The following is a 287410-nucleotide window of genomic DNA, read 5'->3' as shown; positions in this document are numbered from 1 at the left end:
ATTTTGAGATGGTAAGTACAGTATTGAGCATCCTCGCAACCATAGTGTGGGATTGTTTTTGGCTCACTTCGCTGAATAAAGCCACCGCTGCTTTAAAGTTAGCCTTCAGACTAACAGCCCACAAGAGCACTAGTGCTGAAAACAGAAGCATTTTAAAGCATTTGGAGGCTGTCAGATGAGGCAAAGATCACTTGTAGTGTCTTCATGGTGTCCAGTACTCCCAGAGGAACAGGAAGACTAATGTTTCTGTTAGCATGGCTTCCGCTAATGGTCCCCAGACTAGGAGATCACGGTCAGTGGTCATGGTCAGTGCTCACAGGGTTTGTCTATATCAATGAGGCCTTTGACAGGGAACCCATCGCCATATTGGAGAACTGTTTTTGAGATCAGAATGATTGGGAGTTGGTGAAGGCTGCAATAAATGTGTAAAGAATATGTTTGAATGTTGTTTAGAAGCAGTTTCCATAGAAGCGGTTTCTATGTGAAACCTGAGGACCCCTTTGTTTGAGATCCAAAGAGCCAGGTGGCCATAATACATATTATCATCATGTTTGTTATTATGTGTCAAGGTATGTTTATTTGTCTGTGTGTTTGGTTAGTTTTCTACTCACCGATTGGGACTCTTGAGGCTTAAAACATGATATGGAATTTCAATCTGTCTTTGGATAGACTTAAAAGTAAAACTAAAAAAATAAAAGAGAAAGTGCTTTAAAGTCTGATCAAATTCATTAAACTCTTCTGGTTAACACTCTCAGAAAAACAAAACATTGACAGATTGCATATGCAGACATAGACATTTTGCTGGTGTTTTCATAGCTGCAGAATCCATGTGTGTGCTTGTCACCAAGATGAATAGCCTATTCAGAGAATTCATGTGTTCAGCTGAGCTCTGTGCTGGCACCTCTGCATATGTGTATCCATGTGTGGGAGATTATGTGTGTCAATGATGGTTTTTAAGGTTTTAAAAGCAGTTGTACAGGGGAGAAAAAGGAACAAACACAGTTGATGCTAAAAAAAAAAGGTAAATGTTTGAAATAATTTCTCTAGTGTTATTGAAGGTAAGATATTGCAGAATGAGATAAAAAAAAGAACATTAAATATATTTTTGATTTATATGCCATGCAAGTTTAAAAAAAATTCTAGTCTCTTACATTTTTATGCTAATCAAAGCAAAAGAAACACTAAGTGCAATGTAATACAATCCAAACCAAAAACTTTAGAAGCAGTGATGACTTGAGAAAAAATACTTTAAAAATGGTCCTTGAGCCCTTGTCTGCATAATCTAAATCAATATGGATTTTAATTTGATGGTTTGTAAGTAACGCTCTCAAAAACGGAGTGCACTTATTAATCACGGAAACACATACTGTACAGGTGTTGAAGCTCACAGGGTTCACAGTCAAATTAAAGGGCCTTTTTAAGTTTGAGGTTTGCGTAACTCAATTCTATTGCCAATACAAAATTATACACCCTATTCACCTGTACTGATTTATAAGCATTTTCTATGAACTCAACAGAGCACTGGCACTAGTGATGCTTGTATTCTGTGCTTGATATGAATATTCAAGGACTGATTTGAACAAAAACAGCATCCTATCTTTGTTTCTATAGACCGTTTCAAAGGCAACAACAATAGAGTGATATAAAAACACCCGCGCATCATTTTGATTTTTAAACGTGCATTACGTGCTCATGTTTATTCAACGAAGCCTTTTGGAAATTCGGTCAGTTTTGATATCGTGGCAGGTCACCACAAATAAATAAATGTATGGGAAACACATCCCACAGCACAACAAACTCAGCCCGACTTCATCACTTTAACTTTAACTACGTTTGTAGCCGGCGCCACTAACCAGACCAATAGACAAACACAGACTGGAAGTTAACTGCGGGCCAGGTGCGTGCGCCCAATGAAACCGTCTATATCCTCATAAACTACTGTTTTAAGAGAATAACTTAATAATTTTTATGAAATTAGCTTGTCGTACTGGCCTCTGACCCGCAATCTGAGTCCAAGATTAACACTCTGTTCACGAGTTCACACGTACATATAATAAATATAATAAAGTTTATGCGTATTTGGCATGCTGTCCGAGGGGAGGGCTCCGAGCTCGGAATTTTGGCCCGAACCCAGAGTACCCCCAAAAAGCAACATAGCAAAGGACAGCCACCCGACGCATAACCCCCCAAAATGAGTGCCGAAAAATTTGGCGGGCTGGCGTTTCAGGAAGAAACTTAATCTTTTGACCGGGAGGATCCATACAAACTCTGACGGGAGCAGCTCACGGCGCCGGGTTAAAGGGCCCTTCCGGCCGATGGACGAGGAACAGCGTGATTTGGGATGCTTTGATCGGGACGATTCACACCGTTTCTTGACAGGAGCCGCTCGCGGCGTCAGGTCGGTGAGCCCTACCGGCCGATAAGAGGAGGAGCAGTGTGTTTGGGTTGTCAGACCGGGGGTCCGTACTGCCTCCAACGGGAGCAGCTCTCAGCGCTGGGAATATAGGCCCCACTAGCCGATGGACAGGGAGCAACGTGATTTGGGAAGCCCGATCAGGAGGGCTCACACCACTTCTCTGACGGGCGCAGCTCACAGCTTCAGACGGGTGAGTCCTACTGGTCGATGGCGGAGTGGATGGGCTTGAATCGACTGACCAGGAAGGTCCATGTAGCTTTGACGGGAGCAGCTTGCGACATCTGATGGGTGGACCTTACCGGCCGATGGACGGTTGAACTAATTTTGAAGTGCCGGCCGCAAGGGCTTGGTTGCGTCTGATAGGAGTTCAATACTAGTTGCATCATTCGGGTAAGCCTCGTCAGTAGACGAATGGAAAAGCCAATGTTTTCCTGACCGGGAGGCAGTTGCAGCATCTGATGGGAGTTCAATACTCACTGTGTCAGACGGGTAAGCCTCGTTGGTAGACGGACTGAAAAGGCAAGGTTTGCTCGACTGGTAGGCTCGCGCAGCATCCGACGGGAGTTCAATACTCACGGCATCGGATGGGTGAGCCTCACCGGCAGACGAAAGAGAAACATATTTGCTCCACCGGGAGCGCTCTTGCAGCATCTGACAGGGAGTTCAATACTCAGAACAGTCTAAAAGGGTAGATGCTATGAGGATTACTTTGCGTAAATGTTTGACAAATCCAATAAGCTGCTTCTGATGACACATCAGAAAATCTTGGTGCTGCTTTGCGTCCGAAAGTTAAGTGCACGAAAAAATTTAATTTCCTGCCCCAGCGTACCCCAAATAAGTGCCATGAATCTGGATGGATAGGCATAGCTTTGAAAGCTGAGGTGATGTCAACTTTTGTCGGCCAAGTACATGATTTCATCATATTTATTGCATGATCAATGTCCTACTATTGAGAGAGATTTTGTCAATAGGAATCGAGGTATTTAATGCTTGAGAACAGGGAGTTATGCGGAGCTGACAGATCGGTTAGAAGGCGTTTCTTATCCAAGAATTTTCCTAGTAGCCACTCCAATGGGCTAAAGCGAAACTGAGAAGGCGGGGCGTTGAAAGGGCTGATCATGAACCCTCATTTAATTCACGCCGCTTATGGGGAAATCTGAACAGATTATTTCTGTGAAACGACTGAACTCAGAAAAATGGCAACTTTTGATGTCCACAAGGATTTACAATTGCTGTAGCATTTCTGTCGTAAAGATTAATTGTGTTAATTGTGCTGCTGCCTGTCTTGGCCAGGACGCTCTTGGAAAAGATATTTTTAATCTCAATGAGTTTTATTCTGGTTAAATAAAGGTAATAAATAAAGAAATGGAATTGAATGTGGTTTAGCCAAACGACGATTAAATCGCACAGTGACATGTAAAAACGATCGCAGCGTCTGCAGCTATAAGTGCTGGAGGCCCGGCTGCATACAACACTGTGGCCGGTAGAGCCGCGGTGAAAGATTGAGTCGAAGAGGGAAACGAGTGAGGCTTTGCCGCGGTGAGATCTGGGGGCGTTGCCCAGGCTTGTTGAAGGCCTGCCGATGCGACCCAGAGCTTAAGGAGAGCCGGTTTTGTGCGAGGTGATGGAGGTGTCAAGCGAGGTGAGTTCGGGGTTTTGCGAGCTTTGCTTGTAATATTGCCCGCCCTACTGGAGTGGATTTAGGGGTGAGGTTGGCTGATTTCAAGGAGACGAATAACTTAGATCGTACAGATCCACTTTGTTTACCCTCTGCAAGGATGGTGTTCGGAATTAATCAGCGTTTGCCTCAGGCTTAAATACAATCCACTTTCCGATCTGAGGAATTGTTGGCACGGCCGAATGATAGGATGATGCTGGGGAAGAAGTTTGGAAGTGATGCCCGTAGAGGCGAGGTTAAGCCTCGGCATCATGGAGAGCGTGTGGCTGGTCGAGCAGAGAGCAGCGGCCACAACAAAGCCTGGAGCTCGGCAGCCATGTTTGGAGGAGAAGGAGCGATCGGAGGATCTGACAAAAATCCCCAGTATAGGTCTCGTTGTTTTGATGGGAAAAGTTGAGTCTGTGATATAATGGCAAAAGGTGTAAACCCAATGCTGGAAAACTGCTAATGAACAGAGGTAAGTCTGCTTTGTATATATACACTCCTCTTATCTTGTTAACTGGGTTGATTACTGATTGCTTTCCTCTCGTGTTAATTATTTGAACGTGCTCCTCCCGAACTTTGTTAATAAAACATCATAAAGTGCCAAATGCAGATAAAAACTTGGCTTCAGAGAGTGAATAAAAAGTTGGCTGGAAACTTTATTATGCATTAGCCTACATTGTACATTTAAATCAGGGGTCACCAAGTTCAGTCCTGGAGGGCCGGTGTCCTGCAGAGTTTAGCTCCAACCCTAATTAAACACACCTGAAGCTGCTAATCAAGGTCTTACTAGGTATACTTGAAACTTCCAGACAGGTGTGTTGAGGCAAGTTGGAGCTAAACTCTGCAGAACACCGGCCCTCCAGGATCAAGTTTGATGACCTCTGATTTAAATGAAGTTCCTAAACATAAGTTAGAGAGGAGCGAGCCCATCTAATCTTTCAATCAACAGCCAGAGTATATAAGCAGCTGCTTACCTCTCTGCAGTATCAGCTGTTCCAGCATCCCTCCACCTCCCCAATCTCCACCTTCATCTTAGGTACTTTGCCCTTGGTAATCATCTTATATCAAGTCCCTGGGGGGTATTTCAGAGTTCGAGTTGAAGCTGCTTCATCGAGCCTCTCATCCAGTGGACAGCAAGCCAAATAAGTTTACTTTATTTCCTAATGATTATATTGCAAACGAACTTGTTAAACTGAATCTTAAGAATGCTAGTCGGATCCTTGCTAACTATTTGTCATACTCTCTCTTAGGGATGGGCAAGCTGTCCAAAATCTTATATCAAAGTAGCCTAACGATTTATCACAATATAGTTATTTTTTGCTTTAATATATCTTTATAATATCAAAATTTTGTGATACTATAGAATGTAATTCTTTTCACCAGTGTCAATATCACAAAAAACCTAATACTAGCCTAAAAAAAAAAAACCCTCAAGCTCACTGAGGACAAGTAAACAGTCAGCGATTAAATAAGAATAAGAAACTAATTACAAGCAACAGAACAAAAAAACTACAGAACAAATAAACAAGAACTCCCACACACATTGTATAAAGTAATCAAATGCATACAAAAACAGCATATTCTTCACTGTGTAAATTAAATATATATTTCTTCTTATTAAAGTTACAAAAGCGATTTAGTCAAGAGCAGTGAGAGAGTTTCTCTTTTTTCTTGTTTGATTTACATGAATGAGAGACAGCAGGAATATTAGACTGCTGTCACTTTAAGAGCTACCCCGATCTAATATACTGTCACACAGGGGTTTTCTTTGTCAGCTCTTTGTCAGTATGTGTTTATGAGAAAACGTGAAAAGACAGGCATTTTGACACTTACAAGTGTGTGTATTTAACTGTTCAATGCCTATAAAGTGGCAAAAATAACAAAAACTCCCGCACTATGAGCACCATCTTCATGTGCATGGGCGTCTTAGAAACTTTCTCAGAGTCGAACGATAAGTATTTGTGACCACGTAGCAAAGCAATGTCACATGAGCGTGTAACTGCGATAGAGACAATAGTCCAAAATCTCTTTACGATAGACACATTTCTACCAGTTAATCATGTCTACCAGTATATCGCCCACCCCTACTTTCTCTCTCTCTCTGTATATATATATATGGCCAGTAAAAAATATTTTCCATTTACCTGCAATTGTCCAATGTGGCAAAAGAATAAGAATTTGGACCCTGCTCCTGCAAATCATGACAAGAACACAATATGTTTCTGAATAGATAGATTATTGCATTCCGGTCACATGAAGTCTTTGTGTAAAGGGGGTCGTAAAATTGGACTGGATCTGATCCCAGATCGGATTCTGACCCTGTGCTTCAGTGTTGCAGCAGGTCCTGGGCCTGAACACAAACACCCTGATGGGTGGGTCCTGTTTTCACTGGCACATTGTAGGACAGAACAGAACCAGAGTTCAGAACTACACAAAACACCTGCAAGGCTGCAAGTCCCAACAGCCCCAATTCTGGCGATGAAGCCGTTATAATGTAAAAACACAATTAGCTTTTTAAATATTCAAATATCAGAGATTGTTAAAATCCAAGAAAGTGTTCACACTGGAGTCTTCACTCTTAAATAAAACACACACACATACACACACCACTAAAATTCTTTAATCTAGAGTCCACTCCTCTGAATATAACCATGCTAATGTCACTGTATATTATATTCACTTCAGAGCTGAGAACTCGGAGAGAGGAAAACTATTCTCAAAGCTGCACTTTATGTGGGTTTCTGTTCCAGCTTAAAGGGAAAGTTTGACATCAAAAAAAAAAGAAAGAAAATTCTGTCATTATTTTCTCACCTTCATGATGTTCCAAAACTATTTGCCATTATTATTATTATTATTTGAGCAGCATGGAAAAAATTGAGAACAAGTAGCTAAATAATGATAATATGCTAGATAATGATAATAATGTTTGGGGAGAACTATTCCTTTTAATAAATTAAGCGTGTTAAATGACTGGATTACTGTCAAACATCCTGTTTTCTTACAGTCATGTGACGTGCATGACATCTATGATAATGGTAATGGAGATGACAATGTGACTCAAGTTTCCTGACTAAATGTATTACTCACACTGTTCTCTTATCACACAACTAATTTTCTTGTCAGTCAGTATCTCCCTAAAACATTTTAAATACAGAATAAATTATCTAAATGTAAATATATCAACATCATCCTGCAGTATCAGCTGCCATGATGATCTAAATTAAACAGAGGGCGATAAAAACAGGAAAAAATAAGCACACACACACACACACACACACACACACACACATGTTGGTTTTTGTGGTTTATGGGGATTCTCCATAGGCGTAATGGTTTTTATACTGAACAAACTGTGTGTGCTATTGCCCTACACCAACCCTACACCTAAACTTAGCCCTCACAGGAGACTTTGTGCATTTTTAGATTTTCAAAAAAAACACCATTTAGTATGTTTTTTAAGCCTTTTGAATTATGGGGACATAGGCAGTGTCCTCATAAACCACCTTCATATTGTAATACCTCTGTCATACCCATGTCATTATACAAATTTGTGTCCTCATAAACCACATAAACATGCGCACACACACACACACACACACACTTCAAACTACTTAAAATGTTGATATCCTACAGGTGTCTGTAATTTAATCAATCAGAATGCATTGTTTTAGAGTGAGGCAAACTGTATAATACAATACAAGACTGGAGGATGATGTCATTAAGGATATGGCTTTGATTAGTTAAAGGGTTATTAAAAATGACTAACAGGATGGAAAACAAAATTAAGGGCATGGGAAACCTTAACTGATTATCAGTTAAAACAATATTTCCATGAATATTGCAAACATTTCGAAGAAATGTTTAAATCAATGAAGAAGAAAAAAAGGAAATAAAGGAATATAAAAGGAAACAAAGAAATACTAGTAATATTTTTATTACTTCTTCTAAAATGGTTGATGGAGACACAAAACTGTACTGCATAACAGGAATGAGTCACATACACAGTTAGCCATAAACATATTCACACCTCCCAGTGTCAGAAGTAGATACGGTGAGAACGAACAAGAGAGATCAAGCTGAAAGAGAAAGAGAGGTAAATGTGATAATTAAATATTCTTAACTCAAATACTGTATGAGAATATAATCAAATTCAGTAGTTTAGTGCAAACAGCAACGGCATAAATAATCAAAGGTAAGTGCAGTTTGTCCTCTAGAGGGCGCACATGAGCCAGGAGCCACTGGACAAGAGCAGGTTCAGTTCTTAGGGCAGTCGGAAATAACAGACGTGGAGTAAACATTCCCAATAATATGGCTCAGGGGAAGTTCAGGAGAATTTCTAGCCAACTACTATGAGCCATTTATAGCCTTGCACCACTGCAGAGTCCTGGGATGTGTTTGTGTATGTTTGAGTGGCACAGAAATAGCTATGAGTCAAGACTAAAGCCTGCCTGGTGGAGCTCAACATTCCATAGAAGGTGGAGAGATAGAAGTAGGCCTATTTGACTATAGCGATGATGATGTGTGCCACAAATTATCACACTGCCTCAAAATAGTAAGTGCGCTCATTTAGTGAAGAGCATGTAGCCTGTATGAGTGGAATGTATTTTGCAGTGTGTGATTCATTGTGTTACATTGAGCACTTATTATCAGAGATTCATTCATAACTTAAATTTAATTAACGGTTCATAGAAAAGCATTAGTGGTTACTTTTTAAGCCACAGTCTTTTCTAGTATAGGCCTATTTAGTTTCTAGACATAACATGTCTGACGCGTCCTATAGAAGTAATGCAAAATTAGTCATAGCCAAGTCTTTCATTATAGCTTTAAGATGCTCGTGAATATATGCAAATATATATAAATATATACTCTAAGTGAAATCAACAGACAGGAAGTAAATAAATGAGCGAAAGCTTTTATCAACAGTGACTCGCAAATGATAGAAAAGTATAAAGTATTTCAAAGGAGCACACTATAGAAGTAGTTTTCGTACAAAAGTAGAGCAACTGTAGACCTAAAATGTTAAAAATAATCACAATAATCAACACAATATGTGTAAGCAATATTTGAAAAACATTTTTTACTGAATATTGAAAATAAATATTCATGACATTTTTTCATCTCTCTCTCTCTCTCTCTATCTATAGATTTCATCTTGTAAGCTTTCCAAAGCCTAATATTTTCTTATCCTGAATCATAAAGTTAAAATTCAGAAGAACATGCCCTAGTGCTTGCCGTTAATTTTAGCAGATGGCATTAATTTTTATTAGGTCCATGCACCCAGCGGCTCATTAGTGCCACACACCTGGCCTTCCACGGGCAGAGATGACTGGATGTGTGAAGCAGCTTTGAGGTGTTTCAGTGAGCAGACACCTTAAGAGCTGCAGATTAAACATAAATACAGAGGAGGCCAGAACATTCCTGTGACAAGATGTCATTACCTGGTGATGAAGGTTGGGCATGCTGCCCATAACAAGGTCACATTCACACATAAAAAATAAGGCCACCTTAGACCAACCACAGGGTTTTTTTTTCAATAACAGCCAATGTGAACATATGGCGAATTTTTCTGAATACAACGACAAATAAAACCATGTTTGAATACTGTGACAAGAAATTACATGCTCATATAAGCAAAAAATGACAAAACAAGGATTGATTAAATCAATATGTAGAGATGATTGCTTTAGAGAAAAATAATAAAATGGCATAAGAAAACCCATCAACATTAAAGTTACGTAATAGCGGTCAAAGCCTGCACCACACACTGTTTTTCTCCAGATTTCTTCATACAAAAAAAACACAATGATAATCCATTTTACTGAGAAGTCTTATACCTTTCTTACACAACCAAGCATAATTTTTATGAACCCAATAAACAGTTTAGCATTTGTAGAAGCTCTCAGGAACATAGGGAAAAAAGCTTGGAAACTGAAGCTTTTTACAGTTCACTTTTCCTCATAGTTAACTACTCTGGACTTCAGAGTCCTCACAAAAAAGCACTTTGTAAAGTATAAAAGCTAATTCCGTTGCTTTTTTGTACACTTCTGGGAACTAGGACAAACAAATGCCAAAAAAGTATTACTGGAAAGTTCAGCGCTTCCTACTAGGCACATGGTTCAGAACTCTGATTGCTTATCAGTGTGGCGCTACTATGAAATTACAGTTCAAAGACTGCACACATTAACATTCATAATGAGGTTTTTAATGTCTGATGCAGAATGCACATGTAACAGCCTCTGATCTTTGTTCTGACGCATGTGTGTGATGATTTGACTTGATGCTGCAAATATGGCACTTCCATCTCGAGCGAGAGAATGATAGTATCTGTGATTTTAAAAGCAATGTATGCTGGATAGCATGTAACTGCTTCTTTAAAGTGCACAGTTGCACTGGCGTACACGTTTCCTCTGCCTGCACTCAGGCAACCCCAGTCCTTTTCTCTAAACAAACATCACTCCTCTCTCTGTCTGTCATTCATTCCCGATCACAGCTCTCGGTGTGACGCATCTCTTGCTGCTCGCAGCCTTGAGACTGAATAGAATCATTCTGCCTCGCTCTGTTTCTTTCATCCACACCTGAGGAGGAGGATCGCTTCGGAAGATCACATAATGAGCATTTCTCCATTCATTCATTTGACTTCACTTTATCTATAAGTCTGGTTATGTCAGTACATAATAATGTTATTATACCTACATATTTGAGCTATTAAAATTTATCTGTAAAATGTTTGGGTAATAGCACACGTGGAAATTGGAAATCATGTGATCACTTAAAGTTTATCAAAATTGATCTCTATAGTGATACATGTTTAATACTAGGAATTACCCTTTTCCGATTAATGTCAAAAAGCTAATTTTACTGCAAATAAATGCATGCATTCTCAGAGATTCCCAAATACATAAAAGTAAAATTATGTTTAAAAAATTAAAATTAAAATCCAGCTTGCAAGAATTTCTTCTAACAAATAAAAGTAGCTTGATCAAATGTTTTTAGTAGGCGTCAGTTTTTTAATTTGTATGAATATTCTAAACATCTTTTTATTGACCTTATTAGATTCTCGAGTGTTAGCCATAAAATATGTTACTTAAAATAAATCAAATAAAAGGTAACTCAAATTCCTCAATTACTCAATACTTGAGAATCTAACAAGGGTCAATAAAAACATGTTTAGAATATTCATACAAAATAAAAACCTGGCTCCTACTAAAAACATTTCAAGCTACTTTTATTTGTTAGAAGAAATTCTTGCAAGCTGGATTTTATTAAGCATAATTTTACTTTTATGCATTTGGAACCCAGTTGTTCGTACATCACTGTAGTCTCCCCAAAACACAGACCGGCTTCAGTGTCTGATTACAGACACACCCAGAAACTACAGACTGCATCTCGTGCAGCTAATTATGCATAATCACGGCAATTACAAATGTCTGCTGGACTCATATTGAACTCCAGTGCTGCTTGGACATCTGTCTGAAAACACTGGCCTTTAATTCACAGGAAACCTCTTTTCTTATTTCCTTGTAATAATCAGACGGATTCCTTACTTACTAACACATGCTTCTATAAATACTCTTTTGGTAATTTGATTGGCCTAAATTTCAAATGAAGATTACTGAAATGATGGGCATGATTGCGGAAGTGTGATTACTGAGAGGAAAGTGTAACTGCATTGAGTCATGACTTTTACTTTACTTACTTTACTTTTAGTCATTTAGCAGACACTTTTATCCAAAGCGACTTACAAATAAGAAAAAGTAACTAAAACTAAAAGTTAACACTCTGTAAATATTTTATACACACACATTTAAGAAAATACAGAAATGAAATAAAATTGACAAATGCATACAACAACATTTCAATAGTAAACATAAATGAAAAAAATATATAAATAAAATAAAAATGACACACTGAATCACACACAACTGGAGAGACATCTGTAGTAGTCTTAGCTCAAGGGGGAATATTATTAATTAATCATAACTCTTTATAATGAATTATAATATTTGGATAAGTTAATAGAATTAGCTTGATAAAGCAGAATGTACAGTACAATCAATTGACCAGGTCGTCTAGTGAACACTCAGTATTGATTATTTATGAATTCAAAGAAATCTTGATTTCCAGGGTAAGAGAAATACAATTTTTTTAAAGGTACAGTACTACTTGGAGCATGTAACAAGATCGAAATCGTTAAATTGACTTTGTTGCAAGCAGGGAATCAGAAAAAAAATGCTCATATGTATTGTGCACAAAGTTTTATTAACTAAATCACAAACACATAACTAAACAAACACATACATAAATACATATATACATACACACACATACATATATATATATATATATATATATATATATATATACAGTTGGGCAAAAAAGTATTTAGTCAGCCACCAATTGTGCAAGTTATCCCACTTAAAAAGATGAGAGAGGCCTGTAATTTTCATCATAGGTACACTTCAGAGAGACAGAATGGGGGGAAAGAATCCAGGAAATCACATTGTAGGATTTTTAATGAATTAATTGGTAAATTCCTCTGTAAAATAAGTATTTATTCACCTACAAACAAGCAAGATTTCTGGCTCTCACAGACCTGTAACTTCTTTAAGAGGCTCCTCTGTCCTCCACTTGTTACCTGTATTAATGGCACCTGTTTGAACTCGTTATCAGTATAAAAGACACCTGTCCACAACCTCAAACAGTCACACGCCAAACTCCACTATGGCCAAGAGCAAAGAGCTGTCGAAGGACCCCAGAAACAAAATTGTAGACCTGCACCAGGCTGGGAAGACTGACTCTGCAATAGGCAAGCAGCTTGGTGTGAAGAAATCAACTGTGGGAGCAATTATTAGAAAATGGAAGACATACAAGACCACTGATAATCTCCCTCGATCTGGGGCTCCACGCAAGATCTCACCCCGTGGGGTCAAAATGATCACAAGAACGGTGAGCAAAAATCCCAGAACCACACGGGGAGAATGACCTGCAGAGAGCTGGGACCAAAGTAACAAAGGCTACTATCAGTAACACACTACGCCGCCAGGGACTCAAATCCTGCAGTGCCAGACGTGTCCCACTGCTTAAGCCAGTACATAGGCCTAGCCAGTCTCCAGATCTCAACCCCATAGAAAATCTTTGGAGGGAGTTGAAAGTCCGTGTTGCCCAGCGACAGCCCCAAAACATCTCTGCTCTAGAGGAGATCTGCATGGAGGAATGGGCCAAAATACCAGCAACAGTATGTGAAAACCTTCTGAAGACTTACAGAAAACGTTTGACCTCTGTCATTGCCAACAAAGGGTATATAACAAAGTATTGAGATGAACTTTTGTTATTGACCAAATACTTATTTTTCCACCATAATTTGCAAATAAATTATTTTAAAAATCAGACAATGTGATTTCCTGCATTCTTTCCCCCCATTCTGTCTCTCATAGTTGAAGTGTACCTATGATGAAAATTACAGACCTCTCTCATCTTTTTAAGTGGGAGAACTTGCACAATTGGTGGCTGACTAAATACTTTTTTGCCCAACTGTATATATATACACACACACACACACATCACACATACATGGTACATGGAAAGGGTAAGTGAGACTGGATGAATGAAACCGGACAGAAACAGGGGAAATGAGGCTGAGTTGACCATCTGAAAGAACCATCAGTCTCTAATTCAAAGCACAGTATACGGTAGCTTACAACAAACCTCTGTGTGGTGCAGGGAATGATACTTGCATTTGGATACTTGCAACGAGAACGAGAGTCCCGTGAAGCTTCTGAAGAAGGTCTGGATGGTTCCATTCGGTGGCCGAAGTTGCAATCTCTTGAAACTCTTGAGGTTGTTCTTGACTCTGTTGGGGTTGAGAGAGTCCTCTCTCCTAAGTAAGCACATGGCTGGGTGTAAAGTGGGACCTGTTGGCCTGTTCATCATCCATAGATGAAGATGCAGAGACTGCCGGGAGCGGAGAGAGCGAAATGTCTGAGCGAGGGCCTTTCCATGATGGTAAATTCCAGGGTTGAGTGAAGATGAACTCCAGTGGTATTAGTGGTCAGGAGCCATCTACCCAGGCTGGGGAGACCGCACACGGCTCTATTTTGGGGCCTGCCGGGCGCGCCCGCACCGGCTCAGGCGCTCCGTGAGCCCAACCACACAGGCAGCAATCGGAAAATTGGGGGGGGGGGGGGGGGGGGGGGGGTTATGACCCTTTGTCTGAGAACATGATTCGAAAGGCTCTGGCAGTCTATACTTTGCCTAAATTACATACACACCTGGCATTCTATGAGGATGTGGTGTACACCAAAGTGTGCGTCATCAAATGAGCATTAATTTGGTAGGAGACACGATACAAGTGGGGTTACATTGACTAGTACTTCACTCATAAAGCATGCATAAAACAAAATACAATGCAAGAGACACTATACAAGATAGTTAAAATCATACACACGTTTATCTGTAGAAAGGTTTGTCTATGAGTGGCAAGGAGGAAAGTTTTGTTTGTATGGGCATTGTGTGGGTTTCAGAAGGGTCTGTTCTTACGCTTTGTGCTTTAGCCTAGATTTAAACTGCTGATTTTGTCTGGCCAGAGGAGAATGACACTATTTCGACAAACTATTTCCCCGTCTAAATACTGTAAAGCTGATATAAAGCCACCCAGCTTTATATCAAGCTGATGTAAAGCTGCTTTGACACAATTTGCATTGTTAAAAGCGCTATACAAATAATAGTGACTTGACTCTTTCGCGGGGGAAGGGTCCATAGACCCTTACAGATTGTTTGTTGAATGAGAGGGTTTGCTGGATTATTCATTAAATATTATGAATAAATGTGTGTCTGATTGGTCCAAAAGCTACACATCACAGCCTAATATGGCAGTGTCGCAGATGCAAAAACTCACTTGCCACGCCAATATGACTTCCTGCTGGGAAGGAATGATGTTTATTTTCTGAGGAACTGCCTTTAGTTTGATTTAGTTCTTGAAAATGTTTGGCAGCCTTTTCTCATTTAGCCAGTAAAGGTCAATGCTGATCACTGATGAGACATTTCCACTGCTAACAGGGAGTTTACAACAGGCAACTTCAGTTCTATAACAAAACCACATGCATGTCTCTAACAAATACACACAGAGTAAACATGTAGCTGCATAAAACTTTACATAAGGATGTAGCTTATCTGCATTTTATGAATTTCTGGAAAGATTCTGAATGAAACGTGAATGAATGAAAGCGAGATCATCTGAGGATAGAAAGAAATCATAAATAAGCACAGAAAAGAAAAGAAGAAAAAAGACAAGAGTCGGATGCAATTAACCTAGATATTTATGAAGGCCGAAGTTACATTCATAATATCCGTGCGGCATAATTGCAATGGTGCTATTTGTGGTCACTGTAAATGAAAACCCTCTATAATTTGAAAAAAATTTTTTTTAGTCCAAACTGACAAAATATCCTCAAACATTTGCCGTATCTACTTAATAAAAGTTACAAACTGTCAGTCCATTGTTTTGGGAGGAGGTTGAGGACTGAACTGTGCATGTACAGACCCAGTGTGGTCACCGTTGAGGGCATTGTGCACAACATTTTTCCCCAAATATTGCATTTGAGTGTTACAATGATCCCCGCTTCCCCTCTAGTTGTAGAAATTGTCAGGTGAAAAGACAGCAGACAGCTGGAGAACAAAAGCACATCCCTCCATTACACAGGAATATGAAAGAGCTTCGCTTGATTAAACCAGTTTATGTTCAACAAACAACAGACAACACACACACAAGCATGTGACGCACATACTATGATGCATACCTGTTCACACATGGGGTCTTACAACACACACGTAAAAACAAAAGACATTGATTATCTAGAAGAACATGACTCCTTACTCTCTCTTACTCACTCTATCGCAGGTGTTCTTTTATTTTTGTGTGTAAAGACGTCACACTCGCCAATTGCTTTTACACGCACGCACACAGGAAGTCACACATCTCCCTCAGGAAATACCTAAAAATGTTTGTTGCTGTTGATGCATCAGCATTTTAGGCACATAAAGGACTTTCGGTAAAGAAGCTTTTCATTTCTCATTATTTCAATCATTCGATGAGTCTATTCTTCTCCCTTTTCACTCCCTCTCTCTCGTGTTCTCTGCCCAAGGCCTTTTGTGTCTTTGTACACAATTGCCACCCTCCGTCTCATTAGTCACCCCAAAGAGGAAAATAAAAAGATGTGTGTCAGCCACAAAGAGCCGGAGAATAATTAAAAGGAACACACGGAGAACAAAAACAAACAAATAAATGAATAAAAAGCACCGCTGAGGCACAGCTGGTAAAGTTGTGTTTCATTTATTGAGGAAAGGAAAATAAACCAAAAGAATCTCAGTCAGGATTCCAGTTCCTATGAGAAACCTTTTTGGTTCTGCTATGATAAAGTGCACTTACAGTTATCACACTTTCCATTAGAGTTTGAGTCCTGGTATTTCTCTCTCAGGCACACAAACACACACATTGTACATCTCTTCTGGACCTAAAAAAATACACACAATAAAAGAGGACAAAACAGACAGGTGTGTTTTTGCATACAAGGTGTGTAACTGACAGTCTAATTGGTTTTTAACATATCCAGATGTTCATGTATGTGTGTGGGGATTCAATCCACAGTATTAAGCAGTTACAGTACTTTTAGTTTATAGGCTACTCTACAGAACAAACTTCAAAATGATCCAGGTCACCATAAGGGACCTGATTGAAATCATACCATCTCTCACAAACACTCATCAGCTTTTAATTTCTTCATTTGCAACTATGTCTTCCCCATGCAAATAACAGGTCAGTTTTAATAGAATCATCTAGTGTTTTAAAAATATAATTTATTACCAATATGTCTACATAATATTTATGAACAGTTTCATGATACAGAAATATCTATTTCATTTTCCAGTTCGAAGGACTGAGTTTCCCACCACAATTTTGGCACATTTCTGATCATTTTGATCACTAACGAAAACAAAAGAACAGGCATGGAAGAGAAACGTGTTCTTAGTACCAATAAAACATCTTCAAACAACCACATATGCTCCTCTTTTTGAGAAACAACACTTTGCTGGCATCACTGGGAAACTGCAAATGAAAGAAAAAACCCAAATAATCAGTCCTCATCTGTTAAGCCTCAGCAAAATAACATGACAAACACAAACACTGCATAGTCAATCCCACATTGTGTTGTTACAGTGTTCATACATCTATATTGCATGTAATGTGGCTTTAACATATAATTACACATTATAATGTTGGTTGAGGAGTGTGAAAATACAGGTACCACAAACCTAGAATGGATGAATCAACACCATAAAACCGACTCTAGTTTATTTTCTAATCACTTGCTATACTGTTGTGCTGAATGTGCTGTGAACGGACAAAAAAGGCAAATACATAAATCATGTATTTCAGTTGTAAGCTACTTTTACTCAGAGTAACACATTATTTCTGAGAGAATAAAACGGTAAATTAAACATTTGCCTCAAATAAAAACATAAAAGAATCTATACACTAAATAAACAGGAGTACCAATCAGATGCGTGTCTGAAAAAAAAAAAAAAAAAAGTTGGTGTATGGAATGTTTATCTTGTCCCTGTATTGCACCTTGTTTCCCTTCTGTGACTATTTCAAGTCAGTCTCTCCCATTTATATACAAAATTAAATCAGGTTAAATATCAGGATTAATAGTACATTTCCATAGTGTCTTCTCTAAAGTTCCCTATTTATCTGAAGTCAGATTCTCTCCTGACTGTACAACGTACATTAAACAGTAAAAGCCCTCTCAGATAAAAGCCACTCACATCACAAAACTGAAGTAATTGTGGGCATGTTCTTATCATAACAGCGACAACCTATCAGATACTTCAATAAGCCCTAAACCTAAACTTTACTGACCGCATTGCAGTAATCTCAAAACTGGTGCATTTCAAGTCTCTCCTACCACTGATCTCACGTTCAAGACTTTCATGTATTAAAGTAATAGTTCATCCAAAGATGAACATTTGTTGACAATTTACTCACCCTCAGGCCATCCAAAAAGTGGATGAGTTTGTTTCATCATCAGAACAGATTTGGAGAAATGAGGCATTACATCGCTTGCTCACCAACGGATTCTCTGCAGTGAATGGGTGCCGTCAGAATGAGAGTCCAAACAGCTGATAAAAACAATGATCCACAAGACTTCCACACGACTCCAGTCCATCAATTAATGTCTTGTGAAGCAAAAAGCTGCATGTTGGTAATAAACAAATTCATCGACGTTTTAAACTGAAACGGTTGCTTCCAACTAAAATACGAGTCTATATTTCACAACAAGCTTCCAGCCTCTGTTGTCCTGCGACATCAAAATCCACCGACATGTTTGCTTACAATTGCTTTGACTTTTAAATGGCGCTTGATCCATTCATATTTCTCTCCTGATTCAGACGAGACAAATTTTTTCATTGGAGAAAGCAATATTATGGACATTGCATTCTAGCTGGAAGCAATGTTTTGAAATTACAACATACAACATCTTTACACTTCACAAAGTGTTAAGTGGAGTCATGTGAATTACTTATTATTGTGATGTTTTTATCAGCTCTTTAAACTCGGATTCTGACGACACCCATTCACATTGCAGAGGATCTATTGGTGAGCAAGTGGTGTGATGGATGCACATCTTGGATGGCCTGAGGGCGAGTACATATACAGCAAATTTTAATTTGTGGGTGAACTACTCCTTTAACACCTCAAAGTAATGATAAAATAAAATGCCACATCATTTTGCTTTGTAAAAATTACCAGGGACCGAGTTACAACATCTATTCAGGAGAAAAATAGGAACTGAAGCAGGAACTAAAGGTGAGACTGAAGCAGACTGCTTTGTGGGATGAAGTCAGTTGGGATCGGTAGATTTGGGTGAACCTAACAAAAGAGCTGACAGCAAGGTTGTTAACTAAGTAAGCCCATTACCTACAATGGAAGTTAGGTAACAACAGTGTTAGATAAGGGAGACAAAAGCAGCATTTCAGCCTTGCAGTTCTGCTCTTTTTCTTTGTTACTCAAAGAGAGCACAGAATTCAATAGGACAACTTTTGAAAACTCTCTTGGTAACAAGACTGCAACTATTTCTGGATGAAAAGCAAAGTCACTTCACAGCAGCTGCCTGCATGATTAATGTAGACACACACACACACAAATACACTCACTCATGTAACAGGCTGCTCAGAATCATAATCTCATTCCCACAACATGCCAAAATCCAAAACAAATTATCACACAGTGCAAGCAGCCCCTCTGATGACCAGGACTGAACTAGGATGTGCAGATTCAACCAGCTACTGGGTAAGAGTCGTACAAAGTAGGACTGATGAGTGGGTATCACAGTATGGAACATTTAAAGTGTCCCGAAACAGGTCCCTGACCTTGAGTCAGAGATCAAGAGAGAGAAACCCTCCTCCTGGTTTCAGATACCCAGGATGAGAGGCACTTTCCTGGGCACTGAACGAACAGAAGCATTGACCCTTGCTGGAGTCCCAGGACTCATTGCTCCTTTTGTAGCTTTTTGATTCCTTCAAGTTTTCACAAGTATTGTAGTTGAATATGTTGTGATTTTTTTTTTTTGTTGTGTTGCTTTTGTGTTACTTATTGTTGTTTATAAAGTGCCTTCCAGATGCAGGTGACTGACTTGAGGGTCAGATTTGAATATGTGTTTTTCCCCTGCAGAGTGCATCAAGATTGGGAGAATGGGAAATGTCATACTGGCAAATGGGATTACAGAGGGTTTTTGGCACTCAGTCTCAGCTGGAGACCCTGAGTATGAGATGAGGAAAAGGAGAGGGATGTGGAAAAGGAATCTAGCGGATTTTATCTTCACAAATACCCTTCCTTTTGATCTCTTCTGGCGTTCCTCCTCTGCTCTTCATTTGTTCCCCCTCTGCTCCTTCATTCTCTGGACTGATAGAACAGGATGTATCCCGACTCAGAGTTCTTGGAAATGTCAGAAGTCAAACCGTAGAACTCCTCTATCGCCTGTGCATCAATTTTCTGTGAGAGAAATGGAAGAGAATAGATAGAGAACATTTTTTAAGAAAAACCAGGAAAGAAAAGCATTGTATTACGCAAACATTTGGGTTTGTATTTTGACTATATGGTACCATTCAAAAATTTTGGGAAAGTTTTTTTTAATGTTTTTAAAAGAAGTCTCTTATGTTCACCAAGACTCCATTTTTTGACCAAAAAACTGTACAAATGTTAAATATTATTGCAATTAAAAAGAACTGTTTCCTATTTGAATATATCTTAAAACGTTAATTAATTCCTGTGATAGGAAAGCTGAATTTTCACCAGTACTCCAGTCTTCAGTGTCACATGATCATCCAGAAATCATTCTAATCTGCTGTTTTGCTGCTCAAAAACATTTCTTCTTCTTTTCAATGTTTTTTTTTTTTCTCAGGATTCTTTGATGGATAATAAGCTCATAAGAACAGCATAATAATAACAGCATAATAGAAATCTTTTGTAATATACATTTCTTTACGGTCACTTTTGATCAATTTAATACATCCTTGCTGAATTCTTGCGAGAAGTATTAATAAAAAAAACAAAATAAAAAAAAAAACACTGACCCCAAAATTTTGGACAGATATCTATATGTATGTATATATATGTATATAAGGTTCATACCTCAACAATGTCATCATCAAACAGCAGCCAGAGGCCATGACTCTTCACGATGGTGATGTAATGCCCTCTGTTTGGGCCACTAATACACACAGTTACAGAGGCAGTGTTTAAACTTTTGAAGGAAATCATCTTAAATTTTAGACAATGAATTTTTCTTAAACATTTTACCAAAAAATATTTTCTTAAAAATATTTATTTTTCTCTTTTCTGATTCATTTATTCTGTTTCATTCTTAAAGAAAAAATTAAAGGCAGACTGTGTTAAGTCTGTTTTTATAAGTCTGTACATGTTTGACAGTTCTCATACCTGCCACAGTGGACCACAACAGCGACAAGGTCGTACATGCGGTCGAGGTTGACGGCGTCTCCAGAGGTGTTGAAGAGGCGGAGCTCAAGTGGAAAGACCACTCTGTAGCTCAGTTTAGTGTACCGATGCAGCTGCTCCATGTACTTAAAGCGCTTCAGATGAAGAGCCAGGATCATGGGCAGCTTCTTCACACGCATACTGCAACATATCCACATGCACACAAAACAAATCACTGGCACGTAGAAATTCACATTGCAGTGTATAAAGCAGCACCAAAGCATTTATTTTTTTTTACAAAAAAGTACTTTGTTATTTGTACCGTTTAATACATTTTATATTAGAAAAGCTACATTGTTAAAACAAATCACACACAAACAAACTTATCCTGGAATGGTTTGTAATGAAATACTAGCATACTGTACCATATATACTTTATAGTGTAAATAACTATCTTTTAAAATAGGATGTGCAAAAGTAAGCAATGATAAATGTTGCAAACAATATATGCTACATTTTTGTAACATTACCTAAAAAATTTGCACATGCAATCCTTCCATTATTATTATCTTGAAAATAATTTCTTTCCAGTTTGACTAGAACACAAAATGAAGGTTAATTAATGAGTTTTGATTAACTACTAGACATTTTTAGGAAAGTCTGCAACATTTGCATAAAACCTTATTCTTGTTTTTCGCATAAGTATAGTAGTATGTCATTCCGAAACCTTAGTTACATGCACTACCACACTATATGAATACACATCTGACACACTGACGCTCACCGTTTCTGTGCCTCTTGTTTGCTACAGCACATCTCACAGTAGTATTTATACTCACTGCACAGGGTCTCTGTATTACTGAAGTCCCTGTAAAAGCCATCAGAAAAAACACATCTATCAAAGAGCATAAACACAGAGGAAAACAACTGGTTGTGTACATAAGCATGCGTGATTACAGTGTGTTTATATGTTTACCTGAGACAGTGTGTTATAGAAGTGTTCTGCTCAACATCTACAGACAAATCCAAAAAGTCTTCATCCTTGCTACTGACCTGTAAAAACAAAAGGGCATGTGAGTTCACAAAACAGTTGAGAAAAAAAGAGAACATCTCTTCAGAAACTGATCTCGCCACCCACAGAGACAATATTAGCTGTCAAGCATCTTCAAGGGGCAGAGAGTTAGCAGGGAGTCATTTCTACAAAGATGTTTATCACGCACGTTGGTGACCCCTTTCTATGAACAGTTTCAGCTGGCGAATGGGTTGCACTCTGTTGACCTGATTGTCTCCTGTTGTCTTGCACTTATTGAAGAAAGACACGAGTGAGGATGTGTTAGAGCACAGGCGTGTAATGGGGTGTTTGCACTCAACTGTAGTCTAGCGGCAATGTGTTAATGCAAAGAAAAAGTAGGTTAATCAACAGAAAATGAAAAGTGGGCCACACGATAGAGAAATGGTAGTTTCTTTCCTCAGGTTCCAAAATTCAAAGGATTGACCGAATGTTGTTGTATAAGACCACTCATAATAAACATTTTTAAATTTATATACACATATATATATATATATATATATATATATATAAAAAAATATAAATCAATCAGTCCTTTGTGTCTGTCTACCAGAAGAGTACTCCGATATTTAAAAAACAAAAAAACATTTGCTCACACATTTACCTATCCCTTACAGAATTCAGATAATTAGATTTTTTTTATTATATATTATTTTTCATTAATATTAAATATAGTCATAAAAGTGTTTATTATACATTTAATTTGTAAATATGACATTTAGTATGTCCCCGAAGATGCAGCATATATTTCTGTTGATTCTGAGAGACAAAAAACAAAACAAAAACACATTACCCTGAATTTTTTTTATTTGCAATAGCCTTTATGATTCAGGCTTTTTTTTTTTTTTTTAATAAACATAGAACTAAAAGATATAGAATCAGAATCTGGACATTTTTTCTCTGATTTCCAAGTTTACATCTTCACTGTAAAATAAAAAAGTTGACCATCTCAAAAAAATAAGGCAACCTATCACAATCAACTTTTTAAGTTAACTCAACTAGCAACTGACAACTTAAAAACTTTAGTTCATCTAATGAATAAAAGTCTGTTAGAGCAACCAAAGATTTTTTAGCATAGCAATGCTAATCTTTTTTTAGCACTCCTCTTTCTTTTCTTTTATTTTCAAAGCCTTCAACATAATATGGGTAGTATTTGCCTCTTAAAACTAAAGGCAAACATTAATGCTATTTAGTGATGTTACGTTCGTGAACGAATCGTTCTTTTTGAACGAATCTTTTAGGTGAACGAATCATTCTCGTTCACGTAATCCATTGACTGAGACTCATATTTCTCGTTCACTGAAACTCCTCCCTCCACCGCAGCGCGCCGCTATTGCGCGCATGCGTAGCTCTGGACCGTTTCCTCTGTCAAAGAATGACTAAACCTCGAGCCAATAGCCTTCGAGTATGATACGAGGACGGAGCATGTGATTTGTTGAATCTAGTGAACGAATACGCCCTTCATTGAGTTGCTTTGAGTTTGAAAGAGTCAAATGAACTGTTACATACATACATCTCGTCTCATTATTACGTTCGTCGTTCGAACAACTGGTTCTTTGTTTTATTTTTTTATATTAGTGTTGTTTTATGTTTGAACAGTTACATACTTTTAAATAAAAAAATATTTCATTATGTTAGTCATGTCATGCACTTTTGTTTGTTTAAAAACTGTGAAACATAAAAAAATATGGCAGTATTGATTATTTGCGTCACGTCATCCCATCTCATTTGCGTCACGTGACTCACGTCAGCAAATAGCATTTCAGCTCGGGTTTAGAAGGGGCATGTAATTGGTTGGATCGAACGAACGAATATAATAGCATCATTGACCGAGATGGCTCTGTTTTGAGTCTGAACGAGAGAGAGATCTCCCGTTCGTGAACGAATTGAACGAACTGGTAGCTATACCCAGTTCGTTGACCGGGTAGGTCGGCCATTCTGTCAATCTAGTTCATCAATCAGCAGAAAGCGGATGCAAAGCACAGGTATCCGTACTGTGCACGCTTGTTTATATTCATATTTTACATACAGAATAACTCCTCGTTTAACATAATCTCAGATTTGAACGTGTAAATCTCTGCCTAAACAATTAAATGTTAACTAGCCTAGTATGCAAACAAATAAAAAAACACTTGTGCTTTGGTCATCCGAAAAGAGTGTAATTTAAAAGAGAAAAAGAGTAATGACTTTGATCACTTATTTAGACTTATTTTATTCATTTAATGAGAAGGGCACACTTTTTAATGAAGCCAAATCGGTTTTTATTTTGTAACAAGTAAATACGTTAGTTGAACGGCACATGCTGACGTATTTGTGTAATATGGAAAAATGGTCACTGAACGAGTTAGTGAACGAATCTGAACGAATCATTTTGGTGAACGAACGAAAAATGAACGAGTCTCTGGAAAGAACGAAAATTTCCACCACTAATGCTATTAGACAAATGTGAGATGCACATATACAGTACCTCAGCACACGATTCTCAAACATGGTGAGGATCATCAAATTTTAAATCAGTAAAAATATGAACTCTGATCCACATGACAGCTAACTGGCAGTGACAGCAGCAACAGCAGCATAAATCAAGCCAGTAAAAGTTAAAACAATGATAATAGTTTAATAATAATTAACGTAAAATGTTTTCAAGCTGCAATGCATGCTGGGAACTTGTACAATATTGTTCAATGTAAAATTGTTTGTTCAGATGACTCAATTTGAAAAGTTTGGAGAACATTTGGATATGTTGTGAACAAATACTTTAGTATCTAAGTAAGGTAAACAAAACAACTTTTGCTAGCGACATGTTTAGAGTATTTTTGTTCAGTTCACACAAAAAATTAAACTGACTTCTCATACTAAAAATTCTTTGTTCAGGCTACTTTTACTTACATTGGTTAGTAGAACTTTTCGAAAGTTGGATTTTTTACAGTGTTGCAATTAAGATTCTTGCTTCGGCCATGGAATAAAAAAATATTAATTGCGACTTTTTATCTTAGCATTCAATTTTATATCTTTAGTTTATATCTTGAGTTATGTCTCATAATTCTGAGTTTATATCCCAGAAATTTGTTAAAAAGTCGCAATTACCTCTATTTTTTAATCCATTCGCAGAAACTGGCTTCCATAGCTGTATTAAATAAAAGCAAAAGAATAAAATAAAATATGGTAACACTTTAGTAAAGGGACCAATTCTCTACTAGTTGCTTATTAGAATGCCTATTATTAAAGCTGCAGTCCGTAACTTTTACCTCTTTGTCGCCCTCTATGTTTGAAAACCTGGAGTTGCAGTTTCTTGCGGAATTATCTTTCGTGCGCGGGGTTGTGATCCGATATTCCAGCACGGCTCCAGCGCGGATGAATCTAATGTTTTGAGGTGAATGTGTAGTTGTCAGTCACCGCACAAGTGTGGATATTTACTGTACTTTGCAATCACAGATTCTAGCCTATGTCTTGGAATATATGACCCAAATCAGAATTTTCCCTGTATATTGTCATCTGAACAAGTAAGTAACAAGTCTGCCACGTTTATTCTGACCAACTGAGGAAAAAAGCATTACATTAAATCACGCTACCAATGGTGATTAAATCTAAAGATCAGTTAGCTCATATCACATCTAACTGTGCAAAGAATTATCATTGTTATACTTTGTTCTCAAATTATTAATGTTAACAACATCAGCATTGCATGACTACGAGTATAGTAGCCTATTAGCGTGTAGATTTAGATTTTTGTACAGTCTAATATCTAATTGTCATACCATTCAAATTTAATCAAAAAAACAAATTAATCTTCCTTCAAACTGGTTCTATTTAAAATACAAAAACTTGTGTAATCCCACGTTGGCTATCTGTAATCAGAAACACATTTAAAACTGGAATATAATTTAATTTCATTCACATGTGTTTCATAAACACATAATCCTTTCTGGATTACAATCCGCCATCAAAATGATAAATTTAATTATTATAGCTGCTGTGAAATAAGGCTATAAATGATCCGTCACCTGCAGGATCCTCACATGCGATATAGCCTAGTAGCCGGGACAACTTCTTCATGTCTACAGACATGACGTAATGACGCAGTGCCATGCTCGAATTTCCGGCGGAAACCTACCTGTACCACTCAAATTAGAAAACATTATTATAAGCTAACCGTTGTGAATCGGGCTAAAGTAAGGTGGTAGTTTTGAACACTGGCTGGTTATGCAATTTCTCAAATATTGATTTCGGATCATTTTTAACCAAAAAAAGTTACGGACTGCAGCTTTAACATATTGGCTGTTTATTAGTAATTATTGCACATAGCAACACTCTTACCGTCTCACAGTTGAGACAGCGCGTCTCATTGGTCAACGTTCCCTGGAAGATATCGTGAACCCAGGAGGGCTCAGTCTTGTTTTGTTCTGGCTCGGTGTCCGTGGCGATGGCAGTGCCGTTGTTCTTTAGTCGTCCATTCTGTTTTTCCTGTTTCTTCTCCTCTTGGAGGATGTCAGCCACCGTGTTTAGCAGGTAGTTCAGGAACTCGTGGGCATCCTGTTGCATGTAGTTATCAAACAGGTCTATAGGAAGAGCCAGAGAGCAAAACGTGTAACATTAGCTAGCAATCTGCAAATGACTGTGAAGGAACTGTAGACTAAAGGGGCTTTCGCACTGCGTAGTTCTAGGAACTAGCCAGCAGGGTAGTTCCTAGAGAACCAAGTTCTCCCTCGGGCCGTTTTCCTGGTTGCATTCTCACCAGCAGCAGGAACTCTGAAGCGATATCTTTTTGCGTGGCATTAACAAATGTCAAAAACCGGTGAATGGAGGACGCCGTGATCAGAGCTGTTTTTTTGTTGTGTGTTCAGTGTTGTCGGTTTCGTGATAACGGAGATTGAATGTAAACACAATTTATGCGACTGCAAGAGCAAAAACTCGGGCTAAGAGACTACATTTTTTATGACAACTTCAGTGTTACATATCATAGAAGCTGAGAAAAGAACACAACACCGCAGACAACAGGTAAATGACATTATCGTTGTTTTCCATGTTCGTGGAGTAAATATGTTTACATGGCTTTTTAAAAATACTGGGTAGCCGGTGTCTCGCATGCGTTTGGCCAATCAGCGTACACGTACGTCACTGATAGTTCCTATAGAACTGTTTTACACCCTACTCCGAAGCAGGAGTTCCTAGAACTAAGGCCGTTCGTAGTTCTTGCAGTGCGAACACGCCAAAAAGTGGGTAGTTCCACAATTAGTTCAGGTAATATGAAAAAGATTCCCGTGGTGCGAAAGGCCCTTAAAAGGCCATTCAAACCAAGAACTATAAAGGTAAGTATAACTATATTAGCATCCACACCAATGCATACATCACAACTGGGAAGAGGCGTATGAGGAAAGGTCAAATCTCCTTGAATGTGGAAGACTGAAATCTTCAAAAGTGTTTGACAAGATTACAGTTCAAGAGCATATTTCAAATCAGCAATAACATCTGACATGGTCTCAGAAATTTGGCTTCTTTAGCATACAGTCCTGTATTTTTCAGCTTGTTCCAGTTACCTCTACTAAAAAGGTAATTAACTCTTGTCTAGCATTTGCAATCTTACTCTAAGTGAGGGAGTATTTGTGTGTAGCTGGTGAAGGGACGTCTCTCTGATAGAGGTCTGTATTGTTCATTCATAGCGAGGGCATTTTCTGGAATGAAACAGAAGAACAAATCCTCTTTTATGCTACATATTATCCCTCCCCTCTCCCTCAAAACACACACACCTGATCTGTTACACCTGCTTCTCCTTCAGCATATCACACAGAGGCTTACTGTTAGCATGGACAGGTTTGATTTTTCACAGTCTCCTGTCTGAACGCTAGATACTGCTCTAGTAGTTGCCTACAAGCTCATGTTGCCATCTTTACCAGCAAACACTTTGCATATATTGGATACACAAGATTTTACATTTCTCATAAACAGGGTTTTCTGCAGATATTTGACAAAATGTCAACCAAATGTATCTGAAAACATTTTAGCAGTTTTGTGGGATTCTGGCATGACAAATTAGCAGTAAACAGATGCTTAGTCAGAGTGGATATCATATTTAACTTTATCTGAATGAAAAAAAAAACAGTCTGTTCAATGTCTTACGTTTGTGAATGTGTCATTCATTCTAGTTTTCATTACCATTCATGAAGGTTACACAATGAAAGTGCGTCACTTGTAATCTGCCAATTTGTTAATGGGCACTTGGTTGATGGCATCACAGAAATTAGGGCCCTATGATTTCCAAGATGCAGAACACACTGACCGAATTTAGTCATTATAGACATTAATGCAGAATTCATAAATAAATTAAATAAGTTTTATGAATTAATTTGATTACCACAGTATCCTGAAAATATTAAAATGGAATTTGTGAAAAACTAAAATGAATTTTGGGGGGAAAATAAAAACCAATTTGATAGGGCTCTATTGATGTTAAAACTGTTGTTTTGTTATGGAAATGTTAAGTATTATTAATTGATTTGATTAGACATACTATTTGATTATTAAAATTCAATTAAAAATGGAATCCAGAAAATTTTTTATGAAAAACAAGGAATGAAAATAAAATAAATAAAACCCTTCACTAGTGACTATCATAATCTGCGACATCCATTCGAAGCTATTAAAAGCCCTTCCAAAATGTATTACAACTCAAGATTTTTACAGTTATTTTGGGTAAAAAGTCTCTTATGCTCATCAATTCTGCATTTATTTGATCAAAAATAAATTGAAATTTTATTACAATTTAATTAAACTGTTTTCTATTTGAATATATTTTAAAGTGCAATTTACTCCTATGCAGGCAAAGCTAAGATTTCAGCAGCCATTACTCCAGTCTTCAGTGTCACATGATTTGCATTTACTGTCACTTTTGACAAATTTAACATATTCTTGCTGAATAAAAATGTTAATTTCTTAAAAAAAAAAAGAAAACGATTTGAACTAAATATATTTATTTATAAATATATAATATTAGATGTTGCAAAATTATTTATTTGACCAAAATACACATCTACTTTTGAATGGACGTCAATGCAGAAAGATGCTTTTTGCCTTCCTAATGGTGTAGTTACAGTATCTAACAGCAGTGGTTAAAAAGGCCATGTCAACCAGCCAAACCTCTTAGTTCCCTCACCATTCTCCTTCCGCAAACGTGAGATGAACTTCTTGGGAGGGATCACGCCCACCTTCTTCTTCTGGGTGGCGATGCTGTGGAAGAGGTCGGCCAGACAGGTGAGAAGGTTCTCCTTCTTCTTCTGCTGGACTTTATACGCCAACACATTCTCCCTGAACGGCCGGCAGAAATACAGAGCCTGCAACACTGAGTTACAGTAGCATGTGTTCCCAAACTAGAGAAAAAGACACAGAGAGAGGAATTCATTCAGGCTGAGCTAATCAATCCTTGAGCGGGAAACAAACAAAGGACACTTGGGACTCAATTAAATCTGATTTATGAAACCGAGAGAGAAAATCTGGAAGAGTGCCAGGCAAAAAATGTGCCAGACATGGGTCAAACACAGAGAACCTCACCAAATGTGGATCTGCATGAAACATTTACAATCAAGAAAAACTCCCTGCTCACCACTAAAAGCAAATAAAATGGATAAAAAAGCTAATGGTGGAATCAAAAGCTCTTTAAAAATATGACCTGCACAGGCTGAAAGAGCAGCACTTGCTGTTACCGTGACAACAGAGCATCGTTTCCCTTCCAAAGGCCTTTTCTTGTTCCCTCACACTGACAATGGAGCTGTTTTAGGGGCTTTTTGGCATTTTTTATTGACAGCAAAAGCAGAGAGATGAGAGAAAATGACCGGAATAAGAAGGGGAAACAGGAACAGGATAGAGATGTCATGAGTATTCGAAAGTGACAACAATGATTGAACATGAAAACACAATAATAAACATTGAAATGCGATTATGGGCAAATGTGCTGAAACTCAACACTTTGTGGTCTTATTAAAATTGTTTTCAGGTTAACACATTATTAGTGCATTAATATTTTGCAGTGGTACTTTTTTTCTTGGTAACAGTGTGTTTAGCATTAAAATTGTCATCATGGTGCATGTTTTTTTTTTTAAATCTCATCTTTGTTGGCAAAGTTACATATTTAACCCAGATCCCTAAATTTAAGAAGGAAGCAGATATAAACTTACCTCCAGGAACGCCACAGTTTTCTGTGTGGCATTCTAATATATACTCAGACACATCATTTTGGTATCATACTAATCAATTCTCTCATTAAGCCAAATGCTTTGTTTTATCATCACATTATGATGGCAATAAATTCTTAATTAAAATTAAAGCAATTCTAATTAGATCAGGCTGACAGTTCTCCTTTAAATCTAAATAAAGAAAAATAAATAATAATAACTGTGACCTAATTTATGTGAACCTCTTTCTAATCTAAATAAGTGACAGTAAGAAAAATACCAACTGTGACCTGATTTCTGTGGATCTCCTGACGATTCACTGAATTACTGAATTAACTGCTTGGCTAAAACAAAGAGGCAGCTTGACCTGAAAGATTCAGCTATAAGACTGAACAGTAACATGTTCATTAATCACACCAGCTGCACTAATGGCAGCAGAAATAAATTCTGCTTTGTCAAGCTGACAGTAATAAAAATAAAATTATACTATATTTTGCAGACACAGTACAAAATAAACCACTCACTTCTGTTGAAAATAACAAATAAAATGGTTAGCAAAGGTTGTGAACTGTGCTTTTTCGCCAACTCAGTGAAACATTTCAGCTGGTTGCTTTGTTTCGATGCTGTGGTGTCCCTCTAATTTACAATGAATAATGTTGTTAGGTATGATAACATGCACAAAACTGAGAAAACCACGCTATTCAATGCTTCACTGAACAAATATACAAACCGTTACCATGTGTATAATAGTTTTTTGCTCCCACTGGCTCACATGTAAAGCCGTTTAAGGGTTAGTCTGGCTCTGTGTGATACTTACGTTAACCAATCCAAAGTAGTGTTCATTAATGGGGAACTGCTCTGGACCAATGTCTTTCTCCAGAGCAGAGGCATTGGTGCCCTGAAACAGAAATTGAGAGAAAAATTAAAAGACTTAGCAATTACATTTCAATTTTACATTGAATATTCATTCAATTTAATACAAAGTGAGAAGACTCACAGCTATAATTAAAGGCATTTATGTCTAAAGTTTTCTTTCTCTAAAACTCCATGACGTGACATTAAGCCACCAAAATTAAAATATGAGGTACAAAATCACGATGTACTGCTGGAGAATGACTCATCTCGTTTATGATGCTGCAAGTGACACAATAACCTACGCTTCTTGTATGCTTTTTATAGCACTATATCATTAGCAGTCAGTAAGACATAATTATGGCTTTCTTAATTCACATGCCATTGCCAAGTGTGGAATACTATCAATAAATACCCATGATGACACTGAATACAGAGAGGTGTTCTGGTATTAGTAATTTAGAAACAAAAAAAAATCTTATTTTTTATACAAACAATAACTATGTTCAACTGCTAATAAAACATTCACAAAAACTGCACAAATCTATGGGCAGTTAGGCATATGATGTTTGAAATCCAAACCATTCAAAGTGATAATCCAAGGATCAAGTGTTGTAATGGCCCAATTTATCAGCAACTGAGTGACATGAATAATGGATAGAACAACTAAGCAGGAAGTGATGCTGGATAAGAATCCATGACAGAATGTAACTGAATCAGCAGGACAAGCTCAGAGTTTCACTTTGGCCTCAGTACAATGGGACTCCAGACGTTTTCTCTTCTAGTAACACTGAAACCAAGAGATACATTCGCTGCACATAAGGTACCAGCCACATCTACTGTATGCATTACATGTATTCACTTTTTAATCTTTACAATTTTACCTAGAAATGGCCAGAAATGTCACTGAATATGACAAAATGATAAAGTGTCTTGAAGGCATGTGTTATATATTTATTATTTAGTAATATGTAAATATGGTAGTTTTATTTGAGCATGTTTTGGTTCTCAGGCATTAGAAACACAAGCCAAATCAGTTTCAGTAAATGTGGAGAATGTTTTCAGTTCTGGCATGTAATGTATGTGTCATAGCCTAACAAAAGAATAGGGAAAATCTGATTCCATATGATACAACCCCTTTAAAATTTGAAGACAAAAAATGCTGCTATAATGAGGGATTACTGTGTAATGATATCATTAATAACAGCTAATTTTGAATTTGATGTTAGTTTTATTTTATTGCTTAACAGTCATAATTGTTCAAATTAAGAATGTATTTCAGGTTACAGATTAAATTCAAGTAGTGTAGTTTTGTATGGTTAAACACATATAATATAATAATCATAAAAATTTTATTTCCTCAAAAATGTAAAAAAGGTGGCAATTTCAGGGGACATACTAGGGGATGCATAATCTGGCAGGGTGCAGAATTCGGCACGACACCGGTGCGCTCACTTGCTCTGAAAATAGGCTACTCTTCTCCCTCATTTTTTGCTCATATAGATAAGAGTAATACATCTTTCAAATATGTAAAAGACTCTACATTTATTTTTGTGCACTCACAATAACAACAAAACATTGCACTTTTGTACAATAATGAAAGCAAACAGGATGTGCTTTCTGGCGTCTCAGTCTCAATGTGAACTTGAGCGTGAAACTCCGAAACTCTGTGTATATTTGTCTTACAGACATGAAAAATATATCTATAGAGAGCAAAATGTCGACTTTCAGATAAACCAATTCAAATGAAAAACAAATATTCTCAGATTATGTAATCCGTATGAAACATACAGACAGGCTCAACCACTGCTGCAAAGATGATTTTTAAAGAAAAATCTTTAGTCGGGGGCAGCCCTAAAAAATTTACTGACCCCAAACCTTTGAAGTGCTTATGGCAGCCCTTTTATAACCCAACATATCTTTAGAATCCGAGTATCTCTGGATGACTCTGAATGAGCAGATCAGGTAATGGACTAAATCACCACAATCAGATCCAGAGATCAAAGTCATACTCCAATGAAGTCAAGACCATGACTGACAGTTGAAAGATGGGAAATAGCCGCTCTCTGTATCGCTGCATTGTCTAGTTTAGTGTTATTAACCCGACCGAGACAGCAACCTTTTTATCTGTAGGAAATATGAATCCACAAAGACTTTCAATTCCAGCACTAATAGATCTTCATTGCCTATTGAAATATAAATACGGCATTGTGCAAACAGACTTAAGAGCTTGAATATTTTTAGGCCATAATAATTAACAACAGGCAAGTAATGGTTCATGAGGGCTATTGAATCCTCTGAGCCCACAGCTTTGAAAAAAAAGTGGCATTATGTTGGCTAAACAATGTAAAGATACTTTGCCAACATTAGACTTCATAAATGGGGGAATTTTCTTATGGACTACATACAGCTAGGCCGTCTTTGTTTCTGCTTAGAAACCTTCCACAGTACATAAATGAGCATGTACACAAACACATATAAAGTAATATGTTGCCAGACACAGTTAATAGAGCCATGTTTTCAAACTAAAAGACATTTCTGCATTTGTGCACATCAAACACACATTAATTGAGGCCTTTTAAGCAGAACTGTACATAGAAGACAAAGGAGAACATTTCATTATCTTGCCTTGTATCCGTGGTCAATGAGCCACTAAGATGTGGCCCCAAACACACACCAATGAACAAATGAACCCTGTCCGGCCATTGGTTACATAACTAGCACTAAACAGCAGTCAGACGTTAAGTCTGTGCCCCCTTATGCTAGCAATAATTCACTCTTCTTGTTTCCAACCACATCTAGCTCAGACTGACACAATACCTGCAGTTATCTAAGGATGACATCTGACAGTGGATAGAGATTTCAGGACAGTTTCAGGAACTAAAATATTCAGGCAATGTCAGATATCCCACAGAAACTACAGCATTACATAAAACACTGGGCTCTGCTCCCATTAGCCACCTTAAAACTGTTAAAATGGCAAAAGAAAAGCACTACAGAGAGATCAAGTACAAAATTGTAGGAACTTTCTTGCTTAAAAGTAGCATAATTACAGTGATGGTGATATTACAAGTCTCCTTAAGCCATATGAGATATATATATATATAATTTTTTTTTTCTTTTTTGGGGGGGGGGGGGGGGGGGGGGGACTCAGGCTGAAATCCAAGATATTGTTCAATGTTTTGACATTTACTCTATCCTTAGTGCAGTTATTAAATACAAATTACAAAAGCACTAGACATATTACTAACATTGAAAATAAAATAAAAAATTCAAACAGAAGCTGATTATAAATATGAATAAATACTATAACAGTATATAATTAATAATACTAAAAATAACATCTAGTTCATAAAAGCAAGAATAAGACCTATCCAGTACTGTTCAACTCAATCCCATTTCAGCGGATGACAGCTAACAAAGTTATCATATGACTTCAGAAGATGATATTGGCTGCTTTTAGGGTGTTGTTTAATTTTTTGACCATTCATTCAAACTGGACAGAAAGAAGCGACCTGTACATTATAACAACTTTCATTTTGTGGGAACTATATTATCTAGAGAAGCTTCATATATTATATTATTTCAAAAAGTAACATTTATGAAACATGCTCATACTATCAAAATGACAACAGAGCAATACAGAGGCAGTAAATGTCACTCAGGAAGTAAAACAACTACAGAGAGAACCCTTAAACACAGATTAGCATACTACTTTATCACTGTTTTTATCTTTTAAAATGCAAGATTAACAACACAGATACTAACCTGGGCTATCACAACAAAAAAAGGCCATCACTGACTCTGCTATACAGGTACATCTCAAAAAATTTGAATATCGTGAAAAAGTTAATTTTTCTCATAATTTATTTCAAAAAGTGAAACTTTCATATATTTTAGATTCATTATATAAAGTAAAACATTTAAAAAGTTTTTTTGTTTTAATTTTGATGATTAGAGCTTACAGCTCATGAAAGTCAAAAATCAGTATCTCAAAACCCTGAAGGCTGCTATCAAAGCAACCTGGGCTTCCATTACACCTGAGCAGTGCCACAGGCTGATTGCCTCCATGCCACGCCGCATTGATGCAGTAATTCATGCAAAAGGAGGCCCAACCAAGTATTGAGTGCATAGAAATGCACATACTTTTCAGAAGCCTGACATTTCTGTTTAAAATATGCTTTTTTTATTGATCGTATGTAATATTCTAATTTTCTGAGACACTGAATTTTGGGTTTTCATTATCTGTAAGCCATAATCATCAAAATTTCAAGAAATAAAGGCTTGAAATATTTCACTCTATGTGTAATGAATCTATATAATATATGGGTTTCACTTTCTGAAATGAGTGACAAAAATATTGACCTTTTTCACGATATTCTAATTTTTTGAGATGTACCTGTATAGTATAGCAAGTCATTATAAGCAATTTCTTACACTTCTAGTCTCAGTTTATTATTTGAGCGAGTAAATATGTCTAGTTATGATAGAAGATTCAATAAATGAGGTCATGCACCTGATTGTGAGGAAAGCCATTCAACCATCATCATTACGTAAGAGCTAGCCAGCACGCTATCCACACACTTACACTTACCATATTACAGATGGAGGCGATGTTTCTGACAGTCATTTAGTTTACAATGTGCCCCTCGTTGCCATCTTTATGAAATAAACATGACTGTAACAGCAGTACACTGACAGGCCAAGCTGCAATCCCAACCGAGGACAGCAATCAGTGACCATTCAATCCCCTCTGCTCATGCAAAGTGCAGACAAAGCGAGAGATAAACGTCTGCGGCTTTCATCTAGTTGTTTTCTTCATGGTCACTGCAACTAAGAATAAAAATGCTGAATATATTTATTGTAAACATCTTTGCCAGTTGCACGGATTAAACGAAACATTCACTTCCTGGATTAGCGGTCAAACCCCGCCCACTGGGACGCAATTGGTGCATTTGGTGTCTACGACATGAAACGCTGCTCAGTTGATTGACAGATTGAGTCACCAATGAATGTCGAAAACACGCGTTCGAACTTTCGTTGTGGCCAATAGAATTCGTAGATGCACAATTCACATCTCCACAGTACATTCAAAGCGCATACATGAAGTTTGAGGACACTGCAACGCTAAATGACACATTCTCTTTCAATAATATTTAAGTACTCTTGTGCATTCCATACATTTATGCATATAAATAACATAAGGTCCCAGTAGTTTAAATGCGAAAGTATAAAAACAGGATTTCTCGAGTAATGTTTGTGAACATGGTGTTAGTTTAGTCTTTTTTAAAAACAGCGTCTTTTACCGTTAGACTGAGATTTGAGTTGAATCTATTCCCAAAACTGTTGGAGTAATTTTTTCATAAATCAGACATAATCGTTTTTATTTTTGAATGAACTGCTTGAAAGAGCCGATTCGCTGAAATGAACGGGAGGCGGTCCTTCTCTTTAAATATCCCAGAATTCCTTGCGCCAGTCACATGTGTTCATCGCTTCTGGCACAAAGATCACACACGAACGTTTGGAGACAACATGAACGGACGCAGTATGGGCGTTGGTAAGTGTGTTTGTGCAGATATTTCTGCATTTGTTTAGTTTCTTCTTTACTTGAAGCTATGCTTTGTTTAATGCTTACACGTAAGCGAAACATGTACACGTCTTGTCGCAAATAGTCAAGTTTGGTTTACTAGAATAGTCAACAGTGAGCTTTATAGGTGTATAGAAAGGTAGTAAAATAATTCTTAGAGTAAAACAAAAGATGCTCATAAGTTTTGTACAGCTTGCTGCCAAGCCATGATCATAATTCTAGAAGTAACTAATTCTTTATATTAAGCTTTGCAGGAAGGCCACGTGTGGCTCGAGAACGCACGTGGTGAATGTAAGGCCTATCTGTCTGCTGACGCTGATTGCATTTATTTTCTATTATAGATTGTCCACCAGAACCCCCTGACTGAAGAGACTACAGTTTCTACGATGTATTATCTATAAAGGTAAGGAAGCATTTATTAATTTAAATTAAGATCCTCATTCACTAACAATAGTGGTTGGAGAAATTTTCATTGCTCTGTCTTGCTAAAAGGAAAGCAGTAAGATGTATGTATATTTTGATAACTTTATTTATTATTTTTTTTTGTCTAGGCTCATATGTTGGTTCGGCCCTGAGGCTACAGTTGTGCTCAAGAATCCTTCTCGAACTGTTACTTGGTAAGTGATTTAATTACACTATTTTTTTTATAGTAGTCAGCCCCTTTTATTGCACGTTCAAGTCCTATTATGTCTTGAATGATCGACACTGGGGGGCAGATGAAATCTCTCAAAAACCTGAAGCATTGGCTTAATATTCCTTGCTTTGGATCCTGTCGGGAGAAACAATTCTTTTGTAATTGTTAGCCTTTCTAATTGTCTTAAGATGCTTGCTAATCGGTCTAAACTTGTATTTTGCAGCGAATGCAAGAAGTGCAGTCGTTAGGTGAGTAACTTGGTCATCAACACTTTCATGCCACCGGTCTGATCTAGTCACGTTCCCTCCTATGCTTTGTCCACTGGACGCTGTCAGTGTTTCTTGTGGCCATATTAGGGGGGTAAAGTGAGCTACTCTTGCTAAAACCTGGGTCAGAGATCACTTCTCTGTGCCTGGATCCTGTCGCAAGACACATATAAAATTTAAATGCAGTGAGTGTAACATGTAACCTGGTTTGTCTGAGTTTAAAGTTAATTAAGGTTTTTCCTCTCTTGACAGATTCCATTGATGGCTTCATTTTGGGGCACACGTATTCGGTGACTGGTTGCTTGTTCCTCGGCAGTGATTCCTTGGGCAGAGCTAATTTTATTTCCTTTTTTTTTTTTTTTTTTTTTTTTTGAGAACATCTGAAATGATTGTTGGCGTTTCTGTTGTATACCATGTGTTTATGTATTGTAAGTGTTTGTTTTAGTTATGCATTGATTGTTACCAATAAAGAAATGCTTGCTTCTAGGTTTTTCTTGTTAACATTGAGTCATAATGATCCTTGGAGGAAGGAAGTTACTGTCTTGGCCATGACTCTTCTATATTTAGCATGTTCTGTGCATTTTATTTCCTTGGAGGAAACCCCTGCAAATTTTAACCATTTAGGCTGGCCCATTAAATTTTTTTTGGAGGTTTAAAGTTTTTTGCTGTCATTCAAATAGGAGGTTGCTAAATCAACTCCTGGTTTCACAAACAAGGCATATGCCTAATCCCAGATTAATATGTAAATCTGAGCTGTTTCAATTTAAAGAAACTTGCTCTAATCTTAAAATATATCAGTGCCTTTGTTTTGTCTCAAGATTATTTTTTTTTTCTCAAAGGCATGTTTATGAAAAGTACTTAAATGTCCTAATTGAACTATTGCCTAATCCTGGTTTAACCTAAACCCTGTGTGAAACCAGGCCCATATGTTGAGTTGAATCGGTCTCCAACTAAGTCCTAAAACAAAGTGGTCTAAATGACAGAATTTAAGGCATAAGATTCTAGTTAAATTGATTCAAAAATCTATATTTTGTCCTTTTGTTGATGCAGTGGCTCTAACCTGGTTTTACTTCATAACCCGGATGTTACACTGTATATTGGTGGACAATTGGTAGGTTCTGCATGTTAAATTATTTTAAAATTAATACTATGATGAATTACGTAGGCTCAACAATACAAAGAAATATCAACATGCTTTGTTTTTGCACTTGCTGGATTTTGTTGGGTTCAGCAGTAATTGGCACCATACAAAGGATTGTGGACTGCACAATCCATATTTTTCCTAATTTCAACTGAACCTTAATGTAATCCACAGGATACATGGAGGATGTTCTAACTTTTATATAATGTGTTGCTGTTGTATGCACCAAAAACATTAGCTGCGTTTTTTCACATTCATGTTTTTCTCAGCTATGGTTGACAATCAAAACTGACCCATTTTTGGAACATGAGCCACTGCTGAAATAGTGATGTAAGTTTCAATGCAGATGTTACAATACCAGGACTTCTGAATTACAGCACCCGATGAGGGGATATTAAGAACATTATCTAACTAACAAACAGCTCCAGAGCTGCATAGCACAACCGCTCGCGTTTACCACACATGGAAAGCGCCTGGTGTTGTGTTGTACAACACCGAGTTCTGACACAAGGCCATATAGGTCTGTCCTTTCAGCGCAGTACCCTCCTCGTTTGTTTTAAAGCATTCTATTGGCTACAAATCAGTACAAAACAAATACATTACATTTGTACCGAAGGGTTTAAGACAATGTATGTGCATGATTAATAAACCTCATTTCATTGCTGGGTGTTTCTTCATCTATGGCCACGTGCACTATTTAATTTGTAAACTTAAAAGGTCAAACAGTGGACATACATGCATTACAGGAGCTTTCTGTCGCATGTCACCCCCCCCATCAAATTCATAAAAGATACACTCAGCTACATATAGAGGTTTGTCATGCTAAATAACATTATTCATGCTCAGTAAATTTGATTATAAAAGCAACATAATGCATTTATATGCATGCTTCATTCTGTGTTGACGCAAGTTTTCTAGAGGGAGGTATGACAGGACTGCGGAAAATGATATTAAGACAGAATGAACTGATGTCTGCATAACTGAATTAATGACACACTAGTTTGGTTATCTAACATGCAGGGTGAAGTGCAATTTATGGGCACAGAAGTGATTAATGGCTCAATTACACAGACTGATTATTTAGTTCAGACTGGTTCTTTTACCATTTTTATGTGTTATGTATTTCATTGTGATTGAAGGAACAGACAGGAGGAAGAGGAAATTACATTAAAAAATTATAGTAATGGAGATGTTAATTCATTTTAAAAAGGGAGTGAACAATGACTTTTTTTCTTTGAGGAAACCACAGGTTTTGCCCAAATGCATGAGCACAACACCCAAACTCTTTAAGATTCAGCATGCCTCTGCACAGGAAGACTCTAATATTCTACTATTCATTCATGCAACGATACTAGTGTTTTGAATTTCTTGCCACAGAGGGCTAGTGATGGGCAGATGTAGCTTATATTGGATGTTGCGGAATGTTCCAAGCGTTTCATGATTGGCGGGTTTTCACTTGCTGTGGTGTACTTGTTAATCACTTACAATAGACACATAAACAATTAAGATGTCTGGAAACACTGTGCCTCAGTACAAGTTGTTTTCAATTGGCTTGATTGAGTAATGGACCATAATTATGAACCATTGTGGATTTTGTTCTTCTAAACATTGTGAATGTAGCTTTGCACTCTGAGAGTAAAAACACCAACTATGTCATGAAATTTAAACTTTATAAATCTTGTGCCATGGATGGAGGGATTGAAGAGTTGGGCGATTGGATCTGAACAGAGTGCCAGGCGGCTGTCTTCCAAGTCCACGTCTGGTTATTTTGATGTGACCCAGATGTGCAATGTGGTTCAGGGTTAGACAGTATGGGCCACATTCAGGCAGAGCTACATGTTTTTTGGCAGAGAGAACTGTTCCTGAGGAAAGGGGTTTCAGAGCTGAACGACTTGGACATTTTTCAGAGGGGAACAACAAGATGTGTTTGGATAACACAGCAGTGAAAAACTACTATCCTTCATCAAGGGGTGCCACAGCAAGTATATTTATATACAGGCTTCTTTGTTTTGGATGCCCCAACATGAGATGTTGGTATGCTTGGTCATCCAGTTTCATCAGAAAGATAAATCAGAAATACATTTTTTTTACTGGACCAGCTTAGACTGAACTAGCATAAACCAGTTGGAACCAGGCATCACATAAATAAACTCTCTCACTGTCTCTAATACAGAAACATACTTCCTCCTTTCCCGCTCGCTGTCCTTCTATCTGTCCCTTTGTATTTATCTCACATGAATGATGATTGCTTTCATCTAGTGCAACCCACAGTTTTACATATTCTGTCAAACTCGCACACAAGCCCTTTGAAGTCTGCTGGTAAATGGAGAAATAGCTTTTTGACCTTCTCCAGGTCACTGATGGAACAAAGAGCTGAATTATGTAGGATCCTTTTACATTTCTCAGGACAAAACAAAAATTCATCTCACTCAGTGGATCGCTGTCAGACATACACACATTTCACTTTATCTTGCTCTAGCAGAGGTATGACTGTGGCAGACAGGATATATGTGTGGACAGATGCCATACTTTTCTTAAATTTGTCCTGTTTCTCTCTTTCAGACTGGTATGATCCAAGTTTCTTTGCCACATTTTGCATACTTTGGCAATACTAGTAGTTTAAGCAGTGTGAGCAGTAGGCTATATACACACTCGTAGGCCACAATACTGGCCTGAGAAACTATTATCGTGGGGAAGTCGTGGCCTAATGGTTAGAGAGTCGGACTCGTTCGAGTCTCGGGCCGGCAGGGATTGTAGGTGGGGGGAGTGAATGTCCAGCGCTCTCTCCACCCTCAATACCACGACTGAGGTGCCCTTGAGCAAGGCACCGAACCCCCAACTGCTCCCCGGGCGCCGCAGCATAAATGGCTGCCCACTGCTCCGGGTGTGTGTTCACGGTGTGTGTGTGTTCACTGCTGTGTGTGTGCACGTTGGATGGGTTAAATGCAGAGCACGAATTCCGAGTATGGGTCACCATACTTGGCAGTACTTCACATCACTTCACTATTATCTTCAGCAATCAAGAAAACAAACCTGGCAAGGACGTGTCCGGGAAAAATGGCACGTATGGTCTCCCTAATTTATCATATCCTCATAGAGTGTGATTTATGTTTATTTGCATGTACAAAATGCACAATAATCCCTCATGTGGATCTTGGTCTCAGTTTAAGCTAACATGCTAAAGGTAACAGCGACAACAAATAAGAAGATATGCATTTGATGTGTAATTTCCCTTAACTGAAAAACAGTAAAAGTTACTTTGTAATAAAAAAAAAGCTCCATTCTTTAAAAATTCATAAACTAGATGGCAGACACAGTGTATTGCAGGTCATTAGAGGGGCCTTAGGTATTTAATTAATTAAATTATTTTAACTTTAACTGAAAAATGTAATAACATAAAATTAAGATTAATTCATATTTCGTCCCCCTACATTTTTCTTATCGATAACTATTGTTTTTATTGAAGATAAATAATTATTGAAAATTAAATCTGGATTTTAATTTTTTTTTACCTGGGTTAGTGATTTACTCCAAATATTCTCCAAAACGGCGCTACGCTGACACTGAGAAGAATTGTTGAATAAAGTCGTTTTCTTTTTTTCTTTGTGTACAAAAAGTATTCTCGTAGCTTCATAACATTACGGTTGAACCACTGATGGCAGATGGACTATTCTGACGATGTTTTTTATACTTTTCCGTGCCTTGACAGTGCAAATTGTTTGTCAGTCAATGGGACAGTCCCAAGCCTCCCGGTTTTCATCCAAAATATCTTAAATTGTGTTCCGAAGACGAACGAAGCTTTTACGGGTTTGGAACGACATGGGGGTACAGTAAGTGATTAATGACAAAATGTTAATTTTGGGGTGGAGTAACCCTTTAATATCAACACTCAAAAAATATATAATCTAACAGCATTGTCATAACTACAGCAGAAATACTATAGAGAGCATATCCTAACCAATATAATGGTAAACGTTCAAACAACGTGTTGGATGATAACCTTCCGAAACACTGGTATATAGTGCAAGAACAGTGTATGTATATGATGTACTGTAAACAGTTTTTCTGGCATACCTTTATTTGGCAGTAATATTATGGGGAGTATGTTATTCTGAATCAAGCCAGTGCATAATGTATACTTAGGCCTACCAGGGTTCATGTGACCAAGTCACTTAATACTAAGGTGAACTAAACTTTATAAAAAATAAAAAATAAATTTCCAGGGCTTTTGTGTCATAAAAGAGCCAAAGCTGAGACGCTGAGATTTACTTTCAAGTGTCTGGCCTATAAAGTGAGAGTTATTGCCAGAACGAAAGGTCCAAAAAGCAGGGCATTAGTAAGCTCTGTCAATCATGAGTAATGTTGACAGACTCTGTGTGTTGAGCATGTGGTTTTGATTTTATGTTCTGTACCTTCTCACAGACGCTGATTGTTCAAAGGAGCAGAATGCAGGGAAAACCACATTTAGTCATAAGAAATTTGGGTTCAGCATGGGACATTGAGCACTACAGCACTGTGGATTACCCACGAATACTCTTAGACTTACACATCCTTTTAACTGTTTAACTTGATATTTACATTAAAACCTCAGATTGTGATTTAAATTGTTCATATTTCTGCTTTTGCCAAGTGTTGTGGTAGATTCAGGATTTCAGTGAGCATGAGTGGTTGTTCAATCCATCTCATAGCTTGAACATAAACATGTCTGCCAGCCTTTCAGGAAATTAATGAGTTTCTTTATGTCATTATGTGTATTTAATGGGTCAGTAGGTCAGCACCTTCCGTATGGCCTTGGGTGAAATATTGCAGGTAACAGACAAAATTGCACACGTTTATAAAATGAAATGATCTGAAACTACATTTGTTTTTGCAGTGAATTAACTGATTGTATAAAGACCAATAGAGGATCAACTTTGCAAGATGGCCTACAGATGCATGAAGTATCTGACCAATGATGGATATGTTTGTAATGATGCAACATAATTCACACTCCTCATATAGGAATGAAGCGATGTTTTTCAATACTAATGCAGAAATAGACTTTGCGCCTGTTTATTTTGTGGTTTAAACTCTTTAAGATTCACAAATCTGATCCTTTTTTACGTACTCTGTATGAGTGTACAATATGTTTATGACTGAATAGCTTGAATAACTGCATACAAGAAGCACATTAATCAGGCTAATTGACTGTGATTGGGCCTTCTGATGTAATTAAAGTCATGCACAGCTCTTGTTTAGGCTGAGCAAACAGACATGATTCGTTTGCAGAGGTTACTTGAGGTGATTTAAAGTTTTGTTGTGGAAGTCTATATCAATTTAAAAAGGATTAAATTTGGACCCCCTATAATGTAAACCTCATGGGAAATATGAAATAAAATGATACTACAAGGTTGAGCTGTGCTATGAAAGCTAATTAGTTTCAGATTATCTTGATGTATTCACTAAGGAAATATTCAATATTTTTATTGAAATGGAGACATAAAAGGTGAGAGGCAAAGTTCAAGTATGCAATAACAAATCAAAACATTAAAATGTGAGATGTTGCAAAGGGAGGCATGAAAAATGAGGAGGGGGGATGCATGTCAAAGCCAGTGAAGGTGTGTGTGTATTTCAACCAGAAGACAAAGTGTTCCCAAAGATCCATTTGCAATCCATCTGAACATGCCCTGCTGTGTCTTACTTTATAAACACACAGCACATTTGTGTATGCATGAGTTTATGACCACTGTGACACCCCTCAACCATAAAACTAATGGAACTAAAAGAAAGTAAAAGAGATTGTGCTAATTCGGGTGTAATTTTAGAATCATTTAACAGTGGCATTCTAATTTATTCATGCATGTGCCTGTAGGTTGACACAATGTACCTGTACAATGTCAGTTATTAAACAACTGCATTATGTATTACATATCATATCAGACATGCATTTTTGTCAGAATATCTTGTTATAGAAATGTCACATTGCAATGGTGTTGCAAATTTCATGTTGTTTTTAAGTGCTTGGGTGAATTATGTTCAATAAAAGAAATACAAAATAGGATCAAGGATACAGAGGAGTGTAATGTGACCTTAAGATTCAGTCACCCTGAGAGTCAGAGTTGGCTGCCATAGCAACAGTGTAACAAAGGGTTGAGTGTGTGCAGGGGCACAGGAGTTCACCCTGACCCTTTCACACTGCGAGTGTCACCATGTGTGTGTGTGTGCAGGTGCTGATAGAGAAAGTGGCAAAGGCCGGATCTAAGTTTATGAGTTCAATTAAAGTGTTAAAAATAAAGCTGATGCATGCTTTCCAGTGCTTCGCCTGAATGGATAAAGACCAATATAATTTTAGTTTTGTAACAGAGAGACAGTTCCAAAGCAGTTCAGCAGTTCCTCTCTCTTTCTTTATGACCATTTGATGCAAAATTTGTATGTCATAAAAATCTGCAAAATTTACTTAACTGAAAAAAAAAGTTTTAGTAAATTTCAATGATATAACATTAAGTAAAATCTATTTAAATTAATAACAAACTGAGTGAATAAATTAAACTTATTAAAAAACATTAAATATTTTTAAAAAAGTTTTGTACATATTAAATATATATATATATATAAAAAAAATGCATACTCTTCATGGACATTGTGAACTTGAACCTCAGGAATGAACATATGACATCACAAAATAATTAGTTTAGTGAGCTACCAAATGTCACAACAAATAAACAACAATTTTAAAAGCCTGCAAAATTAGGCCCCAGTGCATGCTGGGAATAACAGTATCATAATGTAAGTTTTAGAGCTTTTTACCAAGATCAATACTTGAAATACATGTAACAAGCAGTATATATATACATACAGTGCCCTCCATATGTATTGTAACAGTAAAGACAAACTTGTTCTGTTGGCTGTGGAGTCAAGACATTTACAAATATGATTAAAAGATGAATATGAGACAAAACTACAGAATGCCACATTTTATTATTGGGTGATTCAACACATAGATGTTTTACCAGCTAAGAAGTTCAGCACTTTTAGAGTTTCATCCCTCTATCTGATGTGAGCATAAGTATTGGCATTAATTCTTCAGATATTAAAAGCAGGGAATGTGTCGTATCAGTTATATCCATTACTTCTGAATACTAAATCTTGCATTCGATGATGACACACACAAACCAGGATGAAGACGAGGGAGCTGACTTTGAGAGAAAAGCAAGCAATTTGGATGCTAAAAGAAAAGAGGAAGTCAGTTAGAGCTCTAGCAAAAACAAAGGGCATGGAGAAATCAAGAGTTTGGAAACCACCAGCGACACCAGCAACCAACAACGACCTGATCAGCTGAGAAAACAACAGTAGTTGATGACAGACAAATCATAAAAGCTGTGAAAATGAATCCTAAAAGACGTGTCTGTAAAATCACCAACAACTTCCAGAAAGCTGGGGTGATGCTCTGACAATCTACTGTCCTCAGGAGACTTTGACACAGAAAGACTTATGCTCACATCAATGAGTGGGATGAACTCTAAAAGTGCTGTTCTTTTTATTTGGTATAATATATATGTGTTGAAACGGCTAATAATAAAATGTGACATTCTGTAGTTTTGTCTCATATTCATCTTTTAATCATATTTGCAAATGTCTTGACTCCACAGCCAACAGAGCAATTTTGTCTTTACTGTTCCAACACTGTAAATATATATATATATATATATATATATATATATATATAGTACTTACAAATGTTGTACGTGAACTTTTGAACTCACTAAATTGATGTAGAAAATATATTTTTAGTTATATTTACCACAACCAGCTTCATCATCATGGTTGACCAGTTTTTTTTTACTTATTGGCCACCATCAGTGCTTATTCATGCTGGTGTTTACTTCTTACAATTTCAATTCAGTGATTCATCACTTAGGCTATACCTCACAAATGCAGACTCATGTCCTACTTTCACCTGTCAAACACTTGAACAATGAAAGTACTGTGTCTGCATTACAGTATTTCCACTGGAACACATTAATGTCACATTTATTTTTTTGCTTGAAAGCCATCTTTGATTGCATTTTGGACATGGTAGCTGCAGAAAAGCTTAAGGTGGTCAAGCTGGTCCTGTGCTCCACTTGACTGCCTTTCCTCCCTGATATTGGTACTTCACTGCTCACTCGTGATTAGCACCTACTACATATGCTTTTCATAAGACACTTAGTGACTATGACTTTGGCCTAATTTCTCTCTAAATCATCTGCTCTTGTTTTGTCTCTCTCCTCCTGGCTGCCCCACTTCCTGCAAGCACACTAGCTAATTGTACTATCATTTGTTGAACTTGAATCATTCAAGCGTCATTAAATGCACAGTTGTAAGGTCAAGTGTTCTATCAGTCTGTCTGCTTGTCCCACTTTCTGTCAGTTTCTCATTAACTGCGAAGGCTGCTGTTCTTGTCAGGCTAATATTCTGATCAGTTGTTTCCTTTTCCTCTCAGTGTTCTCCTTCTCAGATGCGTCAGAATGAGTAACCCTGTAACAGGATTATATGGCTATATGGCTTTAGTTCCTGGCCCATGCACAGCTGAATTGATAAAAGAGACCAAGTTTGATGGCTCACACAGGCAGTTTAGAAAATGACAAGCAGCGGCTTTAGCAGTAGTGTTACTTTCGTTAACGATTACGATGACGAAAAATGTTCGTTGACAAGCTTTTTTCCCATGACTAAGATGAGACGAAGACGAGACAACAATAAGGTAAATGAACGATAACTATGACTATATCAACATGCAACTTCGTTGACGAAATAAGACGAGACTAAAATGTATTAAAAAATAAATAAAAACATTAACGAAAACCTCTTTATTTTCGTCAAAAAAAGGAGACAAAATGTTATTGCGGACTGAAGTTCAAGTCTCTGAATTAGACACTGACAAACAAGCTGGAGTTTAGAATCTAAAATGAAAGCGTCGCTCAGCCGGTTAGTGTTCTGTCATGAGATCTCGACTGTACTGTGGTTGCTGAATAAATGCACTTACTCAACAATAGAGAAATAGGCCATTGCCATTTGGAATTATAGTGGAATCACTTCGAATTTCACTGTTAGAATATTTTTCGTTTGTTTTAGCAGTTTTCATAATATAGACAGAGAGATTGCATAAGTCTTTGGTATTAATATAATAAAAAGCCAATAATAAATAAGAACACTAGATGAGGAAAAATACACAATGAGTCCACATTCTATTGATTTGTGCTTACTGGTGAAAGTGCAATACCTGAAATGCAAAAGTAAATTTGACATGACAACAATCATTAAGATTATAAATTTGAGAAAAATAATTTTTATCCGTTTAACCATTATATAGCAAGACGAAAATGTGACTAAGATTTGACTAAAACGCTCATACATTTAATTGACTTAAACTTGACGAAACAAAAACAGGACAAGGCTGACTAAATATAATAACTAAAATGTACATTTGAATAAGACTAATTTAAAAATGGCTGCCAAAATTAATACTGCTGTACGGTTAATTGATAATAATCTTATTGCAAAAATGTCAAGTTTTCATTGACTAAAACTAGACTAAAATACTTTAGATTTTCTTTGACTAAAACTAGACTAAAATGCTGAGACTTTTAGTTTTAGACACCAAAAATACCTCACATGTACCCATAATCCCCTTAGTCTTTAAGAACCGGAGACCACCAGTCATTGGCAACGTAAGCAGCCTATTATTTTAGTGAAGATGACATATTTTTATACATATTTGGTAAATCAAAATCCTAGTGGCCAGTGATGATAAAATTATTAATACATAACCATTCACAAATCATAAAAACCCTTGAAACACTATGTGTTTGTAGTTATGATGATAAAGATGATGCTGTGCATGCATCAGATTAAGTCAAGTGACGTTACTGCACACGGAGGTGTGTTTATAAGGGTTTCACCGCGCACAGCACAGTCTAACACGACTCTGTTATTCAGCTACGTGCAGCGCACTTCCGATGACATACACTTGCAAACACCCATTCAGAGAGACCTTGGCAAACCAGCCAGACATACACACATTTCAGGCATCTCATCGACGTCAATGCCATCCTCATGCTGAAAAGAAGAAGAGGGTTTGTGAATGCGGGTTGGTTATATTTGAATGATACAAAATGCCTAATGCGTTTTCCAACTTTTTGCATTCATTTGACACTAAACTGCGACTTAAAGTAGTATCAAAACTGCTTATTGTACAAAATGCAATGACTTTGAATCATCTGCCAATTTTTACATGTTAATTTGATTCTGCACAACAAAGAAGTACAGTATATATCATTTAAATACTGAACTGTATGGACAGATTGTGTTGTGAGTCTGTCTGTATGAGTCTCTATGAACACTGTGTGCAAGAAAGTGAGTTACATTTCACTAACATTTTTTTGTCTGTCTAGTCCACATGCGTAGAAGCCGTTAAGTGTGAGTGCAGCGGTCTTAGACGTACTGTAAATGATATTGTCTGGTCTGAATGCTTACATAATCTTGAGTCATCAATGACATCTACTGAGTCTCCTCCATTAGCACACCCTACACATGGTTCTTAACATCTACAATAAAGAGTACAATAGAGGATATAGGGTTCATGTAAGGGATTTTATCCATTCAGTATCTATCAGTATTGTGTACAAATCAGTTAAATCTGCAAGCAACAAGTAGTTTGATCCAAACAACGGCTCAGCATAAACCTAACTACCAGTGTTATTTCTGAAGAACTGCACTGAAGAGATTTAGACCAGGCTGGTAGATTTTTTGACTTCAGTCTATTATAAAATCCAACAAACAATGACAAGAACTAGGTGCTTGAGGAAACAGTTTAACAGCAACATTTTGACAAAATGTTTCTTGGAAAAGTAATTTTGCACAAAAACAGCTTAATTGCAGAATGAGCACTAAAATCAGTTACCAGCCATTATAGCGTTTATAAACCCCACTGTTAAAGAAACACGTCTCTTATGTGCACCAAGGCTGCATTTATTTGATCAAAAACTACAGTAAAACAGTAATATTGTAAAGAAATCTGATAATTTAATATGATGATTTGGTGCTCAAGAAACATTTTTTTTATCAATGTGGAATACAGTTGTGCTGCTTAATATTTTATGATACACTTTTTGATAAATATAATGTTATTAATTCAACTTGAAATATAAAGCTTTTGTAATATAACAGTCTTTACTGTGACTTCTGATTAATTTAAGGCATCCTGACTGAACAAATATTATTTTATTTTTTTAAATGTACATTTGACTGGTTGTGTAGTATATATATGGTATAGTATATATATGGGTGGTGATGGTGCAGTGGATAAGACACATGCCTTTGGTGTGAGAGACCCGGGTTCGAATCCACTGTGAGACACCAATGTGTCCCTGAGCAAGACACTTAACCCCTATAGTTGCTCCAGAGGCGTGCGACCTCTGACATATATAGCAATTGTAAGTCGCTTTGGATAAAAGCGTCAGCTAAATGTAAAATGTAAATATATATATGTATGTAATATTTACATACTACATGTGTCCTCCCATGTTCAGGCTCTTCACCACTGCTGTAAATTCACATGGTGTTTCCCAGCATGACTTGCTCAGACCACCTGCATCTCTGAACCTTTACCACCCACTGCACGGCCCCTCCTTTTCTTTTCCTGGAAAGTAACGAAGGAATGAAGGAAACTTTTTTTTGTTCCCCATTCTACCCAATGGCACTTTTCTTACCTTATGTTTCCTTATGTGTGTCACCACATCTCCCTGTGTCTGCCTGCAGTCCTTGCCACCCACATAGAAACTGCACCGTTAAAGAGAAAGAATTAGACAATTCATCTTAGAAGGCTCGACAAGTGCAAGTGACCTGTGCGGAGAGAGATGTGGAAAAACACACTCGGTGGAGTTTAATTTGTCTCAGTAGCTGAGAAGAAAACAAAAAGACACACGGGGAGCAGCTGGGATGTGCCCTGCAATTAAGCAAAATGAAGAAGACAGACAGACTAATGGAAACTCTCCGACGCTCAATGTGCCATTAGGTGCGTAGCTATAGGCCCCTTTCTGTTATCACAGCTAATTCTGTGTGAATGAGGACATTTGAAGCACGGCTGGGATTTCACAAATACCAGTAACCACTGCAATCACTATTAGAGCAAAGAGAAACTATTTTGTTTGTGATTTACCTTAAATGTGATCACCTAATTTGATAATTTGACTAAAAAACTATTTATTATTGGTTAAAAACATACATAGACTTCATAGGTTCATTTAGAATATTATTAATTGATGCTAAGACAACAGTATCTGTTTGCTTAAATATATAATTTAGTAAATATAATTAATGATATATGTAATAATATAAAATGATTTATAATACTAAACTGTAATGGGTATAATTATAAAACATATAATAATGTAATAAAAATATAATGTACATTTTAAATCAGCTTTTATATTTTCCATTTTATTCACAGTTTTAGTCATTTTTATAATGCAGTTTGTTTTATTTCAGCTTTTTTATTATATTATTTTATTTTATTTTTCAGTTTTAGTGCATAATTTTATTACATTTTTATTTACATTTTATGTAAAGTTTTTCTTTTTGTTGTGTTGTTTTTATATATATATATATATATATATATATATATATATGTAGCCTATGTATATGTATATATGTATATATACACAATGTATATATATATATATATATATATATATAATGTATATATGTGTGTGTGTATATATATATATATATAATGTGTATAATGTATATATATGTTTAAAATGTTTTTAATGGATTTAATTATATATATATATATATATAAAATAATTATACATAGTCCCATTGGATCGCAGTCTATGAACCTTTGAGTATTCTTTCACAATAAAAACACACAGTTCTTCCTGTATTTTTCATCTAGAAAAGTTCATTTTGTCCCCAACAAGAAAAACTAAATAAAACAAGAGAACAACCAAAGTTCCAGAGGCGACACAGTTCACTGCACTTTTTGACTGTTCACATCTGTTTAACAAAAAGGACACACCGAAGCACATCAGTCCTCAGAAAACCCATTTGCGACAACTGAATCATACATATGCATGATCACGGCAGACATTTTAGCAAATGTTTCCTTTTTTGTGGTTTTAACATACTGTGCCAAGGTTGATTTGTGTCTGGCCGTGAGTCTCTGCTGTGTCTCTGTGCTGTCTTTCATGTCTCTGACAAATGGGTTCCCTCTAGACACTCTCTCATGCACACAGCAGACATTAATGAGTATTCTGCTCACGTGCTCCAACACACAACCACACAAACGCTTAATACACAGACATAACACACAAGAATAACATACGATTAGTTACAGCTAGTCTGTTAGCTGTGCTGCAGGTTGAGACTAATAGGTTTTACCATTTTGATGGTGAATTTGTATGAATTCGTAATAACTCATTAAAGGTTTTGGTATGAAATTTATACAAAATAATTCCAAAATCTTGTCAAACCATTTTTCTCATGGGATACATGAAGCTCATAATAATTGTTTACCTGACCCAGAGGCACATATCACACAAACATAAATGCATAGTGGACAGAAAGCATTTTTTCATGCTGCCTCTATAATTTTATTCCTCCTTCAGTATCACTCCATCCTTCCCTTGTCTCGCTCATTCCCTCTTGTTTATGACTCTCCTCATGTCCGTCTCGCTCTATCTCATCTGTAACTGCACAAACCTCTACAATTAAAGCCTCCTGCTCCGTCCCATCGCTCTTACTCTCTGTCTCTCGGCAGCCGGAGCAGTAAAAGCTGGCTAGACGATCAACTCCTGAGGGCTGAAGCAAATGACAAGGGAGTCTGACATAGACCATCACTCAGAAACCGAGCAGGCTGTTTTATGTGTCAAGATGTGTAGCATATCCATTATTTTCATTTACAGGAAGAAGCAACTGAAGAAAGATTAAAACATAAAGTGTGTAAAGAGTGTGTGATCATAAGATCATGTGTGAATGTTAAGCCCATTGGCACAACCTGCTGTCTCTGATCATATCTTAATGTGTGTCATACAGATAACCTCTGATCGATCCCCACAACACTATCATGAATTATCAAAACAGAGCTCTTAGAGTGAAAGTACTTGATGCATATCATGATTTTTTAAGCACGTATAATGCCTAAAAGGGAAAAATCTGTAATTATTTATTTACTAATCCTCGTGTCATTCCAGGTTTCTGTGAAAATTATGAATGAGTCTTATATTTTCAATTTATTGGTTGATCTTATTCACAAAACAAGTCTGAAATGGTAAATCTGTCTTATATTGAATAAGTTAGGGTTCGAATTGATGACAGCTCACAGGGTAGGGGAAGATTATCACTGAAAAAACTTACATTTCATTCAGTTTCTCATATAGAAGACATGGAATATAATGCACGAGTTGTACAGACCACTTAGTTGATTACAATTTTAAAGCTTTAGTCCCCATTCATGATTAATGCATAAAAATTGTGCAGCATAGCAAGACATCAGGGGAAATAAATGATGACAGGATTATTATTTTTTGGGTGAACTATACCTTTAAATATGTGATTACATAAACAGAAAATTTCTCTACGCTTTATGTTTTTGTGACAGAATTTTATGAATTTTACTTTATGAATGTGTCTGATTGAGGAGCTAATCATTACAATTTCGAAGGGCTGTATTGCTTCTTTACACCAAAAAAGGAAACACCATGACTATAAAAGAAATATGAAGATCCTGCTCATGCCTGCATGAATGTATATACTGTTCAAGAGGTAATCAAGAAAAATAAAACTAGTTTGTAAACAAAAATAGTGATTACCGGCAAGTGTGTTTGATTAATGCTTGTTTATTCTGACTTAATGCAGAATTTCCACTGAGCAATTATAACTCTTTCCGGAATTTGTGAGTCTCTAGAGGGATGAGTATGTAGTTCCAATGCACTGTAGAAGCACATTTGTTCATCATTTTCTTGGGAAATGCACTTTATCCACTAGCCTCTCACATGGCAAAAGCTCGTAGTGGAAGCAAACAGGATAATACTAGTGTTTAACATGTCAGTCTTTCCCTTCCACAATACATGCAATTATGCATGCAAGTAATGACAAATGCATCACAGATTAAGGATATTGCCCCTTTTAATATGTTGATATCAATCAGGCACACTTTTAAAGGATTAATTCTGTTGTCATTTACTCAACCCGTATGTCGTTACAAATCTGTATGACTTTTTTTCTTCTGTGAAACATACAAGAAGATATTTGGAAGACTGTGCTCATTGCTCTTATTCAATGAATAGGGAGTGGAAAATTCAAGCCTTAAAAAGGACAAAAAAAAAAACAACACCTCTAATATTATGATGCACTTAAGGACCACCTACTTACGCATTTATGTATTTTCATGTATATACAAAAAGATTCATACACTATAAGAAAAAAAAAGAAGAGCAAAATGTACTGGTAATGAGTCTGCCAGTTTACAGACCTTTCTTTAAATCTAAAAACAAAACATAATGCAATGCAATATTCCATATAAAACACCTGTGAAAAATCAATATGGAAAATTTATGTAACAGTACATTGAGACCAATTTCTAGTGGACTTTTTTTTAACAGTGTACAATGGAAAATAAAATATTACAAATAAAATATTATCTGGAATTTAAAAATAATAATTCTAACACTTTTTGTATAATATTAAATTTGTAAAATGTTAAATGCAACCTTAGGAGAAACATAAAACTATGGCTGACAAAGTAATTCTGATTATTCTTATGCTTTTTGACCAGTTTTTAGAAATCAGAATGAAACAAAAATAATGTAAATTTCTATAAATCTAAACATCTTATTTTATTATTTTCTTTACTTTTTTTTTCTCAGAACTTTTTCATAGACTCCCTTGCAGCCTCTGGACCCCAGTTTGAAAAGATCTGATCTATATGACTATTGTCTATATGCCTTATAAATAACGTGACAGCTTTATTTGAGGAAAAGTCTTGGAGGGTACTTTTATGGCAAGTATTTTCTTTTTTTGAAAACTCCAGTCCTCATTCATTATAAACGCATGAAAAAAAGAGCCACCAGCACATTCGTCAAAATTTCTCATAGCATTTTATGAAGGAAAGTTATAGAACAACATGAGGGTAAGAAAGTCAATTATGCGAGACTGTTTAAATGGCCTCTCACAAACACATAAAGGTGTACAAACAAATACGTAAACATCCACTGACTGAGCACACACTTTCTTGAAGTGTGCCACGTCTTTCTGCTATGGTGGGACAGATGCTATAAGACGGTTAGCGCTATTAGCCCAATCCATTTTACGCTTGAGCCCTGTTCAGGTATGTGAGTGCAGTACTGCCCCGCTGAGCTCCCAGGACACAATACTGTACAAGCCTTGGGCACATTCCTCGCTCTCTCTCTCTGTTTCTCTGTGTGTGTGTTTTGTGGCCAATTGTGATTCAACCACCAACATGAGCACCCCCACCCACCCCACTTTACTCTCCTCGAGACCTCAGCCTGCTGCAGTGTGTTGACATGCAGAAAAATGCAAATAGAGTAAACATGTTTGAGTGTTTACATCTCAATGAGAAAAAACAATCTCTCATCCTTTGCCAGAATAGGTGGTGGTGGGGGGGAAGCAGGCGAAAGAATTTCCAATAGCTGTTGAGATGCTAACGGTCCTGTGAGTGAGATATGAGATAAACAGTGTGGAAGAATAGAGTTATCAATGGATCTTAGCATTCACAGAGGAAGTTTTGTGGGAAAAGTAGTTCAGTAGCATGACAAAATGTTTGTTCTGACAGTGATCCCTTATCAAGAACAAAAACAACTAAAACAACAGCTGCAGCTCTATGGGTAGCTCTGATGTGCTTAAAACGAATACGAATGTAATGATATGCTAACATGTAAAAAAAAAACACAATTGATATAATATTTAAAACTCTGTCTGGCTATTTTGAGATGAAATAATGATGATTAAACATAAGTAGCTGAAATAGCTAAATGTGGAAACCTCATGAATTATATTAGAATTCGAATATAATAACTAACAAATGCTAAATGTGGGTGCTGAGTTTGTGGCAACTCTCAGACACTTTAAACAAGCAGGTTAAAATTAACCAATGTCGCTAATGTACTTATGGTCTATTACTCAATACTTGATTGTATCTATTGTGAACAGATTGGACCCCCTCAGAGAGGTCAGGCTGTCAGACGGAGAGGAGCCCTCTCCGTGGATCACAATGAAAGGTTTGGAGCTCCTCTGTGAGCATGTGCTATTGACAGGCCTTAGTAGCATGCAGCATTCAGTGCCTCCAAGAAAGACCCTGCTTACAGGAAATCATAATTTTGTGTGTTTAAGTGTTTTTAGTTGGAATTAATGAACTCGCTGAAGCATTTTACAATTTCTTTCTCTCTCCTTTTCACTTCTCGGCAGACTTTTAGTGCTAATGCAACATAATGAAGAGCAAAGTAAGCTCATTAGGTGTGTAATGATGTTCTGTCTGTGTATTTTATCATTGTCCTGCTGCTACTGGGAAATGCTAAAAGGTAGTGTTTCTTCATCATCATGTGCACACAACATTCAAAGTACAATTTTTTCATATTTTTTTCATAAAAAAATAAAGAAAATTATGCCATTGTAATTCATTAACTATATGAACATAAATACACAATGTACTTCTTTTCAGAAGTTTGGGGTTGGTAAGATTTTTTTTTTTTACTGTTGTTGAAAGAAATTACTTATGCTCAACAAGGCTGCATTTATTTAATAAAAACAAAACAAAACAAAACAGTAATATTGTCAAATATTATAATAAATAACTATTTTCTTTGGAACATATATTAAAATGCAATTCATTCCTGTGACGCAAAGCTGAATTTTCAGCATCATTACTCCAGTCTTCAGTTTCACATGATCCTTCAGAGATCATTCTGGAATGCTGATTTGCAACATTTCTTATTATTATAACTGTTGAAAACAGTTTTGCTGCTTAATTTTGTGGAAATCATGACATTCTTCTATGATGAATAGAAAGTTCAAAGAACAGCATTTAATTGAAATAAATATATTTTGCAATATTATAAATGGCTTTACTTCCACTATTTAATCAGTTGATTTAGTCCTCGTTGGATAAAAGTATTAATTTCTTTCTGAAAAACAGACTTTTTTTTTTTTTACTATTTCAGACTTTTTCATGGTATACTGTATGTCGCTTTAGATGTGCACCACCTTTGCAGTAAAGATGGCTTTACTTTGCTTAATGCATTAGCACTTGAATCAGATAGTGGCATACATCTTGATTTATCTATTAAAAGCAGACACACATGAAGTGTGTAGGTAATTGTGGTAATGTGAGGGAGAGTGTGCACACATCACCAGCATTAGACCCAGGCAGGTCCATAATCCATCTAAATCAGTCCATTTACTTTCTGAAAGGGATGCCGAATACTTTCAACACTTCAAACACTTAACCTACATGCAGTGCTGCTAAAGCTCTCTATCTCTGTACCATTCACTTCACATTCTGAGTGGTATGTCTGATACCTGTCTCACTCAATCCTCCCCTGCCTCACTGATTGCCCCCCTATGGGGAGGCTGTATTCCCTCACTACTGACCCGGCCCCTCACCAGCTCTGTTATTACCCCTGTGTCAGTGACACCTCCCTGCTCATCTCCTGTCAACCCGGGTTCTCCTGATGTGGATTCTTCATGTCAAGCGTCTGCTACCTTTTCTTTATATCCATCTGTTACATCAGAATGACAGAGAGACAACATCTGCAGAATTCTTCAAGGAAGAGAATAAAAGTACAAAACAGTGAATCAGCTTTGACAGTTTTATGTCTGACTTCAGCAGCACAAAAAAGGACATCTGGTATTAAATAAATAGCAACACAGCTGTGTTTTCATATTAAATAATTCCTACTAATATATATATATATATATATATATAAAAGATAATTAATCTAATCTCTAGGTTCTAGAGACCATTCAGTCTGTTTACATAAAATTCAGTGGTAGAAAATGTCTTGATTACGTACACTAGTATTCCATTTTTTGGGGTCAGCAAGATGTTTTTTTTTTTTTTGAAAGAATGAATTTTATTCATCGAGGACAAGTGACAGTAAGCACATTTCTAATGTTACAAAAGTCATTTTCAAATAAATGCTGACCTTCTGAACTTTCTATTCATTAAAGAATTCAGAAAAAAATCATGTTTTCATGCATCACCTTTTACACAGAAATATCAAGTAGCGCAGCTGTTTTCAACATTGAGAATAATAAAATGTTCTTGAGCATCAAACCAGCATATTAGAAGGATTTCTGAAGGATCATGTGACACTGAGGACTGCGGTAATGATGCTGAAAATTCAAATGCCATCACAGGAATAAATGACTAAATATATTAAAATAGAAAACAGCTATTTTAAATTGTTATAATATTTCACAGTACTACACTTTTTACTGTGTTCCTGACCAAATAAATGCAGGCTTGATGAGCATAAGAGATTCTTTCAAAAACATTAAAATATCATCATAAAAAAAAAAAAAAAGGCAAGCTCCAAGTTTACAAATACATGCAGATACTGAAAAATGCATATTAAAGATTATAATCCCTCAAAGCAAATACACATGGCCACACAAATTCATGCCCACCTCACACAGCACTAACTAGGTGACAATTAGATGAAAGACCAGATTGGACATCATGTTAAATAACTTAACATCGCATTCTCTTCTCACCTCTGACGAGTATATTGACTCTTCTTGTTGTGCAGCACCTGGGCCTTTTGTTATCAGACAACATACTAACAGTTAACACAGACTTCTTAGCGTTGGCAGTAAGTGGAGAACTGGTGCTAGCATTAGCATTATAGGCAAGACACAGTACTACGAGAGTGGGAACTTCACAGACATGAGAGGAAGCTACTGTAAATCTGTTAAAATTAACATGTCTGGGAGAAAAAACATGACAATTTAAACACTAAATGCAGGCTTAAAAAACTTGATCTAAAAGTGCTAAAATGGATTTAATTCATTGAGAAGGAAAAGTGTAAGACATGGTGTCAGACCATTACCAAATTGTCTTGTTTTAACCATAAACCTTACAAAAGAGACACAAAAGACACGTTTTATAATGTAACAAAAGATTCTGATTTTGAAATAATGCTGAAACATTTCTATTCATCAAAGAAACCTGAATAAATATATAATGGTGTCCACAAAAATATTAAGCAGCACAACTGTTTTCAACGTTTGTAATAAATAAGAAATGTTTTTTATTGTGCAGCAAATCAGCATATTAGAATGATTTCTGAAGGATCATCTGACACTGAAGACTGGAGTAAAGATGCTGAAAATTCTGTTTTGCCATCATAGGAATAAATTAAATTGTAAACTATTTTTAAATAGAAAACAGTTATTTAAAATTGTAATAATATTTCACAAACTGTTTTCCTGCGTTTTTGATCAAACAAATACAGCCTTGGTGAGCATAAGAGATTATTATTATTTTTAATATTAACCCACCCTCTCCCCCCAAACTGTTTTCTTAATATCCTATAATAATATATATTTTCTCTGTATATACCTTAATACAAATATTTGCGCCTCATTCACCCAGCTCCAAATACAGTGGGTTAAAAAATTATTTGGTCCCCTGCTGATTTTGTATGTTTGCCCACTGAAAAAGAAATGATCTGTCTATAATTTTAATGGTAGGTTTATTTGAACAGTGAGAGAGAGAATAACAACAAAAATTCAGAAAGTTATAAATTGATTTGCATTTTTATGAGTGAAATAAGTATTTGATCAGCAAGATTTCTGGCTCCTATTGGTGCCTTTATTAGCTGAGATTAGGAGCACTCTCTTAAAGGGAGTGATCTTACTCTCAGTTTGTAACTTGTATAAAAGACACCTGTCTACAGAAGCAATCAATCAATCAGATTCCAAACTCTCCACCATGGCTAAGACCAAAGAGCTGTCCAAGGATGTCAGGGACAAGATTGTAGACCTACACAAGGCTGGAATGGGCTACAAGACCATCGCCAAGCAGCTTGGTGAGAAGGTGACAACAGTTGGTGCAATAATTGGAAATGGAAGAAACACAAAATAACTGTCAATCTCCCTCAGTCTGGGGCTCCATGCAAGATCTCACCTCGTGGAGTTTGATTCAGAGGAGAACTGGGTGAAAGTGTTGTGGTCAGATGAGACCAAAATCAAGATCTTTGGCATCAACTCAACTCGCCATGTTTGGAGGAAGAGGAATGCTGCCTATGACCCCAAGAACACCATCCCCACCGTCAAACATAGAGGTGGAAACATTATGCTTTTTTGGGGTGTTTTTCTGCTAAGGGGACAGGACAACTGCACCGCATCAAAGGGACGATGATGTACCGTCAGGGCCAGGGCATTGAAGCCAACCAGGGCATTGAAAATGGGTTGTGGATGGATATTCCAGCATGACAATGACCCAAAACACAGGGCCAAGGCAACAAAGGAGTGGGTCAAGAAGCAGCACATTAAGGTCCTGGAGAGGCCTAGCCAGTCTCCAGACCTTAATCCCATAGAAAATCGGTGGAGGGAGCTGAAGGCTCGAGTTGCCAAACGTCAGCCTCGAAACCTTAATGACTCGGAGAGGATCTGCAAAGAGGAGTGGGACAAAATCCCTCCTGAGATGTGTGCGAACCTGGTGGCCAACTACAAGAAACGTCTGACCTCTGTGATTGCCAACAAGGGTTTTGCCACCAAGTACTAAGTCATGTTTTGTGAAGGGGTCAAATACTTATTTCTCTCATTAAAATGCAAATAAATTTATAACTTTTTTGAAATACGTTATTCTGTCTCTCACTGTTCAAATAAACCTACCATTCAGATTATAGGCTGATCATTTCTTTGTCGGTGGGCAAATGTACAAAATCAGCAGGGGATCAAATAATATTTTTTTTCCCCCCCACTGTACCATCCGTCTTAGGATCTGGCTATCATGCTGACACCAAGGCCAACATATCATTACATCAAACTGTGACACAGAAATATTCAATTCGTTTTTGGCAAAGAACGATACGAATGTTATTCAATGACCAACATGAATACATTTACATGAGTGTATAACATTTTCATTTCATGTCCATTAAACAGATACCAGACAGCTTATGTGACATACACTCATTTAGGTGGCTCTGATGTGGTGTGAAAGGTGTGTATTTGTGCATGTGAGTGCTAACAGCCCATAGCTTGCAAGGACCTGTCGAACGTAGACGAATCAGCACCAGTTTCATATTCCAGCAAAGGCCTCCTGTCATCATTCCTCTTATCATATATTCATACCAGCTTATAATCACGCAGGGCCCACCGCCAGCATACCTGCACGGACTAACGCATGAGCGTGGACGAAGGACGGATGGGGGGGGGGGGGGGGGGGTTTCGAGAACGTTATCAGATACAAAACAAGCCTTAGATGTTAATTCTGTCATCATTTCCTTGCCCTCATGTCCTTCAGAACCCGTATGACTTGCTTTCTTTCGTGCAACACAAATTGAGTTATTTATAGCAGATGTTCATGTTGTTCTTTTCACAAAGTGAAAGTGAATGGTGACCACAGCTGTCAAGCATGATTTAAGTAAGCTTGGTGAAAAACAACTAAAATTCCTCACTCAAATATCTTGTATGACTTCAGATGACTTGGGAAAATAGTAAATGATTAGTATGAACTACTTTTATGATACTTTTATGGTGGCTTTATCCCATGTTTGGAGTTTGACACAATCTAGTTTACATTATAAGCAAGCAAGAGCAGCATGAGCATTCTTCAAAGAGTTTCCTTATACATTCTTCAGAAAACATTGGCTTGAGACTGTGCTATTTTAGCATTATGTTTATACTATTGTAGTGTTTATTAATATTTTGGAGGTTTCACAGACAGGGCTTAGCTTAAACCAGGACTAGGCCTTAGTTAAATTTGGATATTTAAGCAGCTTTTATAAAAATACATTAGAAGAAAATGTTACTGGTGTGCATCTTGAGACAGATCAACAAGGGCACTGACATATTTCAAGATATGTCAGAGCAAGATATTTTTAGTTGAGACAGCTCAAACATGCATTTTAGTCTGGGACTAGCCTTAAGCCTTGTCTGTGAAACCGGGGGTAAAAGTGACTCAACTTAAACTAAGTTAGTGTTTTATTATATCTATTTCAGGTTTATTTCAGTTACTGAAAATGGGTTTTAATAGTTTAGTTTTAATTAACAGTAACAACCAATAAGGGTTGAGTAAATGACAGAATTTAATTTTTTTAGGCAAACTATTCCTTTAAATTAACTTTTCTCTTTTAACAATTTACACACAAAAACAGTCAAGGAGGTTTAGTAGGTGAGAGACAAAAATATTAATTGTAGGACGCAGATGAATGCATGTTAAAAAACAAGGTTAGACTTTGATCTTCTAAACCTGATTAGACAAAACCCTCCAAACACTACAGCACAATGACATTAAACATGAATATTGTAAGATCAAACATGAGGAAGACTTCAGAGAGAAAAGCACTTATGCAATGTGTTAATTATTCTCATGAAGTCTGACATGAACATTTAATGCGCACAGCGCACAAATACAAACACATTCACATGCTATAGCAATAACTGTCTCTGATTATTGGCTTCAGCATTCTGTAAGGTGTCGGAGGCAGGGTCGGTGGGTTCTTTGAGATCACAGTAAGAATCCCCCAATGACACCCCCCCCCCCCCCCCCCCCCCCCGACTACAATTAAGGGACCAAGACAAGTCAGAACATGCTGACGACATCAAAGCACACCCACACACACTCCAACATCTTACAGTGATGCTCAAGCAGGGCTGTTTTGACAGTTGAAACATCCTTTAAAAATATATTTTTGTGTTCCACAGAATAAAGAAAGTCATACGGCTTTTAAATGTGAACTATTCCTTCAATGTTTGCCATCGGCTGAACATTAAATAGAGCTATTCAGTACTGACGTCAATTCATAGGCAAATATGGAAGGGAAAACTCTACCTGGGTTCCCTCAGAAATTTCGAATGTGGTTTTAAAATACCATTTTGTGGGTTTTGCAGTCCTTATGTAACTAAATTGACATTTGACATATGACTGTGTGTGATTTATTTTAAGTAGAACAAAACGTGAAAGTCTCTTAAAGTAGTGTTAACTACAGACCTTACTCATAAATCGAAAACCAGTGCTTCAAAAATCAGTTTGAGATTCCAGAGGAAACCCTGTGCTCAGAAGTGCTAATTCTCTTACAGGTTGTAAGAGTACAGGCCCATTAAACATGTGTGAGAGGTAAATGTCTGTTCTCTGGCTGAGGCACTGGATGAAGACAGAAAACACTCCCCTGACTAAGCAATCACAGATCCTTTGGCTGTACACTGAGTCTCACAACTGTGTAAACACTGGTTGAATATGTCAAACATTTTGAATTGTACTGCTTAATGGCCAGCCTATATACAGCGAGCAAGCACAATAAGCTCTGATTCATCATAGAAATATGCTATTATGCAGAAAACACAGATTTAGGAAAATACAGATGAGAAAATAAAACAGAGAGCATTACATAACCAGCAAAAAACAATAAATACTATATATTACCATGCATGTAAATTCTTATGCGATATGGGAAATAAAATATGCAAATGACAACTGGTTAATTTCATGAGTGCATGCAGACAGAAAAATGTTCAGACAATATTACATGCTCACTGTTTGTAGGAAAAACATTTATACATTATGCATAAATCATATGAGTTGCACACTGAAACCAGCCACTGCATATTCAATGCTGACTAATGTCCTGCTGAATGTTTAATTTCATAGCAATATATATTATTACCTTTGCATAAACTTTTTATTTTTTATTAATTTAATTTACTTGTTTTCTGTCACTGCTTACTGTGCTTTGACAATATTGTATATAAAACTTATCACTGCAATAAACCACTTGAAATTTAAATTTTTATTGAGTGTGCATTTAATATTACATATATGCATTTACCAAATATAGCCTACTTCATCCTGCAAAACAGAATCAGAGAGAGAAAGAGAGCGAACGAGAGAGAGAGAGAGAGAGAGAGAGAGAGAGAGAGAGAGAGAGAGAGAGAGAGAGGAGTAATTTATTTATTTACAGGTCCTGAGGGGACTCTGTGGGGATTCTGATCAATGCCTTTTTCTCATTGTCCAGGCTAAAAAAAAAAAAAAAAACGCTTTGCAAGTGACACATTAAGCGCTTAGCGATCATTTAGACTAGATAACATTCTCATCACACGCGTTTGAAGTCACTCATTTACAACTGACCTGTATCAGCAACACTAAGCCCCATTCAAAACCTCCACTTTAAATCATTTCTACAGGCTAGTCGACTAAAACAACGTCTTATTTTCCTTCTCAGCGACTGTAAGGGAAGGTTTTCCCGACGCCACAGTCATTTTACTCGGGTGAACACACCTGTCTTTCTCTTTTTATTCGGTTATAAACAGCTCGCGCATACAATTGAAGCGGTGGGCGGGGCGAGGCAACGTGACCGTTGTTTGCAGTAGCCAATCAGAGCCGAGCGCCTCTGTGGCTGTATAAATAAACCAAAGCTCCCGTCTTTCTTCAGTGAACCAAATACAGTCTTGGTGTTTACAGCTTAGAGAAGGACATATTCTGCGACATCTGCGTGTATGCCGTTAGCTGACTTCGATTCTGACATTACTTTTACGGCGTTTTGTGGATATTTTGTCCTAATTTTCCGTTGTAGGGTTTGGATAGTATCTTTCTTTTGCCAAAATGCGTCTGATCCAGAACATGTCCACCATAGCGGAGTACCCCAGCGCCGAATGCCCGTCCAGCCGGGTCATTAAGATCGCAGTCATCGGCGGCAGTGGAGTGGGCAAAACCGGTACGTTTGTGGACCAGTTTTACAGCTGATCATATTACACCTAATAATATAATGTCACAGAAACAAATTTCTTGTAGATTAGTGTGTTATGACACAATTATATTTATGCATTAATGCCCATTTCTTGTTTATTCCTGTGCAGCGTTGGTGGTTCGTTTCCTCACCAAGAGGTTTATTGGTGACTATGAGAGAAACGTCGGTAAGTCCCCCCATCTTTCCAAGACGACTGATTTTTAGTAAGAATCGTTTAAACTCAATAAGTGATGTTGTCAACTATATTAAAGTCTGAATTGTTGCATTACAGGCAACCTGTACAACAGAGAAGTGCAGATAGACGGAGAACAAGTGGCCATTCAAGTTCAAGACACACCTGGAGTTGAAGTAAGTAACGTTATACGACACAAACACAGTTCTTTATGCGCGTGTATGTCACATTTGTTAGTTACACACAGAGCATCTTTCCCACGCTGCTTCTTCACGGGTGAGAAGTGTAGAAAGAGCGCATACCTTCGCCTTTGTCTTTTAGCGCTTCTTTTGTGTTTCTCCGGGTTTGTGTTTAACACTTGCGGTTAATTGGCCAGCGGGGAGCCTGCAGCTTGAGGAAAGCCTGAATTATTTAAGTGAATCGGTTCTTTCGAACGGTTCGGTTATTTACGGCTTCGCGGCGTATCTTACAAGCTCCAAGGCGTTTGCAAAAAGTGACCATAGTGTTATGTTTCCTCCTAAAAGTGCTGTTGATAAAGGCGTTTATTGTAATTTGGTTCAGCTCAAGTCATTTAGAAGCTAAATGAACAATGCTAAAATTCGACGGATAAAAAGATTTTGCGTATTTTAATAAAAAGATGCATATACAAAACCAACTGGTTCACGTGGTATGATTAAAACTAATTCACACTGAGTTTCGAACGAATGGTTAAGATCGGTTTTGTGAACCGGTTCGTTAAAAAGAATGATTCGCTGCAGCGCTGTGGGATATTTGTAGCAGCGGTTGGGAGGTTTTGCAGCTTCAGCAGTGCTCAGCGGGTTTAGGGATATGAATAAGCAGTTCGGAACAGTTAAAGTAGACCGGCCCATCTAAATGATCCCTCTGCTTTCAAAATTAGAGAATGGCTTTTAATTCAATTACAGGCCTCTTCTGTCAAGATGTCTTTAGTCAGATATTTTAGTGCCAAGCTTGGCATGCAAAGCTCATTTCCCAAAGCAGGCAGTCATCCAAAACCACAGAATTTTTTTTTCTTTTCTTTTCTTTTCGGACTAGACTGAAAGACTCTGTAAGTTTAGCCGGCTAAATCTCCCGTTTTTGTGAAACGACAATCGCAGCCAATAGCAAATTATACTCTTCCAGCTTCTTAGTCAGCTTTACTGTAAAGCAAACAGTATCACTATCACCCACAGAGCTCACACTATTCAGTAATATAAGAAAATGTGTAGACTAACCAAACATATTGCGTAACTTACAAATGTCTGTATTTTTTCTTCAGGTGAAGGCTAATGGATTGAGCTGCACTGACCAGGTATCTCGCTCCATTCAGTGGGCGGACGCCGTAGTTATGGTCTATTCCGTTACTGACTGCCGAAGCTTTGATCTCATTGGCCAGCTCCACCAGCTTGTTACCCGCACCCATACGGATAGGTCCTTGCCAATCATCTTGGTGGCCAATAAAGCCGATCTCCTCCACATAAGGCATGTAGATGCTCAAGAAGGTCCCCTGTTGGCTTCAGCGCTAGGCTGCTCCTTCTACGAGGTGTCTGCCAGCGAGGACTACAGCCAGGTTCACGGTGCCTTCCACAGACTGTGCGTAGATCTGGCCAAGCAGCAGCCTCAGACCCCCGTCAATGCAGCTTCATCTGGAACAGAGAAGAAAAGATCTCCCCTCATCCCCCGACCCAAATCCCCCAACATGCAGGACCTAAAGAGGCGCTTCAAACAGGTGCTGTCCGCTAAGGTCCGGACAGTCACTTCAGTGTGAAGAGGGTTCGAATACCAGCAGGAGAAGCAGAGCAAAAGTGCATGATTAAGAGAGCGGAGAAGATCTCTCTGAATGTGTAGGTCTCACTCCTTGGAAGTTCCTGAGATCTGTTGATGATCAGCAGACCGGTTCCAAACAGAGGCCTCTGAAACTAGACCTCTGATTGTGTCATGGTCACTTAAAAACAAACAAGCAGAGGATGCTGAAGTGAAGTCTTACACTTGTGTTGCTGTCACTTATCCATGTGGACACAGCAGGATTCTGGGAGGTGTGGTCGTCGTTCCTTACAGACGGAGAGTGCAAAGACAATGACTGAATGGAACACACAAAACACTATTAACACTCTGCCTTACCTGTGAAATGTTAAGACGCGCTCTCCTGGCAACAGAGACGGTGAAAGCTGAAAACAGATTATTTTAAGAATTGCTTTTCTGAAAGGCATGTGGGAGAGTGTTTTTTTTTTTTTTTTTTTTTGTTCCTCCTTGTGGTCCAGGCTTTTATGGTCTGAATGCAGGCAGTGTTCAATGACAAGGCACTCAAGCTAAGCATATAAAAAGTGTGTGTATCTTTTACAGTCCTACTCTTGTATACAAGGCCAGAATGTTTCTCCTGGTTTTGTGTAACTGTGCTTTGTGCCACTTTTCTATAGTGGAGTAGAAGAGATTTTTCTTGTGTAAATGCACTTTTAAAAAAAGCCAAAGGGCTGAAGCTCAGAGTTATTTATGTTATTTGATTGTGATTGGAAATAAAGTTTTTTACAAAAATACTTTGAATGTTTAATCACACTAATTCATTGTTTAAACTGACCTGTAAAGGTTAATTTAGTTGAATTTCGTTAAGCCTTGAGATTAGGTGTATGATATTGTTTAAAATGAAACCACCATTTTACAGTATATACATTACCATACTAAAGTTCAAGAAAAATAAATACTTTTCTCAGCAAAATACATTAAAATGACCGTAAAGAATCTGTCTAAACGGATTATTATTATTTTTTTTAAATGCTGTTCTTTTGAATTTTCTATTCATTAAAGAAAAAGAAATGTATCATGGTTTCCACAAAAATATTAAGAAACACTGCAGTTTTCAACATTGATAAGAGTTTCCTAAGCATCAAACCAGTATATAAAATTTCTGAAGGATCATGTGACACCGAAGATTGGAGTAATGATGCTGAAAATTCAGCTTTGTCATCACAGGAATAAGTTACATTTTAAAATATAACACAGAAAAAAGTTTAAATGTAGTATTTTTTTCATAATATTACCCTTTTTTGGATCAAATAAATGCATACCTCAGTATAAGAGACTCATTTTAAAAACACTGAAAAAAATCTTAGCAGTTTATATAAAACAAGCCTTCTCAAACGTTTTTAATGCTGATGTTTTCCACAACACCCTAAATAAACATTTAACAAGTCAAATGCACGCATGTAAGGATGAAGGTGTAAAATCCCTTGAATTTAGAGGAACAAAACTGATTTCAGGGTGTTTTAGCACCTTTGTCAGACAGATGCTGGGGTAATAGTTTGTGGCAAATGCGAAACAAACTCAAATCTCATACGAGTAAGAGATATGCATATAAAAGCATGGAGCTTACAGCGTGTGTTTACTTAGCTATACTTTGAAGAATAGGAATGTTTTACTGACAAAATGTCTCCTTTTGAAACACATCATTCTAAACGTTCAAAAAGTTAAGGTTAGACTTATCTCTGGCAAATCGTTTTTTTTACTTACCTTTGTGTTATAAAAACACTAGCGGTCTATAGTATGTCTCTTTATAGATGGCTAAGTAAATGTGTGTGTGAGAGAAAGTGAAGGCAGAACAGAAAGAGCTGCTCTAAAGGATGTCACCACCCTTTTTGACCTCTGCCCTCTTTCCATCTGTCACTTCTCCAGCAGCACTGAAGTGAGTGAAGGATGAAGAGGGAAGCTCCTGTGAGAATCAGCACATGGCTGATTGTAAGAACTGAACTGCAGAATGTGCTGTATTTGCCAACGGCACGCTGCATTAACAAACATCATTTTTTACACACATGAGCAAAAGGCCAAACATAAAGATTTTATTTAAAGGGAAAAAATGGAGGGACTTTAAGGGAAAATGGCAAGACAGAATTTTTGGTCATATACAACAAAATGTGAAATAATTGGAATGGGATGTTGTGGTATTTATAAGGAGCAGAAGCATGTTCTGTATATTCCTTAAACCTTTTTAATGCATTATTTTTTTTATTGGATGCCTCTGAAATTGAGACAAAAGCGAAAATATGTTGGAAAGAATTGATTCAACAGCAAAACATGTGTGTGTGTTCAGTCCCTTCACACTCCAATGTCAGGTTTGAGCCTGTCAGTGCTGAAGAGTAAGTGAGGGACATCAGAAGGTCTCAGCAGCCTAGTGGACATTACGAGTATCTGAGAAAAGACAAAAGAAATCAATTAGACAATAAAAACACACACACACACACGCACACACACACACACACACACTGTAATGTAATTTTTGTCTGTGATAGCAAAACTGAATTTTCAGTATCCAGTCCTCAGTGTCACGTGATCCTTCAGCAATCATTCTAATATGCTAATATGGTACTCAAGAAATATGATATATTATTATCAATAGTGAAATCAGTTGTGTAGCTTAATATTTTGTGGAAACTGCTCCCCAAATAACAGTGTTTATTTGAATAAGAAATAACATAATATCTTCACTGTCACTTTTGATCAATTTAAAATGCATTATTGCTGAATAATAGTGACAAAATAAAATACAAAACAAAGCTTCGACCTAAAACTGTGCAGGGCAACTAAAAGAAAAGACCAAACAAACAAACAAAAAACAAACTTTACAAGGCAATCGGTAGAAAGGTTTGAGAACAAGTTGGTTTTTTACATATTTGTTAGCTAGTCTCTTTCTATCTATGTGTATGAGTTTGAGCCATAATGATCTACAAAGTGGACCAGACTAGATGCAATAGCCAAAAGTCTGGCTTGGCTAGATTATTAGCTTGTATCTTATTAGCCAGGTCTTGAAGATAAATAGGGCAGCATATCACTGCACCTGCTGACGCATTTGCTGAGGTAAGTACATGCTTTGTATTCCCTGATGGAAAGATGAAGATCATTTGGCTCGTCTGAGAACTTCATTTAGAAAATCACTTCAAAAGGGCTTTACAGAACCCTTGCTACATGTCTCTCCCCTGGCCGTCTTGTTAGTCAAGTTTGGTGCACCTTCATTTAGAACAAGACAACCTAAATTCCCATCAGTGTGTCTCTGTCACACTAGCACAGCTGTGGGTTTAGGTCAGGCTATGTGTGGGCTTTCTATTCTATAAGGGTCCACTTAGTGCTTTCATTATGTTTGATTTATTCATGACATGAAACTTTGATCAACAAAACTCCTTTTATTCTGGCTCGACCCAGTTACATCTCTATTCATTCACAAACACAAGTGCAGATACGCGCACACACTCCTATCACGTCTGAGTAAATGACACAGAAAAAAAGCAGAGAGCCACAGAGAAAAACAAAAGGAGAAAAAGAGAGGTGGGTATTTTAATTTAGTTGAAATAGAAATGATTTGTAACATTAGAAATGTCTTTACTCTCACTTTGTATGTAATTTTTCAAAAACGCTTTAGAAAACTGAGTCGGGCCGAGTACCAAAACAAACTTGTAGCCAATCAGCAGTAAGGGGCGTGTCTACTCATCATGTGGAAGAGAGAGCGCTCAGTGAACAGCCGAGCCGAGTGACGGAAAGCGGACAAAGTCTGCGGAACGATAAGGCAAGAAGTAGGACCAGCGCTGGAGAGAACTCAAGGAGCGGAAGGCCTGCGATCGGACACCGAGGTTGCTTTGTTTCTTCTCAATAGGTGAGTAACACCGTGTCTACACCGGACACGGCGCACCGCAACAGCTAAAGTCTGCCTACACTGGACGCAATAAAGCGACCGTTGAAAATCATTTGAAATTTGTTTCAGCATGTCATGAATAGAACGCGGCAGCAGTTTTCTGTCGGAGATTTGTCGCGCCGCGCAGCATCCAGTTTAGACAGCATCACTGATTATAATTACTTCTATGTCTTGTTTCTAATCGTTGACTGGGTTGCGTAGGCTACGTATGTGTGGGGCAGAGCTATCAAAATAGGGGCGAGATCCTTTTGGAGTAGGGGCGTGTTTGTTTTGGTGATTTCAAATATCAACATTGGCTTCCAGAAATGGATTACCCCACCTTTAATGTATCCTGTTTTTTAAAACGATAGTGTAATAGATAAAGAATTAGTCATAATAGATAAAGACGTCCCACCTGAGTGCCTGACTTATGGGTGGAGACAACTTCACGAATGAGGCGGAGCTCTGATGGTGTGACTCCGCCCACCAGGAAGAGAAACAAGAGTGGATGATCACTTGGGTGTGGTCGGGTGACCTGCAGGGAAAAAGAGACATCAAAAGGAGAAAAACAGGGAACATAATAAGAAACTAACCAATAACCCGAGTTTCACTTTGCTTTTTTTTTTCAGCAGAATTAATTAAGCTGCGGATTTGCAAATCAGCCAATTTGCAAATCCTCAAGTAATACAAACAACTGACTGTTTGGTACAAAAACATTTCAGGGTCTCAAAAGCTTTGGTTCAAGCTTTAATTGTCGAGCATAAAGAGGTTAAAGATCTTTGGGACTCAGGATATTAATTAGCATGCAAAGAATCAGATCTGAAGCCTCTATCATTTATCACACCCTCTGTAATTTAAAGGGATAGTTCACCCAAAAATGAAACTTCTGTTATTAATTACTCACCCTCATGTCGTTCCAAACCTGAAAGATCTTCGTCCATCTTCTAAACAAAAATGAAGTTATTTTTGATGAAATCCAAGAGCTTTCTGACCTTCCATAGCCAGTAAGGGAAAAATCACATTCAAGGCCCAGGAAGGTAGTAAGGACATTGTTAAAACAGTTCATGTGACATCAATGGTTCTTTGTGCACAAAAAGTATTCTCGTAGCTTCATAAAATTACGGTTGAACCACTGATGTCACATTAACTATTTTAACAATGTCCTTACTACCTTCCTGGTCCTTGAATGTGGTATTTCCCTTGATGTCTATGGAAGGTCAGAAAGCTCTCGGATTTCATCAAAAATATCTTCATTGTTATTCAGATGATGAACGAAGGTCTTACGGGTTTGGAACGTCATGAGGTTGAGTAATTAATGGCAGAATATTCACTTTAAAGTCCATTTAAGGTTGGTCTATCTAGACAAATTTATGTTTTCCCTTTAATATTTTTGGTGTTGCTGCTTTATATGGGGTGAATTTAGAGACACAATGTCTCAGAAAGGATTTTGGCATACTGGCTGTGTGCTGTGCTTTAGCGTGTGAGACTGTCAGTACAATAAAACCCTTCTGTCAAGTTGTTTCCCTAAATTCATCTCTTTGAAAGCACTGCAGCTACAGCCATCAAAATTTTGTAACAAATTCACTGCCTTCAATAATTCAATTCAAGACAATTACTGTCAGGAAACAGCCTGCTGTGAGCAATGTCCCAGTTACTATACATAATCAGTATGTTAAAATAAAAGAAGCTTATTTATTTGATGAATGTCTGTCAGTGATCAGATTTTTAAAAAATATGTATATATTTTTTTCAGCATCTCACACCATGTTCGCTGCGTTTTTAAAGCACATTCATTGGCTTCAACAATACAAATTAAGACAATTACTGCCAGGAAACTGTAATGTCCTTGTTACTATAGATAAGCAGAATGTTTAAAATGAATTGAAATGAAATAAAAAATAAAATAAAATAAAATAAGCATATTCCTATTTGTGGAATATCTGTCAGTGACCCTATTTTTTTTTTTTTTTTTAATTGGTCTATGTGCAGATAAAAGTTTATGGCTGTTGCCTTGTCTCCTAAAGCTATTGATAAAAAAAAGAAAAAAAAGGATCAGACGTTGTGTTCTATCGCCTACTCTTCGGCTGTTGTTTTTTTTTTTTTAAAGGTGCCATAGAATGGAAAACTGTCTTTACCTTGGCATAGTTGAATAAAACGATACACAATTGTAAGTCTGTGCAAGTCTGTCTGTGCACTGTGCTATATGTCCGAACTGACTGCAATGAATTTTATGTATACTCATTTTCTTTAAATTTATTTTAAATCAATTTCTATATCATTTTAAAATTCCTTGTTTTTATTATTTTTATTTCCATGTTTTTATTGATTTTTAATGTCTATTTTCCTTTCTTTTATGTAAAGCACTTTGAATTACCACTGTGTATGAAATGTGCTATATAAATAAACTTGCCTTGCCTTGCCTTGCCTAAAACGCGATCGTGCATTCCACAGCAGTTTCAATGCCCAGCATATTAATAGTGGCTCACTGATGCCCGCATTTTATTTACAGTATAATTACCCAACGATATAACTGCGCAAGAAATTATTGAAATATATATTTTCCCTGTGTTTCCTTCCTGTGAGCTACTGAAATGAGCCACACTGTGAAACAGCCAATCAGAGCAAAGCTCAATATATTATTCATGACCCTTCCAAATAAGCCAATAACAGACTGGGGAGAAATCTTAGGGTTTTAAATCAACATGTAAAACTGTTTCTGGAAAAATCTTACCCTTACCTACGCCACACACCTTCTATGTAGATATCAGAGAACAATTTAAAATATTGTATCAATGCATTCTATGGCACCTTTAACACAACGTGTCTCGTGTGAATGTCCCCTAAGAAACATGTGATGACTGTAATCCATCGTAATTATACTGGGCTTCCCTGAGTCAGACAAGTCGTTTGTACAATTCTGCACATCCCTGGTAAATGTGTGCATGTATTATGCAATTCAGAGTTCAGCTGGAGGTCCGGGTCAAGACTGAACACTTTGACAATCACAGCAGGAGCACAACATTCAGAAGAGACACATACACAGAGAACCATTACACACTTTTATACAGACACAAGCACGCTGTTGCACACATGCGGATACTCTGTTTGAGTCGCTCAGGCACATGGGGTACTACTGTACATGCCTGGTCGGGTGGACAGAGTGCTGGCCTTTGATTGGCTGAAAGAAAAATCCAGTTGTGAATAATAATCATGCAATTAGAGATGCACATTCAGCATGATGGATCTCAGCAGTAGGGCTGTGCTGCCACGTGCAACTCTGGACTCTAAACTCGCATGGACAAACATGTGTAAAACAGACAGGGACAGAAGGATGAATAGATGAATTGCCTTGTCTCCCACAGCTATTGATAAAAATAGATAAGACATTGTGTTCTGGACCATTCTATCGCCTACTGTTCAGCTATAAAAGACTAAAGAAATCAACATGAGTAGAGATGTGACCTTGGCATCCTGACCAAATTTGCCCATTGGCCTCTGACCATCATGGCCTCCTAACAATCCCTATATCTACTGACTGGCTTCATCACTCTGTCTCCTCTCCACCAGTGGTGTATGGTGGGCATTTTGGTGCAATATGGCTGTGGCATCATCCAGGTGGATGCTGGACACTGGTGGTGGATGAGGAGATACCCCTTTACTTGACAATGTAAAGCACTTTGAGTGCCTAGAAAAGCACTATATAAATGTAATGAATTATAGATTAAAATATGCCTACTTTAGGATGTTCCTTGGTAAAGTAAATAAGCGTGATTGGCACACATGTGAATGAAAGAGAGGTTTCATTATAAATGTGTAAAAAAGAGACCTGTTAATTCTTGGAGGAATCTTCAACCTTTCATTTATTTTAACTATTTTGTCATCACACTCCACACACACAGACGCACGTGTGTTTTAAATGGACAACACCAGCATGTGAATCGAGTGAAGAGTATTTCAAGCCATGTGTACTGCACACAATTAGGCAATATCACATTATTAGGCATCATGTAACCAGGTAATGCATACTACATATACTTGCAAACAACAGCATGAAAACACAAGGACAGCCTCACACACGGATCCCAGAGGGGGCAAGCACACAGCAGGCCATGTGTATCAGTATAAACGTGTCTGCTCACATTTTAGAGAGAGCAAAGAGAGCAAGAGGACGATTTTCAGGGAGACACTTCTGATTAACATAATATGAATCTTTCAAATGAAGTCACATACCTTCTAGACACATTCAAAAAAATAAAAAAATGCAAACAGTGACACAGAATATCACAGACAGGGTGAACGGACAGAAAGAAACTTCCTAAAAACTATTTTATTTGTATTGTGCTTTTCATAATACTCCTTGTTTCAAAGCAGATTTACAGAAAATCATGATGTTAATGTTTATAAAATCTTACTGACTTCATGCCTTATAGTCGCATTTATATTTTCAATATAACGAATATAACAATCAAGCAGTTGAGATTTGCTATATTGTATATTTCAAATACTTATATATATATCAGACTTAATATATGTTGGACTCATAAGCCTCTTTTCAGAAAAGTAACCATCACATTCCAAAGTAACAAAAAAGAAAAAGAAAAGATGTTTTATAAGGAATAAGGAATTTTTGAAATGGTCACTTTTGAAATGAGACATCCTCAATGATGTTGTCGTCCAACAAATGCAACCTCCTTTACATTTTGCAATGAGGTAAGTGTTAGTGTTCTTTTTTTTTAAAAACCTGGTGCTCAATGTCCTTTGCATTCAATTCAATCTGTATTTATAACACTTTTCTTGATAAATATTTGTGTCAAAGCAGGTTTGCAAAGAATGCCACCTTAAAAAACACTAATGAACAAGCTATAGTCAAGAGTGGTAGGGAAGAAACCCTCCTAATCAAATATTAATGTTATCTGAACCATATATAAAATATAACTGAACCATATTTAAACTATTATATTAATCATAATATTGACACATTTTTACTAATCCAATAACTCTCCCGCATTCCTCCTTTTATCTCAGCTGACAATCTTTTCAGAACAAATTTCCATCACATTTCATCTTATATTGCTGGTATACATATACATATACATATATATATATATAGACACTGTGATCCAGATGGAGCTTTAAATGTAAGCATATTCAGTACACACACTCACACAAGTACACATAATTAGGTGTGTAATGTCAGCAGCCAGTCAGCAGTTTAGAATGGTTTGGTGCTTTAAGAGTACTGACATTATAACTGATTAAATATAGATGATCTTACACATGAGCCTCCTGGTTGACTGGGTTCAGCGTAACTCACAGCATAAGTATATGATCACACCAATGAGTTAAGATATCTTAACTTATTAACTTGCGCCACGCTTTTAAACACCAACCCAAGAAATGGTCACCTACACTAAAATAGATACAGTTCATGAAGCCTTTGGACTTCAAACATAATTGTGGCCTCATTTGAAAGTATGCACTTGGTATTTTGTTGTCAACAAATCAGAATTCATTACAATCATAAAGAGAAATAGTTATGCAGGCTTACATGTGTTTTTAAGTGTTTTGAAATAAATGTCATGAAATATTTTCATGACAAAAATGAGGGAAAAAAAAATTATGAAACTGATCTGCAGTCTAGAAACCAAATGCAGCTAAAGTCGGGATGTCTCTATGATTCTATTGTCTTATTACATTTACTGAGACCTTCTCTTCACCCTGTTTTAATCCCACATTTCTTTAATCAAAGATCTCACATTACTTTCTTAGCCTATCTATCAATACCTTTCCTAAAAAATAAACATTCGAATGTAAATAAAGGCTAGTTAGATTAACATAGCATCAAATCATGACAATTTATGAGATTAATACCCTGTTTTTGCTCCAAACTAACTATTATAACTAGCCTACATAATACATTTAAAATAACTTGATTCTGTGATCTGATGTTGAATGAGGCAAAAATTGTATTGTATTCAATAAAGACTACGGTGATTAGCATTGCATTATATTCTTATGAAAATGCATGAGATGGCTTTAAGAACATAGAACATATTGTTGCTATCGTGTGTTTATTGTCTTCATGTGTCATCAGTCAAAATGTATGTAGTTGGATGCTTTTGTACATATAAAGAATTTTTTGGAACGCAAACGAGCCCATCCTTTAGCAGCACACACCCAGCAACACCGAACTGGTAATACTAGATCAGATGAAAAATTTAAAACTGGAGGTGAGGTAAGTGAGAGTTACCTTCATGAACATGCTGAAGCCAGTCTTGAGAAGGTCAGTGAGTCCCCCCGACATATGCTCTACATCAGGACATTCACGTCTGTCTGGGTGAAAGATCTCTTCTAGCACCTGCTTAAGCAATGGCCGGTATGTTGCCTGTACACAACAACAACAACAACAAAAAACAGCTTATTGTATGTGTGTCAGATAAAATTCCTGGATAAACATAAAATCTGACTAACTATATAAAAGAAAACACTGATAAGAAAAGCTTATTCTCCCCCTCACAAACACTTTTCATGTACCCTGCAGCGTATGTTGATTTCAAATTGGTCTATTAGTATGCAAAAAGCATATTTATTTTCCAAGAAAAAAGCCTGATTCAAGAGAACCCCAAGAGGTACATATTTACAACTGTAAGTGATGTAAAATATGAGAGAAGAATGAGAATGAAAGTGCAGCTGAGCATATAAGCATCATTCAAAGTGACAAACAAGAAGACATTTAAAATAGCCATGCTAAACACTGTTCTCTTCACAGAGCAATGTGTGCAATATATAAAACAAGAAAGCAAGAGATGACCCAGTACTGAACCTTGAGGTACACCAAATTTACTACTATGACAGAAGGGTTTGTGGGAAATAATAAAAACAATAGCTTACAATAAAACTGAGCATGTGTGTGCTGAATGTATGTAATTTACTTATTTTGGACAAAAAAAGCAACAGTAGTCAAAAAACTAAATCCATGCTGTCTTGTTATTTTTCTTTATTTAATGAAACACATTATCATTCAAAAGCAATTTACGTTGTTAGAAAAAGAACATAGCAAAATGATACTAAGTAACAGGTACAATAATGTGGGCAGGCATTCTGGAGAAATGGAAAATTATATTTTCCATTTTCAATTACATTTTCCCATCATGGTGTTCTCATAATGTTCTGTTTGTTGTGTGGCGATTGAGTGTAGGGGTTGGTTTAAAAGTAAGGGTTGTTTAGGACAGTTATTATCTGTGGCAGACAGCATCAGCGGGGGCCAGTAAAGCTGAAGACTCAGTAATGTGATGATTCACAGTTTCCCTGAATATGAACGTATAGCCCCGGGCCACTTTAATCCACCCCTACTGTTTAACTTACATCGCCGCTGCACTGAAATAGCACCATTGTTAGGTTCAACACGGATCCTGATCTAACAGCCGAAGCTACTTAAACTGTTTAGGTGTTTGTTTGTGAAAATGTGTGATACAAAAAGCTGATGAATACAAGTTGAGCAGATGTGAGTTTGTATGTGAATATACGTGGGTGTGCATAAGAGTTTAAAAGGGAGCAAAAGTAGTAGCTCTCCTCAGCCTACAATGTGTTTTCCTAGGGCTGTCAATGGATTCAGTGTTTTAATAGAATTCACAACATGATATGCTGTTTCCCTAACTGAGTAATTCACAATATATTGCATATATTAATATTTGCAGAAAAAAACACAACCGAAAATGTTGCAGAGGACTAAAGCAATGAATAGACATAAATAAATGTGACTTTAGTAGTCAAAATATTGTTTATTTCCATACTAGTGAATACAAGCGTGGCCATTTTGTTTTTTAAACTATTGATTCTTATACTCTGCATTATATTTACTTTTATATGGACTAAATATGAGCATGCTGCATACATATTGGCCTTTTGTGTTTCTGTGTGTCAAGCAGGATTATTATAGTCAGCTAAAAATAAAACCATAAAAATATATTGGTTACCTGAAATTACTAAAAGGAGACATATTATGCCCCTTTTTGCAATATGTAATATAAGTCTCTGGTCTCCCCAGAATGTGTCTGTGAAGTTTCAGCTCAAAATACCCCACAGCTAATTTATTATATCATTTTGAAAATGCCTATTTTGAGTGGAAGCAGAAACACTCTGATTTTCATGCCTGTTTCTTTAAATCCAAATGAGCTGCTGCTCCCGCCCCCTTTCCAGAATAGAGCTGCGCCATTTCAGCTAGTACCTGCTAAAAACATCTGTTTTGGTTCTGATTATCATGTTTATCGCAATGAAATCATGTGTTTTAAACCATATTAGTTTAAACTTCTGATATACGGTTTTCTGAGCGCACACATCCGAAGCACAAGGACAGAAAGCTGCTGTCACAGCATGTGAGTAAACTAAGTTCTCATTCACACACAAGTTACAAAAACAGTCAGTTATGTCTGTGAAGGTAAACAGCTGGGAAATAAATCGCATGATTATTTTAGATCTGTGTGGCAGCAGCATACAATAAATAAATCTATAAATCCACTGCTCTGTTGTCTCCTCTGAGGCTGGGACTCTAAATAGTGTTCTGTGCTCGTCTGTGCAGCCAAAGGCAGAACAGTTAGCATGTTTCGCTCAATCTTTCACCATGGCATTAGTACTGGTACACCACTGTCGCTTGTGAAATCAAAGGAGCTGTATACACCTGGTAACTTCATGCGTTTTTTCTGATCGGTTAGCTATCCGATCCTGAAAAGACCAGGTGTAAATGCCCTCCGAAACGCATTCGAGACGAATATGAATCCGATCACTCAAACCACTTCAGGAGGTGGTCTATTCCAGACGAAACTGGACAAGCGTAAATGCATCTGGTTGTTGAAACCACACATGCTAATTTTACTCCTCCCAAAATGATAAAATAATAAACATGTGAGAGCGTGTTAAAGGCTGTATGACATTATAGTCAGATATGACTGCGATAATGCAACACGCATCGTCGCGGACGAGTAGCTGAGCATCTCTTCAGCAAGCCAAGGCGCAAACTGCTGCGAATGAAACTGAAAGTAAGACGCAGACGCTCAATACACACTCATCTTCATTAAAAGTAGTAAGACAAACTTATCTTTCCAGCGCTGATGCTGCGCGCTCTCGTATTGCGGTTTTTGAACTTGAAATGAGCTGATAATTAATAAAATGCAGTGCTTATCTTTTGATTTTGTTGACATGAACTGAAGGGAATCGAAGATCGGATTTATATTTGTTTTGTGACGACACATTTATGTGGCCAAGTGTAAATGGAAACGTTTTAACAAATTAGATAGATATCCGATCAGAGAAAACGCATGAAATGACCAGGTGTAAACAGGCCGCAGCGGGTGGAAATTTACAGATTAAGGGGCGGTAATATTATAATGAGATCCCTTTGCCACATCACCAAGGGAGCGAAATCAGACGTGCTTGTTTTTTCAGAAGCTTGCAGAAAAAGGCTTACTAAAACAAAGTTACCGGGTTAATCTTTTTCACGTTTCCTTGGTTGGTATATGCAACCTGATTATAGCACTTAAAACCTGGAACAGTCAGATCTTCACGATATGTCACCTTTAAATGAATCAACTGAAATAAAATTAAAAATATAAAACTTGAAAATATTTAATTTGTACTAGTTGTCAAGGAAGCATTTCTCATTTTCATTAATTTTACTTTGATGTACTAAAATAACAAAACCGAAATATAAAAAAAATATAAAATATAAAAATAATGTTGATATAATCCCGCTACAATCCATCCTGCTCCCTTAGGTCGTAAAACTCTGGACTCAAAATGTTTTGCTTAGTTGGAACAGCAGCTATGCTAATTTCTCTCTATTACCTTCTCTGTTTCTGTAACTAGGAATTACACAAGCTTCAGTCTGGATCAAGCCCTTACATAGACCTGAGATGACCAAACACCTGAGAACAGATAATGTCAGAAGACCTCAGATGATGCCAACCCTCAGACAACATACAAAACTACCAAATTTTGCTATAAGTTTGATCGTAACATATAATCATTGCTGTTAATACTGTTCACCATCTGCTTGATTACATGACATTAACTAACTGATTGATTTTTACCGTACATTTCTGACATATGGACATCAACTTGAGATTTTTTTTTGAATGCCAGCACAGACATTGGAGAGTTTATGAATTCAAATGAAATACTTCATCATTCCAGATAGTTGACATGACCTGACCTGCTCAACCTCACACATCCAGATGCAGATTTCCAGTAATCAAGTGTGTGTTGATTTCATGAATCTTTCCCTGAAATCTGCACCTGGGGCTAGAGATTTTATACCTGGCCGGGTGCCACACATGCAAACTCCTCCACACAGAGACACACCTCTATTAATGGGCTTTCAAGAATCACCTGTGGTGCCTAAAGTCTGTCTTGCAGGTTTCAGCATCTTCGCAACTCAGATGTGACTTTGCAACCTACCTCTCCCACATGTGTGTACCTGTAGAAACAGCACTTCCTGGCATCTCTAAAGGAGGTGATTGACAATCTCTTTCACAATTCTGCTTTCACCATAAATGAGTGATGAAACTAACTTTTCTGGATATGCCCATATAAGAGCAGAAATGAAAGGAGTCACTTTGCATTTAGTAGGTGCATATAAATGATAAATTAATTTACATTTGGCCAACACATGAGGAAGAGAAAACAACACAGTATAAGCACACACATGTACCATCAGTTATAATATGCAATCTGAATGGAAAACACCCACATTTTCAATAAGTGAATATGCACTTTATCACGTTTAGTCATCTAATGAGTCATTTCGGAACAACCATTATTACACACTCAAAACAATTTAATTAATTACATTTATGCCAACACAAAACAATCATTTGCCTTTATAGGTCGCAGTGACATGCCTGTACCGTGTTCGTCAACAGATGAACAGAAATGAGGTGCTGAGGGGGAGATGAGCTACACTGAGTCAGTCTCTCAAGCTCAATACACGTAATTGAACTATAAACAAAGAAAAATCCCATTAATTGAGGGTGATTAATTATAAAAAATATATAGAAAATAAACAATTAATTGTGCCTCATACACAGATTCCATAATAAGAAATTTTACTATTAAAAGGGTTTGAGTTTAATGTTATTTATGAGGTTAAAATGTGTGATTCATATGGAATATGATTGAAATACGCAAAAAGTTTAAATATACAAAACTCTTTAATACATCATTACAATATGTCTGCTCAAGGTTAGATATTTTTTACACTTAAAATATGATTTCATGAATTAAAAAGAGACTTTGACATGTAGCAAATGTCTAAACCATTTCTGCTTTTCATGTATTAAGATCATCACTACATGTAAGTGGGAGCTGCACACACAGTGCCTCAAAAAATTAACAATATTGTCAACCCCCCCCACCCCCAAAAAAAAACAGCCATCACTCCAGTTTTCAGAGTCGCACGATCCTTCAAAAATCCTTTTAATATGCTGATTTGCCTTTACAGCTCGTATCTCAGATACTCTGCTAAAAAACTTCTGTTTGGTGTTGATTATCATGTCGATCGCACTGAAATCATGTGTTTTACACCATATTAGTTTAAAAGGGTCATGACATTGATTTTTGACAGCACTCTCCATGACACTGTACCTCATTCATAAAACAAAATACTCTAAACAATCTTCTGGCACGATCCAGGAAGCCATTAAAAATAAACTATCCACTTGTTCCTTTACCCTGGGATTCTTCTGAAATCTGCCCTGAACGAGCTTTTTAAACCAAACACATCAAAGCAAACGTTCTTTCACTCCATTGGTCGTATTGACAACAGGCTGTGTACTGTGTCAGAAAGCAAATGCGCATCTGTATACTGTCTCCATTGTAGACAAGATAGTGGCTTTTGACGCAATGTGACACTCGCATTCAGTGTAATCAAGTGTCAGCGATTAAAAGACTGAATGCCAGTGGCCTATGGTGAGAAGAAGAAGATTCATCAATGTCTTGCTCTTGAGGCTGGGTTTATGCAAATTTTTGTAACTTGATTAAATATATGCTTTGTTTATAATGAGGAGGACGTTTTAAGCTATGAAACTTTAGAAATTCAAAAAATATTTTACATTTTAGTTTAGCATTATTACTGAACTACTGAAAGTTTATTTGATACTATATTATTGGTGCATATGGTGAAATAGTGTCAGAAAATGACAGCAAACCAAATAAAGATCTTTCAGTAAGGAATTTACTTTCTTGCAACCAAATAAAAGCCGACTGTATTAAATTTCAGAATTAAAACACCAATCCTGTATATAAAGCTCAATATAAATGCTGCATTGCAAGTCAAAAGAACTTGATTTCAGTCAAGAGGTTTCATTCACTGGTTTGTGTAATAAAACTTCTACTGAACCTCCAAAAATAACATGCACCCATTGCTTGAATAACAATCGCCTGTTAATGACATACAGCCACAGTTAGATCATACCTCCAAAATAAACCTCAAAAAGTGCTGGATGAAGATTAGTCAGTATGCTAAACTATATGCTAAAAAAAGAACACAAAAAAGGGTATCAAAAAGGCTTATTATCCTTGAATTGAGTGACTCGTGTGTTTTCCTGGATTGTACTGGTGTCTGCAGGTTGATTATGGGTAGCTGAGAGAGAAAGGCCAGCAGTGAGTGTTTTTTTTTTAGAAACCAGTCCTGCTGCTCTGACCAACACAGAATTCTCATATGTTTGCTTGAGTCCTCATCATCAGGCCCAAGGAGAATCTGAGTCTAACAGCGATGTATTTGTGCATTTTCTGCATTGATTATGAAACAAAATCTGCAGGATTCAGTCGAATAGATTTAAACATGCCAAGTATGTTAAACAGAGCTGAATATGGTTAAACTGGCCAGAAAATCTACTAAATAAATATACAAGTGGTGAGGAACATGTAGAACCTGTAAAATCTCTGTGGATGTGGGTTTGTAATAGGATGATAATGGCATGCATACTACAATTCCGTGTAATATATGCTTTATTTTGGGGACATTTAGATATGTATCTCCATGTTATTGACCTACATTCTACCTAAAATGACTAGATTATTAGCTGTCATATGGAGATGAGTACGAGATGAAACTGGATACGAGTACCTGAGCTTGTGCATTTAGGTAGAATGTAGATGTATGAAAGTTAAAAACCACACACACACACACACACACACACACACACACACACACACGCACGCACGCACGCACACACACAAATAAGTTACGATGACAGAATTCATTAGCAAGGAACATTCCTGGACTGCGAGTCTCACCAAAGTCACGCTATGTACCAAGCCTCACTGATATAACTCATCTGTTTAGCATCTAAAACGTCAGACACAGAAGTACGCGTGTATTGGTGTAAATATTCCAGATTAGACGTTTTAATGTTGATGTGTGTCTTTGTGTACGTGAGTTAAGTCTGTCTTAGTACGGCAGTCTTGGTACTTAGTTCTTTTAAGTATGTAATGTGTGCTCTTTATGGCTGATGTGTCTCAAAGACAGAAATCTGACCACCAGTGAAGAGACACAAACAGTAACACATTAAAAGATGATGTTCTTTCGTGTCCGACTGCTCCTTCTATCCCAGATTTCTTTACTGTCATGTAAATATTCCGTCAAAATATTTCTGGTCTAAAATGATAAAAGGAGTAGTTGAGACCATTACCTTTTTCTTTATATTTTATTTTATTTTTATTTAATTAATTCATTTTATTTTATTTATAAGTCTTGGGTCAGTAAGGTTTTTATTTAAAGAAATAAGACTTTAATTCAGCAAGGATTTCTTAAATTGATCAAAAGTGACAGTAAAGAAATTTATAATGTTACTAAAGAGTTCAAATAAATGCTGTTCATTTGAACTTTCTATTCATCAAATAATCCTGACAAATGTATTATGGTTTCCACAAAAATATTAAGCTGCACAACTGTTTTCAACATTGATAATAATAAGAAATGTTTCAAATGAGATGACTGAATTATTTCTGAAGCATCATGTGACACTGAAGACTGGAGTAATGGCTGCTGAAAATATTTTATAGAGCAAACAGCTGTTAAATTGTAATAATGTTTCACAGTATTGCTGTCTTTACTGCATTTTTGATCAAATAAATGCAGCGTTGGAGAGTTTTTTAGTGTATGTTAGAGAAGACCGACAGTGAACTACTCAGGAGAGAGAGGGTGAAAGAGATTGAGAAACAATAAATTTTTTTCTACAACAACTTGATGCATACACACACAGATTTAAATGGTGACCAAAACATTTCTCTGCCAGCACTTAGTACATATTTTCTGTGCTCCATTTATTTAACATTTTTCCAGTGTCAATGACACTTTACATCCTTAAGTTATCATTTATCTAAGTTCAAAGTCATTGAAGCATATCTAAAGAAGTAATCTGAGGCCTACCGCTGGCAAACAACTTTTCTTCCCAACTGTGTTTCTCCTGGGAACTCATTCTAGCAGAGTAGAGTGATTTGTTGATGTATTTCTAATGCAAAATCAAGATAACAAATAAAAAAAAGATTTTTGATGGCAAAATACTAGGACAATATGTTCTTGCATTGCCAAAAACAAAAGAGATAATACATAAATTAGATGCAGTCCACTGGTGATCAATGAGGATGCGTTATTCAATCTCCATCATGAACGGCTCACGGTTTCATAACACACCATCTGTGAAAAACAACTCGAGGAACAGAGTGGATTAAACTCTACAGATCAACATGGCCAATATGATTAAGTCTGTTTTGAAGCTGGACTAAAACTAACAAACTTCAAAAGACAGTATTTTGACTAGAACTAAAATGCAATTTAATGAAAAATCCATCAACAACAGTCAGTGAAACTGTAGCTTGCAAAGTTACAGGCTTGTGATAATTTAAAGCAGCTCAACTTGTGAAGCACTTTTTTAATGTATTTATTTATTTTTTAAAGAAATCTGTGATGCTTACCAAGGCTGCATTTATTTTATCAAAAATACATAAAAAAGTAATATTGTGAAATATCATTATTTAAATGAACTGTTTTCTATTGTAATATATTTAAAATGTGTTTTATATTTTCAAATTTTAAATATAATTTAACACAATCCTGCTTCAGACAGAGGCTGGAAGAGCTGCTGAGCTGTGCTGGGTTGAGAATCAAGACGGCCAAATCTTGCAGTCTCTCAATCTGCAAGGGCAGGCAAGTGGATACACACTTTCCAAGATCTCTTTCTAAGTGGCAGGGGAAGAATTCCAGTGCTCTCTGAGCAACCAATAAGAAGTCTGGGCAGAAAGTACCCAGCTGAGCTCACAGACAAGCATAAGGCAACTACAGTCACAGCTCAGCTGAAAGATCCCACTAAAGAGCATCTCACTTGGGTACAGCCTGGAGAAGACCAGGCTGGTGTTTGAGCTCAAACAATCGAGTGACCATTTTTGTTCTAAATGCTGGTGCCAAGGTTCAGACCGGTAGGAAGTAGAAGGCAGAGGAATGCATTGACTACACCATCGCCGTCCTGAAGCACTAAGAGTTGGTTGGAAAAACCCAGCAGGGAAGACAGGGTCTCGGCTGGGGTGAACCATGCAAGTTCTGGTCAAAGGCATCGACAAAGAAGCAGAAAAATTTAGTGGTCACAGAAGTGATGTGATTAGAAAAGGAAAGATTTCTTGTGACCAAGGCCAACAAGGCCAGTGGACGAAGAGGGACGACTTCTTGCCAAGGTCAGTCAGCTGGAGCGAGCAACCTTTGGAGAATTCCCTAAGCCAGGTTAAGTTTAATTATTAGAGCAACTTACGACACACTTCCTAGCCCAGTTAACCTGGCACGGTGGTTTGGAGCTTTAGAAATCTGCGGCTCGTGTGAAGCGGCTCAGGGAACACTCCACCACATTCTGTGTGGGTGCAAAACTGCTTTGGCTCAAGTCCACTACAGGTGGTGTCATGACCAGGTGCTAAGGAAGCTGGCAGAATACACAGAACGAGCAAGGGTGATGGCAAACAAGAGGCATCAGAGCCTTAAGAGTTGGCCTGACCAATTTGTAACAGCAGGTCATGGCTAGTTGAAGGGACTGGTCATTACCAGTAGACTTGCACAGGTGGCTTTAGTTCCCCGCTTCTATCGCACAAACCACCTCGTGGCGTAGTCCGAGATGAGCAAGCGGGTGGTGCTAGTGGAACTGACAGTGCCCTGGGAGGATGCAGTTCAGGAAGTGTATGAGCAGAACAAGTCACGGTATGCCGACCTGGTAACGGAATGCCAGGGAAAAGGATGTAGAGCAACGACTTATCCAGTGGAGATAGGCTGCCATGGCTTTGTGAGGCTCATAATCATCTTAGTTTGCATTGCTGTAAATCTACTTGTACTACAATATAACACTAAAAACAGCAATACACAGTAATATACTGCAACTGAAAAGCATATTACAGAAAAGCAGCACTATCTTTAAGACAGGTGAGCTGCTGTCAGGTTGTGTATAGTGGACATTGAGGGTTTCTTTACAAAAAAGTAATGAGTTACAAGCATCACTACTTCCAGCTAATTACTCCCCAACACTAATGGATAAATCCACTAAAAACTACTGAAACAGAAGAGCACATCTTTGAATGACTGGATTGCAAGTGCTCTCTGGTTGGGAAAAGAAGACATAATGTGTTATATAATCAGCTCTTTTCTCCTCTGTCCCTCAGTTTGGCTCTTTCTCTTTCCATGTCTGTCACACAAATGCACACAAGAGTGTATGAAACACTCTTAGAGGTACAAGAGTGGATGTTCAGTTCAGTCATACAGTATGGTTAAAAGGCTGTGACGCACTCCAGCTTCTAGTAGTCAAAGACAGTGACAAACAGTCTGTCACAGGTCCTGCATGAATACTGTCAGCTAAAAGCATGATAGACACTATTTATCAAGAAACAGGACAGATAATTATTACAATATCTATGTTCTGTATTCTTTAGGTAATCACATGGTCCAAAACAAACTATTAACTTAAAAAAAAACATATGTGACACTGTACATTCATTACTTATTAAAAATGTCATTTTGAACATGGAATTATTTAGCCATTTTACCATGTGTATTTGTGATCTTACATAGCAGCATACATAAGGCTAACCAGTCACTGTCTCTCAATAAAACATGATGATTTGTTAAGGTGAGAAGGTTTGAACATAGGTTTGTTAAGGTGAGAAGTATTCCACATATGTGTTGCCAAATAGAGTTCTGAGAAAAATGTCTGCATTCTGGTAACTTTTTCCAAGAAGGTAGAAGTTAGCAGACATTACAAATTGCGATAGATGTTTTCTTTAGAAGATGTTCTTTCATTTGAATCATTCACTTCACTTAAATTAGCAAAATCAGATTATCATTTACACAATTCAACTTAAACCACTTATTATGTTGTGTTTTCTGATAACTTTGTAGCCAGTGGAAGCTGTAAGAATTTACAATCAGCTCCTTTTTTATTTACATGCCAAAGCCAACTTGATTTTTTTATATAAAAACATTAGTACAGAACACACTCAGAATATCTACAACTTTACCCAGCTCTGTATCTTTGATAAGAAAATACATACATAACCATATATATATATATATATATATATATATATATATATATATATATATATATATATATATATATATATATATGTATATATATATATATATATGTATATATATATATATATATATAATATATATATATATATATATGTATATATATGTATATATATATATATACACACATACATACACTAAACTAAACTTAAGCTGAACAAAATAAGAACAGGGAGGATATCAGAGAATTGGTTTGGATGAATTTATTTACCTTTCTGTTTTAGGGAGGCCAGTTAAACGTTAATATGTGGCAATGCATGTTTGAGAAATGTAAATTGCATGTCACTTAAGGGTCGCTGACCTGGTGTGCTCCATCACCGGGAGTGTACACAGAGCTGAAGTTCTTCAGGTGGTCTCGGGCATGACTAACTCCCCTCAGTGTCTCAAACATGTTCTCCAGGGCAGAGTGAGCAAGCTCCACAGTCAACTCCTCAGGGCCTGAGACTCCTACAGAAACACATACAGAGACAGATGAGTGTCTTAACATTACATTAATGTTCATGGAATAATCTCTCTTTCTGGCTTTCTTCACATGCAGAGATGTATGTTGTTTGCAAAATGGTACAACTCTTGTTTTGGAATTCCAAGGCAGAATCAAACTCAGTAAAGATAATATTTGGGTCAGAACAGAAGAAATAAATACATTTAAAAAAATGCTTCAACAGAAACACATTAAATTGATTAAAAATGACAGTAAGGACATTTCTAATGTTACAAGAGATGGTTTCAAATAAATGCTGTTCTTTTGAATGTTCTATTCATCAAATAATCTGAAAGTAAAATGCATCACAGTTTCCACACAAATATTAAGCAGCACAACTGTTTTCAGCATTGATAATAATAATAAATGTTTCTTGAGCAGCAAATCAGCATAATAGAATGATTTCTGAAGGATCATGTGACACTGAAGACTGGAATAATGGCTGCTGAACATACAGCTTTGCAATCACAGAAATAAATTAGATTTTAAAATTATATAAAAATAGAAAAGAGTTATTTTAAATTGTAGTTTAATAAGAGTTTTTTCATTTTTAATTCAATAAATGCAGTAATATGAGAAGTATTACCAACCTCAAAATTTTGCATGGTAGTGTACATGTTTGTGTTTCTATATAATACTGAAAATTGTGATAAATTATATTTTAAACTAATACACTAACATAATATATTGCATACAATCATTTATGTACTGTGGGCTCTATATTATATTGAGTTGTATTGCTGAAAGGGAATCAGAGGACAAAAGCTCTTTTCATTGTAAGGCAACAGCTCCTGCATGAGTTAATCAAAATTTAATATGCACTCACTAAACTCAGATGCTATGGAATGAGAGCGCGAGAGACTGCGAAAGAGAGAGAGAACGTCTCAGTTTCATTTAGGGAAGAAAGCGTGAACAAAAGTGTTCAACAAAAACAAACTTTGTTGTCATTCCAGCAGCACTGATGGTGCTGAAAGCGAAGAGAGACTCAGAGAAGACAAATGGAACAGCAACATGGGTGGGTGAGGCAGGCACACAGTCCTGAGCCAGCTGTAGAATGCAAGAGCCACCCATCCTTCAAACAGATCTAAACAATCTCACACCTGAGAAATAAGACATTCAGCTCTGCCAGTTCAACCCCTTTGGACCCGCAGACGCATGGCTAGAGCGGAGCAGTACACTTACGTAAGACTACAGGATGAAAAAGGCTTTATTTTCAGATGCACCAACTCAGGCGCATTTTGACGAGATGGATATCTACCAATGTCAATCCTATAGCTAATGTACATACCCACCCCCCCACCCCCCACCCAAAAAAAAAATCACAGCTGAAATGCAACATATGATATTGACTATTGGATCATAGTTTGATTTAAATTATTCAAAATGGCTTGGGTTTTATGGTGCTATATTCAGCCTCAGTGTATTTGTGAACTAATGTGCCACAGACACGGGTTTAATTAAATGTATAATCTTACTTCACTCTTGGGGGGGGGGGGGGGGGGGGGTCCCATCCAGTGTTACTTTCAAAAAGTAATTAATTACAGTTACTAATTACATAATCAATATTGTATTTAAATTACTAATTACTCTGTCTGAAAAGTAACTTAGTTACTCAATAAGTAATTGATTAAAATTATTATTAATTATTAAAATAGCTAATTAGGCTACATCTTAAAATCCCTATAAACCTTAATAGAAATTAAACTCTTTATTCTTTCAATTTGAGTCAAACATAGAATAGTTTAGCCTTTTAGCTTTAAAACAACTGTAATACTTAATTTTTATAAAATTTTTTACCTTCTTTGGTTAACAAATAGAAATACTCTGCACAATATCTGAATAACAAAAAAGCTTAAAAGTTAAACAATACATTTCAGTTTGGCAAGATGTTCAGGAAAAGCCCAACTAGTAAAATTCATACAGGTTTATGTAAAAATAACACGTTAACTAACGTAGGTAAGAATAAATTACAGAACTTATCTTCTCTGCTTAATAAAGCCATGTGTCAAATCATGCTGTTATTATGAGGTAAATTCCTCATAACAGGTCTTCTTTCAAAAATGATGAAAATTAGATGAATCTTGATTTTTTTTTTCATCTATTTTTATTTTTTATTTTTTATATCTAGGTGAGGGTGTTTGCGTGCAGGTGACTGCATATAATGAGCTCAGATACGGGAAAGACTGGACCTCAGTTTCATACGGATTACATAATCAGGAATATTCGTTTTCGATTTGAATTCGTTCATTTAAAAGTAGAAACTTCAAGCTTTCAGATACGGGAAAGACTGTACCTCGCTTAACTTTCATAGGGATTACATAATCAGAAATATTAGTTTCTGATTTGAATTCGTTGAATTTAAAAGTAGACACTTCAAGCTTTTTAGATTCTATTGATTTTAGTCTTATATGTATCTGAGCATTTAAGGTTTCTCTGTGAATCAGGAAAATCTGAAAGTGAATGAGCCGGCGCGCGGAGGGTTAAAGCCGCTGCATTAAATTTTTTCTTTAGGCGGTAAATTTAGATTTCAAATTCAATATTGATTTTAGAACTGTTGAAATTATTTACTGTATGTAGCGCAAGTATTTTATAAGTAACAAAATATCGACTTGAGTTCATTATTTCATGAGTTCACTAGCAGAGCATGATGCAAGTACGCCTCAGATGACACACAATGTAAACGCTGTGACCTGCTGACGTCGAGGCCAGCGTACACCTAGACATGTAGACGTTAGCAGATCATGGCGTTTACATTGTGCGTCATCTAAGGCTTGCTTGCGTTATGCTCTGCTCAAGCCTCCCGGTTTTCATCTAAAATATCTTAAATTGTGTTCTGAAGATGAAAGAAGCTTTTACGGGTTTGGAACGACATGGGGGTAAGTGATTAGTGACCAAATTTTCATTTTGGGGTGGAGTGTCCCTTTAACATTTAATTTAGGCTAAATTAAATTTTTTTGCTGCTGTGCCTTAAAGACCACTATGTAAATGTCCTATTCACATGTGCAATGAGATACAGCACTTCGCGCAAGTTGCATATTCAAGTCCAAAATAACTGCTTTATCATTCAGTAAGTGTCTCTTTGCTAAGTCTGAATCACACTGTGACATGTTCACAAAACAAGCCATGCTCAAACTGTTATGAACAGACTAAAATGATCAAGGATATTGTTAATAAAAATAGCGCAGAGGTGTAGGTGCTACACTCAGCCAGTAATTACAGTGAAAACTGTTTGGGAGGAAAAACTGTATGGAAAAGATCATTTGTTACTTTCAGTCAATTTACTGAAACAAATCATATCAGGAGATATAAAGACACACTGAGATATCAAAAGTCAAAAGTATGAGAAATGAAGTCACTATTTACTGTATTACTTTTTTACATTTTATCTGCATACCTGACTCACTACAATGAAGATTTAAAAAGTTCAATAACTAATAATCACAAATATAGGGTATAATGCAAATAAATATATCTCCACACAAGCATATCCTTCCATCAACAGTTGTCCCTGACTAAGAAACTGCAAGAGATCTGCAGCAGGCAGTTCAGTTCATGTGTAATGTGTGTGTGTTTTTATGTAGCCACAGACGGTTTGACCATGTGCCAAGAGAAACAGTGCAGTCGTGCGATGGGGTGTTGGCTGCGGTTTAGATGGTAATGGTGATCATAACACCAAATCCTGAGAGCCAGCCAGTTGCTGGTGTGAGAACAGACAGGAGTCACACACATACACGTGTGCATATCCCCCACATTCTCCTCTCACGCAAGCCCTTTCCTTTGAAATACAGACAGTGTGTGCGTAACAGATTTGCTATATAGATTTATACTGATCTATATAGCAAAGAGGAGAACAGAAGATTAACTTCATAAACATCCAAAAAAACACCCTAGATCTTCTTTTGTGTGTCTGTCAACAACAGGTTACATGACTCCCAGAAAGAGTACAGTTGATTAGAAAGATACCAGACACAACAGAGAACAAAAGGTGAGCATGTGACTGAAATAAGCCCACTGTCAAATTAATCTGAGTAAAATGTGGCCTTGTACACTCTTAATGAGATCTAATGAGACAGAGGTGAACAAGGTTAGTCACCTTCACAGAACTCACTCTACTGAAAAACTGCACACCAATATGTGCTTACTGGAGTTTGTTGTTAAAGGGGTAACATCACTGAACAAAAGTATTTGTAGCACCCATGCTGCTTTACTAAAATGGCTTCAAAATTGTATTTCTGATTTCGATAATCTGTTTCACTAAGATGTACATCACAATTGTAATTATCAGTTGCTTCTTCCATTACATTACAAAGCATCAGCCCTTAATAATGTGGAATCTGGAAAGTGTCTGTTATTTGTGACCAAATGCAACCTTGTGACCGTAGTTCAGCCATGGAAAACGGCAGATACAAATTCCTGGAAAGCAAACAATGAGCGATTCTGTGACCAATCTCCTAAAATACAAAAAAATAAGAACACATGACAATTTCCAAAAATGGCTTACAGACATTCTACACTAACAAAATCATTCTGGGGGACAGAAAGATGGCCTCCTTATCAGCTAACTTTGTATCAGCTGAGGGACAACACAAATTGTGCTACTCAAATAGCACAATGGTGAATAATAAACTCTGTAATCAATGCAGGTTGAAAGAGTCTGACAGAACAAAAGAACATTCCTTTACTTCATTCCACCCACAGACAATAACATCATCTCCTGAATGCAGTAAAGTCTACTAAACTGGACTAAAGAGAGCCATCTCCCTAACAACTGAAAATGGTTCCATCCTCAACGGAATGTAGACATCTTAATACACTTCCTTTTTCTCCATTCAAGTCCTCTGTGATCCCCTCACATACACCAGCTTCAGTCTCGGGCCTCTTTTAGAGGAATTCAGTCTCTGGTACTATTAATAGCAATGCTTGATTTAGTAATAGTACTAATAAGGTGATGAAGAGTGTGTGGGCATTCATACGTTGTGAATATGAGTCTGTGAATCAAAGCACTGCCTTCTTGGCCTGGGAACAAAAGAAGAACATCTCTGTATAATGTTAATCCGCAACGGAATTCTGGCTCAGACCTAAAAATGCTCTTGCATATTCCAAGTGGAACTCAAACACAGCACTGTAAGAAAGTGAGAGTAAGAATGCAGTGGTCAGTGTAGAAACTCAATGACAAGTATGCTGAGGTGAACACTCTTTGAGAAATATTTTATAAAATTTCTGTAATTATTCCATTAACTCCATTAAAAATACTTAAACAATATAAAAAAGTTTGACAATCTGCCAATCAGTCAGTAATGATACTGATACAATTCAATTTGACATCACGGAAAATAAAGATAACTTGCAGGTCAGTAAAAGTCACAAATTCATTTTGGTGAAGTATTCGTCAGATTAGTAGACTGTTAAGTTAAGTGAAGTGACGTGTGACCAAGTATGGTGACCCATACTCGAAATTTGTGCTCTGCATTTAACCCATCCAAGTGAACACACACCGTGAACACACACCTGGAGCAGTGGGCAGCCAATGAGCAGTTGGGGGTTCGGTGCCTTGCTCAAGGTCTCACCTCTGTTGTGGTATTGAAGGTGGAGAAAACGCTGGTTATTCTGGTTGTAACTGGTTAACACTTTGGGTTACAAGTCCGACTCTATATCCATTAGGCCACAACTGCCCCCCAAAAATTGTATGATTAATTCAAAATGGATTCAAAGATTAATTTCTTTTTGAACAATTCATTAAAAGAATAAAAAAATCTGACTATATTGTGTGTTTTTGATTTACTAAAAGAACGGGCTAATAAGAATCATGTGTTTGGGAATCGGGCTACACTAATCATGCTGAATGTTTGTGACCTACTAAATGAGCCAGTTCTTGTGAGTCATCTGGTCAGGAATAAGACTACACTGCTAATTTGCTAAAACATACAAAGAGTTCATTTGCAAAAACAGATAACTCTTGTTTTTAACAATTTTCAAAAATCATGTTTTTTCATTGTGCATTCTAATTAATCTTAGTCATATTGCAGTTGGGTTATTGTGATTAGGTAAAAAAACAAAAAAAATCAAACCCCCCCCCCCCCAAAAAAAAAATACAGCTAACTAACATAATAAAAACATGATGACATAATAAAAAACACGATTTTTGAAAATTAAAAAAAAAAAAAAAAAAACATACACACATTCATACATTGCTTGCAATTTAAACTACACAGTAGTTCTTGTCATATTCCATAGAACACAGTTTTTAATTGCATCAAACTCTGTGTCAAAGATTCTGCTGAAACATGATGTCATGGTAATGCCATGGTGCTTTGATATCTACCTTAGTGTATGATCACCATATTCATTTACCGTGGGAATGTACATGGTGTGCAAAAATACCATGATACATACCATAAATAGCATGGTTCATGGTTCATGGACAGAGTACCCAAGCTGTTGAAAGCCATGAGAATTAAAGATATGAGAGATTATAATGTTTGAAATCTGAAACAAAAATTCCACATTTATCCACTGATCCCCTTATCAAGATCCAGTGGAAAACACAAGACTAATCTAAACCTGGCTCATTGTTTAAATGACAGAAAAATGCCACACATTGTCATTGTAACAGACTGATGCTGAGTCTTACTTCCACTCTCTCAGCCCAGCATTCTTGCAGCTAATCTCTAACAGAACATTATATAACTCAGTAATGCTATTCAGATACACACTCATGTGTTTAAGAAAGAAGAAATTGCTGTAGAAACTATGTGAGGGAGAAAGAGAGAAAAAGTTTTGTAAATGAAAATGAGGCATCTAGTCAATGAAAAGTGACACTTGACTTTTTAAAAACTGCTAAACTTCCTCATCATACAAATTACAAAGTGCTCTTTAGAGATTTGGAGAGATCCTCCTGCATCTCATGTCCTCAGAAAACACTTCAAAAATCATTATAGTTTGAGAGATGCCAAAAATAATGTCATCGGCATTCCATCAGGTTGGCAGCAACCTTATATTATTCAACCAGCTCTGTCAGCAGTTTGAGGAGTCTTCAACACCTTCAAATAATCAACAGCAGAGCTGGCTCACATTCAGCATTCCAGAAGCAGCAAACAATATTCTGACATTCCATGCTTTACACTTCACCAGCACCAAGGGTCCTGTTTTGGGAGGTTTTCCATAGTTTCTCCCTGGAGGAGTTCTATAAGTGGGAAGCAGGACCAAATCTCAAGCTTTGGAGACTGAGAGGAGACTGGGAAAATTACAATTAAAAAATAGTTTATTGACCAAGTAACTGAGCTATATGACCAGGCGAGTCCCAAAGTCACAATAAACATAAAATATATAATTAAACTCAATAACATAGAGGATATATATTTCTTGAGCATCAGTAAGCGTGGACAGTGTTAAATGTGTTTATGCTTCTGTACAATAGAAAAAGTAAAAAACATTTTGTACCTGCCCTGAATTGCTTAATGGAAAGCAGTGCTGGAGAAGTGTGATTACCCAAAGGTGTGGTTTCCTTACAATTTCACCTGCTCCCTGAACCTTGACTAGATCTAATTGGGCAACCCGCAGCCACTTATTGCTTTTCCCTTAAAGACTGAGACTATATTTGGGGATCTACCTGTATACACATATGACTGAGGTAAGGATGAACTCCGTAATAAAACTGGGCTATTAAACCTGGAAAAGATTAACATTCTTGAAATCCTCTCTTGGTCCACAATTATCTGTATTGTCGTCAATGGGCTGAGCTCCAGGAGTCTGTGGCCGCACCACCATCTGTTCAATCACCCAAACGGCTAAACGGAAAATGAATCACAGCCTTCTTGGCACCCATGGATCCAACTCGACTGATCTTATCTGTACAAGCCATACAGTCCATACAGCTCAAGATTATAAGTGAGATCAAAACTTTACCAAAGAACAAAACACAAGGCAGGTCTTTCAAGGCCACAACACCAGTTGCAGTCAAGACTATGAAACAATATTGTCTGTTTGTATATGCATTGAAATGCATAATATGAATGTACTGACAGTATCTAAAACAAATAATATTAAGGTATGCACAGCTTATGCAACGTGTAAGTCTTTACGAAGCAGCCATTAATCCAGTCTTCAAGTTCTCATGGTATGCTGATTTGGAAGAATTATTTCTTATTATTAATGTTAAAATTAGTTGTGCTGCTTAATATATTTGTGGAATCTGCAATATATATTTTTTCCAGGATTCTTTAATGATCCCAAAGTTCAGGACAAGGTCAAGACCTAAGTTCACCTTTGCATAAATCTGAAAGGTCTCGAGATCCAGAACAAAGGATAAAGGCAAGAAATTGATGTTGATCTCTGAAGCTAAACTGTTATCGAGGAAAGAGGAGAATTCCGGCAGGAACACTTCAACCCTCTTTACTTCCGCTACTCTAATCCTTTAAACCATAACCGCTTGGCCCTGATGCGAGACTCATAATAATCCTTTTAAATCATGGCTGGATGAGAGAGAAAGAGAGAGAATAAGTAAGGGAGAGAGAACAAAAAACAAAGAGGAAGAAGAACAAGAGTTACAGTATATGATCTACCACTGTAGTTTATGTGTGTGTAACATAAGGCATGTATAAAGGATGTTTCATTTAGAAATCAAAGACTCTGAGCGTGTATGAGTTTGTACGTTAACGGATTATTTACAGCTTTTTTTGTTCAAATCCCACATTTTAAGTTTTAAACTGATTAAAAATATGAAAAGAGAGCCAAAGAAAAAAGCATTGCTTATATTAGCCCAGGTCTACTGTATGTGAACTAGTATGTGGAGAGCCCGTCCATTTAAGAGTAAGAGCTAACACACCAAGACAATGACATAGTTGATGTATCCACACACACGATCACAAAGACCTGCCTATATGCTTATTTACCATATACATGGACACTTTATAGAAAATAGAGCCTAAATGCACAAGTATATTCAAGTTTATGAAGTATATACTATGTAACATACTGTTCTGAATTTGGGTCAAGATGTAGGACAAGTGTTTCATTCGACTTAAGAAAAATACATACAGATGACCTGAATAAGTCTTAAGTTATTGTTGTTGTTTTTTTGAAGACTGAACTTAGAAACATCCTAGTGCCTGTGAATATCAGAAGATCTTGAAGCACAAATCCATCATAACCATAAAGCTGCAAACAATTACACGGGCCAACCGCTAAAAGCACTATAGGCCCTGAGCTTGACCGACATTGTAGTCTGCATGAGGCAACGTCAAGAGGTGCAAAAACAGAGGCATGAATTTAGGTTTAGTGTGTGGCACAACAGACATGTATACCTCTTGTCAAGCAGAACAAGGTATGCACTTGAGAGACATACAGGTCCTTTTCAAAAAATTAGCATATTGTGATAAAGTTCATTATTTTCTGTAATGTACTGATAAACATTAGACTTTCATATATTTTAGATTCATTACAACACAACTGAAGTAGTTCAAGCCTTTTATTGTTTTAATATTGATGATTTTGGCATACAGCTCATGAAAACCCAAAATTCCTATCTCAAAAAATTAGCATATTTCATCCGACCAATAAAAGAAAAGTGTTTTTAATACAAAAAAAGTCAACCTTCAAATAATTATGTTCAGTTATGCACTCAATACTTGGTCGGGAATCCTTTTGCAGAAATGACTGCTTCAATGCGGCGTGGCATGGAGACAATCAGCCTGTGGCACTGCTGAGGTGTTATGGAGGCCCAGGATGCTTCGATAGCGGCCTTAAGCTCATCCAGAGTGTTGGGTCTTGCGTCTCTCAACTTTCTCTTCACAATATCCCACAGATTCTCTATGGGGTTCAGGTCAGGAGAGTTGGCAGGCCAATTGAGCACAGTAATACCATGGTCAGTAAACCATTTACCAGTGGTTTTGGCACTGTGAGCAGGTGCCAGGTCATGCTGAAAAATGAAATCTTCATCTCCATAAAGCTTTTCAGCAGATGGAAGCATGAAGTGCTCCAAAATCTCCTGATAGCTAGCTGCATTGACCCTGCCCTTGATAAAACACAGTGGACCAACACCAGCATCACTGACTGTGGGTACTTGACACTGGACTTCAGGCATTTTGGCATTTCCCTCTCCCCAGTCTTCCTCCAGACTCTGGCACCTTGATTTCCGAATGACATGCAAAATTTGCTTTCATCCGAAAAAAGTACTTTGGACCACTGAGCAACAGTCCAGTGCTGCTTCTCTGTAGCCCAGGTCAGGCGCTTCTGCCGCTGTTTCTGGTTCAAAAGTGGCTTGACCTGGGGAATGCGGCACCTGTAGCCCATTTCCTGCACACGCCTGTACACGGTGGCTCTGGATGTTTCTACTCCAGACTCAGTCCACTGCTTCTGCAGGTCCCCCAAGGTCTGGAATCGGTCCTTCTCCACAATCTTCCTCAGGGTCCGGTCACCTCTTCTCGTTGTGCTGCGTTTTCTGCCACACTTTTTCCTTCCCACAGACTTCCCACTGAGGTGCCTTGATACAGCACTCTGGGAACAGCCTATTCGTTCAGAAATTTCTTTCTGTGTCTTACCCTCTTGCTTGAGGGTGTCAATGATGGCCTTCTGGACAGCAGTCAGGTCGGCAGTCTTACCCATGATTGCGGTTTTGAGTAATGAACCAGGCTGGGAGTTTTTAAAAGCCTCAGGAATCTTTTGCAGGTGTTTAGAGTTAATTAGTTGATTCAGATGATTAGGTTAATAGCTCGTTTAGAGAACCTTTTCATGATATGCTAATTTTTTGAGATAGGAATTTTGGGTTTTCATGAGCTGTATGCCAAAATCATCAATATTAAAACAATAAAAGGCTTGAACTACTTCAATTGTGTTGTAATGAATCTAAAATATATGAAAGTCTAATGTTTATCAGTACATTACAGAAAATAATGAACTTTATCACAATATGCTAATTTTTTGAGAAGGACCTGTAGTGTTTTTTCAGGCATGTCTTAATATCTTAGCCAAATTTGGTGAGAACCAAAGTGTTGACAATAAAACCTTTCTTGAGTGGCATGTGTTACAGAAGTAGGACGGAGACAGAGAGATGGGTTAATGAATGAGGTTTTATTTGTCAACAGGTGAGCAATGGAGTGAGATGTCAGGCAAATGGCGATCTTGGAAGTCTTGATGGATAAACTGGAGGAATAACTTGCGTATCTTCTTGCAGGCAGAGCGGTGAACCGGAGGAGACACACACCGCAAACAGGGAGCTGACTCGGGAGAAGCAAAGAAGCAGACAGGCTGGAAAGCCTAGGAGTACACACACGGGAAGGTAGTTCTGCAGGTAAGTAACACGGAGGTAAGTAGCAAGACTATAGCTGAGACAGCGATAGCAGTCCTCTTTCGATTAACAAGACCGGACATTGAATGCTTGGCGGTGTGTGTCTTTGATGGTAGAGGTGATGAGTGACATAATGATGTGCAGGTGAGTATGATCAGTAATCGGGTGAGGGCGTGCGCTGTGATTGGCTTGTGGCAGAGCCTGGCAGATCTGTGACAGCATGATTGGCATTTTCAGAGTCAGTTTTCTTGGCATGTCACAGGAAAATTGTTTTGAATAGGAAAAACGTATTTTTGCCTGCTGTATTTCATGACTAAAATTTGGGGATGATCAAAACAGATTAAAACTGTAGAATGAGTATATTTTGTAGTGTTTTGTCCACTAAATGTCAATGCTATCAGTGATATTACCTACTTTTGTTTCAACACACCAAAATGTCGGTGAGATACAGTAATGTGTGTCCAAATTTAACTGCAGACAGGCGCAAATGGTATCATTGGACTTCATCAAAAGAGACTCTTTAAGGCTCCTGACTTTGGACCAAATTATTTAAAAGTCTAAATAGCAACTGTTTAGCCTATTTTTCATTTCTTTATATTAAACTGCTGAAGTAGCCTACTTTCAGCGGCAAATCATTTAAAAAATAAATACATTTCTTTCTGACATGCCAATTACTATAGTGTTAGGGAAAGTATCATTAATTACTCACCCACAAAAATAATGACTTTATTTAACAATTTCTTCTCTTCTGTGCAAACCATTGATGTCACACGGACTATTTTATCGATGTCCTTAATACCTTTCTGGGCCCTGAACGTGTCAGTTCTGTTGATCTCTATGGAGGGTCAGAAAGCTCTCAGATTTAATCAAAAATATCTTTATTTGTGTTCCGAAGATGAACGTAGGTCTTATGGGTTTGGACGACATGAGGGTGAGTAATTAATGACAGAATTTTCATTTAAACAATTTTCAAATTGTTTTGTCATATTATAAGCTCCATATTAAAACAACCAAACTGTGTTGAAATTGATTTTGTTGAGTTTGGCATGAGCCAAGGAAATAGGAGACTTAACTATGTAGGCCAGATGTTACATGATGACAAAAAGCCAAATTTGATCATATGATGGCACTAGAGGGTTCCAGTGGGAGATACTAAAGATGGTCAGATTGATGTTCAGACTTGCTGCACACTCGTTAAGCCTGACCATATGGTTCCTCGGACTGCCTAGACTCCTAAGAACAAGAAAACTAACACAACAGATGCCTACGCACATTCAGTTCTTGGCCCCCAATAATACACAATCTCTCTGTCTTGAAAACATAAACACACACCAAACAATCAGTCCAATTGGTTCCAACATGCTGCTAGATTGCCTTGGCTGCCAGTTCTCCACATGCTTCAGATGGTTTGTTTCCTCCATGCAGAGTTGCGTGCGATGTGAATATGTGATAGCAGCAGTTGTATTCTTTCAAGGTGATCACGTTTGATAGGAAGTATAGATTGAAGGCAGTGCATAGTATTTTTAGCAATGAGCCTCAATTATGGTAGCTCACGCTATGCAGCTGCTACACAAACCACACACACACACACACACACACACACACACACACACACACACACACACACACACACAATCACAAACCAGCTTTCCATCTCTGCCCCTTTATCCTGCGTATGACTAAAGCGGAAGGCATGAGCGCTAACACAATCCATATCACTGTTCTCAGCGAATAAAGATGCTCAGTATGTGCCATCAGTCCTCTACAAGCAGGATGCTGTGTGTGGGTTCAATATCTCATAGAGCATTACACAGTGGCAATGACATTAGTAAAGGGTTTAAAGGCACAAACCTTATTTATGCTGCTGTGTTCAAAACACTAGCTTGAACAACACAGAGGTCATGGATTTGATTCCAAGAAATGCATGTATTTATAAAATATCTACCTTGAAAGCAATAGCAGTTGCTTGGGATAAAAAGCCTGACAAATGCATGAAAACTGTAAAATGTACCAGATTTTCGTACACTGCATGTAAGAATGCGGAAATAGATCAGTGCTATGGTTATCCTGAAATAAAATGATTTTATATAATTTATTATAATAAAATATAAATATGAATAATATAAAAACTTGTTGCCTTGGCAACTAACTTAAATGAAATAAGGTTAAGTTAAAACATTAAAACTAAAACAGTAGTAAAGTAATAAATATTAAATCAAAATATAAAAACAATAAAAAGTATTTAAAAATCAACAAATACACTGAAGTTAAAATGGAAACTGAAAATAAAAAATAAAGAATAATAGCTTAATCAAAATAATAAAAACTATATAAATAACACTAAAACACATGCATAAACAACATTTGAAGATCTGAATTACAAAAAGGTTGTGTGGATTAATTGTCATCAATATTGTATTTCATTCTTTAAAATTTTAATTTTATATGAAAACATAAATAAAAAAAATCACAGTTTATAAATTAATACTATGACCTGCGTTTTAATTTAGCTTCTTCCTTTAAGATCTACCACAAAACCAACTTCACAGGACTGCAAGAGAAATCTCTTAGGAAATGAGTAATTCCACAGCTTTATCATCAAAATGGAACAATGCGTTACGAATATAAATGTCATATTTTTAAGAAATTGTATGGTCTCCATTAGGGCTGTCACGATTCGTCGATTTTTAAAAATCATCAACTTCATTTTGCTCGCATCGACTAACCGGCAAAATACCGGAAGTCTCACAGCGGCTCTGTTCACAGTAGTTCCACAGAAACTGTTATCATTTACATGTGGAGCATCTCAAGGTCATTTTATCATCTTAATGGGCCTGCAGGTCAGTGACATTTTCACAGAATCACAATGAACTGTTTGCGAGTGTGTGGAAGAACAATAAATACAAAAGAAAATTCATTGGAAATTATGATTCAAAAGAGCTGTTGCAATATTCAGGGTAAATACACTCATCTAACAGTCATGTAAATAGAGTGAGCATGTCTGTTTAAATCTGAGGTCTCAAACTCAATTCCTGGAGGGCCACAGCTCTGCACAATTTAGCTCCAACCAGCTCCAACTCACACCTGCTTGGAAGTTTCTAGGAAGTCTCAAAGACCTTGATTAGCTGGACCAGGTGTGGTTGATTAGGGTTGGACCTAAACTGTGCAGAGCTGTGGCCCTCCAGGAATTGAGTTTGAGACCAATGATTTAAATGAAGTGAGCGAGTGGCATATGTATGAGTTAATTATATTACATTAACAAAGATTGGACCCGCTGTAGCCCATTCCATGTACATTAATATTTATCTTTCCAACAGCTGCTTAGTTGCCAGTGCGACTTACCATGAAAGTGGCAATTATCTACATTGATATCTAGTCTCATAAGAATATGACACAATAAATATTAATCAGGGCCACACACAAACACTTTCTTGATTAGAGGCTTAGTGAAACCCCTTTTAGCTAAGGTTTAAATACACAGAAAGCCCAGAGTTTGAAACTGAGATCCTACTATGGCTATGAAAGGTTTAGGACTTGAGTGAGGATTTTTAGCATATTTCAGTTTATAGTTTATCGCAACCTAAAGAACATTATGATTTTGTCAGATGACAAAATAAAAAAGTCGAAGTATTTGTACACTATTTGAGCTGTTTTTTCCCTGATTAATTCCAAGAACTTGAGGTATTTTTACCTCATTTTAATGTCCTGTAGCTCTATCGCCCCCTATTAGAGAAAATACTGAATAAGCCCTGAATTCAGCTAATTCAAGTCTCTAAACAATAAAACTAAATACCACAGTACCCTTAGTGTTAATTCATGCTGTTGTGCATGCTGGGAAAACATACATTATTAAGAAATCAGTAACATTGTTTAATACGAAATTGCTTGTTAGCCTAAGCAGTGTGACACTTGGTCTAACATGTTTGTACACATATTCACATTTCACAATTCCTATTATCTGTGACTCAGAAAGTACTCATTTCTGACTTTTCTCATTTTTCCTCAGTAAAAGAATGGGTGACTATGGTAACTGGGATTTGTCTTTGTTTTGACAACATTAGTCCTATATGCACATTTCTTTACAAACACATCAGAAAATACAACAGCAAAAAAAAAAAAAAAGAAAAAAAAAAGGAGTAAACAGTGGTTTGATGATGATTCATAATAAGTTTGCAAATCTTTTTCTGAATGAACTTGTGAGTCACCTTTCATTGTCTTAGAAGAAAACCTCTGACTAGACTGTAAAATGTATTAATAGGACTCAAAATTCAGGAAGAAAGGCAAAAAGAGAAACAAAACAATAAATCAAGGCGTTTCACTTCTGAACACAACAAACACACACTCAACTATCTCTCAAGACCCAGAAACATAAGGTAAAGGAATGTAAATAGACCAAACAATGACACAAATGAAACACAGGAAATAAGTAATCAAACTAAAACGTACAGGAACAAACGACCATACAAGAAAACAAGCTATTCAGAACTAGTGGCCATCAACTCAAACTGCACTGATCGTTCTTTTTTACACAAAGCTGTTTTTATGACACACAAAATTCAAAGATATTGTCAGAGCAGATAGATTTGGAAATATCTACATATCACTATGTGTAAAGAATAATCAGGAATAAAGAACCCATTGTGTGATGAAGAGAGAATGAAAGGTACTGTGATTGATCACTTAATTTTAGTCTGTTGGGCATCCACTATAATAAACTATGAAACACTGCCCTCTGGCTTCAGTCTTCAGAAATACAACTAGTGTCTTATTCAACTCCACAAAAGAGCCAAGATAACACCAGAATATTTATTTACATTTTCCAATGAATTTATCAAGTACTATATATGTATTTATTTATATAGAAATATTATTAAATATTATTATTATTATTATTATTATTGTATTATTATTAAATATTAAATATTATTATTATTATATTATATATTATTATAATAAATATTATTATTATTATTATTATTATATTATTATTATTAAATATTAAATATTAGGGGGAAGTCGTGGCCTAATGGTTAGCGAGTCGGACTCGTAATCGAAAGGTTGCGAGTTCGAGCCCCCGGCCGGCAGGAATTGTAGGTGGGGGGAGGGAATGTCCAGCGCTCTCTCCACCCTCAATACCACGACTGAGGTGCCCTTGAGCAAGGCACCGAACCCCCAATTGCTCCCCGGGCGCTGCAGCATGGCTGCCCACTGCTCCGGGTGTGTGTTCACGGTGTGTGTGTGTGTGTGTGTGTGTGTGTGTGTGCATTTGTTCACTACTCACTGCTGTGTGTGTGCACTTGGATGGGTTAAACGCAGAGCACCAATTTCGAGTATGGGTCACCATACTTGACAATACGTCAAAACTTTATTATATACATACACACACACACACACACACACACACACACACATATATATATATATATATAGTAATTAACAAATAAATGCCGTAGTGGTAGCCTGGATTAATATTTGCTTAAATATAAAGGAAATTAATTACTAATTAGAAATGTACATCTTTTGTCACTTCTTGTCTCTTCAGAGTGAGTGTTGTTATATGTATTGATATTTTCAACAGCATGAGAAGAACTTGAGTCTTCTTAAGTGAAGTTTTCTGTGCAGCCTGCTGTGAAGCGATTAGGTATCAAGAATGAAGAGGTAACTGCTGTGCGTTTGTGTGCACTGCATAAATCTGTGTGTGTGTGTGTTTAGGGGGAAATGCTCCTTCTCCCTCTGGGTTAAATGACACCTGGCATTCCCATTACAACTCTGAAAAACAAACACATGGTTCTGGTGCACAACTAGCATTTCTCCGCACGTGCACACACACACTGTAAGAGTGAGTGTCAGAGAAATGGGTGTTGAAGTCCACAATGAACACACTTCAGCATCCACTAAGACAAACCCTGAAAGACATGTTTATGACATCCTGTCTTGTTTCACCCTGTTTCATAACTAGAGAGCTCTCCTTTTCTGTGTCCATTCAGCCATCCATCTGCAGTTATTTCTTATTCAATCCTATCTGTTCTCAACATGCATGTAAAAACACACAAAAACATGCACAAAGTGAAAGTGAAGCAGAAATGCTTTGGGGTGTATATGCATTGTTTCTTATTTCTTCCTCCTTTTGTTTTTTTTTGTAAATTGTTCAGTGTAATTTTTTTTTGTTCTTCACAAACTAGAAGTTAAACAGCTTAAATGTAACTCCATAAATTAAATTTGCTGTAAAATTAAGCAATATGGGGCAAAACATGATTGTAGTTGTCAGCTTTTTCTTACTGATGCATTCGGCACACACACACACACACACACGTTTGTTTTTGTGAAAAGTGGGGACATCCCATAGGCGTAATGGTTTTTATACTGTACAAACTGTATGTGCTTTTGCCCTACACCAACCCACACCTAAACTTAGCCCTCACAGGAAACTGCATTTCTACTTTCCCCCCAAAAATCTCACTCTGTATGATTTATAAAAGTTTTGAAAAGTGGGGACATGGGGCAATGTCCTCATAAGTCACAATTCACCTTGTAATACCTATGTCATACCTGTGTCATTACACAAATTTATGTCCTCATTTGTCACAAAAACGCACGCACACACACACACACACACACACACACACACACACACAACAAAGCTTATTAGATTCTGGCCCAATTCCACATCTGATTTTTATTTTTTCATTTTTTCTACAGACATTTCTACAGGAAGAAAAACTGTTTTAACATTCACTTCCTCCTGCTGGTTAAAACTGGTACAGTGAACATGCAACTGTAAAACTAACACTTGACCATTTATATGTAGAACTACTTGAAAACTCCAACTCTAAACATAAAGAGACAAGAAATGTAAGTGACTAGGTCATGCACAAATAAATGCATGCACATGCAATAAAGTACACAAATAAAAGTATATGAGAACACCAACTTGACATTCAAGGACAGTGTGGGATAGTGACTTCACGGGAATGTGTCCATGAGGTTTTATTAAACCACAAGGGGACACTGCGTCCTCAAGAATCGGGTGGGTCCGACTAATGGTAAGCTTCATTCTGTCCACCCCCACAATAATATGCAATATAAGCCAGCAGCACACACCCACCCACATCCACCCACCCACCCACACACACACCCACACACACACCCACCCACACACACACACAAACACACACACACACACACACACTCTGTAGTAAAACTTGGCTGTTTTATTTAATTTTCCTCTGGGAGATTAGCGTCAGTCTCGCTTCGTCCAACTTCTCTCTTTTTATAACACAAAAGAGGCAAGAAAAAAGCACCAGCACTATGCAGCCCAGATGTGCCTCTCTAGACGTATTCCCTCTCCTTCTCGATTTCCTCTGTTTCTCCCTCCATACCTCCATCCATCCTTCCTTTCTTCCCATCATCTCTCGCTTGCAAACTTGTCCCTTCTTATCATGAGAGTTGTCCCATGAAACACTGGGAAAGCCTGAGAAAATGCTCTGTTGTGCTATTTCACAATACTTTCTGTCTTGATTTCAACACAAACAAACTTTGTTACATTGTTCTCACACTTTGAGATACATGTTGGTGTTTATTTAACTGAAGAAAGTGTGAGAAATGACACATCTGACGCCGAGAAGGGAACTGACTCTGATTGAAAGCAATTGATTGTGCTTTTATTTTAGCATCAGATTCAATAATGGAATTATGCAAATCAAGTAATGTGCAGAATGCCTAAAATAGCGCAATTTGTATTACACAGTCCTCCATTTTGCTGGCCAGTTTTGAGTGGCATATTGTGGGAGATACAGCAGACTACTGCAATGTGACATGCTTTACTGAGACTGTACTGAAGTGCCTTTAAGTATTTTTCCCATTATTCTTCATTAGTTAGTTAGAAGCTATGAACCAAAGCAACCAGCTACCAAACATGCAAACTGAAGCAAAAAAGTATTTAAAAAGCGGACAAAAAGACAAAGATACAAGAACGTGTACTTAACAGATTTAATGAGAGAAAGAACTACAATCCCATGAAGCATTGCGAATGACAGAAAAATATAAAGTAACTGATTTAAAGTTATACTTCATGAAGCAGTGCTTCATGCAGTGGGAGTGGATGGGTGCTAAAAAGTTCGGTCACACTTTATATTAGGTGGCCTTAACTACTATGTACTTACATCAAAAATTAGTACAATGTACTTATTGTGCTCATATTGTATTGCAAAACATGTCTGCTGCTATTGAGGTGGGATACGGGTAAGGTTAGGGACAGGTTTGGTGGTCTGGGTAGGTTTAAGGGTGGGTTAAGGTGTAAGTGATGGGTCAACAGTGTAATTATAAATGTAATTACAGAAATGAATTACAGATGTAATTACATATAGTTTTTTTTTTAAACATAAGTACAATGTAAAAACATGTATGTACACAATAAGTGCATTGTACCAAATGATTAATTTAAATGTAAGTACATAGTAGTTAAGGCCACCTAATATAAAGTGGGACCAAAAGTTCTTTTGGCACAATTTGCTTTTCACAGGTCTCTGATCAGTGGAGATTTCTATGTAAGATCATGGGTAATGTAGTTTTCCACCAGTAGTTTTACTGTTAATCACAATTATTTAAAAAATAAGCTGAAATAATGTGGACTGGTCTTCAGCAAAAGGCATATTGAATAACAACCTCGTAGCTCTTTGAAGGTTTATGGAGTTTCCCCAATTTTAACATCAAGACTGCCATTTTCTTTACCTAATGCTGACTTCAAATTATTTAATAACACTGTTAAACATAATCTTTAGCAAATCTAAGAATTAATGTTTTTTATATAAGTGAATTGATTTTAGTTCATTTAAATTTTAAGTTGACAAAGCTGTATATAATTTTAATATTGTTAATCTTTTTTCAGTTTTTGCTATCCCATGAATTTAATTATTGGCTTATCGATATCAGCCACAATTTTAATATGAATGCATTCTTAATGGAAATGTTTTAGTACATTCTCTTACTAAAGATCAGTTTATATTCATCTGAAGTATTTCTGGCTCTTGTTCTGTATCACTGAACTGAACCCTTATCCACAATAGCCTAAACTTGTCAAGCAGACAAAAACACTCAGGCTGAGCTATATAAAACCCACCAAACACAGATGAGGATCTATGCACGGAATCATTTTGTTCTAGAACAACAGCAAAAAGAATGGGAGAATGTTAGTTTTGAGTTTAATGACTGAAAACAAAGTCTGAAACTTGAGTTGGCACACTGTTGACCTATTTCAAGACATCACAGCAGCACACATCAGTAAAGTGAGTGTACGTGTTTAATCAGACATGATGTACTAATTAGCCGATGAGGGCAGTGAAGTGAGTGTGTGTAATGTGATCTGAGGCTGAAACCTCTGGCTTGGCTCGGAGCGTAATGTTCATGAGTGAAACTTGAACCGCACTTGAGTTTTCATAATCGATATGTCTGCATATGAATGTGTATGCCACGATGACATCTGCTAGCTCAAATGATATATGAACAAGAGCAAGGGCTCTGCGTGTTTGTGTTTATTTAGTTTAGAGGACAAAATTGTCTCCAGAAGTGAGCTGAAGCTGACAAAACCTCCCTGTTAGGACATACAGGGCAGAAAAATTATTCATGAATAAATTCAATATTTTTTTGTTTTTATATAAAGTGGTACTAAAAATAAAAGTGTAGGCTATAATAAAATAATATTATATACAATAAAACACATATATATTCCTAATTTAGATAAGTGTGTGTGTGTGTTCTGGAGTAAGACATGAAGTGTATTTAGTGAGCTGTCATCAGTATTTCACAGGGCTGTTCTGTAGGATGAGACTCTGGCATGACTTACAGTTATTTCACCAATGATCCAGCATGAAATTCTGCTTTGCTGCCAAACCAAACCACACACAAACCCTCAGTCCACATGAGATGGACCCTTGAGCTTGAGTGTTACAGCGAGTGTGTGTGAATATATTACCATATGGATTAGTCATATCCATTACTAAACACCAAATGAACATGTATCCATATTAGTATTTAAAAGACAACATGAATCCATATTCACTTTTAACTTCACTAAAAAACTGACATAAGTCAGTCTGAAATACAGAATATCCAGGAGAATTTATCCAAGATGTCACATGATCAAGAAAATTAGATCTCATCGATTACATTTTTTTTCCAACTCCGTAATATTTAATAGAAAACAAAAAAGTCAAAACATAAAACACCTGCAAAGTGTCAATTTTGATTTCAAGCTCAAACAACTGTCTTTAAAATTCACTAAAAGTAATAAATGGCTAGTCTTGCTATTATTAGTTCATTTGTGTACATACGCACCATTCAGAAATGTATGGTCAGCTAAATTTTGAATCCCAAAAACAATTAATTTTATTCGGCAAGGACAAGTTACATTTTTTAACTTTTTATTTATGAAAGAACACAAAGAAAAAAGTATCATGGTCTTCGCAAAAATATGCAATGTTTCTAGAACATCAAATCAGCATATAAGAATGATTTCTGAAGGATCATGTAACACTGCAGACTGAAGTAATGATGCTGAAAATTCAACTTTGCATCACGAGAATAAATTACAATTTAAAACATTAAAATGGAAAACTTTTATTTTAAATTGTAATATAATATTACATTATTATTGTTTTTGATCAAATAAATCCAGCCATGGTGGGCACAAGAGATTTTTCAAAAACATTAAAAACTCTACTAAACTTTAGAAAGAAAAAGAAAAAAAAGAAAAGGAGAAAAAAGATTTAATAATAATAAAACATTTCAAATAGACAGCTTGTAACCAGAAGATGAACTTATTGATATAATCTAATTGTATTTTGCAGCAGTGTGTGTTCAATCCTTCATGCTTTTTATCATCCTCCATTACGTTTATTGCACTTATGTGCACAGTCTCACAGACTCCACTTCACAAACCCATGAATTACAGGATTCATCTCACTTCAGGTAAGTGCATCTCTCATAAACACTATTCTCTCCACCCTTTCAGACTGAGAGAGAGGCCGCTCCGAGACCTACACCAAATGGGTGTAATACCATTTCCTGTTTAAAGATTATTTACTGCACACAACGTCTAAGAATGCACAACAGTCCCCATCATTTCAGTCTCTGCATAAAATACCGTGGAAAGAATTCCAAAAAGTCAAAAAGGGAACTAATTGGCTTCTTTTATTTAAATTTTTTCATAAATATGGCATCTGCTATCAGCATTCCAACACACGCCATGAGTTATTACAGAAACAAAAGTATTGAATTGAGCCTCATACAAGTGTTTGTCAAATCAATGGGGAGTTTTACGAGGAGAACTGGTGGTAAATCTTTATGGTGAGGGAGACACACATTCCACAGGAGGGAAATGGAAAAATGGAAAGAGCAGATGAAAATAAGAGGGCAACCACAAGATCTATTTTCTTAGGAAAATGTGTGAAAATGCCTTTGTGAGTGTCGGCAGCACATAGCAGATGAATTATAGAGTCTCAGTGGCATATTCAGATGAGAGTCATTAATTCATGAGCTCGGGGAGGACAGACAGAGACCCACGAGGCCTGATTGATGAAAAGACACGATTAAACTTTGATCTTTCCTCCATGTGTTTGAGAGAATTGAAGAAACATAATGAGTATGTATGCTCATGGTTATGTAAAATGAACGATATAGGCCTCGATGTTACATAATATTAACAGAGTCAAATACAGTGCATTTGATGTAGTTGACCCAAAAATTTAAATTCTGTCGTCATTTACTCACCCTCATGTCATTCGGATACTTACAATTTAAAATAACTATTTCTATTTGAATATATTTGAAAATTGAATGTATTTTTAGCAACCATTACTCAAGTCTTCAGTGTCAAATGCTCCTTCAGAAATCATTCTAAAATGCTGATTAGGTGCTCAAGAAAGATTTCTTATTATTATCAGTGTTGAAAACACTTTTTTGGAAACCATAATTTTTTTTCAGGATTCTTTGATCAATAGAAAGTTCAAAAGAACAGCATTTATTTGACATAGAAATCGTACGTAACATCATAAATGTCTTTAATGTCACTTTTAATCAGTTTAATGCATCCTTGTTGAATGAAAGTATTAATTTCTTAAATAAATAAAGTCTTACTGATCCAAATTTTTTGAACAGCAGTGTAACTTCTAATGAAAAATATATATTAAATGAATAGTACTTTACTAGTGTTTCTAGACTTTTGGACCCCACTATACACTCTTAATATTATTAATACCTTTGGTCTGTGTCTGCAGTCTGCTTAATGGAAGCACAAATGCACAAATCCAGGCCATAAATCTCCAGTGCACAATGTGTTTCATTTGAAGTTTCAATTCATAGGATCCTAAATTGCAACTGATTTAATGAAAAAAAACCAAAAAAAAAAAAACAAGATGAATGCTCACCCCCATGAGTCATGTGTAATGTAACAGTTCTGTTTGTGCATATGACAGCATGGAATACAGTATATGATGATCTGACGAACTGCTCTGCTGGAGGCTAGTGTGAAATTTTCAACTTTCACAAAAACGTGTTTAAGCTGCAGCCTGAGGTGGTTAAAGTGTTTCTACTGACAGTACTGGACAATAGAGGACAGTGTCCCAGACTCTGTGCTGCCAGAGAGATTCTGGATAGAGATCTGGACAGCGGATGTGTATTCTAGATTGCGTTTGTGTGCTGAATGGAAACACACAACTACTTGTATTTAGTGAGAGAGAATGTCCAGACTACTGACTACTAAAGTTTTGATTATATGTAGACAGTTAAAAAGTTTTTTTTAAAGACATTATTACTTCAACATCATTACATCAAACTGATTAAAAGTGACAATAAAGAAATTTATAATGTTACAAAATATTTTAAATCAATGCTGCTCTTTTGAACTATTTATTAAATTTGTAAAAAATGTTTCAGGGTTTCACAAAAACATTAAGCAGTTGCAATTCCAAATAAATTCTTCCTATATTCCAGAAAAAAGAAAAAACATTGTGTTCATCAAACATTATCAAATGCCCCAATCGATGCAAGTTTATATACTAAGTTTATATTCACAAATTATGAATCGATGCATTTAACTCAAAACAATAATGCTGGCTTTGTGTTTCATAACACACTGTAAATAATATTGGTTGCACACCATTTCAGATTTTTCTACAGTAGATGGTGCAACCATTTACAGTACACTTAAAAAGTGAGACTTCAAGTTCAAGTTCAAGTTCAAGTTGAGCTTTATTGTCATTCCGCTACATGTGGGGACATGCAGTGGAACGAAATGTCGTGTCTCGCAGGACCACGGTGCTACATAAATACAGACATACAACAATGAAGTAAAAAAACACTATAAACCTATACACTACTAACAGATTTAACTATAAGTATACTATATATAAGTATTTACCCTATACAAACTAAAAGAATAAAGGATAAAAAATACAACTATACGAATGCTTCACATAAATATTACCCTATACAAACTAAAAAATAGAAGATAAAAAATACAAACTATACGAATGCTTCACAAATACTGTACATGTGCAAAGAGAGACATTTGAGTCAGCAGCTGGTTGGGGAACAGTGCAGGATGATTTGTAGTGCATGAGCATGTAAACATACATATATTGCTGAGTTTTTTGTGAGATTGTGCACACGCAGCAGTGTGTGTAAGTGTCCATAGTGCACATAGTGTAAAGTGTAAGTGTCCATAGTGCACATAGTGTAAAGTGTGAGTGTCCATAGTGTAAAGTGTCCATAGTGCACATAGTGTAAAGTGTGAGTGTCCATAGTGTAAAGTGTCCATAGTGCACATAAAGGAGAGTGTCCATAGTGTAAAGAAAAATAAGAATAAAATAAATAAAAAAATAATTAAAGTTCCATACAGTTTTTCTTTGGTGTGGTAAGGTTTGGGGTGGGGGGTGGTCCATGTTCAGGAGGTAGGGGTTTGCATGGGGTTTCAGAGGGGGGTGGGGTGGTTTGAGTTCAGGGCTCTCACAGCCTGGGGGAAAAAGCTGTTGAGCAGTCTGGCGGAGCGGGCTCTGATGCTCCGGTACCGTCTTCCTGATGGTAGGAGCTGGAAGAGACTGTGGGAGGGATGGGTGGAGTCCTTCACGATGCTGTTGGTTTTGCTGGAGCATCGTGTAAGGAAGATGTCCAGGATGGAGGAGAGAGGGGCACCGATTTTTAGGGGCACTTGCCTCTTAAGTGCTGCAGTCACGGGGCTCTGCATTCACACCTGAGCCGCAGATGTGTAAGAAAAACAGGACTGTGAATCTCTCTCTGTGTGTGTGTCAAATAGGACAGAAAAAAATAAATTAAAAAAAATAAAAACAAGCATGTGTATGTTTGTTCTAGAGATTTTGCTCAGAGTTCAGTGGTCCAACAGGAAATTAGAAAAATGGACGGTGAGCACAAAAGAGTTGTAATCAGGTAAGGCAGAGAACCAGAAAAGCAGTAGATGAGTGAGGGAGAGAGAGGAGACAGCAGGACAGGAGTAAATGAGAAGCAAATTTTGCAGGCTGAGGAGGCAGACAGGATGAGGTGGATGTATGGCTGGATTAGGGAGCTCTAATGCAGAGGAAATTAAAAAATGAGCTCAAAATAGAGCAAAATAAAGCACACAGGTTTCATGCTGGGTATTTTAGTCTATCCTATGGAGCAGAGGTTATGGGGGTCACTTGTATGAGATGTCTGTGATGATGGAATAATATGGTTGGAAGGAGAACCTTAAAGCTGTGGAGCAGTTCAACTAGGACTAGTTCAACTAGTCGTTGCTAAGGTGTTTGCTTATGTAATATTCTGGTCCTTGCCTTAGAAAACACCAAAAATCAATTGACACTGTAAAAGTGACAAGATATGAGTACAGAAGGTGATACATATTCATTAGTGATAAATTTACTTGGCTATGGACTTGCACAACTGGAAGTGCAAGCTTAACACAAATGTCTCAGAGCTATACTTTAAAAGACACCCAGAAGAAAGAGAAGTCTGTATGTATGTGGAGGTATACATTCTATCAGAGCTGAAGTGGTGAACTCACACACATGGCCCTTGATGGAAAGCAGCTCTGAGTATCAAAGGGTGAAGATGACCTTGTGTGTGTGTGTGTGTGTGTGTGTGTCAGAAGCATGAAGGCGGCAAGGCAGTGGACCACATTTTGCTCAAGATAAGAATGAAAGATATTGTGTAAGAAAGAAAAAGACAGGAAGAGTGCAAGCTATAGGGAAATATATAGAGGTGGAGAACAGGAAAAATGCACATCGAGTATGTGTTCACCAGAATGAGGCAGAACAGGCCTCTAACATAGATATGAAACCCCATTAAATGACCACAGAAATCAAGGGTATATCAATTATTATGAATGAGAAGAACATCTTTCTCCATCCATACCCATTACCTATGGGACGTTCACACAGTTTCCAAATAATTCCTATGGCCGAAACGATGAGGAGGCCCCAAATAAGCCAAAAATAAGACAGAGAACGATAAATCATCCCTTAATTATTATAATAACAAAATCATAAATGATGCACAAAATCGTAATTTCTTTTTTTAAACTAAATAAAAAAAAAATCTATACCAAACTTTTTCTTGCATTTTAAAGGGGTCATATGACGTTGCTATAAAAATAACATTATTTTGTGTATTTGGTGTAATGCAATGTGTTTGTGGTTTAAAGTTAAAAAAACACCTTATTTTCCACATACTGTACATTATTGTTACTCCTCTATGCCCCGCCTTTCTGAAACGCGTCGATTTTTACAAAGCTCATCGTTCTGACAAACGAGGCGTGCTCTGATTGGCCAGCTATCCAGTGCGTTGTGATTGGCCGAATACCTCGAGCGTGTAACGGAAATGTTACGCCCCTCACTATATTGTGATGGTGTTTCCTAACGCCGACGAGACTAAAACAATAAAACACATTACAAACTCGCGTTTGAATAGTCAGTAGCAGAAACGTACTTACAGTCTGTGAGTCAGAAGCGTCAGACAGTCCTTGCAAAGTTGGAATTGCCCCACTTTATAGAAACAGCCTTTGTGCGAGCCAACATTGTAGGCTACTCTCCTGCCAGGTTCAGGAACTAGTACTCCGTAAAATGTGCTGCACACACTTGAATATTTGCGTTGTACTGCTCTGGAACATTGTTGTAAATATAACTTAACCACTGGTTTCTAGTTGTGTCCTCTTTTGGAAGCCCAAAGAAAGTAGTTTCGCTTTCACAACAAAACACAATGTCTCCACGACATGGCGGCGCCGGCGGCAGCAACACTACTACAGCGAGAATAAAAATCATGCCCTCTTTCTTGCATAAACATTTGGGCGGTGTTATGCAAATCTTCCCACACAGTGATGTAGACGTGGGGGCGTGTGTTTAAATGAGCCGTTTTGGGGGGCGTGGCAAAGTCTTAAATTTTATAAAGAATATCTCTTTGGTTTTGAGACTTTAATCTTTGCAACTTCAGGGATCTTATCTATGCACAAACAGCTTGTAACAATCCAAAGAGAAAGGAAAACTTGAAATCGCATCATATGACCCCTTTAAGAGAATTACACTTCTGTCCATTATAGGGATGCACAATATAACTGTACCATATTGGCTGTCGGCAAACAATCGATTTTTTAAAAATTATATTGGCTGATATTATATTTGCTTGTACTGTTCATTTCCACTATTTTACATTTAGATTTCCTTTGCCTTAAATTTAGTATAAAAAAACAACACCAACAAAACAATTTAATATCCATTTTTCATACAGTACATAATAATGGTGTGACACCTAAATTCATTTGTAGCACTTATAATGATTCATTTTATTTTTAAGCTTTTTTGACAATATAGTATAGACCTTTAATGTACCTTAAATGAAAATTAATATCAGCTTGACCGTATTGGCCAGAAATTTTATACTCTGTGCATCCCTACATGATTACAACAGAAGATGGTTTAGATGTAACACCACATCATGAATAATTAAACAGGACATTGAAAGAGCATCAGAGGGTCTCAAAGCAGTTTGTACCTAGAGCCCAGAGACTGCATGAATTGTGCCGATTCCCCAGGGTACCATCAATATATCTCTGCTGGACTATGTTATGTGTGTAGTGAAGTATAAGACTCAATATAAAAAATAACACCATTATTAGTGAACAAGAGATGGCAATTATTAACTAAATACTAATCAACCACTGACCATTGATAACTAATCATTAACCATCAATACACAAATACACACAGTCATCAAGAACTGTATCGGCCCCTGCAGAGATCAGGGTATCGGCCCCTGCAGAGAAACAAAGAAGACAGGGAGAAAAAGAAGGAGATAGCAAAAAGACTTGAGAAAGGAAAGACAGAGTTAGTATGGTGGAGTGAAGAGCTGAATATAGGGGCCGTTCCCCTTGGCTCAGGCCTTGATTAACACCAGACCTCCAAACAGGAAATGACCCGGCCAATGTCGAGCAACGGGAGGCCTTCCATCTGGAGCCCAGCGCTGCGTAAGACTCGAACATACACATCTGAACGACCAGAACAAAAGAGCGATAAAAACCAACACTGATTTCTCCAAAACCAAAAATGATTAAGAAAGCTCACCATTTTCTCTGCTAATTCCTCTCATTACAGCACTAGTAAAATGCCTGGCACAGATAATGAATTCAATTCCACAAGCAGAGAGACATAAGAAATTGTTGTTTCTGCTGTTATTCAGTGATTTTAGTAGGAAAGAAAAAATCTAACAAATGTCACAAAAAATCTTTCCTTATTTAAAACGGAAACAAAAGGACAAAAACAGCAAATAATTAAAACAAAAACAAAACAAAACAAAAAGCGAAACAACACAAAACAAAATACAACAAAAACTAAACAAAAATGAACAAAAGGCAAAACAAAAAATAAAGCAAAGCACAAAGCAGAACAAAAAAACAAAATACAAATAAAAAGTGCAAGAAGATGCAATATTTTGGAGACTGTAAGCACAATTGTTGACACGCAGAGAGATGGAGAGATGACTGGGGGGGGGGGGGGGGGGGGGGGGGGGGGGGTGTTGCATCTCTGCAGTGACCCAGACATGCACAAGCGTTAAGGGCAAGCAGGACAGACCCCAAGAGAGGACAAACGGAGCTAGAGCGAGTGTTGTGGATTGTGAGTGAGTAATCTCAACCATTCCCAAAGGAGTGATATGACCAGAAAGAATGTGGATGTGTGTTTGGCTGCATGTAAGAGGGCAGGGACTGACCCTGAAGTATCCTGCAGGCAAATTGTGATTGGATGATACGAGTGGTGAAATCCTCCAATCAGTAAGCTTGTCTGGTTGTGCTTCCTGTCCTGGAGCTGAGGAGCGTTTCATTTCCTTTAATTAAAGAAGAGATTTTTAATTTCCTTCAAATTAAAGCATGGTTGCTAATTTCCTCTGTAGAAACCAGCTTGGACAAACCACTACTGTCATTATGTGTGTGTATACTGTGTGTGTGTGTGTATTTTATATGTATATGTATATATATATATATATATATATATATATATATATATATATATGTGTATGAAGACTTCCAATGCTAAAACCTCTAAAAGCCATCTTGGTCAAAAATGAGAAAACAATACTGCGTGAATGCTCTCAACACATAGTATATGTTCATCAAGAACTTTCACTTCAAATGCGCTAAATCCCAGCCGCAACCCATTAAGAAGTACCAGTACTTACATAGAAACCTATACGTAAACAATTCAGTTAGTTAATATGTCGCTTTGAGTATTCCTCAATTAGTTAAACTGATTAAAATGATCAAATAATTCTTTAAGTAAATGTTGAGTAATAAAATACAAATAGCAACAATTTATAACCAGTAGAACAAATGAGAAGCAAATTAAATAAAAGCCCTAAAATTCATTGTACTGCATATTTAGAAAGAGCTATAAACTACAAAAGTAATAAAATTTAAACAACTATAAATTGTGTTATTGCCTTAGTCTTCATTGCATGATCATTAAATAAATATTTTGTTGTTAATGTTGTTTTTTTGACTAATGTCAATGACACTCACACCAATCTGAATTTTGTCTCGCATAAGGGATGAATATGGATAAAGAAGGAACACATCATTAGATGATATGATATCTGATAGCTCACCAAAACAAACCTACACATCCACTCTACCTGATGAGGCCACACACATATCCCTTATCTCCAGAGAGACCTCCCAAAACGATCCCTGCTGCCTATGGTTCCCACAATGATTGGTGAAAGATACAAAAAAAAATTATCTCAACATTTTTTTTTCCTTCTGTCATGTACTATGTGAATGTGTTAGTGCAGATGCAGTTGTACAAGTGTATTTGGTTTTAACGTGTATTTGTGAAGGATGAAACACTCCTGACTGAAAGGATGAAGTGGGATTTAAGTTTTTTTCCTGTATGTATGTGCAGTTAAATCACTGTGAAAGAGAGATTATGTGCATGTGTTTATGTGCTGGGACACATTCAGGTCATGCATGACACTTCTACATGTACTGTACATGTGTGTAAACAGTTGAGCATGCGTACTGTATGTGTTTACTTCTGTTTTGACTGTTTTCCAAAATATGTCTGTGTGCATTTATGAATTATACATGTGTGCATTTATAAGTGTATTAATAATTCTGCTGACAGATACTTTGTTTCTCTGCCTCTACATAACACACAGATAAAGCTGGCACATATCTAGAAGATCATTCATAATGAATTTCGGGTAGATACTGATAGGCCAGTAATCTCTTTAATGTTATGATCAGATAAAATAAAATAACAGATCAAATTTTTTTTGAACAGTTATTCATTATTAATTAAGTCGTTAAATTAACAATTTCCTTCAGCAGTGTAAGCAGTGGAAAGCAATCTCTTAAAAATTTCAATTTTTATTAACAGTGACCATTTTTAATCACTTTCTTAATAAAATTTCCTATCAATGCCACTCTTCTACAAATAGTCAAAATGTAACAAATTGTTCCATCTTTGAATCATGCTGTATAAGTATAAATGTTTTTCAACCCCTTCCCTTCAACCGCCTATTAGAGACACCTTTTCATAATCCAAAGAGTTCTCAATGGATAAAATCACTGGTATAAAATAACACATCCTGTACCACATGGAAATACCTACATGGGCTGCAACTACTTCTTTATGCTGACTTTAAACCTTGATGTGGCCAGCAGACATTAATATCATTCAATATCATAAATCATAAACCATAACAAAGAACAGACTCTTTTATATTTCTATTACTCTTCACTGTTCAAAGCACCAAGCCATTCTGAAATCAGGTCTGTGATTCATGTGCTATCCATCAGCTCCTAATTCAGACAATACCGCTCTATAAACAGTCTTCAAAGTTTTATTTATTGATGGGGCTCGTCCAGTAGCACACCATCGCACTGTTTTCAGAAAGTCAACACCTCCGTCAATAACATTCTCTGTTTCACACAAAACCATCTGAGGCCATCCAATTACATTTGCCTTTTCAGCTCAACAGGGAGCCTCTTTATCCAATAATATTTCTTGTTTCATAGCAGTAGTGATAGTTCAGGTACCACATGTGGATTTGGCTGTGGATAACTCCACTAAAGAACTTGTTTCCTATGATGTAAGACTGAAATGGTAACATTTTTCTTGATAAACAGACTTGTGCTTTAATTAAAAGCAGAGACAAACACCCACTCACACACATACATAGGTTATTGACAACAATTAGAGCCAGATTTAGAGTCAGACACATTCTCATTCACATTCTACACTCCTCTGTCTCGTTTTCTATCCATCCTCTAGTGAATTCATCCCTCTCTCAGTTCTGATCTGCTCTGTTTGGAGGAACTTTACAGCCTCACCTCTGACTCTCCACCCGCTGCTTTGTGAAGCCACAAGGCTTCAGTGATGACAGCGCTGAACTCCAATAACATCATAATAACATGCCTCAGCAAACACCCCTGCACTGCTGTACATCAAACTCAAAGAAGAAACAAAGCAGAGACTGCCGTCTCAAGCACAATATGTAACTACACAGATGTAAGTCGGATAGATGGATAAGCAGACAATCGTTATAGTGAATCAGGTCATTTGGTTCAAAAAACTATTAATTTATTATTTTTGATATCCCTGCACAGCCCTTTTTTTAGTAGAATACATTTGTAAGATAAATCAATATTAATACAATAATAATTTTTACATTTATCAGTACAACATTTAATATTTTGTTAGGTTGCAGTTTTTTCATAGTTTTCTAGTTTTGTGAGGATATAAACAATCAAGTCATCTGAAGATAATATGATATAATGATGGATGGAATGACAAACAGTTGGACAGAAGACAGCTAGATAATATAAATAATAAATAAATGATTAAATAGATAAATATATAAGATGGGTAAATAGAATGACAGAACAAAAGAATGAATGATAAACAAATGAAAGAGCGACAGATGTAATGACAGAATGATAAATAGAGTGATAGAGTAATAGAACGATATAGGCTGGCAGAATGACAGAATGATACATAAAAGTCGTGGCCTAATGGATAGAGAGTCGGACTCGTAATCCAAAGGTTGCGGGTTCGAGTCTCAGGCCGGCAGGGATTGTAGGTGGGGGGAGTGAATGTCCAGCGCTCTCTCCACCCTCAATACCACGACTGAGATGCCCTTGAGCAAGGCACAGAACCCCCAACTGCTCCCCGGGCGCCACAGCATACATGGCTGCCCACTGCTCCGGGTGTGTGTGTTCACTGCTGTGTGTGTGCACTTTGGATGGGGTAAATTCAGAGCACGAATTCCGAGTATGGGTCACCATACTTGGCCGTATGTCACGTCACTTTCACTTTCAAAATGTATCATTATATATATACACACTCACCTAAAGGATTATTAGGAACACCTGTTCAATTTCTCATTAATGCAATTATCTAATCAACCAATCACATGACAGTTGCTTCAATGCATTTAGGGGTGTGGTCCTGGTCAAGACAATCTCCTGAACTCCAAACTGAATATCAGAATGGGAAAGAAAGGTGATTTAAGCAATTTTGAGCGTGGCATGGTTGTTGGTGCCAGACGGGCCGGTCTGACTATTTCACAATCTGCTCAGTTACTGGGATTTTCACGCACAACCATTTCTAGGGTTTACAAAGAATGGTGTGAAAAGGGAAAAACATCCAGTATGCGGCAGTCCTGTGGGCAAAAATGCCTTGTTGATGCTAGAGGTCAGAGGAGAATGGGCCGACTGATTCAAGCTGATAGAAGAGCAACTTTGACTGAAATAACCACTCGTTACAACCGAGGTATGCAGCAAAGCATTTGTGAAGCCACAACACGCACAACCTTGAGGTGGACGGGCTACAACAGCAGAAGACCCCACCGGGTACCACTCATCTCCACTACAAATAGGAAAAAGAGGCTACAATTTGCACGAGCTCACCAAAATTGGACGGTTGAAGACTGGAAAAATGTTGCCTGGTCTGATGAGTCATCGATTCTCGATGACCCATCCTCTGATGGCTACTTCCAGCAGGATAATGCACCATGTCACAAAGCTCGAATCATTTCAGATTGGTTTCTTGAACATGACAATGAGTTCACTGTACTAAAATGGCCCCCACAGTCACCAGATCTCAACCCAATAGAGCATCTTTGGGATGTGGTGGAACGGGAGCTTCGTGCCCTGGATGTGCATCCCACAAATCTCCATCAACTGCAAGATGCTATCCTATCAATATGGGCCAACATTTCTAAAGAATGCTTTCAGCACCTTGTTGAATCAATGCCACGTAGAGTTAAGGCAGTTCTGAAGGCGAAAGGGGTCAAACACAGTATTAGTATGGTGTTCCTAATAATCCTTTAGGTGAGTGTGTATATATATATATATATATATATATATATACACACACACACACACTGTAAAAAGTGATGCTGACTTAACTTTAAAAAATTTAGGAAACCCGTTGCTGAAAAAAAAAGTTAAGTGACAATTGACAATTCACTTAACTTATAATTTTTTTATTATTAATTACTTAATAATTTTAAGGCAACGGGTTTCCTCAAATTTTTTAAGTTAAGTCAACTTATCACTTTTTACAGTGATAAGAAGCCTATTTATGAAATATTGTGTGTCATCAAGCAGCACGCAGACTCAACCAGCAAAGTTTCACAAAAGTAAAATTTTTCATTGTGTTTGGGGCAAATATCTGCACTCCTTGAATGCCGAATTTCGGGGCTGTAGCTAACTGCTGTAATCACTGAAAAAAAGAAAAAAAAGAAAGTTGTTTCATCTTAAAATAATTTGTTACCCCACTGACTTAAAATTTTTAGTTTAGCAAATTATTTTAAGTTGAAACAACTTTTTGAAACTTTTTTTTTTTTTTTTTTACAGTGTATGTATATGTATGTATGTATGTATGTATGTATATAGACAACAATAAATAGAAAGTTAAACAGACAAGATGCATAGATGGATGGACGGACAGAGATAGACAGACAGATCGAATGGGCAGCTAATGTTGGTAAACAGGATGGCACAGATAATTAAAGACAGCAGTGAAGGTTACACCAGCACTTACAGCATCAACCCGTCTGTAATTGTGACGCTCTGTAATCCACCTCCCCTGAGGAGGCGAACGCATCTTTGAGTGCGTTTTTAACTTCTCACCCTCTGTATGTGTATGTTTGCTCAGACAGGCTTCTCTGCTGTGTATTTATGTTGTGGTGTACGTCCTGTTATTCAAGCTCTCTGAGTTTGAGAGAAAATATTCATATGTGTGTGTGTGTGTGGTGAGTTTCATTATGACTGTGTGTGTTTCTTTCTCGGCTGATTTTCTGCGGATTTAAAATGAGAGTTCGCGAGCTGTTCCCATGCTGACCAGGGCTGAGTTCATGTGTGTGTGTGTGTGTGTGTGTGCGCGTAAGAGGCTCGTTCCCATAGCGACCAGGTTTCAAGTCAAGCCTGCTTTCCATTCTGACCAATTTAATTGAGCCAAATGTCACAATCAATATATATTTCATTGAACACATGCACAGCACTGGTACAAGAACACCAGCCACAGCTGAATGTTCTTTCATTGTTAAATAATTTGATTGTTACACTGATGATGAAAACATATGGCAGAAGTTTCATCACACGTAAATGTTCATACGCTCAGAAACTCCTTTAAAATCTACAAATAACTGTCAATGAGCGGTCATAGATTTTCCTGGACACACCTTGTGTGCATTGGCACTGTAATTGGCAGTCCTGTGTTTATATGAAAGAGTCATACGCTTTAAAAGACAGAGAGAGGGAACGAGGGGCCCCGAGCAGAGCAGGAAGTTAGCAAGAGCCAAAGCATTCTTCATTAATGCAAGAGAAGAACAGAAAGACAAGAATGAAAGAGCAAGGAGAAGAAAGTTAATATTCATTCTAATATTATATTTCATATTAATTTTTAATGCATAAAATACTGTTACAGAAGCAAAGCATGTTTCATTAAAGTGAGATAAGAAAAGAAATACAAGAATGAAAGAGGAAGGAGCAGAGTAAAAGTGAATGCATATACAGTGCCCTCCATAAAGTATTGGAACAATAAAGACAAAATTGCTCTGTTGGCTGTGGAGTCAAGACATTTGCAAATATAATTAAAAGCTGAATATGAGACAAAACTACAGAATGTCACATTTTATTATTAGCCGTTTCAACACATACATGTTTTACCAAATAAAAAGAACAGCACTTTTAGAGTTCATCCCACTCATTGTTGTGAGCATAAGTATTGGGACAGTTGAACATAAGGCAGATATAAAAGATTAAAAGCTATTATTTAGTTGCAGATCCCTTGCGCACAATCACAGCAGTGAGTCTGTGACCCGTAGACATCACCAGACTCTTGGTCTCATCCTTTGAAATGCTTTTCCCAGCCAATTCCAATTGTTGCTTGTTTTGGGGAGTTTCTGCCTTTACTCTCTTCTCCAGCTGGTGGAATTCATGTTCAATCAGATTTAAATATGGAGATTGATTTGGGCGATCTAAGACTTTCCATTTCTTTGCCCTTATAAATTCCTTGACTGAACTGGCAGGGTGTTTTGGGTCATTGTCCTGATGCAATATGAAGCACTTCCCAATGAATCTGGTGGCATTTTCTTGAATATTGGTAGGCAAGATGGTTTTGTACACTTCTAAATTCATTCTGCTACTGTCATCATACATTAAGTCATCAGTAAAGTTGAGAGGGCCTGTTCCAGAGGCAGCCATGCATGCCCATGTCACGACACCACCTCCACCATGCTTTACAGATGAAGCTGTATGCTTGGGATCATTGCAGTTCCCTTTTTCCCTGCACATTTTGCTTTCCCATCACTTAGATAAAGGTTCATCTTTGTCTCATCGGTCCATAAACACAGTTCCAAAACTCTTCTGGCTCACCTTTGTGCTTTTTTGCAAACTCTAATCTTGCCTTTCTATTTTTGGTGCTGGTCAGCGGTTTGCATCTTGCTGTGTAATATCTGTAATTCTGTGTCAAAGTCTCCTGAGGACAGTAGATTGTCAGAGCATCACCCCAGCTTTCTGGAAGTGATTTTACAGACACGTCTTTTAGGGTTCATTTTCACAGCTTTTATGATTTGTCTGTCATCAACTACTGTTGTTTTCTCAGCTGATCAGGTCGTTGTTGGTTGCTGGTGTCGCTGGTGGTTTCCAAACTCTTGATTTCTCCATGCCCTTTGTTTTTGCTAGAGCTCTAAATGACTTCCTTTTCTTTTAGCATTCAAATTGCTTGCTTTTCTCTCAAAGTCAGCTCCCTCATCTTCATCCTGGTTTGTGTGTGTCATCATCGAATGCAAGATTCAGAATGCAGAAGTAATGGATATAACTGATACGACACATTCCCTGCTTTTAATATCTGAAGAATTAATGCCAATACTTATGCTCACATCAGATAGAGGGATGAAACTCTAAAAGTGCTGAACTTCTTAGCTGGTAAAACATCTATGTGTTGAATCACCCAATAATAAAATGTGACATTCTGTAGTTTTGTCTCATATTCATCTTTTAATCATATTTGTAAATGTCTTGACTCCACAGCCAACAGAGCAATTTTGTCTTTACTGTTCCAATACTTTTGGAGGGCACTGTATAATGTTAATGCATATAATATGCTACAAATGAATTTAGGCATCACAGATTCATAATATACGGCATGAAAAATTTATATTTAATTAAAATTGTGTTATTAAATTATTATTGATAAATTATTATTATATAATAATATATATGTGTTAGAATGACAGCAAACAATATAAATGTAAAAATAATTAATTATGTTTTATAGTATTATATAAGTAAACATACATAAAATAATAATTAAAAAAAACACTTTACACACACACACACACACACACACACACACACACATAGTATTATTTATTTTTTTATTATGTATTGTTATGCATTTATTTATTGTGTGTTATTTAATTATTATTGCTAAATTATTATTATTAATATAATTATTATTATTACATAAGTGTTAGGATGACAGCAAACCACACACACACTCTCTCTCTCTCTCTCTCTCTCTTTATAAAATACATTTACTATTAAATAAATAATACTATATAATTTCATGGCTTTATTTCTTAATGGAACTTTAAACTCAACAAAGCATATGCTTTTGTAAACTCAAGTTACAACATATTTTCCAACAATCGCAATGCTGCATCATGCCAGCTTGTTCCTTTCTGAACCCCACAGGTACGGAAACATTCATTAAAACTTAAAAACCCTGATTCCAACCACATTGACACACACACACACACAGATCTGAAACGACACGGTAAAGATGGAGGACCACACGCCAGTCTGACCACTGCGGCAAAGCATGTTATATTACACGCTTTCGAAGGCCGTGCTGATGGCGACTCTCTCAGGGTGTGTCCACCAGCCTAATAGGCACTTTGAATCTCACTTTAGTACAACATCAAATCATCGCAGGAGTAAAACAACCTTATATACACACACTTACACAAAAACAGAGCAGAGCCCTCAAGGATGGAAAAGTTGAACTTGTAGTCATGTTTCAAAAGATGCACGGCACACACTCTTTTAAGAAACCTCCATGTAACCTTGAATACACAACATTATGTAGGCGGAAAGCAAAAATGACTTGGAAACTAAAGCCTCGGAATGAGTTGGTTTGAAGTGCAGAGAGTGTACAGAGTTCATTCCTGCCGTCACAAATCAGGCCGAATCAGGTTTATAGTCTCTCATATGGGCCACAGATTCAGATGGCTTCCATCAGCTGTCACCAAACCGAGAGCGAGAGCATGAAAAAAAAGAGAAAAAAGGGAAAAGAGAACATTTGAGGAAAAAGTAAATCAAAGATTTCAATCTTTAACTTTGGAAGTGGATTCCACCCTAAAAACGAGCAGTGTGTTAGCGTGTGTGACTGATGGAGTGTGAGGGTGGTGAGTGCGTATTCCTGAGGACAAAAGAAGACAGAAGGCAGAGGTGTTTCCCTCCATTCATCTTAACTCGATCACTTTACCGTCTCCATCCATTTAATATAATCCTGACTTCTCTCTGACCCAGTTCTCATTCATCTTTTCTCTCACTCTCCCTCCAAAGTAACACACAGTACAGTAAATGATGGACAACAACCTGACACATGCTGTGCTCCAAAACCTACTGAGCTGCCTACAGAGGGAGAAGGCATCAGAGCCGTAATCTCAGTTGATGCTCCAAAGTCAAATGTTCCAATAGTTTTAGCCAAATTCTAAGGCAGTGGTTCCCAACCTGGGGGGCGCCAGAGTTCACAGTGGGGGAGCGAGAGCAGATATACTTTGAGGTAGGGCTGGGCGATAAAAAGATAACTATAATTATAGTGATATAATTTTCCTCTATAAAACAAGTTCGATAAATATTCAATTTAATGTTTATGCGGCAAAAGCGGAAACAAAACAGCGCTACTCATTTGAACCGCGCTACACGGACCAAACAGCGGCGGGTTCAAACAGCAGCGCAGCGCAGAGCGAGCTGACTAGAGCAGATGTGTTTACTCACCGATCACACAACCACTAAACAGCGCTGCGAGATCCAGTGAGAAGCACTTGAATTCAGCGAAGAACACAAATGACTGGTATAAACTAGTATCAGTCGATATCAGTCAGCTGATATAAACTAGTTTAAATCCAGATAAAACAGCGCTGACAAACAGCAGAAAAACACTGTGTGCAACGATACTGTCAGAAGGCTTTTCAATCTACAAATCGCCATTGTTTACCAGGGATTTACTGTAGTAACACTAACTGCACCATGGTATTGAGGCAGAAATGTAGGGTATTTATATAAAAATTATTATATTCATGTAGACGTATATTAAATGCATTAAAGGAGTAATGGAATGTAATTACAGTGTATTTGTGATTAAGCTATAGGCTAGTGTTTGTGCATTTATAATAAATGTATTTAAACTACTGTTTTTCTACCAAGAAACCATAGAGTTGCATTTTTACCACAGTATTGAGGTGCTAAATGTGTGGTTTTAACTCTGGTTATCATGATTCATGATGTAAATGTATGCTACTATGGAAGAACAATGGTTAATTTTAATAAAACTCAAACAGTCAGAAAAATTAAATTTCACCATATAAAAAAGGAGGTTGTTGCAATTTTTACAGATGTTACTGATTTTTATATTGAACAAATTTCAACACACACACACATACATATATACACATATATATATATATATATATATATATATATATATATATATATATATATATATATATATATATATATATATATATGTGTGTAAATTTGTTCAATATAAAAATTTATATTGAACAAATTTACCATATGTGAATTCTCAGATTACCATATGTGTATGTAGGGGGGGCCCATGAAAAAAAGGTTGGGAACCACTGTTCTAAGGCATACACAATGTCAGAAACACTTTTTGCGAAAAACAAAACAAAAAAAACAATCATTAAATTCATCATTAATAAACTTCTATTTCATTCGATACAAAAAAGTAAAGACATAAATAATATCTTGGTGGAACAAACTAATATTTATTTTTAGTTCATCAAGTCAATTAATCATCTTTTACAAGCCCAAATGTTTACCCACTAGGCAACATCCCTAATTCTCGGTTATTAGTAGGGGTGTAACGGTTCACAAAATTCATGGTTCGGTTCGATACAACACAGTGGTGTCACAGTTCAGTACATTTTTGGGGGGTGGGGCAATTGGTTACGTCGCAATGTTGGAAATGTTTCAGTTTTAAACCATGAAGGCTATCACACTATCATAATGGATGTCACACAAGCACACGTTTGCACCAGGTTTGCACACGTGCAAACTTTGCAAGATTTATGCTGGTGAACATCTTAATCTCAGTCAATTCACTATAAGCAGAAAGTGAAAGTAAAAACGGAATGACGGAGCTTTCGACATCTGACGCCGCTTATTCTCTCAGAGACAAAGAGAGATGAATCTACTTCAATATATGCTGCTAACGATATAGCCTATAGCTGTTTTCATTTATTTCGTTTATATTTCTCTTGTGGCCCATAAATACTGAAGAAAAAGAAAAGAAATGTATTTTGTGTTAAACAGGTTGTTTTTGAAAGTCGGTGCTTGAAATAAAAGCTTTTTATTTCATTGATTTTTATTGATGACTGCAGTGTTAATATTTTAATTACAGGACTATAATTCATTGTAGGTAGCCTATAGCCTAATAGACCTTTTTGCGTTAATTATTGCAGGGCAAATTAATTGTACTTTTAATTTAATAATAAGAGTAACTTCATAATAATAATAGGCCTAATAAAAATAAGAATGTAATGTAAAGGCCTACATTAATTGGAAATGCCAAATCCTCTTAATATTGCCAATAATTTATGTTTTTGACAATATCTCTGGCTATCGTCGATACAAGATCAGATGCACCCCAGCAAGGGGAGGCTATCGCAGGGTACAGTCTTTGATACTTCAAGAGTATAACCTCGACATTCAACATAGAAAAGGTGCAGAAAATGTTGTAGCTGATGCACTGTCTAGGGTGTATAATTTGGATAAGTAGGTTGTTGATAATATGATAGTTAAATCTTAATTCACGAGTTTACAAATGTTTATGGAGTACTATTTGTAAATTATGGGTGGGGGTGTTACGTCCAGTGACGTATTCACTGCACTGTGTATTGGGGTCTTCCTCCTGCTTCTCTGGCTCCTCCCACTCTTTCTACTCTGGCAGGTAGCTGATTGCCCTTTCCAGCTGCACCTGCTTACCAGCTGAGAAAGCAGTAGCATAAAAGCCAAGAAGAACCCTCAGAAGAGGAGAACTTCTCTCCAGAGCATGTCTTGTGTCCGGCCCTGCCCAGCTCAATGTGTTGAATCCTTTTTGGAGTTCTGTATGGTTGTAATCTTTACTAACTAAAGAAATTGTTGACTAATTCTGTGGTTAGCTAGAAGCTAGCTAACCTTTGTGCCCTTTTCTAAGCCAGATATTGCAAGATATATGTAGCCTATGGTTTTGCTGTTTAACCTTTGCTTTGTTTTCCCCTGCTACCAACAGCTTAAGCTGTACATTCCTGGTTGATTTACCCTTTTGGAAGCTGTAGGGAGGTGGGCGCCTTTTTTTTGACTGTACCCATTTTCTCCTGGTTTTTCAGATGGGGAGAGAGAGTATAATTTTGTTGTTGATTTCCTTTTATTTGACAGGTGTAGAAAGAATTTAACCCCAGAATAGAAATGATTTTGTTTGTTATTTTGGCGATCCACCCCTTCCTGAAGGTTTTGCTTCCCTTTTAATTTGACTTCTTTCTTTGTTTGGAAGATATTGTATACTTTCTGAGCTGTGAATAAAACCTGTTAAAGGGATCTGGTTGTAGTTGTTGTTGTTATGCTGTGGCAGGGGCTCGGCCAAATGCTCTTCTTAAACCCTTAATATTGTTACGTTATCTTTAAACCCCTAGACACCTAAGACGTAACATATTGAATGAAGACAATTTAAATTTTTGGGTGAACTATCCCTTTAAGTTGTCCAATCTTTAATATAACTGATATGGCACCAATATATTGTGCATCTCTACAAATACTACAGTACATGTAGATGTGCATACACTGTCTTTCAATAATATGAGCTCATAGAATCTACATGCATAAAACAATTAGCAAAATCCTGCATGTCACACCTCAGGACAGGTCCAAAGCTTGTACTATCCATGTGTATTTATGTGTGTGTCATGAGACATAGAATGATTCCAACTTATAGCGGTTTGGGCAAACGGGGCTGGTTTGGAGTCCCATTACACTGATGCATGTAGTTGTGAAGTGGAGAGGTCAGAGCAGCTGTGCAGCGGTCGTGCTGCTGGTTGTTTTAATGTTGTTTAAATGTTTCGGCACTAATCACTAGTGTGCTACACTGAGATTGGGCTTGACAGCTTCATGAAAAGTCTCTCAGTGATGTGGAAACTTAGTGACAATAATGTGACAGTATGTCATTAGTAATCTACCCTTCCCATCAACCCACAAATGACTGACTTAGAGTTGTCTCTACACATTACTGCTTTATTCTAAGGGTACTGGGATCATGAACTAGTATTCCACCACTTACCTGAGATCTCCTGCAGCAGAGGGCTTAATGAGGTCTGCTGGGTGAGTCGGAGTGTCAGTGCGCCAATCAACTCATTTTCCACCTTCTCAACGTGTTTTTCCTCATCAGTACCACCCAGACATGCGTCCTTGGCCATAGAGTACACATAGACCAGCAGCACCAGAAGATCATCCACACTCAGCTCACTAGAGTCAGAACCTGTTCCAGACTCACTGGACTTTATGAGGGGAAGAAGTTGTTTCAGAACCTCTGCCAGGTCTGAATCCCCCAAGGCCTGCAGAACAGAGACAAGACATTCATCAGCACTATTAAGACTATTAAAAATGTAGCATCGCATCTATCAAACTACAGCTGTGACATTTATCCAGCAGGAATTACAAAGTTCTGCTACAGTTATTTCCATGACATGATCAATCATTATGTCAGAGACCTCCATCGCAGGCTTTTCCAATTCTGCGTATGTTAAATTCTTTAGAAAATCAGGTCTGAAGGGAGCAATTATTTGTTCTGACCATGAACTAATACCTAATTCGTAAAAATTACTGAGCAAATTTGTGGATGAGATAGCAAAAATATATTTTAAAGCTGAAGTGCATATATTTTTTTTTAAAACATTTTCTCACAGCATAATATTAAACAATAAGCATAGGTATGGCATTTTTAGGTTAATGCCTCTGAAAAAAAAATATATATATTTTTTTCCGACCAATAGAAGATAGGGAAAGGAAACCTTTTACAATGGCACAGAAAAAAAGTTCATTTTAATAACTCTACCATGTTTAAGTAGGACTAAGTTTAGAATCAGTGATTTTCTGAATATATATGATCAAAAATATTGTAAAAATAGCAATATTGTGAAATATTATAACTGAAAAAATATATAAAACTTTTCTATTTTAATATGTTTAAAATGTAATTTTTTGTCAGTGTCACATGATCCTTCAGAAATCATTCTAATATGCTGATTTGGTGCTCAACATTTCTTATTTTAATTATCAATGTTGAAAACAGTTGTGCTGCTTATTTATTTATTTTTTGCAGAAACTGTGATGCTTTTTTCAAGATTCTCTTATACTGTAAGATAAAATAAAAAAGGAATTATTTGACAATTTTTGTAACAAATTTAAATGTATTTACTGTTACTTTTGAACAATTTTATGCATCCTTACTGAATAAGTAATAATTTCTTTAAAAAATAATAATAATAATAATTACTGACTCCAAAATTTTGAACAATAGTGTGTTCAATACATTCAAATTAATACAATGTGTCATAACACAAAACATCATAACACAATTATTGGTTACACTTTACTTAAAGCCTTTATGTACAGTATATTGCATTATAAAATTAGTTTTAATGCATTAATTACGCTTGTAAAGCACCTTATAATGCATTGTACAATCTTGTGAATAATTGTAACCACAGTAAAATATTATAGTACTTATAAAATCATTGCTACACTATGCATTTTAAATTCAGTTATAATTATTTACGACAAGATATAATGTATTACAATGCACATTATTAATAACTATAATAATTATATGCATTATACCCTTTAATAACCCTTTATAATGCATTATGCATAAAGGCTTTAAGTAAAGTGTTACCCAATATTTACTGTATGTTATATTTATATTTATTTTAAGTATAATTATTTTATTTAAGTTAACCTGCATTTAGTAGGTGCAAGGCATCTCAAGTTGCCCTACACAGAGAATGGGAATATTTATGCCCAACCAAGGTTAAGCGCAGATAACCTGAAAAGTTTCCACAAATGATATCTCTGTTATGCCATCTGTCTACAGGAGGTGATATCAGAACAAATTCAAACTCTGCTCACTGGAAAAGCTGCTCGGTTTATATGAGGACAGACTGTTGAGATACACAAAATGTGTTTTTGTGTGTCTGAGAATGATTGTGTGCTTGTGTGTATTAGAAACCTCCAAAATCTAATAACCTTGAGGATGGATTTCATTTGCAATGAAAAAGCATCCCTACTGAGCTCAGCAGAGCTGTTCTGCCCAACACAAACACGGTTTCTCTCCCTGGAGAGAGCTGAACTGGCCTTGCTTCAGAATCTCATATCTGAAAACTACAAAATCCTCCCTCTGAGCCTGAGAGTACAATGACAACCAAACAATACATTTGGCCCACTAGGCCCCCGCGTGTCATCCTTCCTTCCGAACATGAGCAGCCCACCTGAATCATCTTACGGGGTAACCATTATCAGTCAGAAGAGATTAAATGGAGTGTGTTGTAGGTTATTCTTTCACATTAAATGCAATTCCATACCGTTACTTGCTTTTGTGGATGAGATTCCCCATTGCATACGGGATCTCTGATCGAATTACAATTTAGATTCATATATTTAACATGTCCTTTTTTTATTTCATGTTCTTTTTTCTCATGACTTTGAGAAGTTTTGGACTGTTTTCTGGGGGAACTCAAAGAGCCGAAGGAAGTCGAACCGCAGCAGGCTAATTCGGATCTGTGCACCATGTAACCTCCCAGCCAGACTGCCAGGATATGAGGTACTCACTCTTTCTCCATTGGACATAATCATTCTAAATCAGGCCTGGAAATGTAGGGAGGACATTGACCGGGAATCGGACTGAGTAACACCTGTGATGCATCAATGCATGAATGAAAGGATATACATTTAAAAAGAAACAGCTCTATGAGAGGAACCATTGTGAATCTATAAATTTGTTTTAGGAAAAGGTCATTAATAACAATGACCAGAAGTGTCAGAAGTGGAAGTGGGTAAGCCAACTGTCAAAATTTTCTGATGATAGTGTGGCTGCCAATTTTTATTATGCGGGTTAAAAGATTTGCTCAGGAATTTTGGAGACCTGTGCAAAGTAGATGGTAAAGAAGGATCAGAAAATCCATGAAATCTTAAAACAAAGACACCGGCATCAACAAGATGAGCATATAAGAGAACAGACCATCATGGTGTAATGTAAATTACATTACATGTACTGTATAAATCATCACTTAACTCGAGAATGTGCAAAATGACAAAACACTTCGTCAACAGACATTGCAATCAGTAATTCTGTTAAGGAGATGAACAAATATGAGCACCACATCTTGTCTTGCTCTTGTTTCTGAATCAAAGCCCAGATCCGTGTCTGACAATGAGTGCGAATCAAGAGAAACAAGACAAACTCCCTCAAAGGCACGTGACTCACACCAGCCTCTACCACAAAACACATTTTTATCCTTTGACATTGTGAAATCGAAACCATGCGGAACCCTTAGCCCAAATATTTGTGAAACAGAGCTTAGGCGTTCTCTTTTCTATTTCATTTACTGGTGAAAGAAAGATGAGAGACAGAGATGGAGGGAGATACAGAGAAAGAGAGCACAAATTCTTTTATGATGTTGTCATTGCATCATGGTAGTAAGAGATATTCTACAACATCTTTGATTGGTAATGGACCGTGACATCATCTGACCTCACAAACTACATAAAAGGACACTCAAATGCATTTGCCCAGTATTACTCTGTGCTAGAAAGGATAAAAGGTGCCAGGGCTTTCATGCACCTATTTGTTTTTTGACTACCTCACTGTTTTTTGACTACCTCACTTGGTAGTCAAGGCAAGCTAGGACACAACCAGAGGAAGAGGGAAAAACATACCCGGTAGTTAAAATTCTGATTTGTTTTGTTCCAACTTGTACTTGCCCTGCTAACATTTTGTCCCTGTACACACTGGTACTAACACAAACATTTTAAATTTATATTTTGAATTTGTAATTTGTGGTATAAGAATATAAAATTATATTTTTTAAATTTGCCATTTTTAATTTATCATTTTTATATTCACTTCATATCTGATAATATATTATTTATAATTATTATTACTTTTAATAAAATGCTCTTTCGCAATAATTTTCAATAATATTTGGAAATTATACAGATATAATTACACAGGACACTCCAAAAATTGACAACCAAACAAATTTCAGAACCGAATATCACAGTTATATAACAATCCAAATGTTATATAGTCTGTATAGTAAAATGCATATATATGATTAAAAAAAAATCATTATTAAATATACATAGTGGAGACTCGATAAGGCAAGTCACAGTTCTGCTAACTGAACCCAAACTCTCTCACATTGACCTTGGGCTAACGGGATTATTATTTTTGAGCCTTGAACTGCTTAGTAATTCTTCACATTAGTATTAGACGGGATAGTACAGGGTGAAGATTTTGTTTAGCTTGTTTAAAAGATGTCTGGGAGTGTCTTTGTTTTAAAAGATGTAGGTGAACATTTGTCACTTGAATGAATGGGTGTATATATACTTGTCTGAGTGTAAAGTGTGTGTGGTGTGTTTTAAAAGTTCTTCTTCTGCATCCAGGGCCCTCATGGTCTGTGTTTGTGTTCTTTAGAGCACCTGACATCTGCATGAGGGTCATGTTCACCTAATTGGGCTGTTCAGTAAAGTGACCTGCTGAGACACAAATACAAGCATGTGAACACACACAGGAGAAAAATGCACAGATTTTAAATTTACAGCTGTTGACGTAGTGAACTGAGATGTTATTTCCCTTAATAGTGTCCAGGGATTTTCCTTGACAAAGTAGAGTACGGATTATAAGAAATTTGAAAAACTAAACTCTCAATCCTCAGAGACCCATTTTCTCTCTCCACCCAATCCTAACATTAGAAGCCTTCAGATTAATCAATTCACGAAGTATGCAGAAAGATCTGAAAACCAAATGAGATCTTGGCTGAAGGAAGAACTTGGCCACAAAAAAACATGGGTTTGGTAACATGTGGCTTCCAAAAAAACTTGGATACTCCTACTGCAATTGCAGTTATGCATTGAAATCAAAATGCCAATAACTTTCAACACCACTTAAGATCTAAAAGATCACTTTAAAATTGCTTTCAGTCGTAGCGGCACAGGAAAATATACATGAACAGAAGCATATTTAACCAACAAACATGAGTATGAGATCTAGTGTTGTTAATACACAAAAATCTCTTGATTTTAAGCAAAAGTAGTTAAAAAAGTTCTCTCTTTACTGCAATCCTCAAGACAACAACCATCAAGTCAAGTTTCTGACTTTGTTTACCTCACAAAAACAAGCATTTTGAGAAGCTTTCAACACATTGTATATGAAAGCAGCCACTGTTAGACAGACACCACACATGAATAACTCAATACATAATAGTAAAATAATACTTCAATACATAATACTGACTTGATACTGAGGTGCCAATACTTTTGACATCCCTAGGTTTAAGGAACACATTATGTAGATAGAAAGTACTTTGTGGTAAAAGCAGCATGCTGAATGCTAAGCATATTGGCTTACCTTTGTAGCGTTAAATAATGTCTTAAGCCTCAAAATAACATAAAATACTGTCACCGCTGGAGTCTCTTTTCCTGTCTTAATAAACCTTAAAAGTTTAAGCAATAAAACGTGGTGTGATATTTCTGTAAAACGGCAGCTAGTTTTGCTGAAGTTTAGTATATATATAAAAAAACTGTCAGTGTGAGGTACATGTTTTTGGCTTGTTTTCTAGAAGAGGCCTGTGTGGTTGATAACTATAGTCATAGGAAACAATTATTAAGAGAGCAGACGCCTGCCCACGCATTACTGCTGCTATTAACCACAATTAGCTAATGGAGCCCTATTGTCGCTACATGCTACAATAAAAATTAGCTGCAATTACTGATAAACAGGGCTACAGTAAAGCTTAAGTTGTATCACCACACTGTCGCCATTAAGCATGATATTCATTAAGCATAGGTCTGTTTCACTGAACAGTTAAAGCTTTGGTAAACAATGTAAACGAAACAAATCAAGAGATTCAAGAGATATCACTGGTCTGAGTGGTAATCATTTTAGCCCTAAAGATGAACAGATCTCTGAGGGGAAATTGACCTTTTTGAAAGTGACGTGACGTGGCCAAGTATGTTTACCCATACTCGGAATTTGTGCTCTGCATTTAACCCATCCTAAGTGCACACACACAGCAGTGAACACACACCCGGAGCAGTGCGCAGTCATTTATGCTGCGGCGCCCGGGGAGCAGTCGGGGGTTCGGTGCCTTGCTCAAGGGCATCTCAGTCGTGGTATTGAAGGTGGAAGATTCACTCCCCCCACCTACAATTCCTGCCGGCCTGAGACTCGCCTTTGAGTTACGAGTCCAACTCTCTAACCATTAGGCCACGATTGCCCCGTTTTAGATTCGAGTGTTAAAGCTCCCGTTCACTTTTTCATGGGCCTTGGTTCCAGGAGTATTTTTCCCATATAGAGTTTTCAAAGAAGTCTTTGTTCATAAGTTATAAGCCATGAGCCAAACCAACTAGCAACGAGGTGAATCAAAACATTACAAATTTTGATTAGAAGTAAAAAAGTATTTGAAAATTGAAAAATAAAACCCACAAAAGGTACAAGGACTGTGTGCCTTATGGCTTTAAAGAAAGAAAGAAACAATTTACTTGTCACGATTCCCTGGTTGGTGGAGAATTCTTTACGTAATCGTGTAATTTAGTTAAACACCAGGATTGATGCTCTTGAATACAATTATTTGAAAAATAAATTGAAATGATGCTGGCTGATGGCTTCAAAAAAGCATATACCATCGATTAACAACATTGTAGCTCACAGTACGTCTGTCTTTTACAGACACGTTTATAAGTTGTCGTTCAAAATCTATTTCCCTATGGAAAAAAAATGAATGGGAGTTTTACTTCCAAAGGCTGGCTGTTTCACTCTCAAGAAATTATAAAATGTGTGTTATGTAAACACTCAAAATTGCACAAAATTCCTAGAATGAAAGAAAAAAGGTCTCATACGCCAATAATTGAAATGACCGTGCCGTTTCGCCCCGCCCTTTGTCTCTCATCCAATCATAAGATGCTGCCAGGCCACGCCTGTAATGGCTTGCTGTCTCCGACAGGAAATGAAATCCATATGGGCCTCTAGAGGGAGCTGACCCTGCTGTGTGTGTGTTTGTGTGAGAGTGTGAGAGAGTGTGTATCCAAGTTTGGCACTAACCAAAACCAGGTGCCTCTCTCCACACAATGGAGCCCTTCTATGGCCCTCAGGGCAGCAGGGGTAAGACAGTGGGAGACGGGGCCTTTTATGGGGAGGGGGTACTGTTGTTGTGGGCACACCGCTGGAGGAATGTTGTTGATGTGTGTATGTTTGATGCCTGAAGCCTTTTATAAGAAGGGCTGTAAAAAGAGAGCACCCTAAGAATACCCTTCAATGTCAAGACGTTACAACCAGCCAAAAATAAGGTCTGCGTATAAAAGCATGATGTCAGTAAGTGAGGCTAGACTCCACTAAAATAGGCCAGTAGCTAAAGCTCATTCAAATTACTATAAATTTTAATAAGATTAAGTAATAAAAGTTATAACTTCATAGTACATTCAATGATTTCCCCCTTCTTAAAATTATCCTCCACCCAAAAATGTACAATTCTTTCATTATTTACAGTATTCTTTCTCACATCATTTCAAACTTTTGTGACGTACTTTCTTCAATTAAAGACAATGGAGAAATTTAAAGAATATTCTGTTTTTTTATTTTTTAATGCAATCACAATGAATGGATAAAGGTATCATAAAAGGGGAGACAATGAAACAAGACGACAATGAAATTTAAGCCATTATTTACATTTACATTTATTCATTTAGCTGACGCTTTTATCCAAAGCGACTTACAATTGCTATATATGTCAGAGGTCGCACGCCTCTGGAGCAACTAGGGGTTAAGTGTCTTGCTCAGGGACACATTGGTGTCTCACAGTGGATTTGCACCCGGGTCTCTCACACCAAAGGCATGTGTCTTATCCACTGCGCCATCACCACCACCGTTACCACCATTATTCATGGATAAGCTATTCAAGAACCACTATTACATTGAGTCAGTACCTTTTCGAAACTTGAAAACCAAACCAATCTGATTCGCGAATGAATCATTAATTCCAGTTTTGTGAACTGGATATATGAATCATTGAACAGAAATGACTCAAAATAATGAAACATACATCACTTCTCTCAGGAATGTATCAAGAAGAATTGGGGATGACGACTTTCCATGAATAATTAATTAAATCCTGATCTGTTCCTCACACAAAGATATTGTGTGACTGCAGAACACTTAGACTGTAGTCTATGAGTCATATGAACAATTTTTATGATATCTTAATAGTGTTTTGGGTCCTTTTTGAATCTCCAGTCCCCATTGCATATGTATATAATAAAATATATTTAGTATGAATGAACAAATCAAGTTAAAACATTTTCCTCATATAGGTCATAAATTAGTGATTGAAGACAGGACTTGGATTTTTAGATGAACTATCCCTTTAAGACACACACACACACACACACACACGCACACACACACGCACGCACGCACGCACACACACACGCACACACGCACGCACCACAACACTAGAATTAAATATCGTAACCCATCAGTTTGCAAAAAGACAGAAACCAGAGGAAAGTCCCAAAAAATGGAAAAATGGCATCAGTCATCCATTTAGTCTGCAGAGGACATTTAGAGACAAGGCGGAAGGAGGAGTGTATACAATCAGATGGCAGTAAAATTTAATGAACACACACACACACACACACACACACACTTGATGTAGGCTAACATATAATTAATCAGAACAGAAATACACTCAATAAGAATATCACAGGTCACTGCTTTCCATCATAGCAGGTTATTATAATTAAAAGTACAAAACTCAAAGACAAAATACAAAATAAAACAATTAAATATCCCCAAAACAATTCTGTGCACGAAAGACAAAACAAAGACTTGTGCTGTCAAGAATGGCTACTCAACCTCAACATTACAGAATCTTGATGGTATGTGGACCATTGTTTGATCGCGTCACAACACATCCAGGTCTCCAACGTTAATTTCGGGGCCCTTAAAAGAAACTAGGACTCTCCTAGAACAACACAGGCAAAAATGGTTGGTTTTGGACTAATTTTCCAGTTTCTCAGAGTAAGGTCTTCCCTATCTTAATTAACAGGATTATAGACAAAGCTGAGGCAGATCCTAGATCTGATGTGGTTTATGACCACAGAGCCTGGTCTTATACTGTAAAGGCAGCGATTAAGTGTGGTAGGTGAACATACAGAGCAGCTGAGGAAAATGCAGTGAGGTGTAGACCGTCTGGGAGTACAGCACTCATTTCATCAATCAGGCTGGAAATGGCCTCCTTATACCTGATCAAAGCAGTTTCATTCAGCTCATTGAGTACAAATCTCTGGAGTTTATGGAGATGAAACCAATTCCACACTTGTCAGACCAGCCACAGGTCAGTGTATGTGTGTGCAAAAAACGACCATGCTGTACAACAATACCTTCATTACTGTGTATAATTTATATTCCGCTTTTTTTATATAAAAAAGTCATTAATAAATGTAGGGGGAAAAAAATCTATGAAACATACCATTGTGATATGGCTATTAATTAATAAAATATATAAAATAATTAAATATCAATATTTGATGAGGATATCACCCAACTGATCACTAGCTTTATAAAAAATAAATAAAATGACATACCATACATATATACTACAAAAATAAAATAAAATAATTAATGCTGCTCTTTATAAAACTTTCTATTCATCAAGGAACACTGTAGAAAGCACAGTTTTCACAAGTATATTAAGCAACACAACTGTTTTCAACACTAATAATAATAATAATAAATATTTCTTAAGCAGCAAATTAGCATATTAGATTGATTTCTGAAGGATCATATGACACTGAAGACAGGAGTAATGATGCTGAAAATGTAGCTTTGTCATCACAGGAATAAACTTCATTCATTAAAATAGAAAACATTTTTTTTTTAACTGTAATAATATTTCACAATGTTACAGTTTTGTATTTTTAATTAAATACATGCAGTCTTTGTGAGAATAAGAGGCTTTCTTGAAGCTTGTATAGTGCGCTAATATTGTTGTTTTTGCATTTATCTCATGCGATTTATTCTGCTTGTACACATTGAGCAAACTTTATACCCTGAATGTAAAAAAAAAAGTATGAATGTATTATAGGATGTTGTTTGCATCAGATGTGTTGTGATTGGTTGTCATGGATGACACTGGGACACAATTCAGTCTGTCTAAAGAGAAAGACTAAAACAGATGGATGACTAGATGGGATGAATATTAAATGAAGAGAACAGGAGGCAGTTTTTAATGCAAAAACAGAAAGATAATGAAATGTATGCAGAAGAAAACTAAAGAAATGTTGGCAGATGAATGGAGTGAGGCGTAGGCGGTTTACACAGACCTAGAGATAACTGCACAGTTAATGAGATGCTCTTAAAGGTAATGCTAGAGAATACAGCTGATGGATGTTCTCTTAAAGGTAAACGCAGATGGTCTGGCCTGCATCAGGGAAGTTTATGTAAGAACATCCTCATGAATCTTCTCTTTTAAACATGAGCCGTTATCCGCTGTGTGAGTGTATGTGCGTTGCAAGTGCAGTATTACATCCTAACACAGAAAACCTTAGTATACCTTAGCAATGATAAATAAAGGCACACATAGTTTGTGTTTCAGCCATTCAAACTAGTGGTCGACCGATATTGGTTTTTTGACAGCCGATGCCGATATCTTGGAAATGGCCGATATAACGCCGATATAAATGTATTTATTTTGATTAATATTTAAGAAATTTGAAATCCTTTGAAAAGGATTAAAAAAATAAATTTGTAAAATAAACATAGATGACAAAGTATTTTTCACAAATAAATTAATATTTAATAAAAATATAATTAAAAAGGAAGTAAACACTAACCAATTCACTCAGTATTCTGGGAAGTTTGTGCGCACTGGGAATAAATTTTTTTCGAATAAAGCCAGGGTAACACTCATTTTACATAAAGCACACAGTGAAAATTACATGAATATGACAGTGGGCAAATGCATAACGCGCAAAATAATTTGAAATCACAAATTTAATGTTTAAAGCATTCAATTCGCACCAAAAGTCATGCAGAGAACACGCGATCACGCAGGATACACATGCACACTTCACAAGATCTCACAACTGGATTTGACTAAGTCTACAAGGTTTGTGAACTGAAATGTTCATTAGTCATTCAAAGATTTGTTTAAAGAATCAGAATCAGAATGAGCTTTATTGGCCAAGTATGTTTACACATACGAGGAATTTGTTATAGTGACAGAAGCTCCACAGTGCAACAGAAAGACAGCAACAGGACAGGACACAGATAATAAAGAATAATACAAATATCCAAATAGGCAATGCACAAAACAGCAAAAATACAATATATAATATAGACATTATGGTGTACAGGTCTGATGTGTGCAAATTTGAAATGAAAAAAATAGATAAAAAAGTAAGCAAGTGTGGTGAATAAATAATAGAGTTGTGTGTTCAGCGTTTTATTGTCAAGTGTTCGTGAGATTGATTGCCTGAGGGAAGAAACTGTTTCTGTGTCTGGTCGTTCTGGTTCTCAGAGCTCTGTAGCGTCGACCAGACGGTAACAGTTCAAAGAGGGAGTGTGCTGGATGTGAGGGGTCCAGAGTGATTTTACCAGCCCTTTTGCTCACTCTGGATAAGTACAGTTCTTGGAGAGTGGGGAGGGTTGTACCAATGATTCGCTTGGCAGTCCGGACTACCCTCTGTAGTCTTCTGAGGTCAGATTTGGTAGCTGAGCTGAACCAGACAGTTATTGAAGTGCAGAGGACGGATTCAATGATGGCAGAGTAGAATTGTTTCAGCAGCTCCTGTGGCAGGTTGAACTTCCTTAGCAACCGCCTTTTTCTCAATAGAGTCAATATGATTGTCCCACTTCAGGTCCTGAGGGATGGTGGAGCCCAGGAATTTGAATGACTCCACTGTTGTTACAGTGCTGTTCATGATGGTGAGTAGGGGAAGTGCAGGGGGGTTTCTCCTGAAGTCCACGATCATCTCCACAGTTTTGAGCGTGTTCAGCTTCAGGTTGTTAAGACTGCACCAGACAGCCAGCTCCTTAACCTCCTGTCTGTTCTCTTTTTTTTTTTTTTTTATCTTTTTTATTTTATTATTATTTTTTTTTTCTACTTTTCTTTTTCTTAATATTTGTATACTTTATAATTGCACTGTCCTTGGAGTGGACCTGACCTACATTTCACTGCTGGTTATACTCTGTATAATTGTGTATGTGACAAATAAAACTCTTGAATCTTGAATCTTTCTGTAAGCATCTTCTTTGGCCTGAAGGAGCTGTCTGAGTTTTGCAGTGAACCATGGTTTGTCATTATTATAGGTTAAATGAGTCCTGGTAGGAATGCACATATCCTCACAGAAACTGATATAAGATGTTACAGTCTCTGTGAGCTCGTCCAGATCGTTGGCAGCACTTTCAAAAACAGTCCAATCAGTGAGAGAGAAACATGCTTGTAAATTCCACTCAGTTTCATGAGTCCATATTTTAACAGTTCTTAATACAGGTTTTGCAGATTTAAGTTTCTGTCTGTAGGACAGAATAAGATGAACCAAACAGTGATCAGAGAGTCCTAAAGCTGCTTGTGGAACCGAATGATATGCGTCCTTTATTGTTGTGTAACAGTGATCCAATATATTACTGTCTCTGGTAGGACATGTGATGTGCTGTCTGTATTTTGGCAGTTCGCGGGAGAGATTTGCTTTATTAAAGTCCCCGAGAATGATTAAAACAGAGTCTGGGTGTTGTTGCTCTGTGTCTGTGATCATATCAGCGAGTTTCTGTAAAGCTGTGCTCACGTGCGCTTGCGGGGGAATGTAGACACTCACGAGCACGAACAAGCAGAACTCCCGCTGCGAATAGAACGGCTTGCAGTTAATGAAGAGCGTTTCTAGATCTGAACAGCACAACTTTTTTAATAGTTACATCTGTACACCACCTCTCATTGATGTAAAAGCACGTCCAGCCGCCGCACGATTTCCCCGTTGATTCTGCGTCCCAATCTGCTCTGATCAGCTGGAAATTAGGCAGATGTAGTACGCTGTCCGGTATGTCGCCATTTAGCCAGGTTTCCATGAAACACAGAGCAGCAGAGTTAGAAAAATCCTTGTTTGTCTGGGAGAGCAGAAAGAGTTTGTCCGTTTTGTTGGGTAGAGAGCGGAGATTCGCCAGATGGATGCTAGGCAACGGCATTCGAAATCTACGCTGACAAAGCTTCACGAGCGCGCCGGCTCGCTTCCCCCGTCTGTGCGTCCTCCTGAAGCGTTTGACCAGAGCTACGGCTTCGCCAACTACAATGTCCAGCAAAACGTCCGAGTACTCAAAATCCGGTAAACGATTTTGTGGTGTGTTCTGCCGAATGTTCAGCAGGTCTTTTTTTCATTTTAGTTTAAATTTTGTTATTTTATATGTGCTTTTGCCATTTTTATTTATTTATTCTTTTTTGTTTCAATATTTCTATTTATCTTTAATTGATCTCGTATTCAGTTTTAGTACGTTTATTACTTTGACCCATTTCAAGGCAACATTTTTAATTTTCATTTAAACCTTAAGTTTATCACCTAAATGTATCTTTTATTTTAAGTAAAATGTAACCGTGTAAAATATAAAAGTTTTTTTATAATTTTAGTTGACAATAACAACACTGGTCTGATATTAGCTTAGCAACATGCTAACATCAGACTTATTTAAATTGACTGTTAGTATTGTATGTGAGGCATTTCAGACAATTTTTAGTCACTTACGAAGCTACCTTTCGGCTAGCATTATCTGTCTATGTAGACAGCAGACAACGAGGCAGCTTGCTAGGGTTTGGAACACAGCCATAGTCCTTTACCTCAAAAACAAACAATGTGCCAAGTCTTGTCTGTTTGACAGGTCCAGCGGTTTCGAACAAGGCCAAACTGATCTGATCTGATAAAGACAGACTAGAGCAGCTGTGGTTTCAACGTGTTTTCTGCCGTTGGATGAGAACAATGCAGTATGTAAAATAATCAACGCAGCGTAATGTTGTTTTTGCTGCAGTATGCAAACACACTTGTGCTTTCCTTCTCTCGCTTACACAGTGAACAAATAAATAAAGTCAGAACGCACCAGTATATTCCCCATTCTCTTCCCTGTAATTGTATGGTTATGCTAACGGTATCATTTAGTTCAGACAGTGTTTTCAGACGCACACACTCAATGGCGTAGAGTTGACAGGCCACATTCCCCGCAGTGTCACCGCTGACCATAAGATGGTTGCTGTGACACGACTTTGAAACCACATCCAAACACATGCAAAAGCAAACACACACACCTACTGTTATCACCGGATTTACAACTAAAATGCTAAATATTTTGTGAATTCAGCAAAATAAAATAGCTAAAATATTTTATTTTATTGTGCAATTACTGTTTCCTGATGTCTGTTTCCTCCTCAGTTAAAAAAATATTTGTGGCTTAATTTTTCATAATTTGTACTTTATATTTTACTATTGCAACCTTGGTCTTGTAATTGCAACTTTATATCTCAAAACTGTGACTTAATTTCTCACAATTGCAAGGTCATTCTCTATAATTGCTAATTTTTTTGATGCAATGTAATATTCATATATTTATTATTTTAAACTTTATCTCAATTACCTGTAGAATTGTTTAACTCTGAGGCAGAAATGGGCTTCTGTAACAAAATACATCCAAAATATTTAGCATTTATTTAACTCAACTTCAAAAAGACAATATCTAACCTACATTTCTATTTAGAGTTTTGCATATATTAAATGTAATTTGAGAGTGTTATTGCATGAAAGTGCAACGTATTTCGTTATTCATTTTGGCTAAATTTACTATATAAGAAAGCAGAATATAAAGAAGTCTGACACACACAAAACACACTATGGCTATTCTCTCTCTCGGTTACAGACACACACACAAGCCCAACCATAGACTTTGACCTAATAATTAATGTCAGATTGAAACACCAAAACACACCTAACAAAACATTACTCTTGAAACCACACACACACACACACAAGTCTGTGAAGTGAGGGGTTAAACTTCACCATCTGATTCTAGTTTGTGTCTCTAACACACAGTCAGAAGGTTGAGTTCAGTGTGTGTGTGTGAGTGTGTGTGATGCATAATGAGTAAACCAGGTTTCAAAATAAGAGTTTTATACTATTGAGTGTGATGTGCCAATGAATCATGCTCTTCCAGCAAAGACCTTTAAAGATTAAAAGAAAAAAACATACAAAATTGAATTAAATTATATATGTGGTAATTAAAAGAATATGTTGAAGATATTTTGTTGAAGTATGTGAACTGACTAAAATGAACTGGCTTTGGAAATGCTAATTCTTACAGTCTGTAGGTGGCAGCGACATACCATGTAGTTAGTTCATTCAGAAGTGTGTGTGTGTGTGTGTTTCTGAGTATGTACTCTGTGTTTTGCATGTTTTTTATTTGGTTAATAAAATGCTCACTGCGGAGGATTCAACTTTGAAATATGTGTCTCTTTTTCAGCATCTGTTTACCACGTCCTGGCGCACCTAGACAAACTAACCGGCCCAAACATTTACAATCATTCGATTCAGGTATAAACAGGAAATGTCAAATTACTCTGTAAACTCACACACACTCACATCAGTGTGCTTTTATGCCGGGAATCTCCTATAGAGATGAGTCAAACACACTTTATGCTTTGAAACATAATGATGACTTCCTGCTAATTTGTGTCTTTAGGGCAAGGCGGCAAACAAGCACTTTTATGAATAAGACATTACTCAGCAGAGGGCACTATGATCAGAGAGATATCTCATGGAGGTACTGCATACCCTCTCTGTCACACATACACAAACAAAACAACAAACTGTTGAAAAGCTGCATATCATATGGCTTAGTTAGCTAAACAAGTGCAGACATCTTCTGCTATCATTTAGAAAGAGAGAGAGAACAGCTGAAAACAGAAGTCAAAATCAGCATGTCGTGGTTAATCAGTCTGTCTGTTTTCATTCTCTCTGCTTTCTCTTTATCTCCCACAAATTCACAGAATGAGATCCGGCATCTGAACAATCTGAACTCTCACAGCGACAAGACGAGACCAAATTTGGTTAGAGAGGAGATCAATACATGAGACTATATGGAACTCTGCAATATTCGTTGGGCATTTTATGTTCTTAATTTGACAGGGGAAGGGGAAGTGGTTTGTGGCCAAGTATGGTGACCCATACTCAGAATTTGTGCTCTGCATTTAACCCATCCAAGTGTACACACAGTAAAGTAAAGTAAAGTCGTGACGTATTGTCAAGTATGGTGACCCATACTCGAAATTGGTGCTCTGCGTTTAACCCATCCAAGTGCACACACACAGCAGTGAGTAGTGAACAAATGCACACACACACACACACACACCGTGAACAAACACCCGGAGCAGTGGGCAGCCATGCTGCAACGCCCGGGGAGCAATTGGGGGTTCGGTGCCTTGCTCAAGGGCACCTCAGTCGTGGTATTGAGGGTGGAGAGAGCGCTGGACATTCACTCCCCCCACCTACAATTCCTGCCGGCCCGAGACTCGAACCCGCAACCTTTCGATTACGAGTCCGACTCTCTAACCATTAGGCCACGACTTCCCCCAGTGAACATACACCCGGAGCAGTGGGCAGTCAATGCTGCAGCGCCCGGGGAGCAGTTGGGGATTTGGTGCCTTGCTCAAGGGTCTCACCTCAGTCGTGGTATTGAGGGTGAAGAGAGTGTTGGTCATTTACTCCCCCCTGCCGGACCTGAGACTCGAACCCACAACCTTCGGGCTACAAGTCCAAGTCTCTATCCATTAAGCCACGACTGCCCCTACAGGACAGGAAGATTGACAATAATGACAACGTTAAGAGGTTTGTTGCTTGAAATTAACGTTAACTTAAGAAAAAAAGGCAAAGGACAAAAGACATCAAAAACTGCATGTTGTGTTTACTTGTGTTATCTTTGATTAATATTTAAATTTGTTTGATGATCTGAAACATTAAAGTGTGACAAACATGCACAAAAAAAAAAAGGGGCCAACACTTTTTCACACCACTATATATTTATAATAATAATAATATTCTGAAGTTACATTTCTGATATATTCTTAGAAAAATAACAAACTTACACTGATTATGCTTATAAAAAAAAAAAAAAAAAGTCAAATTGTCACACAACCTTTTATCAGATAGAGATCATGTATGGATTTATCAGTGAATTCTTAAACTTTTCTATACAAACCTGAATATTTGCTTACACTCTTGTATGTCTGTGTTGGGATGAACCCCTGTGTGTCGGTGCTGATTAGAGTGAGTGAGATGTGTTTTCAGGGCTGATGAAGGACAGAGTGTGTTCTGCTCTCTTTCCATCTGCTCAATGTGCAGAGTCAGCAGAGGCGTTTGATTGAAACACGGAGCTGCTGCGGTGAGCACGCCATGGGAATCCAGCATTCCATGGAAGAGGACTCAGAGGAATCAAGCTGTTCCGCTAAGATGTACTGTAAATAATACAATAATACTATGATTAACTTGATCATTCATCATTCTGTTATATCAGCGGCGTCCAGCAGGCACAGACTTCGCCCACTTTAAACATGATGCCAGGTAAGCTAGGGGAGGGGGGACTGAGAAAGTGATGTCCTGATGGGCTGAATGAGTACCGGTCAGGACATCAGGACAATGCTGCACTTGAAACAAAATCAACAGAGCTGCACACAAACCAACATTCCCATAAGACAAAAAAACAACAACAGGTCAGCAAAAAAAGCAACACCAGTTAAATGGCAAGAGACAAATACAGCATTTATTAAACACGATGTTGTTTTCATTTCTCATCAAACCACTTTCTAACCCTTATTTGTCTCTCTAGCTCTTTATTTCTTTCACTCTGACCTTTTGTTGTGCCATTTCTCCATATTACTGCGGCTGTTATATCTTCATTAAAATTCCTCTTCCTCATCCAAACAACTAACATTAGTTCATTCAGACCTCTGGCCAACATATTCCTGTAACCTCATCTCCAACCTGTCCTTCTTAATAACTTGGAATTTCAGTTATTTTGAAATGCTCCATATGATCAGGATATCACTGCAGTGATTTAAGACCACCAAATCTGCTCTAAATCCAAAAAGTAAGCCCCACAACACACATTATTATATCTTGTCTGTCCCCCACCCTGACTAACTGATACAACAGACATAACAGAAAACAGACAGACAAAGTTATTTGAAATAAACTACAGAGTACACTGGATGAACCTGGATGCTATACTGCATTAACTATAGACTTTGTGTGTTTGTGTGTGTGTCTGTGTCCATTCCAGACTAAAATTATGTGCTCACACACACACACACACACACACACACACACACACACACACACACACACACTGTAACAATTACTAACAGTCATTATCACAGCAGAGCAAATTGCAAGAACAAACTCACAGATTGGACAAAAGAGTGAGTAAGTCTTTGTCTTACACGCACACAAACCAAAGATAGAAATGAACAGATTAATAAAACACACTAACAAAAAAAAAAAAAAAAAAAAAAAAAATGAAACAAAGAAATTGAAAAAAGGCACAAAGAAAAAAAGAAAAAAAAAAGAACAGACAAAAATGAACATACAGACAAATCCTGAAAAAAAGAGTAAGTAGTAATGAACGGAATAAAAATATGAACAAACAAACAAAGAATTAAAAAAAACAGAAACAAAGAGCCAAAAAGAACTCATTAAAAATAATTAATAATTAAATATATAAATAAATAAATTAAATAAAAAAATTTACAAATATGTAAAACTGCCAAACGAACAGACAAAATGAGTGAACAAATTGTGTACACAAATAAACTAAAAATAGAGAATGAACGTACAAACAAATACAAGATTCTTAAAGAACAAAAGAAATAAACTCAACTCATTTATGAATAGATAATATATGAAAGAACAACCTATAACGCAAAGAAATGAAAAAAAAAAAACAACCAACGTACTTAAAAAAAAAAAAAAAAAAAAAAAAAGCAAAAATGGAACTAACGAAAGCATGCAAGCAAGCAAGAAAGAAAGAAAGAAAAAGATGTGGGCTGCATGTGAAGAGTGTGTGTTGGACCCATTGCCCCCTCTCCAAACAGCTTCATAATTAGCGGTTGTGTGCTGGCCTCGTTTGGGTTACTTTCATTCCTTTTATTTTCCCCCCTTTTCCATAGAAAACAACAACACATGCAAACACACATGGCACTACTCATCTGTTCTCCCCGAAACGTGAGAGAGAATGGGGAAACAAGGAGAAGTCGACTCCCCTCAGCCTCATGTGTGGGACAATACACATCTGAAGTTACAGTCTTTCCTATGAATTTAACTTTCCCTCAGTCCCATCTTCCCCTATCCGGCCGTCACAAGTCTCACGGGCGGAAAAGGCGCTTGGCTACATAAGATATCAAAACCACACGTAGCCTCGAATTTGTGTTTAGCCGTGGAGCTACGCCACACAAATGGAAAGCAAATTGATGTCAGACACATGGAGCATGTGGAGCTTTAGACCCATGCTCAGTGCTGACGCATAGGCCCGCCTCAAATCCATGTTTACGAACGAAAACATCTCAAAATGGCACTCAGTCTCTCTGAGCCGAGTCTAACTCTGAGAGACAGACACCACACGTGCAAACCACACAGGAAGAGCAAGAGTGTCTCTAATTACGGAGGTCAATTAGATAATGGATAAGTCGGAAAGAGGGAGGGGTGAGACAGATATGCAGCATGAGAGCGATAGAGGGATGAGATTCAAAGACAGAGGAAGAGAGACGTTTATTTATTTTTATTTTTGGCATATGAGGTCACATTCCAGTTTTATCTTTATTGTACTAAATTTAAATGAATTTCTAGTAGCATATAGTGTGTTTTTTTTAAAACTTCCATAATTATTTTTTTTAATTCAAGCATATTCTGTGAATGCTATTATTTTTTTTTTGGATAGAAAATGCCAAATATCTAATATCTAACGGAATAAATAAATGAACGAACGAACAAATTAATTAATAAATACATGCATTTCTTTTAAACAACAAAAGCAACAGTAAAGACATTTATAATGCTACAAGAAATGTATATGTTGAAAAAAAAAAATGCTGTTCTTTTCAATTTTCTATGTATCAAAGAATCCTGAAAAAATGTATCATGGTTTCCACTAAAATCCACAACTGTTTTTAACAATGATAATAATAAGTAATGTTTCTTGAGCACCAAATCGGCATATTTTAATTTCTGAAAGATCATGTGACACTGAAGACTGGAGTAATGGCTGCTGAAAATTCAGCATGGGCATTACAGGAATAAATTACATCTAAAAAATATACAAATAAAAAACAAGTAATTTCAAATTGTAATAATATTTGTGTGTACTTTTAAAAATTTTATTGAAGCTGATACCAAATACATGCAGCCTCGGTGAACATAAGAGACTTCTTTCAAAAACGTTCTCAACAAAAACAAACAAACAAACAAGCTTTTGAACGATAGCTGGCCATATAGAACCTAAACTGTAAGCAACACAATATTAACTTTGTTTATTGAGCTGTTGTATAATGCAATATCACACTTTCATCTTTAACTGTCATTATAAACGTATTACTAGTAGCTTCCATACTGTATGTTATATTAGCATCTTGTGACTTTCTTAGTCTACTCTGCACTGTTCAATTATTGTTTCATGGGATTGATCTTAAATCTAAACATGATTTGTGTATTACATTTAAAATATTATTACATATTTCTGCATTCTGTTCATAGCATGCAGTTAAACTGAACAAACTGTTTTTTTTTTCAGGCCCATGAAACAGTAAACGAGTCACAGAGCAAGAATGAGAGAGAGATATAGCACAGAATAAAAAATTGATCCCAGCTTTCAGGAGGAGTACATCAGGCAAACATGACTCAGACAGCACTTCTCTGCTCGCTAACAGAAAGTGATGTTTTGAGGGACGCTGCACAGAGGCTCAGTGCAAACCAGCAGCAGAGAGAAGACATTTAAATACTTCCAGACACATCAGCACAGAGCCTGAGGTCTCTCGACCTCCTCTGTGTCCCGCTGTCAATCACTGTTTGTGCGTGTGTGCGTGTGGGTGGAGATGAAGAGGAGTGGGAGGAGTGAAGCTGACGGCTAGTGCCAAAAACATAAAAAAAACTTTAGGTCAGATGAGTTAGATTTTCTCTCTGCTTCAAATGAACGCAGTCCAAATGTAAGTGTAAACAAAGGCCTAAACGAAAGAGAAACAACTTGAAAATGGCATGAATTCTACAGCACTCATGTTTCTCCACAAACCACGTCAAGCTGAAAACCAGACACTATTAAATGTTAATCAAAACGCACAAACACACAACATAAGCAGCACTGCTGGTGCAGCAAAACTGGAACAGTTGAAGAGAAACGTGGAAAGAAACAATTAACTAAAAGTGAAAATTCTGTCATCATTTATTCACCCTCATAATGGCTTTCATGCCTGCATGACTTTTTTTGTTTGTTCTGAGACACACAAAATAGTAAATTATGGAGAATATTTATGATGTTAGATGTCAATGACACTGCGACATGGCAGGGTTAAATATTCACATACAGTATGACAATGAAAAGAACTGAACTGTAAAGTTTCCATCTTTGTCTATTTTTATGTAACACATTACATACTGTAGATCAGGGTTCCTCAAATCTTTCCCTGGAGGGCCAATCTGCTGCAGAGTTTAGCTCCAACCCTGATCAAACTCACCTACCTGTGATTTTCTAATGATCTTGAAGACTCTGATTAGCATGCTCAGGTGTGTTTGATTAGGGTTAGAGCTAAACTCTGCAGGAGTGGGCCAGATTTGAGGATGCCTGCTGTAGATATACACTATATTGTTTAAAATTTTGTGTTCAGTAAATTATTTTTGTTTTTGAAACCTCTCTTATGTGCACCAAGGATTCATTTATTTAATAAAAAATGCAGTTAAAAGAGTAGAAATTATTAGAATTTAAAGTTATATGGTTTTCTATGTACTGCAATTTATTCCTGTGATGGCAAAGCTGAATTTTCAGCAGCCATTATTCCAGTCTTCAGTGTCATTTGATCTTTCAGAAATCAGTATACTATGCTGATTTGGTACTCAAGAAACATTTCTTATTTTTATCAGTGCTGAAACTGTTGTGATATGTGATATTTTTGTGCAAACTAGGATCGTATTTTTTTACAGGATTCTTTGGTTTTCATGCTTTAAAGCTGACAATTTAATGAAGATTATAAAAATAAAATAAAATGAAAATGTGCTAAAAAGAAATTTCTGTCAAAATGGTGCAGTATCTGACAATGTTTTTAAAATACACTAAACCACAGAAAATTCTGGTGGAGAGCGAGATTTAGTGGTCACTTTATTTTAAGGTCCAATTCTCACTATTAACAAACCATTAACTACGACTTTTGCCTCAAACTTTCAATTTGCTGCTTATTAATAGTTAGTAAGGTAGTTATTAAGGATTGGTAGGATTAGGGATGTAGAATATGTGCTTTTTAAGTATTAATAAACAGCCAATATGTTATTAATATTATTATATATATTATTAATTAGCAACTAATAGTGAGAATTGGGCCCTATGCTAAAGTGTTAATATACATTTCAGTCTGCTCTTCAGTGTAATCATATAGTTTCTTAACATTTATAATATAGCGCTGTATGGAATATAGCGTTGTAACTTTATGGTTGCTGTTTTGTCCATGTTGGAGCCGTAAATACAAAACAGCTCTGAAATCTCTTCAAACATCCATGTTCCATGAATTAAAAAACAACAACAACAACAACAGTAATTCAGGTTTGGAACAACATGAGGGTGAGTAAATGATGACAGAATATTAATTTTGGGTGAACTATTCCCTGCAAGACTCAAACACACAAAACAACAAACAACTTCAGACATCTGGACCCCTGGAGCTGTTTCATTTAGCTAGTCTCTGACTTAAAGCCGCAGTACCCTGAAACTAATCAGAATTAATTACATTACTCAACCGCTGCAGGGCCAATCAGAGTGCAGAATGAAACTACAACCGCTGATGAGAAAATTCCCAGGATGCTCAGGATTCTGGCTAAGCTATGCGATGACAAATTTGAACCTGTATCTCATTGACCGCAACTGACCCTGGACAAGCCATTACTATGACACTCCAAAATCTCTCACACACACAGCCTAGGGCTTGCAGAGAACATGGAGGCAGGACAAAGGAGGACTGTGTTTGAAGGTGATATATTATTGAAGGTCGATGTCACAATTTGAATCTGGGAATAATTAAAAATGTGTGTAAGAGTGTGTGGCTTGACCAAACTATTTGTGACTAAGCTTTAACGAATAACCAAAATTGTTCACCAAAATCATAGGGACGGTACGTGCTGCTTTATTCATCATCAGAGAAATTGAATATTTGAGCTGTGGAAGTTGAAACCAGCTCTATATGGGAGCTCTCTGTCGCCGCTGGCTAACGGCACTCGGCTCAGTGAAAGCACTGCATTGTGGGGGATTTCCAAAAGTCAGCAGTGTCCGACTGGAGCTCCTGAGTACACTTACTTCAGCTCGACGCCAGCTTGTCCGCAGACGCACACACACAAAGGTGAAAAGACACAGACCACCTTGACATATTCAGACACACAGACGTTGTGGCTGTACAGATTGACACACACACTCATACGGCTGTCAGTGACTCTGTCTGCAAAACCAAAACACTGACCCAATTCACCATTCAGCATGTTTTCACACCTCAGCCAAAAATGCACATACCATATACTGTATGTCTGATCCTTATGCTACACCTCAATGCTGCATTCAGTAAGACTTACATACTGAGATTATGCATTATACATACAGGCTTCACAGAAGATGTTACCAAAGGTTATATCAGTAGTCCTGTATGTTAGTGCTCCATAAACAAATATGCACCTGAATAATGGACATGCAAGGCTGTTTTAAATGTGTTTGAGGAGAAACTGTTCTCATCAAATTTGATTTGGTACCTTGTGGGAGGCATTTAATTTAAAATCAATGAGCCCCGGAGAGCTATCAGCACATTCATTGCAGAGATGCTGGACTCTCTCATACAGCTGGATGCAGTCTGACAGCCAATGAGTGCTAAGAAAACGTGACAGAGTGATGTTGACCAGGCCATAATATATATTATAAATATAAGTGTCAGAGAGTCACCACAGTCTCCACCAACGACACTCACCAGATCCCAATCCCCTGATTATGATCACCGCCACCTGTCAGCACTAATCAGCAGCACTATATCCCTGCACTCCTCCTCACTGTCTGGTCTCAAACATTCTATGACTAATCTGACCCACTTACCTTTTGTCTACCTACCAGTTGCTCCTGTGTTCATATCCCCGTTCTCTATCGCTCCAACAACAGTTCATTCGCCCTTCCACCTCTCCGGCGGTCTCAAGCTTCTTTTTCGTGGGCAAGAAGGATGGAGGCCTGCGGCCCTGCATCGATTACCGGACCCTCAATGATCACACTGGTCAAGCTCCCTTATCCTCTTCCCCTGGTCCCAGCCACCCTCGAGGAACTCCGTGGGGCCCGCATCTTCTCGAAGCTGGACCTGCGGAGCGCATATAACCTCGTTCGTATACGGGAAGGCGACGAGTGGAAAACGGCGTTCATTACCCCCTCAGGCCACCATGAATTTCGGGTCATGCCATATGGCCTTTCCAACTCTCCGTCCGTCTTCCAGGGGTTTATGAACGAGGTGTTCCGGGAGTTCCTCCACCGGTTTGTCAGAGTACATGGATGATATCCTGATCTACTCCCGGAACCTGGCCGAACATCGCCATCACATGACACATGTCCTACGTCAACTCAGGAAACACCACCTCTATCTGAAGCTCAAGAAGTGTGAGTTCCACCACCCTATGGTCCAGTTCCTCGGCTTCATACTCAGTGCTGATGGGAAACAGATGGACCAGGGGAAGGTCCAAGCCATCCGGGACTGGCCCCAGCCTCAGTCAATAAAGGAACTGCAACGATTTCTCGGCTTCGCAAATTTCTACCGGAGGTTCATTCTGAAATTCAGTCTCCTCTCAGCCCCCCTCACTTCCATGCTCTGTCAGAAATCCAAGTCTCTGTCCTGGAACTCCGAAGCTCGAGCCGCCTACAAGAAGCTCCAGGAGGCCTTCTGCACTGCTCCCATCCTCTCACATCCTGAACCCCAACTCCCATTCATAGTGGAAGTGGATGACTCCACCACCGGCGTGGGAGCAGTGCTGTCTCAATACCACGGAGAGCCTCCCCGACTCCACTCTTGCGCTTACTTCTCAGGAAGCTTTCCCCAGCGGAGCGGAACTACGATATTGGAAATCGGGAGCTGCTCGCCATTAAACTGGCACTGGAGGAATGGAGACACTGGCTGGAGGGAGCTCAACACCCCTTTACGGTCATCACTGACGGCAAAAACCTAGAATTTTTCTGAAGTGCTAAAAGGTTAAACCCCCGGCAGGCTCGCTGGAACCTCTTCTTCACCCGGTTCCAGTTTTCCATCATGTATCAACCCGGAGATAAGAATGTCAAGGCAGATTCCCTCTCATTCCGTGCGGGATGTCCAGTACGTTCGTGGATGCTCAGTCTGCACCATCTCCAAGACTCCACATCACTTACCCGCTGGAAAATTAGTCCAATTACCCATTACACGTCACCCCTGGTCCCATGTCGGAGTCGACTCTGTCACAGATCTCCCCAAGTCAGAAGGTGATACTTGCATACTCGTTGCAGTTGACAGATTCTCCAAAGCCTGCAAGTTAATTCCCCTCCGGGGTTTACCCATAGTCCTCGAAACAGCAGAGGCCCTCTTCCATAATCTCTTCTGCACCTTCGGCATCCCGGAAGATGTCGTCTCTGACCATGGGCCACAGTTTGTCTCCCGTCTCTCCACCCGGGATCTGCGTCTCCGCCTGCCCTGCCGGAAGCTGAGTCCCCGCTATATCGGTCCCTTTACCATCGAGAGGCAGATAAATTACACCTTCCGTCTCCAACTCTCTGCACGGTATCGTATCCATCCAGCATTCCATGTCTCACTCCTCAAGCCTGTCTCTCCCTCTGTCACAGAACCCGACGAGCCTGCAGTACCTCATCCTCCCGAGATCGAGGAGCCCCTAGTCTACAGGGTGCAGGACATCTTGGACTCTCGGCGATGGGGTGGTCGCCTGGAATATCTTATTGACTGGGCGGGATACGGGCCAGAGGAAAGATCCTGGGTGGCCTGGGACGGTGTGCTGGATCCCTCTCTCCTGGCTGAGTTTCACCAGAACCACCATGACCGTCCCGCACCCAGAGGCCGTGGCCAACCCCATCGCCGTAATAGGGCGTCAGGAGCCACCCCTGGAGGAGGGGATACTGTCAGAGAATCACCACAGTCACCGTAGTCTCCACCAACGACACTCAACAGATCCCAATCCCCTGATTTCTGATCACCACCACCTGTCAGCACTGATCAGCAGCACTATATCCCTGCACTCCTCCCGTTCACTCACTCTCTGGTCTAACTACCCTGACCCACTTACCTTTTGCTACCTACCAGTTGCTCCTGTGCTCCTATTCCCGTTCTCCATTGCTTCACCGTCTCCACGCTGCGCTGTTCCCTCTGGATCCCCTGGATTAGGAAACAAAGTCATTTACACTCAGATAAGCCCCAAGAGACTTTCCCATTCCCACCTGTTTACCCGGACTGACTGCTCATCTCATTCCCCTCTGCTGCTTTTCAATAAACCTGTTGTTTGTATTGCACTTACCTCTGTGTCCCGTGTCGATCTGCTGACAGTAATAATATTTCACAATATTACTGTTCTTACTGTATTTTTGTATTGAATAAATGCAGCCTTGGTGAACAGAGATTTCTTAAAAAAAAAACATTAAGAAAATTATACGAACCTCAAACCAACCTCATATGAATTCTGAGACTAATAACATGAATGTTTTATATAATAATAATAAATACTGTGTATGTATATATATATATATATATATATATATATATATATATATATATATATATATATATATATATATATATATATATATATATATATATATATATTAGGGCCGGGACTCGATTAAAAAAATTAATCTAATTAATTAGAGGCTTTGTAATTAATTAATCGAAATTAATCGCATTTTAATCGCATATAAATATTTGACCTGAGAACAGTGAGAAGTACGTTTTTTTATATGGATTTTTAAATTTCCCATCCACAGGGCCAACCAAAACGGTCTCATCAGCTTCTTTGTCCATGTTCACTGTGGTTTGTTTTTGGCTGTTTCTCAATATGCGTTCTTCAGCGATCTTGCGTCCTTGTGTTCTCGTTCTACGTCATCATTAACCGTCAAAGTTCAGTTCCGATTCTCAAGAACGCAAGTACAGAGGATGCATGAAAGCAGTTTCAAGAATATGTTCTTGAAACTGAGGATGCATCGAGTGCAGACTTGAGAGAATCAGCCTTTAGAAATCCCAGAAAACGCTGTGGGTGGCCGGTGTACGGAAGCCTGTAAGCTTTAAAGTCGCTCTCACAAATACTTAACGGCTCTTCAAGTTGAAAGGAAACATTTATCGTTTTGTTTTAGTTAATTTTAATAAAGTTATAAGACCCGGAGAAAGTCTGCATTTTTATTGGCATATTAAAATGAATCTTAACAGTAAAACATATAACGCTCTAAAATAAAACAATACAATTATATGAAAGTAATATCTATAATAGTATGAAATGTTTTAATAAGTTATGACATTTTGTAATATTTATTGTTCATTGGTCGCTGCTTATGCTGAGACTATGCGTCAGTTAAGCAAGAACGCAGTACATCTCAGTTCTCATAAGTGTGCGTTCTGTGTTCTCGCGTCCTTCCGAGTTCGTTCTTCCAAGGCATAGATATATATACTGACTAGATGTCGCCTTGGGCCTCTAAGCATACGTCAACATCGCCGCCATCTTGGGTCGGGGATCTGAAGGAAGCGCCAAAGTTTCTCGGCATTCAGATCAAGCCGGACTTTTGTGCTGTAGTAGATATTTTCATGAACTGGATGTTTTCAAAGAATGGTTAACCTGTTTTATACTGTAGCCTAATCATTTAATAAGCTGTTGTAAATACTGGAAGATGTTTTCACACTACGTACGCACGTTGTGTTTGTTTTTGTGTTATATAACCATTTTACGCTGGGTCATTGTATTGCGGCTTGCTGATGTACATAATAAACCAGTACAATTCAAATGTTTTAATTAACATGAATTTTTAAGTATGGATATCACACCATTGTAGCCATTTTGTGTGCATTAGACTAGGCTAAGGTAAGTAATAGTTAATTTTAAGTTCACTGAAGTGGAAGAATAATAAACTTACACCTAGTTTTGAAGTAGATTAATATCAAACGCTTCAATTTTCTCTGGACTCGATCATAAATACATGTCTGTCAGTTGTAACAAACCAAAAAACTAAGAAAAATCATTTGAGATTTGGACGATTTATGATGATTTAATTTCTGCCTAGATGCAGATGTTAGGTTCCCCATCCTAACATTCTGAGGTCTGTTGGTCAGGAAGTCCATAATTGTTTTTTTCCCGCTTTGTTTGTTTAACTCGTGCCTTTATTAATTTAAATTTTGCTCTATTATTTATTTATATTTTATATATACTTTATATTATTCATGTTTTTTTCATATCACGATCAGCATCCTTGTAATTGTTTTGTGCATTGTAGAACAAATTAATTAGTTATGTAGGTGTGTCTAAGTATTGTATTGTATATGATATATCACATATTTATGATAGAACATAGATTAATTATTTTACTTATATCATATAAGTAAAATAATTAATCTATGTTCTATCATAAATATATGTCTGACATTTATAATAAACCAATTTATATATAACATTTATAATAAACCAAACGGCTTGAAAATCGGTTGAAAATTAAGCAAATTAAGGTGATTTTAATCGTTGATAGTTCTCTGCCAATGTTAACTAATGCAGAGTAGACGCGGCTTCCCCCGACCCAAGATGGCGGCCGCGCTGACGCATCGTTCCTATGGACAGCAGCGTCAGAGGTGACATCTAGTCTATGCTTCCAAGGAAGCTTGGCAAGACCGGTCTCCACGAGAACGCAAGTCCGTTCTTTCCGTTCTTGGAATTCTGAACGCTAGTTGGTGCTCCAGTATAATCGGTCCGCCGAAACTCATCCAGTGAGAAACGTTCCGCGGTGCAAAAATAAGTGCGATTAAAATGCGTTAAAAAAATTTAACGCGTTATTTTTGTGTAATTAATTAATCTAAATTAACGCGTTAAAGTCCCGGCCCTAATATATATATATATATATATATATATATATATATATATATATATATATATATATATATATATATATATACATACACACACACACTGTATATATACACACACACATACACACTTATATTAATTAACAGTGTTGGGGGTAACGCATTACAAGTAACGCGAGTTACGTAATAATATTACTTTTTTCAAGTAACTAGTAAAGTAACGCATTACTTTTTCATTTACAAGAAAATATCGGAGTTACTTTTTCAAAAAAGTAACGCCAGTTACCTTTTCCCCATTTATTGACTGACAGTGCGCTGTGTGAGCATGCTGTTACTGTAGTTCTAGACTAAATGTGAATGCATTAATTCATCCCACTCACAAAAAACAGATTTAGTATTCATCAAAATGAATTAAAACAGTGAAATGCAAACTCAGAATATGACGCAAACTGCAATAATTAAATATGTTAAACAACACAAATGTATCTAATCCCATTTTATTAAGCAATGTCTTTGCTGCTGACCTTTGATGATCCAGTTCGACCATACTAATAATCAAAAATGACTTTAGATAAACTAACAATTGTGCTTCATTGTTTTTTTATTGCCGAAGAGTGTTAAACCTTCTTCTCCTGAGTTTTACTTTACAGACGTGAATTTACTTTTCCTTCACAAGATACAGGGCTTTTACATTTGTATTAATGTCATTTCTTGTATTAAAACAATCAAGCCCTGCTCATATTTAAAAAGTAACGCAAAAGTAACGCAAAAGTAACGTAACACATTACTTTCCATAAAAAGTAACTAAGTAACGTAATTAGTTACTTTTTTAGGGAGTAACGCAATATTGTAATGCATTACTTTTAAAAGTAACTTTCCCCAACACTGTTAATTAAGTGGCCTAAAAACTATTTTAAATTTGAAGTTATAAGTTTGAAGTTATATTTTACTTTGAAGTTATAAGTTTTTCAGAAATCCTTAAAAAGCTAAAAACTGTTACACATATTGGGTGACCACTACTGAGAAAGGATTCTTGACCCAGACTGTAAAATATGGAATATGTTTTCACAAACCTGATTTAGAAAATGAAATTAGGAGACCTGAATGCACTTCCTAGATCTGAATCTTTAGCTTTTAACTTTGATCGCTGATTTACCTGATACATACGAACTGTTCCAAACTTCAATCAGCTGTGTTGTATTAGCAGGCACATGAAGCTTTTACACACACCTATAGCTCAAATGGTAGAGCATGGCGCTAGCAACGCCAAGATCATGGGTTCGATTCCCAGGGAAAGCAAGAGCTGATAAAATGTAAAAACTGTAGCTTGAATGCAATGTAAGTCGCTTTGGATAAATGCATAAATGTAAATGTACTTCACAAACACAGCTGTTAGAGGAGGTCAGGTGTGTGAGGAGGACTTAAGCCATGCGTGAGTGTGCGTCTTGTGTGTTTGTGGGGGTTAGTTGAAATCAGTGTGTGGTCAGTTGATATATGTTGTGCATGTGCATATGTGAGTGTGGGCATTTACACAGGAGGGTGAGAGGGAGTACAAGAGATACTGGAACTTCCTGTGAGGAGTAAACGTGTTGTGTCTTGTTTCCGGCAGTAATCCGTTCGCCCTAAACACAGGAAGGCAGACAGGCTATAAATCATATGACACACACACTAAAGCACGGGCTGGACTCCAGCCAGAACTCTTCTCTCATGCATTTTCTCCTGTCAGAGTCTTATATGATGTGCTCTTTCTATCAAACTCTTGAACGCAAATACTGTTCATATATTATGAGGCACTGTCACCCTAGTTCAGTGGTCGGAAACAGGCCCAAAACTGGCCCGCGCCCCCAGCCAGATTATTTTGATAGCGGCTGGTTCTGAAATAGATTTGTCATGACAGCAACAGTTACTCACAATCAGAGTACGGGAGCGGAGTGGAGCAATGTGAATTTGAATGGAGAGAGGAGCAGAATTTTTTTACAAGTCGGAGCGTCTTGGTTTTCATTCGCTCCACCACCACTCCATCCTGAGTACAATTCATGCCAAAAGCCCATAATATAACTGCATATTTAGCAAGAATTCACGTGTTAAACATATTTAGCTAGCTTGATAGAAAAGGATCACTCAAATCAGAAAGAATGTGAAGGCAGTTCTCAAGGAATTAGTTTTTTCCTATATGAATAGGTGTTTCTGATATCAGCGTGCGAGGAGTGGAGCGGGAGCTGGAAATGGTGAACCCGGTGCGGAGTGATTATTAAATGCTCGGAACGCGTAGGGAATATCGTTGACGCTCCACTCCGCTCACATACTCTGCCGGACACCGCCATACAAATGTGGCTTTTTGTTAATGACTGTCCTACCACAGGATTTAACACAGAATAACAGCTTATTACCAGTTACAAAAGACAATGTCGGTCAGGCAATTGTAGTTGTATTTTTTTATCAATTAATTTCTTTAATTAATTTAATTATCCTTTGACTATGTTCTGGCCCACCATCTAGTGGCAAATTAGTTTTTTTGGCCCGATGCCAAACTTACTTGCTGACCCCTGCCCTAGACGAAAACAACAAAAAATGATGATCGGTCAATAGCTGCCTCACTTCTTTCTACAGTGCACTAAAAAAATCAATGAGATTGAATTAAAGACTGTCCATTATGGATGTGTGTAGCAGGACATAGAAAGAAAACTGTAAGAAAAGAACAATGACAAAATAAAAGATAAACAAACTGCCACCTTTGCCATCTGATGGGTGTCATTCCAAAACTACTGGTAGGAAAAAATATTTTTCAATACTTTCTCTCGCAATTATATCGTTGGGTAATGATACTGTTTATAATTTGTGGGCATCAGGGAGCTGCTATTAATATGCAGGACATTGAAACCGCTTTTGAATGCACGCTCGCTTACTTTCACTTTCGAGATTCACAATCACACGTCCTCTTTGTATACTATGGACCTACAGTACTTACCACACATTTTACAAGATTGGATGTTTGTCAGTGGTGCTCAGGAACCGCAAATCATTTGTCATCATCATCCGTCATCTCTCCTTAGTCTGTTTATGTGGCAAGATAAATTTTATCTACTATAATGTGACAGGCAACCGTTAGCAAGCGGCTAACCATGTTCCTTTAATGGCTCAGTAGATTGCGTTATATGTTTTCCATGCCTCTCTGAAAAATGTTTTTTTTTCTCATTAATTACTCACCCTCATGTCATTCTAAACCTGTAAGTCCTTCGTTCATCTTTAGAACACAAATGAAGAAACTTTTGATGAAATCCGAGAGCTTTCTGACCCTGCATAGACAGCAAAGTAACTAACTCGCTCAAGGCCCAGAAAGATAGTCCTTTAAAAGGCCCATAAAATAGTAATTTTATGAAGCAATGAGAATACTTTTTGTTCGCAAAGAAACCAATATCGACTTTATGCAACAATTTATTCTCTTCTATGTCAGTCTTCGACACGTTCACTAGAGTACCACGACGAGCCGCCATACTGCATGTTGCAGTTTCTCCCATTGAAAGTCTTGGTATATATTCTTGGATGTACTGCTTCCATAATTGAAACGCCAATAAGGCAGATATAGCACGTCAAGACTGTATTCATATTATACACATGCATACTTAAAAAAAAACTTTATTAATGGTCATGAAGTAAGTTCTTCATCAAATGTAGTACATACAGTACTCTGACAGTATGACAATTCAGACACAGCTAGAGAGTGTGGACAGATAAGATAAGAGAGATGAGAGGAAATAGAGAAGGAAATCAACAGATGAACGATCAAAGCAGCAGAGAGATGAAACGATTCAAATTAAAACATTAGAGTGACAGATTTACAAAGAAAGCTAGAGAGAATGTAACTCTTGCAAGCTGGGACCGGCTCCAGGGCACATGTGGAGGGGTGGATGAAGGGGTCTACAGAGATGTTTTTTAGGGATCTGTGAGGACTGTCAGACAGGGCAGCAGAAATAACAAGGGTGTTTGGACAACAGGTCAAAAACGAATACGTTTGCACCCACGCACACATGAGCTAGACGCACATTCATACTGGAATAACGGCACGCGGTTTACTCCCACAGTGATCACGCATGTGTATGGGGGAGGCAAAACAAGCTTGTTGTGTTAGTGAGGTCAGAAAGCCCCGATACTGTCCAGAAAGCATGTGTGTTAGTGTGCATACAGTTAGACATTATCCAGGATGAGGCACTGGGCTCCAGGCAGAGGGGAGCGGGTTGACCTGAGGGTGGGTTACGGGTTCAGAGGTCAAAGGTGAAGTGCCATAACTTTGTCTGTGTGCGTGTTAATGACGGCCTGGAGCCACTGATGCAGTTTAACAGTGTGCGTAAATGTGCATCATCCACCTCTTTTCAAAAACAAAAAGAGACACAGAAAAGATGTCTTCGGTTCCTGATGTGTCAGTGCAGAGATTTATTTTGCTCTGTGGATATAATGTAATGAGAAATTTAATGAAAAACAACAGTGTCCAAGACAAAAAAAAGAAGACATTTTTAAACATCCTAGAAAGATTCAAATTTAATAACCATCAAATAAAAAGTAATAACATATTTTCCTTGCACCTTGAATACATGTGAGGTTAAATTCCTTAATTATTTTTGAAAACATCATGACTTTGTTGATCACATGATGAGACTTTGATGTGGTAGACAAATCTTATCAAATATTGAAAATATTTTAACAAAATACTGCTTATTTTCAAAAAAAGTTAATGTACAACATAGAAGAGAATTAAGCCATTATACGTACAAATTGTTTTTATTCATGAATAAAGCTGGACCAATAAAATTGTCATGTCATTAAACCACCTTTATCCTCTTGGTGGAATGACTGAAGTCTTATATGACTGTGTAAATAATTTTAACAAATATACGGCTATACAGTAACATTATATGTAAATAAATAGCTGTTTTCGCAAGAATTACAATCCCAAAATGTTAATGTATTACTACCCATTTTCAATAATATACTGACTTAAATACTTATTTTTTTATATCATTAAGCCTGTCATCAGTGCAAAAAAGCATATGTATCTAGAGTCAAAATGAATAACTCAAAATTTATAATGCATTGTAAATATGATTAGATGAGCCACATAATCCATCGTAAAACAGCTGACATGCACAGCTGCATTTGTGACTGCAGAATCTCTACCAGTTGATGTATTTTGACATTGATAGCATACTGTCATACCGCCCAGTCCTAAGCTACATATTGAGGATGAGCAGAAGGAGAAGGTTTAGAAAAGAAAGAAAGAGATCAGAGCTGAAGCCTTTCTTTGTAGAGTTCTGATAAGTAAACAGGATTCAAGCTGAGCTGAAGCAGAATGAATCCCTGATAGTGTGTGGGGTGGAGGAAGTCAAAGGTCACAGGTTCACTACTGCAGTATTAAGAGCACATTTACCACACAATTAATCAAATCTTCAGTCAGCCACTAACACCATTGCCCTTTGAAGGACCTCAACAACACAGACCATCTGAAAACATCTTACACTACATACATACAGATAACACAAGCATCACTATTACTATAACTCACACTTATGGGACATTTACATCCATCTCAGGTTATCCGATCACAAAGTGGTCACACAAGACAGATTGTTGTTTACAATTGCTAGTAACATGCGTCTCTTGTGATCAGATTTCCAGGGGTCTCTGATTTTTTTACAACATACATCACTTGTCAGTGTGCCTGTGTGTTGTTAAAGTAGCGCTGGGTAATAAATCGCCATTCACAATATCCATAACAAACATTTGAGTAATTTTCTATATTTAGCTTACATCTAGATGATCGAGTGCATGCTGCTAAATAGTCTGCATACTGTTTCTGTATGAATGAGAGATTCATCAGTACACATCAGTACATGTGACGACGATCTTCTCAAGGAATATCATATAACCAAGATATGTTTTCATCCATGTTTTAATTTATACAGTACACAATTTTTGTTGAGCAGCACCTTATTTGACCACTAGATTACTAGATAACATTTTTTATAAGAAATTTGTATTAAATCATAAAACAAACCAGTTACAAAGAATGCATTTCATTCCTTATTAATGGTATGAAATTGTTTTCATCCATGTTTTAATTTATACAGTACACAATTTTTGTTGAGCAGCACCTTATTTGACCACTAGATTACTAGATAACATTTTTTATAAGAAATTTGTATTAAATCATAAAACAAACCAGTTACAAAGAATGCATTTCATTCCTTATTAATGGTATGAAATTATATATATATATATATAAATAGTGATAAATATCACCAGTGAATGATATATATAAAAAAAAAAAAATTACACTAAAATAATATATTTGGCCATATAGTGGCACGATTCATTGGTGGCACGATTCAAGTTTCTTCACTAAATTTAAAAATCTACTTAAAAAAATACAACTCTGCTAAATAACTCCAGTGCTTCTTTACCAAAAAACATGTTTGACACCATAATTGGAGTGTTATGAAAAAAAATGACATTTAGTATGAATATAATTACACACTAATTATATTCTGTGAGGTAACGGGAATGGGTGAAAGAGCACTCGTTGACAGCTCTTCTTGACCACAACACCCTCTACAGCAAACACACTCTCACATACACACATTCCCTGCCAGGGCTGCACACCAGCCGTACCAGACTCGAGGGCATGATGCCCACCTTTCCTCAGCTTTGTGTCAGCTTATTAACTCCAAGCTGTTCTTGGTGGGAATCATCTTAGTGGGAAAGCAGAAGCCAAAGAAACCCAACCTGTCAAAACTTACAGCCATAGTCAACAAATCAGTGCATTACTGTCATTAACTACAGCCAAGGCCATAGCTTTAGCAAGGACACAGTCACCTGACAACTCCTGTTTTAAAAGATATATTATCCAGTCTGTGAATTCTCCACTGAACACAAGACTGATGAGCAATGTTGAAATACATAAATAAACACTAATAAATACATACCATAAGGCCTTTATCCTTCAAAATAAAATAAATCCAATATGGCGACCAAGGGAAGTGAAGTGATCCATAAACGTAGCTTAGATAATATCAAACTGTATTGAAATAAATCATTATGAGTACCTAAGTATCAATAAAAATAGTTCAAACTATGCTCAAAATATATTATAACCAATAATTGTTTACTGTTTATTTTTATGCTTATTACAGTATCATGCTATTAGCTTAGCAACAGGCTAACATGTGAGGAGTACTTACAAGCATTGATAAAAATAGTTAAAACTACACTAAATATAGATCATTATAACAAATATTTATTTGCTTTGTATTTTTATTATTATTAGAGTATCATGCTGTAAGCTTAGCAACACGTCAACATCAAACTCTACTTTTATTGGTTTGTTGCTGCCAGTGTAGAGTGCTCCAAATCTGTCACTTATGAGCTTCCATTATAGTTGGGATCATGCTATCTGTGTAGGCAGAAGACAGCAAACTAGTTTTTGGGAACAGGACTACAGGCTCAGTGCAACAGGGTGAGGCCTGGTTGGATGGGTGCCTTTATTAACACTATACAGCTTTCCCTCACTGTGTCCTAGGAGGGCGAGAGAGGTAACCATAGACCTGAAGAATGAGCCTGTCTCATGCCAGTATTTTTAATAAAACACATTTCATTCTCCGGTTTCAGAAATCCAGCATGCAAATATCAGAGGAAAAACATCAAATGGAAAATAAATTGAAATATAATAAACAAGGGGAGAGAGTTATTTATTACTTCAGGAAAATCAGAGATCCCGTTACAGCCGATGTTTAGAGTGCAAACAGAAACTAGCATGATTTTCTTTATAATTACAGAATATTGACTTTTGGAGGCACACACACACACACACACACACGCACACGCACACATATTTTTATACTTTATTTCATTCCACATTACAAGTCAAATATCATTAGGAATCAAATTTTTTGAATGATCCAACAGATTAAAACAAATCAGCAAATCAAAGGGTACAGGAAACATCGCCTTTTCCAAATAAACATGCTTCCTATAATTGCTGAGATTGAACAGTACTTGGCCCTTGTTTTAGATAGCCCCCCAATGCAAAGTCCATGGATCGCCAGCCTGTGTACATGACCCAGGGTACCAAACACAATAAGCTGGCATTTGTATCCAAGGTTCTTGATGATAGATGTCAATGACTGATATTTTTAAATCTTAGAGCAATAAGAATCCTCCATAAACAAGTCAAATGCACAAGACACCTCAAATAGTGTAACTGTCTTGCCATTCTGAGAGATGTTAACAATATCTGGTGTATTAGCAATTCCTAGAAAAGTGTTTACAGGTGAGTTAAACCATTCAGACTGTGATAAGTTGTATTTTGTAGGAAGAACCTGCAGACGTGTTTTTACACAGAAAGTAAGAATCTCCTCACTGATGGTGGCATTGCTGTAGATGGTGTGTGATACAGAGTGATCCGCACAGGGCAGTTTTGCCAACTTTCCCTGGAGTTTTAGACTGGACCAGTACTCCATATTTTGGGCTCTTTGAGTAGACAAGAGGGTCTGCCTTGATGTTCTAGGCTGGAGCAGGTGAACAATGTTGTTATGGTGCAGCCTGGCTTCCACGATGACAGATGGGTCCTCTATGACTGCATCAGAGACCTCTACAGGTTGGTAGTGGGAGGTCCACTTCAGTTCAGTACCTGTCCTCCAGCATAGGTCGTTTAAGTCTGGTCAGTCTGATGACACACCAAATCCCTGTGCCCGTCCATCCAGCTTTCCATTGCTCTTTCTTTTAAAACCCAGGAAGCGGTCTTGCCCACCACATGCGTGTAGCGCCTTCCGTCTTTTAAAATCCAGCAGTAAGGATGCTCTGGCCATTTGCCTCACGCTGACATCATCACAGTTAGCATGTTGGTAAGGGGAGACTGTCTTGTGGCTATATACTCCCACATGCAGCTTGGAACTCCAAGCCCCCCATCCTGTCTTTTCTGAAGGATAAAACATCTTGTGGAATGTGTGTTGAGACAAAGCCATTTCCTAACCATGTTTATGGTTTTGTTCTCCATTTCACGCAATACTTTTTGTGGAATATGGACATTTGCAAAAATATGTTGAATTTGAGAAAAAGCTATGTCTCTTATTGCTTGCACTTTTAGAGTTACAGGAAGAGGTGGTGTGTCAATGAGATCCAGTCTGGTCATAAACTGATGTGCCATGTCAGTCACTTGCAGACTCCATTCTCCAGCAATGTTAAACTTGTGAACCAGATAGTTGTAGGTCTCATGTCTAGTGAACACTCTAAATGGCTGGTCTAAGATGGTAAAAGACGGGGGTCGGTCGGCCCTTGATCTATACCGACGGTTGCCACCACTCCTCTCATAGAAAACTGCACATTTACTGTGCTTTACTTGTAGGCCAGACCATGTCAGGAATCTGTCAGTGCATGACAACATGTTTTTAATCACGCCTTCATCTCGGGATGCGACGGCCACATCATCAGCATAGCCCTGGACTGGGTTCGGTGACAGGACATGGGGCGGGGCATGTGCGCAAAGCCATTTTAGCCATTGATTTATTGCAATGATAAAGTTTACAGCACTCCATGGACAGCCAGTTTTGATTCCTACCTCAAGTGGTATCGGTCTGGTGAGATCTTTTCCACAGATCACTTGTAGGTAGGAGTCACAATATACATCTTTTATTATGTCCACATATATCTTAGGGAGCTGTATATCTTCCAATGCATCAATCATGACTCTATGAGGCAATGTGCCAAAGGCATCTCTGAAGTCAAGGAAGACAATATATAGCTTAGCAGATTCGTGCTTGAAATCATCAATGGCAGTTTTTAAGCAAAAAACATGCTCATTCGTGCCTTGTCGCTCAATATAAGCTTTTTGTTTGTTGGACAAAATTCCAGCATCAACCAGCCAAGATAGTATTCTTGAAAGCAGGCACTTCATAAAGACTTTGTATACAGATGAAGAGATGTCCCTCCATGTTGAGGGATCTTCTGGTACATTGTCTTTCTTCGGTATTCTATGAATGAGTGCTCCTTTCCATGAACTAGGGACTTTACCATTAATCAAACAGGTGTTAAATATGCTTTTCAATATGTAGCAAGATGTTTGCCTAGTGGCTTTCAGATTCTTGTAAGTAACACTGTCTGAGCCGCTGGCTTTGCTATTGGGCAGATTTACAATTACTTTCTCAATCTCTTCTATTGTAAACGCCGTTGTAGACGGCGGCGACTCAGTCATTATGTTGTCTAAGTCATCATTCCACGGGGGTAATTCAAGCGTGATATTAGTTGGATCGGACTGGCATTTTTTCCAAAAATAATTGTACACTTGCTCAAAGTTACCAGGATCAAGCGGTGGCGTGGGAAACATGCAGTCATTTATGATAATATCAATCGCCTTTGCTCTACGATGCTGCCATAGGTAGGTTAGTTTGTTTTTGCCTACCTTTTGAGGGCTTCTCTGATGCTGTATTGTGGCAGAGGTAATCGCTGGTTGTATCATCTGAAAATCATTGGAGACTATTGACAAATATATATATATATATATATATATATATATATATATATATATATATATATATATATATATATATATATATATATATTGTCAATAGTCTCCAATGATTTTCAGACCCAGTTGACTTTACAAAATATCTATTTTTATGTTCCGCAGAAGAAATAAAGTCATTCTATTTTTTGGGTGAACTATCCCTTTAATAAAAGCAGAGATGGAGCATGCATTAGGTCGTGCTGCTATTTTTATATAGCTTGGTTGCAAACAAGTGATTAGCATAATGTTTTACATGTTTGTAAACACCTTTTTCCTTCTTTTTCCCCCAGAGCGCTGATGATCACTGGAGAGCTAAAGGTTTATAAACTTGTATGCTGATTGCTGTTTAGCCGTTTGGTGGTTTGGCTGATGCGGCTGGCCTGGACTGGTTTAGCTTCATGTTTTTCCTGATTTGTTTTAATGAGTTCCTATGGGCTGAGCTTTCCCGCTGATCTCTTTACAGCCACAGGAACCAGAAACTCCATCAAAAACAGTCTGTGAACACTAATAACGGACTAGTGAGAGGATATTAGTCTGGAACACACTTTCTGAATGTTCTAGATTGGTTAAAATATTTTTATAAGTTCAACCCTCTAATAAATCCTTTTTTAAACCTCTATAAATACTTAATTTAGCCTTTTCTCCTCTCTCTTGGCTTGCTGTCTTTCTACATTTCCTATTAAGGTCTCTGTCCTTTTTCTCTACCCACGTCTCCCTCACTCCCTGTGTCCTCCACATATTTGACCCTTGACCTGTGATGTGATGCACACGCGTGTATCCGCCCCAGACGGGCCTCAGTGAAAGCATTTACTTTTCACTTTTGCATCCTCAGAGAGCTAAACACCCACTGAAGTACTCGGATCCAAGCTGCCTCACAACTCTACTGATGCTTGAAGAATCTCTCTGTTTTTCCCCAAAGCCAAACACAGGGTGTTTACTGAGAGCTGTGGCCAGTTAGGCTGCTTAGACTGTTTACTCACTCACTGCACCTGCAGACACCAGAGTAAACTATAGAGAGTACAGTACTAACAGCAGGACACAACCAACAAGCTAAAAGTAACCAGTAGACATTACATTAAGATGAAATACTTAATACAAATTATACACATAGCACCTGATATTCTGATAATCAAACTGTAACAAAAATATCCCTACTGTGTTTTTAAAACAAACCTTTGTTCGTCAGGCCATTAACGTTTCTTAGAATCTAACAAAGACAGACAAACTGCTGGTTGGTTGGTTGGATGGATGGATTTTAGTCGGTTTAGTTGGATGGATAAATTTTAGTTAGTTTAGTTGGATGGAGAGGTGGATGGATGGATTTTAGTTTGTTTAGTTGGATGGAGGGATGGATTTTAGTTGTTTTAGTTGGACGGAGGGATGGGGGGGGGGTGGATGGATATTAGTTTGATGTAGGGGGTAGGTGGCTATTAGTTGATTTAGTAGGAAGGATGGAATGTGGACAGAAATCAACGGATAGGTGTAGTTAGATAAATGGATGGATAAATGGATGGGTAGATGGATTGACGGAAATGTTCAGCTGGATGGATGGATGGATGGATGGATGAATGAGTGGACGGACAAATTAATGGATGGATTGGTAGATGAATAAAAGGATGAATGGATGGATCTGTAGGTGGATGGCTGAATGGATATATAGATAGGTTTAGTTGGAGAGATGAATTGAGGGATGCATGGATAAACAGATGGATGAGGACTGATCGACGTATAGGTGTAGCTAGATTAGATGCAATTAGATGTAGGGAAGACAGATGGATGGACGATTACAGTGCATAGCTAGACAGATAGGCTTAGTTGAACGGATGGACAAGTTTAGATGAATGTATGGATGAATGAATAAGTGTATGGATGGACAGATGGGTAAAAATGGATGGTTCAATGGATGGGGGAATGCCAGATTGTCATGACTAACAACAGAATATATACAGTTTGGCAAAAAAGTATTTAGTCAGCCACCAATTGTGCAAGTTCTCCCACTTAAAAAGATGAGAGAGGCCTGTAATTTTCATCATAGGTACACTTCAACTATGAGAGACAGAATTGGGGGAAATAATCCAGGAAATCACATTGTAGGATTTTTAATGAATTAATTGGTAAATTCCTTGGTAAAATAAGTATTTGGTCACCTACAAACAATCAAGATTTCTGACTCTCACAGACCTGTAACTTCTTTAAGAGGCTCCTCTGTCCTCCACTCGTTACCTGTATTAATGGCACCTGTTTGAACTCGTTATCGTAGGGGTGGGGTGGAGCAATTATTAGAAAATGGAAGACATACAAGACCACTGATAATCTCCCTCGATCTGGGGCTCCACGCAAGATCTCACCCCGTGGGGTCAAAATGATCACAAGAACGGTGAGCAAAAATCCCAGAACCACACGGGGGGACCTAGTGAATGACCTGCAGAGAGCTGGGACCAAAGTACCCCTGCTTAAGCCAGTACATGTCCGGGCCCGTCTGAAGTTTGCTAGAGAGCATTTGGATGATCCAGAAGAGGATTGGGAGAATGTCATCTGGTCAGATAAAACCAAAATAGAACTTTTTGGTAAAAACTCAACTCGTCGTGTTTGGAGGAGAAAGAATGCTGAGTTGCATCCAAAGAACACTATACCTACTGTGAAGCATGGGGGGTGGAAACATCATGCTTTGGGGCTGTTTTTCTGCAAAGGGACCAGGACGACTGATCCGTGTGAAGGAAAGAATGAATGGGGCCATGTATCGTGAGATTTTGAGTGAAAACCTCCTTCCATCAGCAAGGGCATTGAAGATGAAACGTGGCTGGGTCTTTCAGCATGACAATGATCCCAAACGCACCGCCCGGGCAACGAGTGGCTTCGCAAGAAGCATTTCAAGGTCCTGGAGTGGCCTAGCCAGTCTCCAGATCTCAACCCCATAGAAAATCTTTGGAGGGAGTTCAAAGTCTGTGTTGCCCAGCGACAGCCCAAAAACATCACTGCTCTAGAGGAGATCTGCATGGAGGAATGGGCCAAAATACCAGCAACAGTGTGTAAAAACCTTCTGAAGACTCACAGAAAACGTTTGACCTCTGTCATTGCCAACAAAGGGTATATAACAAAGTATTGAGATGAACTTTTGTTATTGACCAAATAGTTATTTTCCACCATAATTTGCAAATAAATTCTTTAAAAATCAGACAATGTGATTTCCTGGATTCTTTCCCCCCCATTCTGTCTCTCATAGTTGAAGTGTACCTATGATGAAAATTACAGGCCTCTCTCATCTTTTTAAGTGGGAGAACTTGCACAATTGGTGGCTGACTAAATACTTTTTTGCCCAACTGTATTCTGGAGTAAAGAGTGATATAACTGTAGAAGGAGTGCTAGAATACGTTCCTATGGAATCTATTAAATGTCCAGAGCTGTATACAATTACTGCCACAGAACAGAGCCAAAAATAAATATAAGAAAAAAAAAAACTTTATTAATGGAGCTGGAAGCTTCAGAGTGTGTAACTGATTTAAAACAATTTCTAGTGATCTTCTAAGATTCAAGGTGCTGTTTCAGCAAATATTGATTGTCGTTTAAAGCCATGAACACTCAAACAGTATGTACAAGACAAAGAGAAAGACAGTGAAGGAGAGACTTAATCTTTGACTCTCACAATAGAATTATGTAACATACTGCATTGGCGATGTCATAAATCAGATCAGTGAGCTGTGTTATTGGCTAACCTGCAGGAGGAGTCTCTCAAAAGCAAGGCAGGCGTCCCAGCGCAGGAGGGCAGGATGACGGAGAGCTTGAGCAGCAGCCAGTCCCAGCTGTAGGACCCCACTGTGACTTTCCAGAGCCCCCCAACTGTCCCGAAACAACTGCACATATGAACAAAGCTGTTCAGCTGTAACCCGCCCTGAGAAAGAGAGAGAAAAACATAAGCATCTTATTTAAGCTGTCTTAATTCAACAGTTACACAAAACAACATTCAATCATTCTGAATTCAGTGTTTACCTTCAATTGTATCTTTGGTGTCAAACAAAACTTCAAACACTGTTTGAACTCCAGACAAAAAATTTACTTCAGTGCCATCAATGCAAATCAGTTGGCAACACACAAATTTTCTGGCCATACTGTATACACACACACACACACACACACTGTGGTAAAGGAGTGTAAACACATAAGTAATCCTGTAGAACATTCTCTTCAATGTGTTATAAACTCACAAATTCTTATGATACTACAGCAAAATATTATTACAAGGAAACTCAACATAACTCAGTGTATGTGTTCAAGTTTATTTGCGAATGTATGTTTAGTTGTAACAATTTAAACAAAAACTATAATATGTAGTACTAAGTAAAACCATGTTTACGTGAGTATCTAGGATGCCCAAATTGTGAACGAGTAATTCTTTTTAAACTGTTCATTTTCCTAATTTGATCAAGCTGATTCACAACTAAAGCACAAAATGCATCTGGGTACACTTTGGACTGAAGTACATACTTGAAAAAAGGAAAAAAAGAAAAGTGAATCGTCCTATTGAACCAGTTCAAATTAACTGATTCACTAAAATTATTTGAACTTCCTAATGCCATTCAAAGCAAGAGTTTAGTGAGTTTTACTTAAACAGAATAATGCTAAAACAGACACACTGTGGGAGGTAGGGGAGAGAATTTCTACCTACATAAAATGACCACTATCATCAGCACACACTTCTGTTCAAACGCACCACCAAACCACAATACACATGCTTTGAATCCTCCATGTGTGTTGAGACTGAGTGTTTGAAAGAATGATGGATATAAAGGGCACACTGCTTGGTAACCTCATGTATGAGATACAAGCCAAAAATATAAGTGTATTTTAGGCTGAGATATCTCTCACTCAAAGTGTTTATATGTGGTCAGTCTCTACTAAGCTCATTTATTACATTGGCATTTTTCAGCCAAAAACACTCCAACACAGAAACACATCCTCACTGACCCTGGTGTTCCCTTAAGGGAGCTTGCAAAGACAGGAAGAGATGGTGAGAGGGAAAGAAAGGGATTTCATGTAGCAAAGCACTTTGCTCCATCTTGGCCCAACGGTTTACCCTTTTAGATGATAAATATAACTTAGCTTTTAAATTAATACATTTTTAAATGTATAATTTGTTTGATCTAACAAAAAAATTATAAACATCTGTACAATTTCTGTACAATTACATCATATCATTCACACTCAAATTTCTAAAGACAAAAGATTTAAACACACAGAAAAATAAGGGGGTGGGTGGAGGCGGGGAGCATTTCAAGACAGTGAGGGGGTCTGAGGGACCCAGAAAGTCTGAGGGTGAGGGGGGCTCACATTAACTCATAGAGCCACATCGCTATGTTGATGCTATGAACCAGCACCAGATGTGGGAGTATATCCTGTGCACCAATGCAGCCAATGTTTTCTTTAGTCCAGCCAAATGCACATACACACACAAAAGAGACAGAAACAGCACAAACAGAATGAAAGTTGGCTTGAAAATTAATAGAACAAGCCACGCACCAGCAGCAAAAATCAGGCAGACATCCAGAGGGCGGTTTCGCGATAGAAGATTGAGATTGAATCAATGGCGGGTTGAGCACAGAGCCCTGTGGTTCCCCTGAAGGTCATTTTCTTAAGATGACAAATTCACAAGATGATTCCAACCCCATTACAGCACAAATTTTACAAACATACAATTAACTGGTATTTTGTAACCATGCCTCTTGGGAAACACTTACTTCTATCGGAAGTGTTTTTTTTTTTTTTTTGGAAATTGAGGAAATCACAAATGTTAGTAAGACATCAGGGAGTAGAATTAGGACATGCACACCATACTGCGCTCCTACAGATAAAAGTCAAACTCTAGGTGGAGGTGAGGGGGACAACAGACCTCCAAAACTAGAGTAAAATCTGGATGTGCAAGTCTGGAGATGCAAATCCAGACCCATAAAAAATGGTTTATGGGTCGAGAACCTTTTCCAACTACTGCAAACTAATTGGCTAAAAATCACTGTAGGGCAGAGAGCAGATGCATATGAAAAGTGTTTGACAACTGGCAAAATGAAAAGACAGTTGGGGGTAATTCAAAAAGGCACAACCGCTAACCCCATAAACACTTTTTCTCAATAATGAACACTTCGCCAGCTCATTTGTATGTAATGAATCAGGGGAAATGTAGTCCTCTGATGTCCATGGCCCCACATTCTGTGGGTGACTGGGTTAGGGAAAATGGCGGCACTGTCTAGAAAGCACAGTTGAATTTTGCCAGCTCATAAAATAATGTTGAGAAAATGGATTTTGTTCCAGAAATATCCAAAGACTGAAAAGGGCTATTATAGATTGAGTCAGCTTTAGAAAGCTCTAGCAAAATACCCAAGAATCACTCAGCATAATTTGTTGGGCACAGCTTCATCAGGAAAAAGAGAGCGAGTAAGTTCCAAGCAGACCAAAAGCTATAAGAGAGACACGGAGCACTAACCATCACATGACCATGAAACAAGACCTGAACGTACATAAACACACACAGCGAAGCAATGACCCACAGTATGTACACGCAGACAAGCACACTCACTTTCACACAGTGAAAAAAAGACCACCAGAATTCACATACATGCAAAAATAAAGACCACCAGAGCACATACTCATATTTTATGACAGCCCATCAGAATAATGCATCTGATGCTACAAGATGAACCAAAACAAAATCTAAAACAGCTGTGACAGCATTGCAAGGAAAAATACTGTGTGTGTGTGTGTGTGTGTGTAACTTGTTCTGTTTGATACGCAGTATGATTGTTCTGGCACTGTAAAAGTTCTGTTGGCTTGAAGATCAGGAAATAACTGTGATCCAGTGAGAAAGATTGGCTGAAGTTTCTGCGAGTGCTTTGGAAGAACAGCCTTGTGTATTGTTGAATCAGAACGGTTTAGCAATATAAACCCACATTGGCATGATATTCTCTTACTCTCCAAAACAAACACACATTGACAGATGTGCATGTTGTCACACTAACCAGAAGGGCACTCACTTCATAGGATTTGACAGTTAAATTTGCAAACAAACACACAGAAACAGCAAAAAGGGTTGTCTTGTTTACATATTTAAAAACATAGATGAGATTACCTGCAATGAGCGTGTGAGTCAGTTTAGAGGTTATGGTCCAATGAACTGTTGCCCTGTCATTTAGGGTGTATGCTTTTGCTAGACTTTCGGATTCAACAAACTGCATACTGGTTGACAGATGAGAACTGTTAAAATGTTGCACTAAACCAGTGGTTCTCAAACCTCTCCATGAAGTACCCCCAGCACTGAACATTTTGTATGTCTCCCTATATCTGACACACCCACTTCAGGTCTTGGAGTCTCCACTAATGAGCTGATGAGTTGAATCAGGTGTGATAGAAGAGGGAGACATACAAAATGCGCAGGGCTGGGGGTACTCCAGGACAGGTTTGAGAACCACTGCACTAAACTATACTAAAACTGTTCAACTAAACCGACACTGGTAGAAAGCTGTTGCACTAGTGCTGCTGAACTAAATGAACCAAAATAGGTAGGAAAGAATGTATAACCAAAACTACTGATCTAACTAATCAAATCTAGTGAAAACAACTCTAAACAGTTGAACTAAACTAACTAAAACTAGTGGAAAGCTGTCAAACTAAACTAAATAGGCTTGGTGGAAAACCTGTAACATTCAAACTGGTTAAAACTGTTACATTAACATGGTTGAACTTAAACTGATGAGTTAAACTAAGGGCCAGATTTACTATAAGCTTGTGCCAGCACAAACCCTCATTTGGGGTTAAAAAAGTACTGTCAGAATTTACTAAAGACACACAGTGGGAAATTATTGCTGAAAAGGCATGGACAGTTATTTTTGCAAATCACCTTATTGAATATGCATTTTTAGGAGTTTCCCTTTCAATCAGTAAATTTATGGGAGAAGAGCATTTAAATGAATCACGTAACACGATTTACTAAGATTTGCACTCGTCAATTCACTGATGGTATTTGCGGCATTATTTAACGTCCACAAATGCATGTCTTAACTCTTGACATGTCTTAAAACGATGTCTAAAGCGGTAATTTGTGCTTCTCTTGGTAGACTGCGCTGGTCATTATGGAAATTAGATGTTGCATCTGTGTTCTCTATTGTGCACCTTGTCAGTAAATCACTCACAGAATTTTCCTCTCCCATCAGCACTTTTATGGAATTGTGCTCATGCTAATAAAGTAAATCTGGCCCTAAAACTGCAGAAAAAAATGTAATGTAAAAACTGAGTAAAGAGTTGTTACTGTACTCTAAATCTGTTGAGCTAAACTATTTAAAACTGTTGGAAAGCTGTTGCACAAACTAACTGAACTAACTAAACTAAAACTAACTAAACAAAAAAACATTTACTCTATATTGTTGAAATATACAAACTTTAAATGATGAATGTAACACCAAAATTGTTAAACTAAACTAACTATAACTCTTGAAAACTGTAAAACTAAATCAGCTATAAAACTGCTTAATTGCAACAAATCTGCCGAAAAACATTTTCACTAAAATTGTTGAACTAAACTAGAACTATAGAAAATCAGAAGAACTTTTAGACTAAAAATGCTTAAAGTAAAAATGGTCAAGATAAAACTGTCCAGCTAAACTAAAATATACACTGCAGGAACAGGCAAACTAAAACTTTAGTTTTTCCACATAAGTCTTACTCTATACTCTTCAACACTCTATTCCCACTGATCATAGTTATTGTGACTGTGTGTATTTAAGAGCTCTGCGCATGTCTTACATGCCTGTGAGTATTTTTACCCCTCATTTCAGACTCGATTGCTTAACTTATGAACAGCAGAGCACCTCTATACCATATGTGTTTGAACACGTGATCCCACACAAGGTTCATATTTCCTCAGTGGCCACATCTGCTCATTTGTAGTACTGCTCGCTGTCTGAAGGAGGTGCTGTGGGTCTTTGACTAAAAGCCACTAAATCTTACTGGCCCCCATCTCCTTGTTCCTCTTTTCTTCTCTTTCTGTCTTCAACACTGAATCTCTCTCCCTATTGTTCACTATGTTTGTCATGGCTACTGATATAAAATCTATAGTAAAAAGTTTTCGAATATACACCTTTATCTTGTTACACAGTATTCTGCAGCGTCACACACAAACTGTAAAAAAGCTCAAGTAAATGTACAAGAAAGTTCTGTAAAGCCACAGTAGGCTCTTTGTTTGGGCACAATGCCTAATTTGTATTCTGGCAGCAATTAAAAGTTCATAGCATCGCTGTTATTTGCGGTTAAATTTACATTTACTAATTAAATATAAGCTTTGGATTTCTGGATTCACATTCATTCTGAGTCAATAATCCTGTGGTGTTCTGAGTATTTTAAAGGGATAGTTCAAACAAAAAAGAAATTTCTGTCATTAAAGTCATTATTTTTGTTTTCTTTGGGCACAAAAAGTATTCTAGTAGCTTCATAAAATTACGGTTTAACCACTGATGTCACGTGGACTATTTTAATGATGTTCTTACTGTGTTTCTGGGTCTAGGAACATTTCAGTTACATTGCTGTCTATGGAGGTTTCAGAAAGCTCTCGGATATCATCAGAAATATCATAATTTGTGTTCCGTTTGGAACGACATGAGGATGAGTAATTAAAGGCAGAATTTACATTTTTGGGTGAACTAACCCTATAATGTTGGTAGGGAATAGGTTCTCAATGTCTCATGTAGTTTAAATGTGTGTGTGGCCTTACCTAGACTCATTTTGATCGGCAGGTTCTCTTTGCTGGCTGCCTCGACCAGTTGTCTCCTCACTTCCATCACTGCCTCCTTTTGCTTAGCAACCAGCATTGTCTCCCATAGCAACCGTGAGGTGGCAGATCTGTGGAAAACAGGCCAGGTAATAAGGACTCACCTTCTTTTATTTATAATACACATAAATGCAAGAGCTAGAAGAGAAAAGACTTCAGAACAAAAGCCAAAAATAAAATTTAAATAAGATGTTAATAATATATTATATGTGATACTGATATCAATTATTATGAAAACCCATAGTGATTTAGAAGTCAGTGTTTTATTTCACTTGATTTATTTAGTACTTTTGCAAAACAAAACCATGTGATGAATTGTGTAGAATTGGTGATGATTTGATTTCGCCCTAAGGGGTTGCAAAAACGTTTAGCAAAAGAGGGTTGCCCAAAGAACGAGAAGATCTTTCACAACAGTGTTACTCTATCCAACGATATACTACTACTGGATGAAAAAGAGCTAACAATATCAAAAGCTTTAAGAAAACTAAAAACAAAACAAAAAATTATTTTTTTAATTAAGGTTTACTGGTCAACTACAAGTTGTTGCAACATAATTTGGTGTAACCTGGATTAAGCCTTTTGCTCTAGGGCTGTTTTTCCATGAATGCAGGTCCACAAACTCCTATGGGCTCTTAAGGGAACTTCAAGGGGGTTGTGAGTTGATGAAAACCTAATAAATTATCATGTAAAACAGTATTTGATGTTTTGGGTTGTTTTTTGTGTGGTTTGGAAACCTTTTGGTTAGCATTCAGATCTTAAAGGAGTAGTTCACTTCCAGAATAAAACATTTCCTGATAATTTACTCATCCCCATGTCATCCAAGATGTTCATGTCTTTCTTTCTTCAGTCGCAAACAGAAATTCAAGTTTTTGAGGAAAATATTCCAATATTCCAAACAATATTTTTCTCCATATAGTGGACTTCAATGGCAGCCAACGGGTTGAATTTCCAAATTGCAGTTTCAATGCAGCTTCAAAGGGCTCTACACGATCTCAGCCGAGCAATAAGGGTCTTATCTAGAGAAACAATCACTCATTTTCTAAAAAACAACAACAACAACAAAAAAACTCCATCTCATTTTCTCCTCCAACTTCAAAATTGTCATTGCTGTTTTAAATTTTTTTTGTAAAGGGCATTTGACTTTTTTTGCATATCTGCCTTGTAAACACTGGGTCGGTACTTCTGCCAGCGTCATGCGTGACCTTTCCAACGTGACTACATTTATGGTTAAAATGTATATCAATTTTTATATTTTTTAGAAAACGACAGATCATTTCTCTAAATAAGACCTTTATTTCTTGGCTCTGATCGTGTAGCACCCATTGAAATTGTAATTTGGACCTTCAACCCATTGGCCAACATTAAAGTCCACTATATGGAGAAAAACCCTGGAATATTTTCCTCAATTGTTTTTTTTTTTATCTGAAGAAAGAAAGAAAAATGAGTAAATTATCAGGAAATTTTTATTCTGGAAGTGAACTAATCATTTAAACCACTGTACATCCTTTAAACATCTTTTAACTTGACATGGCATCTTAAATACTTAGCACCCCAGAAGTAGTCAAATCACAACAGCAAAAGACAATCCATTAAGTATGTGTTTACATAGAACAACAATTAAAAACAGTGTAGATTGACACTTGAACATGTCCCCAGTCTTTCTGTCTTGCTCTGTTGACCATTCATCATTTTCTCCTACCCATCCATCAGGAGTAAACAGCTCCATCTTAAGTAACTGTACAATCATTATTCAGCAAGTGTTTCTCAAATGATCTCCTCTTATGACATGTGATAATGAGACATCATCATTCCGTTCTTCATCACTGGCTCCTCCTCTTCCTGTCTTTAATCATCTGCTGGATTGTGTGTGCGTGTGTGTTCCGGCTTATGTGCTGCTTGTCATATTAATCAGGCATTGGAAACTTCACACAAACTCTTGATAAGAGAACTGACAGAATAAAATGAAATTGTGGGGGCTGGGCAGCCTGAGAAAACACATCATGTGAATAAGCAGAATTTTGAGGAAAGGACAAGAGGAGAAGAAGAGCAAAAGACTGAGAAAGTGAGGGTGCAGGACATGAAATAAGGGAAAGAAATGCGAACGAGGCAGAGGAGAGACACATGAGGGCAAGCGACGGAGGGTGGTGGTGTTGTAATGACACTGAAACCAAATGTTAAACCTGCTCTGTTTTTCTTTTACTCTTTTTGTTTTTCCTCTCTCCCTCGGTCTATTTCTCTCTCTCCCTTTCTAACAGTTGCGATGTGTTGGATCTCAGCTGTAATGTGTTCCAGACAGAGTTTTGGCAGTGCTAGAGAGAGGCCTGACTCCATTACTCCAAAAACGAGACAAATAGTGGGGGAACAAAAATGAGGAGGACAAAAGCCTACATAATAAACATGGGGCTTGTTGTTCTAAAGCGCAGACTTGTGTCGGGAATTACGAGCGGAGGGACAGTACAAAAACATGGCAGATAACGCAAGAACGCAAACCGGCTCAGTAATCTGGAGATATGTGAAATGTGACCAAAAAAAAGGGGGAAAATTGGAGAAAAATAAGATCACATGATGGGCTGGTCACACTTCCTTGCCGATTCTTGCGAAAGCAGAAAAAAGTTAGATTTTTTTTTAACAGACTGTAAAAGCAAGGAATGCGGAGCCCATTGTGTTTTCAGATTACACTAGATTAAGCACCATGAAAGTAACCTAAAACAACAGACAAGAATATAATGAATGTGTACACTACCAGTCAAAAGTCAGGACACACTTGAGTGAATCCATGTTTCCCATGATCGTAAAAACCTTTCCATTTGAAGTCTTATGCTTAAAGGCTTAACATTAAGTAAAAATAAATTAAAAATACATTAGATGAGTTTGGCCAGCAAAACAAAACAAAAACAATTTTCATGAATTCAGGGGATTCATGAATTGCATTGGCAATGGCAAGTGAAGGAAAAGCAGTCAACAAATATCCAGCATGTGAACTCCTTCAAAAGCTAAACTATAAGATACTTTTAACATTTTCTGGTCAATACATAATTCCCATATTCAATTTGTGTAAATTCATAGTTGCCTACAGTAAGAATGACTAGGTTTTGAGTGGTAGTAAATACAGACTACATCAAGGCATCATAAAGAGATCTTTAATGGACGAGTAGATGTTCTGCAACCCTGAGCAAGCACAAATCTTTGAAACTCGGTCAAGTATGTTACATATTTGTGAGTAGGTAGTGTGTCCGGTGCAATGAGGCTGAACTGATTTTGCATGTCGTAAACAGATGCACACATAGTCAGCGTAGTTTACATGCCAGAGTTAAGACTGGACCCTCTCTGTGTGCATTTGTATGTGGACTCTGCGTGTATTCCAGGAAGATGAGGGGTCCGCTTGGAATGTTTCGGAGGGGCAACATGGTTCCAATTTACCCCAAAACCTCCCCCCTTCTTTACTCCACTCCTCTCCTGCAGTGTTCCCTAGGCTCGATGTCCTGACAAGGGGGTTCAGTGAGTTTGTGCTGCATTAGTACTCTAACCTATGGAGGGCAGTGTTGGTCTGCAAAAACTAAATATTTATTACCCATTCCCGCCACAACCTCCTTGTAAGGTCCAGTGTGTGTGTGTGTGTGTGTGTGTGGTAGGTAGGGGAAGTTCAGAGTTCCTGGAAACACATGACTGAGCACTTAAGAATTGACTTCAACTGACTGAGTATGCCTGAACGCCTTAAGATCTGACTTTATACACGCACAGACACTAAATTGCATCCAAAATTGTTCCAAAATGTGATCAACAATAATTAGATGCTGTTTCTCAATAATGTTTCGGGTGTGTTGTAATGTAACACGCATTTTAAATAAAATCCAAAACATGGAGCCAATGTTAAACCCGCAATTTTATACAGATGTGATGTTATGATGCCATAATCATTGTGACAGGCAGATTGATTTAGTAGACAGTGATTAAGTCTGTGTTTATCAACAACAGGAAACAAACAAACCCACTCGTTAGCAGCATTCAATCCAGGTCAGTTATTCTTCAATTACGCCCACTTCCAGGACTAATGATACTATGCACACATATGCTTACACACACTAGGAGACCTGGCAGACTCTCCATGGGTGAGGTGTGTGTTTTTCTGTGCTCATTACAATCTGTAACAGGACTCTGAGAGAAATAAACAAAACTAAAAATAAGAATAAAAAACAAAAGCAAGCAGAAACCTGGATTCATCATCAGAGAAACGAGAGTGCACACAGTCCAGTTTTTTTTTTTTCCTGTCAGGGTTTGATAAAGGAAAGAGCAAAGGAAATAGGAGTGCAAAAAGTTTCTTAAATCTGAAAAGTATCACCAAAGCGAGCCTGCCATTTTCACTTCAAAGACAAATGTCATCTGTCTCTTAAAGAGATTGGACAAAGACTGTTTTGTAAGCGTCATTTGGAGAAGTACTGGAGATGGCAAACAAAGAGACTTTAATAAATTGTTTCTAGCCTTTAGATCCACATAGAATGAGATTATGTAATTGGCGGTTTTCATTGATAACTGCAGCTGAATATTTAATATTTTGGCTTGGTTTGATGTGTGGTTTTAACAGGTATTTTAGTGAGCCCTGTGAGATCTAGCCATACAACTGCCTCTCTGTTGCAATTACCATTCAGGTCTCCACATCACCAGTTATTTTACTGTGATATAATGGTATTATTGCATATATAAGAATGTAAAAGAAGCAGTTTTTTTATATTGTGCACACTATGATTTATAACAGTAAAAATAGTCAAAACAGAAGTTTCATTATATATATATATATATATATATATATATAATAAACTTTTTTGCTCTTCTTAAAAATTTTAAACTATAATTTATTTCTGTTATGGCAAAGTAGTCATATTCCAGTCTTCAGTGTCACATGGTCCATCAGAAATCATTCTAATATGCTGATTTACTGCTCAAGAAACATTTCTTATTATAGCCATGTTGAAAAGAGTCATGGTGCTCATAAATGTCTTTTTGAACAATTGAATGCATCCTTGCTTACAAATAAATAATCATTCTTTCTGACCTAAAACATTTGAATGTAATAAAAATAAACATATATACATAAATGCAAGTTGTAACTATATTTACTGTTTGATTTTTGTGTTGAATGGTTCAATTAAGTTTACAGACATTTTTAGTGGCTATATCTCTCTCTATAAAGATAAGTATCATTCTGCTAAAATCTTTAAGCTAAAAATTCTACACACATAAAAGCAACATCCTGTTACATAAATGTAAAAAAGACTGGCACAGACAAACTCACAAAAATACACATTGCAAATCTCTCGCATCTGTAGCTCATTTTGTTTCATGTGAGACTCCCTGAGCGGAAGATAAATCCCAGAGAGCAGACACTAACCTTTAATACACAATGAATGGGAGCACAGTCACAGGTTCAGGAGCAGCTGCTGGCGCACTCACAGCCCACTGGGGGTTTAGAGTTTCTGCATGTATCAATACTGCATGTCTTCATCTCATTTCAATCTACTTATTCCTCCAGCTCCATTACAAATAGATTGACTTGACAATCAGAGGGAGGAGAGGACAAAATGACAACAGGAGCAGAGGAAAGGATAGAAAAGACTAGAAGAAAAACAAGTTGAGAAGAGACAAGATGATGAGAAACAAACCAAGATGAGAAGAAATAAACAGAAGAGAAACAAGATGATGAGAAACAAACCAGAAGAGGAGACACAAGAGGAGAAGACACAAACTGACATGAGAAGAAATCAGATGAGAATAAGAGAGACAAGATGATGAGACACAAACCAAGATGAGAAGAAATGAGATCAAAAGAAGAGACAGGATGATGAGACACAAACTGACATGAGAAGAAATGAAATGAGAAGAGGAGGAGACACAAATCGAGATGAGAAGAAATGAGACGAGAAGAACAGACAAGATGATAAGACACAAACTGGGATGGGAAGAAATTAGATAAGAAAAGGAGACACAAGATGAGAAGACTAATATGAGATGGAGAAGACTGATATGAGATGGAGAAGAAATAAAAAGGAGATCAGAGAAGAAAAAAAAAGATGAGGAGGCACAAACTAAGATGAGAAGTTGAGATGGAGATGAGAAGACGACGAGAAGGAGAGAACTTGAGATGAAGTGAGACAAGGAGAGGGGAGATAAGACAAGATAACATTTAATGAGATGAGACAAGGTTAGATGGGATTAAAAAAAAAGCTCTACTTTTTTTTTTTTTTAAATATGTTCCAAAAGCTATAAATCTCTAAGTCAGAGTTGTATGTGGGCCTAAAGTGAGACTAACACCATATTCTGATTTAACAACTGACCTGTCAATCAGAGACAGGGAACTAGTGGGAGGGATACAGCAGAGGCTATGATCTGTCAACAAAGACTCAAGCACTCAATGCTAAGCATGACAAATGTGACAAATGAATGACAGAGTCTTTTTAACTGCCAGTAAAATAGTGTGTGATATATGTGTCTTCTCTCTAATGTTGTTTTCTCACAGTGCAGTGTGGTCCATTTCTTTCCCCTCTACATACACACAATACCACTTTCATGGCGATATCCTCATCAGCTCTAGTATAACATACATGTTTAATGATGGCTGGACAGGGCACACAGTTGGGTAGACGGTAGTAAAACATAGGGTAGAAGTGTGGAGGGTGTGTCACACACCCTTACATAAGCAAGGACATAGTTGAAGTATCCCACACACACAAAATCAAAGCACCACCACTCTACCGCAGTGCCAAGAACAACCTATTACACCAGCCTGACTGGAATGCACCTGACCACACACACGCAATCTTCCAATCCAAAAACAGATTCTTGGCCAATTGCAATTGTCTATTTGTATTACTGGAGCGGGGAATAAAGCAGTTAGACAGGTTGGTTGATGTTGCAGTAGAGCAGAACAGTCCTCTTTTCTAGCTAACCAAATGTGAAGTCTTGAAATCTGCTATAACCGAAATTTCACACAGAGAACAATCCATCCCAACAGAGACTGCATATGCTACCATTTCGAAGAACATAAATTCATGTCCTTAGTGAAGTATTTCAAAGCCAACCTACCAAAACGCCAGACACGGCTTTCATTACAAAGACGCTCAGATTTCTCTCACAACCACACTAAAATCACAGAGAGATCTGGACATTTCTCCAGACCTGAATAGGCTCAGTGTACAACTAGACTGTTATTAAAAGTTGGCGTTCGCACAGGCGAGTAAGAGGAAGTCTCCTATCAGCAGCTCGTGCCGGTCGCCTCAAAACGGCCGTCTGAAATGACCACCCATAACAACACTAAATCCAGCGACCCTGAAACAGAGCCTACAATTACAAAGGGAAACACCATACAATAAAGAAGGCAAAATTAGCCAGACAGCCCACAATTAGGATCTTAAAATAAGACCTTTTGTAAATATTTTTCAGAGCCTATAGATATTGCTGGGCTAGAATAACACAATGCAGCCAATTACATTCACCTGAGCTGACATGAACAACGCCAACATCAGCACTGCATGGCTAGGCCACAAAAACCCAGTAAGAACCATTATTATTAGCGGTGTTTGTTAAGGCAAACATCCCTATTAGTATTGCTCACTCACTTGGGTTACAGACTGAACAGACTCCACTTATAGACTCCACTTCTGTTCAAAATAATGTGTTCTACATAAGAAAAATAGAAACCCAGGCTCACTGGAAAAAATTGCCTGTGGCAACCTTTGTGCAAAATTATATTACATCACATTTTGTACGTTTAATAACACGTTCAAAGTGAAATGTCCAGTAAGTGGGGCTAAAAGTGCACCAGTTTATCTAAGAGAGAAACATGAATCTGACGATCATTTTTGTACACATCGCGGTGAAAACACTATTATGTTAAAGCTATTGCGTTTGAAAATAATGGAGCTCCTACACTAAACCCTACCCTAAACCTAACCATTACAAAAGCAAACATAATATAAAAATGCATTTGCTGAAGCAACCATGCCTTTTTTGGTTTATTCTACATGTCTGATCTCTTTTATTGTAACTTACGTTTCACCGGATGTGTACAAGAGTGCTGTACATCACAAGTGTATTGCTGTACTAGGTGAGTTACCAAGCAAGCTTACTTCATCAGAAAAGTCATACATATGGAGCTGGTTATGCAATGTAAATGTCAAAATGTATTTTTTCACACAAAATTTGTGTGTAAAAGAATGGAAGTTGCTGGTATTGTACAGACACTAGTGTTAATTTCAAATGGAAACTTTAGTCAAATGTATGTAAAGTGTTTTTAGAGTTCTGCAAATGTATGGGTAGAGGGTGAAATATCCCTTTAAAGTTTAGTGTAAACTCACCCTGTATCTGTTGTGCTGCAGACATGACTGATACCTCAAACAGTGCAGGGTTTTGAGGTGTGCTATTTTCTATTTTTTAAAGATTAGGCTTACAATTTACACCTAGTGGATTACAAAGCAGGAAAAAAAAAAAATTCAATAGACTTATCTTGAGGCGAGAATATCAAAGAGACTTGTACAAAACGAGTATGCTCTATTGATTTTGGCCAGTAAGCAAACACCCCAAACATCCCAGCAAAGAGCTAAAAAAAAAACACTTTAAAGGCTTAAATATAAAAGCTACAATTTGAACCAAAAGCCAAAACCTATTCAAAAACATTTTATTTCCTTATTCTTTAGAAACCACTCATAATGTAATCTAGTAGTGAGATTGTTTACATGCATAGTTATAATCGAGCTACTGCTGGTTTTGTACTCAAGCTACAGTCTTCATCTGTCTGTCCAGTATACACGCGATAATGCCAAATCGATCATTTAAAGGGTTAAACACACTTTGCGTGCCACCTCTGTCTTTTGAAAAGGGGATCACAAATGAAAAACTGATAAATGAACTTTTAAAATGCATATAATTCCATTCATTGTGACGGCAAATTTTTCACAGACAAGCAAAACTCAAATTTGTTTTCAGAAATCTCTAGGTAGGATGCTGCAGTAGAGGAATGAAACTGAAGCATTACACTATTTGGCTTTAGATGATCTGTCTGATATGTGCATATTCTTTGACCCAGAATATTGGACTGGCAAAACTCGGTCAGAAATGAATGACTTAGCTGGAATTATACAACTGTCTCGAGAGACGTTTAAGGACATTAAGAGTCTAGGGAGTAGAGTTGCTCACTTGAGGATCAGCTGGGCCCTGTCAGAATGCATCAAGAGCTTCGATATTTGCCTGGAGCCTGTCTAGACTCTGCTAAACAAACCCTAGGCTTGTGACTCGCTTCCCTGCTGAGCTAAAGCTAGAAATCCCCACGCTCACATTGAATGGATTTGACTGCGTGGAACTGGCCTGGTTCCCCTCCACTGAGTCCTGGTGCTCCAGCCGAGAATAAGCTGGCCTGAAAAAGAGGGAACTTGTGTAGATACAGAGAGAGTGGGCAAGACAAATGCTTTTTTTTACCCTGAAACCTAAATTAGAAACATAAGAGAGGTGAAAAACACTGAACATGACATTCTAGGGAATACTAAAACTACACGCAGCAACACAAAAACACTCTCATGAGCAACCAACCATTACTCAGTTAATGTGCAGATAACGTCATGACAGAATGAGCACATACTGAGGTAATTAGCACACACGCCTACACAAGTACTAACAGATAATTGAAAACAACATTAAAAGACAAAATCTAATACTGTATCTCAAAGCAGTCAGCAACACTTTAAAAGCGTATATGATTTTCTTGTTCATTGTCAGTACAAGTACTATTATTTACCAACTATATATATCATTTATAAAAATCGAAGTTTATTGTATTTTTCTTCATATAAATGAATCATTCTGCCACATTTTAAGAGAATTAATCATTCTGCCACATTTTCTGTTTTGCCTAAAACAATTTATTTTTAACATTAACATTTTAAATAATTTTTTATTCATTTTAAATGATTATGTTTATTATAATATAATATAATATATTATATAATGCATTGATTGCATTTGTAAAACAGAATGAAGAAAAGTTCTGTAAATCAGTTCCATGATGTAGCATTTGAACCAATCAGACACACAACTATTTGTTATATTTAACAAATAATCTCTTATGCATCGTCTTGGATGATCTAATTGAGAGTGAATATTACATGTTGATACCTATGCAACATATTAGTGTCCTAAGAATCTTTAGTAGTTTGTGCATTAACCCCTGGCGAATTACCTATGCAAATGACCATTTTCAGAGACAAAGAGTGGTAAAACTTTCCCTCCAAAAGTTCAGGACACCATTGGCTCTTTGACACCCCAGAGGTGTGACCTCTATAGTAGATAAAGCTCTCACATCAGTGACGCCCAGGCAGTCTGCGGTTCTGTTAGATCCTAAGAGGATGAGAAGGATGTGAGCTCCTCAGAGACCCTTAAGTTTTGCGCCAGGCCTTGCGGCCTTGACTTTCCATTCAACCAAGGATCCTCGGATCTCAGCAGATCTCTTTCTTAGCTCTTTTTCCCTTTCTACCTGGGAAGAAACTCCCAATTACCACCGAGCCAGAATAACATCTTGTGGAGTTCATCACCCTTCAAACCCGGAAGAACTTGAAGAACTCCAACACCACCAAACATTCAAACCATCAGAACTTTCATCCGAGACTGCATCCGGACACTCGTTCAACAACCAAAGGCAATGCAAGTATCGTACATTTAACTAAACGCAACAGAGATTTAGTATAAGTTATAGACCCCGTTATAAACGGCACTGATGGTTTCACTCGGGCAGTTAACTGACTCTTTCCATAACTGGTTTCTCTAATGGCTTCATTCATCCACTTTAACTCCCCTCTGTATGTATGCGTGAGTGTATGTTTATTCGTTTGTTTTTTTAGATTAGTTATGTGTTAGCGTTTAGTTAATAAAAGTTGTGTGCAAAAATTACATGAGTTTCTGATTCTGCCTTGCAAATTAAATGTCTCTTTACGATTTTGACCCTCGCTACATGCTCTAATGCATTAATAGGAAAGTATTTTCTGTGGCCAAGGAAATATCCTTTTTTAGAGTTGATATGAATTTACACTGAATGTTCGCTGGATGAACAGATTAGTTGATGGCAATTTAATTCTGCTACAGTTATTACTGTCAGCTGATTTAAATAATTGTAATTATTTATATACAATTCCCTTTTGAGCCAATTTGCTACAATGACTATAAATCTAATTCTGATAAACCAAAGTAAGGTTATCTGTGAATACTGTACTGTCGTTATTCCACATTCAACATTTTGAAAACCTCCATGGATTATGTGCTCCACATATAGGGTGGCTTATGTACAGTGACAAATGAATCTAGAGTGTCAGGTACACACCACCTCATCTCTGCATTAGGATGCACGTTCAGGCCAGGCTTATTTAGGCTCAGAGCATGCTCTTTACAGTCCTTCAGAGAAATGTGCCAAGCCTGTCAGATGAGCCCTGTTTCACTCTGTTCTAGTCAAGCACATGATCGACCAAGCAAAAAGGCATTTACGCATAAGGCTAAGATTTGCATAGACTTATAATACACATCTCATTAAGGCGAAGAATCTCTTCAGTGGTTTTGTGTTGACCAATTAATGTTTCGTCTCCACGCCATCTGGCTAACAGTGAGCTCTTGTATATTTACATGGAGGTCTCAAGAGTGTGTTTGTACTCAGCTCTGCGATGCTACTGTAACCAGCTAATGGCGGTGAAGGGATGTGGTCATGTGTCTGCATCTGTGTGTGTATTGTGTAGGTAAAAAAGCAGATTTGATGCTCTCAACAACAGTGACTGAACAAGGTTTAGATGCAAATAGGCACAATGAGAGCCCACAATGGAGACCAGACACATCTGGCGGCTTTGGCGGCACAAAATGTCAAAGGTGAAACTGGTTTATTCATTGATATAGCTCATAGAGAACTTCCTAGCCCATTAACTCAATCACTCTGGAGCTGAATTCTTTCCACAGGCAAATGTGCTCTCTGAATCCCTGCCTGATGGGATCTGGAAAGAAAACCGACATGCGAAACAAGTTCCTCCTTTAACAAACCCTCACGTCTAACATGTGGTTTAGACCTAATGGGTCGTAAACAGCGCTTGGGTTTCCATGTTAATGTCATTTGACTTCCAGATGAAGTAGGTTTAGTTTTCACATTGCTGCTTGCTTAAAAAAAATCTTGTATCAAGAGAATATTTTGTCACTATACAATGATCCACCACAAAATCATCTGTCAGAAAGGTTATATGGTGTCAATTACCCCAAACATTTTAACAGTTGATGTTTTCACTCAAAACGGAGTTCAGTCAAAGGCCATTTGTGCAATACATGTACAAAACATTCCCATCCAAAAAGCATGACTGGGTTCATTTAGGAAAAATATAATTTTCCATTCAGACAGTGAGCGAGTTCACCAAATACGTGTTAAAACAATTGGGCAGCATGACAATATTACACAGAACAGCAGAAACTTAGGGTCATTTTTTACCACATCCAACCTCGTAGGAAATGACATCGGCAAAAACTCCAGCAAAGCCATTTAGTTATTCAAATACACATTTATGATGACTAAAGAAATGGTGGTTCTCCATTAAAAATACTTGGCTGGGCATTGTTCCTGTGCCAACATGTGTGTAACCAAGTCTCATGGTTTCCTCAGATCTTCCCTGCTGTGGACAGAAAGACTTTGAGAACATTCATGATTATGCAATATATTTCTCTAATCCTTTACCAGAACTGAGGTTTCTGGTCTAAACCAAACTACAGTAGGGACATTACCCTTTGCGCAGTGATGACAAAGGGCCAGTTTTACTAAACAGGGCAAATTAGAGCAAGAGTGCAATTCCAACACAGTGCTCATTTCATTTGAATTAATTTTAATACTCTCCTCTCATAAATTGCGTCTGAAAGGGAAACTCCTACATATGCATATTCAATAAGGTCAGGCGCAAAAATAACTGAGTCCACGCCTTTTCAGCGCTAGTTCATCCTTAGTAAATCCTGACAGTACAATTTTAATGCTCAAAGACAGTTTGCGCTGGCGTAAACTGTTAGTAAAACTGGCCCAAAACCATCAGATAAATGGGTCAAAAAAAAATGTATGTGGAAATGCAGCTTAATAGAGCTGCTGTGGTCTATTATGTCCTCAATAATTTTAAAAACAAAGTAATGACAAGAAAAAAGTCCTCTGCAGATACTGAATTCTGAAGTACCAGGTCTCGCAAAAACTTTTTCAATACACAAATATCAATGAAAAGTTTTATTTTACTATGTACAGGGTATCTGTAAAAATTTTAAAAAATCAATTTAAGGCAATTTATGGACCTTTTTAAGAGCTGCACAAGTAAAATTAACAGTGTATGAGTGGGGTTGGACAATGTCTAAGGCAACATTTTAAGCCATAGAATGACATGATTTACAGTTTAGATACACGTTTCCACACACAAAAAACATCTTATAAAATGGCATTTCAGCTTTTAAACCATTTTTATGAAAAGCAATTGAGCAGCATGACAATATTACACAGAACAGCAGAAACTTAATTGTTTAGATTTTTAGAAGGCACATTAACTTCTTTCACATTTACAACTCTCTGTTTACTGCATAAAAAACATGGGTCGAAATTCGCACTGATCTGAACATAAGATAGGCACACTGGAAATGCAAATTCATTCTCTTCCAAATATATGCAAATATAGCGGCTTCTCCGGTAACGGCTGTACATTAAGCAGCACCGCGCTCATATGCGCTGCTTTATCAGGCATTATAAGCAAGATGAAATCAAAATGCCAAAAACACATTTCTGAGGACAGACGGTTCCCTTCAGAGACACATTCACATAAAGGCATCTGCGCCGTGTTTTGACTTTGATTTATTCAAGGATATCATTTCCTTTTGAAGTTTAATCCAGCTGTAACACGATTCTTGTCTTTCCATCCCCAACTGTAAAATCTCTTGAAATTATAATGAAAACTTTTCTTTTACCATTTAATGTATTTAAAACTTTTATGGCCTTAAATTTGATACAACTAAATTTTAAGGACCCGCGGGATCCCTGTATTTCAGGCAACCTGTCGGGCAGGCCAGTGATGCATTTTGGTAGCCCCACTGGAAAACGCAGTAGCCCTGGGACGTTGGGCTAGCGATTTTGCGAGCCCTGAGTACTCTTTGTTCTATTGCCTGTCATTTGTTTCTTTGTTCTTTATTTTAAAAGTGACTGTTTACTTGTGATTTTTGAAGCTCTAATTACATTTTGCATGTGTGAGCACATGTGAGCATATTTATATTAGTGCTGTCAAACGATTAATCGCGATTAATCACATATAAATTAAAAGTTTTTGTGTACATACAGGTTTGGAGTAACATGAGGTTTCCAATTTTTGGTTAAACTATCCCTTTAAGTACAACGCTATTCAGTTCCAAAATCAAACCCTAGATCTAAACCTAAATGTTTGTTAAATGAGTTAATATTACAACCAGCCCATCTTAAAAATTTAATCAGTTTTAAAAGATGTTTAAAAAAATTAAATACTGAAAATTCAAATAACGTGTAGCTTTAAAAACAGTAATGGAGTTGTAACATGATCTCATCGCATATTCATCATCTGGCCTTTACAATAGTGCTTTAGGGCATTTTCTAAACCGACTTTAGTTTTCTGAGCTAAAGAATTAACTTTATGATACTATGTTTGCATGCCATAACAGTGTAAATGCTCTTACTGGTTCTGTGCCAAGCAGCCTGGTGCCAAGATTCCCTTGGTATCAGTTGTCTGCTTCAGGTGTGTGAGCTCCAGCATGTCCACCTGAACGTCAGTCACATGACCTGGCAACTGTGGCAACACGGATATGATTTTCTGAACCAGACTGTCCCCATGGTGGCCAACAGCTCCTATAGTTTAGGCAAAAGAGAATCAGATTGGTCTTGAAAGGACATAGAACAAGTTATACTGTGTTATATGCCGCCATGAAGTGACATATTGAGAAAAGACACCACAGATTTCCCCATATTTTCCCAGTTGTTTAATCACAGCACAGACAGTTTCTTAACATTACAAATTCTGTAAGGGTACATTTAAATACGCAAAATACACATAATTCTTGTTTCAATTCGTTCAGAGGGAATTTTGGATATATCTTTGGATCATGCCATAAATCGCAATATAATTCCAACAACCAGGAAAAATGGAACATTATTCACAGTATTTTAGGAAAAAAATTTTATCAGGTAACCCCTTTTTTAAGTTTGTTTTAGGTAAGTATTAAGAAAGAGGTGAATTTTGGATTGTGCAAGAGAAAACAAAACTAATTATGTGAAAACTGCCTTGAAAGATTTGTATTGTAATTGAAATCTACTGATGTAAGCAGATAAAGTGTAATAAAATACACTTGAATGTGTATTTTGGTTATTTTCTTCCCACTAGTCTGAAAGATGACATGCTATGGAAGCCAAAATAATCCAAAACGTCATAAACTGACCAGTGCATAATTAAAAAAAAAAACCCCAATGATTTAGTCTGTAGTGTCTTTACTTAGGTACTAATGATTGAATGTATTGCAGTATTTAGACCACACCTGTAAGATCAAGAGTTCTGTCAATAAACACTATTGATGCTTTATTGGGGGCTGACTTCCTCCTGTTTTTGGCCTGTGGATGACTGGCCAGCTCCCCTGCGATCAGACGACTCATCGGACCCACAGAAAAGCTCTCCTCACGGGTACCGATGAACTCAAACAGGGCGCTGAGGGCTGATGCGAGAGATTTAATCTGAATCTGCAACTCAGGTGGGAGAGAGTGCATATCCACATCCATCAGACTCCCAAATCGTTTTTTCTCTGGCCTCTTCTCATTGATGGCCTCAAGATCCACTTCTAATAAAGGGAAAAGTTCAGAGAAAGCAGGCAAAAGGTGGAGCTGTTGTGTCAGAGGGGCAAAGACCACAGGAGCATGCATGACCTCAGCGGTATAGTTCATATCACCCATCCACTCACACAGTTTCTCTTCAAACTGCTCAAACACCGGGTTCCCCTCCAGATCAGTAGTCACATTATTCGCAAGCAGGTGAATGTAGTGAGGAACAGTTGTGAAAACCACGCAGTACTGGAAGTGACTCAGTGAAATGATGTCTTTGATAATGTCCGCAGTTCTTCCTTTCAGCACGGTGCTGACCACAAACACAGCTTTGGGTTCATTCTGTCCGCCTGCTTCAAAGCTTGAGAACTGTTTGATGTTTCGAGCTCCAGCCTCAAACAGAAGCGCAGCTCCTCCGTTCAATGGAGGCTCTCCGAGCACCGATCATCCATGAAAACAACAGCCTTTTTTACCTTTGACAGCACTTTTTCCCACGCCTGACCGGGAAAAGACATGACTCCATCCGTGGGCAACATATTTCCGCAAATGCTGGGTTTTTAAATTGAGATGAATGATAGCAACAGCAGAACTGTCAAACAGACACCATTCAAAACAAACCCATGTGAGTCTCTCGAAGGTGACGTGGCGCAGTGGCGTCGCGATAATTATGCGTCATAGTATAACTCAGCTGGGAGTTTTGAAATGTCGAGTACCGTATAATATAAATAATTCTTTGTCCACTTTTGTACCCATTTTACAATAAAAATAGGCCACTATTCATTCTTTAATAGCAACATAAAAAGCAAAGCAAAAAAAGTCTGACTGCAAAGACTTATCCGTTGATTTACTACACACAACGTGGGCTATTTGCTTATCAAGATGCTGATATACCATTATATATATATATATATATAAAACAAATGCGTTCAAATGTGTGTACTGATGTGTTGATGTTGAACTTCCTGCGTGTCTCGCACACGTGCGCGTGTCTCTTTGGTAACGCGCACCTGCTACACTTGCACGCGGCGTGTCACTGTGACAGCTGTGACGGTAACCCCCTAAAACTATTATCACACCACGCGAAGTTACTTTGTCGAACTCGGAGTTAAACTGAACCTCTGATCTCAAAAACCCGGAGGTGATCATGTCCACCACAAGAGAGGTAGAGAAAACAGCTGATGAGAGCACTGATGTAGAGACGGACTGGCTTTATGGAGGTGAGAAATAAACGCAATGATGATCCAACTTTAAAACTGTCTGAAGCGATTCAGGAAGGCAAATCAAGCGTCCTCGTGAAATGAATAAGCACCAGACCAACTACCAAAACCAACAGCACACGTTTCGAAGCAGGGATCTGACCTCATAAGTTTATTACACCAGCCCAGAGACCGTTATTTATCCAGCTGCACGCGTTTATAACATTTACTTTCAAATCAACCCTTCAGAGAACATATGATATGAATACATTTACACCAAAGACTATTTGTTGATTCTGATTGCTTCCATTGCCCTCATTTGTAAGTCGATTTGGATACAAGCGTCTACTAAATGTAAATGTAAAGACTATATAGAATACCCTTAAATGGATTTTGATTTATACACACCTAACGTAACACGTAGTAAGTGCTGCTGCATTAAAATATGCTTTTTAATTTTTTTATTATTATTTTATTTTCAGTACCAAATATGGAAGAGTACATGACATACTGTATAATGTCCAATAGAGATGAATCTGAGAAAAGAAAAATCAATGTAAAAATATACAGTTTTAAAATCGTAATAAAATTGATCCATTCATAACATGGCAGCATTTTAGATGATGAAATTGATTCCTCCTGTAGTGCTGTCAAATGATTAATCACATCCAAAATAAACGTTTTTGTGTGCATAATATATGTGTGTATACTGTGTATATTTATTATGTATATATAAATACAAACACATGCATGTATATATTTAAGAAAAATGTTTATATATTAAATATATAATATAAAATATATAAATGTATATACATGTAAACATTTTCAAAGTATATACTGTATGTGTATGTATTTATATATACATAATAAATATACACATACATATATTATGTAAACAAAAATATTTATTTTGGATGCGATTAATCGTTTGACAGCACTACATCTAACCAATTATACCAAATATTTAAAAAGAAATCCTTTTTTTAAAGTATTTGAAATCAATGAGATCAATAAGAAAGTTATCACAGTTTTATGATAAAAAGTAGTGCTTTTTTTTTAATTGTGGGAGGCAAAATATATAATGCAACATAATACAATGATGATTGATAGAGATCAAATAAAAAAAAAGGACACAAAAACCCGATGTATCATATTCAGTACTCTGTTTATCATGATTTTTCTTAAACAACAAAAAAGGTTTCAGTCCTGTAAGTGTTCATCTTCAAATATTATTAACAATAAAAAGTTATTACATTTACTTAATAAAACACACACACACACACACACACACACCATGACCTGAAAGTGGACATTTTTAGAATTACACTTTTTTAACAACAACAAAAAAAGTAGAAACTATCAGATGACAGAAAGCTTATGATCATTTTGATAATTTAGATGCCTTACAAATTTGCATGTCAAATATTATAGAGTATTATCCATAACTTTTAACTATTAAAAGACTGACTTCGGAAGGAATTTAAAGTTTATTTTCTTTAATTACTGGTTTATTTTATTTTATTCTTATTTAGTTATTTTCTTTTTATTTATTGTCATTATTAGTATTTTGTCCCCTCAGTTAGAATCATTTAGGGGGTTATTTTTGTTGAGGGAAGGTTTGTGGGAGAGATTAATGATGGGACAGTTTCCTGTGGTCTACTACTATTCTTTCTATGATGTACCATTATGTAACTATCACTGAAAATGCTAATAAAAAGATTTGAAATAAATATTATAGAGCATTTAATTAAAGGGTAAATATTCATAGGGTTAAAAACAATTATAGCAATTATTGCTATAATAACTATAAACTTCTTAAACTGTCTGTTTCCATATGGAAACAAATCTTGTACTAATCTCTACTTCTTTATCATAAATAGATGACAATTTTGATGATGAAGAAGAGACAACAGAAAAGGAAGTGTTCTGGTGAGTGTGCCCAAGAAAATATCTTCAGCTGTTGATGAGTTTCCAATGACAAAGTTGATGAAGTAGAACTTGGAAAATAATTTTTAATGTTTTAGCATCTTTGTTTTTTAATCTAAGTCTTTATGAATAGATGTTTATCCAAACGTTTGTAGACTACACAGTTCACAACTGCATGGAAAAGGCAGAAATATAGAGTAGAAACTGCTGCAAAGACCTTTGGATTAATTATTGCAGTATTTTGTTGACATCTTATATAGCTTTAATCAGGCAGTTGATTTATTAATCTTCTCCAAAATGTCTGTTTGCCTTTTTTTAAAGCATTATAAATCAGCTCTTCCTCACATTTGATTTCATTTGCATTTACAAATGTGCACCATCAGCACTTACTCTTATACATGTCCCTAACACAAACACGTGCACATTAACATTTAAACTCTCTACCGTTTTGGGATTTTCTGCTCCTGGCAGTGTCAGTAACTTTCAGGTCACTTTAGCCCTGGCCTCTTTTGCATTTGAAATGAGAGTTTACAAGACCTAATGGTGTGCCGACTCAGATCAAGAGAGACTGACACATTTATTTCCTGTTAGGGCAAGTAGCATTGTACAAATGAAGCGTGTATATTTAATGCCCGTTTCACTGCTTGGTAATGACCATGCATGCACATTAGCGGTATGTGACGTGTCTTTGCCGATAGACCTCTTTGCAAAAATGCTCCGAAAGCGGATCAAGCCATGCATGTCTGATGAAACTCTTCAGACGCTTGTTAAATTCAGCATTGGATGTGCACAGTATAAGCTCTTCTTATTTGCTCACTGGAGTAGCAATGAGAAGGAATATTAACCATTGTTTTATTCCTCTGCTTCCCAAAATTGCGTAGAGACGTGTTAGCTGTCTCTTGGAGTTGACGCAGTGTTTTTTATCGGTTGGATTGCTTCACCTTCATTAGAGTCGGGGCAAAACTCAAACCCAAGCGAGATTTTTCCCTCACGTTGCATTGGCCTTAAATAAGCCTGATGAGGCCGCAGTGATATAGGCCTCACTTAAACTAATGTAGGCCTGCAGCTAAAGATGTGCTTGTAAATTGATCCTCCTCATTGCCCATATTTGCTGAGTGTAAAATCCTTTTTTTTGTTCTGTAGCATCAATTAGTGCATGTGATTAAATCAGACAGACAGATGAAGCTGACAGGAAGTCTGTGCATCCAAAATGAAGTTTCTTCTGCAGAGCACACACTTGATCTCTGCTGACAGTTAAATTAAGAATATGTTTAATGTTTAGTATTTTAATGCACTTAATATATTTATTTTTTATATATCTATAATATCAAAATTAATGTTAAAGGTTTTTTTAGTCGTAGTACAATTGTAGTATTCTATTTAAACTGATTTGATGAAATATGGCTCTAAATTAGTTTTTTTATTAATATTTAAAGCTGCAGTCTGTAAGGTTTGCCTCTTTGTCGCCATCTCTGTTTGAAAACCTGGAATTGCAGTTACTTGCGGAATTATCTTTGCGTGGGTTGTGAGTTGGCACGGCTCCAGCGCGGATGAATCTAATGTTTTGAGGAGTATGTGTCGCTGTCAGTCACCGCACCGGTGTGAATCCTGTATTTAGTAATCACAGATTAGGAATATATTCCTATGTCTTGGAATATATGACCCAAATAAGAATTTTCACTGTATATTGTCATCTGAACAAGTAAGTAACAAGTTTGCCACGTTTATTCTGACCAACTGAGGGAAAAAGCATTACAATAAATCGCGCTACCAATGATGATTAAATCTAACGATCGTTTAGTTAGCTCATATCACATCAAACCAAATTATTATCATTGGTGTACTTTATTCTCAAATTATTAATGTTAACAACATCAGCATTGCGTGACTATGAGTGTAGTGTGTATTAGCGTGTAGATTTCAATTTCTGTACAGTCTAATCTAATTGTCATACCATTTGAATTTCATATTAAGAAATTCTTTTAACCCAAAACGTAAACTATGCTCCCTTCCAACTGGTTATCTTTAAAATAAAAATCTTGTGGAATCAGAAGCATATTTAAAACTGGAATATAATTTAATTTCATTCACATGTGTTTCATATAATCCTTTATTACAATCCGCCATCAAAATGATTTTTTGACATTTAATTATTCTAGCTGCTGTGAGAAAAGGCTATAAACGATGCGCCACCTGCAGGATCCTCACGTGCGATAGCCTACTAGCTGGGACAACTTCTTTATGTTTACAGATGTAATGACGCAGTGCCATGCTCGAATTTCCGGCAGAAACCTACCTCTACAGAAAACATTATTATAAGCTAACCACTGTGAATTGGGCTAAAGTAAGGCGATAGTTTTGAACACTGGCTGGTTATGTACTTGCTTAAATATTGTTTTTGGATCATTTTTAACCAAAAAAAAGTTACAGACTGCAGCTTTAAATTTCAAATAAAAAAATAATTAAAAATGTATTATTTTGCTTTAAACCACTTTTTATGTATAAATATCGTTCCTGAACTGCCATTTAGTTAAATCCATTTCATATCTTTGCCTAGTTTGAAGAATCTTATTTTTGTGATCATTCAATACATGCAGTAGCCTATTTTATAATCTAATTGGTTAACTATAAACATATATCCCACTTCTGCAGTGCTCTGATTGGTGATGTGGATGGCATGAATGGACTCAATTACCAGGTGCTCGTTTTAGCAAAACATATTTTAAACTTATTTATATCGGTTAGCCATGATAATGTAGTGCATATTCATTTATCAAACAGTTGTTTCTTGTTTTACCTTCTCAAAGGAAAGTGAATCAGACAGTGATGATGATGTCTGTGTGACCATCGGTGACATTAAAACAGGCGGATCTCAGGGCTCGTGAGTAATTCAGTCAGAAGTTTGGACAATTTTAGTTAGTATATGTAATTTTGTCAAGTCTTCTCATGTCAAACAGAGATACTGATGACATCTTAAAGTATTCTGGGTCTAATAAATTGTTATAATGATGCTTAAAGATCTGTTTGTGGTTTGCTCGGTAGGTCATTTGGTTCCAGTTCCATCAGTCTGAACATAAAGACCTCTGTATCAGGTAATAAAGATGTTCAGTTCACTGAAGTACAAAATATTTTGAAATATTATAAGCTCATATTATATGTGCCCCCAAATTCTTTGTGCAGTTCCGTTACTGCATTATTTATTTATACTTAAAATTATGACCCTCAAAAAGTAATATCTCAGTAATATTTCTCAGTTTTTGCAAATATTGTAATATTGTCATGCTGATCTCCTTCACTATTACCAAAGCAAAATTTTCAATAAAAATTAATAATTAAATAATTCATACAATATATAAATTGTTGATAACACCTCTTAATCATTGCCTCCTGTTAGATTGCTCATAAACACCATAAGTGTCATTCCACATTTAAAATTAATTACAATTATTATTAAACTTATAGACATTTCAATTCAAAAACTTAAAAAATTGTAGGGCTGTCGCGATTCGTCAATTTTAGTCGACTGTTCGAATTTTAAAAATCATCGAATCATCGAAAATTCTTTGCTCGCGTCGACTATATGCCGGAAGTGGTGCATTTCATGGACGAGAATCCATAAAACACATTATTAGACTGCTTGCCAAGGCTGCATGGTATATTAGGCCCATTTAAAAATCATAATTAAGCATAATTGTGAATTCACAAACGCTATGATTTAATTAAATAATTATATGCGATGCAGTTCTAACACAGTACATGCGCTTTATTTCCATGCGTGTAGGTTAAGCACGTGCGTCTCACAGCGGCTCCGTTCACAGTAGCTCCACAGAAACTGTTATCATTTACATGTGGAGCGTCTCAAACTCATCTCTGCATGTTGTTGTGAGTTTGGGTTTATTATATCGTTCATCTGGGAACGCAACGCGCGCCATTTCATCAGGTTTGTAAGGTAAATCATTTATAAATCTACACAAACACAGGAGAATACATCGCGGTTTCAAAATAAAAGCTCAAACCCTCACTCTGAGTTTACACGGTTTGATGTCCACATATTCATGTAATTACAGCGGCTATAGCATTTCTGTCCTAAAGAAATGGACAAATATTAAAGATTAAGTGTACGTTTGAATTAAATGGTGCTTGGTCAATATTAAACCGTAATGTGTAAAAACAATCATCAGTCCGTCGGCGCCCCCTGCAGGCCTTTGTTGTAATGCGTAATCTACATTTTCTCTATTGCTTATTATACATTATGTATTTTAACAGTTTTGTTTAATAAAACCATATGATTTCTTGATTTTGATACTTTATTTGAACTAATTATTGCATCATTGCTATTATATATGTATTTTAAGTCATTTTAAAAGCTATTGTTCAATTACATCTAATTTTATTACCACAAAAAAAATAAAAAATAATAATAATTATAATTATAGGGGCCTGTTTTATTTCCAAAATTCATTTTTTAAAATTTTTATATACTCTGTTATAATAGTTAAATTTTAATTTTATTAATCAAAAAGCCTGTCTAATTAATTGAGTTTTACAGTTTTGTCTTTACCAAATTCTGTTTTCCATTTTGGTTCCATTAAATTTGAATAATCAAAAGCATCTCCAATTAATTTATTTTATTTAAAAAAAAATGATTTTATTTTTTTTATTTTTTTTAGAAATACTGCACATTTACATCTTTCACCCAAATAAATTCTGGTAAATAATATTTCTGGTAAATACTCCTTTAAATAGTGTTTTTTGATTATAATTGTATTAGTAGTAGACTAGAACACGTGGATATGTTGTCATTCTTGCACTGTAATACTGAACTTTGCACTATGAGATGGACACTTGCTTCTTCCACTCTGTTGCACTTTACTTTTGCTTTAAAAAAAAAGGATTTCATAGAAATTAGGATTTCATTTGGTTTAATAAAATATAGTTGAATAAAATATTCTTAAGTAAAATTGTTGATTTGGAAATTAATCGTTTAGATTAATCGATAAATTAGTCAATAGATTAATCGAAATAAAAATAGTCGTTAGTGGCAGCCCTAAAATATTCCCAGAATATTTATAATGAAATGAACATTCTATATTTTATGTTTCTTAAATTACCACCATGCATTCCTGAAGAAAGCTTAAATTTAAGCCTGACTGAACTGTGCTGCTGAGAATCGCTTTAGGACGTTTCTCTGGGTTTGGTTTGATCTGTGTGGGAATCCAGCCTCTAAAGTCTTATCTTCTGTGAGTCAGGCTCCAAGTCCAGAGGATTGGATCTGGATGCTGAAGGCAATGTCCTGCAGGTGGATGTGGAGTCCTTTGAGGAGAAGCCATGGAGGAAGCCAGGTGCAGTTGATTGCGTTTAAGATGTGTGAAGGGTGTGTGTGTGTGTTAGTCTACCTCAGATTCAAATGTAGCTTTTTCTCTAGTACACATCTAACAGCATGTGTTGTGTATTAACGCAGGTGCGGATCTGTCTGACTACTTTAACTATGGTTTTAATGAGGACACCTGGAAGGCATACTGTGACAAACAGAGACGACTACGCATGAGCCTAGAGATCCTAAGCCTGGGGTCATCAAGCAAAATAATGGTACATTTAGTATAACTAAAATATACCCTTCTATCATGATGGTTCATACTATGATGTTGATAATAGCTGTGACAGGGCATTTACTGTGGTTGCAGACTTGCTAGCTCTAGTTCAAAGCCCAGTGAGTTACTTAGCTGCCTGCATAGACAGCTGGCTTCTAAAAGGCCAGAACACACCAAGCCAACTTCAAAGAACTAGCGGTGACGAAAGCCGACGGTGTTGTCGCCTCGTGTCTGCAGCGTCGGACCAAAAAGCTGCGCTCGAACACACCGCACAGACTACAGCCGACAACAAACTAACTATCTATCAATAGTATATATTCGTCATTCAAAAGGAGAAACCGAAACAAAGATATACGAGATAAACGCAGATATACGAAATGTAAGCAAAGCAGGGCTTGCTTACCATTTTGAATATCAGTAACATTGATAACTTTAATCATTTTAAGCGGCTCATGTTATTATGAACACATTCACGTATTAGAATGATTGGGAAAGTTCATGTAACATTTAAACAGCCTCTTGTCTGTACCGCCTTCATTTACATGCTTGTTTTCATCACTTTCGCTTTAATTCTCGGCATTGACTCGTTCGTTAAACTGAACATCCAATCAGAGTTCTCACCCTCGCCAACGTCCCCGACGCCGATTCGGGCAAACTGCCGCAGACGAGAGCTGACAATTTGTAGTAAAACCACGCTTAATTTTTGTAAGGGAAGTAACTGATTTTGAACTCTCATTACATATTCTATTGTAATAGTACAGTACTATTATATTTGATCATGGAACTTGGCTTAGTAAAAAAAAAAAAAAAAAAAAGTCATTTTAACAAATTTATTATCAATACAGATATAATATATAAATATAATGTTTTCGACATGACTTGAATGCATCATGAACAATTTGCAATTGTTTCAGGCAGTTTGACATTAGCATGTTGCTAAGCTAATGGCACAATAATCATTTACAATTAATTAATTATAAACAATAATCAATTACAAACATACAAATATATAGCAGACACAAATATTGGGCAAAATGAAGTGTTATTTATTTTATATTTTCTTTTATTATAATTTTATATTATTTTATCTTATGAACATTTCTTTTGCCTCATCTTCCAGATTTTTGCTACTGACCTCTGTGCAGTGCATTCTGGAACTGCCTTCGCCACATGTGAAACTGTGCCTTAGAATTTGGCTAAAACAATATATCATAGTAGGAGACAGCTCACTGGATTCTTACCTTTTAGAACAACTTTTACTTTGGAAGTGCCTATGGCGACTTAAAATGCTGCTTCTGTAGGCAGCTCATGAGGTTTTGGAACACCTGTGTATGTAGAATGAGTGTGTATACATATAAATGTGTTCTTTCTCACTCTCTCTCTCTCTCTCTCTCTCTCTCTCTCTCTCCAGGTTCATCAGAATTCTAGTAGTGATCTGTCAGAACACTCATCCAGGTACATCAACCCTTTATCAAACACATCAGTATGAACCAATGAAACCAACCAACCCATTCACACAATGAAACGTTTTGTTTGTCTAAGATGACCAAACATCCACGTATTCCGTTTCAGGAATGACAAAATGCGAATGTTAAATTTACGCGAGGGAATCCGTTAAATCATGCTGCGAGTCATTGCTATGATTGACAGTGATAACGGAATGAATCATCTGACGAGCCGATGTCAAAATAAAGCTGCACATTAAGTGATTCAGACTAACAAAACTACAGGTCTGTGTTGGATAAAACTTAAACGATGTAGCCTAGTTATTAAATTCAATCTAAACATTTCAAAATATTGAATACATTATTTATTTGTTATATCAATTTATTTAATTTATATTTGACTATATAGGTATTTAAATGATTCAGCATTATAGGCTGTGACTTTGTGACTTCCTGCACTTGCTATACTTTATACTTCATTGCGACAAAGTTCTAAATTTGTTAAAATATTTATTTATTAAATGTATAAATCAAAAGACGTGAAACTAAGTTGAAATGGCAGCTGCAGACAATGATTGATCCTATAACGGTAATTTCATTTTCATCTTAAAAAGTACATTTTTCGCCAAGACACGTTTTTAGCATATTTCTTCATGAATGAAAAGTGAACCTTTTAATAATGGTAATTTTACCGCACAGAGTTAAGAAATAATAAATGCCTTAAAATTGTATAAGATTTTAAAAATGTGTTCATGGCTGTGAAGGTAAGATATCGAGAATACCATTACATTGTCCTTTAAGAGATTAGCCTAAATGCCTAAACAGTTATGATAGTGTTTATTTGTCAGCATTTAAATGTACAGTTATACTCACGTGGGTACTTTCCTGGGATTACCAGACTCCGCATATAAAATTATATGTTCTTTAATAACATGAAACTGTATGTTAATTCCGCAATCATTATTTGCAGTGTTGCAATTATTTTGTTTCTCAGTTTATGATAAGAATGAGGCAGGAGATGTGTCTGTGAGTGTCTCTACCTATATATAGCACATATAAAATGAGCTTCACCGGAAGATTACAAGCTGGCTTATCTTTATCCGGAAGTTCTAAATAGCGCTCTGTGCATATGGTCAATTAGCCACATTTTAATTTCCTAAAACCATTTAAAGAGTCCTAAAACCGTTTAAAAGCGATTTCAGAGTCTTTTAAAGTGTTTTCCTAGTAGAGTGAATGTGACCGTCTTTCTTCCATGCTCTGATGCAAATTATAGGCTATAATCAGCCGACTGTAAGCAGTCATTTAAATTGATCTTAAAGGTGTACCAATGAAGCATCTTATGTGTTGTCATAGAAGGCCAGTCTGCCTTTGCATACAATGTGCAGCAAGTTAAAAAAAAACAAACTCTGTCAAGAATTTTTTATGACGAGTCATTAGAATGACTATACTTTGTCATTACTGTTGCTGTTTTCTGTATTTTTGTTCTTAAATCATCTTGTGCAGTTGAATTGTTTGGCGCAAGGGCAGGGTAGCACTCTTAATGGCCACTTATTTACTGTGCGTGCCAGCCATGTTCCCAGTAACAGCATCATTATGTGATAATGGCTTTCTGCTGTTGTCCCAAATGCTCCGTACTCATATTATCATCCCTATTTACGCCGATTTTAATTTTTTCATTTTTTTCCACTTGATTTCTATCAGCTCTTGTTTTTTGTTCTCCCACGAAGAAAACATCCTGACTGTTGAAACCTCCTAATATTTCACTATTACTTTTCTATGAGACACAACACAAATACACACACACCATGGTTCAGTCCTGGTGGTCCAGACTGCCTTTGGTCCTGGGTAGGAGTTAGCGGGGGTGATTTTTAATCAGCCGTTCCTTGAACAACTTCTCGATCAGTTGAAGGTTATACCTCGCTCAGGGGGACGTGTATGAACCGGAGCATTCAAGGGTAAAGCAACAGTCCGGCTTTCATTATTACACATACACGCACAGACAGGATGCAGGAGTCAGTCACAGTACACCCGTTTAAACACAGAGCATGATGTGGCATTTTCAGGATCAAACGGGCCTTAACAGAGATTGTCATTCGATCTTGTTCAGCCCCATTAAAATGCAATGTTTTTGCACACACACAAAAAAACAGTTCACATGAGTTCATGTTCATATTCAGGTACAGCTTGACTGCATGCTCCATGAATAGGAGTTAAAGTCAGCATGACTGAATGCTTGTCATTGATCTTATTGTGAACTAAACAAAAATCTATGTTTGTTTTATTCTTTAAAACAGTTTAGAAATCTAATATAGAAATTTAGTTAAATTGTTCATACAGTGATTATTTACAATATTGTATTGGACCCCACTGATAATTGAAACATTCTAAAAAAAGTCTGTCGCAGAAATGCATTTAGAATTTTTTTTTTTTTTTTAGTGTAAAACATTTTTAATAAGGGAAAATTACTGAATGCACCTTTAAAGGGATAATACACCCAAAAATTCATCATTATCATTTACTTGCCCTCATGTCATTCCAAACCAGTACAGGGTTTATTTCTACTGTGGAACATAAAAGAAGATATTTTGCGAATTGTCAGTCCATGCAATTGCAGTCAATGGTACTCAAAACAGCATTCTGAAAATATCTTCTTTTTTGTGTGTAAATGATGACAGAATTGTTTGATTTTAGGTGAACTATCCTTTTAAATGAAGAAATGTCTAAAATGCTTACTTCATGACGTACATTGCTAAGATTAAAAATACAGAGAACAGGCGATGAGAGCAGACTGCAGAGCCAGGGCTGGGGTGTGAATTTTTTATGTGTCCTTTTTTTATAAAATCATGAGAGGGTAGCACTTAAATCCACTGTCGTATCTGCTGAAAGTATGTGAAACACCAAAAGTGTGTCAATTTCAGGCTTTTATATTTGAATGTGTTTTTGTTTTTTTTCCCATAGTTGACACTGTCCCAAACTTCACCAGCAAGACAAACGATAAGAGAAACTTCTGCAGACAAGCTGGCCGTGTTATTTTGAATGCTTACTTTTCTTGCAGCATGCATAATGTTTAATGCAGTACTAATGTGCTCTGTTCTATCTGATTAATTTTTAGTGACTGAAATAGCTTATTGCCTAGTTCATTTGTGCATTACTGAGAGTATTTGTAGCCTTGTTTCAGGGGACTTGAAGATTTATGAATGGTGACGACTACCACACATTCGCGCAAGTGTGTAACTGCTGTGTGTACATGAGCTAAAAATATTGTCAAGCACATCAGAGGAGATTTCCCAGATCAGCAGGAAAATAGCATTGACTGAGATTGCGTGCGATTGTGTGTGTGCCAAGTGTCCTAGAGCGCAAAAAAGAACCAGGATGTTTGTGTTCAGCTTGCAGTGTGCAGTGCACATTTCATCCTCCTCACTCACACATATGGACTCAACATAATGATCTGACTTTGATTTATGCGTGTGGGTGTGAATGCAGGAAGTCGAGTGGTTCGATCAATGTTATCGGAGGACAAGCAGGGACCATCAGTCGAGTGGAAGGCAGGAGACGGCACAGCACTGACGAAAATAACATCAAGGTGTGTTTTTTGTGTGCTTTGATGGACACAAAGAGTGAATCACTATAAATAGTAGAGTCTCATATGCATATCTGTGTGATTTCAGGTTGTGTCAAAGCAGTCCTCGGACACAGAGCTATCTTCCCCAAAGCTGTTGCCCTTCTTTCCTCCCAATATCCCACCTCCACCTTTCCCTCCTCCCTCCATCGGCACCGCACCACCCCTCATACCACCACCACCCGGTATGTGCTGTACACTCATGCACACTCACTGGTGTCAGCAGAAAAGGGACAGGTCTGTGCTGTGTGTGTAGTGACGTAGTAGCATGTCAATGTTACGACATTGCAGGTTTTTCTTCAGCTTGTCCTTGAGCAAACATTTCACTTCTAATAGTTCCAAAATCAAGCAGAACACATCAGACAGTGACACAGTGCAGCATATTAACCAACTTAAATGTAAATCAGATTATTCTCATAACCAGCGGGTCAGTCCTCATAATACTATTAATAAGATTAAATTAAAGATTTTTATGTTATGTTTCTGAATATGTTTGCTTATTAAATGATAATATAATACATTTCTGTTCAAAAGTTTGGCTTCAGTAAAAAAATTCTACTTTTATTCAGCAAGGATGCATTAAATTGATCAAAAGTGACAGTAAAGACATTTATAATGCTACAAAATATTTGTAACTTCAAGTAAATGCTGTTCTTTTAAAATTGTTAACATTTAACATTGATGATAAATATTTTTTTATGTATCAATTCAGAATGATCTGAAGGATCATGTGACACTGAAGACTGTGATAATGGCTGCTGAAAATTCAGCTTCATCACAGGAATAAATTGCATTTTAAAATATATTAAAACAGAAAACAGTTATTTTAATTTGCAATAATATGTAATGAAATATCGCTGTTTTTAATCAAATAAATGCAGCCTTGATGAGCATAAGAGACTTATTTTGATCCAAGTGGCTGAACCTTTTTTGACCAGACCATCACAACAGAGGTCAAAGGTCATGTTGATATGTTTTCATTGTACTGCATTGTACATATGGTCGTCCGTAGGGAATTTGTGGTTGCCATGACAACATTTATTCAGGATGTGATTGATTCACACCCGTGTTGAGCAACCTGCTGTCTTCTGAAATCCTAAATATCCTAAACGCGTGTCTTATTGGTCTTCTTAAAAAGTAAACATTATTTTTGCCTGGCATGTTATAGCAAACAGAACTGAAATATAGAACTGAAAATATCTATCACTCTTTGAATCACTCTAGGGCAGTGATTCAAAATGCAGTGAAATGCCCCAAAATGCTATGTGTGCTTAATGTTCAAGGTTAGAGTTCAGGTGCTAAACCAGATGAGCTGCAGCAGCTGTGCGTGCTTCATTTGACAGTGACTAAATATTGAGCGTGCATGTGTCTCTGTAGGAGTTTGACAACATATGTGCTTGAGCTGGTGCGTCTGTATCCAGGTGTGTGTAATTCTCTCCAGGTTTTCCTCTGCAGCGCAGACCTGCTGGCTGTCAGTTCACCTAACTTCCTGCTCAGATGTTGCTCCTCCACATCTTCGACAGGAAGTCTATAGTTGAGCTCTCTTAACTCTACTCCTCTTCTGCTTCAAAGCCCCATCAGAAATCGCTTTCTACCAAATCCTGCCACCCCTCCTCCGGCCCTCTCAGACCTCTCACTGACAGATTCACCCATCATCCCGTTTTTCAGGACCCACTCATCCTTTTTAATGCAGTCTCAAAATATCAAACTTCCTGGTCAGGCCCAGACTTTGAAGTTCAGCTTTTAATCCAAAACTAGCTATTTTCGTTTTATCGTAGAAGCCCACCTCCCCATCTTTAAGTTATAGGCCTCTCTTTTTGACTCGCTCCCCCTGCGGATATCGCTGTCCCGTTACAGCCACGCTGTTCCTTTTGTGTTGTTAATGTGCTGTGTGTGGCTAAAAATAGCTCGGGGCTGGAAGAAAGAAAAAGTGCCATGCCAGCAGAATCGTGGCACTAGAAATGTGCTGAATGACCCAGCTGTGCTGAAAGAGAGAGGGGAGAAAGATGGAGAGAGCCAGTTGTTAGGAGAGGAATGTTTTGATTAAATGGGGTTGTGGAGGTATGAGAGCTTTTTTCATTCAAATCATAATTTTAATGACAGATTTGTAAGTAGAGGATTTGTGTTTTACATTTTTGTACTGATAGTACAAAAAGAGTCCAGTGATCCACTTTGATTCCTTTAGAGGACATTAATGGTTGTAAACATTCATAAAGTACCTTTACACAATATGTATTTTCAATAAAAGGTCCAGCTACCCAAAATATGAAAACTTCTAACCTAAAAGAAAAATGAAAATCAAGAAATATGAAAAACAGAGAAAAAAACAGACACAAATGCTAACTTGTGAAGTTCTTCATGATACTGTATGTTAACCATTACACTAAAATGTAAAAAAAAAGTTTTCATTCATTTTGAATTAATATTGAAACACTAGTAATGTTCTATTTCTTAACATTATTGGTAATGCAATAGCATAACATGAACTAAGAATGCACAATACTTTTACAGCATTTCTTAATCTAGATTTATACAATTTAGATTCTACATTGTCTGCATTTTGGATGAATATGAATAACCTAATATTTAAGTTTTTTCTTTTTTTTTTCTTTTATGCTCACCAAGGCTGCATTTATTGGACCAAAACACTAATATTGTGAAATATGATTGCAAATTAAAACTTTTTTAACTTTTCCATTGTAATACATTTTAAAATGTAATTTATTTCTGTGATGGCAAAACTGAATTTTCAGCAGTCATTACTCCAGTCTTCAGTGTCATCCTTTAGAAATTCTAATATGCTGGTTTTCTGATTAAGAATTATCCACTGAACCAAACTTTTTGCTCAAAAAAACACATTGGCAAATTTATATGGCATAGAAAAAGTGTTTGGAGCATCTGTTAATATGCACTAGAAGCAGATCTGTGATCTTACTGAACTATTTTAGAGCTTGCAACAAATCTCTGACATAGCATATCATCCACAGGCAGACTGAAAAAAAAGAGTAGTTTAGGGCATAGTTCACAAAGTACATACTTTCTTAGAGGACTCTGAAGTTTCAAGGACAACACAGATGATTTGCGAGGCTCTGTGTGAGAGGATACATGTGTTGGAGGGGACACTGCATTTCTGCCTCGTTCTGTGTTAGCCATAGCTGCGTGACTTCTGTGTTCCTCAAATTACTGTTTTTCTTTAGCCTTTTTTTAGTAATTTTTGTTGTTGTTGAAAACTGTCTTTTAGAGCTGGCTCCCATCAGGGGTCCATGGAAAAACAAAGGGGGATGGTGCCCAGATGTGCATGAATGTTTGTGAGTCTGTGGCTGAGTGTGATCAAAGCAGATAAGTGTGCCTCAGCCACGTGATGGAGAATGTGTTTTTTGGGATGCTGCGAAGGCCCATTTGTTTCACGCACGCGTTTAAGGGAGGGCCTCATGGTCAGCGGGGCAGTAAAAGTTGCAGGCCACTGCATTTGTTGAATTCTGCCTGGATGTGTCATAAAGAGTGTTGAGTCATTTGAAGTCACTACATCTGGACATACGCACTCAGACACAAACATGCATTTTCTATAATAACTGAAATCAGATGAAGACAGTTGAAAACATTTGGAATACATATACACTTATGATTTTAATAGTTCTCCTTTTTCATGCTTATGGTTTTGATTTCACCATATAATTATTCACGACATCTGTTTATGCCTGCCGTTTCAGGTTTCCCATTACCCCCTGGTGCCCCTCCTCCTATGATACCACCATTAGATAGGTAAGTGTTTGTTCATGTTTTTTTTTTTTTTTTCTTACTGATTGATTGTTAAGAATTATAGCAGGGTTTGTGTATGATATGTGGATCGTGTGTATATGTGTCCAGGCTGGTGTCATATAGAAACTGGAGAGAGAGACAGAGGAGATGTAGCAGACAGAGAAAGCAAGAACATAGCAAGTCACTATACAGGCAAAAGAAGGAGAAAAAGAAAGACAGAGTCAGAAAGGGAGCGAGAAAGAGGTAGAGCTTATGAAAGAAACTAGTTTACACTAGTGCGTTTTCATTTTAAAATGGCGTTTTAGAATGAAAGCAATCCTCGTCTACACTGGCGTTTCTGCTGCGTTTCAGAAACGATCTCCGTCTACACTACAGAACAGAAAATGCATGTCACGTGACCATTCATGCAGGTACAACCATAGATATGTATAGGTAGACTCCCTATTATTTAGATGGTGGACGCGTCTACGTGCTTGAAGAGGTCGGATGGGGAATCTACCCATACATATCTATGGGCACAACAATGAGCATGATGTTATTGTTTACACGGTTGTCAAGGATACACAGAGAGAATGTGGGCAGCCACCCTATCTTTTTCAAAAGTCTCCGTTTTGGTCCGTTTACACTTAAACGCTACCCCGGAGTTTTCAAACTAAAACAGGGTCTGCAGCTTTTTCAAAAGTCTCCGTTTTGGTCCGTTTACACTAAAACGCTACCCTGGAGTTTTCAAACTAAAACAGGGTCTGCAGCTTTTTCAAAAGTCTCCGTTTTCGACCTCGAAAGTGTAAACGATAGCCTTAACCGTAGCAAAATTATGCATTTTAAAACGAAAACGCAGTAGTGTAAACGAGGCCTTAATAACGTTACGTTGTTGCAGAATACCTGTGTCTCGGAACACCTGAATATCAGTTGATATTCAAATAAAGCCAACAATTGAGTGTCCATCAATACACTTAATGGAAATTTTGAGAGATAGCATAAGAATTTATAAAATGCAAAATATACATTTATGTATTTATAATTTGAGGTAAATATTTTAACAGTAAAGGCCATTGCACACTGAGTCCGAATTTTTTTTTTTAAATTTTTGCACGTTGAAAAATAAATACGACCTCACCTTTTGTCAATCACGTTTGCACACTGCCTCCGAAATTTTCGTCCGTCAAAAAAAAATTTGGATCGGGTTCGATTTTTTTTGCGTTATTCGCATCCGTATAAAGCATTTTGAGATGCTTTGAGAAGGTGTTTTGACAATTCAGAGCCACCGTACAAGCGAAAGCCAAAATCCAAAATAGAGTCAGACAAATTAATACACTTCGTCTTGCAGCACAGCGCACTTTATGACAAACAAATTGCGGAATACAGAATATAAAGAACTGCTGTAGCCTGTTTTTTATGCCTGGCGCGCACACCTTTCTGATGCCGCAGTTCGGTGTGTGTGTGTGTGTGTGTCCATACCTCAGACAGTCTCGGTTCAGGATAAATTGGTTCACGGAAATTGGTGGTCTTTTTATTATGTGGATTCAGTATCGCTAGCAAAGTATCAAACTGAGGCATTGACATCCTGAAATAAACTTTGAATCTCTCGAGATAATCCCGCAGCTCTTTGATAAGGAGGTGGAACCTTCCTCTGCGCAATCTAAGGATTGGATGGACCCAATATTTCCTTTTTCTTTTTTTAAAAAGAGAGAGGACAACAAAATCATCCTCACTACTTAAAGACATTTTGCATAGTTTTGAGAATTTTTTCGCTACGGAATAATTAAAACGCATCGGACTCAGTGTGCAAGGTCTCTGTGCGTGACGAATTTTTAAGATTGCGAATGCGAAAAAACGCATGCGAAAATTTCGGACTCAGTGTGCAGAGACCTTAATACTGTGAAATCACAATTACTGTTATTACAATTTAAATATATATATATATATATATATAGTCATGGCCAAAAATATCGGCACCCTTGCAATTCTGTCAGAAAATGCAACACTTCTCTCAGAAAATTTTCCAATTGCAAATGTTTTGGTATTCACGTGCTTGTTTTTGTTTGCACTGCAACAACACAAAAAACAGAGAACAAAAGTCAAACTTGATAAAATTTCACACAGAACTCAAAAATGGACTGGACAACATTATTGGCACCTTGTCAAAATTGTAAGAAATAATTGCTTTTCAAGCATGTGATGCTCTTGTAATTTGTATTTAGACACACTTGTGGCAAGTAACAGGTGTGGGCAATATAGCAATCACACTTGCAACCAGTTAAAATGGAGAAAAGTTGACTCAACCTTTGTGTTGTGTCACACTGAGCATGGAGAAAAGAAAGAAGTGTAAAGAGTTGTCTGTGGATTTGAGAGAAAATTTTGAAACATGGACAATCTCAAGGCTACAAGTCCTTCTCCAGAGATCTTAATGTTCCTGTGTCCACTGTGTGCAATATCATCAAGAGGTTTACAGCCCATGGCACTGTAGCTAACCTCCCTGGACATGGACGGACGAGCAAAATTAATGAAAAATTACAACAAAGGATCGTTCGAATGGTGGATAAAGAACCCTGATTAACTTCCAAACAAATTCAAGCTGATCTGCAGACACAGGATACAACAGTGTCAGCTCGCATTATCCGTCGCCATCTGAATGAAAAGGGACGCTATGGTGGGAGACCCAGAAGGACACCACTGCTGACACAAAGGCATAAAAAAGCAAGACTGGAGTTTGCCAAAACTTATGTGACAAAACCACAATTCTTCTGGGAGAACATGCTGTGGACAGTTGAGACAAAAGTAGAGCTTTTTAGTAAAGGACATCATGGCACTATTTACAGAAAAAGAAATGAGGCCTTCAAAGAAAAGAACACAGTCCATACAGTCAAACATGGTGGAGGTTCAAAGATGTTTTGAGGTTGCTTTGCTGGTTCTGGCACTGGATGCCTTGACTGTGTGAACGCTCATGAAATCCGATGATTACCAAAGAATTTTGGGGCGCAACTTAGTGGCCAGTGTCAGAAAACTGCCTCTCCACCAGAGGTCATGGGTCTTCCAGCAGGACAATGACCCGAAACACACGTCAAAAAGCACTCAGAAATGGTTATAAACAAAGTGCTGGAGAGTTCTGAAATGGCCAGCAATGAGTCCAGATCTGAATCCTATAGAATACCTGTGGAGATATCTCAAAACAGCAGTTGGGAGAAGGCATCCTTCAAATCTGAATGACCTGGAGCAGTTTGCAAAAGAAGAGTGGTCCAAAATTCTAGTGGAGAGGTGTAAGAAACTCATCCGTGGTTACAGGAAGCGATTGATTTCAGTTATGTTTTCCAAAGGGGGTGCTACCAAACATTAAGTTAAGGGTGCCAATAATTTTGTCCAGTGCATTTTTGGGGTTCTGTGTGGAATTGTATCAGATTTGACTTTTCTTCTGTTTTTTGTGCAAAAAAAATAAAATAAACATGAGTACCAAAACATATGCAACTGCAACAATTTTCCGAGAGAAGGATTGCATTTTCTGACAGTATTGAAAGGGTGCCGATATATTTTTGGCCATGACTATATATTTTCAAATGTAACTTATTTCTGTGATGGCACAGTTGAATTTTTAGCAGCCTTTATTTGAGTCTTCAGTGTCACACGATCCTTCAGAAATCATTATACTATGCTGATTTGGTGTTCAAGAAACATTTATTATTATTATCACTGTTGCACTGATTGTTATTAACAGTAAAACTATTATTACCAGTTACACTGCTTAATATTTTTGTGGAAACCATGATGCTTTTTCCATTATTCTTTCAATAGAAAGTTAAAAAAGCAGAATTTATTTGAAATACTCTCTAACATTGTAAATGTCATGACTATCACTTTTAATCTGTTTAATGCGTCCATACTGAATAAAAGTATTTCTGTCTTAATTTCTCTTAACAGCAGTGAATATTTCGCAACGTGAATGGAAACATATAGTCATTTTTATAACCTCTATTGCCATCTTCAGAAATCAAGCAATAGGCCAAAAAAAGTCATTTTAGTTTAAATAGCATAAAGTTTAAATGGGACATGTATTTGTTACATTACCTAATTAGCATAATTAATGAATTTTGCTAAAACACCACATGCAAAATATATGATACAACCAGTGGGCACAATATTTTCTTATAGCAGACTGTCACTACAAAAAGGAGAAAAAAAAGATGCCCATGAGATTGAAAGAAGAAAGTTATGTAAGTTTAAAAGTTATGGGACTCAAAAATTCAGTGTCCCTCATGACAGAGATGATTGACTCTTCCTAAAGCTGTGATTGTCAGTCTTCATGGAGTTTATGGGACAGTAAAACTAGGCTGCAGCTACAAAAGCTGTATCGCTCTGTCAGAGTCGTTACTTCTGTCTCTATTCCTGCCTGCAGTATGTAGGGCAGCTCATCAAAGTTTCACCCCAGACTTAGAAGAAGAGAAATCAAGACAAAAGCACTAAACTCCCATCTGCTTCAGTTAATCCACTGTGACTGTCTTTCTTCTATACACACAGAATTACTTATTCAGTTTGATCCAGCTCTTTCAGCTCATCCCTTTGCTTGGAAGCTATCAAACGTGTGTTTAAGGTGGTTAAGTGTGTGTGTGTGTGTATTTGTACATGTACTTATTTGCTTCTCGTCTCTCTGACACTATAACTTATCTTCTTAGGACTAAAATATGGTTAAAAAGCAGTCCCCGACCCAGTCAAATGCCAAATAAGGCAGAGAGAGACACAGACAGGGTGGACATGTTTGTGCCTCCAACCTCTTGTTTACAGGCATCCAGAACTCCCCATCCATCTATGCCTTATACTCTTCTTCCCTTTCTCCCCAAGACAAACAGCCAAGTTTTGGCCTGTCTATCTCCCCCTTACTTTATTTCTAGATTCACTCCCCTTCACAGTTTGACAGGCATCATCATCTGCAGAACATTCGTGTGGTTCAATGCCAATTGTTTTATTGTGTGTGCATGTGTGTGTGTGCAGTATATAGTAAATAATATATAGTAAATAAAAAGGGTCCTTATACAAAGCCATGAGGGACACCCCTGAAATGCTCTCCGAGAGATCATTTCAAAGTTATTAATTTTATATATTTATAATTTATTATTTATTTAAAATAAATATTTATTTATTTTAAATGTGTGTGTATATATACACAAAGGCACACATTACTATATATATATATATATATATATATATATATATATATATATATATATATATATATATATATATATATATATATATATATATATATATATATATATATATATTCATTCCTAATTTTATATGTATTTATATTTAAATACACCATTTTGGAATAATATATTGCATTATATATTATGTTGTACATAATATTGAAGCTAAGTATTTAAAGAGCTATCTCTGTCTCTGTTGGCATTATTTTGTTATATTTTCATCTTTATCTCTGCTTCTCTTTGCTATTTTTATACTTTTTTTTTCACCATCTTCTGACCCAGCTCCCTCAAATGTTTTTTTTTCCATTTCCACTACTTAAGTTAGCTTTTTTCCTTCTTTTTTCTGTTGTTTAAAGAATGGTTCTTCTCACGTCTCAGTCTCTCTGCCAAGTCCAAACATCCTTGGAGTTTCCATTCGTCCAAACCCTGCCAACCAAGGACTGTATAATTTATGAATCACTTCCTCTCATACCATCACACCAAAAAAACTCACTACTTTTTCTCTCTCTTTTTTTGGCTTCTCTGTCACATGCATGCTCATTTTTCACACTTTAACAGCACATACTATATAGTAAATATAAAGGTTCCTTATACAAATCCCTGAGGGACACCCCTGAAATAGCCCACAAGGCTCTCTGGGGCATAATTTCAAAAGCACAACACCTTTCCTTCTGCTTTAAATGTATCATGCTTTGGCTCTCCAGTCAACATAAAGAATTCACAGTCCATGTTTAGGAAGCCCATTTTCCACAACTTTTAGGGAAAATATAATATTTTTATATTAAAGGCAAATTGCTTTCAATGCTGGGTTTGAATAGATGTCTTGAATAGATTGTTTTATTGATAAGTTTACTTACCAGAACAATGCAGAGCAGCCTACTGGTTGGTCTTCATCTTTGCACAGCCATTAGTGTGAGCCCATTAGGGTCAAATTCTGCAGTGATTTAGCTGTCTTAATGAGCCAGGCGCTAATTAAGGCTTACCTCAGGGGTGAGATGAGACTGTAACTGCCAGTTCATCTAACATCGATTATCATAAATTCCTTCTCATCTTCTTTTGTCAGTTCTGCTGTATATAGACATAGAACAAGAATCAGAAAAAGACATACTGAACATGCATTGTAGCTGGCTGAATTTAAAAGGGTTCATAAGCAAGAAAAGAGAGGAAGTGGGATAGAGGAAGGAAGAAAGACAAAGAGAAACCAGAACAGCAGCATCTTTTCCAGAGATATTATTAGAAACTGTGCTCTTTTAACCAACACCTGGCCACTAGGAGTCCTGTTAGATGCGATTTCTCTGACACACACACTTAACCTATACTCCTGCAGAACGCCCCGGAAGCGGGGCGGGCAGCCAGGGTTTATGGATCACCAATTGCGTGTTTGCCTGAGCTGTATCTGCTCACACACTCACACACTGCTGGCACATTACCGGACGCATGCTGCACTTTGAGTTAATGCCAGTAACATCAAACAATGAGGAAATTGAGCTCAGAAACAGAGGAAAGTCTTTTGATCATTGTGAAAAGTTCTGTCTACCCTTTTTTTCTCTTTTTGCCTATTTTGTTGGTATGCTCTATTTATTCCTCTCTCTTTGTTGTTAGTTAAAAATAATGAGTGTTACTGCTTTGTGTGCTGTAAGAGCAAATTACTCTACCATTTTAATTTAATATATAATTTTAACATTCAGTGTTGTTCATAAGGTCAGTTTGGGCTAAGTAAATCATATTGCATACATTACAGTACCACTTTTTCCTGAAAGAGAAAAATTGATAGATTAATGTGTATGTGAAGCCATATGATTTTAAGAAAAACAAATCAAACTATTTTAAATATTTAAAATAGAACTTTTCAAAATAGTGGATGATTGAACCGCACTATCGACACTAACTTTGTCTTTCTAATCACAACAGTGGACGTCTGGCGGGAGGCTACGATCGACGTCCAGCTACATCTTACCCCTTCCCTGCAGGTATGAATATTGAAAGTTTATAAAAGATATGCACTTCACCAGCAATCTTTGGTAAAACTTAATAATGAATATATTTTGTTGAATGATTGTTCTAAAAAGCCTTTGGTTCTTTGCCAGTTCTAACTTAATAATCATCATTTTTAGCAGTTCACAGGTTAAGCAATACAATTTTGACTTAAGGGAAATAAAATATACTTGCTAATGGAACATTTTGAGTTTTCATTAGCTCCTGAATTGTGTGTGTGTGGGAAAGAAAACCTCTAAATGTTTTGTGTATGTGTTTAAGTCTGTGTTTGAGGAACATTTCCTTGTGGATTTTCCTAACATCTTGTAGCGAATAGTGGGAAAATATTTCATTTGGAACCCGCATTTGGAGCGTCTTGATTGGAGCATCAAACACCCTGGGCCGCCACTCAAAAGAGTGAGAAAAAAAAAAAGTTTCTGCTCACACAAACATAGCCAGACTGCCACACACATCACAGAGCTTTGTACATGGGAGGATGCATGGGGAGGCATGCGGTTGGTGGCGACTACAGAAAGTTGAACTGCATACGAAGTGTTAGCTTACTCAACACTCTCTCATCATCACTACACATACACAAACACACATGTCCTGTTGACCTGTAGAGGGATACGTTTACAGCCACTGAGCATAGAAATGCACTGCTAGCATTTCCACTGCAGTCCAGCACACATCATTATTGTAGGCAGAGGTTAACAAGCACATACACACACACAGAAAAATGAGCATATCAGAAATTCTGCTGTGGCCTTGTTAACCTCTACATGTTGGAATGATTTGGGTGTACTTAAGAGGCTAAATCAGTTATTGTCACTCTGAGCTTTCAGTGATTGTTGTATGCATTTTTGTGTGTAAAAGAGAGGCAGAAAGCAAGCAATAGCTGTTATAGTAATAGCAAGCTGTTATCCTGCCATCTGTCACAAATGTGCAGTTTAAATATGCAGCAAAAACGTGCTGCATAAAACGGGTATGCCTTTAGGACAGAATTGTTTTTATTATAGTTGTGTTATTGTAAAATGTCAGATCTTAGGTTAGGGGCTAGCCAGATTGATCTCAGTTTTTTTGTGTGATAGCTTTGATATTTAATGTCACTATTGTAATTCTTTATTGTGTGTGTGTGTGTGTAATAATGAATTATATATTTCACACATTTAACATTTATTAATATCAATATAATATAATAATTAAATGCAATACATTATCAGTTATATATTATCATAAAATGTTTTATATATTTATTTGTTCTGACAATAGATTTCAATAGATGTGTATTTTTATTAACAGAAATCAATACATATGTATTTCTTAAATAATCTTATGTCTCTTTTTTCCAGGTGTGTATTCACCTGCCGTGGGCATGGCTTCATGGTCAGGTGTGATAGACAGTGGCAAAGCATGGGAAAACTACACCCGCCATAACAAAGAAAGGGTGAGAGAGAAAACCAGAGATAGAGGACACAAAAAAGAGCGGTATAGAGAAACAGACCGAGAACACAGTCCATCCTCACAAGATCACAGAAGGTAAGACAGCCAATCAGTCAAGACAGCCAACAGTCTCAATATAGCAAGGTTAAATGGGCCTTTAATTGGAGCTGCTTTTAAGATCTGTGCAACTATGTTTCTGGAGTCATTCTAAACCAGCATTACTTCCATTCCTCCGTGAAATACAAACTACAAATTTGTAGCCTACTGGTTTTTCTTTTTCCATGCAATTAGTCCACAGCGGGGTGTAGAGCTTTTTAAGCTTCAAAAACAAAACAAAAGAATTATAAAATAATTACAAAATTGCAAGTCTTCTGAAGCCATATGACAGCTTTGTGTGAGCAACAGACAGAAATTACTCCCTGATAGTGATGATCAGATCGAGTGATTAATTTTTTTGTGAACTGAATCAACATACTGTATTAATTTAAAAGACCAAACTTAACAAAACAAATGAACTCTTACAAAGCTATCATGTTGCACCAGAAGAAGTGAAATAGAGTAGGGATGTCACGATACCAAAATTCTAGTAGTCGGTACGATACCATTAAAAGTATGCGATACTCGATACCAAGTCGATACCACGGAAAAAAAAAAATAGTGAAACATTAACTCTTTTATTTAACATTACAAAAACACAACATTAGTGGCACTTTGCCTTCAAATAACACGCACGCACGCACTCGCACACACACGTTTGTTTTTGTGAAAACAAAAAACGTAATGGTTTTTAATGGTGTAATGGTTTTTATACTGTACAAACTGTATGTGCTGTTGCCCTACAACTAAACTTAACCCTCACAGGAAACTGTGCATTTCTACTTTCTCAAAAAAAAATCTCACTCTGTATGATTTATAAGCGTTTTGAAAAGTGGGGACATGGGGCAATGTCCTCATAAGTCACCTTCACCTTGTAATACCTATGTCATAACTGTGTCATTACACAAATTTATGTCCTCATTTGTCACAAACACACACATGCACACTCACACACCTATTCTCTGAATGCAAGCATTAGTTTAAATTCACTGACACACTGGCAGGCCGAAAATATTTTTTAAAAACATTTACATAAACAATTATTTAAACCAGTAATATTAGCCAATAATGTTAATAAGGATATTCCGCGGACGGATACACAACGAATGAACAAGTTGTAAGCTGTCAGACAGTTATGTATGTGTGTGATCATGCGCAGCACTTGTGCTTTCAGAGCTGCGTGCTCATTTAATTCTCACACCATCATATTCATAATACATTGTCACCATCTTCCACGTGTAGCTTTTTCTTCTTTACCCTTTGAGGACCGACTGAAACACTTTCAGGCATATGCTCTGTCTGCCCCCGTCAGTTCAAGAAGAATTGCAGCCTCGCAGGTTGCTACCTTCAGTACTTTCGGTACTCACGCTACTGAAGAAAAACAAGTACAGGCAGGATTTTGAAATGTTTATACCGACTTGGTACCGTAGTATCGGTTCTCGTGACATCCATAAAATAGAGTCATATGGTTTATTTTATGGTGCATTGCATCCTTTTAAAAGCTTGGCAACTTCAGTTCCCTTTTCACTGTAACTTAATGCAGCAAAGTAACTAACACATTCCTCAGAATTACTGCTTTAGTGTGCTACAGAAGAAAGTAAATCATACAGTTTGGTAAGAATTTTCACTTTTGGATGATTCATATTTCGTTCTCATTATTCGTTGCTGTGGTGGCAGTATGAGGTCACATGAGGAGAAAGCTGAGATTAAAACAGGGCAGTAGAACAGCTGGGAAGCACACCGGTCTGTTAGACTTATGAAGTCAACATGCTCTCGCTCTTTTAGATCATCTCTCTCTTACTCTCACTTCACATGAACATGCGTTACCATATCTCAATGTCTGAATGGGTATATCCTCTCTTGTGCCTTAAGGGTTGCGTTTTAATCAAAAATTGTGACAACGTGCTAAATAAAATGACTGCCAAATCTCAACATGGGTCCTCTGACTCACTGCTGGGCATGTGTGAAGACACACACACACTTCTGGCATGTTACCACATAAACTAGGACTGACGTTGCCGCACATGCCAAGGCTTTGAGGGTATGTTAGCGGCTTTATGCCTGTGCCTTTGCTCAGGGAGAGCAGAGATCCTATTGACCAACATGTTCGTTCAGCTCTAAGATCCTCTGTCTGATATAAACTGACAAATCTGTAATCTTTATCATTTATGTAATATCCACACAGAAACTGCACAATCCATCATTGTCTCCCACATGCTGAGTGAATGACAGCAACTCTGTTCACCATACACAACCTCTCTCATTTTAGCACATGCTGAGAGAACCTTACATCCATCACACACACTAAGATCCTGTTTATAGCTGGTAAGTTCCATTTCAAATGATTTGATCATGAGCTATAAATATGAGTGCTAATGGGTCTAAAATGTTTAGTGGTCCAATCATTCTTTCAGGAGTGTCTCTCAGGGCTTTGTATAAGGACCATTTATATTTACTATATACTCCCAACAAGTGATGTTTAATTTATGTTTAAAAATACTCCAAAACGCCACATTGCATTGATTTTAAAATTTAGCCAGTTTAAAAGAAAAATGCTACCAATGAACATTTTTAAATGCAGACTTCACAGGATATCTGTGTATGTAATGTAAAGTAAATGAATGAATATAGGTGATATACCCCCGGTTTTACAGACAAGGCTTAGGCCTAATCCCAGACTAATATGTAAGTCTGAGCTGTTTCAACTTAAATAAACTTGCACTAACTGATCTTAAAATATGTCAGTGCCTTTGTTTTGTCTCAAGATACACATCAGCATTGTTTTTTTCAAAGGCATGTTAATAAAAAGTACTTATGTCCTAATTGAACTATTGCCTAATCCTGGTTTAACCTAAGCCCTGTCTGTGAAACCAGGCCATAGTGTAGAGTTCAGTTTTAAGTTGAATACATGTATTTGACAAAAGTATTTAACTAAATAAGCTCAAAACACCACATTTGTGGCAAATTAAAACGAGTTTTTAAAATATTTTTTGATTAATTGTTTGATTGATTTTTTAAATACTTATAATATTACACTGGTACCTTTTTTTCATGATTAATTTGTTTTGCCTGATCACTCATGATAGGATCAACAAAGGTGAATGTTAACTCTTTCCCCACCAGCGTTTTTTTTTTTTTTTTTTTTTTTTCAAGTTGCCAACCACTGCCAGCATTTTTGATTATTTGTACCTAAATTTGACGGCCCTCAGAATATTTTCTGCTATGAATATATGAACATATTATATATCAAAATAAAGAACCGAGCTGCTTTTAATAAAAAAAAACTATTTTATTCTATCTTCATGTGTTCATGTTTTATCACCACTTGAATGCACATAGGTTTCATCAGAAATGCAACAATTTGGACAAAAAACAGAGAAAAATGTGTTTTTATCAAAGTAGTGCATTTTCAAGCAAAATACATTCAAATGTCTAATTCTTTCACCTGTAAATAATTAAAGGAATTAACTGAAATTGCATTCAATAAACAGAACAGACAGACACACACACACGCTTATACACACAAACACATACATATAAGCTACATACACACACACACACACACACACACATATATATATATATATATATATATATATATACACACTCACCTAAAGGATTATTAGGAACATCTGTTCAATTTCTCATTAATGCAATTATCTAATCAACCAATCACATGGCAGTTGCTTCAATGCATTTAGGGGTGTGGTCCTGGTCAAGACAATCTCCTGAACTCCAAACTGAATATCAGAATGGGAAAGAAAGGTGATTTAAGCAATTTTGAGCGTGGCATGGTTGTTGGTGCCAGACGGGCCGGTCTGAGTATTTCACAATCTGCTCAGTTACTGGGATTTTCACGCACAACCATTTCTAGGGTTTACAAAGAATGGTGTGAAAAGGGAAAAACATCCAGTATGCGGCAGTCCTGTGGGCGAAAATGCCTTGTTGATGCTAGAGGTCAGAGGAGAATGGGCCGACTGATTCAAGCTGATAGAAGAGCAACTTTGACTGAAATAACCACTCGTTACAACCGAGGTATGCAGCAAAGCATTTGTGAAGCCACAACATGCACAACCTTGAGGCGAATGGGCTACAACAGCAGAAGACCCCACCGGGTACCACTCATCTCCACTACAAATAGGAAAAAGAGGCTACAATTTGCACGAGCTCACCAAAATTGGACGGTTGAAGACTGGAAAAATGTTGCCTGGTCTGATGAGTCTCGATTTCTGTTGAGACATTCAGATGGTAGAGTCAGAATTTGGCGTAAACAGAATGAGAACATGGATCCATCATGCCTTGTTACCACTGTGCAGGCTGGTGGTGGTGGTGTAATGGTGTGGGGGATGTTTTCTTGGCACACTTTAGGCCCCTTAGTGCCAATTGGGCATCGTTTAAATGCCACGGCCTACCTGAGCATTGTTTCTGACCATGTCCATCCCTTTATGACCACCATGTACCCATCCTCTGATGGCTACTTCCAGCAGGATAATGCACCATGTCACAAAGCTCGAATCATTTCAAATTGGTTTCTTGAACATGACAATGAGTTCACTGTACTAAAATGGCCCCCACAGTCACCAGATCTCAACCCAATAGAGCATCTTTGGGATGTGGTGGAACGGGAGCTTCGTGCCCTGGATGTGCATCCCACAAATCTCCATCAACTGCAAGATGCTATCCTATCAATATGGGCCAACATTTCTAAAGAATGCTTTCAGCACCTTGTTGAATCAATGCCACGTAGAATTAAGGCAGTTCTGAAGGCGAAAGGGGGTCAAACACAGTATTAGTATGGTGTTCCTAATAATCCTTTAGGTGAATGTATGTGTATATATATATATATATATATATATATATATATATATATATATATATATATATATATATATATATATATATATATATATATATATATATATATATATATATATATATATAGAGAGAGAGAGAGAGAGATATAGATCACGCGTACACACACGTATATTCAGATTGATGGGTTATCAGTCCATCCACGACACAACTAGAGATGTTTCTGTGTCTGTAAAGGCATCTCTCTCACTGACTACCTCGTCCCGATCAGATTCAAAATGGTCAAAACATGATCTATATATATATATATATATGATCTACATTTTCTCTGATCCTTCCATTTATGCCGATCGTCTTGTATTCGGACCTGTAAGACCCAGAAATCTCGTAACTCATTCAGGACATGCGCTAAGGCTTTCCTTACCGTAATATACCTAGAACACGGATTGCCGTAAAAACTCGTCTTTGGCGGGGAAGCGTTGTCTCTTAATTGATGAGATATCTCATCAATGGCGGGGAAAGAGTTAATTCTAGGTGTAAACAGGGCTGAACTCAAGAGCAAGATAAACACAGAGATATCAACAACACCTGCACTGACAATCTGCCACACTAACTTTTCCTTCTTTTCTCACTTAGCACTTTCCCTCGCTCAGTCTCTCTCTCTTTGAATCTGATTGGTAATGCTCTTAGCAACTGGTTGGACATTTGGTGAACACTTTCCCCCTAGATATGATCTCATTCCTGTGGCTTAGAGAGAGGACTGGCCTGTCTTCAGTCCAGCTGGCACGACACCTACACATACTCACTCTCTCTCTCTCTCTCTCTCTCTCTCTCTCTCTCTCACACACACACACACACACGCACACACACACACACACACACACACACACACACACACACAGAGACAGACAGAGACACTCACAACATGTCTTACTCATTGTGCCTTAATACATTTATAAGTCCCAGAGGAACATGTGTATGGTTCTAATCCTTATTAATAAATAGCATGAAAAATGTGCAACAGCATGTGACTTATAAACACAGATTCATGTTGGGCTTGCAGCAGCGGCTGCTAACAATAACAGATATCAGTTGACTAACTGTGAGAAATGCACAAAGAGGAAACATAAAGGTTACTTAAAGGGACAGTTCACCCAAAAGATGCAGCGGAATGTTCATTTTTGGGTGAATGGTGCCTTTAAGTGAAACAAAAATAATTGGCTTTGTGGAGTGATCATGCACACTCCTACCACAAGTGATCACTGCCACCACAAACCCTTTTGTCCCCTGTCATCTAATTAGTGTTTCCAAGACTAATCTATAGCCCAACACCTGAGGCCCGGAAGTTTCAACTGACTGCTAATTACAGACAGAGTGATCAAGTTATTGAGTTTGTCTCTTTTCTCTGTCTTTCTTTTTCTGTGTGAATGTGCACAGAGAAAGAGAGAGAATGTGGTAAATGTGTACTTGGAGGCATTCATTAGAGTACTGTACATCAACGGCTGCAGGTTGAGCCATTTCAGAGAGATGCAGTGCATTTGTCTGACAATGACCCTGTTAACATGCACAAGAATATATATTCTTATATAATTTGTGTATGTTAACAGTGTTGGGAAAACTAGATTTAAGCTGTAACTATTTAGATTGGAATATAAAGTACTTAATGATAAAATGATGATACCTGACAAGTGTAACATTTTAAAAATCGGAATCCACTCAACATTCGAGTGCTTGGCATGCTAATATACTTATTGTTACAGTTATCTTTTTGTGTGTGACTGAACCTTTAGTCTTATAGTTTCACAACTTTGTTTCATGGTTGTTTGTCCCATTGGGAGTGTGGGAAGCCTTATTAGAAGCCAGTGTACCATCACAATGACATTAGCTTAGCAACATGCAAAATAAAGTCAATCCTTAAAAGGCAGCAACCTGTGTAGCTAAAGAGTCATCTCACTCTGTTTTAGAATAGACTGAAGCGCTCATTTTTCCCTCATTATTAATAAGTGTGCTTGTACATGTGTGTGCAGTGAGGAGGAGCGTGTGTCTCGACACAGGGATCACAGTCATTATGGAAGCGAGAGGTACCGGGAAAGCTCGGGAAGAGAAGGAATGAGAGACAGACATCGAGAAAGGCGACACAGAGACAGGAATGAACAACACAGATCCTCACGCAGGTAATGCCAGGAAAATTCATCAGGGTGCCGGACAGTAAATGAAAAATACCAAAGGTGACTAAAATGCCCTAGATGCTAGGCAGAAAAAGTCCTTGAAGTGAACGCCTGTTTTGTATCTGTTATCTTACATTTGATATATATTTCATAATATTCTATTCTAATCCTATTTAATTATGGGTTTAATTCCACTACTGACACCATAGTGACCCGTAAGCTGTCAACTTTATTTACTGTTTCAGAGTCAAATATCACTGAAGCTCACATTAAAAATTTACTCTAACTGTTCATTTCTGTATACTGGCATTTAGAGCTTATCTAAATTTGTTGTTGATTTTGATTACAGTATCTCACAGAAGCGAGTACACCCCTCACATTTTTGTAAATATTGTATTATATCTTTTCATGTGACAACACTGAAGAAATGACACTTTGCTACAATGAGTGTACAGCTTGTATTACAGTGTAAATTAGCTGTCCCCTCAAAATACACACAGCCATTAATGTCTAAACCGCTGGCCACAAAAGTGAGTACACCCCTAAGTGAAAATGTCCAAATTGGTCCCAATTAGCCATTTTCTTTCCCTGGTGTCATGTGACTCGTTAGTGTTACAAGGTCTCAGGTGTGAATGGGGAGCAGGTGTGTTAAATTTGGTGTTATCGCTCACTCTCTCATACTGGTCACTAGAAGTTCAACACGGCACCTCATGGCAAAAAAACTCTCTGAGGATCTGAAAAAAAGAATTGTTGCTCTACATAAAGATGGCGTAAGCTATAAGAAGACTGCCAAGACCCTGAAACTGAGCTGCAGCACGGTGGCCAAGAAGACCATACAGCGGTTTAACAGGACAGGTTCCACTCAGAACAGGCCTCGCCATGGTCGACCAAAGAAGTTAAGTGCAAGTGCTCAGCGTCATATCCAGAGGTCGTGTTTGGGAAATAGACGTATGAGTGCTGCCAGCATTGCTGCAGAGGTTGAAGGGGTGGGGGGCAGGGACGGATTAACGCACGGGAATACTGGGCACGTGCCCAGGGCACTGGACCAGAGGGGGGCCGAGCCGAAATACCGCTACTCCCGTACGATGTAAGCAAGATATTCATTTCACAATGTAAGCGACTTCAGTGATTAATGGGAGTTTTTGAGAGTGCTTTAATTCTGATACTGTCAACTTTAAAGTCAATGATACTGTTCTTTGATAATGTAAACGGAGTGGCTATTTACACTTAGTGCAAATAGCCCACCTTTTGGCAGAGGCTATTTACACTAATTCAGCCCACCAACGTGTGATTGGGACTGTCAACATTATAAAAACCGGCAATGATCAACATCACCCGTGGCACAGATGGTAAAGCGCGTACTGTGGTATTTTTGACACGATCGACTAGAGTTCGAACCCGCCTTTTGCCGAACTTTTTTTCTCCCTTTTTCAAATCTCATATCACATCGTAAAGGCATTTATTTTTAATAAAAATTAAAGAAATAACCAAAAAGTTGAAAATAAAGTATTGGGTAGGGTTAGGGTAGGAGTAGGGAGGGCTTTATTGTCCCAATAAGGTGGCATCCATTTAATAATCTGAATCAAAATTATAATTTACACTCAATAGGTTATTATTGCATACTGTTTTATAATGTAATGCAATACTGAGGTGCAGATAATTGCCACTATTTTGCAACAAGTAGTATAAATAGCAGAAAATCCTGCTATTTTAACATAGTGTAAATATAATCTATAGCTATTTGCACTTAGTGTAAATAACATATCGCTAAAAATACTGCTATTTTCACTTAGTGTAGATAAAATCCATTGCTAGTTGAATTTAAGAAAAATGGCCGCAATTTCAACTGAGGGGGGCCTATAATCAGTCCGTGCCCAGGGCACCTCTGTTTCATAATCCGTCCCTGGTGGGGGGTCAGCCTGTCAGTGCTCAGACCATACGCCGCACACTGCATCAAATTGGTCTGCATGGCTGTCGTCCCAGAAGGAAGCCTCTTCTAAAGATGATGCACAAGAAAGCCCGCAAACAGTTTGCTGAAGACAAGCAGACTAAGGACATGAATTACTGGAGCCATGTCCTGTGGTCTGATGAGTCCAAGATAAACTTATTTGGTTCAGATGTGTCAAGGCAATCAGGTGAGGAGTACAAAGGCAAGTGTGTCTTGCCTACAGTCAAGCATGGTGGTGGGAGTGTCATGGTCTGGAGCTGCATGAGTGCTGCCGGCACTGGGGAGCTACAGTTCATTGAGGGAACCATGAATGCCAACATGTACTGTGACATACTGAAGCAGAGTCTGGGCCGCAGGGCAGTATTCCAACATGATAATGACCCCAAACACACCTCCAAGACGACCACTGCCTTGCTAAAGAAGTTGAGGGTAAAGAGATGGACTGGCCAAGCATGTCTCCAGACCTAAACCCTATTGAGCATCTGTGGGGCATCCTCAAACGGTAGATGGAGGAGCGCAAGGTCTCTACTATCCACCAGCTCCGTGATGTCATCAAAGAGGAGTGGAAGAGGGCTCCACTGGCAACCTGTGAAGCTCTGGTGAACTCCATGCCCAAGAAGGGTTAAGGCAGTGCTGGAAAATAATGGTGGCCACAAAATATTGACACTTTGGGCCCAATTTGAACATTTTCACTTAGTGGTGTACTCACTTTTGTGGCCAGCGGTTTAGACATTAATGGCTGTGTGTTGAGTTATTTTGAGGGGACAGCAAATTTACACTGTTATACAAGCTGTACACTCACTACTTTACATTATAGCAAAGTGTAATTTCTTCAGTGTTGTCACATGAAAAGATATAATAAAATATTTACAAAAATGTGAGAGGTGTGCTCACTTCTGCGAGATACTGTATATAAATAGCATCCATAATTGTTTAGATACATTTATTTTTAAATTATATTTTATTATATTATACTCTACATAGAACAAGTAGTGTAAAAAGGATTGTATTTTATTGTGCTTTATTGCATTGTATTGTATTGTATTGTATTACAGGTACTGTGAAATTTTAATATCAATTAATAAATATTGCCCCTTAATTAGGGGGAAAAAGTAATTTTCTCATATATAATACCCAATACACTTACGTACAAATTCAGACGACTGTTAATATGACAATATTTACACAACTATCAATACTTTGTTGACCAACTACCAAGCAATGCTTCATTTTGTTCAGTCTGTGGTGTAAAAAGGTTGCATTAGCAATTAAAGAAAAAACAAGCAAAACATGGTCAGGTCAAAATGTCTGAATAATTTGTGGTCCCAATTTTTTTTATAAATTTTACTGGTAGTCCACTGTATGAAGAATTTTTGGGTATAATATGTCACAGTTTACTTAATTTTGCTATACTCACTTACGTAAATGAACCAGATATATAAAAATATATATCTGGTGTCTGAATAATTTTTAGTTTGACTGCGGATTAATTATTGTTGATTACTACAAAGTAATCCAGTCAAGAGCAGTGAGTGATTTTCTTTCTTTCGTTTTCTTGGATTAACATTAAGGACACTGACAACAGCTAGTAAATTAGACGCGGTCACTTTAAGAGACAATGCATCCATTATAATGGTACATATCCGGTTTCTTTAATCAGACATACCCAATTTAGTTCTTGCAGTCTCTACTAATGAGCAGGGCAGGGGGGCTTTCAGGACCGGTTTAGGTACCACTGGTTTAAATGATTGGCCAAAAGCTAAAGTTTTTAATTGAAAGCAGTGTCATGTAAACGTACCCTACATGTACCTGGAAAAGGAAACCCCAAAAAGGTTCCTCAGTCATTATGTGCTGTAATACTACCGGAAAAAAAATGATCCCAAAACTTATCCATAAGGAATTCTCAGATAGCCAGACAGCATGTCTTTTATGAAAATCATTTAGCAATCATTTATTGATGTCTGACGCCGTGAGGATGGATAGTGTACGCCGTGATGTTTTTAAAAGATCGGCTTAAATGTGTGATATGAATAATGGTCAAAAATTTATAGTATTCTAAATTGATTCTCAATTATTGAAATGACTAGACTATTCCTTATGTTTCATGTTTCATACCTGTTTTTTATATTCTAATGCAGATATGTATTGGTGTTGCATTGTTGTTTATACATGATTAATTATTGAATCAAAAAAATATAAATATATTTCTAAGGTCATGACTTAACAAGCAGTAGGCTGTGTGTTGAAAATGACCAATCACAGGAGCGGAGACATCTGACATTTGATCCCCGCCTCCAAAGTCTCAAAAGTCGACTTGATGAGCAAGCAGGGGTTGAGCAGTTGAGAGAGCATAGAGGGGGTCGAGCGAGCGCTACTCTGCGCTGTTCTCGCGAGAACGCATTTTTGCACGCGGACACACAAATGCTCCCTCACGAAGATGGTTTTCCGTGCGTGGATACTGTTCTGTGCGCTCATATCATGTGAACGCATCTTGTTTTTATGTGCGCGACATTTGACTCTATTTAAACATCATAGTAACGCACACAAAAGGTCTACAAAGGTGATTCATTGGGGGCAAACCATCTTATATAACCATTATATATAGATCATGTGACCTTCTTTTCTCTGTCTCTCTCATTAGTGGCAGCAGTAGGAGATGTCATGATGATAGTGATGACGCAGATAGCCACAGGAGACACAGGCACAAACGCTCTAGACACAACCGAGGAAGCCTTGAGCCCAGCGAGGAGTGCAGTGTGGACCAGGAGAACCAATCAGAGGCCACAGAATAACTCCCTGGCCAGCTGGTGAGCCCGTTTGTTGACCAGTAGGAGGTCTTTAGTGAAAGATCATTAGTCTCGTCACCAGTCAGAGCACGAGTAAACAACTGTGAATAGATTTTGATTAATCGTATGCCAAAAACTTGATAAACCAATTTATGTTACTGTTTTAGCAATTTAACATTTAATTTTTTGAAAATATGATTTAAAAAAAGTAAAAGGTGGTCAAAAGAGTACACTTTTTAATTTAGAAATTTATTTATTCATTATTTAAAATGACTTTAATTGTTTTGATAATACAAAATGGTATTTTTGTTGTGCCAAATGTTATTTTTGTTGAAGCAAAATCATTATAAACATGATCAAGAAATGTAAATGTGTGTGAACCATGATTTAGTGTGGAGAAAGAAGAAATTAATACATTTTATTCAGCAAAGATGCATTAGTCATCCAAACTGACAGTAAAGACATTTATAATCTTAAAAAAGATTTAGATTTCAAATAAATGCTGTTGTTTTTAACGTTCTATTCATCAATGTATCCTGAAAAAAAAAAAATATTTCTCAACAATATTATGCAGCACTAATGTTTTCAACATAATAATCAGAAAGCTTGAGCACATAATCAGCATATTAGAATGAATTTTGAAGGATCATGTGATACTGAAGACTGGAGTATTGGTTGTTGAAAATTCAGCTTTGCGATCACAAGAATAAATTACATTTACAAATCTATTCAAATAGAAAATTTTATTTTGAACAAATCAAAAATACAATAAAAATAATAATCTTTTAAAATATTTTTACAAACAACAGCCTCTGTGAACCTCTTTCAAAACAAAAATCCTACCGACCCAAAACTGAACGGTAATGTGTTTGTGTGTGTAAATCTATATATTTATATACACACAGCGCACAAGAACACGAGACAGTAACACAAGTCTCCTTGTAGAATGACTTTATTGATCATTGAACCAAAGGTACCAACAGATACAATATACTGCACAAGCCAAAGCATGAGATGCCAGAGCACGCACCTTACCCCACAATACCTACACACACACACACACTCACACAGTGTGCTTTTCACACACCACTCTCTCCTATTCTTTCACCTCCAAAGTAAACAAAAAAAAGTCAGCAAGGCCGCCAAAATCTCACGTTATCATTATAAACATTATAAGTTATCATCCATTTTTAAAATAGATTATTAACATTGCTTTTCTTTTTTCAGTTGCTATTCTTTTTTTATTACTCACTATAGTTTATTTTCATATGCGACAGCATCTGAAACGTACCAACATAGATAGAACTACTTGGCAAATGTGTCTCCATGCCAGCGGATGGAGAGAACGAACCACTGTCAGAACGAACAAAACAAAGCCGATATCCGAAAGCCATAGGAACAGAGAGAAATAAACCAAAATTAATATTAGTCATAGTACAAGTGCTTGAATCTGTTTTGTTCTTTTTTCAGACATCGACGTTTATAGTAAAGAATGTGATTCCACTTCGATGCATTTTCTAACATGTAAAACTAATGGAATTAGCAACTTGTGTCCCCCACCCAAACCCTACACATCCCAGTATGCCTTTCACCTCTCGTTCGAAGGAAACCCCTCTTATGTGCAGCATCTCAATGTCCTCTACGAACAACATTAGTCACACAATCTGACTACATATAGCACAGTGCCCATGTTTATACATCTATTTCCGAGTCATTTATTGACTGATGTGCTCCTCGTTGCATCCTGAAATTGTGTTTTTAGACACTCCCAAGTCCTTTAATACAGATTAAAAGCTCCACCTTCCATCTCTAACGACACAATGTTCCTCTCATGCACACATATCATCTTTATGCCTTGACAAAAGGGCAATTGTGAAAGCTCCTCCTGGTTTCGGAGTGTGATAAACGTGCTTCTTGGTGGGCGAAGTCATGGCGTTAGCCCCGCCTTCAAGTTTAGAGTCTGAGCTCCTAATACCTGAATAAGGTCCATGTGTCACTTCCTGCTCCCAGAGGGCAGTCCGTATCATAAGCCCTGCCTTTCAAGGAAGTATCAGATTCTAAAATCCACCATTTTAGTTGTCATTATAAGGTCTGTAGTGTAAGCTCCACCCCCTAGAGCAGGGTCAATGTGATAAGCCCCTCCCACATGCAGAGCAGTCCTATAGCAGGCTTCCGGGCCAAGAAACGATGGTGAGAGTGATCCGACCCCTCAGCTCCTTGAGCAGGCGAACTAGAGCCGTGTGTGTCATTCCCCAAGTGCTCGTCCCGTTCACCTCCAGCAGGATGTCTCCACAGCTAATGGGAAAAAAAGAAAAGGGATGAAGTTTTAGCATGTTGGAGTCGTGAGAAGAATGAGGGTAAAGATAAAAAAGGTTGTTTTTAATAAATTGTGCTAGGCAGTTTATTTATAGGTGTTCTACATAAAGCATGGTTTCCGACAATAGTAGATTCTACATATTCCAGGTGTCCGTACCGTATCCTGCCGTCATTGTAGGCCGGTGTGCCCTCTACGATAGAGCGGATAAAGAAGGACTGGTTACAGTTGAGTTCTTCTTGTCCACCCACAATACTGAAACCCAGACTGCCAGACGTGCTCCTACGGAGGACAATGTCTTTACAGCAATATAGATGCCTGGAATGGACAGAAAATTCAAGGTTAATTTTTTTTCAGCAGACATAAATCAACAAATGATTCACCAAGGACACTTAAAGGGATAGTTCACCCAGACCCTGAAACAATTTTATTGCAATTTTAAACCCTGAAGCACTTTTATTGCATCATCTTTTGAATGGTAACAGATTGTTATTGTCATGGTCTACTGGAACAAAATGAGGGTAAATAATAATAGAATTTCTGTTAACATGTTACATTAAGGTGTAATTTATAAACATTAGGGGAAAGGGGAAAGGGAAGTGGTGTGTGGCCAAGTATGGTGACCCATACTCGGAATTTGTGCTCTGCATTTAACCCATCCAAGTGTCCGCAGTTGGGGGTTCGGTGCCTTGCTCAAGGGTCTCACCTCAGTCGTGGTATTGAGGGTGGAGAGAGTGTTGGTTATTCACTCCCCCCACCTACAATCCCTGCCGGACCTGAGACTCGAACCCACAACCTTCAGGTTACAAGTCCAACTCTCTATCCATTAGGCATTACTTAATGGACAATACTTTTACATCATTTAATAATCTTTGTAAATATTCATTTCAGCATATACAGATTTTTTAAAGATTTATTTTTGGAATTATTGATCGGGAATGGTCCTCGAACCGCGATTCCAACTCGGGCCGTCTGTAGCAAAATGGCACGATAGGTCGGCATGCTGCCCACAAGGCTATTGGTGCGACCAAATTAATATATTTTTAAACATTTGAAGTTGTATAAATTAGTAAGCTAAATTATACATTTTTAAATTATTATTATAAAAAAGGGATTGTGATAGTTCATTTCTGATATACATTATAAATATGATTTAAACTGGGCTGTTGTTATAATTATTATCATTATTATTAAAAAGACATTTTGATTAATTAGTTAATTTCTTTATATACAGTATATGATTGGTATCAATTATATTGCATTTGGTACATTTGGTATCAATTATATTGTATAAATTATTATTATTATTGAAAAAACAACAACAACAGTGTGAAAGCAATGGGAGAGAAGGTGAATGAGATGCAGTCGGGTTACCCACAATGCTATCCACCTTTTTCTTGCCGTAAAAATGGATGCGGCCATTTGTAAATTCTGTGGGTCTTGCTTATGGTCTCATCCGCATCCAGCTATTTTTAGCTGTACAAAACAGTTTGTTTTGCTGCTTGATATTGAAAATTGATGTCTTACACACAATTATGAACACACTGGTTTGTAGTGCAAACAGTTTTACCGTTTACTGCACATTATTTTTCTCGTTATTTACCTACAGCAGCTAATGAACTGGAAGTCTCACCCATAGGCTTTTGTAGAAAAAGGTGGATATGTAAATGATTTACCTTGAATAATAAATGTTGTTAATTATTACCTGATGACAAATGCACTAACTAATGCTAACAAATTGAGCCTTATTTTACAGAATTATCAATTTTTTTATCAACTATCCATTTAAGGGATTTACATGGGGTGCATTTCAAGAGCTGGAGGCAAGAGAGAAATTCCTTCAAAAAGGTTCAGTGGGAGCTTATGTATATTATGGAGAAATAAGTGAGTTTCAAATGACGAGCAGCACTGAAAGGCTCGATTTGTGTTTAAAGACGGACAGTTTCTGAAAAAATGCTACTGTAGATATTTAAAATATCGATATCAACCATGTCTGACAGCTAACAGCTCAGATTTAAAGTGGACTTCTGTGAAATTAGATGTAGAAATGGAGAGCAGACAAATGTGTGAAGGAAAGAAAGAAACAGAACTAAGCAGGAAAAGTTCAGGGAATGGAAGAGAAAGGTCTATTTAAAACCGTCACACTCTCAGACATCTAAACCTGTTACAGCAGAGAGGGTGAGAAGGGTTTTCCTCAACCCTGCTCTGTTCTCCCCTGTAGTGCTCTCTTTCTCCCCTACACACAACTTTCTCAATTATTATGCATATGAAATAATTTGGGAAGTTGTTAAGAACTCCACACTTCATCACAGCGAATTCCCACAGATCTGGTGTGAGAAGGGAAGAAAACGGGCAGAAAGTGGGAAAGATCAAACCTACACAATAGACCTTTAAGAAAAACAGCAGTATGTGTGTGTGTGTGTGTGTGTGTGTATGTATATGTATATATATGCGTGTATATCAGGGGTGGCACAGTACACAGATGTCACGGTTCGGTACGTACCTCGGTTCGGGGTTCATGGTTCGGTAAAACAGGAAAAAAAAAAAAAAATCTACTATGTTTGGTTTCTTTTCATTTATTTTGAGCAGAGTAGTACAGTAGTAATACTAAATATTATATTACATTTTATATATATATATATCTGCATATATCTCATCTGCAGTACGTATATACATACAAGGAATAAATTCTTGAAATATATTTGATTTAGTTACCAGATAAACAAGGGGGAAAACAGAAAGGAAACTCAAATGGTTTTGTTTTCATTGTGAGTGTACACAAATAAAAGCAGACCTTTATACAGTAATGCATTATTAAGACGATAAGTGTTTAAAGTTGATTCTGCTGGTATAAGGAAACCAGCATTGCTAAAGTTGGTATCGAAATAAAATACAAACAGCGCGCCCACCTCTGTGTTACCGTTGGTACGCGACTGATGTACAAAGCCTATAATTTACATAAATAATAGTTTAGCATTCAGATACGTTACATTGCAAATATGGAAATATTATGGAATATTTGGATTTGTGCTCCATTTCGTAAACAGTTGAGTGCACAGGCCTTTAAAGTATACTCCTTTGTAGTCTATGTGAGAGACGCGTTCAAAGTCAGCACACGATCACTGTTTAGTGGGCTTTGTTTTCAAGTGCGCAACTCACAGCATTCGCCTTTCTTCTGTTGGCGGTTATCAAACATCGTTGCATTACTGTGGGCGCCCCTTCTGGATTGGGGGTGAATTGCCTGTATTCGTTGTAAGGCCTCATGCACCGAACCGAGATGCCCGTATCGTGACGGTTCGGTACGAATACATGTACCATAGCACCCCCAGTGTATATGTATATATATGTATGTATAAAGAGACAAAATTAATTCAAATAATGTATGTCTATTTTTTTTGTGTGTGTTCTGCTCAATGTACCTGGGCAGCTGGAGCCAGGACACCCAGAGGGGGGAGTAATCATCATTAGGTGGGGGTAGTTTGATATCTCCGGGTGAAGAGGGCAAAAGAGCGCAGGGGGAATGCAGGGGCGGCATGCAGTCCAGGGAGCTCTCATTTGGGGGTCTCATTTCTAGTACCCGCAGGACCACAGGGGACGAGGTGTTCTTTAGGTTAGCCACAGCCTCGCTCCGAGTCACACCCGTCAGGTCAACCCCATTCACATTTAGAAGGATGTCACCTAGAAGACGGGATAGATGGGGATCACAGGACCGTAACAGATATGTTGTTGCATGACAGAGTTGCATTTAATTTAATTTTTTTAATAAGTTAATACTGTTCTCCAGCAAGAGATGCGTTAAATTGATCAAAAGTGACAGTAAAGACATTGCAAAATATTTTCAAATGAAAATTTCAAATAAATGATATTCTTTTGAACTCTCTATTCAAAATAGAACAATAGAAAATGTATTTTAAACTGTAATACTATTTCAAAATATTACTGTTTTTATTGCATCAAATAAATGCAGCCTGGGTAAATGCAGATTTTATAAACATGTTAAAAAAAATTTTACCAACCCCAAAATTTTTTTTGTGTTTGTGTAAGATTATTTTCAATACAAATACACTGTTTATTTTTAATAAACTAAAACCTTGTTCAATCAATAATCAATCAATAATAATTTTATTCCGGTCCTCACAAACAAATTTTCACAAAATAAATAAATAAATAAAATACATAGTTCATAGTTAACGCTACAGGAAAATGCATATTGAAATGACTAAAGTGCTGTATTCCAGCTTCATTACGAATCATTTTCTATTCTATGATAACTGTTTCTGTTGTACATAGTTTTGCATAGTAATGCACAAAATGGAAAGACTAACTAGTTGTAGTTTATTACCAACTTAGAGCCTAATTTACCATGAAGCGCTTTCTAAAACCTACTTTCTTCCAAATAACAAACCCCCCCCCCCTGAAATTTTTGGTTCAATTCAAACACTGGGCTTACCACACCTTTGTACAGATTATAAAGACTCAAAGCTTTGATCTTGCACGTGTGTGTCTGTATTTGCTAGATACTTTAAACTACTGCCTCCATACACCAGCCTGTATATGATCACCACTTCACACGCCTACATACATGTCACATATGACAAAAATAACCCTGAAAAACTTCCATACGCTCAATCGGAGGCTGATAATTGTGAGTGTGTATGACAGAGACAGATTTAGCAGTATGGCAGGTGTATGAGTGGGACAGTGTCATTTTCTAGTGTTATATATGCATATATTTGCAGAGCTGATGACGGGCATACATATGCAGTAGCAGGTGTGTCTTTGTGTTTGTGTGTGTACTTGCATTCAAAAGAAGGAAAGATCAGAGGGGCACCTTGGAAACAGGTGTGTGCAGCTTTGTCAGATGTGTCTGAATAGGTTAAACACACTTTGTGAGGCTGTACCTTTGCGGATCGAGCCCTCTTGTCCAACCACTCCATTGGAGTCGACGTTAGTAACGTAGACGGGCAGATCCCACCCCCTGCTGCTCATCCCACCCGCAACCGTCATGCCGAGAGAATCGTGCGGCTCCTTCAACAGAGTCACCGTCTTCTCGTAACATGCAGGCTTTTGGCATGAATCCTGAAATGGAGGGACAGGAAATGAGAAAGATGAATTCAATAAAGTTTCAGTGCAAATTACTCCGTTTTATGATGTTTGTTGGCCTATGATCTGGATTCACACTTTCCTGATGCCACAAAAAAGAATAATATCTGAACACATAACTGCCTGAAGCATGTGTGTGTGTGTGCTTGTGTGTTTGTAATAATTGGTGAGCTTGCAGGACGCTGTGTTATTGCTGACCACAGCCTAATTTTACCTTGGATCTGCTCCAAAAACAACAAACACAGTCGCTAAGTCCTAACTTAATAAAAAGCGTTATTAAAGTTCAGTAAAAGGGCTGTTTATATTTAGTCTGTGCCTCTGGCAACAGAAAAATCAGATCTGGAGTTAGTGTGTCGGCTTATCGCTGGAGAGACTGGCTGTGAGTGTGTGTGTGTGTGTTAGGCCGTGTCTAATTCAGAGGAGTGAAAAGCCTCTGACAAAATGCTGCCAGAATGTTTCCACCTCTCCAAGTGTGTAAAAGAGAATTAACAAGAGTAACTGAAAGGATAAAAAGTGATCGAAAGAAAGAGAGAATGGGGAAGAGAGAGAATGTTAGGGTTTGGTTTGTTCTGGTCTGGTTTTATAGGGGTTTGGGCCTTTTGAAAAACAACAGGAAATTATATCATAGAGAGGACCCTTGCAGATCCTCATTACTGTGTGTCAAGGTCAATAAGTCTATCAGATCATTTGGACTTTTCATGTCAAGGCAAGGTTAGATCAGGTTATAAAATGTCAAGTGGTGTGACCCAAAAAAAGGTAAGACTTTACTTAAAGCCTTTATGTACAATGCATTATAAATGTTATTAAAAGGTATAATGCATTATAATTATTCATTAATAATTATAACCAAATTTAAAATGCTTTGTGTAACAATGAATGTGTGTTATAATGGATTAACTGTGGTTACAATTATTCATGAGATTGTACAATGCATTATAAGGTGCGTTACAAGGAATAATTAATGCATTAAAACTACTTTTATAATGCATTATAAATAAACACTTCAAAAGTGTTACCAAAAAGTAAAAAATCAATAAATAGAAACTTTAAAAAGACTTTGCAAATAGGAATCCTATATTGAAATGACTGGATTTGGTGTACGAAAATTCACAAACAACTAATTGTAACTGCGCCTTTATATGTGATTGACACTTAAACCAGCAAACATTCACAAGTTGGTCTGAGATGGGGGTTTTTCTGGAAGGCAAAGGAGAGAGAGAAATGACTAATGATGAATTTGACTTTTATTAGAACAAGGGAAGTTGTCAGTGCAGATATTGAGCAACAGAAAATCCCATTTAGAAGATGCACTGAAATCCAGCCTGCCGTCGCTGTGTTTCCTCCTGCTGGGTTTTCTTCTGTTAATAGGTTTGGAGACGGCTGTCTCAAAGGAGTGTGTGTGTGAGCTGGCTGATTGCTTGATTCTTTGATGTAGAAGTAATAGGCTTTCAGATCTTTTCCTCAGTAAGAGAATGTTTAGTGAAACGGTGCAGAGGGACAGGAAATAAAGAGTGTGTGCGCCTTATGCTCATGAAACCCACCAGTAAAGAGTGCTCAATATCCACAGGCGAGTAGGGCGGTGGTCCCTCCATGTTCCATGGCGCCTCCTGTAAGATATCCGGAGTAGGGATGTGAGTCTGGCGGGACACAATGAAGTGGACGCGGTCCTCACTCGCCTGCAGAACACATAGTAGATAGCATTAGTGTCCTGCTTTATATGATTTTTAGGGTTTAAAGGCCTGTTCACACCAAAGACAATAACTAGAATGTTAACGGTATAGTTTTAATAATTGTTCTAATTCTATGAGAATGGGGGACCTCCACACTACAACTATAACGATAATGGCATAGTATAACTATATCACAACGATATCGTTGTAATCACATTAAGAATGATTTTCACGCTGATGAATGATAAAAACAATGACAGCCAATCAGAATGTAGTTATCTTTACAGTTATTGTTCTTGGTGTGAAAAAGTATACTAAGTAGAAGTGTCAAGACAACTAGCTTGACTGGGACATTTTATTCTAGAGAGCATTTGATTGGACAAAAATCTATATAGCACAAGATGAGTCATCAATATTTATATAAAAAATAAGTTAAAACTTAAATCTGAATGGGAATGAAATTCTGCTTTTTAAAGACTGCTCAAAAATTATAAGATTAATCATGACTATTTTATTCTATTCACAGCCATGATTTTATGTTTCTTTTCAAGTTTCTGCTTTAAAAATTACTGTGCGCACAGAAAAAAATACTATTTTTTATTTTATTTTATTTTATTATTTATAAATTAATTAAAAATTATGAAATATAAAATGTTTTCCTGATGATATTTTATACATAGTTTTTTTTTATACTGTATCTTATATGAAAATATATAGCTGCCTTTATATTGTAGGAATGGGCTAAAAGCCAACACACTCCAATTTTGATTTCATGGGGCCTTTGGCATTATGGTGGGTGAAAGTTGTCTTAACATTATCTGTCTACTGCAAAAAACCTTTCGAACTCCACAGGAGAGCAAATGGAGGACAAAAACTTCCCTGAGGAGTGAGCAGTTCAAAAACTGAATTTAAAATTTCAAATAGTTTGCTCATACCTTAGAGCAGGGGTCGGCAAGTAAGTTTGGCATCGGGCCAAAAAAAAATATTTGCCACTGGATGGCAGGCCAGAACATAGTCAAATGATAATTTAAGAAATTAATTGATAAAAAAATACAACTACAATTGCCTTACAGACTGTTACAGTGTCTTTTGTAACTGGTAGTGAGCTGTTATTCTGTGTTAAATCCTGTAGTAGGACAGTTATTATCAAAAAGCCACATTTGTGTGGCGGTGTCCGGCAGAGTATGTGAGCGGAGTGGAGCGGTGGTGGAGCGAGTGAAAACCACGACAGTAAAAAATCCGCTCCTCACTCCATTCAAAATCACACCGCTCCGCTCCACTCACGTACTTTGATTGTGAGTAACTGTTGCTGTCATGACAGATCTATTTCAGAACCAGCCGCTATCAAAATAATCTGGCTGCAGGCGCGGGCCAGATATTTCTGCTGCCGACCACTGCCTTAGAGAGTGTGTGTGTAATGTCTCATTACTCTCCAGACATCTAGCAAGCACAATTACCAGATGTTGTGATGACTGCCAATGCCCTGCAGCACCAGCTCAGTGTGAATGTGTGATTATATTTCAGAAGTGTGTACTTATTAAAGAAAAACTAATATATATGGAGATTTAGGGTCCATTCTGCAGTCTGTGTGTATGTGTGAGCTGAAGGAGGGCACAGACTCTAGTTTTTCCCGCTCTGATTTATTTTTCATCCATTCCTGTCATTCCAACTGAGTGCATCGCCACTTTCTTCTTCATTAACCCTTTATTTTGACAACCCCGTAGCTTCTGTTGCTCTCAAGTGCACACTCATATCAAAAGCCCATGGAATTCTTGGGAGTTCAGTGCTCTGTCGCTGCCTTTTAAATGAGTGGGCTTAGCTTGTTATCGGCCTAATTGGACTAATTTAATCAGTTTCCTGCCAGCAGTTAATCGGTCAGAAACTCCTGCTGTGAGCGGCCATCTTGTCTCCTTCGAGACCTATCTGAACCAGACAGGAAGCATCAAGCTGATTAACAACATTCGAAAAGACCCACCACACTGAAATACATATCGAATCACACACTCACTACTCTCTTACACACTCTTATATCGTTATGACACACTTCTCGCCACCGAGATGAAACCACAATCAAATAAACTGCCACAAACTTTATGTAAGCTCTACATCTTTTGCAATACTGCTCAAGGAACACAACATTTTTTATTTGGAACCATAACAGTTGGTTTTGGGGGCTCAGGACCAAGACTAATCCTGGGTTAAAGTGTAATTATTACCATTTAATGAATGATTCACTGACTAAGACACCACAGGTTAGGATTAGATGGCTTTGTAAACATTCATTCTTTGAAATGCTGAAAAGGCCTAGCAATAAAAGTGCTTAGATTATTTAGCATGACTTCAAATAATATTAAGCTTTATAAATGTCAACCCATTAGTGAAGCACTGCATCAAAAATACATTTCTCGGCTGTTTTTGTCACATAAGGGATTTTAGTTAAATTTTATTATTATTTAAATATTTTTATCAATATTCAATAACTCACAGTAATGATCAATTATGAAATAGTATCCTAAAAAGGGCTGCCAGACCCTATAAAACTTTCTGGAGGAGCCTCGGATAGCATACTTTCAAGTTTAAGATAAGACATCACCTCTACTACCCAGTGTTTGTGAGATGGTGGCTTTGCCTTTTTCCAACTGAGAAGAATCGGGCATCTAGCTAATAATGAGGAAAAGGCAATTGTTTCTACCCGATTAGCTGATAGGTCAATGGAAGTCAAGGGATTAGGGTCCATATCTTTATTACATATAGATGAAAATGTTTTAAAGATGTCTATCCAAAAACTTTTGGTAACACTTTATTTTAGGCTTTCTTAACTAGTTGCTTATTAGCATGCATATTAATAGAATATTAGCCATTTATTAGTACTAATTAAGCACATATTAATGCCTTATTCTACATCCCTAATCCTACCCAATACCTAAACTTAACAACTACCTTACTAACTATTAGGAATTTATTGAGGGAAAAGTCGTAGTTCATAGTGAATCAGTGTTCCCTATTCTAAAGTGTTACCAAACTTTTTAATCTGGGGCATCCCCAGAACATACGACTCGGGTCTGCTGGTTCCAAACCACATCTGGGGCAAGATGAATCTGAGCCTATTTTCCTTTTTTTTTAATTGTTGGTTTTGTTTTGTGAACAGGCGTCCTGTGAATTTAAAAACACTTATGTTTACACACATAGGTCATGTGTGAACAAAACCTTTTGATGAAATCAGCTTTGGCAGTTTGGTTGTAGCATTGCTGGATTGCTTCATATTGACGCTATGAGTGAACACAGCCATAAAAGTAATGGTTTGATTTGTTGTGTTGTGGAAAAATATGTCTGTGAGATTGTACAGACAAAAGAAACTAAAGAATAAAGCACCTCTCACAATCTGAGAGGATGAAGAAAGACCAAAACTATCTCACATCTCTTTAAAGGGGTTTTAACTGCATTTTGGTGATGCAATTTCATTGCAATTCAAGGTTTACTGCATGAACATGGCTATTGTCAGTCAGCCTGTATTTTGCATCAACGCAAACAAAATCCATGTTGTCAGATGGGCTATATTTTGCTTAAACAGACTGCATTTCATTTCCATGCACACTTTTAGGGATTGACTTCGAATTGCATTTGTTTTGAATAGTTCTGATGCATATTTACGCTTTTGATTTGTGCCATTGTCACCATTTCATCAGTTGGTATACACAGGCCTTAAAGGGATAGTTCACCCAAAAATGAAGATTCTGTGATTAATCACTCACCCTCATGTTGTTCCAAACCCGTAAGAACTTTATTAGGCTGCGTTTACACTGGCTCAAAAAAATCAAGTTTTTTTTTCTCACATCTAACATAGATCGGAATTTGTTGCACACATGTAAACACAAAAACCTGCGCAAGATCCGATTGTTTTGCAGCCGATCTGAGCCACTTTCTAAATGTGGATTTTAATCGGATACACATCCAATATCTGGACATCCGACCTACGTCTAAACACACATATACAATTCTCCACAGAACTCCCAATGCGAGGGCGATACGTTAAGATTTTTGATGGCGGTTTAATGTCAGTGTGCTGTATGCATTTGCATTTTATTGAGATGGAAACTTTTTAAAGGTAAGAAATTGCACATTCAGGATCTGGTTGTCAACCCCTGCCCCGTGAATTTTGAAAATACAACAACTAAAAGATACATTATATTTCTCAGCAATGAGGTGATAGTAGTTTTTGTAATTAAACCGACAAGATTGTTCGCAATGCTTAACAAACGCTCGCTCGCACATGGGTACTCTGTTATTTTCCGGTCTTTGTCCATTCAGTCAGATTTTGTGTTTTGCAAAACATCCATGACAGCCGTTGTCCATGCTGGCAAATAATAATTACCATTCGACGTGAATTATATAAATAATTTTAATAGCACAGCCATTTAAAACCCGAGGGTCTACCATGTGCATAGTAAAGCGATCACTGTAGACAATCCTTTTGGGCGGGAATTAATGTAATCACAGATATCGCATTCCAGTCGTGTCTGAAGTGAATGTAAACCGATGGGCCAAAAAATCGGATATGGTCAAAAGATCAGATTTGTGCATTAAGACTTGCAGTGTAAACGCAGCCTTATTACACAAATTATTACGGTTGAACCACTGATGTCACATGATGTCACTATTTTAACAATGTCCTTACTACCTTTCTGGGCCTTGAACGTGTCAGTTGCATTGTGGTCTATGCAGGGTCAGAAAGCTCTTGGATTTCATCAAAAATATCTTAATTTGTGTTCCGAAGATGAACGGAGTAATTAATGACATAATTAAAAATTTTTGGGGTACTCTATCCCTTTAATACTCACCACATAACCTCTCCCATAATGCTGCTCACCTGAATAAGCAGTGCTGCATGCTCGGGGGTGCCGTATCTCAGGTCATGGCCATTGATGGCCAGCACGCGGTCATCTACCCTCAGCCTTCCGTCGCGGGCGGCCAGCCCTCCCTCCAGCAGGTGGAAGATAAAGACGCCATGTTCGTCAGGTCTGCGCACCAGCTTGATGCCCAGCTGTTCGTCTGGAGCCCTCTTAACGAGGACCACATGCAGGCTGTCGTCCCGGATGATGGGGGTGTGGGTGGGGAAGGCCTCGGTGGAAGAGTGATGATGGGAATGGTAACGGTGGCGCTGCTCTCGCAGTACAGTCAACCGCAGCAGTGTGCAGGGCTGCTTCAGAGCCGCCACAGCATAACAGTGAGGCACGTTACTGATGTCTATACCATTCACCTGATGGGAGGACAGCATGAGATTAGAGGGAGAAATCCAGAGAAATGTTTTTATGTTTGTAAGATTTTTGTATTGCGTTTTTGAAGCTCACACAGTAGAAGATGGTGCTAGCAATGAAAATGTCATGGTTCAATTCGGAGGGAACTGCCATCTGCTACTTTAAATGCTTAAGCTCAAAGCTAAAGTAGAATGAACAGTGATTCAAAAATGTTGCAAGCCAGAATCGAACTCATATTGCTTATATGAACACCAGAGCTCAATGTTTCTGCATACATTATTAGGCTATGGCTCAGAAAACAATAATATATACACTTTTTGGCTTTCAGCAATTCTGAGGTTTGGAAAAAGACAAATGTGTGTTTATTTAAATAGTTGATTAATTAGTACTTAATTAGCTTTCTCATTTCTATGGATGCACAATGTACTGGTACAATTTATATATATATATATATATTTATTATTATTATTATTTATTATTATTATTTATTCTCATATTGGCTATTTAAGTAAAAAAAAAACGAATTAAAAAGACAAAAAAATCTGATTCTGTCTGGCTACACGCAGAATCCTCACACACTTCCCCTCTGAACAACAGATGGTGAAGCCCATGACAACATGTGCTATCAAAACCAGGACGATTCACTTCTACTGTACAATGATGTAATATCAGATCTAGCGCACATACGCACCTTGAGAATCATATCTCCAGGAAGCAGTCTTCCATCACGAGCGATGACGCCCTCTCTATAGATGTCCTGAATGAGGATGCGAACCAGAGGAGTCTCATTGCCCCCGACAATGCTGATAGCCAGTGGTTCACAAGGATCTGCCCTGGTGATCTTAATACTGGTGACTTCACCATCAGGGATTAGATGATGCAGCTGAGGTAATGCAAATACTGAGAGAGAGAGAAAAAGAGAGCGTCTGTAATCAGTGAACTCCCACATGATCATCACTTTCTGTGCTACACAAACAGGGCATCTGTCCAGATCAAAGCAGAGCCAAACATGACTTCAAGCCTTAAAAAAAGCATTACAGTGATCCATCAGAGGAAGCAAGGAGGGCCAAGACTTTCCGAAAATGTATTCAAGATGAATGTAATCATTTTAACTACTATCATTCAAAAATCTGGGGTCAGTCAGATAAAAAAAAACAAGCAAGGATGCATTAAATCGACTAAAGGTGACAGTAAAATAATTTATAATGTTACAAAATATGTATATTTGAAATAAATGAATTTTATTCATTAATCTGTAAAAAAAAGATATCACCACAAAAAAATATATAATAATAAAAAATAAGGCAGTGCAACAATGATAATAATTAGAAATGTTTCTTAAGCCTCAAATGAGTATTAGAATCATTTCTGAAGGATCATGTGAAAACTGGAGTAATGGCTGCAGAAAATTCAGCTTTGCAATCACAGGAATAAATTGTATTTTAAAATATATTCAAATAGAAACATTTATTTTAAATTGTAATAATATTTGACTATTTCTGTTTTTAATGGATTTTAATCAAATATATGCAGCTCTGGTGAGCATAAATGACTTCTTTTCAAAAACAAAGTAGTCATACCGACCCAAAACTTTTGAACAGTAGTGTATATTGTGAAAAATATATACATATTGTATTTCTTCTATCATTTTTCTTTTAAATTAACACTGCATGATGAATCGAAAGAGCACGGAAGAATCACTGTATGAAGAAACAGTATTTAAATCAGATTTTAAAAAAGGCCTTTATGAACAGTCAGTATTAGAGGTAACCAATCAGCTTTGAGTATGTCACCAAGCGGGCTTGTGGTTAAGACAAAAGGAAGAGCATGTTAAACTACTAAACTACTGATGAAATCCAAATTACTGAAGGAGCCATATGCAACTATAGAGCTAGTGTTATATCAGGCACAAGTTCATACTGTAAATTTGTTTTATAATATGCGTATGCATTTCTATTTGTTCTGGGTCAAAAGATTCGTACTGCACCTGTGCCTGAGCAGACTGTAAACAACAGCCGGATTCGGTAACAATCTCTATGATTTGTCTCTCCTTATCTTTATCCATCCCTTCTTTCTCCATTACACACACACCCTCTCTCGTATCCGCCTGTTCTCCACAATCTCCAGTTTCTCTTTCAAAGTCAATATTTTCCACTCATCTCCTCTGATTGCTTGCAGGGAGAGAGAAAGTGAAGCTCATTACTACCGCAACCAGGGTGTTACATAACGAACACACACACGCTCTTCAGTATTCTCCTCACTCATTTTCAATCTCCCAAGCCCTCTTTTTCTCTTTTGTTTTCATTCAGAAACCAACCCTCTCACTCAGCGTTCATCTGTCCAGTCCCTCTGTCCCGACACACTGCTTCATTTCCTCTCTGTCTCTCTCTGACAAGTCTCCTCAGGCTCCATCTGCATTATTAAAGGACCATATGCTACTGCGGGGCTGAGCGGACCCAAACCAGACTGTCACCTTCTGACACACTCCCTTTCTCCTTTTATTATCCATTGATATTGGTTTAGCATGCTATTGAATGATATTCATGTTTGATGAGGTGCTATGCAATAATGCTTTATAACAGCACAGTTACACTACATAGTTAACAATTATAAACATGCTTACTACAATACATGATAATGTTAATGCTAAAACAGGGACTCTAATAAAACAACTTGGTTTGTTGGTCTTAACTGGTTTAATTTGGTCTAGCTGGTTACCTAGTTGGTCTTCTTCTGGTCTAGCTGGTCTCCTTGCTAGTTCAAGTTGGTGTTTAGTTGGTCAACCATCTGGTTTCCAGCTTGACCAGCTGACAAATGCCCGAATACAATACTTGCAAGACCCACACTCACCTTCCGGTGGTATGTTTGCATTTCTGAGGTTGTCTCGCTCCTCTGTGGTCTCATTGGCCACTGCTGTCCCACTCTTGGTCCTCCTCAGGACACTGAAGGCTCGATTCAGGCGACGAAAAGAGCGACTACGCACTGACGTTCTGTCAAAGTTGCGATCTGTGAATGAATGTGAGAAGGAACTGAGTGAGAAAGGAGAAGAAAGAAATGTTGCTACTGAACATGCCTGGACTTGTCCCTCTTCTGCTGTCCACTTGCAGCCAATCAGAATCGAGTCGGCACACAGTAGCCAATCAAATTGTCTCTCTCTTTTTTTTTTTTTTTGCATAATAATGCATTGCACTTGCAGGCCAAGTGATGAACACCTGAAGTAAGCAACACCTGCTGGTGCTGTATTGTGGACACTGCAGTAAGATCATAACAGCACGCAGACCTGAATCAGCACAGAACAGTGCTGGACACTTCTTTTTTTTTTTTTTTTGCATGTCTGTGTAACTTAAGTCATCACAGATGAAAGTTTCAGACAAAAATAAAACTATATTATGTACAAATCTTTAAAATTTCGATACATCCAAGATTTTCAAACACCCTCCAGGTGATCAGTGGAGAAAATATAAAAAACTTACAGTGTATTACAAACTAATGATCCGTTAAGTTAGGTTCATGTTCCTGAAGTTAGTTAATGTTCCTAAAGGAGGTTTTGGAAGTGTGGATTTATTAGGAGTTGAGAGTCTGTGTCAAAGGTGCTGGGTCTGTAAAGGTTAAAACCCTTTTTTCTGTCTCATTCCTCTACTCTTTCAGTCTTTCTGTCCTGATGGACAAAGTTCTGACAGAAGCAATGGCCGGATTGGAGGCAGACAGCTAGTTCAGCTGCAGTGTCACACTGTTTCCAGTCCCAAAGCCAGAAATGCTGGTGCAGCAGCATTTATTGTGCCCATTCTCCAGGCTTCATGTCTCGAATGGACGTCAGACAATGAAACACATCTGATCTACTTTGTGGAGGTCAGAAACAGGCCTCATAAAGTATTTATAAGGCATATTTGAACTCTTCCCTTTCTCTAAATCCTCCTCTTTGTTTCTTTAACTGCAATATCAATTGTGTGTCTCAGCTGAGTCTTTTCAGACATGCCGTTTGAATTGATTTTTGAGTAAAATGATATAAATGGCGCAGAGGGCTATACTTCGAACAATTGACATTAGTAAGATTAACTGTCTCAGTAGGCATGAAGGAGGAAAAGACAAAGATTTATAGTTATATGTGAAGGATGTCCTCAAATGTACAATTACTTATTTTTTTTATTCTAAAAAAATATGGCGTATATATATTTATATATATATAGAGAGAGAGAGAGAGCGAGAGAGAAATACAAAAAAAAATAAAATAAATTATATATATATATATATATATATATATGAGATACAAGATTATCCTATATATTACCTAAAATGTGTAATGTAATGGATTATGTTACTAACAAAAATTGTTGTCATGTAATTTGAAATCTGTAACATATTACAATTTGTAAGTAATCAAAATACTTGATGTGTGCACTCACACTCACTCTTCCTCGAACCACTGCGTGCTGCCAGGCTGGTGGTGCTCCCAGATTGGCTGTTATCTTCCACACTGGGCTCATAGGCAGGGTTAACCAGGCCGGGCTCGTCTGATAGGAGGGCGATAGCAGAGGAGGGGCATCCCTCCCCGGGCAGTGCTGCCACAGTAAGCTCTGAGGTGCTGTCTGTGCAGTCCCCCTCCTGAGAGCGCCGCTTTCTCTCTGCAGAGAGCCCATAGTGTGACGCTCCTTTACACCTGTGAGAACACACACCGACAACTAGGTCAGCAAGATACATTACCATACAGTGAATGTGCCATAATCTACTGTATGTGCCAATTAGGAAAGCAAAGTCACGTAGAGGAGACTGAATAATTACATTGTTGCAAGAGGGTGTATTTGGACTTGTACTTGATCTTTGTGAGTCTGCGTTCTGGTGTAGCTGATATATTATGCTGCACTGTCGCAGAGCAGACCAACAAACAAATATGTTTCGACCCAGGAAGCATGGGAAACAAACAAAGACTAGAATATAAAATGCCTCACCGTTGAAATGAGATTCCTTACTTTAGAAAACTAATCATGTGCTAAAGCTATCTCTTTATGGCCTTACTCTACTCACAGGCAGATGCTGGTTTAGATTACGTATGAACGCATTCAGGCTTCAATTTCTACTCAAGAACATTCCTCAAATATCACTATGTTCACACGCAGACACACTACCATCAGCCCGTGATTAGAGGCACAAGTAAACCCTCATACAAGGTCACAGGTTTTCCTCCATTCTGAATCCCTGAGCTTTACTGTCCTATCTGGTGATAAGCAATATGTCCGTCCACACTGAATGAAAACTAAGAAACTGCTGTGCAATGTGATCCAATCACATCCAGACAGAAAATATTTGATGTTTTATTTTGGACCAATGAGGTTTCAGTGTGGGCGGGGCTACTGTAAGGAGATAGATTGACAGACTGACCGTTAGATCGACCGACCGACAGATAGATAGATAAAGACTTCCCAGTTGTGCACTTGTGATTGGTTAATTTCATCAATGCTAAATAGTTGGGTAAAAGTTGTATGCTAACAGGAAAACAATAAAATCATCTCAAACCATTGCAAAGTGAATAATGGCACCATTACGGCGGCTGCTGGAGCAGAGCTCTCTCTCTCTCTCTCCGAGGACCGGCTGTGAAGAGATAAATCAATGGGTGGACACATACAGGCAAAAAGATGTGTACAGCACCAGGAGAGATGCCATGCCTTGGGGACCTGGTTTAAAATAAAGCATTTTGTCTCAGTATTCATGCCTGTCTTCACCCTCATAGACGCCATAAGAGAGAAAACGAGAAAAGGTATGTGTGGCAGAGAGCTTGACACTGGTAGTATATCTCACTTTCTGCTGACCACTGATTGGAGTGCCTCAGGTGTGCAAACTTAATAACAGGCCTAAACGAACAACGGCTGCTTTCAATCAGGTTCTGTTACAGTGCTGATGAAAGATTTCAAATCCTGCCTCACACTGGTCGATTGACAGTGTGTCAAGATAAAATTGTGGCTTAGGAGTTTTCTGTGATGACAACTACCACTCTTATATAACCTAACCCTGAGACAGACAGACAGATAGATAGACAGATAGATAGATACATTTACAGCTAAAACTGGTAAGAACTGTACAGTAAATGGAAGGCACTCTTGACCTCTTCTGTGGCCATCAAAAGCAATTAGTGTGATTACCTGAGAGGGAAACTTCATCTCCTTATATTATGTAACACAGGGGCTCCATGGAGACCAACCAGTGGTGGTCAGCGGAGTTGGGACAGTGTTAGTTCAGTTCAGGACCTTTCCCCCTTGATTTGAGTCTGACAGTCTAAAACACTTACATCATTCATAAAGTTGCGAAGAAGAGTCTCCTAAGTGAGTTGCATTGCTAATAATGCCAAGTTTTACTCTTCTCTTAGAGGAGAGGAAAAGTACATGACAGGTTCATGAAGGGTCATTGATTTTTGTTTGTTTTGTTCTGCACCATACAAATACTTGTCTGATTAAGGCTCCAAAAAGAACAAAAACAAAACAAAATGCAAAACAAACCTTTGAGAAGTAAAATTACTTAAGATTAATTCTTGTTATTTGAAAAATTATCAAAGTTAAAGGGTTAGTTCAGCAAAAAATGAAAATTAGCCCATGATTTACCCACCCTCAAGGCATCCTAGGTTTTAGTTCAACACTTCAAAATAAATGCAGTTAAGCGCATCCATCCATAATAAAACGTGCCTCACATGGCTGAATAAAGGCGTCCTATAGCGAATCAATAACTTTTTTAAAGAAAACTATCCATTTAAAACGTTATAAACAGTTTTCTTTAACTTCTGCTAACTGTCATACGTGCTCTTGTAAACAAGCGTTGGTTTTCGTGAGACTAGCATATTCTCATCAGCGCATGCGCTACGTATACATCCTACGTTATCCGCCCAGAACTGCTCGAGAGTACAACAGTTAGCTCAAGCTAGAGAAAACTGTTTCTAATGTTTTAAATATGGATATTTTTCTTACAAAAAGGCATTGATTCGCTAATTTTCATTTTTGGGAGTTTTTACTTTAAAAAAAAATATTAAGGAAATACTTTTTTGCAATGTTGATTTAAGCATTTAATGGAACAAGACAAATCCCCACCAAACGGTCCTCAGGAAGCTGTGAACACTGGCAAATTATACTATCTGTGTTAATATAAAAATATTACTTAATATTGCACAGTGCTTTGCTGTGTGTATATGTGTGCAGAGAGAAAGAGATGCGACACAATGGTCTTGTCTGTTTCTTCGTTAAAGGGCTTAGGCAGATGTTAATTAAAACAGGCTTTCCTGCTAGAGATAAAGCAGCAGTCTGTGGTCTGAAGTCATAAGCTGCGTTTTGTCCTGACAGACTCACACCATAAACCATGCAGACACAATAACAGCAATCTAGAGGTTATTGTTTAATCCAACCATCCCGTTATATGAATGATGGCATGTGTCAGTCATCTTGCACCCAATTTTACTCTCTCACACACATACGCAGCCATATGGACAGGCAGCAGGACACAGAGCAACAGAGAGAGAGAGATTAACAATTCTCATGCACTTTTCCGTCTCTTTCTCCCGTGTTACAAACGTTTCATTCGTTCACTTCCCTCCATCTCTCAATCTTCCCTGGCCCCCGACCCCCAACTTCCTCTTCTCATGCATCCTTTTCCCTTCACTTTCATCCATCTTGCAATCTTTCAGGTCAAAGTTTTCTTAAAGAGACAATACACCCAAAAAGTATCATTATTTTTTATAGTCATTATTTACTCATCCTCATGATTTTCCATACCTGAATGCTGTTATCATGCATATAATTGAGTGAGTGAGTAAACGAACGAACGAACACCTTTGTCCAGTGTGGATGTCATTATCAAGAAATGTCATTGATTCTTGAGTGTCTTGAAACAAAATCACCATTATAATTTTAGAAACATTTATTTACTATTATGAAATTTGTTGATAATTTCAATTAGATTTTGTTTTCCATGTTCACGTTTTAGTAACTTTGTCATTTTTATTCTTTTTTAAAATGTTTGTATTTTTTTAATTATTAGATTTTAGTTTATTTAGTTTTAGTTATTTAGTTATATAGTTATTTAGTTATATAGTTCAAGTTAAACTAAACAAAAAAGTAACAAGTAACATTTTATTTATTTATTTAGTTGACTTTTACCCTGTTTTTGATTGCGATTCTGGAGATGTAGGCCACAGCCTGGAGAGACCTCATAATGACCTGACAAAACGAGGGAGAATTATGTGCTCCTCTCCTTTTGATAATAATGAAATTAATCTCCAGAATATTCCGCTGGCTACTTACAGCTCGGACACACTAAATCCAGTACACTAAATCTTTGACTACAGACATCAGAATACACAATAGTCTGAATCTAAGTCATCAAAACCAGATCGACGTTTCAATCCTCTTTTGAGTGAATGGATTATCTTGAACCCAACTGAATAACACAGCCCTAAGACTGGGATGTACTAGTCTTAGACACACATACAAACACATTTCCATCAGAGCAAGATACCAGACTCAATTCCTGAAACTGACCTAAAAAGACCTCCACACACACACACACATATTTAGTGTGTCTGAGAACACATCATGTGCCAGTCATATTTTCAGTCTAGTACTGTTGCAGGACTGATTGTTTTTGACTGATTCTCATGGTGAAGGTTAGATTTTTGTCATCTCTCACATAAACACACAGTAACATTTATGAAGTATATACTCTTGTCTTGACTACATATTACATTATATTATTTAGGGCTGTCAAATTGATTAATCATGATTAATTGCATCCAAAATAAAAGTTTGTGTTTACATAATATATGTGCGTAATATAAATAAACACACACATACATGTATAAGACGCACACACACACAAACACACACATTATGTAAACAGAAACCTTTATTTTGGATGCGATTAATTGTGATTATAATATTATATTATATTTATGTATAATATAAATATTTGTATTTTTGTTACACCATCATACTTTTTGACGTTTATTTGACGAAACTACATTTCTGATCGATTTACTTTCTATTTATGCATTCCTTATTTGTGTACATATATATTAGATAGATATTTAGATATACAGAAATAGATAAAGGCTGGGTTGTTCTTAGAGTGGCTGAGAGCCATTAAAACCTAAAAATACTAGTGCACTTTGAACTACAATTAATTATTTTAATGCAAAGTTAATACTTATTAATATATATGACACCCTGGATGCATTTAAAAAGCATGCCTCATCAGATACTCTAATACATTCCTTCTCTGCATTGATACTCAAGTGTATTCATTTTAAGGGAAGCAGTAAAAATGTGAGATATTCCATCCCTTCCCCCTGGAATCTCCACTGCTAGCCTGCTAATCCAGACCCAAGCACCAGGATAATCACAGCTCAGTGTACGACTGACACACAGAGAGGAGAGGACAGAAATGTCATCATCATAGCTCACTGCTGAACCACTGAGAAAGAGAGATACTAAATCACGCCATCATCGCACGCAATCAGCACTCTTATAAGTGGCTACACCAGCGTACACACACACACACAAACACTCGCTTACATGCACACTGCAGCAGTTAAAGAGCTGGAGACTGTAGTTGTCCGACAGACAGCATTGCAACGCAACGCTGCACCAGCACAAAATGCATTTCTGACAAAACTGCAGCACATTCAGTTCCGATTGACATCTGAAATCTCAGAGCGCTGCAGGATATTGTGTGTGGTCCTGCAACCTGCTCATTGTGTTTAGTATATTGCAGGGGTTTCAAACCAATTATTTAACTATAAATGTACAAATTATATTATATTATATTAATTTGATGTTAATTTCTATAAATTAATCAAATCATAATTTTAAAATGTACATTATATTATATTTTATATTTTACTTTATATTTTGTAAATTTGTTAATATATATAAATTACATTAATCCAAATTTGAAAGATATTTAATTTAATATAAAATCTATTTGAATTTATATAAACATATATAAAGAAAATACAAGGATAGCTGCAATACGTCAAAAATAGAAATGCAGAAAGTGAACACTGATTTTGATTAAACTAACAGTTGAGGGATCATAATGTATGAAACTTTGTCTAGTTTATAGTAACTTAAGACTCCTGATATAGTGTATGTGATATATTGAGTGATATAATGCAGAGGTCTTGCCCTTTCTTCATTGCGTGAACAATCGTAAAGAGAAATGCATCATGGGAAAGTTGTGCTCAGTCTGTCTGATCTCTTTAATTGCTCTGACATGTTTGACTTGGGAGGCATGCGCACTCATATAATTGCAGTTTAATCAGTCTTTGTGGAGTTTATCAAAGGAGGTGTCTTCCTCCTTATCTGTACTTAATCTGCTGATGGGCTTGAAGATCAGAGCTTCAGTGCAGCAGGAGGAAGGATTAAGGAAAGTAATAATCTTTGGGAGAAAAAGACGGGAAGGAGGAGGGTGAAGGAGACTTCTTTGGGTCTTTTAGAGTTGTGACGTATTCACGTCAAGTAATTAATTGTCTGGATGATTACACACTCATGGCAAACGCTCTGAGAGAACTAGTATGACCGGAGAAGAGGAGAGACGAATAATCTTGGATGAATAGCCAAGGAAAACTCATTGGGAGAATTTTAAAAAAAATCCATTTAAACTTCTCAATTTCACAGCCTGTTTTTTCCCCCTTTAACCTTATGTGAACTCTGTAGCTAGTAGTAACATCAAATGGAGGGCAATTGATTGGGCAAGCACAGTCCCAGATATATCAACAATTAATTAAATTAATATATAAAACTAAATTATATAAAAAACACACACACAAGTAAGAAACTGGTCATTATTCATTATTTCAGATTAATATTTCCATCTCAATTAAATAAAATAATACTAATATATATATATATATATATATATATATGTATGTATGAACAATTGTTAATTTAATAATCAACTTTAATTGAAGTATTACTGATATACCATCATAATTTTTGTTAATATTTTTTAAATAGGCTTACTTAGTTATAGTATATTTAGTGTATTTTCTATGTCTATATAGTTTTTAAGTCGTAGTTATTGTGTTTTGTTTGTTTAGTGTTTTTTTTTACTAATCAAAAATGCATTCTTTTTTAATGGTTTTAGCTCTAGTTTTAGTTAACAAGAATGACCCCATTCATCAATGCATCTGAAGATGCATTGGAATTAAAAATACAAATAAAAAAACTTTGCCACAAAAATACAACTTTAAATCCATCCCATATGAACAGTGACCCAAACACTACAGCAGTTCCCTGTGCTGAAGCCGTGTCATGTGACTCATCCAACCAATGATCTCACACTGGCAGCCTGCAAGGACAGTTATGCAGACCTCCCTTTCCCTCCACCATCTCTTTCTCTCTCATACCTTCTTTCTATACCTTCCTCCTCCCCTCCCACTTCTCTGTTTCCCTTCTTCTCTGTGATGAGAACAGCAGGATAAAGACAGCAGCAGATTTATGTTCATCCCTCTACCCCCCTCCCCACCCCCAGCTGAGCGACCACATTGACTTTTTTTCTCACATTTTCTCTCTCTCAGTGTGGAACAAGGACAGTGATCTGCTTTAGTTCTCTAATGTGTGCAGGAGATAGCGCTGGAGTGTGTGTTATCTTTGCTCTGAGCGCTTAACATTAAGACCTGTGCACAGTCTGAAGCGGTAGATACAACTGACCCGCTCTCATGGCAGACGGAGAGTGTGCCCTTTCCATGCCATCCATTTTGCGTTTGAGTGTTGTTCTGCAAAAATTCAGTCAGAGCCAAGGACAGAACTGACACCCCAGCGGCGCATTTTAAGCATTTTGTCCCCCAGTGAACGTACTTGTGCTTGTGTACTGAAGGTTTAAAATATGCATCTATCCTAAGAGCGTAAAACATCTTCAGAGAAGGTCACTGTTGGTTTGTGTGTATATGTGTAATCTTCTGTTTATTCACACTTTAGCTTCACTTGAGCTGCTCTGCTTGGCCTAGATTTCCAGATATCTTCACATATGCGGTTCTCTCTGAGCGTGCCACTGTGACGACACTAGTTTTTTACACTAGTGTTCGAGAGCCAATTCAAACTGAGAGGCCATGTATTTGTATCTTTGATGATTATGTTTCAGGATTATTATAGACGTGACGTGCTAAAGCGACAAACAAAATCTCCTTATTTTGAGTTTTTGTTTCTGTGGTAAAATGCCAGGTGGCTCCGCATAAAACCTCACTGGTCCTAAGTAGCATTTCCTCGTGTACATGAAACACATGTTTTCCCAAACCAGTTAAGCGCAAACCCTGCCTCAAAGCCCCTTCTAAACATTTCATTGGTCCTGTCAATCACAATGCAGACTGCCTGCACAATGATAAAACAAATATAAACCCCAACCTTAACCATAGTATAGCATTGGTAGCACATCTTGATAGATAGCATTACTGTTTGTCACGATCAAATCCATCCACAGTTGAATCCGTTGAGTATGAAATTGACTATGACAGGTGAGTGTAGAGTGATTGAGTTGACCAATGAAATGGGCTGTGGGGCAGGGTTTGCACTACTAGTTTGTGAATCAAAAATCTCGCCTATTAAACAAGAAATGTGAAATGTGAATGACAAGAATATTTATAGTTTATAATCAAATATTATATGCTAAATCCCTCAAATTCTACAGCGAAAGCCATAAAAAATGTGCTTCAAAGGGGACATCGGATGCCCATTTTCCACAAGTTGGTATGATTCTTTAGGGTATTCTTGAAATGGTCTCAGTGGTCATGTAAAACAACACTCTTTTTACCATGTCAAAAACAGCTCTGTTCACAGCGAGTCGTTTCGGTGCATATCTCTTTACATGCTAATGAGCTCTGCTCACTCCACCCCTCTCTTCTGTGGAAGAACAAACGTGAGTCGCAAATAATCATAAAAAATAAAAAAGTGAGACTTACTTCTTCTGGAGGAGCAACTGGATCATGAACAATGGGTACTGAGCCATCCTTTAGTTTGAACTTTTTAACAAAACCTGCCTTGAATTGTCCCTCATTCAGAAAGCATGATTTGCGCAGCCAGACATAAACAAATTTAGCGAAAGTGACGTGAAGTGACGTGTGGCCAAGTATGGTGACACATACTAGGAATTTGTGCTCTGCATTTAACCCATCCAAGTGCACACACACAGCAGTGAACACACACACGCCGCAAACACACACCCGGAGCAGTGGGCAGCCATATTGCTGTGGCGCCCGGAGAACAATTGGGGGTTTGGTGCCTTGCTCAAGGGTCTCACCTCAGTCATGGTACTGAAGGTGGAAGAGAGTGCTGGCATTCACTCCAAAATCAAAACGGCTTGATAATTGAGACTGTTTAGGTTTTTGGGGATTAAAGTGAATTTTTATCATTGTAGGGTGGTTGTGTCCACACACTGCTAAGGCACATTTATATGCAAATGAAGATATTTTGCATCCAATGTCTCCTTTAAAATTAAAATATTATAATCTTAATTCAAGTGATGAAGGATTTTGAAGTCTGATAGTTATCAGTGTTGAGTACTACTGTAAGGTTAACCCTGCCTGGTTTACATGTTTGAAAATGATTAACAGTTGAAAACATTAGACATTTAGAAAAGTAATGAAATGTAATCAGTTAAATTACTTTAATAAAGTAATTGAAAAGTGACACTACTTATTACATTTTAAATAGGTTAACTTGTAATCTGTAACTTATTAAATTTCCAAAGGAACCTTCCCAACACTGACTCTGTGCAAAAAGTAACATTCAGAAGCTCATAAACTTCTTGTCAGTGCTGCCACGCGACTTTTATTAATTGATACTGAATCACTAAATTATATTTATCAGCAATGAGGGGGTAAAATCGCTGTTTTTTAAGTAATTAAACTCAGCTTCATTGTTTGTAGAGAGAGACAGATGCAGACAATGCTCCCATCTCTCTCTCTCTCAAAATGACCATATTTGAGAAAAAAAAATTTTAACAAGTAGTTTGCATCACTGGATATAGCTGTCGATCATTTAACATTTCTATCGTTAACAGTTGACTAAATTGATTTTGCCAAGACTAAATGATTTGCAGTTTCATCTTACCTCACACTCTTTCAATGTTAAACTGATGCTTCGCGCTCAGCATCTGTGAAAAGTAAACCCTGCCTACTTTGATTTGATTGGCCATCTCAGTCGTAATGACATTGACGAGGATTTGATCTGAAGCGCCTATGTGCAGCGGTCACGCGCGCATCCATAGACTAGCGTAAGTTAATTCTCACACTTAAATAGTATTTATAGCTCCTAACAGGCTGTGTGACTATGAGAAGTTATTACATCAAAATATACGTCAGTATGCACTTTTCCCTATTGCTCGCGTAACTTGCAGACTTGTGTTGCATTCACATCTCCTCTCCCATGGCCTCATGGCATAGTAAAGTGTCCATTGGGTGCGCACTTCAGATTCTCAGCAGAAGTAATAGGTCATCTTTTTGCCTAATATTTTATGAATTCTGTGAATTTAGACTTACTGCTCTTTTCATATAGACTACTGTTTTTCATCTACTCTATAGTAAGGACCTAGGCATATTAAGATGCAGTGATGGTGTTATTATAGATTTTAAAAAAGTATAAAACTCTGTAGAAATTACCATTCATATGTCTACATTTTGCAGGTCATTTGCATTTGCTTTTCCACCATTATGTCGCTCGTAAATCATTTGACTATCAAAATACACATCAAAATGCTTGGTGATCACTATCTGCAAAGTTCAGTTGAAATTTTACTTGATTTTATTTGAAACCGGGTCTATGTGTGTTTTGTCTGTCTGTATATTGTGGAATGAGTATTTAACATCTATCTATATGTTACAACCAAACAGGAAACCCATACCCTCCACTTTCTGTGCCTTTCCTAAACTCTCTTACCATCCCTCAGCAGTGACTGAGCACCCAGCCCAGGTGCAGATCCGGCCCTGAGCTCAGGTGCTGAGCAGGGAAAAGGACTCTGCCAACTCTGTCTCGGATGCGGCTAAAGTGTTGAATTAGCAACAACGTTTTTGCTCTTCCTGCTCCTCATCATCATTAACCTGATGAGGAAGGCGAAAGGACACACAACAACTGCAGAGCAACTGCAGGACAGACGCTTAGGCTAGAGCATCTGACAATCTGTTGAACTCTTGCTCTCTGGGGAAAGTGCTCAGAAGCAGTATTTGACTCTGCAGAGGAGAACGTGGCAGTCACATGTAGGTCATCCTTTTCATTTGTCTGAAGTCCGCTTTGATTTTGCTGGCTCGCACCAGTTAAAAGTACATGTGTGTGTGAAAACTGAAATTAAAACTTAATTAGTAATTACAAGGAAGGAAAGCTGACAAGAAGTCATTATTTGGAGATAACCAGCTATCTCTGATCTCTTATTAATGATTGAGAATAAAACAGGATTTTGGTTCTGTCTTTTGTAAGCTGTGCCATAATTCAAAATGATAATTGTCTGACAGCGATGCAACAGGCACTTTTTAAGGGTGGGATGTAGAAGGGATTTGACTCCCATTTCATTCAGCAATCCCTTTTGTTGGTGAACATAATGTTAAAAATGAGATCAGAGATTTGTCAATGTATGATAATGTGCATTATTTGCAAAGTTGAGTCAACTACTGAAAGTAAGTGCATGCATACATTTTTTTTATTACATTTAACTTAATTGCCTGTCCAAAAAAAAAGGAAATTGTATAAAAATTAACCATTACTAGGCTAATTAGTATTAATTAACCAAACTATATTTCAGCTGTATTAAATATGTGTGTGTGTGTGTGTGTGTCACATGTATGTTCCTGTTAAGTTTCCTGGTTGCCTTATGTGGTTCTGTTCCTGTTCTGATTAGTTCATTTGTCTAATTATCATTCAGTCTGATCACCTGGGTTCAATTAATCATCTCGTTTGCTCATTTGTTTCCTGTTGTTTATAAACCTTCAGTTTCAGTATGTTCTTTGTCTCGGTTTAATGTTATGTTGGAATGGTCTACGTGAGTTCCAGCTCATTAAAGAATCTTTACTTTGTCTTCATGCGACATTTCTACAACCACGACAGAAACCGAGACCCTAAACAGATATAGCAAGCGGTGCTCTTTTCCCCCGTTTTTGTTTTCCTTTTGTTGTTTTTTTTTTTTTTTTTTAAGTATTTTGTTTCCCCCTGTTTCTCCCTGCGGCTAAGGAAAGAGAAGGAAAGAGGGCCGTTTTCCGCCCTGGCCCGCCAAGATCTCCCGTTCTTGGAGTATGCACGGGAGTTTTGTGAGCTCGCTGTGAATACGGCGCTGGACGACGCCACGCTTAACTCTTTGTTCTGAATCGGGGCCAATTACCATTGTCCTGTGGACCTCCTAGACCCCACATGACTGAGCGTCTGGAGAATGTCCAGCCCTGATCCAGAACCAGCCCACCGTCCTGTCCGTCTGCCATTCTCCAATCAAGCCTGTCAGCCGCCGCTCACTCAAGCTCGCCGCCGTCTCATTAAAAAAATCTTTGTTTACTTTGTCTTCATGCAACCAAATTTGTCAACGGTAGTGGATATATATCTGTACATACATTACTGCTGTCTTTTCAGTGATGGTTCTTATAGTACCTATATATATATATATTATAGTACATAACATGGTTTCCACATTCTTTTCTCTATTCAGTGTGCTGTTTGTTTGATGTGCCTTGGTACAGATAAGTAGATGGGTTATGCGGTCACTGAGTGAGCCAGCAAATGCCGCAGGACAAACCGCTCACGTTCAGCGGTCATCCGCTCACTATGCCTGAAAATAAGGTCACCACAGCAGCACGCGGCCTCACAGCTACAGCCCTGTTTTCTCACGCGCGTCACCCTAATGACGACATGCTGCTGTCTGACCAGAGCCATGCAGACATACACAAATGCACGTACGCAAAATCAATCACCGTTCCCCACACCCATAACTGATCTATTCCTGAAAGAAAAATATAAACCAAGTCGAAGTGCACAAATCAAAACCATATTCAGTTTCATTCTGACAGGGATCAGCCTTCTAGCCACTCTCATTCACATTCATATGAGTCAGAGCAGCCAAGCCGCTTTCAAACACAGCTGTATCGTGACACAAATCTGATTCACAAGAACTGTGTTTCCAGCCCACATATGCCACAATAACATATGAAAGCTCGAAGCACGTTAGCACGGCCCTCAAGAAGTGTGATGTCCTAGCTCTAAAGTACATCTTAACACTTTAACACTTTCTTTTGAGGTAATCTGACATCGCATTAATGGTAAAATAATCTCCTCACATCTATCTGGCTGGGTTAAAAAGTCAGTGTGAAATGTGGACAGACAAGATGATCTCATTGGTATTCATAAGCTTTCATGTGAAACATTTATATTTACATTTGGAAAGACACGAAATGTACAATATCATCATATTGACAGCATCTCCTTCTGATGATATCAATGCTCAGGCACAATCTGATAGCGGAACTCTCATTTAGCAGTAAACTATGGAAAACCTTTGTCAGAAAAAAAAAATTAATTGACAAAATTATCTATTTCAATCTCTTTAAAATATTTTCAAATCCTTTCAGAAATGTGCATTCTTGAAACCAATATAATGTCCAATTAGTTGAATATTTTAACTGTGAAATACAATAAAAATCAAACTATTCATTACATGGATTCAGCATTCCATGAATCTCGTTATCATTTGCATGTCATGAAATTTGTTCATACGTGTTTATTTTACATTTCAGATTCTGTGCAAATTGGAAGGACACATCGTTCAGTAGTGCTTTATTATGTGTCTAGAAACCAAACCAAATGTGTCGAATACCACCTGATAAAGCATGTGCAGACACATCCAACATCACACAAACATGAAAAGGCACATCTCAACATACCTTTACACTCATGCAATGCACAAGATACACCTACACATCCATAAAAGCACTGGGAAGCAGAAGTGTTTTGAACAAATAGAGCTGGACTGGAAATTGAGTGTGTTAATATCCATTCTCCTGTCCCATATCAATAAAGGGAATCACTGGCAAATTAATTTCCCAAAAGATTGTAAATACTGACTATGATTATGACTGTCACACTATCAAGACATCCTGACCAGTCCGAAACATTGGCTCAACCAATGGCATAAGTTTGAGGTGGGGTACCTGCTTGCCCGTATTGTTTTTGCAATACCGTTTAGTGACACTAGTGGTGCAGAAATCACACAATTCACTGCTTGCAGTATTATTAGTAATGCTGTTTATCAGGTATTGTGCCTCAGAGAAAAAACACACATCAAGCATCTGCATAAAAAACATCTGCAACAGTGCACAGAGAAGATTAATGTTTAATTCAAAGTCTAATTAAGCATGTCAAAGCATAAGAGAGAAAGGAAATATGTGTGCATGTGTATTCAAAGGAAGGTGGGTAGCCTCAGCTGCGATCAAAAAGCTCTGACAGACACTGTTTACACCTGGTATTAACATTAATTTCACAAGTGGTCAGTTCTATATACAAGTGTAAACACAGTCCAAAACAGTTGCAATCTGAACACAACCTCCACAACATATACGGAGGTAGTCAGAAACGCATTGGACCACATCGCATTTGTCCCAGACAAAATAAAAGGACCTTACGCTTCTCAATCAGCAGTTGCACTAAAACAAGGGTTTACATTACTGGTTATGTGCAGTTTTGTGTCTAATTGAAAAAAAAATGGAATGCAAAACATATTGAAAGACCTAAAGGTATATTTGGCAGCAGAGTGGTTATATGAAATGTTAATACCAAGTAAACCTGTCTTTCCTGAATACTTGTGACTGGATCACCTGAGATAGATGTTAATACAACATACTAGCATGTGTGTGATTGATTTTGCTATAATTTTTATCCATGAGTGAATGCCCACCACAGCAATAAAGAGTAATCAGTGAAAAGTTCAACATACGACAACAAAGAAAGACAGAAAGGAAAAGATACTGATATGTAAGAACTGAAGAGAGACCTTCTGGGCAAAGCAAAGCACAGCAAGCTGAAATACAAGAAAGGAGACCAGTGTGTGTGAGAGAGATGAGAATAGAAGCTTTCTGTCATTATATATGATGAAGATGAACGACCGTGCTCCCATCAGCCAGCCAAACAAAAACGGACTACACTATGCCTCTCTCTTCTCTTTTTCAACGCATACACATCTACCCATGACACTCACATACACCGGGACATAAATCATAAAATATACGGTGACCCACATACACAGAGACGAAAGACAGAAAGACCTCATCCTAAGAGATCCAAGCCAAACAAACGCATGGACAGATGGTGCAGGAAATTACCTTATCTGTCTTCTCACCATTCATCCCTCTGAAGACACCTCACAGTGCTATTCCACTCCAATCCTCCTTTTCTTTATTCTCCATGCTATGCACACCAATTTCAACATGTTTGTGTGGTGTATAGTCTGGACTCTAAAAGCAGAGAGGATTTGTAATGCAGTCTATTGTACTACGCTCAGCCTTTCACACACACTTACACGGCACAATTGTGTTTCTGCCAAAGACCCGGGATCAATATAACCAGCTTTCACCCAAACACACTCACGGTACTCTTGCGCTGAATGCAGAAGTGTTTAACAGTGTAGAGCACAGTGAAGAAGCTCTTACATGTTTACTGCCGCGTAAAAGCGTGTATTTTACTCTTTTAAGGAGTGTGTTGTGATTTTGCCCCAAGAGAGAAGTTCAGCTTCAGCTTGTTCCGTGCAGCTCAAAGAGTGACTGAATATGCTGTTGTCAGATATCCGGTGGGTGTTTGAGTACCTGTGTTTTGTGAACACCATTTCTGAATGGTGTGCCTAGCAACGGTGCACTCAGTCCTTTTTCCTTGTGCAAAGATACATTTTATGTCTAACAAATATATATGACAATAAAAACCTCCTTTAAATGTCAGAAATCCAAATTCCCCTGACTGTTTGATGCGAAAAACACACCTGCGCACACACATTAGGTCATCTCAGCCATGCTGCAGTGTCCCTCACTGCTTGGAAGCATCAAAACAAAGCCTGCTTCACAGAATGCAACCATAACCACCTCTACACCACTGTCCCCTGCCATTCAACTACAATAAAAAGCACAACATGATGCATTTTTCCTTGTTTAAATTACATTTTAGGCATGATAATACATCTAGAAACTTCTACACATATATGCAAGCAGTGCACAAACACATACAGGTATGCAAGCAATTGTTTAGGTAAAAAAAAAGGGGATCAATTGGGATTTATGCAGGCTGTTGAGAATGATGTATGGACACGCACGCACGCGCACGCACACACACACACACACACACACACACACACACACACATACACTCAAACACACACACACACACCTATGCACACAACCAGATGCACAAATTGCAGTACTGGATGGGATGGGGTACAGTGTGACTTGTCCTGTATGAGACTAGAAGATGAGATGGTACTTATGGGATGCAACTCACACCGGACAGGCACACAGGACAACGTGTGTGTTACTCACAGTTCTGAGTAGAGGATGTGCAGGTTGCCCACATTGTCAGTGTAGTTTGCTGGACTGAGCCAGGGTAGAACCAACAGCAGCAGAGCCTTCATGACCCTCTCTCTCCAGGGTCTTGAGTCTCTGTTTCTTTTGCTTTCTTTCTCTTTCTCTAGGCTGAATGCAGTGTTTCCTATCCGGCTTCCTCCCTGCCCCTTTCTCCTCCACCTCTACTACAGTTCTGACCCCCCCTCCCGCCTTTCTTTCAAGTAAAAAAGCTATTTTTCCTTTTCTTCTTGTTTCTTTGTCTTTCCACTTTTCTTTCTTTTCTGCCTCCCTCAGGCTTTTAGCCCGGTCATCTCAGCAGTAGAGAGATCAGCAGCAGTAGAGGGAGAGGTAAAGACTGGGAGCGCTGCCAGCGGAGGAGAACAGAGAGTGCAGGACGAAGAAAGACTCGAGAAGAAAAGGAGGCAGGAGCGGCGTCTGGAGCGGGCGCAGGTGCACAAGAGCCGAGACGGAGAAGAAAAGAGAAGGGTGAGGTAGAAGGAGAAGATGAGGCAGAGAGATGCGTTTGCTGGCACGCCAGTCGGGTGCGATGGTTGCGTTGCAGTCTAATCTGTCCTGGACATCATCCAAGAGTAAGAGGATTTACTCTCACGAGTCCACATGCTGCTGTGATTGTGTGAGAGAGAGAGAGAGCGAGAGAGAGTATGTGTGAGTGTGGCAACACAGCGTCTGACTTATACTGCAGCATGCTCTACAGAGAGAGAGAAAACTGGGGCGAACCAACTGACATGGCAGAGAGGGGGAGATGCAGGCTTGGGTGGTCCATCTATCATTGTCCGTATACCTCAAGGGTAGAGCGTGTGGCAAAGACCACCCCCCTCTGCAACACAACGGTTCATTCAGCTATGAAGCGGTGTGCGTGTGTTTATGTGTACGTGTGTACAGGTTAGGCATGTGGAGGATGGATGGATGGATGGACGCATGGACGGATGGACAGTAGGATAGATGAATGGGTAGATGAACAGATGGATAGACAAAGAGACAGATATAAACTGACATTTTCTGTCTGTTCAGCTGTGTAACTCTCTAGCGATAGATTGCATGTCTGTAAGAGCCTAAGGACAGCCTAAGGCAGTACATTCCCTCCTCTCTACCCAGATCTGATCTAGGATTCCAGGAAAGTCTGTACACCGCCAAATACATGCGGACACAAACACATGCTTATGCACACTGAGAGACAAAGTGCATCTAGACGTGCTTGACTGCAAACACAAAAAAGTTACCATCATACGGTACAAAGATACAAAGTTCTCAACATTTGACACAAAACTCCAAAGCACATGCAAACTAGCTAAAACACATCAAAGTAGCAATCAAAACTGACTCAGTACACCAGATCTTCTCACCACACAGTTATGAGTCACCAGTGTGAAGGAAGCCTCACGGTTTAACATCACATGACCACAAATGCTGGGACACAAACACAATCTGTAGCAGCTGACACTGAAAAATGCATCTCTTGAGCTTCCATGCATGGAATCAAGGGGAACTTTGCACTTTGTACAAAAGTTCTCAAAAAAAAAAAAAAAATTAAAAATTAAGTGAAGTGAATGGAAGGCCATTCTTACATAGAAAGAGTCTTTGGCTGGTCCTCACCAGTTCTTGTTCCGCTTAAGTCCCGTCCCATTTTGAATGTTGTCCAACTTTATACTCCTGAACCAACTAAGACCACTGGAGACCAGACCACACTGGAGAAAGCAGGGAGAGGAAGAGAAAGACAAAGAAAGATGAACTGAAAGCCCAAGAGCCCAGTATAAAAAAAGAAGGATGTGGGAGGGGAGAGGAGCAATTGTATGGAAAGAAGCAAGTGTGGGTTTTTGGTTGACTGGAGAAAAGGGCAAGTTGATTATGTTTCCGTAAGTGGAATTTTAAATGAGAGGGAAACTTTCCATTAACGCCAGTAACAAAATGCAATTAATTTCAACAGAGGCCCTCAGGCCTGTGGAGCACTAATGATTCAGAAACAGTCCACAGGAACGACAGAGACTCTACCATCCTGAAAATGGGGAGAGTGAGGGAGAGTTCCAATAAAAACCATTAGTTAGCATAACGTCCCCAAAGGCACTGAGTTGGAAGATATCTTAGTCAGTTAAACAGAGGTCACTGTGGGGTTGCTACTTCTGAGGAGTGGAGAACAAAAGAATCCTCTAACGAAATAAACAAATGTATGCACATAGACAGAGATGTGCTTGACACATGTCTTCTGTTGAGGCGAATCACTGACAAGAGTCTTTTATGAATGACAATGAATGAAGAGCTGCTTATGAATGCCAATGAGAAGATGAAGCGTGAATATATCAGGAACATTCAGCAATTCAAAACTTGCATATACAGCTCAATACCTTAACTGTGCTTTGCCAATCCTTCATGTTAACCTCAAATAAAGACATCTGAAGACGAGTCCTTACTGAAAATGTCCTTTAAACCTTAAGACTGAATCTCTGGAATCTCTCGATCAACATCCTTTGAAACTGAAAAAAACTTTTTATTTTTTTTTAACCAATAAGACTTAAGAGGTTTTAGTTTTGGGTTAGGATTAGGGATGGCCTCATATTTATCTCCCCACCTCAATTTTTTCATGATTTCATCTGGTTGTAAACATTACAGTGTGGTCACATTTATTGTGGCTTGGCAAAATTTCACAAGTCAAATCCAGTCAGTTCAATGGGAATTGGTGTAATACAATTTCGCCAGATAAACTTCCAGTGGTGAATACATTTCCCTGTGCAAATTTGCAGCAACAACCAAAAACAAGCCTCTTGGTTGATGTTCATCAGTGACCTCTATGGGCAGAGTGGGCAGAAACTTGTAACTTAGCAACAAAACAAAACCGAAGATCCACAATGGACAAGCGGCAACACATTATAAACTAGTCAATAAAAAAGTCTTTTGGAAAGAAGTTATTTAGGGTTGGTTGGATTGATTGCTGGCTGGCAGAATAGCTTTGAATGTTCAATTCATTGTCATTACACATATATGTAATTCATGGTATTTTGTCACATCTGGTTCTGCTTTTTTTTCTCTGAGCAACAGTAAATGTGACCGCACCATAGTGAGGATCAGGGTTGTAGAAAGGTCTGAAAATGGACAGACACAATTATAAAACTTATCAGCTTGGCTCATGAATATTAAAGGGATAGTTCACCCAAATGAAAATTCTGTCATTAATTACTCACAAATTAAGATATTTTTGATGAAATCCAAGAGCTTTCTGACCCTGCATAGACAGAAAAGGACATATCACGTTCAAGGCCTAGAAAGGTAGTAAGGACATCATTAAAATAGTCCATGTGACATCAGTGGTTCAACTGTTCCACCATAAAGCTACAAGAATACTTTTTGTGAGCAAAGAAAACAAAAATAGCGACTTTATTCAATAATCTCTTCTCTTCCATGTCGGTCTTCGACGTGCAGAGTTGAACGTAGAGGTAGAACCCAGACGTGCTGTGCCTTGTTTACAAACAGAGGGATATGTGAGTAAGAGAAGAAATTGTTGAATAAAGTCATTGTTTTTGTTTTCTTTGCACACAAAAAGATAGCTTCATAAAATTAAGGTTGAACCACTGCTGTCACATGGGCTATTTTATCGATGGCATCACTACCTTTCTGGGCCTTGAATGTGGTATTTGCGTTGCTGTCTATTTAGGGTCAGAAAGCTCTCAGATTTCATTCAAAATATCTTAATTTGCGTTCCGAAGATGAACAAAAGTATTAAGAGGTTTGGAACGAAATGAGGGTGAGTAATTAATGACAGAATTAACATTTTTGGGTGAACTAACCCTTAAAGAAACATCACCTAATTTATATTCAATAGGCCAAAAAGTCCTAATTAATTTGTTCACAGATAAATAAGCATTTGCCATAGGAAGATGGCTGCTTAGTGTATGCATCAATGCAGCTGTTTGACTTCAGGTAAAATAAACTTCAAAAAACTATGATATGAAATGAAAAATAATGAAAACAATTAAAAACAGTGCCCCTGGTAGTATTTGGGTTATGATGAAAGAAATATTGCTCCAGGACCAACAAAAGAAGCAGATCCATGTTCTACATGGCTAAATCACATTGTACGTCTTCCAAACCTGTCTACCACCATCCTCAATTTCATCAAGAAGCTCAAATCTTTGTTAAGATCACTACTATCACATCAAAAACAGCTCTGAGGGTGATTTCCTCACCGGCTCCTGATGTGTCCCTCCATTTCTCCCCGCGGCAGCACTTCAGTGCAGTGTTCGGTAAAGGGGCAGGAAACTGTCAGTTTATCCAGCAGCTTGTGCACCAGCAGGCTGGACTTGCGACAGGTCTGCAGCATCAGGGGAGTGCGGTCCACTGGGCAAAAGTCGCTCTCCAGCAGGAAGTTTGTCAGGCACTCCTGGCAATAGGTATGTCCACAGGGGGTGTCCAGTGGCCGGATCAAAGGCTGAAGGCAGATGTGGCACATAAGGTCATCATCCACCTCCTCTTTGTAGTAATATTCATGGTTCTCCTCCTGTAGGTGCCGTTGTCCACAGACATGGCAAAGGTCAGGAGGAGGGGACGTGGGACTGACTCCTGTTGCACCGCAAACGGGCATCGCCACAGCACCCTCCTCTTCCTGATCACTCATTGTGTAATTGTGTTGAAGCTTTACTGTATCTTTGTGGTTGGAGGGCTTTGTTGTGTCAGGTTGCGTTTGGAGCCATCCACCTGTATGGGAGGAGCATATAAAAAAAAAAGAAAGGAATTAATGGCAAATAGGTGTGTCCACATAATAATCTTGTTAGCTGTGTTTGCTGGAAAGGCAGTTCGCACACACCCAAAGACACAGTTTAACAAAAAGAGGGCAGCAAAAATGAGTTTCTGCCCATTCTGCTCTTACTCTGTTTTTAATTCCCTGAGCTGGCAGAAGGATAAATATCAGACTGCTCCAAAACTCATTTTATATTCCACTGGCAACAGAAATATCAATATTGCACCTGAGACTCTTAATAAACCCAGTTGGAGAAAAAAAAAGTCATTTTATAACTGGCAGTTATTCAGTAGAAGTTTTAAGCATGGTCACACAGAGAACAGCTACTTTGCATTATTGCATTATTCTGGATGTTTCCAGAAGGAGTTATACCTGGCTTCGTGTGAGCCTGTCATTTACTGTTGAAAAGAATTGTGTTTCTATGTAGCTGAGTTTACATAAACTCCTAGCTTAGCTTTAGCTTCGTGTCATTCTGAACCTGTAACTTTATTTATTTATTTACCTTTGAAAGGAGAGAGTGAGCTTTTTGGAGCTTCACATATGTAGTCTCTATAAACTGTTGTTTTATAATAAATTAATAAATGTTCCACAGTAAAAACAACCGCACACAGGTTTGGAATGACATGTGGGCGAGTAAATAATGACAAATATTTAACTTCATACTTTATCTTGTTAAAGAAGCGCTGTGGTAAGGATGTTCTTCCATAAGACTGAGTGCATCACCACACCTGTTGTAGTACAGACAACTCAACTCACACATGAAAGTTTGTATGGTTATGATGGGAGTGTAATATTATTACTGCCATAAAATTTAGTCTGGAGTGTCTCACTGAGTACAATCTTTGCACTGAACACATAATGTACACTCTCAAAGTCTGCAGGTGAATGCATGAGAATAGCTTTATTGTCTGCCTCCCTGTAATCTGATCTGAGCTTAACCAGAACTATATAAGAGGACACACACACTCCCACCCTTAAAGGAGTGTGCCCAAGGGCACAGTTATACCTGGCAACCCTGTGTTCTCTGTAAATAATCATCTCTTTAATGATCCTTCAGAGTGACGATATGGCTTCAGTATGCAACTGCATTGCATTACACACACACACACACACACACACACACACACACACACACACACACACACACACACACACACACACACACACAATAATCACTTTTACCCTGCAGGTCTTATTCAATTGTAATTTTCCATTTTCTTTTGGCTTCCCTCATTCAAAGGCACTTTTAGTGTAAATCCATTGTTCTAAACAAACAGAATGACAGGACTTAATAGCTACTTGTTTCATTTTACTTTCTTTCCTTCAACTCTGTCTCTTTCACTCATATTTCTCGGGTAACCTTTGGCACAGAGGAAAGTGGTGGTAAGTGTATTAAGCATAATAGAGTGTTAATGACATTAAACTGCACAATCAACCAGAAAGCTACACACATAAAAATATCAGTTTAATCTTAGATCCAGTGGGATCAATGCTTAATGACTGAAAAAGCTGAAAATACAACAATGCACCAATTGTTTGCAAAAGCAGACACAAAAATATATAGTGGGGTCCAAAAGTCTAAGACTACTAGTGAAAATGCTTATAGATGGCATTTTTTCCCTATAACATCTCAGCCTTGCAATACTTCCTGTGCTTCTGATAGAATAGAACAGATAGCACGCTTGATGAAAGCAGCACTATAAGAAAAGAGGCAGCAGGGTGGATCTCTTGTTCTCAGTCCTACTGTGGACTCTTCACCACGCTTTGTTCAGACATGTTTTAGAAAAACATTCCACAGTGTATCTGAATCTTTGGATACTCCGATTTCAACCTGAACCCTGAATGAAGAATTGAACAACATATTTGTGTGATTTTGCTATGTTACAGCAATAAATATTATCACAATTTGATCTATCTATCTATCTATCTATCTATCTATCTATCTATCTATCTATCTATCTATCTATCTATCTATCTATCTATCTATCTATCTATCTATCTATCTATCTATCTATCTATCTATCTATCTATCTATCTATCTATCTATCTGTCTATATGTCTGTCTGTCTATCTGTCTGTCTGTCTGTCTGTCTGTCTGTCTGTCTGTCCACACACAAAATATTATGTAATCATTTTGTTGAACAGGGTTGAATGGTTGAGTTATAGGTCCTAACGAGGAGCCATGGGGTTCCCTTTTGATTAGACATTCAACTGTTGAGACATATAGCTAATGAATAATGCAATAAATACACACAGTGATTAATGCACATATAATGACTATTCAGTGGAAATTATGAATATTAATGAGCATAGCCACTGACAAAAAATAACACTCATAGAGAGATGGCAGAAGTGGGTGTTCTGAGCGAGTAAGTGCATGAGGAAAATAATTACAAACAACGCAAATATATCTCAGAAGAGACATTTTGGACAAACACAGTCCATATGAAAAATGAGGCTACATTTTTCTGGTATGTAGGAGAGGAACATCAAAACTTCACGCCAGTGTAGCATGGGGAGAGTTACATAAGTGTTCATATGGAAATGTACATAGCTCACCCCCACCCTTTTCGTTTTCAGCCTCTTTCTGTATGAACCCCTCTCCTCCTATCTTCCTCTTTAACCCACTTTACTTCCAACACGTTTTCATTCTGTTCCTTTAGGATCTTGTCTCAACAATCCTATCTGTTCCTCTCTATGCCATCTTTTGATTCCACTGATGTTATGTCACATAGTGTGGTTCAAATTTTAGAATATTTTAATTAAAAACTATTTAATTATATGATCATGTAATACAAATAATATAATATAATAATGTCATCTAGCAGATGACTAGTATGTTTTACACTCCATGTAATGTCTTATCACTGATAAAAACCTAGCAGTTATGCCATATATAGTAAAATTCAATAAAGATAACAGCAAACATGACAAAAGTGAGGCCATAATTTTCAATTTCCACACACACACACACATTCACGCATACTGACAGGTGACATGCTCTTGGTTTTCCTGGCTAAACAGCTAGTGGCCAAAACCGCTGACACATACTCACTCTAACCCAAAGAATAATGATGACGATGATCAATCTAAGCTAAAGGTGTTTACACTACAAATATATGAACATCAACACCTGTACCATGTTTACACACATGCCTCCATGTAACAAACACACAATTTTGAAGGCTTTGTGACTTCAAAGGATTCATCTTGCTTTATACACAAAAGAAAGTTTCTCCACAGCTGTGCTGAGTCAACAAGTACATGATTATCAAACAAAAATCAGTATCAGGTGAAAGTTACAGACAAAATATGCTGAGTAAATATCTTCAGACCGGTGTATTTGTCCTGCTTACCTGAACAGGTAATCCAATCGCTCCGGCAGAGGGAAAATGAGAAGGGAGAGTGAATGAGAGAAAGTAAAAGAGAAAATAAGAGGACTTTGTCCCTGTGGCCACAGGTTAAAAATTTCCCTGTTGTCTGGTTAACTCTGAAAGTTGTCCCGGTGGTCTTCAAGTTAGTATTTCAGTCCAGGGACCCCTGGCCGTCCTATCATGCACTGGGACGCCAACTCCTGACGCACACATGCATGCACCTGATACAGGAAGTGAGAGAGAAGAGGCAGAGCTAAAACGGTAGGCAGGTAAACAAGAGAACTGCCCTAACCTGCTCTGGTGGGGCTGGGAACTGGTTTACACACACACACATGGTATAACTGAGAGGAAGATAGCAGTCTCTTAACATTATACTATAGAAATAAAGACATACGTTTGTGTGTACACTAAACAATGCCAAAAACATGGCTGTAACTACAGTAGAATCTATCACAACACACAAATGCAATTTTTTAAAGGAAATAAATACATATATGCACCCACACCAAACCGAATGCAAATACACTGGCGGCATGTGGCAAGCTGTGACATGCCTCTGAGAAATCCTCGAACATAACCCTGAACAAAGTGCTTTAAGAACCCCAAACAATTCAGTAAAGCTGATTTTCACTATCTAGAGGCCCACACCCAACTAACAACACCAGACAGAGAGGAGCGGCCGGTCTTATGTTGGCACGCTGCATTTGATGATTTGGTTAGGATCTTTGTGTGGGCGGGGGTTACCTGCACAAAACTAACTGTGGATATTTGTCTTTACTTGCTGTAGATTTGATTTCTCAGGAAACCATGTGTCATAATGTTTGTGTGCGTATGGGCTTGTAACAGCCCATGTTTTTACAGCTCATGCTTGGTAAAATTTTCTCTCTTCCTGAGAAAAATGGGGTGTTATCATTTCAATTCATTCTCATTTATCTTAAATTTCAGTTGCTTCCAGTTTTTAAATAAATTTCTAAATTCATAGCTGAGCCCGCCGAGTTGACTTTTAGTTACTTAATCACACATTAAGTCACAAGTGACGTTCTATATAACTTTTTCATTGGTGAATTTATTAAAGAAGAGAGAGCTGATTTTTCCAAACAGGTTTATATACACTGACACATAGTAGAAATGAATCAGAAAGCACAGGTAACCAGAGGGTGTTTTTGCATCTACAAACACGTGCACCGTTAAATGAGTAATTTGTGTTTGTGTGTCATGGTGTGAATATTTATACAATTACTGGTCTTTGAATCATGAGACAGATCACAAGTTCAAACTCTGAATAATTACTGTAAGCGTTTCACTTCATAGCCTAATAATCTTTATTTTAAATAAATCCAAGACCACTAGCACATCAAAAACTAAAGACTCTAGAATATGACACTAGAAGACATTTTGATTAAATAAAAGACATCTTGCCATTACTCTTAGTCCTATCATTATTTTTGAAAAGGGGGGAAAACTACTACTACTACTACTAATAATAATAATATCTTCCTTGAACCCCTGCTCAAACTTCTGGTAATACTGTAATGTAAAATCAAGTGAAATCAGATCTCAAATGACAGACCTTAACCAGAGAAAGAAGAAGACGACTAAATGGATAGCAAGATTTGTGGTTATTCTACATTCACAAAATGCACTGAAATAATAGAAAAAGAGCTTATTGTGACGATAAGAGCAAGAGATATTAAAACAAAGCAGGTAATCAATCAGCTATGACAGCTGACTGACCAGATGTAAAAAAAAAAAAAAAAAACAGATTTTATTGAGCTGTCTGATTTGATTAATGTGAAATCAGTGGAGTAGTTTAATCTGTTTATTTTGAAATTTGATTCTGGACTATAATATTCATGATGCCACTTTTATGTGTTGATGTTTTTGTCATTTTTCCCCAGATAAAGCACCTAATTTATGCAATGTGTTTGGTTGCTTTTGGTTTCAGATTGTACACTATACCTTTCAAAAGTTTGATGTCTGAAAGATGTATTCACTGCATTTTTTGCAGCCTTGTTAAAACAATATTACAGTAAAAACAGAAATAACAAAACAACTGTTTTATATTTTAATATATAATATGTGATTTATTTCTGTGATAGCAAAGCTGAATTTTTAGCAACCATTATTTCAGTGACACATTTTCAGCGCTCTTTGATCAGCATTTCTTTGAAATCAAATCTTTTGTAACATTATATATTTCTTGCTGAATAAGTTTGAAAAATAATGAATTCCTTAAAAAAATCTTACTGACCACAAACTTTTGAACAGTGGTATACAACTATGATGAAACATCAATTCATGAGTTTGTGTGCCCATATAATCTTAGCATTAGTGGTAAACAGATTTGGCTTGATGTCTGCAATAGAGGGCTCAGAGAGATTCTACTCGAGCTCTGATAGCCCCCCTATAGACAGAAGGATAAATGAAATAAATATGCAGGAGGAGATGGGGAGGTGGAGGGATGCCGAAAGATGGGTGTCGTACTCCTCCTGAAATGATGTTAACATCACATATGTCTATGCACATGTATGTGGTGATATAGGTGTGTGAACATTAATAAATCATTAGATCATAAGTGAGCACAAGTAGGGCATAACTGGCTAAGAAACGCACTTTATGACAACATGACAATGCCCACATAATCCCACATCATACAGTCACACACATACACACTGACTTAAAATCAGACTTGTCAGCACATCCAGGCCGACTTGATTTGGTATGCTGTTATATCCCATTGAAAATATGAATATGTTTTGCAACAAAATCTTCTTTTAAGGATAAATCGCTGCAGATTTTCAGTGTTTTAGTGGTCATCCGAATATCCGCTTCCTCCAAATCAACTAAACCAGTTGGATAAGACTTCTGAGAATCAGCTCTCGGAGTACTGTGTGATAGCACAGTTATTGACTCCAGCTGTGCATTTGCATGATTTTATGTGTGCCTGTGTGTATCATTATAATATAATGATAAAAGCTCATGCAGCTGATACATTACTGTAGGACACACACACACACACACGCACGCACGCACGCACGCACGCACACACACACACACACACACACACACACACACACACATTTCAAGGTGACTTTAATGCTGTAGTGCAATGGAAACACCCCACCTTCCCATGATGCAGTGTAGTGACCTGCTGTCACCCTCATCATCCTCTCACTGACCCCCCTGCAGAGAATGAGAGGCGGGACACACACACACACACACACACACACTGAGAAACTCCTGTGAGAACTTTTAGACAGGAGACATGGAGGCACCTTTCCTTTCTGTTTTGCTCTTCTTCTCATTCTATCACTCCTGCGGTCTTACTGACAGGAAGTAGTTTGCATACTATTCTTAATTCATTCATTTTATTTCAGACCACTCGTTTATCTCTTGCATTAATACTCATATTTTTCTCTCTCCTCCTCATAATTACGGTAGCGCTTTACAAAGTTTCCATTTGTTAAAATTAGATAACTATATTAGTTAACATGAATGAAACATACTTCTAAGCATTAATAAATCTTATGTTAGTTTCAATGTTAAATAATACATTATAAAATTAAAGGTTGTATCTGTTAATATTATTTAATGTATGTGACAGTATGACATTCTTATTAATAATTAGGTCTATAACATAATGCATGGGTTTTGTCAGTATATATTTAATCTGATATATTTGAAGTGATTCACAAATGCATTAAAAATGTGTTTTATACAGACTTCTATAAGCATGTTTTTAATATCTAAATTACAATGAATTAAAAACCCTCATAATATCATAACAAATAATTCAATTCTTTTAAAGGAAACCAAAGTAGTTTGGCATAAACTTTTATTATTTCTTATATTTTAACAAAACTGCTTCACTGCTTGAAAAACAGCAAAGTCATCTTGTTTAACCAGCATGCAATCAATCCATAACAAAAAATTATTATTAAATATTCTATATTAAATATACTTTAATTTTATACTAAATTAGTTGATTTTTTTCATGTATTTTTAAATAAATAAATTACACAACAAAATGAGTGGCCCAATTATTAGAATAGTGCTGTTTTAAGACTAACTTAAGTCTGAGGCAGAGAAAAAATAAGGATGTGTAGAAGAGAGCGTTAAAGAGTTAGCATTCCCTCATCAGTCTGAATGGATTTGAGTTTAGGCTCAAAATCTGATTCATATCAGGCTCTAAATCAGTCTGGGTGCATATCTAGTTCAGTTTCAGTCGAAGCCAGTCCACAAATCCCAGTGTGAGTCTGGAACTTAAATGGCTTTCTAAAGTGTTTGCTGGCGTAGAGACAGTGCTGTCTGCCTTTAGCTGCCCACCCTCCTTCTCCCCCACTTTTTCTATTACCAAGTCTGGAACTACTTGGCTTTCCCACAAGATTCTGACACAAAAGCCTTACAAAAAGTCTCCAAACTTTTCAAGAAACACTCCCTCGCCTCCTTCCCCAGTGACTCTGGATGTGAAAGGGCAGCCTTTGCGCTTTCTGCTTCATACAGCATACATATTTCATAGCTGCAATGCTAATGTCACTGTGCATATGAATATGCAAGAGGAAGACTTTGAGAAGAAGGTCAACGAACAGACAGTACATGGTGGTGAGACAAGCCACTCATAAAATGGAGTCATTTAGACCAAAAATGTGAGTTTGTGTGAATGTTTGAGACAGTTTTGATGAGATCCAGAGATATGGGAACCACTGACTGTTCTGACTAGGAGAAGGTTATGCTTTGCTTGAATTGGCCAATGGGCCTCGCTTAAATCATTTAAACATAATAAGCCTGTTAACTCAGCATAACCCAAAGTCCTGCCATGATCTTTGTCCTGAGAAGTTTCCAGATGAATACAAACATCTAAACAACTGTACTTGGGTCAAATAATATCCATGATCACAATAAACAACAAAGAAATCACAATAATGATTAAAAACTATATTTCTAAATTTCTTATTTTTATTATTTACTCTAATTATCTTTCATTTTTATTTAAATGTTGTTGTTTTTTTGTTTCATTTATTAACATTTTAAAATTCTTGAAATAGCTCCCCCCTCCCTCCTTTTTATTTTTTTTAATATCATTAATTATTAATTCATAAATTTCATTATGCTTTGGGGAATCACACCACAGGACCCTTTACAACTTAAACTAACCTTGTCTACAACAAAAAGTTCAAATTTGTACATTTTAATGAGCTGTGAACAAAAATATTTATAAGAAACAATAATGAATGACTACTTCAAATTATTTACTTTTTTCTTCAAGAATTGTATTCTCATAACAAACATTTCATAATGTGTGACTTTATGTCTCTTCAAAATCTAAATTAACAATGTGTTCTTGTACGTCATTGTACGCATGATTTGCACTTTTATGTATTTTTTAACAATTTATACAGACAAACATTGAGCATCATGCCACTTGTCATGCCTCAAGCACAACCAATCACAAACCATAGCTGTAGCTGACGCCGATAGGTCAGTTATGAGTTATGACGGACGTATTGCGATTTTAGGGATTCATGTTTATATTGTTTGTATCTTTATGATTTCATGTGTATTTTTGTGTGTGTTAATTTCATAATTATGTTGGTATTGTACTTTATTTTGTTGTATTCTCAGTTTGACTAAAATGAATGTCACATGACCCTTCCTGATTAATTTAACCTGGAAGTATTGGCACAACCTGAATGGCGAGATGTGAATTCAGAGACACATGTTCGAGCTCCTTACCATTCTACTGCTGGTTATCAGGCCAACACGGTAAAATAGTTAATGGTTGTATATTTCTTTATTTGCGTTGATCTCCTTCGAATTGTTGTGTGTAAAACTATTTCTTTGTGTTTGTTTGCATGTAGTTTTCACGGTGTTCCATATCAGGAAAATAAAACATATGGACATCAGTATCTTGGAAGCGTGGCCTGTTTAATGACCAGCGAGTAGTTACAATAGCCACCTTCACTAATCAGCTTCCAGTCATATTAGAAGTGCAGAAATCAGAAGGAAGCAATGGGGGAATCAGAGCTGTTTATGAAAAGCCCAGCGGAGCACAGCACACCACAATCCATCAGAAGGCGCGAAGTAATTCATTCAGGAATCCAGCAGTCCATCACCACAGCCGAGCAGCCATTACAGCTTAGAATGACCACAGTGTACCAGAAGTGCCTTATGGGAAAGGAGCAGGTGTTAATGGGAACTCATCGAATCAATATTTCTCTCTTTTACCACATTTCCACAAAAATGGTGCCGGTTTGTGGACCTCAATGAGAACCAGCTTGCATTTCAACTGACTTGAGAGCCATATATTGGCGTAACCGGCTTCCTTACTACATAAGTTGACCACAAAAAAAAAAAAAAAAACATGATCTTTATGAATCTTACAATTCTTAAGAAGCTATTCTAATAATATGATTAACAAAATGCATATAAATTAGTTTACACATATGATTATATTTAAACAAAATTATTTCAGTCAAAAGGAAAAGATTTTCTTTTAAACTAATGGAAAATTCAGTAGCTGCATGTTAGAAGATCCTGTTCCTGATTTTAGGACCCAATGCAAAGCCAATTTTCAGTTCTACGACCACTTTTGGTTGGGCATGATAGCACCTTGTCGATGGAAAAGGCCATTTATTTCCTTTCTGTTCACAGTAACCCCCTTACACATGTGGGGACATACTGATAAATGATTTTCACACACGTTTGCTGGTGTGCGGAGGTGATAACTGATGTAATCAGGGAAGTCTTTCAGTCCTCCTCCCATCATCACAGAGCTGACATCCCTCAGCTCACATCAAAAGCCTCAGCCTCACATGTATGCAGACATGTGCTCTTGCACGTATCTCTCTCACCCACACTCCCAAACATCCAGGCAGCGTGCACAGAGTTATTACTAAACTGTGAAGAAGCTATAATTATTCTATTAGTCTGTGAACATTTATCCATGCTTTTTATAGTGTCCCTTTCTGCTCTAGGCAGCCATAAATATTGATATTAATCATGCACTCGCAATATGAATGGTTGGGAGTCTGAAATACCCATAATGGCAATTTTTTTAAACATACTAAAGTTGACAAAGACATTTTAAAATATACAAAAACTGTCAAAAATATTCAGACAGTATGCATGCAATGTTTAAAATAAATATGTAAAATATTTAAAATATATTTATTGCCTTTAAACTGAACTTGCAATATGACAACATGACAAAAAAAAAACAGGAACAAAATATGAAAAGTATGCGTGTAGGTTTATTGGGTTTATATATATATATATATATATATATATATATATATATGGGCTTATTTAATGTGGTTTATTAATAAATTTATTAATTTATTAATTTATTAATTGTATTATTTAATAACAAGTTTTTTTTATTCATTTTGGAAAATATTTTCAATCATTTCCAAAAATATATTAAAACATGCTTCAAATACATTTCGATCAGGAAAAAAATTATATACATATTGAAAGCACTGTGGACTGCTAAGACTATATTTAAGTATATTATATCCTCTTCACTGAGGTAATTATTCAAAGACATATGAGGAGATATTCTCTCTTTCTCTGACTCTCTCTGCCTCTTTTTTTTTTTATTTTTTTTTTTTTTTTATTAACAACAATTTACAAACCTGAATAACAACTTAACAACATGATATCACGTATCAATTCAACCTTCCCCCCACCCATCCCTCCCTTCCCTTGTGGTCTCTTTAAAATGGGTACCTAAAGAATAGAAAGTAAACATAAAACCAAAGCCACAGGAATCATAAAACACAAATTCCAGCAGTTAAGAATGCAAAAAATAAATAAATAAATAAATAAAAATACAGCGTTAAGCATTCATTCTGAGTCCTGATCATTGTTTTGTGCAATATACTTGGAGATCTTCTCAGCAGCTATAGTCCAGATCTTTAATGTAGACATTTGTGCCAAATTCACTCGAGCTGTGGATAATTCAAGCATTATAATGTCCCGAAGTTGTATCAACCACTTGCACATATCCAGGCTATGTGGTGGAAGCCAGTGTTGCGCTAACAGTTTTTTTGCAGATGTTAAGCCGGCCAGCCAACCAGTTCTTTGTCTCTCTGCCTCTTTTTGAAGGATAAAGACTTCTTCAACACTCTGTCATTTTGCCCTTGACCCACATGATCCGTGTTCTCACATACATGTCTTTGAACAGAACCATAAAATGATGGCTTTGCTGCAGCCCTAATGTGCTAAAAATCCACAGCTCTCTGTGTTTGGGAATATGTGTGTGTGTGTGTGTGTTGAGGTTTAATGAGAAGTGGCATATGAGTCAGACCGGAGGTTCACAGCTCTTTGCTCTCACCTCTTAGAGTAATGGTGTGTGGGCTTCAATCACTCAAACTGAAGCCAACACATGCACACACACGCACACACACACGCATTCACAAACAGATACACATTCACAGAACATGCACAACCACTGACCTAGTGCATTCTGATGATGCAACAATTTCATATATATATTGTCAATCCAAACATTAGCACATTTTATTTGATCTATGACCCCTCTCTCTCTCCCTTTGTGTTTGCAGCAACAAAGCGGCCAGAAGCTCGTTCACTACTCACCTGAAAGTTATGATTTTGAGGTGACACGAGTGACGAGATGTAGGGCTATTAGCAATAAACAGTGAAGTCGTTCACACATACAGCAACTTGCAGTGACGAACAGACCAAAACGTCATTCATTTTCAATGAGAGCCAGGCAATTTCCAGTGATATCAATGACACATCCGCTGGCGATATGTCAATGCTGATTATGTTGAGTTCAACTTCATACAAATGAGTCACAATCCTCATCCACCGTGAAACAAAAAACAAAAAACAACAACAAGCAATCAGAACATATTTGAAGAAGGATTTTTATTATTAATTATATTAAATTTTATACTATTATTGATGTGTCATAATAATCCATGTCATAATAACCCAGATAAAAAAACAACAACATATTTTTCATGCTTTTTGCTACATTTTAACATACACAAACACACACACACACACACACACACACACACACACACACACACCTTAAAATACATTTATTTATATTTATAAATATATTGCAAAATATATTTCCTATATTATATTCTATTATCCTATATTTGTGCCATTTATTATATTATATTATATTATATTATAAAAAGCACCTGGATTGTGGGTTATGACTAGGTTAATGTGCTGAGATAACATTTATTGTGATTTATTGTAGTTTTAGCATGATTTTGCCCTTCAGTGTTGAATGAAGTGAAGTTATTTTATCAGAGAGGAACACATCACATTGTGTTATTTCACCCCACAGGAGGGAAACAGTGGGATGAATCCAAAAAGAAACTCTAGAGCAGGTCCTGCAGGACCGAGTC

At 37.4% G+C, this 287410-nt stretch overlaps 5 protein-coding genes and 1 long non-coding RNA gene across 11 annotated transcripts; 3 read left to right on the top strand and 3 right to left on the bottom strand.

Moving 5' to 3' along the window:
• Positions 1–16392: 16392 nt before the first annotated feature.
• LOC306880161 (ubiquitin carboxyl-terminal hydrolase 46-like) lies at positions 16393–36089 on the bottom strand. The gene is made up of 9 exons (XM_079433490.1): positions 35750–36089; positions 31121–31201; positions 29289–29502; positions 26456–26697; positions 22046–22122; positions 21854–21937; positions 21073–21270; positions 20767–20845; positions 16393–20127 (listed from the first exon to the last, which is right to left on the bottom strand). The coding sequence occupies exons 1-9, from the start codon at positions 35783–35785 to the stop codon at positions 20026–20028; spliced, it is 1113 nt and encodes a 370-aa protein (XP_079289616.1). The 5' UTR covers positions 35786–36089; the 3' UTR covers positions 16393–20025.
• A 165-nt stretch (positions 36090–36254) lies between these two features.
• On the top strand, positions 36255–38141 carry LOC306880160. The gene is made up of 5 exons (XR_013785052.1): positions 36255–36712; positions 37084–37145; positions 37294–37359; positions 37600–37624; positions 37895–38141. It is a non-coding gene; the product is annotated as an uncharacterized lncRNA (long non-coding RNA).
• A 26274-nt stretch (positions 38142–64415) lies between these two features.
• Positions 64416–67644, top strand: LOC306880305 (ras-like protein family member 11B). The gene is made up of 4 exons (XM_079433761.1): positions 64416–64699; positions 64842–64898; positions 65004–65080; positions 66181–67644. Exons 1-4 carry the CDS (start codon positions 64588–64590, stop codon positions 66667–66669), a joined length of 735 nt encoding a protein of 244 aa, XP_079289887.1. The 5' UTR covers positions 64416–64587; the 3' UTR covers positions 66670–67644.
• Positions 67645–68709: 1065 nt separating this feature from the next.
• LOC306880186 (sec1 family domain-containing protein 2-like) lies at positions 68710–197646 on the bottom strand. The gene is given in 10 exon segments (XM_079433522.1): positions 68710–69080; positions 70970–71089; positions 76805–76939; positions 88473–88618; positions 131541–131814; positions 175114–175289; positions 181149–181276; positions 195930–196098; positions 196782–197480; positions 197483–197646. Coding segments are annotated over 10 exon segments (2052 nt in total). The 5' UTR covers positions 197595–197646; the 3' UTR covers positions 68710–68987.
• Positions 197647–198031: 385 nt separating this feature from the next.
• LOC306880058 (pre-mRNA 3'-end-processing factor FIP1-like) lies at positions 198032–235532 on the top strand. 5 transcript variants are annotated; one of them, XM_079433336.1, is made up of 16 exons: positions 198032–198275; positions 200138–200186; positions 202836–202881; positions 202991–203064; positions 203226–203275; positions 205433–205525; positions 205645–205772; positions 207186–207229; positions 210703–210802; positions 210888–211023; positions 214549–214600; positions 214706–214840; positions 221704–221762; positions 223119–223305; positions 230145–230291; positions 234875–235385. In XM_079433336.1, the coding sequence occupies exons 1-16, from the start codon at positions 198203–198205 to the stop codon at positions 235023–235025; spliced, it is 1524 nt and encodes a 507-aa protein (XP_079289462.1). In that variant the 5' UTR covers positions 198032–198202; the 3' UTR covers positions 235026–235385. The 5 variants fall into 5 exon arrangements, 4 of the variants coding, with proteins under 4 accessions (XP_079289462.1, XP_079289464.1, XP_079289463.1 ...); XR_013785047.1 differs by lacking the exons at positions 198032–198275; positions 200138–200186 and adding exons at positions 201742–201885; positions 225575–225630; XM_079433338.1 differs by lacking the exon at positions 214706–214840 and having other exon boundaries at positions 198071–198275.
• Positions 235533–235952: 420 nt separating this feature from the next.
• Positions 235953–278253, bottom strand: LOC306880166 (E3 ubiquitin-protein ligase LNX-like). Of its 2 annotated transcripts, none has more exons than XM_079433497.1 (11): positions 278001–278253; positions 274094–274601; positions 253765–254018; positions 252212–252367; positions 250053–250261; positions 248974–249363; positions 243978–244112; positions 242235–242412; positions 240753–241011; positions 237493–237651; positions 235953–237314 (listed from the first exon to the last, which is right to left on the bottom strand). In XM_079433497.1, exons 2-11 carry the CDS (start codon positions 274519–274521, stop codon positions 237179–237181), a joined length of 2304 nt encoding a protein of 767 aa, XP_079289623.1. In that variant the 5' UTR covers positions 274522–274601; positions 278001–278253; the 3' UTR covers positions 235953–237178. The 2 variants fall into 2 exon arrangements, with proteins under 2 accessions (XP_079289623.1, XP_079289624.1); XM_079433498.1 differs by having other exon boundaries at positions 253771–254018; positions 278001–278246.
• Between the last annotated feature and the right edge of the window lie 9157 nt (positions 278254–287410).

This window comes from Barbus barbus (assembly GCF_936440315.1).
Source record: "Barbus barbus genome assembly, chromosome: 14".
Classification (NCBI taxonomy): domain Eukaryota; kingdom Metazoa; phylum Chordata; class Actinopteri; order Cypriniformes; family Cyprinidae; genus Barbus; species Barbus barbus.
Note: the sequence above shows the minus strand (reverse complement) of the source record. Positions and strands in the feature narration are given on the sequence as shown.

Coding starts and splice junctions, on each gene's coding strand:
- LOC306880166 (XM_079433497.1), bottom strand. CDS start 274,521: ATGAGTGATCAGGAAGAGGAGGGTGCTGTGGCGATGCCCGTTTGCGGT. Junction 241,012..242,234: donor AGAGGGCTCGATCCGCAAAG/GTACAGCCTCAC, acceptor CCCGTCTTCTAG/GTGACATCCTTCTAAATGTG. Junction 237,652..240,752: donor TCCTGGCTCCAGCTGCCCAG/GTACATTGAGCA, acceptor TGTCCATTCCAG/GCATCTATATTGCTGTAAAG.
- LOC306880161 (XM_079433490.1), bottom strand. CDS start 35,785: ATGACTGTCAGAAACATCGCCTCCATCTGTAATATG. Junction 31,202..35,749: donor TCGCCTCCATCTGTAATATG/GTAAGTGTAAGT, acceptor TTTCTGTTTCAG/GGCACCAATGCCTCTGCTCT. Junction 22,123..26,455: donor GCTGTCTCAACTGTGAGACG/GTAAGAGTGTTG, acceptor TTGTTTTTACAG/GTCAGTAGCAAGGATGAAGA.
- LOC306880058 (XM_079433336.1), top strand. CDS start 198,203: ATGTCCACCACAAGAGAGGTAGAGAAAACAGCTGATGAGAGCACTGAT. Junction 205,773..207,185: donor GGTCATCAAGCAAAATAATG/GTACATTTAGTA, acceptor CTCTCTCTCCAG/GTTCATCAGAATTCTAGTAG. Junction 221,763..223,118: donor ATCTTACCCCTTCCCTGCAG/GTATGAATATTG, acceptor TCTTTTTTCCAG/GTGTGTATTCACCTGCCGTG.
- LOC306880305 (XM_079433761.1), top strand. CDS start 64,588: ATGCGTCTGATCCAGAACATGTCCACCATAGCGGAGTACCCCAGCGCC. Junction 64,700..64,841: donor CAGTGGAGTGGGCAAAACCG/GTACGTTTGTGG, acceptor ATTCCTGTGCAG/CGTTGGTGGTTCGTTTCCTC. Junction 64,899..65,003: donor TGACTATGAGAGAAACGTCG/GTAAGTCCCCCC, acceptor GTTGCATTACAG/GCAACCTGTACAACAGAGAA.